The 288,358-nt window shown below is 43.6% G+C and overlaps 2 protein-coding genes across 4 annotated transcripts; both read left to right on the top strand.

The window, feature by feature from the left end:
* The first annotated feature begins 39,661 nt into the window (after positions 1–39,661).
* LOC130862279 (NADH dehydrogenase [ubiquinone] iron-sulfur protein 5-like) lies at positions 39,662–40,145 on the top strand. The gene has a single exon (XM_057751821.1). The coding sequence runs from the start codon at positions 39,725–39,727 to the stop codon at positions 40,043–40,045; it is 321 nt and encodes a 106-aa protein (XP_057607804.1). The 5' UTR covers positions 39,662–39,724; the 3' UTR covers positions 40,046–40,145.
* A 10,629-nt stretch (positions 40,146–50,774) lies between these two features.
* On the top strand, positions 50,775–286,113 carry Rcan2 (regulator of calcineurin 2). 3 transcript variants are annotated; one of them, XM_057751776.1, is made up of 5 exons: positions 50,775–51,004; positions 87,964–88,190; positions 264,079–264,252; positions 267,135–267,306; positions 285,703–286,113. In XM_057751776.1, exons 2-5 carry the CDS (start codon positions 87,966–87,968, stop codon positions 285,861–285,863), a joined length of 732 nt encoding a protein of 243 aa, XP_057607759.1. In that variant the 5' UTR covers positions 50,775–51,004; positions 87,964–87,965; the 3' UTR covers positions 285,864–286,113. The 3 variants fall into 3 exon arrangements, with proteins under 3 accessions (XP_057607759.1, XP_057607760.1, XP_057607761.1); XM_057751777.1 differs by lacking the exon at positions 50,775–51,004 and adding an exon at positions 52,337–52,356; XM_057751778.1 differs by lacking the exons at positions 50,775–51,004; positions 87,964–88,190 and adding an exon at positions 198,606–198,899.
* Positions 286,114–288,358: the final 2,245 nt, after the last annotated feature.

Here is a 288,358-nt window from a genome sequence, read left to right as displayed (position 1 = left end):
GCCTCTGCGAGGTGCAGTGTACCTATGGGGTTTGTCTCTACTTCAGTTAATTGTCGCTGGAAACACCCTCACATGCGTGCCCGGAGGTGCAATGTCTGAGTGGTTCTAAATCCAGCGAAGTTGGCAAGAAGAGAGGCTAGCCACCACAGCATCCCTTCCTGTTTAGCTCTGTCCTGAAAGCAGCCTTGCTGTGGAGACAGGCAACTGGCTGTCAGGCATCCGCATGGTGAAGCATGGAGCAGGGGAAATTGTTCACACAACTGGGCTGGGACAATAGGCTGGTTTTCAAATGAAGACCAAACATTATTAAGTGAATAGTTTGCTGACTGCTGCCAAAAGAAACACTCCATACTATGCAGGCGGGCAGAAAGACCAGTCAGGCCCAGGTGAGGAGATACAGGATTTGTGGGGTGAAACACATCAAGGCTGAGATTCTCACTAACGGGCACCATGCTCGCACGTAGCTTTGCTACACTGGAATGTGCACCCCGATTTTGCTCACTGTATTGTTTAGGCAACACTCTTCATGATAGGTCAGTCCGGAATTTCAAGTCCTTGTCTTCAACCATGCCCCGGCTTTGGCTTATGTTGCTCTTGATGAACAGATTCTTAAGGTGGCGGTTTAAATGAGAATGTCCCCAAAGGTTCAGACATTTGACTGCTCTGTTTCCAGTTGGTGACACTGTTTTGGAAGGCTGAAGAGGCCTGGCCTTGCTGGAGGACGTCTGTTGACAGGGTGAGGCTTTGAGAGGTCAGAGTCTTGCCCATCATCTTCTCTTTCTGCTTCACGCTTCTGTTTGAAGATGTGAGCTCTCAGCTTCCACCTCCCCACTCCATGCTTGCCCCTGGCTGCTATGGCTCCCTGCCATGATGGACTCTTCTTGCTCTGGAGCCAAAACCCAAAATAAACTCTTTCTTCTATAAATTGCCTGGGTGTTTTATCAGCAACAGAAAAGTAACTAATATTCTTGGCAGCATCAATCATCCCGATTTAAATCTAGCTCTGTTTTCTGAAGGAGTTTGGAGTCACAAAACAAGTATGAGACAAAACTGAGTTTTCTGCACAGACCACGCTGCTGCCTCCTTTCTTTCTCTTTCCTGATCGCTCCTGGTCATTTTCCCTCAGTTTTTACCACTTTCTCCTTTCTTTTATTGAGAACAGATTTTTTTCCCCTTTAATATTGTATCTTGATTATGGTTTTCCCTCTATTCCTCCAAATTCTCCCCTTCACTTCCTCCTACCCATATCCACCCGCTTTCTCTCATTAGAAAACAAACAGCCTTCTAAGGGATAATAACAAAATAAAATATAGTAATTTAAAATAAAAACTAGTATGTCAGAATAGGACAAAAAAAAAAAAAAAAACCAGAAAGCAGAGAGCCTAGGAGAAGGTGTAAGAACCAGATGCATTATTTGTACACACAGGAATCCTATTTAAAAAAAAAAAAAAACACTGAGCTAGAAGCCATAATATATACACAAAAGGCCTATAGAGTAGAAAGAAAGAAGGAAAAATATAAAAATTAAAATAATAAGATAAAATTTAAAGAAAAAAAAAAGACTCCGTGATACTACATTATGAGACAAGGAACCTCCAAAGATGCTGTTGAATTCTTCTGTTGAATGTCTGCTGTTGGCCATGACCTACCCTTAAAAGTAGTTTGTTTCCCCAGTTAGACTCCCTTGGAGGAAACTAAATTATATTTGCAAATAGTTATCAATTGGAGATATCTCCTAGGTTAGGGGTGGGGACATGTGTTCACTTCTCCTTTTAGCTCTGAGGCCCTATCTAGTGTAGACCCTTGCAGGCCCTGTGCATGCTGCCTTAGTCTTCATGAGTTCCTATGTGCATCGATCCTGTTGATTTAAAGGGCCTTATTTCTATGGTGCCCTCTACCCCTCTGGCTCTTACACTCTTTTTGCCTTCTCTTATGTGGGGTTCCCTGAGCCTTGAGAAGAGGGATTTTATGGAGAGATCCCATTTAGGGCTGAGTGTTCTAAGGTCTTTCACTCTCTGCATAATGTCAGACTGTGAGTCTCTGTATTTGTTCCTACTTACTTCCGGAGGAAGCTTCTCTGATGACGGCTAAGCAAGTCATTGATTTATGAATGACATTATGAGTCATTTTATTGCTCCCCCAACAACGGTAGTATTTGGTTTTATCCTAGGTCCCTGGGCTATCTAGTCTCAGGTTCTTAGTCACCCAAGCCGTGTCTGGTATGGGTTCCGTCTCATGGAGTTGGTGTCAAGTCAAATCAGATATTTGTTTGTTACTCCCATAAGCTTTGTGCTACTATCGCAACTAAGATATCTTGTAGGTAGGACACTGTTGTAAATCCAGCATTTTGTGGCTGGGTTGGTGCTTACATTTCACCTTTGGTAGCATGCAGAACAACTTCCTGTACCAAAGACCACAGCACACAGTGAGTAAGGACACTATGTAAGCACCAGCTTGACTCTCTGTGTTCAATGAATGTGTACATGTTGTCTTCACCAGTGAGTCCTTGCCATCAGTTTGTGGAAAAAAGTTTAAAGTCTTGACAGTAGCCTGAGTTGTCTGAGGGTTACTAGGGGACCCCTTTGGCCAATGTCTCAATGCAGCACAAGCCCAGCTTTGGAAGCTTCATTTGGTGAAAAAGAGATGCTCAGTTGGGGTCCTGTTTCCCCCATTATTTTATCATTTTACTTAGAACATCTTCATAAATGTACATGTTTTAGGAAGCTTATACTGTATTAAGTTTCCATGCTATCCCTCAAATGGCCCTTAATCTTTGCTGTCTGCCCCTGTATCTGATTCCTCATCCCCCTCTTTTCTCCTTCTCTTCACTTGATCCTCCCTTTCTCTCCCCTCTTCCTCACTCATCCTTCTTCCTTCTCTTTCTCCACATCCATCTTCTACCCCACCTTTAGCCACCTTGTTTCTTCTACTTCTCTTGCTTTGCATTTCAACTCTATTCTTTTCCTTCTTCTTTTCTCAACAATTTTTATTGTCACTTTAATTCTTTAAATATTTATTTGACCCAATAAAACATAAAAGAAACTAACTCGTGTAGTTTATTCAAGAGTAGGCCCAATTTTTCCAGAAGAGTTCAGCTCTCGGTTCTGATCTCTCTCTTTTTTAAAAAATTTCTTTTCTTTTTTTTAAAAAAGATAACAAACTACCTTTTTTTCATTTTACATACCAATCCCAGTTCCCACTCCCTACCTGAAGGGAAATGCACCAGATAAAGGGGAACACGAATAAAGTAATCCCATACTAGCTCTGAAAGAGGTATAATAAGGAGTTCTTTATTTAAGGGAGAACTCACAGATCACAATGGGAAACAGGAATGGAATCTAGTATTCAGGTTTGAGAGAGAGAGAGAGAGAGAGAGAGAGAGAGAGAGAGAGAGAGAGAAACAGAGAGAGAGAGAGAGCAGGAGGCACACACCTTTTGGTACCCAAAGCTGCGCCCAACCTGGTCCAGCCTCTCAAAGGCCATTGACTGAAGGAGGTTCTCTATCACCTTCCCGTTTTGTCTAAATAAGAGAGTTTCAAACCCAATTCAAAACTATATACAATAAGAACAGATATCAAGTATAAACATTAGAATTATGACCAGCATAAACAATATTAAGCAAGAAACATACATTAAATGTTTTAATTTTATCCTAATAAGTCTTGTATTAAAAATGGTTTGGCTAAATCATAAGATGACGGTAACTACTACTATCTAGTCTTTAACCCCACTGAAGGCCTGAGAAGGGAGATAGTATTACTTGAGTAGGCAGGAAGTGCAGTCAAGCAGTTTCCAATATGTGCAGTAGATGACAGAGACAACTGGCTACCTGAGCAATTGCCCAAAGTCTCATTTGCAATATTAGAGCGACCAACTTTGGCTAAGGCCTAGAGTAACTGACAGACCATTTCTAGGGGCAGGAAAAATTTTTAAACCATCTTACCATGTCTTGTAAAGATTTGGCAGTCTTTTTTGTATATCCTGCTTGTCCAGTCTGGACACACATGCATTTTGTCAGTGATCGAGGCTTGGGCAGTTCCTTGCCCAAAGGTCAGTTTTGCCAAGAAGAAAACAACCTCCAAGTAGAGTGTCTTTGGTGCTCAACATGTTCTCGTGAGTAAATGGGTACTGTCAGGAACAATTGTGTCTCATGTCAACAGAACCCTAAATTATTTAAATGTCATATTTAAGCAGATTCCCCATTACCTCACCTACTCCCATTCCCTGCACCTAACCTCCCACCCTACCCCCATCCACTCCTCAGAGAGGGTAAAGCACATTGCTTTGGGAAGGTCCAAGGCCCTCCCTACTATTTCTAGGCTGAGCAAGGTAGCAGTCAAAGAGAATAGGTTCTTAAAAAGCCAGTACAAGCAGTGGGATAAATCCAGGTGCCACTGCCAGTGGCCCCACAGTCTGCCCAGTGATACAACTGTCACCCACATTCAGAGGGTATAGTTTGGTCCTATGCTGCTTCCTTCCCTGTCCAGCTGGAGTTGGTGAGTTCCCTTTAGCTCAGGTAGACTGTTTCAGTGGGTGTCCCCATCATGGTCTTGACCTCTTTGCTCATGTTCTCACTCCTCCCACTCTTCAATTGGACTTTGGAAGCTCAGCCCAGTGCTCCACTGCGGGTCTCTGTCTCTGTTTCCATCAGTTTCTGGATAAAGATTTTATGGTGATATTTAATATAGAAAGCAGCTTTAACAAATAATGCTGGCTTTAGCATGCAGAAGAATGGAAATAGATCCATATCTATCACCATGCACAAAACTCAAATCCAAATGGATTAAAGACCTCAGTATAAATCCAACCACACTGAACCTGATAGAAGGGAAAGTGGGAAGTAGTAGTCTTCAAGGCATGGGCACAGGAGACCACTTCCTAAATATAACACCAGTAGCACAGACACTAAGAGCAACAATAAATAAATGGGACCTCCTAAAAATGAGAAGCTTCTGTAAAGTAAGGGACACCTTTGCTTTACAATAAGTCAATAAGACGAAAAGGCAGTCAAAAGAATGGGAAAAGATCTTCACCAACCCCACATCAGACAGAGGTTCTTATCTCTTGAACAAAGGGTAACTACCTCTCTTTCTATCAGATAGTAAAAATGGTATCCAACAGGAATGAGGACTCTTTTACAGGAGTCTCACAAGGGAGGAGATAGGTTTTTGGCCTTATTGACTCAGAATAGCACACAAAGCCCCAGCCATGTGCTCTCAGTCTGTACTCATATGTTGCCTTCAGCATTTTTCTTGGGAGGATGCATTCTTTTCAACACCTCACTGTTTTTAGCAAAAGATCTTTGGTTCAACCAAACACCACTTCTTGTTTTTCTTTGTTATCAGTAATATTTTTATTTTATAGGATGCCGTTTTTCTTCGGTTCTTTTCTTTTTAAAATATAATTTCTTTATTGATTCTTTGGGAATTTCACATCATGTACCCCAATTCCACTCATCTCCCAGTCCTTCCTTATCTGCCTCTCACCCTTAGAGTATTCCCCCGAAAGAAAATTTAAAAAATTCAGATCAAACCAACCAAACAACACCTTTTCACTCCTTCATCTTTCCCACCTTCCAATACCTCTTCATTTGTCTTGGTGACACTGAGAGTTGAGGTGTGTCACACAGTAGACCCTTTTGTCCAATCGGCCTTATGCAAATGTTCAGCACAATGAGTCATTGGTCTGGTTCAAGGCTTCTTGTTTCTGGTACATCATCATCACTAAGCCCTCACAAGACTTCTCTTGGATATCCCATGGCTGCCTGAGTCATGGAGATCCTGCAGGAAGCATTCCGCAGGACCAGTCCTTCCATATACTCCTACAGAACATAGGGTAGATATTAGGGTGGGCCAACCCAATACCCTGGATGTGGGCCTACATGGCAGCTGAGCTAGTCAGTTGGGGTCACTGGGGCCACCCCCTTCAGGAAAGGGGTGGAGCTAGTTCTTCTACACACGTGCCATCAGAGCCAGTTTTCCTAGGCCCATTGTGAAGGGTGGGGCCAGCTCTCAGAGTCTTGGGAGCCAGTTTTTTTTTTTTGTTTGTTTGTTTGTTTGTTTGTTTGTTTGTTTTTCGAGACAGGGTTTCTCTGTGGCTTTGGAGCCTGTCCTGGAACTAGCTCTGTAGACCAGGCTGGTCTCGAACTTCCAGAGATCCGCCTGCCTCTGCCTCCCGAGTGCTGGGATTAAAGGCATGCACCACCACTGCCCGGCTGAGAGCCAGCTTTTATGTGAGAGCCAGGGTCAATTCTCTTGCTGCAGTGTCCAGTGAGGGACAGGGCCAAATGACCCAGAGCCAACAAAAGGTAGGGTCAGCTCATCATGGCCCTCTGATTCATCACACATGGTTCCTATGACCCACCACAAGGCAGCATGGGCCACAGACATCAACACAAGACCCCAGTTTCAGCAGGACCAAGGACCTAGACATGGCCTTTGGGGGTAGCCTGGGCCCAAACAGTACCATGGCACAGGGTATCAGTGCAGGCCACTCAGATTGGCATGGTCCCTAATCACCACTTTTTATGCACACACGCATTGTTCTTAGTCAGGGGCATGAATGCCTCACAAAGCAAAGATAGGAAACACCTTGTAGCTAATGATATCTATCTATCTATCTATCTATCTATCTATCTATCTATCTATCTATCATCTATCTATCTATCTATCTATCTATCTATCTATCTATCTATCTATCTATCTACCTATCTATCTTTTTAATCTATCTTTAGATATGATATATATTAATATATCATATTTCATATATATAAATTGATGTCACTTGTTGGGGGCTGCACACTCCGGCCCCTTGACTTTCTTTGCCTGCCTCAGACCTTTTGCCTCCTGGAGTGAATTGAGCAAAACAACTTGTTTAAATGTCGAACAGTGGTTAGCAAAAGTCCATCTGAATTATATTACTTCTGCTGGTCTTTTGCACAGCCTCGCAGTCCACTGCAGTTTTTTGGCAAGAGGGACCTATTCTTTGGGTGCATGGACAAGCCTCTCCTAAAAAGGTTGTGCAGCCCTATTATTTGGCTGTCCTGAAGGTCCTGCACACTGCCTAACTGGAGAGTCTTATGAGGTTTGACAAAAGCCCTTATAAAGTTATTGTTCCGTACAATAAGGAGCAGCTTAACTGGTGCCATTTATTTAGCCCAGAATGGACCATCTTTTTAGCCACTCAGTCTGCTGAGTTTGACAATCATTCCCCCACTAATAAATTAGTAAAACTTTTTAAGGAACATCTGATTTACTTTCCTAAAATTGTTTTGCTAACTCCCCTAGATTGTACCCTTAATGCATTTACAGATGGATCCTCCAACAGCACAGCTGCCCTAGTCACAATCCAGAAGACTGTTAAAATAAAAATACCTTACAAGTCCACACAAATAATAGAATTGGCTGCCATTCATTTAGTTTTAGTTACTTTTCCAGTTGAACCTATTAATCTTTTTACTGATAGCAAATATGTTGCTAAGTTTCTTCTTCTCTTGGAAACAGCAGGAAGTATAGCCACTACCTCGGCAGTTCATGGATTATTGACTAACATTCAATTTCTTTTATGGAAAAGGTCTCACAAAATTTATATTGTCCACCTTTGGGCACATTCTGGCTTACCTGACCCTCTTAGTGAAGGCAATGCACAGGCTGATCAAGTGACCCATGCTGTCTGAATCTCTCTCTCCCAGGATTCTTTGGCCTCTGCCCAGCGGGCTCATGATAAATTCCATCTTAATGTTACTTCTTTGAGGCTCACGTATAAAATTTCTAAGGAACAAGCTCTTAAGATTGCCAAAGCATGTCCTTTATGCGCAGAACTTACTCCTGTTCCTCATCTAGGAGTTAATCCTTGGGGTCTTTTGCCCAACCATATCTGACAGATGGATGTTACTCATGTGGCATCTTTTGGCAAATTGGGATGTGTACATGTCTCTGTCTGTGTGCATGTGTTTTTAAGTCTCCAGCCTAGTTCCCAGCTTGCATATCATCCTATAGTGCAGGTACTACAGACATTGTTTTCCTTGAAGGTTGGTTAGTTATAAACAGACTGAGTGCATTGTATGTAAGCTGAATGTGTGCATGGGTTCTAAATAATGTCATAGCACATTGTTAACATAGTTACAGGTTGAACAACAGTTTGATTGGTAAAGGCAAATTTCAAATAGCATTTCTCAGAGAAAAAGCATTCCACATTTAGTCAACTCTCCAAGGTTTTTTTAAATATATCTTCTTAATACTAAAAATATATAACACTTGCATCAACTAGGATTACATTTGTCTGAATACAATGGAAAGAATCCAAAGTGAGAATTCATTGTTGCACATGTAAGAACTTGGGGTTTAGTAGGGAGTATTTCATAGCATCCTAAACCTGGCAGAGACCAAGAGGTCAAGGCATCTGATACAGTCCCCTATCAGGTGAGTGGACAGAACCTGGACTTCTGGAAAAATAAGATAAACTTTGTAATCTCACCTATGGAATTCTGAGTGGCTTCTAATTTTAGCTCAGCTGGAACTTGCCTTTTTTTCTCCTTATCTTCTTTTCTCAGGATTCTTTGACTCTGTTGTTGGCTTTATCTCCTCCTTGCAGCATCTATGTAAAGAAATACCCCACTTAGCCTTCTTCCCGGGGAAGGCAGCATGTCGGAAATACAGAAGTGTCTGCCTTTGAGATGGGGCAGGTGCCCGCTTATAGCCTTTGCATAAAGTCATAAGCCGTTGTCCTGAGCTTGCAATGGGAGTGTGAATGCAGCTAACCAGAGACTATTACAAGATGTAATAAGAGTTCCATTTACTTTAATAATTTCTTGATATTTCAGGTTTCTTCCTCTGTTGTAGTCAGAGGCTGCTTGTTTGTTTCCCAGCTGCCCAGACCCAAAATAAACACACAGAAACTGTATTAATGAAAACATTGCTTGGCCTATTACCTTATGCATATTTCTAGCTATCACTTATATCTTAAACTAACCCATTTCTGTTAATCTGTGTATTGCCATGTGTTTTTGGCCTACTGGTAAGTTTTTATCCCAGTGTCCAGTGACTGTCTCCTGCAGAGCTACATGGCTTCTTCTTGACTCCTCTTACTCTTTCCTCCTCTATCTGCTTGGAATTCCTACCTTGCCCTATTCTGCACTGCAATAGGCCCAAAGAAGTTTCTTTATTAGCCAATTGTATTCACAGCATCCAGAGGAGAATCCCACATCACTCTATTAATAACTGCTCGGTTATACTAATATCACAAGTAGACCATCAGTATGATAGAAAAGGATGTGGGCTTTTATTTCAGATCTACTAGACATATTTTGAACCAACTCTTGAGTTAGTTGCCTTTCTGCTGCTGTGATAAGACAGCATGACCTAGGGAACTTGCAGAAGAAGAGTTTATTTGTGCTCATCGTTCCAGAGGGATAAGAGTCTGTCATGGTAGAAAAGCATGACAGCAAGCAATAGGCATGGCAGCAGGAAGCAGAGAAAACTACATAGACGGAGGTTAGGCTATGAACTCCAGGGCCTTCCCCCAGTGACATACCTCTTCTAGCAAGGCTGCACCTCCCCACAACCTCTCAAAATGGACCACCAATGGGACCAAGTGCTCAACTGCTGGTGTCTATAGAGAGCATTTCTCATTTGAATTGCCTTTCACTGATCAGCCAATCAGGCCTAATCAGTGAGTTCCAGGTCAATGGGAGACTGAGTTCCTAAATAAGGTGGACCACACCTGAGTAACAATACTTTGGGTGGTCCTGTGGCCTCTGCACTTGTTTGCACACATGTGCACAACCACACACGCACATGTACACACAAGTAGAACACTTTAAGTCTGCCCTAAAAAGTCATGCAAAGTCTTGTAATGATGTCTTTCTCTGTACTGCTAGCTCCCAAATAGGAACATAAAGACTTCTTATTCATTATGAATCTCAGCCTACAGCTTAGTCTTGTCCATAACTAGTTATTATAACTTAACACATTTATATTAATCTATGTTCTGCCACATGACTCTTGGCTGTTACCTTTCCTCCTGCACATTCTGCTTGCTCTGTGTCTCCTGAAGTCTCCTCCTTTCTTCTTCCCAGGGCCCCCTCTATCTCTGGAAGTCCCTTCTATACCTCCTGCTTAGCTATTGACCGATCAGCTTTTTACTAAACCAATCACAGTGACACATCTTCACACAGTCTACTAATATCCCACAACAAAGTCTTTTGGAACTTTAAAAAAGTAAAACCCAACCATTCAAGAAGATCAGCTATGCCTATCTGATGTTGTGTATAGAACTAGAATGCTTTGGGCATGTAGTTAGCAGTCAGTGAACTCACTGGATGAACGAACCTTTCTATTGCATACACACTTCACACTGTAGCAGCTGCTAGAAAGGTAACAAAGGTCCGACTTTCATGAACCTTGGATTCTAAATCTATACAGGATAGTAAAATGATTCCAGATAATAAATGTGTTGGGAAATATTAAATGAGATTTTATGATAGAAATAAACTCTGAGGAAGTAAAGGAGGCAAACAGATAACACAAAAAGCTTTAAGTTGTTTGGTCAGAAAAAAAAATCCTGAGTGACATGGACGAGAGAGTCATAGAAAATCTATATTTGTATTTGGAGCACTATCCCTGTGCCATGAGCCATGTTAATATAAGTCTGTTTAGCTTCTACTTAGAAACGTCTTCTTCAAGTCTTAGTTGGTCATAGGTTTACAGTTACAAGTTTATCACCTATCTCAATCCCCACCCCCCAAACTTATAGAACCCTAAACTTTAAAGTTTATAAGGAACTAATTTTAAATCATTGTTTGGACAGAATTTTCTAAATAAATAAATAAATAAATAAAGCTCCAGTAGACATGAGATGATTATCAAAGCAATTCTAAAGTAAATAAGCCTTGTGGTCAAATACACTTGAGAGTCAACCCATGAAGTTTGATGATGGAGAAGTTCTAACACAGGATAATTCACATCCTGTTTATTCCAAAGTTTCATTTAGTTATTTTATAATGTTTTATTTTGCATTTATTTTTCCCATCTGTTTGTACCTAATAATAGTAAAATGTAGTTTAGGAAATTCTGTTATAGTATAAAAACCCCAGAAGTTTGGGAAAGGGGGAAAAGAGAAAGATTATCCTTTGGACACAAGCCTTGTCTTTCCTATGAGATATGCACACTAACTTTTTCTTTTCAAATGTCTTGCTGTAGAGCCCAGGCCACCTTTAAACTTGAACTCTTCCCATTTTAGCTTCCCAGTGCTGTGTTTAGAGGTGAGAGCCACCACACCAGACTGGGATACTTACACCAATTTATCAGGAATCTAAAGAAATTGTGGGCATCACACCCTATGTATCACTGATGCTGACTAAATCCTCTGAGCAAAGAGACTTGCTACATTTAGATTTTTAACTCCTAAAAGCTGAAAAACTGTTCTGGTTTATTAGTAGTATACATTTGGGTTTCCTCTCTTACCTTAATGAGTATGAGCACATTCAAGCTGACTTTTTTAACTATTAAATTTTATTGTCTTGAAAAAGACAAGCAGTAGAATACAGTTGCAACTTCATGAGCCTTTGACAGGTGAATACCATATTTAGCTCTGTCATTCTATAACTTTGATTTGAGTTGATCTTTGGAGAATTATTCAACATTTTCAAATGTCACTGTATTAGTTAGTGTTTCTGGGATAAAATATTACCAAGAGCAACTTAAGAAAGGGCTAATTCTGCCTTATGGTTCTAGAAGACTAGATGCCCATAATGATAGAGAGATCATAGCATGGCAGTGGGAGTTGGGATCTGAGAGATCACATGGGATCAGTTTCACATAGAAAGCTGATTCTGGCTTATGGTTCCAGAAGGCTAGATGCCCATAATGATAGAGAGATCATAGCATGGCAGTGGGAGTTGGGATCTGAGAGATCACACTGGATCAATTTCACATGGAAAGCAGAGGGTGAGGGGAGTGAGCTGCAATTGGGGTCAGGTTATAAACTGTCAAAGCCTGCTCTCATGACATACTACCTCTCTCAAGGATCCATGGTTTAAATGTTCCATAACCTCCCCAAAGAGCACCACCAACTAGAGACTAGTTTCGAAATACATGAGCCTATGAGACATTTCTCATTCAAACCACAATATCTTATCCTCCCCCAGACATGCAGTGGAATGTGGCAACAACTTCACTGGCCTTTAACAAGTGAACCCTTAGTTCTGTGACTCAATGACTTACTAGAAGTGATTTTAGGTAAGTTGTTTAACCTTTCCAAATATAACCTTTCTGATGTACAGTTAAGATACCATCTCTGCCTTTTGGAAGGGTCAGTCTGATGTCAGAGGTCCACAGAAGGGACCATTTCAGCCCATTCTGAAATGTTTACGTGGGGTGTCTGTCTTCTTCCTTTTCTCTTTGCAGTCGCACCTGGAATCTTGCAGGGCATCACCGTTTGCTGTTTGCTCCTACAGTGATGGCTCATGAAGTACTGATTTATAGGTTCAATTAGTGAAGAAATAAGATTAGTGTCCTGTGTTATCAGTGTAAAATGAGCTATTCAATCATTGCTGTGCAAGATTTAGTGCTCTGAGCCAGAATTGGTCTACAATGCTCCATTCCTATCTCACCTTAAAGAAATTAAGGGAGTTCCTAGCCTACTGCAGGAGCTCCTTCCGCTCCTTCAGCCAATAGCCTTTAAGATACCAACCCACTTGGGCATGGTCGCTTTGGCTTGAAAAAGCAGCAGTAGCTGTGAGTGTGCTCTCTCTCTCTTGCTTCAGGCTCTGCTTCCAGCTACCAGACTCTTTTCCTGGTCGTGCAGAGGGCTGTTGTCTAGGATGGTGATCTGTAAGTTTTTCCTTTAAATAAATAACCCTTTTATTAATCATAATTCAAAACTGATGTGGAATTGTTTTGTGAATTACTCCTTTACCTGACACCCAACATTTGATAGCACTACTACAAGACCTGTTTTGGGTACCAGCTGCACAAGATGGTTCCAACTTGGTTACCTGAAATGGTACACATCTTTTAGAACATTCTGGCCAGACCTCCACAAAATACCCAGAGACTATTTGCAATCTTACCAGACATTAATCTTGAAATTTAACCATCATTTTACGTTCACAGGATCCCCTAGAAAGAACGTTGCTCCCATGACAGCTGGAAATAATTCTAGAGGACATATAGAGGAAATAATTCCTCAGGTTTAGGGACATCATTTAGGGGTTGATTATAATTGGTATATGGTTGAGGGTTGGGGGAGGAATTTTGTAAGCTCAGGGATCTTTTTTTTAAAAAAAAAAAACAGGGAGAATTGGACGATGGGATAATAGATTGATATTTGTGAGTTATTGTTTATAGAAAATTACATTGGCATAGATTCTTGTATATGGATAAAAAGTTAAATTATATTGAATATTGCATGCATGCATGCATGCTTCTACCTCTGTTTAAAACATTTTTGATGTATATATATATATATCATATTGCAGTGTACATTTCTACCTCTGATTAAGATACTTATATATTGTTTATATATTGATATATATTTACCATATTGCAGTGTACATTTCTACCTCTGATCAAGATACATTTGGAGGTCATTGTCCTCATTTATTGCACAGTTGTTTATTGGCTTAGTCTTTAAGTTAGATAGGTATTAAGAATTATAGATTAATAGTCATCTATGTTTGTCATATTTATAGTTAGACTAATCGTGTTTTTTAGATACACAGAGATTATATTCTGTATGAATAGATAATCTTCAACCTCTTCAAAGAGCTGTAGAAAATGGCATTTAATCTAACTTAGAATTCTGTGGTAGCAAGACACAATCACTCCTGGCAACACCGATCTATTTCCGAGAGATTGTTGAGCACCAAATCTCAACAAGTGTGTTAAAGTCATTATATAAACTGTATAGTAAATATTATGGACCTCCTCCAGCTGCTCACTCTACCACAGCATTCTAGAAGATAGAATAGTCTTGCACAACTATATTGTGTTCAGTGGTCCACATACTATTAAATACAGCCACAATGTAGCCTTGGTAATAACTGATTAAGAACATCATTTTCCTCAAGCAGTAATAGATAATGAAGAACAAAATGTATTTTAAGACCTTATAGAACATCTATGAAGGCTCTTAAGCCTGCTTGTATACATACAAGAACCACCTCATTAAGTCATTACTAATATTAACCCAAAGTCAAACCAGTGGTAAGCTAGTTTGGTTAGAAGGTTTAATTTTCATTGATGTTGATTTTAGGTTTGTGGAACACAACATCACATTTATAATTTTGCCTTGAAGAGAAGAAAGCAGGGTATCACAGTCACTAGAAGATGTGGGGCCATTCCATTGATTACCCGTGCTCTTCCAGATGACTTGTATGCTGGTAGAAATGAATGGGATGAATTAATAAGTTCTGTGTCATTAGATGATTGTAGGACAATAAATGACAACCAGAGATGGAAGTATCCTGGTTATAATAGGCCATGATAATTCTATAGGCACTGTGTTGGATTTGCAACTTTTCATTGATCAAAAAGTACCTTTTGCCATCTCTTGTGACCCAAACAATACGCCAGGCACAACTGGAAAGATGGAAAAACTGAAAATTCTATTTATTATCAAGGCTTCTCAACTTGAGACCAAGTAGAAAAGTTGGAGCAAGGAAATAGACACTAATGTAGTCAAGAAGCCAATACACATGATAAATGCTGTGAAACTCTTACAAGGATGTGGTTTGTGGGTGAAATGAAAGTGATATTTTAGGCAATTTCATGGAGAAAATAAATGTTCAACTTTCAAGTATGGGAAGAATTAGATTGTGTGGAGCTAATAATCGAGGGATGTAATCTTGGCATACAGTGGTTCCAAGAACAAAGTGCATTCCATGGTTGGACATATGAGCGTGGAGAACATTCCTGAAACAAAAAGGGAACTCACATAGGAATGCAAAATAATACTGTTTGAAATAGAAATAGTCCAGTCATTCAGCTTTGCAGTGTGGACTTGGGTCTTGACTGGCTGGGATGGCACAGACGCTTAGTCCCAGCACTCAGGAAGCAGAGGCAAGTGAATCTATCTGAGTTCAATGCAGTTTGCTTTACATAGTAAGCTCTAGGTTATCCAGTGCTACAGTGTGAGACCTTGTCTCAAAAAACAAAACAAATAAAAACTCCACAAAGCAAAAATCCAGTAGTTCATTTGATTTTCCTGGATAACTACAATAGTTAAATTTACCTCAGGGTTTAAGGAACTTCCTGGTTATGGTTATCAAAAAAAAAATCCTGCTGGCTCCCTTATTGAGGTTAAGTCTGTTAGGTAAGGATTCTTCTTCTTCTTCTTCTTCTTCTTCTTCTTCTTCTTCTTCTTCTTCTTCTTCTTCTTCTTCTTCTTCTTCTTCTTCTTCTTTCTTCTTCTTCTTCTTCTTCTTCTTCTTCTTCTTCTTCTTCTTCTTCTTCTTCTTCTTCTCCTTCTCCTTCTCCTTCTCCTCCTCCTCCTCCTCCTCCTCCTCCTCCTCCTCCTCCTCCTCCTCCTCCTCCTTTTCTTCTTCTCCTCCTTCTTCTCTTCTTATTCCTTCTCCTCCTCCCTCTCTCTCTCCTTCCTCTTCCTCTTTCTCCCTCTTCCTCCTCTTCTTCTTACTCCTTCTTCTCCTTGTAGGTAAAGACAAGAACCTTATTTGGGTATCTAGATGGAAAAGAGACAAGAGTTCACTATATCTCTTGACTGTCAAGAAAGATACTAGTCATAATACTGTTTTTCAAAATAGAAAGGATGCTTCAACTATCCCTCATCTTCATTTTATTGTTTTGGAAAATAAAGAGCAGAAGCTTTAGGTAATAATGACTAATGACTCTTTCTTCAATCAAAAACTATCACTTGGGGCTGGGAAATGTCTCAGAGGGTAAAATACTTGTCACACAGATGTGAGTACCCAAATTAGAATCTTCAGAACCCATATAGAGCTGAGCATATGGAAGTACATCTGTAATACCAGTGGTCCTCCAGAGGCTGGTGGGATAGCTAGCTTGGGATCCACAACAGCAAAACAAGAGACTATTCTCAAACAAGGTGGAAGGCAATACTCAAGGTTGTGCTTTGACCTCCACATGCAAATATACAAACACACACACACACACACACACACACACACAAAGATGAATACAATTTAAATTAGGATTTCTAGAAGAATAGAATCAATATGATGAGCATGTGTGAGTTCAGATTACTTTGAAATATAAACATCTGTCTCACACCTAAGAGGCTAAGAATACAGTAGTTGCTTAGTCCTTGAGACTCAGTGCCTCAGCAGCCAGAGTTCCACAGTGCTGTCTTCACAGTGAAGATGCTGACAATACATAGTTACTCAGTTCACGTGGCTAACTTCCTCAGAAGTCCCAATCTGTCTTCTAAAATCTGGAGGGGTCTTGGAGAGCTGCTGGTCCTTCATCATGGATGGCAGCCTGGAAATGCTGGTTCTGTTTCTGTGAAAGAATCAGCAGCAGCGGCAGGACAAATTAACTTCGCAGTGAAAGAGAGTGCCAAGCTAGGCAAAGAGTTTATGTTTTACATCCTCTGGCACCTAAACAATATTCCAGAGGACAAGAACAGTAAGATAAACTTCCTCCAATTCGATCACAAGCATTTATATATGAGAATTATTGGGTTATAATTTTACAATATACTTAATAAATTACCATATCTGCCTTTTTAAAAATTTATTTATTAAAGATTTCTGCCTCCTCCCCACCACCGCCTCCTATTTCCCTCCCCCTCCCTCAATCAAGTCCCTCTCCCTCATTAGCCCAAAGAGCAGTCAGGGTTCCCTGCCCTTTGGGAAGTCCAAGGACCTCCAACCTCCTTCCAGGTCTAGTAAGGTGAGTATACAAACTGCCTAGGCTCCCACAAAGCCAGTACGTGCAGTAGGATCAAAACCCAGTGCCATTGTTCTTGACTTCTCAGCAGTCCTCATTGTCTGCTATGTCCATATCTGCCTTTTAATAAAATTTTATTTTCCCATCTCTGGTCATAATGATAAAATCCATTTGTTATTCCATGTTAAATGTAACAATTTTTAGGATCCCACGTGTATTCAAATTCTTGCAATTTAAAATATTAACTTGACTAAAAACTTACTTGAGGAATATTTATTTCCTATGGAAACATTGAGAAATACAGATAAGGACCCATTTGCAATTCTGTGTCCAGAAAAAAACATGGAGATATATTCCATACACCCTTGCTGTGCATTATAGATATATTTTAATCAAACAATAGAATTTTAATTTTTTCTGGTATGCTACTTTTAATTAGCCTTTTAAAGCAAGTCTTGAAACTATATACCTTACCTCAGTTTTGAGTTTAAGGAGAAACAGTGTTGGAGACATCCATGGTGAGTTGTTTAAACCCATTCCACAAAATGCAAAACCTTATCCAAATTGTATGTCTCAAGCCACAGACCTTGCCTGAAAAAAGTGCATTTGGCTGTAGATATAGAGCAATGTGAAGCCCTTCCTCTGTTCAATCTGATGGTATTATCAACTCCTATTTTAAGCTTGTTTATGGAACTAGAATAATACTGAACTTAGATATATAAAGGTGATTACAGCAGGAGAAATTTGACCTTTGGAAAAAAATCCTTTCCTGTATAAACAAAGGTCTGGAATGTTTGAAAAACCTATAAGCCAGTCAATTTCTTTTTGATTTATTTTAAACCCGAGTAAACAAGGCAGGTCTATTTTATTTTAGAAGTAGAAAAAAATGGTAATGCCTCAGTTCTCCAAACATATTTTTAGGAGGTGCCTTTGGATAGTGTGAGCTGTGTCATGGCTCTGCTTTGTGATCATGGTCCTGCCCATCCTCCCTGCAGTTCAATGGCTTCACTGCTTTGATGGATCCACACCCCCATGGTCCTGCCCATCCTCTCTGCAGCCCATTGCTTCACTGCTTTGATGGGTCCCCCATGGTCCTGCCCATCCTTCTTGCAGTCCAACTGCTTCACTCCATTGAGGGATCCACTCGCCTATGGTCCTGTCCATCCTCCCTGAAGCTCAGCTGCATTGAGGCCACTCCCCTATGGTCCTGCTCATCTTCCTTACAGCCCAACTCCTCCATTGCATTGATGGGTTCACTAGCCCCATTATGACCTAGGTGGTTCACTGCCCTCCATCCTGGTGACCCGAGGATCTCATTCCCACATCCTTATTTTTATGTTTGTTTTCCCAGGGACTTCCTATTGTCTCTCATTCTTGTTCCATCATGATTTCCAGTCCCAGCTACCCTGCAACCTCACTGCATCCCCTTCCTGGGTTTCCATCCCACCTGCTATCTTCATCAGGATGGCACTATCTCTGAAGGAGCCTCTGTGGCAGATCCTCACTGTTGTGCACCTGGGCTTACATCTCTACTAGTCTCACGGCACAGCCATGTGAATCTATTACATGTAAGAGCTCAGAGAAGACCTGCGGATTTATGAATGATTGGGAAATGGGTTTGAATAATTTTTCTTCAAAGAACCATGTATTAAAGGTTTGGTGCCCCAGGCTGTGGCACTATTGAGATATGGGGGACTTATGGGAAGTCTTCAGGTCCCCGGAGATGTGCCCATAAAAGGAATAATGAGACCCTAGTATCCTACCTTTTAAGTTCTGACTTTGAGGTAAGCAGATCTGTGTAGCTACTCACTTCTACTGCAATGGGAAGCCTTGTCACAGGCACACTGGATCTCTAAACCCTTGAGCCAGGATGTCTTAGTTAGGGTCTTATTGCTGTGAAGAGATACCATGACCATGGCAACTCTTATAAAGGAAAGCATTTAATTGGGGCTGACTTACAGTTTCAGAGGCTTTGTCCATTATCATCATGCAGAAAGCATGCAGCATGCAGGCGGGTATGGTGCTAAAGACTTAGCTGAGAGTTCTACAGCCAGATGTGCAGACAGCAGGAAGAGACTGAAACACTAGGCCTGGCTTGAGCATCTGAGACTTCAGAGCCTACCCTCAGGAACACACATCTTTCAACAAAGCCACACCCACTTCAACAAAGCCACACCCACTTCAACAAAGCCACACCTCCTAATAGTCCCACTCCCTATTGACCTATGGGGGCCATTTTTATTCAAAGCACCACACAAGCTAAGCTTTTTCTCTGACTCTTTTTCTTCATCGAGAAAGTGAAGGCACATGTGTAACCCCAGTGCTTGTGTGTGTTAGGCAGGAGGAAACAGGAAGAGCCCTGGATCATACTGGTCAGCAAGCCAAGCAGAGCTATGGGTCTTCAGGTTTGAGGAGAAGCCAAACTTCATCCACACACTCATCCAGAATCAGGTAGGATGACCACACGACTTTCAACTTTGATGAAAACAGAGGGCCAGTTATGTCCTTTCTTTGCTGAGTCTTTCTTCTTTTTCTTTATTCTTCCCTTTCTTATTTAATGCAAGACTAGAGGGAATTGTTTTTGTAATGCTTTATTTTAAAATTAGAAATTTGAGTTTTGTGTGTACATGTTTGTGTGTGTGTGTACACTTGTGTGTGTATCTATGTGCTTGTGTGTACTGAAGTCAGAAGTCCTCATTGGTTGTCTTGTGTGTATGCGTGTGTGTGTATGTATGTGTGTGTATGTATGTATGTGTGTGTATGTGTGGGTGTATGTATGTGTGTGTATGTATGTGTGTGTGTATGTATGTGTGTATGTATGTATAAAAATGTTGATACATAAAACATTTCAAGGAAGGAATGGGGAAAGCTAAACCAAAATCTGTAAACTTTGGCTCATGAAGTCAGGAGATTTTGAAAAACAATATTTCAGGTGTGTGAAAAGATCTAACTTCCAGATATAGTACATAATAACATGTGTCTGAGAGAGAGAGAGAGAGAGAGAGAGAGAGAGAGAGAGAGAGAGAACAAGAGAGAGCCCCTAATAGTAAGACAAGACAATAAAAAACAGAATCAGAAATGAATAATAAGCCAATGATTGAGAAAATGCAAATCATGACCTACCGTGAAACCATTAGCTTTTGAACAACATGGTGACCGAACCAACATAGCTTAGTCAGTAGAGTTGCTCACCAAGAACATACAAAGTCCTGGGTTCCATCCCCAATACCACATAAACCAGGTATGGTGGTGTACAACTGTAACTCCAGCTACTGAGATATCAAAAGCTGAAGATTATCTTCCACTACAAAGCAGGTTCAGGAAGCCTGGATTACCTGAGACTTTCTCAAGCAAAATTAAAGAAAATAAACAAATGAAGCAAGATTTGTGGGGCGTTAATTTACAGCATAGAAACTATAGTTCCTGATACTATACTATACTGAGAGATTAGAGTCCAAAGGTTTTCATTACACACACACACACACACACACACGTGCACACACACATGTACACACACACAGAAAACATACGGATGGCTACAGAAGATTATTGATGTGACAATTAGCTTTGTTGTGCTAATCATTTCACAGAAATGAGAGACACACACAGAGAGAGACAGAGACAGAGACAGAGAGATTTAGAGCTTATGAGTGAATTCACTTTTCAGGGAAGCTGTAGGCAAAATATTTGAAGTAGATGAGTTGCATCTTGATGAGTATCAAGTTAGGGCAGTTAAGAGAGGGAGAGCCTCTCTTAAAATCTTGGATTAGTAAGGTTATGGGGATCTTGCTGACTTCTTTGGTCATGAACAGGAATGCGTTACTTATAAATCCAGTTGTACGCAAAACCAGAGCCTACTCATAGTTTCTGCATCCTAGGCAACTGTGTTTATCTGCGGCCCTGAAGGCCAGGTGCAATAGCCCTGGAACTTCGTGTGAGCCTGGCATAGCTGCTTGTTTTTTGTGAGACAATTGGTTCATTCAGTGGGCTAGTATACATCCTATAGCCAATGGGCAGATCTGTGTAGAGAAAACTTCTTCATTGCTCTTTAAGTGTAAGTTAACATGGCTACATTTAAAAAAAAAGTATTTTGAAATTAAATGACAATAAGTTTAAATTAAAAATTCCTAATTTGGAAATTTAAGGTCAGAAATTTTAAGAAGTATTTATTTTTATTTTGTGTGTATGTGTGTGTTCATGAGTGCATGTATGTGCATCAGATGCATGCAGGTGCGCGTGGTGGTCACAAAAAGGGTTGGAGACCCTGGGACTAGAGCTGTAGAAGGTTGTGAGCTGTCCGACACAAGTGCTTGGAAGGGAACTCAGGTCCTCTGCAAGAGCAGCAAGTGCTCTTAACTGCTGAGCCTTCTCCCCAGCACCACACAGCAGGAACGCTTTGTGCATTGACAAAGACCTTGAGGGAAACTCCATTCCCAAGCTTATGTGCCATCAGTAAAGATATTGTATAAAAATTGACATCAGGCTGTGTGTGCAAAGTGAATGTCAAAAGTGAATGAATTTCACAGTTCAACTTTGTTCTCAGCCTCAACACGTCCCATTATGCAAACATAAATGTTCCCAAATCCGGAAACTACCCCTGAAATCCCAAGCTCTTTGGCCTCGAACATTCTGGGTGGGAAATACTATGAACTATTTTGTATTCTGGTGTTGGGGCAGGAACAAAGAGCCCGTGGCAGGCCGTGTAAGCACCACTCCACTGAACTACATACACAACCCTGGGTGCACTAATTTGAAAGCCAAATAACTATCGGTTGCTGTAACTTTGTGCATAACTTAACTTTGCTCTGTGGACCACTTAGGCTTCAAGCTCCTCATGGTCCCATAACACTCAGCCCCTTGACTATCAGTGTTACCGATTCCGGAAGCCCTCACATTAGTAATGGCCTTTGTTGCTCTGTGACCTGAGGTGTTGTTTTGTACTGGAATATTTTGCTTCTGGGAAACCTTCTAATCTAAGCACCCAGGAGAGTTGAATGAACTACCTGCTTGCCATTAGGTTAAGACTGGCCCCAGTTCAAAGAACGTTTTGTTAGTATTTTTTTTGTTACTATAAAAAATATCCAAGATAATCAGCTTATAAAGTAAAAAGGATTATTTGGGCTCACAGTTTTGGAGGCTTCAGATCCTGACTGACTGGCCTTTGCTGAGAGATCAGATGGTGGCAGGAGCACGTGGTGCTGGTATACCAGCCTCCTCCCATCACCTCCAAGGACAAAACCGATGACCTAAAATCCTCCCAATGGGCCTCACCTGTTAAAGGTCCCAAAATTGATACTCTGGGGACCAAATCTGGAGCACATGGGGCGTGGTCGAGGAGGGGAACTTGATGCTGAGGCTGCAGAAGAACGAAGCAGTTTAAACAAAGAGCATCTCCCAGCCATGTGCTGCAGCAGGGCCCTGACCCAGAAGTGTCTGAGCTGGCAGCTCATCAGTTCAGACAGGGACCTGCGCACGCAGCTGTCTGGCTCTAAGAAACCACCTTTCACCTCTGTTTCCTCACCAGTGATTTGAACATGCAGCTCTGCTGGCCGGAGGGTTGGTGCGGAACTACAATCAGTATGACTAGCACCGCCGGAATAACACCGCTACTCCGTAGATGCTCGTTCTGCTTTAAAAAGATCGATTTGTCTTTAATTATGTGTTGGGGGTGGTGTATACACACGAGCGCAGGGGCCAATGGAGACCAGAAGCAAAGCGCTCGCCTTGGAGCTGGTGTTACAGCCGCCAAATGTGGGTCCTGGGACCTGGACTTGGACCTCTGAAAGAGCCGTACACGTTCTTAACTGAGCATCTCTCCACCCTAGGAGATAGTTATTCTTAGGGAAAGGATGTGTTTTCTCTTCTTTAATGAAAGGAATTCTTAAAAATATAGAAAATCACTACAGGGAAAAACAAGAAATTAATGGTTTCCCATTTTGTCACTTTCAGATATAAAGTTATGAGCTCTGATGATTGTTTTTAAAGTAATTATCTGATGTTACAATTTGCCTGTTTATACCTTTCCCTCTTCCTGCTCTGTTTTCTCTGTATATGTTTATATAAATTTCAATTTTTACATGAAATGCTATGTGTAATGGCTTCAGGAAACATCATATCTTGTACTGTGCTCTCTTCATATGGTGAGTATTTTAATGTATTCAAGTATTTATGTACGTGCTTCAGAATGTCCCAGTGTAATTTGGAAAGCAACTAAGCCAATAAGGGCATATTTGGCAATTTGGAGAATCAAATGTCTTTCAAACGCGTTCACAAGGAAAGAAAAATGTGGGAAAGGTGACTTCCTGCCCCGACTACTCATACAGTAAAAGCAGGAAGCGTCAAGATATCGTGCCGAGAGCTTTTAAAGGGCTAAAGATAGCATTAAGAGCATTTAAACACCCATGTTCACATTGGAGGAGGTATTTGATCACTCAGTTTTGTGAAATGGAACAATAAATTATTTTCTCTCATTTCTTACTTTGTGTGTATTTATACAGAAGATATAGAAGAACTAGAATCTTAACTGTTTCTCCAGATTTAGCCATGGCCCTACCAAGGCAAAAGCGAGTCTCCAGTTCTTTGTAAACTTCATCCAGACCCTAGAACAGGCGTGCTCCTGCCAGAAAGAAAGGCAGGAGAGGAGGAGAGGGAGGGAGAAAGAGTGAGGGGGAGAGCAGTCCGTAGACAAAGGGAACTGCTCCTCAGCGTGCTGGCTAAGGAGGGAGAGGGCAGGCACATGGCCTGCTCAGGAGGTGGTTGAAGAACAGGTGGTATTTGTTGCCATTCTGCAAACCCAAGAGCCAGGGAGGTGGACTCCAGCTCAGCCCTCTGCTGTTTCTGTAGCCCCATGTAAGCTCAGATAAGTGTCCCTCGGCAGGACTCTGCCTAACTGTGTCTCCGTCATCGAGTTCTAGTGAACTCTGTTAGATTATGTCAAGTGCTCAGAAGGGGGTCTGGGATGCGCACTGAATGAAGGCTAGCCGCTGTCACCACCGCCATCATCGTCCTCATCACTCATCAGCCGCAACTGCTCTTAGAACCTCGGGTCTCGGCCCTCCAGCCTCTGCTTGGGTCTCCTGCGTGAGAAGATCTGCTGGTTGGAGGTTTCTGGGCCATCTGGGTGTGGTAAGGAAAAGAATTGAATGGAAGCTGTGTGAACTGTTTACATTCATGCCACTATCATCTTTCCCAACCACACAAGGGAATTAAATTAAAGTCAGTTGTGGTGGTGCTTGTTGGTCTAACATGCCAAACTGGCAGGGGCGGAGGACCTTGAGGTCAGCCTGGGCTGCATTTTGGAACGGAAGAAATGGCTCAACAGTTAAGAGTGTGCACTAGAGGGGTATTGGGTGGGCCTCTCCTATTTGATTCGCTTCCTATCATCCGAGACAGATGTTCCGTGGAGACCTTAGGCATGCATCCATGAGGGATAAAGGAACACTTGATGCTGGACTCGGAACATTAGAATGTAAGACCCTGGGCTTTAGGCCTAAATGAGGCACTGAAATCAGAAAGCTGATGTGGAAACAGGTGTCTGGTGCTGCCTTCCCTGAGGTCTGTTGCTCAGCTCATAAGCACTGCTGAGAAACTGGAGCGCGGTGTCAACAGTTCCCATGCTTCTGTGTGGGTATAGTTTATAGATCTTGTGCTTACTCGAGTATTTGGGAAACAGTTTGTGTTCAACCTCATGAAAGAAGATTACTTTGGGGGGAAACTGAGGCAGATTACCCATTGGCCGTCATTACTATCCAGCATATTTCTGCATAGCAATGGCATTCTATGTGATATTTACATGTGTGCATACACGGTGCACTTTTAGAATCCAGACTCTCATTTTCCATACGCCAGCATGTTCTTCTTGGTCCTTAGATCAGTCCTCTCTGTTCAGTTGATACATTTTAATTTCCACAAGGAGAGACTGTGAAATGCTTACCATTGTGCCTTAACGAAATGCCTTTCACTTCCCCCCATCCTACTGCAAGTGATAGATTGCTGGTCTTCATAGCCACTGGATAACACGCCATTGTGTTTGTATCTGCGTGAAACTTTTAGCTTTACCATCATCACTTGTCGATGGGCTCCGAGGCTGGGTCCCTATCTTAGCTATCTATTGAGAACAGTGTTGTGGCTTGTTGTGGTTAACATAGCGAAGAAAGTATCACTTCTACGCTGATGTCATTCCCTTTGGTTATCTCTCTAGGGTTGGGACATAGGGGTCAAAGGGTAGTTCTGTCTTTAGCTTTTGAGAACCACGCCCCTTACTGTTCTTTCTAACGCTGTACTGACACGTCCACCAACAGTATGTGGAAATTCCTTGTGTTTCCCTATTATGTTAGTGGTTCTTTTATTGATAGCCATTGTAATTGGGGTGATTTCTCACCTGTCATTTTGATTTACATTTCCATGATGTCTAAAGATATCAAGCCTCCTCCCACATATTTGTCCCGCATTTTTAAAAATAAGAGGCATCTACTCATATCCTTTGTCTATTTTTAAATTGGATTTCGTGATTTCCTGCTAGGTTTTTTTTTTTTTTTTTTTTTTTTTTTTTTAGTTCCTTAATATTTTCTAGCTATTAGCCCTGTCCGAGAGGAATAGTTGTCAAATGTTTTCTTCCATTCTGCAGGTCTTCTCCTCCCTCTGCTGATACTTTAATTTCAGAGTCTGGGTGCTTTTTAGTTTGATACGATTCTACTAGTCACCTTTCCATTTCTGTTTCCTGTGCTTTACTGGTCCTATCCAGAAAAGTCCTGGTTGGTGCTTTTGGTGCTTTGAAGTGTTTCCTATGTCTTCAACTAATAGTTCTAGAGTTTCAGGCTCTCACATAGGTTATTGATTCATCTTGACTTGATGCTCATACAGGGTGGGTTGGCCATCTCCAGTGGACACTCATTGTTCCCAGACTGGAGGTATGCTACCCACTGTGTGTTAAAAATCAGTTGACTATAACATCACTGCAGCATGGATATAAGAGGGACACACGAGGTACCTCCCTAGTTGAGGAGCTACTGGCAACTGAAGGCTGCTAGGGAAACGAGAGCCATTTTCTTTAGGACTGTGGCAGGTTACTCTTGTTAATGGAGGCAGCATTAACTGGACTTAATGGATAGTTTTATTTTTATTTTGGTTACTGTGATAAAACACTGACAAAAAGCAACTTGGGAAGGAAAAAGTTCATTTGCCTCGCACGCCCCGATCACAGTTCAGCATGGAGGAAATCCAGGGTAGGCGCTCAAGACAGCCAGAAGCAGGAACTGAAGCAGAGACCATGGAGGAAGGCTACTTAGTGGTTTGTTCCCCGTAGCTTGCTCAGCTTGCCTTCCATATATATAAAACCCAGGACCAACTGCTTAGGTGTGGAAGGGCCTCATAGTGGGTTAGACCCATCTACATCAATCATTAATCAAGAATATGCCTACAAGCTTGCCTTTAGACCTGCTTGATAAAGACAATCCTTCGATAAACATCGCCTCCCCCCAGATGATTTTAGGGTAGCTTGTGTCAAATAGACAAATAGCAATAACAACAACAGCTAGGCAGCTCAGTGGGATATTAAAGAATAAGCGTAAGAGACAAGAGAATGTGAGGAGAGTACTTTGGGGTGCTATAGGAGAAGTTGGGAGCAGATATAATCAAGACATCTGTGAACATCTACTTATTGTTTAATAATATATAAAATATATTTTAAGTATTAGCTATAGACATGGGTTTATTTCTTAGGTTTACCTCTTTCTCTTTCTCCCTCTCGCTCTCTCTTTCTCCCTTTCCCTCTCTGTGCCTGGTTTAGGCGAATGTTATACTTTTATCATGAAAACAGGTATCATCATACCTCTAGCATAACTTAGCTTTTTTGTCACAAGATTTCTTTGGGCATTCAAGACTTCATTTTTATGATTTGATAGATTGGTCTATCAAAGATGCTTTTCTTTCTTGTTTCTTTGTTTTCTTTCTTTGTTTCTTTTGTGGGGTTAGTGCTTCCCTGTAGCATCCTTTGTGCAACTGGTGCAGTGAACATAAACTCCTCCTGCTTTGATTACACGGGCAAGAATTAATTTTTCATTCATTTCTGTGCTCATTACTCCTAGCTGGCAATTAATCGTGTTTCAGGTCTTAGAACACGCCATAGCATTCTCTTGGCTTCTTGGATTCTCCTGACAATCTGTTGCTATTCTGATGGCTACAATACTTGTTAGCACAGAATGGCTCAGTTCTTTTGTGGATTTGGGACTCTTTTCACCATATTTACTTTTTATATTTTAAATGTATTCTTTGGGAATTCCATACGTGTACACAATAGATTTTGATCACATCTAATCTCACTCCAACCCCACCCACATCCCTTCCCAGCTTCATGCCCTTTCTGTGTTTTATAACCAACTGAGTCCAGACAGTGCTTGCCACAGGAACTGGGTCGTCCACTGTACACGAACAACCTACCAGGGACCACAGCTCCATCAACTGTGACTTTTCAGCTAGGGGTAGGAGCTCATCAGCCCTTGCCCCTGAAGAGTTTTTTTTTTCTTTTTTTTAACTTCTTGGGCATTTTTTTTCCTTTGGAGGTGACTGTTTAACATCATCATTAAAGCAGACAGACTTCGAGGAGACTCGACAGTTGTCTACTCAAAACATTTTCAGGTGCTGAAGTTTTATTCGCTGTGGCTTTTACCACACAGTCACTAAATTCACTGGTCATAAAACTTTAAAGCATAGCATTTTTCTTTCAAACTTCCAAAATCTGCATACATGAAGTAGAAGGTGAACTTATGTTTATCAGCTTTGGGATAGAAGTCTTCAGCTTATCAAGTTGCCTCTCTAACACCTTCTGAATTTGAACAAATCACTGAACGTACTTTTTCAAGCTGCCAAGACCTCACCAGGTCTTGGGTGTTTGTGTGACACATTGACGATAATAGCCTGTCTGTGACTTGTCAGCCTGTTAGGCAGGAATACCTTTCCCATGATTAGAGCCAGCTTTGCCCATTATTTCACTACATACATTTTCTCTGTCATTAACCTTTTCCTCTTTGCCTTTGAGTATTACAGAATCATAGATTTTTTTAAATTTCATTTAGTGGTATTTATAAGGTTGTTAATGTATTCCTTCTTCCCGTCTCTGTGTATAACTGAATATATTTTTTAAATCTATCTTTCAGTCAGCTATCCTTTACCTGATGCAATTTGTTATGGGGGATTTCCATGAATTTTTTTTATCAGACTTATTGATACCTTCATTACCAAGATTGGTGCTTGGTTCTATTACAAAAATCTTCTTTTTCCTGAGATTTTCATTAAAATCCTTCTCATTGAGTTCTTTAAAATAAAATCACCTCTTGCTGGATAGAGGTGGTACATGGCTTTAGTCCCAGGACTTGTGAGGTAGAGGCCGGTGGATCTTTATGAGTTCGAGGCCAGCCTGTTCTAGAAGAGCAAGTTCCAGGACAGGCTCCAAAGCTACAGAGAAACCCTATCTTGGAAAAAGAATCACATCTAGGTATTTTTTAAATCTTAATTTTTATTTTTAATTGCATGTGTCCATGCATCTCTGTAAGTTTGTGTGTGTGCAGTGATAAATGAAACTTACTGCATTTGCCCACAGAGGCTAAAAGAAGGTGTCAGATCACCTAGAGCTGGAGTTAGAAGCAGCTGTGAGCCACTCAGAATGGGTGCTGGGAACTGAACTCAGGTCCTCTTTATGAGCAGTAGTTGTTCATAATGACTGGTCCATCTTTCCAGCTCTCCCTTTAGGATTTCATCCATGTTTACATCTTTATTATTATTATTATTAAATTTTTTCATTTATTTTATATTCTGACCTTAGTTTTCTCTCCATCTTCTCCTTCCAATCCCTCCCAATCCCTCCAACCTGCAATCTATTCTTCCTCTGTTTATGTTCAGAAAGGGGCAGGTCTCCCATGGGTGTCAACAAAGCATGGCATATCAAGTTGATGTGGAACCAAGCTCCTTCTTTTAACCCAGAATGAGGAATAGGTTGCTGTAAGTCAGTCAAAGCTCTAGGGTAGCCCTGCTACCACCACTAGGAGTCCCACAAGCAGATCAAGATACACAACTATCACACATATGTAGAGGCCTAAGTAGGTCCCATGCAGCTCTCTAGCTGTCAGTCCAGAGTCTGTGAGCTCCTAGGAGCCCAGGCTAGTTGTTTCTGTAGGTTCCCTTGTGGTGACCTTGAATCCCCCTGGCTTGTACAATCCTTCCTCCATCTCTTCAACAGGATTCCCCGAGCTCAGTCCAGTGCTTGGCTGTGGATCTCTGCATCTGTTTCCATCAATCACTGAATGAAAGCTCCCTGATGACAATTGGGGTAGTTACCAATCTGATTTCAAGAGATGACTGGTTCAAGCTACCTATCCAGTATTGCTAGGAGTCTTAACTGGGGTCATGTTAGTTGTAGGAATTTTCCTTGTACTAGGTTTCTATCCGACCCCAAGTACACCCCATCAAGACATCTCTTTCATTTCTCTCTGTCTCACTCCCAACCCAATACCTCATGTTTCCATCCCTGCCAGCCCCCAGTCTCCCCAGGAGATCCTTTTATTTCCTCTTCCCAGAGAAATTTATGGGTCTCCATCCCTCTCTGGGCCCTCCTTGTTACCTAGCCTCTCTAGGGCTGTGGATTGCAGCATGGTTATCTTTTATAGCTAATATCCACTTATGAGTGAGCACATACCATGTTTATCTTTCTGGGTCTAGGTTACCTCATTCAGGATGATTTTTCTATTTGCCTCCACATTTCCTGATGTCACTGTTTTTAACAGCTGAGTAATACTCCATTGCTTCAATGTACCACATTTTCTTTATCCATTCTTTGGTTGTTTCCAGGTTCAGTCTACTGTGAATAACACTGCTATCACCATAGTTGAGCAGGTGTCCTTGTGGAATGATTGAATATCCTTTGGGTATATGCCCAAGAGTGGCATTGCTAGATCTTGAAGTAGATTGATATCCAATTTCTGAAAAACCACCATATTGATTTCCAAAGTGGCCATACAAGTTTACCCTTGCACCAGCAATAGAGGAGTGTTCCCCTTGCTCCACATCCTCTCCAGCATGAGCTGTCACTTGTATTTTTGATCATAACCATTCTAACAGGTATAAGATGGAATATCAAAGTTGCTTTGATTTGCATTTTCCTGACGGCTAAGGATGCTGAACAATCCTTTAAGTGTCTCTCTCCTATTTGAGATTCTTCTGTTGAGAATTCTCTGGATCTGTACGCCATTTTTAATTGTATTATTTTTACTACTTTAGGATCTGTGGCTAAACAGTTGCTTTGTTCTTTTGAAGGTGTCATTTCCCTAACCTCATTTTTTTCTACTTTTTATGTTCCTACATTATGAGTTTAGCATGTGTGGATTTGTATGTCCCGCATTTATGAGGTGGTTTTTATTAAGTAGCTTTCACTTGGAAAGTTGTCTTAGGTGCCAGTTTGTCACCTGATGTTGGCATGATAGTTTAATTTCCCAGTAGTTTCTTTGGTTGTGGCAAATGAATTTGGGCACACAATCTGTCATCGCCGAGCTGAAGAGACCTGCCTACTCTGCTATCAAAAGTGGGGACATTGCAACAGTTCAAGCAAGTTTGGTGCAGACGCCTATGGGCATATGGGAGCTCATGGTTGACCATTTCCATGGTAGAAATGAGTGCTCCTTCAGGCCACTAAAGCCTCTTTGGACATTGTTGGTACTGGTGATGCTAGGGTACCCCTGGCAACCCCAGGGTCAGTTAAAAGCCTCACACACTTGTCTTCTTGACCAGACAGTGGTAGTGGCTCTGATTCTATACCATAAGAGATACAAATGTCAGGAACTGAAGCACTACTTTGTGACACATCCAGTCCTAGTTGTCATTGTCATGAGTGTTCAAACAGGGTGGCCAACAGAATCATGTACATGGATGACAGCAGTAATGGTGACATGTTTTTCTTTAGTGTCAATATATATCCTGGAGTGGGGCTATCACTGGAGCCAGAGTCTTTCTCCTCAAGATTCTTAGGTGTAGTATGTGACCAGGATCAACATAACATTCAGAGAAAAATGGTTGATCAGGTCCTGGCAGCTGACTTCTGTGAGTAGAAAAGCTTGCCTCCCCGCTCATCAGTTTCAGGCATCTGAGTACAGCACAGGGGGAGTGGCAGGATGCTGGAATGCCTCTTTAAGTCCTGGTACTGTCGCCAAGGCTTACCATGTCCTTATTATCAAATGGGTACCACTCCAATATTCATTTCCCTTTGTGTCATATAACCTGTTCCCTACAGTACAGGAAACCCAGCATATTCAGGCCATAGTTGGACCAAGGTAGATTCCTAAGGCAACTATCATCCAAGTCAGTCAAGTAGAGTGTGCCAACCACAGAACTAGAGGTCTCCAATGCCCAGGGCAGTCTACTCTCACCAGATAGCTGATTTCTCAATGACTCCTAACTACAGTACCCTGGTGTTCATAGGAAAGTGATATGGGATCTTTTTGCCAAAGTAGAGCTTCTGTACATATTTCATGTATCCACGAGTCCAGCCAGCCTCTGACGACTGTCAATTCTTTAAGTAGCCAAGGTTCCAGAACCCATGCCTATAGAACATGCAGGGACACTATTGCATCTCTGTGTATGTGCACGCGCGTGTGTGCGCACACACACATGTATATAAGGCAGAGGTCCATACCAGATATGGTCCTCAATTATTTTTCATTTTATTTTTTGGAGAAGGGTCTCTCACTGAAACAGGAGTTGACTGATTGCCTAGACCATCTGGCCAGTGAGCCCTGGAGTCCTCCTACCTCTGGCTCCCCAATACCACAATACCTGGCTTTTACTTATGTGGGTCCTGGGAACTGAATTCAGATTGTCATCATTGTGCAACAAATGCTTCACCAACTGAGCTGTCTCTCCAGCCCTCTTTGTCACTGTTGACCTTGCAAAAAGAAGACTTCTCTGCCTCAAGTTCTGGTTCAAAGATGGTAGATGCTGGAGTAATTTCCCTCTGTGTACTGTTGTCTTGGGTCTCTGAAGCTCACAGAGATTCAAATGCATTGTCTGGGATTTCCTGTGTCCTAGTAGCTAGATATTGCCACTTTGGTTCTTATCCATGAAGAAGGTTGCAATGAGTGCTCACTGTCTCCATTCCACCATGACCTTGGGTCCATCCATTGCTGATGGTCCTTCTTATTCTCCTGAGGGTTGACTGGAACTAACTTTTCCAGTATTTGCTTCAGTCTTATTACCCAGTAGCCCTTCAACACTGCTGAACTGAGTCAGGGGCAGAGTTATGGACTGGAGTGTGGGCTGAGGTTGCCTGGCCCCAACTCCACTCTGACATAGGTTTCCATGTGGTTTCTTCTGGAAGATTTCTCATGGGGTACAGCTTTCGACTGTACAAGACAACCCAGTATTGGATAAATCAGTGTTTTCAAATCCACTTTGATGTTCAAGTGTCTAACACTTCCCTATCACTCAGTAGCACTGTTCCTGCTCTCTGCATCAGATAAGGACATGATGTTGTGACCGTATTTCATCTTTCTGAACTCTACATGATAGTTATCACATGACTCTGCCTTTTTTGTTGTTATTTGTTTGTTTGTTTAGAAACTCAAACTAAGAATATTTGTGTGTGTGTGAGTGAGTGTGAGATAGATAGATGGAGAGAGAGAAGGAAGAGAGAGAGGGAGAGAGAGAGAAAGAGAGAGATATTGTTACTCATGAACGAGGCTGCTGGGCTTCTCTGCTTGGATCCTCAGCAGCAAACACTTTCTAGTTTATTATTTTCTTCAATAACATGTGTCTTGTGTTCCAGATGAGGACATGCAGAGTGCTGGGAGGTCATGGCTTCCAATTATCTGCTAGGGTTTTGTTTTGTTTTGTTTTCTAGCTGCTGTGTCATGAACTTGGCTCACATGGAGGCTGACTTCAATAAAACCCCTGGATCTTTTCACAGGACTCCTGCCAAGCCACAGCTCCTCCTTCAATATTTGTGGGACTGATAGTTTCAAAAATAACATTCACATTTTCTTATATAGTAAAAGCAATGCCTAACAGTTGCAGGGTTTCAAAGATACAGTCAAGTAAGTACTTCCTTTTACCTGAAAAATATTTTCATTACTTTATTAAAAATTTTATACAGTATATTCTGATAGTCACTCCCCCAAATCTCTCCCAGATTCACCCCCATCTTCCTATCTACCCAACTTCATGTTATTTATCTCTCTTTTTAAAAAGTCCACCAACTCCAATTTGTGTTGACCAACTGTTCTTGGGTGTGGGGCTTACCCCAGGGTGACAGAATTTAAGATGATTGACTTCCAGCTTGGTCTTCCCTAGACATTGTAGGCGTCAGAAGAGCAAGTAATGCTCAGATTCCAGCAGAACCCAGACCCATGTGATAAAAAGCTAAAGTGACAGTAGGGAGATGGGACACCAGGACAGGAGTGATGGTTGCTATCTAAGGGTGGCCAGTCATTATACAGCTCCTGATTATTTAATAGCTCTAACTGAGACCTCCCCTTCAAAAGAAACTGTCCTAACTTTTTTTAGAAAAAGAACTACAATGAAGAATTTTATGAAGAACCCCCCACCCTCCACTGAAGACTGGCCTCAAATTTCTTGTGGTCAAAGGACTCACACTTGGAACTTGGTGGGTCTTCCCGGTGACTGTCCTTCTTTACTTCTTTCTCCTCTATGCCTCTCAGAAAAAGGTGTTCAGGGTATCTGAATTATGTAACACCTGGTTGTGACTTGTGATCCACTGGCACTAGATGTCATTACACAGCTAATTTTGCCTGCTGGTTCCCCCCATCCCTCTTCTCCTCTCAACCCCCTTCTTTCCTGCTCACTTACAGCATTCTCAATTCCAACACAGAAGAAACTGTGCTGGCTGAGATCTCTTCCTTTTACATGCTATCCCTCCAAACCCAGCACTCCCAGCAAGATCTCATCCAAAATTGTCCTCCCTTCGCCTCACTCCCTGCTCAGCTTTTGTGTCAGGATGACTCATGATGAAATCCACCCTTACACGTTACCAGTTATGCAACCCCGTGGAAAATTGCTTTGACCCCTGTGACATTTATTTTCCACAGCTATCATACTGAAAGCCATAATGCTTCCTTGAAAAATAGATTAGATTAAAAAAAATTATACGAAGCATCTTAGGAATTTGCAGCTACGTGATGGTGTCATCAGTTTGTGCTTACACTTGTTCTCTACGATGTGATGAGAACATAGAAGTCAAGTAAATATGTTGGTTAAATGTGGAAAAGCTAAAGAGCAAAAAAATGGAAAAAGTGAAAGGGATAAGTAGATAGGACTCGAGCACTCCAAAAGGCGGAGATGCAGAGAACCAGTCCTACCTGAGACAGGAAGGATAAGGGCTACCCGAGTAACCCCCTTTCCCTGCCTTATTCCAGGGCTGTTGGCATCAAAATGAGACTCTGCTCAGAGTGGTATCGGTTTTGGTAATTAATTATTAAAAAGCTTGTGTACTCCAATTTTTTAAATATGTGAGAAACAGAATTCTCAACTCAGCCTTCTTGGAAATGTTTTTTCTCTTAGAAAATTCCCCTCGGGTTTTCTAGCCACTGACCTATTCCTGAGCAAGTAGGGCCAGCCAGGGTCAGCCTTTGGGAAGGTGCTTACTTGGCCCTTCCCACATGAAGTTCTGCCAAGCTCTCCTGCCAGGAGATGCCACAGCATCCGCGAGGGTGTTGTATGGAACCAGTGTATATTTTTGAGCAAATGGACTAAAAAAAATTGTTCAATGTATAGAACTTAAAATGCCCTTCCTAGGTTGGTCTGATGGCTCAGTGGTTAAAACACTTCCCTTGCAAGCTTAGTGGCTCCTCTTCAATATCCGGAACTCACAGAAAGAGTCAAGAAGAGAACTGGTTCCCCAGAGGTAGCTCAGTAGATAAAGGTACCTGTCACCGAGCCTGGTGACCTGAGTTTGAACCCAACATGGTAGAAGAGAATCAGCTCTTACAAGTTGTCCTCTGACCTTTACATACATGCCATGGTTCCCATGATACCAGCAATTAAAATAATAAATATAATTTTTTAAAAATTAAATGTTATCTGGGTGGTGGTGGTGAGTTTGAGGTTAGCTATATCTTCAGAATGAATTCTAGGATAGCCAGGAAAACCAGAAGGAGGAGGAGGAGGAGGAGGAGGAGGAGGAGGAGGAGGAGGAGGAGGAGGAGGAGGAGAAGAAGAAGAAGAAGAAGAAGAAGAAGAAGAAGAAGAAGAAGAAGAAGAAGAAGAAGAAGAAGAAGAAGAAGGAAAGAGCTTCCAGTTGACTCCCCGTACATTCTGCCACTGAGTACACATTTGAACCTGAGCTGAAGGCAGTAGAAGGATTACTATGTTTTGTTTATACCAATTATGATTTGTCTCTTAAAGAGAGAAGAAAAAGTCTCCCTTTCTTGTACATCCTACATCAGAACATGAGGGGCCCAATCTGGGGAAAAGAGATGTTTGTTGAGCATGTCTAATCATGGCTGCTTCATTTCCTGGCAGTGGCTGTGCACCAACCAGTGTCCTAGCCTTTACGAATCTCAAACACACATCTCTGTCCCATAAATACTTGTTATTCTCTAAAGGGAACACCCCCATTATGGGGAGCAGCGAGCCTCACAAGAACCAGGAAGTAAATGAAAGTCACAAGTCTCAGGGAGTAAATGAAACTTACAAGGCTCAGGGAATAAATGAAAGTCACAATTCTCAGAAACCTTCGGAAACTTCCAAAATTCTCAAGAACCTCCCTTAAGGTTGGCTAACCGGTAACAGGTGTTGGAGGGGAGACTCTCAGAGAGGCCCAGCTTCCCTCAGACTGTGAGGAGAAGTCCAGGAATGACTAAATGCAGCTGCTGTCAGTCATTTCCCGTTGGGGAAGGGGGTTGGTGATACTGATGCCTTTGCATCACCGATGGTTCTGTGAGTAATACCTCATCTATATTCCTATAACTAACTCCAGTAACTCCATGCTTCTGTGAGTAATACCGCATCTATATTCCTATGAGTAACTCCAGTAACTCCCCAACTACATCATCCAGGAGGGCTGGGTGGAGAACAGTGAATATGATCAAAGCACATTGCACAAAATCCTCAAAGAATTAATCAAATATTGTATACATTTAAAAACTAATAGTTTAATTCTTTTGCATGCCTTACTCAAATGCCACCAATGTTTCCACAGATGACTCCTTTGTTATAGAACCAAATTTAGGCTAGAACAGTGATCTTCCTCAGTTTGTGCAGCATTTTGTATTAAAATACTTTCTTTCTATTCTAGAGAGAGAAGCTGAGGGAGTGAAGGCATTTGCTGCCAAGCCCCTGGACCTGAGTTTGACCCCTGGGATCCACATGATAGAAAGAAAAATTGACTCCCACAAGTTTTCCTCTGACCTTCACATGCAACCTGTAACATGTGTATCAACACACACACATATGAACACACATGCATAGAAATTAAACCACAAAATAAATGTAATAAAAATTAGCAAAAAGATCTCTCATTACTTTTAATGACAAAATGTGGGATGAAGGGAACCCAGTGTATAGTTTCTTGTAGGAGTGATCATCCCTAACTAGCTGCCATGAACAGCCTCCTGCTATGTGATCCAGCTTATGTTACTAGTAGTTCGTATATATCATCCTGTTTGGCCCTTAAAAAAACTCAGTGACTATCCTGTTTGTTGTTGTTGTTGTTGTTGTTTATATGAAGTTGATTATTGTTCTTTCAAGGTCTGTGCCTTATCCTCGCTGGATGGGGGGTGGGGTGGGAGGATTGTGGAGGAGGGAATGGGAGGAGGGGAGGGAGTAGGAACTTGGATTGGTGTGTATAATGAAAAAAGATAGTTTGTTTTCTTTTAAAAAAATAAAAATAGGGAAAGAAAGAAAGGAAAAAAGAAAGAAAGGAAAAAAGAAAGAAAGAAAGAAAGAAAGAAAGAAAGAAAGAAAGAAAGAAAGAAGAAAAGAAAACTCGGTGAGGTAGGTACTATTGTTCCCAGTCACATTTCATACACAGGGAATGAAGGCAGAGTGTGCTTTGCTGCTTAACTAGTAGGGGCCATAATCAAAGAGCAAGAGAGATTATTATTGTATATTGTATTACTGTATATTGTATTATATTGTATTATTGCATACCATTACTGTGATAAGATACTTGACATAAGCAAATAAAGGAAAGGTTCAGTTCAGGCTACAGTTACAAGAGAATCCTGTCCCTCGTGGCAGAGGAGGAAGGCCTGAGCAAGAGGCCTGTTGGCCATGCTGTGTCAACAGCCCAGAAGTAGAGGGAGACGGATGCTGGAGCTCAGCCTACTCTCTCTCTTTACCTCAGTGCAGGGTTCTAGCCCAGGGAGCCTTGCCACCCACATGTTGTGTGGATTTTCTCACCTCCCTTCATTTAATCATGATAATTCCACATAGGCACATGGAGAGCCTTGTCTCTATGGTGACTACAGATTCTGTCAGATTGGTGATCAATATTAACCATCATATGTATTATATGTAAATATAACGTTTTACAATAAGCTACAGAAGGGCTATTTGGCAGTTTCCTTCTGTGCTTATTTTCATGGTTGTTTTCAGGAATCCTGGCCTTTCGTGTACCCAAGGATGACCTAGAACTGATTTTTCTGCCTCCAAATCCCTAGCGGTGCCATCATAAGTGTGTACTGCCACGCCCAAATCTGTTTTTTGTTTTTTTTTTAAATGAGTGTTATGGTGAGAGGAGAGAGTGAGGTTGTGGTTTATACTTTTGGGGGCTGTGGTCTTTTCATGCAACCATGGTGAGCTGAGGAGTGGTGGCAGGGAGGGGCTGTATGACTTTGACTAGAACATGACTGCAGATGCTCCTACCTAGACTCAAGACTCAAGCTCCCTTCCTGCCTCACCTACTAGAGTGACATCTCCAAGCCCAGGATATCAATGATACAATGATAAATGATAAATGAATGTGATTAACCCCCTCCCCCGCATTGTAAACCTCTGCCCAAGGACTCCAATGCCATTAGAGCAGACGAGGTGAGAGAGAGAGTGACGGCGAACTGGCCGAGCACCTTGGAGGCTCAAGTGACAGGCTGGCTTCTCCCCAACACGGGACGTTCTAAATGTGTCTCAGACACAGTCATCTAAGCTCCAGTTAATTGACAGTGAAGAAAAATAGCAAAATGTCCACCCAACTAGCAAGAAAGGGAACCCCCCAAATGTTTTGAACTTACATTTTTTTTTCTGTTTCCTTTTTCTATCCAGGACCATAGTCCATGAAAACACGTCTCTGAGAATTCCCGCTGAGAGCCTAAGTTCACTGTCAAAGGTTTAGTCTTAGGGTTATTGGGTGCAAACTTTTTGTACAACCAAACACTCATACTTTTTTTAAAAAAAGCAATTCTTGCAATGGGGCCAAGTAGTTAAGAGGTAGATGATGACAGCTTGAAAGAACAGCTCATGCTACTGGTGCATTCTTCTATAATGCACTCGGCAGGCATGCTGAGTCCCTACGTGGATCAGAGCTCTGTCCTCTGCATCTCGAAAGGAAGATGTGAATGTAAATGGCAGCTCCTCTGAAGTCAATATCTACATGCAACACTTTACACTCATTGGTCAGGAGCCATTTAGTAGTCTTATACTAATTCTATGGAGGGTAGAGGGCAATACATGAAAAACAGCAGAGCAGTGATTCAAAATACCCGAGTCTATCACACATACTCATTAGACGTGTCTTTCATGCAACTTTTCTCTCTGTGTGTGTGTGTGTGCATACGCACCCTCCTGCATGTGCATAAGAGGCCAGCTGTGGACATTAGGTGCTGTCCGCTGTCTCTCTCCACCTTATTTTCTTAAGGCAGGTTCTCTCACTGAACCTGGAGCTTGCTGTTTTGGATAGACTGGCTGACCAGTGAGTTTCCACGAGATCCCCCTGTCTCCACCCCATAATGCTAGGGCTATATGTAAGTGCATCCAAGCTGGGGATTAGAACCCAGGCCCCCATAATTGCACAGCAAGAACTCTATCCACTGAGAAATTTCCATAGCCACGCACAGGCCTCCTCTCAAACATACGTCTATGCATTTTAGTCAAATAAATTCGAGTAGTATTAACTCTTGCTTCAGAAATAAGGCAAGAAGTAAGGGGTTGTTCTCTCTCAAGGAAGGGAATATGGCCATACACAAAGTCTTTATGGTACTGGATTTCAGTCTTACACAATGGTTTCTACCAGTGCCTTATAAGACGAATGACACTGTGAACTCAACAGAAGAATGGGAAATTCACCAAGAGGCTCGACAGCCTAGCTTAGTATGACTATTGCAAATTCTGCCTTCTTTTGAGTTCTGAGGGCAAGCCAGTCCCCTGGCATGCCCCCTTAGTGGTAGCCAGAGAGAGTCTCTACCCTGTGTGTGCTTGAGAACAGAACTTCTCTGGTCTTACATACACCCAAATCATAGGGGATCTCATAGATGCTCAGCCTGATTGGGGAAGACTTGATGCATCCAAAAAATTCCTAACCAGTTCCCAGTTACATCCCACCAAGTTCTCCTCCTTGAGAATCACATATCTTCTTAGGGAATAAGAGGGAAGTGTTCCCAGCACCCAGAGTCTGTCCTTGCATTATCTATGGGCTCTGGAGTCTGCCAGATGCAGGCGGTCTTCTGGTGTGTGTGTGTGTGTGTGTGTGTGTGTGTGTGTGTGTGTGTGAGAGAGAGAGAGAGAGAGAGAGAGAGAGAGAGAGAGAGAGAGAGAGAGAGAGAGACAGGGGTTGGCCAAGTCAGATAAAGATAATAAGCAGGGTGTCTCCCCGAAACCGGCTGTCGTGATCTGCGCCCAGGGAGCCTACAAGGGCACTTCTGTGGTGTGCCATGCCTTTCTTTGATGTGCAGAAAAAGCTGGGCATTAGCCTCGATCGCCACTTCGTATTCCAAAGTGTTGAGCAGCCCTTCAAGATTCCCTCCCGATGCCATGCTTTCGAAAAAGAGTGGATAGAGTGTTCACATGGCATCGGTGCTACCCGGGCTAAAAAAGAGTGCAAGATAGAATTTGAAGATTTCGAGGAATGTTATCTTCGGTATAAAACGATGAAGCGCCTGGGTCAAATCAAACGACAGCGGGATACGCTGGTTAAAGAGGGGAAATACACCCCTCCCCCTCACCACAGGGGCCAGGAGGAGCCCAGGCCCTGAGCAGAGCAGGTGGACGCTGCTTTTCATGCTGTTTTCCGCTGGGAGAAAGTCTAATGAAAACTGCTTCATTGAGTACATAAAAATAAAGAATTAGTCAACCTCAAAAAAAAAAAAAAAAAAGATAATAAGCAGCGGTTATATACCACTACTCGACAGGGGCTGGTTTGAGTGAGTTATGGCAAGGTTCTCACTGGGCATCTATAACAAACCTGATTGGTAGGCACTATTGTAGGAAAAACAGTAGTGTGTGTGTGTGTGTGTGCGCGCGCGCGCATGTGTGTGCTCGCGTGTGATCATGCATATGTTGGCAGAGGAACAAGAGCCAAGATACCTGTGTCCCGGATGCTGTCACAGCCCATCTTCCTGCAAAGTCACCATGCTTCCATAATCCCTGTGTTCTAAGTGAGTGGGTCCCAGATTTCCCATGGCCATCCATGTGGCCCAGCTGAAAGCTATTTCAGAGTGTTCTAAATCAGGTTTTGTGCTCTGGCAAAGGAACGGAGCCCTCTTTTCTAATATTACTTCTGTGGGAAAGTGATTTCTGAACTCCAAACAACTCCACTTACAAATACATTTTTGGAATATGACCCACTTATATGCCGAGGACTGCTTGTTCTTTGGAGGTGGGGGAAACTACCCATGTACAGCTGTATTTTGTTTAAAATATATAATGTTCTCGAGATCTGAAGCACTTGCAAGATTTCTCCCAGGAGGAGTTGGCTCTGCAGATTTCAATCCTATGTAGAATTTCAAGATGGAAAGAGACTCTCTGTGGATGCTTTCAAATTGGTCTCATCAATATACCTGAAATGGTCAGGACTGATGAAGGCACTGCATGGAAAACCTTGGCACAGCGTTGTCTTAAACCCAAGTTATTTTCGCTCTCACTGTGTGTGCATGCATTTAGACATGTATATGTATGTTCATATGTGGGCAGGCGCACAGGTATGTGTGTGAGTGATAATACATATATGCTCATACACATGAGGAGAGCAGAGGACACTCTTGACTGTTGGTCCTCAGGTGCTGTCCACCTTGATTTATTTTTTTGGAGACAATATTTCTTATTGGCCTGGAGCTCATCAAGAGACTGGGCATCCCCAACACTGGCTTATAAGCATGTGCTATTGTGCTATTTATCATATCTAGATTTTTTTAAATGTGGGTTTGAGGCTCCATCTTAAGTTCTCAAGCTTTCACAGAAAGTAATTTACTGACTGAGCCATCTCCACATCCTTTCATTAACTTAAGAAAAACATAGAGTCTGAGACTCCATCTCTGAACTGTTCATGGAGTATGCCAGAGATAGAGTTATATAATTTATGTATGCTTTAAAGCTCTCTAGAAAATTGTAATAGAGACCATTTTGAGTCAAGTTCATTCATTTATTTGTTCTTTTATTATATACCAAAGCTGTTTGTGGCATAGGTGTGGGGAGCTGAGGGCAGAAAGACACGAAATCACATGTGTTGTATGACGACATGTGGCACACAGAGCTAAGGGGTTACAGTGGGATTTGGGGGACAGGGGTTACAGAGGCTTCACTGAACGAGCCATGGAGTGGCAATACAGCCATGTTCTAGAGTCAGAGAGCCTGAATTCAAATGACTTACAACCTCAGCACTTCTACCAAATGGTCTAGTCTTTCTATGTCTTAGTGTTGGCAGTAGGAAAGTCGCAACAAGCTGAGTTACTTCCTTGGAGAGCGACTGGGTACAGTAGTAGTGCCGAGGTAGGTAAAGTGCTATACTGAGTCCCTGCCTTGGAGGGCTGTTGTAAAGATGAGCAGGGCAAACACGGGGTCAAGTGCTTAGCTCAGGACCTACTTTGGAATACTGCTATGAAGGTTAGTATTGCTGACACGGGGAAGTGTTTGGAGGAGCGGCTTAAACCTTTAGCATATGATGGGACCTTCTGTTGATCTCATGAACAATAAGCAAGTTCCTAGATCCCTCTCCAAAGTTTGACAGCCAGCTGATAAAGAAGAAGCCAAAGAATTTCCTATTACTGCTTAGGGGATGAAGAAATGGCTCAGGATTCAGCGTGCCGTTTGCTCTTCCAGAGGACCCAGCACCTCATCAGGCAGTTTATAACCAAACACTTATATCTCCTGCTCAGAAGGGCTCTGGCTCCTCTGACCTTTAAGGGTGTGTGCACTCATGCGTACATATTCCACACAAACACACATGCATACGCACAATTAAAGGTGGTAAAACGACACCTCTTTTTAAAAAAGAACAAAGGATGAACTAGGATCAGGGAGAAACTGGAGGAGAGTACCAATGGATAGTGGCACCCAGCGCCATTAAACTTCAGACATCATTTGAAGAAAACCTACAGGAGGACCTGCTATCACCAAAAGCACCTTAGCTCAAAGTTATTGGTCAGAATCATCTATCACTAGCTCCTTCTTGTTCATGCCTGACCAGTTTTGATGGCCCTCAAAGATTGTCCACCTCCTTTAGAAAGCTGCCTATAGCAATGACTCATAGGAACCCGTGACTCCTCAGACATGTCGCCCGGATTCTTATGAGGGACAACCTCACCACGGGACTTGCAGCTCTCTGACCACACCTGGAATCTTTTACTGGCATCTGCACACTTATACTCCCAACCCCCACATGCATCAAGTCTTCATTTGCAGACATTAAGATATACAGTAACATGGTCTGGAGAGATGACTCGGAGACTGAGAGCGTTTGCTGCCCTTGCTTTCCCAACTCTAACTATAGGCGGCTCACAGCCACTTTTTAACTCCAGCTGTGGAGGATGTGACACCTCTGGCCTCTGCTGGCATCTGCTTTCATGTGCATATTGCCCCCACAGACACAAGCTTACGAATAATTAAAAATAAGCCAAATCTTAAAACTATACAATAAAAGTGGAAGACACAATTTGGAGCAACGGACTGAGCTCTTAAGGTCCAAATGAGGAGCAGAAGGAGGGAGAACATGAGCAAGGAAATCAGGACCACGAGGCGTGCACCCACCCACTGTGACAGTGGAACTGATCTATTGGGAGATCTCCAAGGCCAGCTGGACTGGGACTGAATAAGCATGGGTTGAAACTGGACTCTCTGAACATGGCGGACAATGAAGGCTGATGAGAAGCCAAGGACAATGGCACTAGGTTTGGATCCTAATACATGAACTGGCTTTGTGGGAGCTTAGCCTGTTTGGATGCTCACCTTCCTGGACCTAGATAGAAGTGGGAGGACCTTGGTCTTCCTGTAGGGCAGGAAATTTGGACTGCTCTTCAGTATCGAGAGGGAGGGGGAATGGACTGGGGGGAGGAGAAGAGGAGTGGGGATAGGGGGAGGGGAGCGGGGGGAGGGGGCAATATGTGGGAGGAGGGGGAGGGAAATGGGAAACGGGGAGCAGTTGGAAATTTTAATTAAAAAAGAATAAAAAAATGAGAAAAAAAAGTGGAAGACATAATTGGTAAAGGGCAGTTAGAAACAAAACACAATTCACACATCTCTTCGTGTTTTGCAAGTTTTCCCTTTGGGCACACCAGGAATTTTACACACTTCAGCTTAAGAAACAGCAGCTGAACTATGTGTGACTCCTTTTGCGTCCTGTTTCATGAAAGAGGCGCAGAACAATCAGGCTGCTGATCACTGCTTCTGGCTTTGCCATTCTACTGGCATGTTAACTGTACGACTTTCCATGCTCTGGAGTTCATGCTAGAGCCAAGTCAGATCCAGTCTGAGCACCAGTGGCTTTCATCCCCGTGTGCTGAGCATGGGGACACGGCGGAGGCTGGCGCGACTATTTTGGGCATGGCATGAGGTAGCAAATGGAAAAAGAGAAATCAGAGACAGTCAGTTTTCCTCTGCTGTCTGAACAATGATGTAGGTGCCCCATGCCACTGGGACGAGTGAGAGTCCTTTGGAGGCAAAGGGTCTTAACTGCCGCATCAGGAGGCAGGGGAGAGAGGAAGGAGGAAGAGGAAGAAATAGGAAGAAGAGGAGGAGATGGAGAAGGAAGAGGGAGAGAAGAGGGAAGGAATGAAAGAGGAGGTCAGGATGTGGGAAAGTCACAGGAAAGTAGAAAATGCTCTGGCAAGTAGAATTTACAGAGACCCCAACAACTGTGGCTTTTTAATGAAATCAAAAATGACTTCAGTTTTGCATCCGGCTTCTTGCCATGTAGATAAGATTTACTAATGAAGAATGAGTCCTCTGTTCTCCAGGGTTCTGTCTGGAGCAGAACAGGGCCTGCAGTGCCAACTCTCTCCCACATCACTTAAGATGAGTTCAAGTGCCTGGAAAAGTCCTTTCTGATGTCCTCTTGCTGTGATGTCTGGCTGGCTTCTTCAGCTGTTTCCTCTGACTAATCAGTGCAATCTCTTCGGTCTTTCTTTGGTTGTTGTACACAGAATAGATATTTCTTGAGCTGTTAGCAACATACTTGTCCTTCCGATCTTCTACTAATTAATTAATTAATTAATTAATTTTTCTGGGCATATGTGTGTTTTCCTTCATTCATTGTTTTCAGGAAAGTCACTTGAGCAGTTGAGAGCAATCAAGAGTTTCCAAGAAGACCAGCCAACTTGTCCCCGATTCTCTGGCTTCTCCTTGCCTCTGCGTTCCACGCTCAGTACTTAAGAGTGTGTTCCCCTTCATGCTCAGTTCCACGGATTGATCTGAAGTATAATAGCAGGGTGAGTTGTTAGCATCATCCCTGTGATAGTTTGAGAAGAATATGATGTTGTGGACACAGTAAAGAGAAACCAAGCTTGTGGTGATGGTGGGACTGAGAAGACGACCCAACCAGTAGTGTAAACAAGGAGGACCTGAGTTTGACCATCTCAGTGCCGGCAGCCCTCGGCCCCTCATCTCACTCAGGGTCGCAAGATTTAGATAATATTTACATAGGATAACAGGTACTCAACACACTGAATGCCAAATTTGAGATCTGGGTGTTCTCAGCATCAAGCGATCATTCTCATAATTTGAACATCAGGATTTTACTATATGTGGAGAGACTGTGAAGTGAATTTTTTGCAGTGCTATAGTGTTCAACAGTAAATGTCTGAAAAGCACAGACTGTTATGCATAGTAAATTCAACAAGCATAGCTTAGTCTTCTGAGAGTGGAACAGTCAGACCCTTAAGGAGAGAGCATAGAAGCAATGCTTAGGATGAAGCTCTAACTGCTCCATTTTATCCTGACAGATGGACATCTGTGTTGCATTCAATTATTTCCTTAAAATCTCCATAACTTTCTCCTCTTTTCCTCCTCTTCCCCCCCCCCGTCCTTTTCTCTCCTCTTTGACTTCATCCCCCTTTCTTCTCTCCTCCAAGTTCCCCCTTTCCCATTCTCTCTTTCCCTTCTCCTTATCCCCTTCCTTCTTTCTCTCCTTCCCTGAGTTTGGTTGCTGTGGGGTAACCCTTCTGTATGCTGTGGACAATATGTTGCTCTCATTGCTTAAAAAATAAAAGTTGTTTGACCAATAGTCAGGCAGGATAGGGTTAGGAAGAATAATCAGACTGAGAACAGAGGGGTGAAGTTGAGAGAGACACAAGTCCCAGAAACTACATCCCTAAGACCGGTAAAAGACTCGAAGAGTAGCAATACATAGATTAACAGAAATGAGTTAATTTAAATGTAAGAGCTAGTTAGTAATAAGCCTGACCTATAAACCAAATAGTTTGTAATTAATACAAGTTTTTGTGTGGTTATTTGGGACCACGAGTTCAAGAAACAAAAACTCCGCCTCTGTTTACATTTGGTACTTTCAAAAAGGCCATGTGACTAAATGATAATGGTGTTGAGATCTCTAAAACTAGAGAACCAAATTAGAGGACTGTTGGAGCATGAACATATCAATCAATTCATCATGGACAGTGGAGCTATGCATTCTCTCACTGTCAGGGGAAGGGAGTGTGTGCATAAGAAGGGAAAGAAGTACGAGAGCTCAAGGCTGTGGGATTACACAGAGTGGCTGTAAGCTCATGCTCTCACTAAAAAGTGACAGATGAAGAAATAAAGATGCAAAATTGGTACATTTATATGTAATTGCAGATTGGTATACACACACACACACACAGCCCTTTTATTGAGAAGACCTTGGGATTGGCACACCTTAACATCATTAAGGCACAAAATCCAGCACTCAGGTTTTGGCTTCTAATTGCTTTCCTTCACTAAGCCAAAACAATAGCAAAGCACAGCTTCTTGAAGAAGTGGCTGACTCCAAGGCTTGAGCAGAGAATTCTTCACCGGAAAGTAGAGCATACTTACTAGGCATAGAGGCACATGCCTTTAATCCCAGAACTTGGGAGGGGAAAGAGAAAAAGTAGAACACATCCAACTATGCGTGTCTATAACCTTTAAGTCAGAGTATCCATATGGCCACACATAAGAGATGAACAACTCATCCCCAACATGGGCACGAGCCAAGACAGCTAAAACCAGGCACATATCTGAAAGCTTTGCATTAGCCATGGAGAAACACTGCAAAATAATTTTACCATAGAAATGTTGAGACTAAAGTGCAAACAACTAAAGAAAAATAGTTGATTTATTTTTTGTGCGTGTGTGAGAACTAAATACTTTTGTACTCAATAGTCAAGACAGAGTCAAGAAAGACAAAGAAAATTCTCAGACTGGGAGAAGATGTTGTGTACTGTCTATCAGACAGGCAACTACACTAGACCCCTTAAAGAGTGTAACAACTTCATATATACAAATAGCCCAACTAAGCCTGTCAAAAGCCATAATACAAAATCCAATAGGTATAAGTCTAACATGATATATACAGTGTTTTTATGAGAAAATCTATAAAATTATGATGAAAACAATCTAAGAACTAAGTAATGAAGATTCATGTTCATGGATAGAAGGAAAGACTATCATCAGGATGCCGGTTTCTTGGGTGCAGTGTGTGGAAATGGCTCAAGAGATAAAACACCTATGGTTTATAAAACACTTAAGGTGTGTTAAGTGTGAAGACCGTGTAAATTTGCTAGAGATTTAGACCAGCTGAGCAGGCCAACTATGGGCTCACGTGAGAGATCTACCTCAATATATAAGTTCTGTGGCTTCCTTTTTTGTGTGTTCTTGTTTGATTTGAGTACCCAAGATAGTTCTGGCCTCAGAGAATGAGTTTAGAAATCTTTTGCTATTTGAGAATGTTTTGATCTTTTGAAAATAATGGGTATAAGTTCTTTTTGGTTTTGTGGCACTCAGCAGGGAAACCACCAGGTCCTGGACTTTCTCAGAGAGCAATGGGATTTTGGTAAATGATATAGTATAGATAGATCTTGGGAACATTATGTCAAGGGAAAGATGCCAAACATGAGTGGTTATATACTATATAAATTCATATACATGAAATGTTCACACAGGCAAGTCAGAAGAGATAGACACCAGACAAGTGATTCACAACACCTTGGTGTAGGGAATTAAAGGTGACTACATAATAGGTATGGGGTTTCATCTTGTGGTCAAAAAATTCTAGAATTAGATAACAAAGTTGTGTATGTATATGTATAAGTACATATGTGTGTGTACTTAACTCTGTATGTGTATCAAAAGTCCACTAAATTGTTCACTTTGAAGTGAATAAAATAGTGAATTTTGTCACACAACTTTGCAAATTTAATTTAGAAAAATTAAATATTGGAATCACATGAAGACATGATAAAAATATTTACCCAGGAAAATAAAGTTATCAAACACTGTTGAGTTTAATCATCCAGATTCGTTAAAACTAATCTCACTCAATAGGTAATTATAGAAGCATTTAACATCAAGCTGTCTTGGGAGCCAGCCAGTCTCAGCAACCATGGTGATCTAGTCTCAAAATAAAACTAGAATAGGGTTTTTAATCATATTAGAATTCTTGGATGTCAGAAGAGGCTTCCATTCATAATGTAATGAGTATCCAGGGACCAGTCTTGTCAAGTGGGGGTCTATAACCAGTGTCTGGATTTGGATTTAGCTATTGTAGTCGTAATCTTGGAAAAGTTTTCCATTTACTCTTTCTGTCCTTCCTTCCTTTCTTCTCTTTCTTCCCTTTTCTCTTACATTTTGTTTATATAGCGACTGTCCGGGTGTATGTGTGTGCACGTGTGTATGTCATGATCTCTCTATGGAAGCTAGAGACTACTTTCACTGTGTGGGTTCTGGAGCGCGAACTCAAATCCTCAGGCATGGCAGCAAGCACCCTTACCCGCTGGGCCAGCCCACTGCTGTGTTTTCATAATTCCCATGGGTTAATATTTCGTATCTACCTACCAGGGCTTACGGGAAAGTTAAATAAAAACAAACTGCTTTTCAGAGAGATTGGCATATCGATCATGCTCAGTAAGTGCTAACACACACAGCGTGATCTTGTTATCACCCTTCCTGTTGATCACCCGTGAGCCTTAGTACTGTTCCCCAAAATGCATTCAAAATCAGTCCCCACAAATTCTTTTTTTTCTAATTATTACCATTTACTTTGCTAGTGATAATATCTTTTAGGGATAATCTTTCTTTTAGATGAAGAGGATGAAGATCAGTTTGGTTTCCTTACTTTTGACCTTTGCGGCAACACACAGGCTGACCAATGCAGACTTTACCTCTGTAGAAAAAGGAGAAATGTGTGGCTATGGAAACTTAAGGAAAGAGTCTAGAAAACTAAAATTACCTATATTCCAGTGGCAGGGAAATGGCCAAATTGAGTTTTGTAACAATGAACATACATTTAGCCAAAGAGCTAAATGCTTTTACATGTATGGTCTCCTTCAAACCAATCATTAAAATTGTGTCTTTCAGGCCGGGAAGATGACTCGATGTATAAAGAACTGAGTAGCCTAAGTAAGAAGACTTGGGTTTGAATCCCCAGAATCCCCTAAAGCCTGACAGAAGGCACCTGTAGTCCTGCTATGCCTATGGTGAGATGGGGCAGAGGCAAAACAAATCCCAAGACACTCAGCTAGCCTGACCCACACGGGAACATCAGAGACCCTGTCTCAGACAAGGCTGATGGTGAGGGCTAACAGCTGTGAGTCCTCAGCCCTACACACATGTCCTGTGCACATATGAGCCCACATTCACAGACACTGCACAATGAAAAAATGTGCTTTTATTGTTTTCCAAAATTTTTACAAAATATATTCTATAACCAAAGATTTCACACTAGGTAAATATGTGCTCACACAATGAACCTCACTGTGATCAAATCCTGCACACTGGTGATTCTAGTAACTACTGCAGAGAAACTTTGTTGAAAGAGGTCAAGATCTATTACCTGAAACGAGAAAGCTCAGGGTGAGTTACACATGATCACTACCTTCGTGTACTTCAAAAACAGTCCGTGGGAAGAGGGTTTGAACTTCGTCTCTATGACCATTCAAATGTGACCTATAGTCTACAAGGGAAAATTCTAGAGATTTTCTTGCTTGATTTAAGAATGTTCTTTCAAAAAAGCTATCTTTCCCAAATGGTAATTCATCCAAATTAACAAACACTTAGAATGCATGTGTCCAAAAGATGATGAAGTCAAAGGACATTTTCAGCTCTGAGGTGTTTAGTTAATGCTGAGTTATATTAATGCAGATTTAAGCAGAGAGAAGAGTCAAACCATCACACACACACACACACGGGGGGGGGTGCTTTGTGTTATTACTTCGATGCGGTTTTAATACTGTTATTAAAATCCAGTGAAGTGAATTCTAGATGCAAGACAATACCCACGTACATAACGAGACAGGCGACATGACGCAGGACTCATTTCTATCTGAGATTCTCTCCTCTTTCAGATTGGTCTGAGCTATCCTTCAGTTTTCATGGTCTCCATATTTTAAAGTTTTGTGTAATTGATGTTATCTTGCCAGAAGGTTCGGTCCTGTCCCCATCTGTGCCACCGCTAGCCCCGGGCTTCCTTATCCTTGCGTTGCTTACTTTTGCAGAATCTTCAAGTGGTTCATTTTGGGGAGAAGTAAATCTTTCCGATTCTGTTTCACTTCCAGCCCTCCTTTACCTCTGGAATACAATACCTCTGTGCCTCCCATTTCCTAAAGTTTCAGGCTCTCACACATTAGAAATCCTGGAAAGCTCAAGTCCTCCTGTGTCCCTAGGTCCTGCCTTGGCAAAGCCCTGAAGCCCGCTCAGCTCAGGGCACTCTCATTGATGTGTGCAGGGCGCACTCAGGGCCCCAGCCAGAGGGCGCCAGCTCCCACCAAGCACAGAAGCTCTTGAGCACTCAAGAGAGGCTTCCAGACAGTTCCCCAGTTAGCTAGCCAGAGGTCGACCTGTAAGAAAACAATCTCCCGGTCCTGTCCACCACAATTTCTTCGCGGCCCAATTATTTTTGGTGTTCTTGTATACAGATGCTTAGCTCCAGGAGCGACCCTTCCCCCGTTAACCCTCAAAAAAAGGCCCTCACTCGAGCAAGTGACCCGCGAGTCTCTTCTTGGAAAGGCAATGCCTTTAGGAACAGGCTTCTGTGTCAGATTCCTGCAAAGGGTCGAGCTCGCCCCGCGATCGCAGAGGAGGGGTGTGCAGCTGAGCGCAGGGTGGGAGCCCAGGAGGTGGAAGTGGGTGGGGGACCCAGAAGGGCTCCTGGTCAGGAGGGAGGCGACCAGAGGAGGCCAGGCAGGGGCTTTGGCTTCCCTGGGGTCTGATTGGAGGTTGGCCCGATGAGTCGGAGCTGGGGGCGCGCCCATCTCCACTGGCTAGGGCGAGAGCCTCCGGCTCGGCCCCTCCCCGGAGCCGCTTTGTCCCGGGTGACGGCGGCGGTGGTTGCGGGAGCACCGGCAGGAGACACAGCTCGGGTGACCCTGCGACCCATAGAGCGGGAGGCGGCGCGCAGTGCGCACCGCCCCACGCCCAGGCCCGCGGGCACCGCACCAGCCCCGCCGTCAGGTGAGCAGGCAGAGCCGCGCCCGCAGCCTTCAGCCCGGAGGACCCCCGAGTCGCCGCCACCGTCGCCGCTGCCTCCGCGGCGCATCGAAGACGCCCTGCAGGTCGGTTACGTAACGGCGCAGGCCCTATCGCCCCTGTCCCCTGTCCCACCAGGACTGAACGCCTGGGTGCCAGGGGACCTGGGCAGTGGGAATCAAGCACCAAGGGGTTTAGGGGCAAGGCTGGAGAAGCTGGAGAGATCTAGTGGCCAGTCCCCAAAGCATCCCGGAGGACAGTTCTCCCATGCCCCCCTCTAGGAGGCGCTCATCTCCAAGAGCCCCTTCCCCTTTCCTACTGGCCAAGGGTCCACCTTTCCAGGTGCAGCAGCAGGTGCAGACGAACTTGTGCATTCAGAACAACTCCAGAAATCCCGGGGTTTGGGCTTAGAGAGGAAGTTGGGGGAGACCAACGACGCAGAGAGCAAAGCAGAAAATGAGGAGACCCCTGTCTCCCCAAGCTTTGCCAAATTTGTTAGGGAGGGAGAAAGGGGCTTTTGAGCACAGCGGGCTGAGAATTGTCCTGCCTGGGCTTAGCCGGCTTGGGTCATCTAAAAATAACTTCAAGTTTGAAAACTGACATGGACAGGAGCGCGGTGTGCCGGGTTCGTCGTGCCTGTCGGGTCCTTCTCTCCAGAAGTCATCAGAGGGGACAGGGCAGACTCAGCCTGATCCCTCTCGGCTCCCTCTGGATCTCGTTGGTTTCCAGGGTGCCTTGGTTTGACTTTTGGTTAATGATTTATTTCCCCAAGGCCTTGTTGTCTTTTTTTCTTATCCGAAATGGATTTGAGCAGATTGCAGGCTTCGACACTCTCCCTTTTTCTTACGCTGGGGTCTAGGTGGTCAACGGAGGAGTATTACACCCACTGCCAATGCCATGTTTTAAAATCTTGCTTTAGCAAACACACACACACACACACACAAATGTTTCTTATTTCTCTTTAATTATTCAGTCCTATGATTTTCCACGGCTGGAGATGAAAGATGTGAAAGCATTCGTTAGCCAGAATCCGTGTGTAGAAAGACTTTCCGAAGAGGGAGGTATTTTTACAACACAACTTAACTTTTACACTTCCATTGTCCTTAACTACAGAAAGTTCTAAACACAGGACAAGGGAGTTGTGGCCAAGGAGTAGGTCTTGCTGGCCAGGATCTGGGTTCCAGGATATCATGAAGATGGCCATGGGCAGTCGGTAGGGTGAGTCAAGAGGCAGGCCAGCACGGGCTGTGGGTTGCAGAACTGAAGGAACACTCCACTCGGCAGTTTCTCGGTGTCCACACTGATTTTTCCTTTTCCCCTTTCGGAGCTATTACACCACATAGGACCAATTAGCCTGAAACGGGAGTAGTGCGTGGCTTTCCGATCCCCTGCAAATCGAATTAGCGTTTACCGGGCACCTATAATTTACCTGAATCTGGTAAGAGGATTTGGGGGAGGGAGACGTGTCCACAACAAAAGTGACCAGATTGTAAGATCTTAGAAAATGCTCAGTGTGTGCATGTCCTTCCCGAGCCACCTAAATCTGGGAGGACGCAGCTTTCCACGGTGAGGGACATTTAACAGAAGTGGGAACTCGAGAGTCTTATTTGCAAGAGCTCATCACACTTGCGTAACCGTTCGCAGATTGTCAGGTGTATTGCAGGGGCCGCCATTCTTTTTATCGAGCCCAACTTCGACAGTGACCAGGGTTGCATTTTCCCACTTCTTTAATTCTCTCTGTGCCAGTTGATGGAACGGCTATTTATTAAGCACCTACTGTGTGCTAGGCAGGTTCTGCTCTAGGAGCTTAAAAAAAAAAAGCAAGGTTCTGTACTTCCCAGAAAAGAATCTAGCAGATAATAAATGATAGTGATTCAGCACTGAGCATTTAATGCAAAAAGGAGCGAGGTCAGTGGGAGCCAAGAGATGGGAGAGTGGAAGGAATCTAGAAGTGTCTGCCAGAAAGTACACATTTGGACTGGCTCCCAATGGGTGGTTGGCATTCTCTGCAGAAGGCACTAGGCCTTCTGTGTAGACGGAAAGGTTATACTCAGGAGCACCCAGTTATGAGATGACAGGGTAGCACAGCCGAGGCTGCGGCGGTGAGCTGGGGGTTGTGAATATATTCTATTGAAGAGAAGAAATCACGCAGTCATTATTAGGAGACACGATTTGATCCCATTTGTATTGTGCAAAAGTGACTTGGGAGGATGAGAGAAGTAGTCTATAAAGTAGGAACTCAGGTGTTGTCAGCTGGGATGCTTCAGTCCCCTCCACTTTCCCCCAAACCATGAAATGTTCCTGAAGCGGGTGTTGGGGCAAGAGAAGCAAAATCTACAGAGCAGCTTTAGAGGACAAATGGGTGGCACTTAGTCACCAGGTGAGGACTGGTGAGGAAGGAGGGGCTTCGACGTGTAGAGGCGTGGTCAAGTTTTGAGTGAGGTGAGGCACTGATGAAGATGGACAGGTTTGAGAAGGAATGTGGATTTTTCTTTTGAATTTCCAAATGGAGCACTTTCGTTACAAAGGTGGCATCTTCATTCTGGAACTGAATGTCTGTTACTGTAGCTTTCCTTCATTCCCGAGGCTATCAAGTGTTGCCCCTGGGGAAGGGAAGAGGGAGGTGAACTCTCTCTGAGGTAGGATATTAACCTCTACCCTAACCCCCAAAGGGGAAATTGAACTCTGCTATTTGAATACTGCTGACGGTAGTGATTAGAATGTGTGGCCCTTTTCCGTGCCCGCCGTTATTCCTGGGTAACCTGCAGCTAACCCTAGGTGGCCCTGTTGTCAGTCTCACGTGATTGTCAAGGAAACCAAGGCTAAGAAATAATAGCTTGTCTAGAGCGCACAATCGGTAAGAGGTGTTGGAGCCCAGGTCCTGAGCAGCGCTGTCAATCATCGGTGTAGACTGATAGCATTGAAATAAGCCCTTTCCTATGTTTGGATACATGTGGTTGAAGCTATAGAAGAGAACCTGGCTGGTCAGGGGTCTTAGTTTTTCCCTAAACCCTATGTTTGATATGCACACGCAGTGAAACATTTGCAGTTTCTCCTCTCCTTTCGGGCTTGGGCTATTCCATTTTATTTGAAAATTTATCGCTTTTAGTGTGTGTGTGCGTGTGTGTGTGTGTGTGTGTGTGTGTGTATGGCTTCAGATGTCAGAAGAGGGGTAGGGATTTTATTTTAAAATTTATTGTTTTTGTTTGTGTGTGTGTATACATGGCTCCAGAGGTCAGACGAGGGGTATGGATGTTATTTTAAAATTTATTGTGTGTGTGTGTGTGTCTGCAGAGGTCAGAAAAGGGGGAGGTATTCATTGAAGCTAGAGTTACAGGCAGTTGTGAGCTGCTTAATGTGAGTGCTAGGAACTGAACATGGGTCCTCTGGGAGAGCAATAAGCACTTCTAACTGCTTAGCTATTTGCCAGGCTGGGTTAGTTTGAATCTGTGTAGTAATGGCAGAAGAAAATGTCTAGACACTCAGTAAGTAGTCTCTGTTTTGAAGTCCTGCCATCCTGTTCCAGGTTTGCCTTCTAGTACTACAGGTCTGTGTTAAGTTAATGCCTGTATGTGTACCTTGTTCTTAATGGCATGGTAGGGCATAATTAGAAGTTCAGAGGTAAAAAAGGAGGGTCTATATTGAGAGAGCTCAGTTAAAGAGGAGAAGCCTGCTTGGGTATCAAATTAGAGGACTCTCCCACAGTCAGTGATCCCACTCTTTACTCCAGACATGTTACTTAGATTCTGGAAAGTTTCTAAATCATGAAACAAACACACTGGGGAAATTAGTGAGTGTTCGGTGATATAACTGTAGGAATTGAAACATAACAGGAACCAGGTCTTGCATACAAGTTGGTCTCATTGAAAATACTCTAGAAATTGGGCCACACCCTTCATCCCCAGGACAGCAGATCCATGGAAAGGGAAAGCAAAGTGTCTCTGAAGATGCTTTCCTATTCTGTATCCTTTGCTTAAAGCTGTGTGTGTGTGTTTGTGTATGCACGTCCATGAGTGTGCTCATGTGTGCACGATGACACCCTTAGGTGTCACCCTCAGGAATGCCGACCACCTACATTGAGACAGGGCCTCTCATCAGCCTGGAACTCACCAGTTAGGCTACACTGGTGAGTCAGTGGACCACAGGGATCCTCCTGTCTCTGCCTCATAGTCCTGGGATGACAAGATGCTTGCTGCCACACTGGCATTTCCTCACCTTGCTAGTTAATGCATCTTCCTAGTGCCCCTACTATGATGGTTGCTAAGATCTACTCCTGTGCTGAGTGGCATCTATCATAGGGAGATTACTGAGACAAGGCACACACACACACACACACACACACACACACACACACACACATTAAATGCCTTCCAACACATGACTCAAAGGATGCGCAGAATGACTTCCTTTCCTGTGGAACCTGTGCCTGCCTTTTATTTTTCCTAATTCATCCTGCCTCTGCTTCTGAAATGTGTATTGTCCTTGTTTTATTTTTTCCCTTGCACTATGGATTTCCAGGTGTTGTGTATTATAGGTTAACTTAATTAACCTAGTTAATGAGTTGAAAAGCCTTTTAAAGGCTTTTAAACTTAGCTGAAGATGTTCTGAAAAATAATAGCGAATTCTGGTACTTTCTAGAAGTTAAAGAAGTGCTCCAAAAAGAGCTCACATTTCCCATGGTCCATAATGTTCATTTACATATCTCCTGTGACAGGGAAGGAAAGGGCTGTAATTTTATGTCTGAGCTCTCCGCTCAACTCCTTGTAAAACAATGACTAAAAGGCAGAGCTCCTATGTTGTAGAGCGATGCACCGAAAGACATTTGAATCCCATTGTTAGAACAAAGTATAAATTACAAGAGTTGTGAACGAGACCCTAACTTTTTAAAACTATTGCCTGAGTTCTTTGAGGGAATAATTACTTTGTTCTGACAGATTTATTCTGCCGTATTGTAGATAAGCCGAGCCCACGGGCCACACCATTCTACCTCTCTTACAGTGTAGGGAATGGGGTCTAAAACGCTTGGACTCGCCAGGAAAGGCCAGTATTTCAGTCCTGGTAGTCACTTCCCAGTTATGCGACCTTGAACTTCCCATTGACTTAGCAGTTGTTAGTACTGGCATTTGTGTATTGCTGCTGCTGTTCCAGCGCGTTCTTCAGCGGGCTATGTGCATTATCTCCAGAGCTTGCAGAACCTGTGGATGTGTTCCAGTGTCCCTATCTACAGAGAAGCTCACAGTCTGGGAGTTCAGGGGGATATGCCCCCTAGTGCTAGGTCTCTACGTTGCAATTGAAGGAACCGCTCTCCCTACCTTATAGAGACTGGAGGGCAGCTGGGCTCCACCTCATCTGTGCTCAGAGTAATAGTGTTCTGTACAGATGTTAAGGGTAATGGTCACAGTAAAAAGCTCTAAGAGTGGGCTCTGGTAGAGTACCACATCTGTGCAGTGAGGAAGGTTCTTTGTGTCTAAAAACCACATATGTCCAGATTGGAGAGATGGCTCAGTGATTAACAACATTGACTGCTCTTTCCGAGGACTCTGGTTCAATTCCCAACACCAACATGGCAGCTCAGACCATCTATAACCCCAGTTTCAAGGGATCCAACACCCTCTTCTGACCTACGCAGACACTGTATGTCTATGGTACACAGATATACATGCAGGCAAAATACCCATACTTATGCATAAAATAGAATTAAAAACCCAAAAATAACCCAATTGGATCACGAATTAAGGAAACTGCATCTACTTGCTCTGTTCCTTGGTACAACGAACTTGTTTCCTTCAAGATTAATTCATTTATTGTCAATAACACGAGTGAGCCAACCAAGGCTGGTCAACTGCGGGATTGGATCTGATTGGTGGAGGGGAAGGAGAGCATGGGCTGTGAGGAAGAGGTGACTGGCACAGGGTGTTTCAATATAAACATGTGCTGAGAATCAAAGTCAAGGTCAAGGATGGGATAGACACAGAGCAAGAAGAAGAAGTTATCACCAGGGTTCCTATCACATTTGAGTGACAGGCAGGTCCTGAAGTCGGCCTAGGGAGGCTGGAAATATATCCCATTGTCTATTGTGATCTGTCTACTCAGCAAAAGAGATATGCTCTGCAGAGCTTTATTTACACAGTATTTGTTTTTTGACATATATGATTCCTATAAAATTTTTTAAAATTATAGAAAGATTAAAATTTCATATTACTGTGAGCAATATGAGCATTTTTGATGTTTTTTTCCACCCAGCCTTTTTTGTTTGTATATTTTTTATAGAACTAGGGTCATAATATGCAGAGAACTTTTCCTCCTGTGTGTTTCACCAAACATTTCAGATAAGTTATCACGGTAGGTCAATGATCCCTTTGAACACTTGTGGGTGTGTGTGCACATCGGTGGATGTAAGCGTGCAGGTGCATAAACCCATGCATACAGAAGACAAAGGTCAATCAATGTTGAGCATCTTCTTTGGTTGCTTTCTATCTTATTACTTTATTCTCTCACTAAGCCTAGAGTTTCCCATTTCAACTAGACTGTCCTGGAGTTCCTTCTCCCTCATTTTCCCAAGACCTGGAGTTACAGACTTATACCACCATTGCTGGGCTTCACTTGGGAACTGGGGTCCAAACTCAGGTCCTCGTGCAGTAAGCACGTTAGCCCATGCACTTGCCTCTCTAGCCCCTGAGCACTAGTGTTGGTTGGTGTGTAGCTGTCTCAAATATGAGTTTACTATAGTGCATTTACTCTTCTGCTTTTGTTTGGACATTCAACATGTTTCTAAACATCCAAAAAGTTATAAACTAGACTGGGATAAAATTACTTTTAATTTTGTGTAAGTATATGTCTACGTACATGAGTACATGTGGCCGTGAAGGCCAGAAGAGGGCATCAGATGCCCTGGAGCTGGTGTTACAGGCTGTTGTGAGCAACCTAAGGTGGATGCTGGTCGTCTTGCACATAACCAAGCTCTAGTCCTCTGCAAGAGCAGCAAGCACTCTTAACTAAAGAGCCATCATCTCTCTAGTCTCTTTTATGAACATCTTTGAGCAGATTTGTGTGTGTGCACATGCACACATACACCATGGATTATTATTCTAGGTCTAGTTCTTAAGGTTCTCCCTAAATAATTGATACTACTTTTATTTTGTTGATTTGTGTGTAGATATATGTACATGTATGATAACATGCGTATGTATGTGCAGGTGCCCACATACTTAGGCACATGTCTGTGTGCAAGCAGATATTAAATGCCTCCATCATTTTCTGTCCACTTTACTTTTTGAGGCAGGGCCTTTCAATAAACCCAGAGCTCACCAATTTTACTAGATTGGCCAGGCAGCAAGCTCCAGGGTTTTGCCTGTGTGCACCGTTGAGATTTTTTATGCAAGCCACCATGCTGTGCTTTGTTAAAAATGTGAATGCTGGGGATCACGCTGCTCAGGGCTTTATGCTTGCACGGCAAACACCTGTTGCTTTTCAAGGCGAGTGAAGAAACAAACAGCTTCACAAACTAGTGCGAGTGAATGCAGCTCTCACCTCTGCCCAGTTTGTAGGATCTCCTCATGTGAAGGTAAGAGCCAGTTGACATCAGTGCTTGACAGAGATGGTCCCACTCTGGAAATATTTGAGCCTGACAGCACAAGAAAGTTAGACATACTTAAGGATGGGTACTTAAGGATGCTGGACAGAGACCTGATGGAGTTCACATGCTTGAGTGTTTATAATTGTGTCCAGTGGACACAACTGGACTTATAATTGTTGTCCAGTGAACAACATACTTCTGGGGGCTGTTATTAACAGCTTGTCATATGGATGCCTTGACACATGGGGTGGTGATCCGGCTGGCTGCTGATGTAGCCTGTTGGGCTTCCAAAGCACCTTGTATTGAGCAGAAAACAGCACCCTTGCTTTGCAGAGAACTGCCTCTCTGGAATCTTGGTTTGGCAAAACTAGTTTTTGGATCCTGCAACATGAACAGCAAGGATGGAGGGTTCATTGACTGTAGTTCTGTTGTGCCCTTTGGTTTGGACTAGCTCCTCCCTTCCTTTTAGGCAAGTTTCAGATACATATACATGCCTTTGTTCACGCTCTACTAAGCAATACAAAGTATTAGTACATTTAGTATACTATTCTAAATTACACTGTATTGGACTTACCTTTTATTTTGACCATTGGGGACAGGCATGCGTGCCACAAAGCACAAGTGGATATCAGAGGACAACACGGGGTAGTGAGATTTTCCTTCTACCATGTGTGTTTGGAGGACCGAATGCATGTGGTCAGGCCTGTAGCAAGCACTTTTACCAAATGAGTCATCTTACTGGCCTGCATAGTATCCAGGTTTGAATAAGTATATAGGATAAGCAGGTGGGATCTTTTATGGCAGTACTCAGATGCTCACTATTCAAAAGTTTAGGATTGATAGTTAAACGGGTTGGTGTTTCCAAGGAGAGCCTCTGAAAACACCCAGTTTCCGTGGTAAAGATTTTGATGAAATTGGGCGATGACCAAGGTAAACAGTCACTTTGAATTATTTTCTCCCATAAAATTACCAGAAAGACACACTTATTAATATAATTTTTATCTGACCACTAAAGCTAAAAACCTAATAAAATGTATCTTGCTAGGAAAAAATCAGTCTCTAATTTCAACTTTTTAAAAATGAATTTCTTTCAATGCAAGCTCATACATGTGTCATTGTTACTTTGTCCTCAGCTGTTCCCCTCCCTTGCCCTTCCTCAACTTATACTTGTCTTTGGAGTTTTGATGAGTTCTCAAGAACAGAGTTATTTATTTGATCCCAGGTGTCATTCTGGGAAATTCAAGACGGAGAGTGATAAATTCAATGGGTAGCTTAGACCGGGGCTTATTTGCCCCAAATCTTAGTCCAGAGCAGTAAAACCAAAGCAGTAAAGTATGACTATGTTAACATGTCCCTCCTGTGGCCATCGGTGATGCTCAGGTCATCTTATGTGACATACAAACAGCATCTGTAAAAATACAGGATTAGACTGCGGTCAGGGAAACCTTCAGCAACTGAAATGTCCCAGGTGTATTTATATAAGGTTCTTTCTTTACTGATTTATTTATCTCTAGGTGATTTCTGCTCCACACAGCTGTTGTTTACAGTAAACTTCACCGTTTGACAAGGTGACATTCAGGGGGAGGCGTTGAGTGAAATGCTCACTTGGTCAGAGTTCTCAAAGACTGTCCTCCTGGTCTCTCAGTGACACAGCACAGCAATGACCTGTGGGAATTCGTAGCTCGCTCCTGGAAGTTGGTTTCCTTGTAGCACTGTGAGATTATCATGGGTGAGGAGCGGCAATTTCTTTCTCAATTCTGTTTGCATCCACACTGGGAGACCCAATGTCTTTGGTCTGGATTGTTAACAAGGTGTTCGCACAGAGCCCCTGTGCACACAGACAGACTGGGAAGATCAGCCACAGGAGGAAGTAAGATGGAGTTGTAACCTGACCAGCAATCGTGGTTCTGTTAGATCCATATGACCTTGACTCGGGGTCATGGATCTCTTGTTCTTTAAAAATCTGCTTAGATGATTAACATGCAAATCTGTGACATTCAATGTAGAATGGTTTTGGATAAGGCTCCGCTGTGTGCTGGTGAGTTAATGACTTGCATGAGACACAGGTCAGGCTACAGAGGTCTGGGGGAAGCCCAGACATGTGGTTTTGCCAGTCTCTCTCTCTCCCTTCAGGCTTCTGTTTATTAACGTAGCCAGCCCCAAGGGATCCCAATGGTAAGAGAAGGATGAAAGTGTATGATTGACAGAATGACCACCAGGAGCTTTGAACTCGGAACTTGTCCAGTGAATTGGCTCTTCATGAAATGCCTGGTTTTAGTCTTTAAAATGTTATTTCAAATCTCACACTCTAAGCATGATTTCACCTATTCCAAAGGTTTACCTTACCTTAAGTGATAAAGACCAAACTCACCCCATGCTTACCCAATTCTTATTACCCTTCACTGAACCCCTTATTTTAGCTTCAATGTTTTAGCAACAACCCTTGGCATCGTCTTACAACTCAACATAAAGTACCAGGCTATGAGGTTATGCTATATAAACAAAATTAGAGATATGTTTTCATGGCAAACAGTGGCTATTTTTTAATGACAGCATTATTTTCAAGGGTAAATCTCAGAGGAAGGAAAATCTAAAGAATAATACAGGTTAGAGACCTTTATCTAACTGAAACCACACATATTGGGAAGCCTAAAATGCCTAAAATGCGTTTCTGAGCTAATCACCGGGGCTCCGGTTCAGGTTCACTCCTTCCCCCAGCGACTGTGAGCGCCTTTTAGATGATTATCCTCCACCTGGAAGCCAAGGGGCCACATCCCAGCCAAGACCTCATTCTGTCTTTGTTCAGTGGCTTTGCTCCTTCCTCTTTATTCTCACATTCTCCTTCCAAGAGAATGTCACTGGAAAGCTAAAAGAATGTTCCCTTCCCTTCCCTTCCCCCCAATACAAAAGAAGCTTAATGGTTATTTGGGGCCTGTTGATGAATTTCTACTGAGCCTGAGTTTGAGTTTATTTTCTATTTATAAGAGATCATCTTTGAGGTATTAAGTTTTTTAGCCAGATATTTTACAGATCCTTTTTTTTAAAAAAAAAAAAAATCAGGTGTGTGTGTGTGTTAGTGGGCATTCTTGCAGTGCATGTGGAGAACAGACTTTACTTTGGGAAACACAACACATAAGGCAAGTTGCTCTCTGACTTGTATTTTGTTTTGTTTTGTTTTTGTTCTCTAGAGACAGGGCTTCACTGTGTAACAGTCCTAGGCTGGCCTCGAACTCACAGAGATCCACCTGCCTCTAACTCCCGAGTGCTGGGATTAAAGGTGTGTGCCACCACTGCCCTGGCCTCCAACTTGTATTTTTAAAGACAGTTGCTCACTGAACCCGGAGCTCACCAATTCTGCTAGACAGGCCAGCCAGCAAGCCCACAGACCTCCTCTTTCTGTTTCCCATTTCTGAAGTTACAAGACACACCATTTCTTCTGGATTTTCTGTGGATGCTAAGGTTTTCTGAATGACGGTCCTCATGCTCGCCTGGTGAGCACATTCCCAGCTGAGCTATGGCTCCAGCTGTCTTTCATATTTGTGTGTAACCTTTGAGCAGTGCTGGGGCTGGAACCCAGGGCCTTGTGCAATCCAAGCAGACACTTATCTTTTTCTCCTCATTCTCAGACCGGTAATATTTTTAACTACAACATGCAAATACTGTCATGAAGTTATTCTTCCTACATCACAAGGTTTCTGTCAGTCATGTCTTTTGTCAATCACAGCAATGTAAATGCTGCCAAATATATACATTCCTTTCCCTGATTACAAATTGACTTTTTTTTCCCTTGGTTTTTCGTGACAGGGTTTCTCTGTAGCTTTGGAGCCTGTCGTGGAACTAGCTCTTGTAGACCAGGCTGACCTGGAACTCACAAATTGACTTTTTATGGCTACTTATTAGAGAACCCCAGGAGGCCAATAGAAATCATTGAGACACAGCTACTAGAGACCAGATATTATTTCTTCAACTTCCTATTGTAACAAATAATAAACCACCAAACTGTTTATAAATAAATCAAACATCCTCGTAATGAATCACAAACTAAGAAGCCTTTGCATACAATGTGTCACTATGGGGTGTTATGGAAGTGCTAGACCTAACCATAGTCAGAATAGGATCATTTTACTGTAGAGACCCATTCTGAGCACTGGGGCTGTGGAAGATGCCAAGTGGACAGTCTCCCATCTCTAATTCCTGAGAGCTGTAGCCTTCCATCAACTGCATCTCTTCTAGATTCCCTCAATCCGTGAATCCTCAAAGAAATCATCACTGCTGCTGAACCAGTCCTTATGGTGCATACGTGCTCTGATACATGGATTCCTGATCTGCTTGCATGTATATTCATCTGTTTATGCCTACTGTGTGCCAAGCATTGTGTTAGTCACTGGGATATGAAAACCAGTAAGACTGAATCACTGTCTACAGTGAAATTAGGGTTCAGGAGACACCCTCCCCCAGCATCTTGTGCAATTGCCTGTCCCTACCCCTGGACATTAAATATCTAAAGCTGAGGAACGTACCTGCTCATTCATCCTTGTGATAGCTGCAGCCTGTGTCAGAAGAGCTCGCCTCTGCAGGGCTCTCCTGGGTTAGCGGGAAAATGAACTGACTATCCATTATATCCATTTTAAATAATTCAGAAGCTCGGCGCTGGGGCTGTCAACACCTTCAGATGTCTTGAAAGCCTTTGTTCTCTCCACATAATTGTTAAGTATAAAAATAAGTTGAGGTTGAGGAGACGGAGCAGTTAAGATCACTTGCTGTCCTAACAGAGGACCTGAGTTTGGTTCCCAGAACCCACACAGGGTGGCTCATAACTGCCTGTGACTCCAGCCAGGGCGCCCAACACCTTTGGCCTCTGGGGGGCACCAAAACGCGCGCGCGTGCGCGCGCGCGCGCGCGCGCACACACACACACACACACATACATGCACGCACGTTTGTCTGGTTTTTCTTTGTTTGTATCAATAGACCTGTTCTTTCCAAAATGTTCCCTGAACCTCACTGATGGTCAAAACCAAACCCCAAATGTGACTGACAGCAGCATCAGAATTTCAAGGCGGATGGACCAAGGGATTCTTATGTCTCAAGTTCAGATGGTTTTGAAATGCTCCTGTTCTGGTAGGTATGGTAAAGCCTGTTCCGTTTGGTGGAACTTGGCCGGAGAACAGGAAACATTGTCTGTGTATCTGCAGAGCATGCCCTGAACACCAGGCCCTGGGCTCGGCTCTCCCCTTGTGTTGTGCGCACAGGACTGCAGGAGAGACGTTTTACTTCTGTTCTGAGATTCTTCAGATGAGGACACTGAACTTCAGGGAGACTGAACAACTCGGTTTGGTTTTTCAGAAGGAGCATCCTGTACTCACAGTGGTGTCTTTGTTTCACTGCCCTTTGGGCTATGCAGCTATCCATGGAGGAGTGGGATAAGATATCATTACTTTCAATGCTGTATTTCATTATTTTATGATAGTGGCAACTAGGACCAGCATGCTTTGGGGCACCTAAATGTTCCTCCTACAGCAAATAATGCAGACATGGTTTTGATGTTCGATTTTAAAAGTAATTACTTTGATGACATTGATATTTTAGCATTTGTGGACTGGCAGGAATAAACACCAGTCTTCCTAATTAAAATGCCCTCTGACCGCATGGTACAATGTCACAGGAGAGGTGCGGGTTTGTACGGAAAGAGCCTTGGGATGAGAGGAGCATTGTCAAGTCCTGGACCCCACCAGTTGCACTTTTCAATATCCAGGGCAGAAAGAGGATGGAAGGTGATACTACATGTCATTAATGTCCAAGTATTAAATCAATGTCGGGGATTGGAATGGCTTTTAGGATACCACCTGCATTTGGTTAAGCATTTAGTTAGAGCTGGTGACTTTAGAGAAATTATAGAGTCTTGGTTTATGTCTGTACATATTTAAATATTACTTATAATTTTAAAAGTGAGCAAAATTGGGAGTGGGAGCAGCACACACCTTTCCTGAATGTTAATGTGTTAAGTTTTCACATTCAAGCATAGTGAATTCCTCTGCATGTACTAACTACTGCCATCCATTAAAGGAAACAAAGATCCCCCTCCCACCAGGATCTGGCTTCTCTTTCCCATCTAAAACTATTCTGAGGGAAGTTTGAGTCTAACCTTGCATAGCCCCTCATTGTGGCAGTTTGCTAATGCACCTCCCAATAGCTCAGTTCATCCCAGCCTTCTTAATGCTGAAACCCTTTAACACAGTTCCTCATGCTGTGATGACCCCCAACCATAAAATTATTTCATTGCTAATTCATATAACTTTGCTACTCTTATGAATTGTCATATAAATGTCTGACATGTAGGATATCTGATTTGTGACCCCTGTGAGAGAGTCCTTTGAGTCCCGAGGGGGGGTCATGACCCATAGGTTGGGAATCATTGCTTTAGACTCTTCCCTTCTCATTGTGAGCTGATAACCCACACACGCATGCGTGCTGCCCATGGCATAGAATTGTTTTCTCATTAGTGCTGTAACAACCTGAGAGTGTGGGCTAGGACATGGTGTGGGCCTCTCTTGAGCAGGAAAAGTAATGGCTGTGTAGGAATTTAAAGGATTTCTGAAAGAAAAAAATTACCAAAATAGATTAGATAGATAGATAGATAGATAGATAGATAGAGATAGATAGATAGATAGAGATAGATAGATAGATAGAGATAGATAGATAGATAGATAGATAGATAGAGATAGATAGATAGATAGAGATAGATAGATAGATAGATAGATAGATAGATAGATAGATAGATAGATAGATAGATAGATGGTAGATAATTACTGCCTGCTGGTTGCAGAGGGCTCAGCCCAGGTGGTGTCATTAGTTCCTCTTCTGAGCAAAGGAAGGCAAGCTGCTCTTATGCGTAGAAGGCCGGAAGCAGGTGACAAGTTGCTGTCTGTCTGTCACTCTCTGGTATCACATGGGTCTTAGTGCTTGTATCTCTGAGCAGAAGACAATGAGGACTAGTGAAGGAGACAAAAAGCTGATTTCAAAGTACTTGGGCGTGGCACAGGGATCAGGTGCAAGAGCTGTGGCGAGCTGGCAAGCAGAAGGTGGCTTAAAAGCAATGCCAGGGGAACTTGAAAGATGACTCCATGACTAACCATGCTTGCTGAACAAGCCTGAGGGTGTGAGTGTAGATCCTAGCGTGCAGATATAAAACACACATGGCTATGCTTGCATGGGTAATCTCAGTGTTGTGGGGAGGGGTGGATACAGTGTTATGGGGGCACACTCAGAAGTGTACAACCATGCTGGAAGGTTATCAAGTCCAAGGTGTAACCATGGGGAAGGTTACCAAGTCCCATTGGCTAAGCTGCCTTTTCTGCACTTGGTCTGGTGTGATGCCCTGGCTAGGAGGACCAATCCATCTTGCTATCCTTAGAAAGAGAACTGTCCTTGGAGAGGGTCATACATTAAAATAGCCCGAGAGATGAAGGCACTCAAATCCCACTGTGAAAAGGCTAACACGAGCATATGAGAATCTTTGATAAGCACATGCGCCAGGCTTTTCCTCGGGGTGTGCTGCAGAGCTGCTGAATAGCTCCATCATTAGAAATGACAAAAGTAAGAATTCCCATAGTTCTTGCCAAAAGCTAGCTCTAGATTTAAAAGTGAACATGAACGGCGCTGGGAAGATGGCGTGGCATCTATGGGCACATGCCGCTTTTACAGAGAACTCAATATCCGATAGCCACACTACGAGGCTCACAATTGCCTGTAACTCCAGCTCCAGGGGTCCGACACTCTCTTCTAACCTCCATGGGTACTGCACCCACATGATAAACACACAGAGACACACATAACTAAACCCGACAATTTCAGCAGTCGGGAGGCAGAGGCAGGTAGATCTCTATGAGTTCGAGACCAGCCTGGGCTGTAGAGCAAGTTCCAGGACAGCAAGAACTACACAGGAAAACCCTATCTCGAAAAACTGAAAAAAAAAAATTAGTCCCATAGATTTTATTAAAATAAAGAAATATCATTGAAATATAACTAAAAGAATAGTGAGTTATGTGCAGCAAAAGTCTTTTTCTATGTATGTGTATGTGGGTATATATGTATGTATATGTGCTTTTACTTAGGTGTGATGTGTGAGCAAATGTGTGGCTATGCAAACCTTTGCACACTTGTGGAGGCCAAAGGAGAACATTAACTGTCAAATGCTTTCTACCCTATGTCTTTGAAAGATAGTCTTTCAGTGAACCTGAGGCTAGGCTAGCAGCCAACAATCCCCAGTCTAACCCCTTTTATTACCGATATGAACAGTATGTCTGTTCAGCTGGTGCCATTTGTGATAAAAAATAATACTTAGCCGGCTCAGATATGTGTAAGATGCGATTCATCCCCTCATCCAGTCCCATGACCCTTGGGACCCCAACATTGCTTCTCTTCCATATCTGACAGATGGAGAAACTGAGGCACAACAGGCATTAACTGATTCCCTCAGGGCCTCTCAGCTGATTAGCAGGGCAACTGGAAGCTGTGACTTTTCACTTTATCTGATGTTGTTTTTGAAGAATGTTACACAAAAACATTACATGTGGGAATTTATAAAAACTAAAACTTAAGTCTTAAAGAAGTCATGAATTTTCCGCAAAGGGGGCCATTTTGTGCTTTTGGTTCCTGGTTTCTGATTTTTACTTTTCATTGTTAGTGGCACCCAACAGAGCCTGTGTACCTCTAAGGACCTGAGCTAGGAAATAAGGGGAGGGATCCGGAGATGCTTCTAAGCACACTGATGTAGCCAAGTTATGTGTGATGATGTCACACCTTCTGTAGCATATAGGTCTGTAAGGACCGTTCGTCAGCAAAGATGTTCAGAGCACACTGGGCAGGGGATGGGACATGTGCTCAACACTCGGCACAGTACAGGACACTTTGTCAACAGATGTGTGAGTTTTGTTCCTTATGTCAACCAATCCAGCACCAGCCATCTGGTTTGCAATTTGAAGGAGTGGTGTTACTGTTGAAGTCATTAACACAAGGCCTCATGGGTCTCAGACTCCTAAGACTGCCTCTTCCTTGACATGGACATAACAAGTCTGACCAGTTATCAAATGGGGACTCCCATGAACCCTTCCTTAGGTTTGGTTATTTGTTAGTGGAGTTCCTAAAATGTAAAAAAATTGTTTGCTTACTATTACCATTTAATTACAAAGGAAGGAGACAGAATCAGAGCCCAATTGAGAGCTGCACAAACTGATTCTGAGTTCTGGGAGTTCCTGTCTTTGTAGAGATGGAGTATGACTCCATTTGACTCATAGATGTGTTTGGCAAAATGGTGGGGCTCTAGACCCTCTCTCTCTCTCTCTCTCTCTCTCTCTCTCTCTCTCTCTCTCTCTCTCTCAGAATTTATCGTTCATATGTAAGTTACTACGTCATCAGCTATTGCAGATCAGCTTGACCCTCAGACTCTTTCCCCTCAACCTAGACGTTAAAGGCTGGGGCTGAAGATCCACACCCCTCTCCCACCACAGGTTGGGTCCCCTGGCAACCAGCTCTCATTCCGTGATTATTAGGAACTTTCTCACAATCTTCTTACCACTGAAAACCTGGGAGGGGCTTGTGAATACTAGAAGCTACTTCCACTCTTCTGGCCTGCTCAGGCTGGTTTAAGAACCCAGGATGGAAGATCAAATCTTTAAGCAAAGACACTCCAATTTTTTACTGTTTGAAGAGAAAAAGAAAAAGAAAAAATTTCCCAATAATTTCAGACTCTGAGAGCCAAAGATGCTGAACAAGACCGAAGTATGGTTTTTTTTTTTTTTGTTTTTTGTTTTTTTTTTTTATCTTTTTTTATCACACCATGATACCCAGACACTCCAGTCAGTGAGGGCTGGCGCCATGTTTGAGGTTCACCACCATGTCTTCCATGACCAAGCGTCTTGCAAGTAAGCATTCATTCATGATTTTCTAGATAGTGTCAATGACTGTGAGTAGCATTGCTTGTATTTTTGCTCATCCTCACTAGGTTTATTATTATTAATTATTTATTATTAATTATTTATTTCACTTTATAGATACCAATGTGCCCAAAATAGCCATTGGCATTTTTCTCATTGTTTTGAATTGGTTTGATGGAAAAGCAAAAATACCAGCATCTCTGTTTTAGCCTTGAGGCTGCCAGACTATCTCTGGCACCTTGAATAGCTGAGCCCGTTTTTATGAACTGCAATAATGGTGCTGTGTGCACATAAGGATGGATGGAGAGTCCGAGGGCCACAATAGCAACAAGATACAAAAGATATTCCTGTTTTCAGCACCACCCACCAGTGTGATGGTTCACCAAATACAACCCCATCTTGAGTCAAGGAGGAGTATGGTTTTCTTAGTGTCGGCTGTGCTTCAAGAGAAGCATTTGCAGAGGCTCTAGAAGGTTGTTAGTGGGTAAACGAGAAACACGTTTTAGGAATCAGAGAGATGGCTCAGTGGTTAAGAACCTGTTCCCAGCACTCACAAGGCAGCTCACAGACAGGTGTAACTCCACCTCCAGGGCGTCTAACACCCTTTTCTGGCCTCTATGGTCACTGCATGTACCGGATGCACAGACATACAAGCTGACTAAATTCCCATACATAAAACATTAACGAAAAATATAAAAAGAAACACATGTATATTTCAATGTGTATTTGTAAGAGTTGTACCATTTTCCCAAATGGCTCAAGAAATCCTCAAAAAATGTACAGCACTTTCTGAAGAACTTCCTGATTTAGAAGGGGATGAAAAGCGAGAGCGGAAGGAAGACAGACCATGTTCGCCTAGGGAAAACACCCTTGATGTTCCCCGCTGTGAACGCAATTGGGTGTTCCACTTGTCTTGCCAGTACTGTTGGAATGGAAGCCTTGCAGGGTGCCAGCCGCGACAGGGAGAAAGAGAATGCTCAGCATATGGGACGAGATGCAAAAGCGTCAACAAAAGGGTTCCCTTGGCCAAGAGTTGTAAATAACAACACAGGTGCAGATGGGATGCAGGAAGGAGGAACCAGGTAGCCATTCTAGAAGATGCTTCACCAGGTGGTGGTACCCATGGGGGGGCAGGTGGCCTGGAGTTGCATATAAAGCGGGGATTGTACTTTTCTCTAGTGTGAAACCCTGGTACTTTGAGGCAATAGAGCAGCAAAGGAAACAGGGAACCCTGTTAGAAAGATAATTAATTACTTTAGGGTGGTCTGGATTAAGATGGACAGACAAAATATAGCCTCTAAGATCTAGTTCTTCTTTATCCAGTAACTAGTGGAAGCAGATGCAAAGATCCACAGCTAAGCACTGGGCTAAACTCCTGGAGTCCAGTCATAGAGAGGGAGGAGCAATATTATGAGCAAAGGGACCAAGACCATGATGGGAATACCCACAGAAACAGTAGAATTGAGCTAGTGGGAGGTACTGACCCTGGATTGACAGCTGGGGAACCAGCATAAGTACAAACTAAGCCCTCTGAATGTGGGTGACAGTTGTGTGGCATGGGCAGTTTGTGGGGCCACTAGAAGTGGAATCAGTATTTATCCCTAGTGCATGATTTAACTCTTTGGAGCCCATTCTCTATGAAGGGATATGTTGTCAGCCTAGATACGGGGGGAGGGCCATGGTCCTGCCTCAAGTCATGTGACAGACATTGTTGACTCCCCATGGGAGGCCTCACCCTCTCTGAGGAGTGGATGGGGTGGGGTGGGGAGAAGGTGGGAGGATGGGAGGGAGAGGGAACTGGGATTGGCATGTAAAATAATACTGTTTTAAAAAGAAAAATAAAGAAAAACCTTTTAAAAAAAGACCTGGTTCTTAATCTTGAGCAGTTATTTAAGAACAGATAAGTCACTGAAGATATAGGTAGCTATTGGATAAACACACATAAGGAAGTTGTCGTAACTGGGTCTTACATGTCTCCCAGTGGCTCTATGTTGGCAGCTTGATCACTAGCCTTTGGTGTTGCTGGGAGGTGAAGAAACACTTCTTAGGTGAGGCCTGCTAGGTGTCACTGGTGTGTGCCCTCCACTCTGCTGTCAGGGTGCCATGAAATAGGCAGCTTTGTCCTGTGATATTTGACCTCCCGACAGGCCTGAAGGAGTGCCCTGTGTGAGGGCTGAAACTTGGATCAATGATAAACCTTCCTTTCTTTTAAGCCATTGCATCAGGGGTTTTGCCACCCTGAATGGCATTGAACATAGACTATGGAATGAGTGATGAGGATCTGCCAGGCTTTGGTCTAAATTCTCCACCGTGTTTGTCTCTTCTGAATCTCTCAATGGTCCTCCTTTTAGGGGTGGGAACTGAGGCAGTGAATGCAATTGACTTACCTAAAATGATAAAGTGAAATCACAGCAAGAGGATTCAGCTAGTGCCAGCTGCAGCTCTCAGTCCACCTCCTGATGGACCGGCAATGGAGGATGGAACCAGGATCGTTGAGTCTTGGTTTCCCTGATTTCAAACCTATTTAGTTTCTTCTAAAGAGCTCAGAAAGGGGTATTTTTTTTTTAGATGTTTTAAGGGGATAAAATGAAATTAAATTTAATTTCATTAAATCCATGAAACATCCCCTCTAAGACAGACCCATTGTGGCCCAACATGAAAACAAGTGTATAGAGCATGGCTACCTTATGGTCGCAGAGCTGGGAGATAGAGTCTGCTGCATTCAGAAGACAGACCAACTTCAAGCACATGATTCACCTCACAGACGCAGTCTCCCTCTGTACGCCTCTAGTGACAGGGAGGAAGAACCACTGTGGCATGTGGGGACCGATCATGAAGCTTCTTTGTTGAGAACTAAGATGTTCAGTATGAGTAACAGCCTCAGTCATTTCCTCTACTGTCCTTCTAGTATAAGCTAATAAATCACCAAAGAAGCATCATAAATGCAGTTTCCTTTTATCCATCTTGACCGGACCCTGAGATTAAAGCAACACAGCCGGGAAGGTTGAGACTGGAAAGTCAAAATCAGAATTCCTTAAGTGCCATTCAGTTCAGGAGTGTCAGGATGCCCTTCCGTTTGGAAGGTCTTGTTCGTCACTACAGAGGCTCTGTACGTGGGGAAGGTACAGCACTGCCCCCAGCACTGAGCAGACAGTCACAAGACAAGATGGGCACCAACGATAACCAAGTTAGTGTCCTGAGAGGAACAAAGAAAGTGGCTGTTAATGAGAGATCTCCTTGAGCACAGGCCGGACTCGGGGTAGAGGATAAAGGCAGTGTCTATAGATGTGGCCCATTTGATAGAGGAGGTTGGGGAGGGCAAGTTAGAGCCTTGAGGGAGGCTTGTGTAGGATGCTTGTTCTAGTTGGCTTTCTGTTGCTGTAAAATGAAAACATTCTGACCAAAGGCAACTTAGAGGATCAAACAGTTTATTTGGCATTGACTTTCAGATCATAGTCAATCACTGAAGGAAGTCAGGGCAGGAACTCAAGCGGGAGTCACATGGAAATGCCTCTTGTTGGCTTCCTTTCTGGCTTGAGCTCTGGCATGTGTAACTATATTTCTTTGATGTGGGATTCCCCTCTGTATGCTGTGAATACCATTGGTTAATAAAGGAAACTGCCTTGGCCTGTTGATAGGGCAGAATTTAGGTAGGTGGAGAAAACTAAACTGAATGCTGGGAGAAAGGAGGCAGAGTCAGAGAGAAGCCATGTAGCTCACCCGGAGACAGACACTGAAACTTTACCCAGTAAGTCACAGCCACGTGGTGATACACAGATTAATGGACATGGGTCAAGTTAATATGTAAGAGTTAGCCAATAAGAAGCTATAGCTAATGGTGCAAGAAGTAATTTAAATAATATAGTTTCTGTGTGATTATTTCAGGTCTGAGCTGCCAGGCAGCCGGGAAACAAACAAGCGGCCTCCTAACAACATTTCTTACATAAATGTTGTTTATTTATAAAAAGACCCCCTGGCGGGGGATGATGACACCCACAGTGGACTGGGCCCTCTCACATCAATTAGAAATCAAGACAGTGTCTCACGGACAAGCTCAAGGGACATGTACATGAGGCCATTCTTCAATGGAGCTTGTGACAAGGTGACTAAGAATTAACCAGGACAGTGTTCAAGGCTGCACGGGTGGCTCTAAGTTTGATGCAGATAAAAACCTTAGCGACTGTTACCGCTGTTCTTTCTATTGATGGGGTTGGTGCTGAGACCCAGGGTTCTTCCTCAACCCCGGTGAGGCAGTGGGTGTGTCTAGACAGGAAGACCATCATCTTGGGCTGTCCAGTTTGCTGGACTTAACAACAGTTCCCATTTAATTTGATAGCTCCTCAGAAATTATGGAAGATTTTGAATATGGCAAGGATAGGAACATTTACTTGTCTCGAAGAGGAAAATTATCCTGCCAGAGAGATATTTTCCTCTCTCCCCTTCCTCCTTCCTGTCAAGCTTTTGGCTTCCTAGTAGCTTTGTCAGAAGGAGAGCAACATGGGAGAGCAACTTGCCTCCTCAGTCCCCTAATCAGTTCCGGATCCCTTTCCAGCCCATAGGCAGCCATTTAGTCTGTGGTTCCTTTTTAAAAAAGACTTCCTTATTTTTATGTGCATATGTGGCCTAAGTGTTTGTACATGTACCAAGTTTGTACCTGTACATAGGTGCTTATGGAGGCCAGCAGAGGTTATTGGATCTCCTGGATGGAGTTGCAGGTGACTGTGAGCTGCCCGACATGGGTCCTGGGAATGGAACTCAGGTCCTCTGCAAAAGCATGCAGTAAGTCCTCTTAACCACTGAGCTATCTTTCCGGTCCCCATAATTCCCTTTTGGCTAAAATGCCTGGCCTCTGCTCTCTCTCTCTCTCTCTCTCTCTCTCTCTCTCTCTCTCTCTCTCTCTCTCTCTCTCTCTCTCTCTCACTGCTTTTTCTTTCCACTCCCTGTCTCCCTCCCCAGACCTCCACACCTTGTGTGAAGGTAGAAGGTGAAAGCTGACAGGATCAATTTTGCTTCAGTTACCATGGCAACCCTCGCAGACTCCGCTGCTCACTTTTGAAGTGTCTTCCTCCTGTGAGAAGTTACCCCGCATATAATTACTTGCCTTGTGCCCAAGGATGCAGGCTCCAGGCTCCAAGTTTCCTCCACAGAATGACAGGGTCCCTAGCTACCTCCAAGTGTCTTCCACACCGACGACACAGATATTCACTACCTCAGAGCCACCCACCCCTTCTTATTATTGGTTCTTAGGAAAAAAACTGTAGTCAGAGATGGTGAATCTCCAACTATATTAACAAGCCTTGGTTGGAACTGCTCACTTAGAAATGAGATCTTTAAGGTTTTTTGTTTTTTTTTTAAGTTCCACTGAAGCTAACCTAAGAAATTTTTACACTCTTACATATTTATAAAGACTGCTTGGACATCTCCTGCCTTTCCCATAGCACTGCGATAGTTAACCTACCTCCCCACCGACCTGCTCTACATCAGCATCCTCCTTGCCCTCTGATTTCCAGTTAGGTTTGATTACTGGAAGGAACTGGTAGGTGGTCAGAGTAAGAGAGCAAGGTGGGGGCAGATTCCCATGGGTTCTCACTGTGTCACTACCTAGAACTGACTGGATATCTCAGCGGAGGAACCGCCAGGAGCAAGCCCTGTGACCAAGACAGAATTTCTCTAGGCCTCACAGGTCCTCGCCTCTTCAGCTCTAGGGGTAGCAGCAACCCAGGCTTTTGCACTGTCGTGACTCCTTTCTGCACAGCCCATACCTGGGTTCTTGTAAAGACCATTTATAGCTCTTTACAAAGTACCCAGCTGTAACATGTCAGCCATTTCCTCGACCAACACAGTCCCTTCTGTTTGGGATGGGTGCTTCCATACTGCTTGTTTCTGTTTGATAGGTCTATGGTCTTTGTAGAAACAGGTTCATCTGGCCTTAAAGAACACCAACCAATAAGACTGGCACTTGGGACGCTGAGGCAGGAGGATGAAGCATTTAAAGCTAGCCTGGGAAACATATACCTTGTGTCAAAACAATAATAATGAGAAAGAAAAACATACCTCCATCCTCTCATGCTTCATCCAAAGATGAATTTCCTCTAAGGGATGCTGAGAGTAGAGAAATAGTCTTCCCCCAGGGCAGAGCACAGCAACCGGTACCCAACACCAAATGGTCAGCCTTGAAAACATGCGTACAGTAGCATTAGACAGGCCATACATGTATATGCATATACACTTGTGCATGTAACAACAATTAATTTCAAAAGGCCATGAATTTGGAAGGGAACAAGGGAAGGTATACGGGAGGGTTTGTAGGTGGAAAAGGGAATGGAGAAATGATGTACTTATATTATAATCTCAAAACAAGAACAAAAAAAGATACTTTATAACTAAAGTCATCATTACGTGTACGTAGCATCATTAAATAACGGTATGAAACTAATGTAATTAATGTAGCAATATCAATAACATGAGCCCATGACACTTATCAGATTGGTTTGAATAATCATAAAAATATTGACAAAATTTTAAAGAAATATGGAAATCATGGTTGGGATATTTTTGCACATACACATAACATTATTCAAACTGAGCAGATTGTATTTCCATATTTAGGGATGAAAACACACACATATGCATACATACATATCTCACAACAATTGATGAAAACAAGGTCTTGGGCCATAAATTTCAGAGAGCAAGGGAATCAGCACATGGGAGATTTGAGGGGGTTAAACAAAAGGAGACAATGATGTAATTATAAGTTAATTTCAAAAGGTATGGGAAAAAAAGGGAACATGAGGTTGTAAGGAGGAATGAGAGGGACCCTGGAGGGCTTGGGAGACAGAGAGTGGATATGGTAGAAATAAACTGTATTCATTGCAATCCAAAGAATAAATAAAAACATCATTTAAAATGATAATTTTCCTCCTTAAAGATGCATTTTCCCATTTAACTCTACTATAGTGGTCTTATCGTAAACACAACTTCTTATTGATGTTATCCAGGTAGGTTTGTGAAAATGGGGTACAAACCCCCTTTCTGTTTGTTCCAGGAGGTCCTGTTCCTCCCCTTTTCAATATATCCATTGAAAAGGACGTACAGATGTCTCAGTCTCCTGGGAGGCTATGTACAAAGACATTACTGCAAGCAGAGGCAAATCCCATTATTGTCCTAGTGCGCAGGACTAGGCGTGCGCCACCACCGCCCGGGAGGCAGAGGCAGGTGGATCTCTGGAAGTTCGAGGCTAGCCTGGTCTACAAGAGCTAGTTCCAGGACGGGCACCAAAGCTACAGAGAAACCTTGTCTCGAAACAAAACAAAACAAAACAAAAAAACCAAAAACAAACAAACAAACAAAAGAGCCAACTTGCTTGGCTTAAATGCTTCATAAACATTCCTAAGATGTTGTGCCATTGGGGGGATTGAATTATGTTATGGTTCAGTATGAGCTGGAGGGAGAACAGGAGCTCCAGGAGGCATCCGGAAGAGAGACATAGATAATAAAGGCCTTTGAAAACCATGAGTTAAAAACTTTATGTTCCCGACTCTTTCAGGACTGATCCCAACTGGTATCAAGAATAGCATGAGGTTCACACAGCTCAGTAGGTGTAAAAATTCTGCAGCTGAATTAAATAGGCTCCATTATATCTCAGAAGACTCTCTAATGGGTTTCTATGGAGGGCTGCCTAAGAACATCGCGTCTCCCCTCTGTGTCTCAGGATCCCAGCACAGCTTGTGGTTACTAATATTATACCTCAGTCTCTCTATAAGATGAGAAAAATGAACAAAAGTCCTATCTTACCATCCCAGAATATCTAGATATTAAAATATCAAAAGGGCAATTAAAAAGGATCCCCCGTAGGAGGCTGGTCCAGAAGTGAATCCTGAGGGTAGAGAGCTTACCTGTAAAACCGTTACTATGCATATAAGTGTCCCATCCAGCGAACTGACTTCCCATGTATCGTTACAGACTTTAAATATTTCATTTAAACTTGATTCTAGAGCTGAAAGGGTTATTTTAAGACATGCCAACATTTTGTAGAAGTTTCTATGCTTTAAAATTTTTAAGTGGACTCGTTTAACCTTATCAAGTTAAAAGGGGCTATCAGAGTTTCTTTTCTATTGCCCATTAAAGCAACATTACATTTTTAAAGTTTTCATTAATATTCAAGTAGAAGTTGTCATCATTTAGTTCCTGTAAACTGACAAATCTCCCGCAACCCAATTATCGGATCTTAAATCAAAATTGAACTTGAAGTCGGAGTGAATTATTCATCAATTGCTTCCAAATATCCTATCTCTTATTTACCCTCGTTAGCCATCCACAGCGGAGGATTAAGGCTTAGTTTCTCTTATCTATTGCAAGTGGCTTTACATTACTATTCTTCCACATTTTTATCTAATAAAAATACATTCAGACTAAATTGTTGACCACGCTCCAGTACATAATCCCCATCCATGCACACGCAGACAGCCCTGATGGATACTAAATAAAACAAAATGCTAATAAATATATGACAGCGGGGAAAACAGCTTCAGCAGACCAAAGGAATGGGATGGAAATTATCAAAGTCCATTACATGCATGCACAGAAAGGTGAAAGGGTTTTAAAACTTAAAACAAAGCTTAGGTTGGTTTCGTCTTCCTTGTTCATTTCTCTCCTTTCGTAGATCTTCATTTTAGCACCAAAAATGCTTGCTTTTTTAGTTGGAATCGGGCAGAAATATGGACAGGCTGTATTATGAGCATATAGACTAAAGGTTTTGTTTGTTGTTTCATTGGTTTTGTTTTGGTTTTGAGGCAGTCCTTTATAACCAGGAGCTGGCCTCAGCCTCACAACATAGCCTGCTTGGGATGACTTTGAAATCCGATCCTTCTGCCTCCACCTCCCATGTTCTGGAGAGTCCCACCATTCCTGACCAAATGCCTTTCCCAGATTTTTGCTTTTGTTTTGTGAGCTTAGCTGTCTGCTGTGCTAAGAGGGCAACCTTTTTTATTTTATTTTTGTTTCATTTGTCTTGGTTTAGAGACAGCATCTCATATGGCTGTTCAGACTGACCTGGCACTTACTATGTAGCTAAAGTTAGACTCAAAATCATGGCATTGCTTCTACATCAGCCTCTCAAGTGCCAGGATTACATGTGTCAGCCACCACACCCAGATCCAATGTAAGGATCATGATTAAAGGTGTGAGCCACCACACCCAGATCCAATGTAAGGATCATGATTATAGGTGTCAGCCACCACACCCAGATCCAATGTAAGGATCATGATTACAAATGTGAACCATCCCACCCAGATCCAATGTAAGGATCACAATAATAGGTGTAAACCCTCACACCCAGATCCAATGTAAGGATCATGACTACAGGTGTGAATCACCACACCCAGATCCAATGTAAGGTTCAGGATTACAGGTGTGAACTATCATATCCAGATCAAATGTAAGGTTTAAACCCTGCAAAAAAAAAAACTTTTGTTAAACGCTATAAGGTCCCCTTCTTTTTTATATTTAACTTTTTATTTATTTTTATTATTTTTTCAGATTATAACAAATTGTATCATTTTATTCCTCTTTTTCCTCCCTTTCCAATTTCACATATACCCACCTTGTTCTCTTTCAAATTAATATCTTCTTTTTGCTTTAATTTTTGGTGGTGGTGGGTTTTTTTGTGTGTATGTGTCTAAATACATAAATACAACCTGATCAGTCTGTATGTATATACATATATACATATATACCAGTAACATTGTATATATGTTACTTTTTATGACTGACCATTTGTTTTTGTGGTGGCCTGAAAGAAAATGACCCCCAAAGGAAGTGGCACTGTCAGGAGGTGTGACTTTGTTAGGGTAGGTGTGGTATTTTTGGAGAAAGTTTGTCAATGTGGGGGCAGGCTTTGAGGTCTCTTTTGCCTAAGCCTCCCTCAGTTGACACTGAGACCACTTCCTGTTGCCTTCTGATCAAGATGTAGCTAGGGCCATGTCTGCCTGCATGCCACCATGCTCCCCACTATGATGATAATGAACTGAAGGTCCCATTCTTAAGATACGTCTAACTCAAGGATAAAATACTCTGTTTTCTTGTATATTTTCTTCCTAAAAAGAGAAAATTACAAGATAAAAGGTAACATATTTACATTAAGTGCAGAGTCTTATTCCTTGGAGTCCCCCTTGACAACTATTAGATAGATTATACCTGCTAAGGGGGCTGGCTTCCTAAATACCACCAGGACCAAGGCCTAAAGCTAGGGTCCCCGGCTTTAATCACAGTTGTTCAAGAGCCTTGTGTTCCTGTAGTCATTCAAATCCTCCATGGTTTGCGTTTTACTCTCTTGGTGCTGTAGACAGAAACTCCTCATTCATTTCCTGGCTTCTCACACCCAAATAATGACACAGAAACTATATTAATTACAACACTGTTCAGCCTATTAGTTCACTTCTTATTGGCTAGCTCTTATATCTTAAATTAACCCATTTCTATTATTTTATATTTTACCATGAGGCTCCTGCTTTGTTACGTCTTGCTTCTTGGGAAGCTACATGGCATCTGCCTCCTCTGGCAGCTATATAGCGTCTTCTTGATTCTGCTTACTCTCTCTCTATATCTCTGTTCAGATTTCCTTCCTGGCTTCACTCTGTTAAGCCATTGGCTGAAACAACTTTATTCATCAACCAATAAAATCAACACATGCACAGAATGACATCCAAAATCATCTCCTCTTTTCTGTCTAAATAAAAAAGGTTTTAACTTTAACTTTATCAAACAAGAATTATAGTTACAATATAATAATGGCAAATTAAGGAAAATATCATCTACCATATCTTTGTGAGTCTAAAGTTTTTATCTAATTTATCTTTTATCATAACTAAAGAAAACTATGATTATCTGTTTTCAACTCTTCAAAGACCTCATAAGGATATACTATTACATAAGTAAACAGGAAGTGCATTGTAAGCATCTTCTAAAACTCCAGAATTGACAGAGTCATCTCTCTTCCTGGACTGTTATCCAAAGTTCTTCTGTAACATTGGGGCATCCATCTTCAGTGTACAGGCCCATAGTATCTGGCAGATTTTTCCATGAAGCAGGAAATTTGAATATCTGTTCTCTCTTGTAACGGCAAAGTTTATCAATTGCTTCTTCAGTGTTTTGCAGAATGTCTTGCAGTTTCTTCTGTGAAGTAGGAATCCCGAAGAACCATCCTGTCTTTTGAAAAGTTTAGCAATCACTTTTCTGTGGGTCCTGCATGTCCAGTTTATATAATATGCTATAATGCAGTTCAGGAAAGAGCAGTTTCTTTGCCCAAATGGCTAGCCTTGTCACATTGAAAACAAATTCCATAACAAGTTTCTTCAATGCCCATCAACCTCTCTGAAGTAATTGGTGCTGCCAGAAGCAGACATGTCTCACTGTCAAAAACAGTCTAAGTTCTTAAAACAGTTTAAATGCTATATTCTGTTTGTCTTTGAAATGCTTGAAGATTATCTATCTAATCGAAATATTTCTCTGTATATTTAGAAAATCTAACTAACATGACTACAAGTTTGACTATTATAAATGACTATATATTAATCTGTAATTTTAAATTATATATTACATTTTTAAATGAGCTGCACAAACATAATATCTTAAATAAAAGAAATACATATACACAATATAACAAAATCAATCTTAAATTTGTATGATTAGAACAAGATCCACACCAATGCAAAGTATTCATTTCTATATCCTATCTCCCTTTAAATATTAACAAACATTTATAAACAATCATTTTGGGAATTTGGGTGTTGTTTTCTCCAAACTGCTTCCTGGCGTTTGTTGGGTGAAGTGATTTTAGGATTCATGGAAACCTTTCTGGGGGCTCTTGTTCCATCAAAACCACACTAGCTTGGAAGGAATCCACACATTCTCATCTTACGTGGAAACAAAAGCAGAACCTCTTTTCCAAAGTAGCATATCCTTAGACCCAAATTTTGAAGTCAAGATACCTTTATGTTGGTTTAACTTAGCAGCCCCCAGAGTCAAATGTCTCTCTGTAGTAAAAAATATTTAAAGAAAACACAATAATATGCATAATCCAGACTCTGTATATTCCACCTTTATGTGGCTTATTTTTCTTTACTTCTTTAATCTATGGCTGTCTGTACTCTTTTGTATTACTTCATTACTTCTACTGTCTCTTTAAAGATATTTATTTTTTAAAACCATTTACTTCTTTTTATAACTGTCTATATTTATTTTTCTCTCTCTCCTGAGCCTACATACATTTTTTAAACACACTGTGCCTTGTTTAGGTTTTTTTTTTTTTTTTTTTTTGTGTCTGAATCTGTCCTATTGTGTATCTGAAATTCTGTTCTAACAAGGAACATTTTAAAATGGTAAGCCGTGTGGTCATGGCAGCCATGGATACTGGCTCCACCTCTCTCAGTCTTTTAACATGGCAGACGTAGTTCACTGCCAGCTCTGGGACTGTTGGGTAGGAGTCATCCACACCACCTCAACTCTGGGAAGTAGTTGGCCCATGCTGCTACCAAGTAACTTGCAGCACTCTGCCCACAAACATCATTGAAGTGCTTGGTCTCCTGTAACTAGCACAAACCAGGAAGCCTTCTTAAAGGAGTCTCACAGTTTTTGCTGCTACCAATGAGTCAGGAAGCCTTCTCTTAAAGGAATCATGCCCCTGTTTGCTAGAAGCAAATGCTTCTACCATGAAGTCATGCTTAACTCTCTCTCTCTCTCTCTCTCTCTCTCTCTCTATCTCTCTCTCTCTCTCTCTCTCTCTCTCTCTTTTTCTCTCTCTGTGTGTGTGTGTGTCTAGAATTCCTTCCCAAGCTCTCTTAGGTTTTTTGTAGATGTGGTTGCCCCAAGATTGTGTGCCATTTTGTAGGGTGGAGACTGCTCCCTCTCTTGTTCCTGGCCACCCAGACCCAAATAATCACACAGAAACTATATTAATTACAACACTGCTCAGCCTATTAGCTCAGGCTTCTTATTGGCTAGCTCTTATATCTTGAATTTACCCATTTCTATTATTTTATATTTTACCATGAGGCTCGTGGTTTGTTACCTCTTGCTTCTTGGGCAGTTACATGGCATCTGCCTCTTTTGGCAGCTACATGGTATCTCCTTGATGGTGCCATGCCCTGAATTCCGCTACTACTTTTAGAATCTGAAGGAAGTCATACTCTTACTCAGGACCTAGTCCCTTTGTTTCCATTTGCCATCTCTTCTCCTGCCACTCTCTCAGATAACTTGACTTTATTCCTTTCTCGTTGGTACTTCCTAATTGTCTTAGCATTTACTCCTGGCCATGGTGTTCTTTCCATACTAAAGGGACTCAGATGAGATGCAATTGTGTGTGTGTGTGTGTGTGTGTGTGAGAGAGAGAGAGAGAGAGAGAGAGGGGTGTGGGAGAGACAGAGAGAGACAGAGAGAGAGAGAGAGAGCTCAGTTGCTTATGGAGACCAGAACATCTCAATTGCATCCTCTGGAGCGAGAATAAAAGATGGTAGTTAGCTGCCCCAAACCAGGGCTGGGAACTGAACTCAGGTCCCCTCCAAGCATAATACATGTTCTTAGCTACATCTTTCTAGTCCTCCAGATGTACATAAACCTTAAAACAATAGATTGCATATGAAACTGCTAACTTAGTGATTTTGATTGATGTTAAATCCAGTTTTAGCATCTCTATGAATGTTTACAGTTTTGTTCTTCATTCTGTGGCTCCTCAACTGTTCCCAAGCATTTTCAATTAGCTCCACCATTCTATACCCAGCACAAGGCTGTATAGAGCTGAAGTCCCAAGGGACAATGCACACACTCCATTCTCATGGCATGGACCACCCATTATTAGGAAGTTGGAATTTCATGAAAGTAGTAACCGCATGACAGTAACGCCATCCAACAGAACTGGATGCTCTTCTTCTCATTGTACCATAGAAAGGTTTGTGCGGAATGAAGTCAGAGCATTGGAAAGCAATTCTTTGTGAAGAGATTGAGTAACGGTTCTGCCTGAAGTTTGTAAAAGGGAGGAAGGATTTATTCAAGTATGCATGCAGCAGGCATGTGTCCAGAAGCTACTGCTTTCTAGTTCCCTGTAAGGCTGGTATCTCTGTCAAGTGGCTTATTTAGAGTAAGGAGCATACTGTCTTTATCGCCAGTCTTTTCATGTTTAATTAATAAATGCAATTAAGTTGTTTGAAAAATCCTGCATGAATATTACTTTCACATGTCAGCAAGGAAATTAAATGATGCTTGATCCTCTGCATCCCAACTTATTTCCCCTGCATGGCAGTGAGTCCCATTCAACCATTATACGCTCATGGTCACTCACTTTGTAATAGTTAAATAAGCTTCATTTTGCTGTTATCGATGCCATGGGAGAGAGGCTTATTTTTTATTTTAATTACTTTTTCCTTCTCAACATCTTTCCCTTCTAAGAGGGCCTGACAGGATTCACACCAAATATTCAGAGTGTTGGTTCTCATTTTTTTCTTACGATGACTGATGTAGATGTAACCTTCAGGGACAGATGCTGGACTGTGAAATATGTTGACATATTTAACAGTTGTACATGAAAAACTGCCTCTCTCCGGCCGCTGGCATGCTGTTGATGAGCCTCAAAGTAATAATAAATATCTGTTATTTGCCTATTATTTGGGAAGCTTCAAGACACCTTCTCATAGACTTGTAAGATACACAAAGTGTCTCTGCATTTTTGCTGACAAGGAGACCTCAGCTCCCATTTGTAGCAAAGGATTGCCCCAAGGGATTCCTGGTTTTTGTTTTGTTTTTTAATTGATTCTTGAAAATGTGTGTTTTCTACTTCTAAGGAAGTTTTGAGCTTCTCCACTTCTCCCATGGGAGGCTTTATATTTTAATGGTGTCTCTTTTCCAGATCCACTGGTGGAAATGTCAAACAACAGAAGAATGCCTAAATAAATTATGAAGACCTAGACACTACAAGGCGATGTGGCTATTAAAATTAATGCTATTTTCCTAGCATGATTGTGCACACTGACAATCCTAGTACTTTGGAAGTGAGGCAGGAGGATTAGTATTTCAAGGACATCCTAAGCTATGTAATGAGTTGGAGTTTGACCTGAGCTACAATATGAGACCCTGTCTCAGAAAACCAAAGACTTAAAAAAACAAAACCTGATGAGTCATTCAATTGGCATTGCTAGTGTAGCATCCGTACAACTACATGTACTACAGTCCTGTAGCGCCTGTACTATGTATACTATGGTACTACACCTGTATCGCACCACCTGCTTTTCCAGATGGTTTGCGAGTTGGGCAAGGGACTGGAGACTGAAATACACACACACAGACAGAGACACGGATCATCCTTGAAACAAGAATGCCCCAAGAATGCCAACTTTATTGTGTTCCAGGGCAGCTTATATAGTGCCTTCCCTGACCAATGGCCACACCCTAGCTCTCGGGATCCTTCAGCTGCAAGCCAACAGAAACCACTCCTCTGCCATCAGGAACTGATGAGGGCCTTGTGCTCAGAGCAGCTGCAAGCACGAAAACAGGCTGCTCACTCCGGCAGGAAAAGGGTCATAGTTAAAAGACAGAGGAATAGGTTAACTCAGAAAACAGTTTCATCTTAAAATAAAGAAATAGAAAGCAAACATGCTGTCTAGAAACTTCTGGGTATTTAGAAATAAACTTTCTGCTAAAAAATTTACAACTAGCTAAGGCAGCATTCTCACTTCCATGGCTGATTTCCCATCTTGTTAATTTAGTCAGTTTTCTGGCAGCAAGGATGTCAGGCCCAAAGTAAGGGGGTGTTCCTATCAGTAAATGTTTTTTTGAGTTCTTAAGTGTGTATGTGTGTGTGGTGTATGCATGCATGTGTACACACGTGTTCATGCTTGTCACACTGTTCTTGTGGATGTCAGAGATGAACTTCATGCTGTCCTCTATTCTCTCTGTTCACCTTTTCTTGGGTTCTGGAATTGAAGTCACACTGTCAGGCTTGCACAGCAAGCACTTCTTCCTACCAAGCGATCTTGCTGGTCTAACACAAATGTTTTCATAGAGATTTCACATGAAGAATAAGAACAAGTTTGTACAGGAAGAACACCCATTTGGATATTATGATTTGGTCAGCTTGAAGTCGTAAGATGCTAGCAGGTTCCAGGAGGAATATGCAGAGAGGCAGATGGACATACCAACCGTGGAGGGACAGTTCATGGAAAACTTAGTCCCAGTGAGGCATCATAGTTCTGTGTGAGGCAAAATAGACACGAGACGATGATCAAAGATCTAGTCAAAGGAAATCAGGCTTTCTTGCAAACTCCATCTTAGCTCTTATTGCTTCCTTGGGAGGATTTACCTGTTGGGTGCGCAGAATGAGCAAGGTCTCCCCACCTTCCAGATGAAGTGCCAGCGCCCACTGTGCAGAGTAGAACAAAGGCCCTGAGCTGCTTATAAGGTAGGCTCACACTGGAAAAGGAGAAAACAGTGCAGCTGGGCTGGGGTGCAGGCCTAGGGCACCTGGGCAGGACCTAGAGCCAGGTGGCAAGAACGAGAGGCAATCGGGAAAAGCTGAGCATGCGGTCCACGTTCTCCAGCAAGGGAACACTAGTTGGAAATGGGACTGGTTAGCTGTTTATCATTTAATAAAGGACAAAGGAGACCAGAGAGGACGAGACTCTTCTAATTTTCTAGAGAGTGGCAGAGAGAAGAGGTTTTTGCTCTTGAGTCACAAGAATAAGTAGACTCACTGAAGGCAAAATCTTTTGCCTTCTCCAGCTTATGAAGCGAGGCAGTGGTGGGAGAGAAGGCGAAATCAGGGTAATTAGGGTACTTCGTTGGAAGCCCTGCCTTCTGAAGCCATTCTCCATTCAAGTAGCGATGGTCGTTCACCAACAATGCATTGACTCTTTAAGTCTTTATTCAGAATAAGAAAATAATGTCGCATGCATGTCTACACAGCTTAGACAGAAGCACAAGCAGTTAGAGTAGATGGAAGGGCGTTCCGAGTGAGGATTAATATTGGCTTTATTTAAGTTAATTGTTCGACTATGGATTTTACTTCTGTTTAGGAAAGGAATAATTGAGTCTGTCTCGGAACTCATCCAACAACATTGTGGGATCAGTTTTGATTCAGCTGCAATGTCCCAGATAAGATGGACAGGCAGTATATTTCAGGCTGCTGGAGCCTTACGACTTTCAGTCTACTTATATATTTTTGATAAACACCACACTGCTTTGATGCTCTTAGCAATTATTTTTGCTATTAAAATAGTACTCTGATGGGATTAAGTAATAACTATTACATATATTATGCTAAACCATCTGGAATAACAATACAATAAATATAATCATTAAGGTGGAAAGTTTCCTTCATATTAATGTTTAGATATTTTCCTTTGAATTAAAAATATTCATTTTTATTTTTAGACTGTAGAACAACAGGTTATTTATAGCCTTAAAAGTATGTGATATTTTTATTTAAAATAAATATTTTGTCCCTTTTACAGCAACTAAGGCATTTATCACACAGCTAAAAACTTTATAATACAAATTCAAGTTCTGTACTATTTTGTATTTTGAATGGTATTTTCATTTACCACAGTTATAGTGACTAGTCATGAGGGTTATTTAATTTTACAAATTGTATTATGTTTTATTAATTCATTTTAATTGTGTGGTGATGATGGCGAATGGGCTTGTATCTGTTCCATAGCACACAAGGGGAGGTTAGCAGCCCACTTGAGGGACCTGGCTTTTCCCCCTCCATCATTTGGGTCTCAGGGATCAAACCCAGGACCACCAGGCTCAGCTGAAAGTACCTTTACTTGCTGAGCCATCTTGCTGGCCCCAGTTACTGATTTTTTTTTTTAACTTGCTGCTGGAGCGCCTTCCGCTCCTTCAGCCAATAGCTGCTGAAATACCAGCCCACTGGGGCGTGGTCTGTTTATCTTTAAAAAAGAGCGGCAAGCCTCAGCTTGCTCTCTTGGTTGCAGTGCTTGGTTCTGGCTCCTGCTCCAGCAACTATTGGCTGAAGGAACGGAAAATCCTCCCACAGTACCGTACTTCAGCGGCTATTGGCTGAAATTTACTTCTGTCTCAGATTTCATATATAATGCGGTGTTACCATCAAATGTTGCTTACCAAATTCCCATCAGTGTGTCTCTAGGAAAAATGACCATTACAAATGCTACCTCATCCCATAGTGTGTTTCATATTCAAAGGAAGTAGATGCACACAACTTGTATTTCACTAAACCTCATGGAGGCAGACTGAGCCTGCAGTAGCTACTTTCTCTCCTTTACTCCAAGAGGATATGCGCCCAGAGAAGGGCACTTACCATAGGGGATTCAATAGCCAGGTTAGAACTGTCAGTCAAACTGACAGTGGGCCAATGCTTCTTCCTTCCAGGCTGCTGTTCACTGAACTTTGAGTAGAAGAGACTATGGGCATAAACATCCAAAAGAAAAAAAAAAAGATGGCATCCTTGATATGTGGGAACAGTGATCAAATCCATGGAACCACATGCCAGTGTTAACATAGGGTAATACTTTGCAGTATGAAAATGATGATGCTAAGGGGTCAGGAAGCAGTGTTGAGATGAACTTTCTTGTGGTTGCTGGAACATTTGTATTTTATACATTGGTTCGGATAATACTGATTTTTCAAGATCTGGAGCTGGTTCACAGCGCCTTCCGGTCTTATAACGGGACACATGTGGCATGTATATGTGTTTCTCTACATGGGCTCACACATCTGTGCATGCTTCCATTGTGCATGAACTGTTAGATGGTGGAGTTGATGTAATGAAGACTCAGGGTATGAAGAAGGAAATAGTATTTCCTTGAATAGACATCTACCAGTTTTGATCTGCTCCATCCTTCCGGCGTAGGAAACGGAACTCTGGTGTCAGACTTCTTGGTTTTCAGTCTTAGCCTGGCAATTTACTATTAGCCTTATATAAGTTACTTAACCGATAAAATGGGAACAGTATTGATACCAGGCTCATGGGCCATTGTGGGAATTTAAAAAATATGTGTTAATGTGTGTTCTGGGGAGATAGCTTGCTCTGTAAGCACAATGACCTGAGTTTAGGTTTCCAGCACTCACGGAAAAAGGCAAGAGTGGAGGTCAGCATCTGTAGTCCGGATTAGGGGGAGGGGTTGGATAGCACGTGGATCCCTGATGCTCATTGGCTAGCCGGTTTTCCTGAATCAACAGCCTCCAGGGTCAGTAAAAGATCCTGTCTCAATAATAATAATAATAATAATAATAATAATAATAATAATAATAATAATAATATGGAGAGCAACTAAAGGAGACATCCAGTGTGACGTCTGGCCCGAACACGAAAGTGTGCATACACGCTTCTAGCAAATCGTTTACAACAACTCCTGGGACCCAGTAGGTAACAGCGATAGTGCCTATAGTCACAGGGAGTGTCCCTTTGAGTTAATTTAATGCCAAGCCGCCAGAACGGGGACTCTCAATTAAGAGATTTAAGGCTTTTGTTTCACTCAAACTCACTTCTGTCTTTGCCCTTTCAGGGATGAGGGGAGAATCCTACTTCATCGGAATGAGGAGCCTAGGGCAGCAGGCATCCATCCCTGAAGATGGGGGACTTTTCTTCCTCTGCTGCATAGACAGAGACTGGGCTGTCACTCAGTGCTTTGCAGAAGAGGCCTTTCAAGCAATCACCGACTTCAATGATCTCCCCAACTCACTGTTTGCCTGCAATGTCCACCAGTCCGTGTTTGAAGAAGAGGAGAGCAAGGTAAGAGACGCTCTCCCAAGCACGAGGAGGTTTGACCACGGCCTCCTTTCTCCTCCGGCGTCGGCCTTTTAGAAGTTAATAGATGTGTTTACTTGGCTCTGCTTTGGGCATTGGTCACCAGGATCAGAAAAGACTGGCTGGTGTAAGGTAACGAAGGAGGTGGAGGTTATCTGACTAAGTTGTGGCTGAGGTTGTATGGGACAGAATCCGGTCCTCGCTGGTTTGTAGGTCCAGATACCAGAAGTGCTATCCGAACTCTTGTAAGAGGTACTCGCAGGCTAGGAAGCAGATGGTTAAGCTCCTAAGAGTTTTCTTTCCTCCCATTCTGCCAAAATGTAATTGGGCTTCCTCTGGGCACTGCAAGGTCGTTTTAACCCTTCCTCTTCTGCAAGGTGAGGACTATTATAGGATGGCCAGAGAAGGAGCTAGCTAGGCTTCTTTTTTCTGCTCGTGTGTACGTTGGTGATTGTTGCTACCACCTGTGTTTCCCTGCTCACCAACAATGGTAGCTTCGTGCTTTGGTACGAGCATGGACCAAGATTGACTTTGCATAAACATTTTCATATGTTTCTCATTTTAAGGCGCCAACTTGTGTTAGTGAAATTGTTCCTGGAATTCATGAGAAATATTTCACTTGGGGATCTTCTGAAGTTCATTTCAGGTTGTAGGTCCTTTAAATGAGATAGATGAATGGGCCAACCTTCCTGTAGGAATGTGGACCCTGAGTTATGAATATTTACTGTTATACCATGTTATAAGCCACTGGTATGTTCTAAGGGAAAATGCCCTTTTATGTAAACTGAAATGTGTCATTGTGTGAGATATGAACACTTTCTAATTGCTGTTTCATAGATGCTAGCTCCTTCTATTTCTAATGTCCAGATATGGTTGAGTGAGGGCAGCTAATCGAAAGTTTAGTTTCTGACTTTTATTGATTTTTGTGATTGTTCTTAATGAGCCACCGAGAAATCAGTGTGTGTGTGTGTGTGTGTGTGTGTGTGTATTGGGGGGGTGCACTTCAACCCACTTAAAGACACTGTAGCAATATTGCTTTGGCCTTGAACAATTGAAACTGTGGGCTGAAAATAGCTTGAAATGCAATGAATTATCTGTGATTAGAAGCTTCAGGGCCATGATTACCAGGCTATTTAAAGCAAGAAAGTAGCACATGCCGTGAAGACATTGGGATTTTGTTCCTGGGTTGGAAAGCAGATTACAAAGCAGATTATCATGTATTCCGGGTAAGTTATTTGCTCTGAAATATACTTGCCGTGAACTATGAAATCAGGCTCCCCATTTTCTTCTTGTACCTTCCATGTATCCTAGTGATATGGTGAAGAGGATTTTTCTTGGAAATTTAGTGGAGGTTTTTATTCTTTCATGATTGAATACTACGAGTCCGTGGAAACAGTAGGTACCGAGGAAGGCACTGGTTTTTAAGAAATGCTGTTGTGTCCTGGAGAGATGTGAACAAATCCACTCCAGACAGGGAACTGATACCGTCTCAGAGTGATAGGTGCATCTTGGTGAACTGTGTGTTTATGAGACTGAAAGGAGCGTGGGTAAGGGCAGAAAGGACTCAAAGACAAGAGCACTAACAGCCACCTCAGCATGGGTGCAGCTCAGGAAACCCAGAGCCCTGGAGCATTTCATGACTGCGGGCAGCTTGATAGATTCTCACTGTGGACTATAACCTTGGGAAGGGAGGAGCTTTCTGCAACCAGTAAGTTTAAAGGATTTCCTGGGAAATCTGTGTTAATTGTTTCCTGAGATTCTGTCACCTCCCTTTAGAACTTCGTGAATCTTAAGGACCTTCCCTCCAGGTTGGGATGTTTTAACCTAGAGAGCAGAGGTGCACAGGTTCCATTCAAGACCAGCTGATTGGCTGAATTTAATTTTGAACCCTGAAGGATCAAGGCATGGATTGGGCATTTATGGGAAAACCGTGCTCATGTCCATGTGGATCTTCCAAACTGTGGTTAGAAAATGGGTTACAAAGTATTTTAAGTTTACCTCAAAGTCATCGTGTAACAGTGCGAAACAGTATTTAGTTTTAAAATAATTGGATGATATGTTTCTAAGTATGATACGATAAGATGGAACCAATTTCACATGATTGAGAAACGGATTTGTAGTCAAGAAGCTGAATTTTAATAATACATGCATCAAATCCATACATGAATTTAGTAAATACATTATTTATTTAGTGTGTATATGTGTTTGTGCATGTGGAGGTCAGAGGACTACTTTCAGAAGTCGGCTCTCTCCTTCCAGTATGTGGGTCTCAGTTACCAGGCTTGGCTGCAAGTGCTTTACCTGCTGAGCCGTCTTTCTGGCCTAAGTGAATTTTACAGTTGGCCAGTAGCTACATCATTAACCTTATCCACTAGAGAGGAAGTCTTCTATCTTGGTGCCATCTTACAGCCACCAATTGTGGGACGTTTCTACAGTATTCAATAATCTGATACAGAATCAGATTTGCTTAGTCAAATATGCATATATGCGTACATATCATATATAACATGCATATTTATATGTAATACTATATAGATATGTATACTCAGTCTTATGATGTATTCAGTCTTCCATGTGACTTAGTTAGTATTTGGATACCAACTCTTCCTCAGAAGCCCATGTATTAAAAGCTTACTCCCCAGAGTGGTGATGCAGAGGGTGTGGGTCCTTTAAGAAACAGGACAGAGCAGTGGCTCTTTAGGTTGTTGGAGGATTTCCCTTCAGGTGCATGTGGCACCCAGCTCTGTTGTATCCCAGACATGAAGTGACCGATTCTGTTCTACCGTGATGTGCTGCCTCAACATAGTCCCAAAGCATTTGGCCAATGGGTTGTGGGCTGAAACCTCTGTCAACCTCTGTTGATCACTGACATTTATTGCACACTACCAGGAAACTAACAGGGACTTCCAGTGTTTCATTAACCTTTTTTATTTAAAATGTTTGTTTTTATGTATGGATATGTGCCTGCTTGTCTACATATATACCACATACCTGTAGGTACTTAGCGAGGTCAAAAGAGTATTAAACTCTTGGAGTTAGAGTTACAGGCAATTGTGAGCCACTGAGCGACCCACCAGGCTGGGAACTGAACTCAAGTCTGCTGGAAAACAATACTTGCTTTTAATCATCTTAAGTCACCTCTCCAACCCCCGGTTTTCCAGAATCTTGATATAATACCCTATCCCACAAGTATGTTATTTCCACAGAGTCCAGATTTCATGGCCCCAAGCCACAAAGACGCCTTTTCTAAAGGATGGACAATTTAGGCATTCTGTTAGGGTGGGAGGTAATTTTAGGCTGAGAAAAAAGAAGCAGAAAGCATCATTGGTTCCTGTGTTTGCCTGTGAGCAAGGCCTCATGGTGGCAATTTTTTTTTTTTATTATGTTGAGAAAGATGTTTTGTAGCCTGGAATTTTCTCAGGGAGATGGTGCTTAGCACTCATGTCTGTGGTCCATGTGGGTCAGTCGTAACACACGTGACCACATATGGCCTGGTGCTTTCATTTGTCCATAATCTCTTTTTGAATCATGGTGTTTGGATATTTGTGTCTTTGATTTTAGCTTCTTTTTGCAGTTACTGTAAAGTATTCATTTTAAGTTTCTTAGCTGTAGAAAAACTAAAACGTCTGCTTCCTTTCATGAATGAGCCTTTCCAACAGACTCTTCTCTATTCTCCCCCGTGTCTGAGATGCCTTTCCTGGGGCTCAGTCCTTTTCAAGCAAAGTCAAGAAATGCTGAACTGAATTACTCTTACCATAGGTAACGCTATCAGGCATGATCCGGTCATGTTTGTGTCTGCTTAAGTATTCTGTCTGCACATTTCTGCCTTCCTCTTACAAATCTCTGTTCTAACACTTGATGCACATTTTTTTTTGAGCAACTTTGTGAGGGCTTTGACGTTCACTCCAATTTTCAGCCAGGCAGAATTCTGAAAGATCATGTTTTGATTTGATGTTTTGGCGATGAGTGGGTGCAAACTTCGGCACGGCTTGTTGTGGTCCAGATGGTTGTGTTCTGTTTATATGACACAAGGATAGCCAGAGCTGGAGGAAACTGGCACCCGAAACGACAAATGCAGATTGTTGCTTGCATAATACAGCCCGGAGTATAAATATTTTTTGTGTGAAACCCACTTAGACCTGAACCTTTCAAAGCATCACCACCTGAAAGTTACCAGAGTTCATTCCCTTCTAGTGTGGGTCCATCCTTGTTGGCTTTTCTGGATCCCAATGGGCTGTGGAGTCTTGAGATGGATAAGTGTGGAAGGAGGGAACTCCTTGCTGCCGTGGGCCTGCGGGATAAGACCTTGGCCTCCAAAGGAAAACCACTGCTATCAAAGGTCTCTATACACTCAGCTGAGTAAGGAAAAGCCAGCAAGGTCACTTCATAATGGCCCTCAAAGCATATACATTTATTTAATAATGACAATACTCTCTCCCGCAACCCTCCTAGAGTATGTTTTCAGGTGGCAGGGGATTTTACAAGTGCTTTGTAAACACCGAGCCTTTCTGTGGTCGTGCCCACCCTAGAAGGGTGGGTTCTTTCTGTCTTTCTACTGTTGGGGAATATTAATTTAACTATGTAAAGTTGTGTTACATTTGTTTATGTTGTGGAATATTACTTTAACTATGTAAAGGTGTGTTACCTTTGTTTATGCTGCGTTTATTTAATTATGTAAAGATGTGTTGCTATTTTGCCTTGCTTGTCTAAGGCACCTGATAGAATTAATAAAAAGCTAAATGGCCAATAGCTAGCCAGTAGAGGGATAGATGGGGCTGGCGGGCAGAGAGAACAAGTAGGAGGAATCTAGGTTCCGGAGAAGAGGGAAAACAGAGAGAGAATGAGGGGAAAAAAGAGGGAGACATTTGGGGTCCTCCAGGTAGCCATGAGCCACCACAGACGCCGAGCAAGGACATACAGAATGAAAGAAAGGTAAACAGTCTTGAGGCAAAACGTAGATAGAGAGAAACAGGTTACATTAAGTTTTAAAAGCTAGTGGGACTAGCATAAGATAAGGCTGAGCATTTATAATTAGTAAGACATCTCCGTGTCTTGATTTGGGTGCTGGTTGGTGGCCCAAAGAAAGCCTGCTACCTTCTACCTCCTGGGCATGTGGCAGGATTCCATAGCTTTGAGCTTTCTCGGCTGTCTTGCCTGGTGTGTAAGTAGAATTGATGTGTCATTGCTACACTGAGCATTTAATTACTGATGTGGGCTTCTGAAGAATCCTCTTCTCACCAGGCTGGGGAAACTGGCATTGTGTTCTCTGGTGCCTGTTCAGGCAGTTTGGCTGTGAGAGTAGGGACAATGAACATAAAATGCAGCAAGACTAAACAAACACAAGAAGGCTCCATCAAGAGGCTGCTAGGACTTGGGGTCTTTGTAGAATACGTGAGTCTACCTAGGTTGATAGCATCATGATCCTCATTTTCAGACAAAGACATGGGGACACAGTTTGCCATGATGTCCCAGCTAGCAGTGACTGGGTCTGGATGGAGACCCAGGCTGCCACCCGCCAGAGTGCACACAGTATGTTTACTAAGTTATACTGCCCGCCAGTGCGGTGTGGTGGTTGGCGCTAGTGACACAATGAGGAACAATATACACACAAACTGCTTTAATTTACACTCTGTTCGGAAAGATCAATTCAAGATAAGCTAACAAGCAGTAGCCAGTAATAACTGCAATGGTGTCAGATTCAAAGGGCATTTAATAGACTTTCAACTGTATTTATTATCTCGTGCATTTTTATAATAAAAAGCATTTCTGTGTCTACCAATTATTATTTCAAATGAATTTAGGCTTCACAGGCATGATCTTGAAGGCCTATCTCTACATCTTTTCATTTTCATTAAAAATTTTTTTAAATTATGTATGCAAGTGTGTTCGGGACATGATGTACACGTGTGTGCAGTACTCTTAAAGGTCAGAAGAGGGAGCCGGATTCCCTGGAGCTGGAATTACAGGCTGCTGTGAGCCACCTGATGAGGATAGGGTCATGCAGGAGCAACGTGTACTCCTAACTACCGAGCCATCTCTCCAGTCTCATGTTTCTTTGGTTTTTGGCTTCTCCTAAACAGACCGTCTCAAAGCACTCTGGGAATCCAGATCCTGATATTGAGAGTCACATCATATTTGCTCCACTTCACTGCTAGGAGCCATTGCCTTCTCTGAGTAAACATGTCTGACATTGAAGCCGTGATGAAGACAGCCTCAAGAACCTCCCAAGACTCAGCTTTGTTTAGTGCGGTCCTCGCTCCTACAGGGGAGAGCAGCGTCCTCTCTAGTTTGCAGGGCAGCACGGGGATGCATTATTTCCTGTAGAGATGTTGTCTATCATGCCCTTTCTGCAGCTCTAGACTATGAGAAATCTCTAAAACCTGAGGCTTTTTTTGTAACTCATTTTGAAACCAAGCTTCATTTGACCTAATTCGTTTAAAGCTGAGCAGAGCTGAGGTGAATCTCTTTCACTGTGAATATTTGTGTTTTTCTCTGTGGTGGCTGTCTTGTTTTCCATTTCAAGGGGCTGCCATTACATAATGGGTAGCCCGGTATTAAAAGTCTACATTCCTAGATTTGAATTCTAAACACACCAAAGCCCAGGATTCCAGACAGTAGACTGTAGAGCTGTAAGGTAGAAAAATTAACTTAGCAGACCTATCTGGGGAGATGGCTTGGTGGTTGAGAGCACTTGCTGCCCTTCCAGAGGACAGGAGTTCATTTCCCAGCACCCACACAGGGTACCTCACAACCTGTGGGAAGCACAAAGGTTCCTGCTTTCACAGACAGCTTTAGGGAAAGCACAAATGTTAAACACATAGGATTGTCTTTTCAAGGAAGATGATGCATGACTTGTTTTCCAACCAGAAGACTGGGAATAGAGGTCATTGCCCGCATGACCCCTGGGCTATCTAGGGCCTGGCCATATCTGCTTCTTCTCAAGCTCCACAGCCAGAACTGGAAGTGGCTAATGGCCTAGATGAACTCTGTGCCGTCCGTATGACCAAGACCACACCAGATTCTCCCCTTGGCCCTTAAGATAACACATGCAGCCTGTCTCCAGGACCCATCTTCATATGGGATTGTGTTACACCAGGAAACCTTTCCCCAAATTGTACTGTATGTAAACGTGCCTAAAATAAACTGCTCAGTGCCAGACTTGAGAAGTTTGATCCCGCACCAGAGACTGAGGTGTGCTGAACTGGATTTCCTTCTTCCCTCATGAAGACTGTAGCTCAGTAGGCTCTGGTGTTTGCAGACACACACACAACAACCATATGTAAGTCTACCTTCCAGGAATCTGACACCCTTTCCTGGCCTTTGCTAGCACCTGCACACATGTGGCACACATACACATATACATAAAAATATTGTTAAAGATGGATTTACTTTACTCAAGAGCACAAATGACCTCATTGTGGGACTCCTAACTGGCATCACACTGAGAAAGCCAATGCATTTTTCCCCGTAAGATGCTCATGTGTATTTTTCATTTTGTTTTCAGAAGATGTAGTTTAAATGGCAAATAAAAATTAAATACTTACCCTGTATAATGTAATAGTTTGAAATATTTCTGCATTGTGAACTTGATAAATCAAGCCAACTGACATATGCTTGTGTATTTATTTTTTACCTTTAGAAATATGTCTTCTGGAAGCTAGAGAGATGGCTCAACACCTTAGAGCATGTGTTGCTCTTCCAGAAGACCTGAGTTTGATTTCCAGCAGTTGGTGGTGGCTCACAACCACCTATAACTCCACTTCCAGGGGATCCAATTCCTCTTGACTCTGTGGGTCCCCACACCTGTCATATACTTACTCAGATGCAGACACACAGAATTACAAATAGATCCTAAAGATATACCTCTTAGTTATTTTCAAAATGTAGTGCTTTGTTATTAACTACAGTTCCCACAGGCCATGATGAATCTCTAAGATTTATTCCTTCTTTTGAAGTGAAATTTTATTCTCTTTAACATTTCCTTCCCTTCCTCCAGTCCATGGTAACCACCATTCCATTTTCTTCCTCCAAGCTCAGCTTGCACATTCCACATATGTTTGTCTGCCTTTTTCCTTCCTTCCTTCCTTCCTTCCTTCCTTCCTTCCTTCCTTCCTTCCTTCCTTCCTTCCTTTCTTTTTTGAGACAGGGTTTTGCTGTAGCTTTGGAGCTTATCTTGGAATTAACTCCAGTAGACCAGGCTGGCCTCGAACTCACAGAGATCCACCTGTCTCTGCTTCCCAAGTGCTGGGATTAAAGGCGTGCGCCACCACCGCCCAGCCTACTTGTCTTTCTTATCTTACTTAACATGATCTTCAGGTTCATATTGTTACAAATGACTGAACTTCCTTCTTTTTTAAGGCTGCACAGTATTGATTGTGTATGTATCCAATATACCACAGTTTCCTTTTGCATTCATCAGCTGATAGATACAGACTAATAGTATAACATGATTGTTACAAATGTTACAATAACATAAGCATATGTGTAGCTCTTTGACGTATTACTATCACATAGTTTGGATATATGCTCAGTAGAAGGATTTGTGGATTGTAAAGTAGTCCCATTATTATTTTTCATGAATATGTGTTATGTGTGCATGAATGTTCATGGGTGTGTGCACATGTACGTGTGTGCACATTTGTGTGTGAAGACTACAGGTTGATGTCAAGTGTCTTCATCAGTTTCTCTATACCTTATTTATTGAGGCAGGATCTCTTGCTGATGCCACTTGGGTGGTCCTGATAGCCAACTCGCCTCAGGTGATCTTACTCCTGTGCACTGATTCAGGCAGGCTGCTACATCCATCTAGCTTTTATGTGGATGCTGGAGACCCAAACTCTGGCTCTCATGCTTATAGGAAAAGCTCTTTATCTCCTGAGTCATTTTCCCAGCACCACCTCCCCCCATTTTGCATAATCTCCATACTGTTTTCCAGAATAGTGTTATGGTTTTAATATAAAATGTTCATGCCAAAGAGTTCATATGTTGAAGTCCTGGTCTTCTGCTGAATCAAATCATTGAGTGTTGATTGGCTCATGATGCTGTGATCTAATTAGTGGATAAATGCATGGAGGCGGGGCTTAGGCAGAGGAAGTAGGTGATGCGAGAGAAGCATGTCCTTGAATGTATTTCTTGTCCTCTGCTCCTTTCTCCCTAAAGGTTTTATTTTCTAAAGTTGATTTTTCTTAGCTATTTGTCAGCAACAAGAGGTCAGATAAAATGGTGGCTGTATAAAAACAATGACTGTACGAACTTACCTTCTGTCAATCTTGTGCCAAAGTTCCTTCTTACATACTCTCCAACAATGGCTATGATCTGGCATTTTTTTCTTTCGAGACAAAGCCTCACTATGTAGCTCAGGCTAGCCTTGAACTCACAGTCCTTTGGTCACAGGCCTCCAGAGTGTCGGGATTACATTGACATGCCACCATGCCTAGCTGTTTTCTGTTTTTGATAGTAGCCATCCTAAGAGACCTTGAGTACTATTTCCTTGTGGTTTTAATTTTCATTTTCCAGAGATGTCACAATTTATCTCACTTCAGATTTGTACATGCTCCCTTTATATGATTGGTGCTACAATAAGATACATATATAGTTATTCACTCTGGCTTGATTGACCCACTTTTCAGTACCTACTGGCCTTTTATAGGGTTTTCTTTAAATCTATTTGTTGAGTTATTTTCCTGAATTCTTTTGAATTTCTTTGAACTTCCTTTAAAAAAAATACTTACTCTGAATTCTTTATCAGACAGTCCATATATCTTCATTTCTGTTGGTTCAGTTACTAATGCTTTACTTTGTTTCCGGGATGATGTCATGTTTACTTGGTTTTTCTTGGTTCTGTGGCCATCTGTTGCTATCTGTGTGCCCAAAGAAGTTGAGACTTAACTCCAGTCTTTATCTGAGGAAGTCTTTTACTAGGTAGCCCACCCAGAGATTCTCAACAGCCCTCCTGCCATGGTCAGTCAGCTAGTAAGTGACCTTGGTAATTGGTGTATGGCCTAGAACCTGGGTCTCCAGGGATAGGTTGTTGATTGAGGCTCTGAGAAGGGCTCAGTCTGGGTCTTCAGATCACAGCCAACTGATGGGATGGGTTTGGTGCCTGGGCTAAGGGGGACATGACTAAACTAAGAACTCACAGGAGGCACTGGCCTGGCCTGGGGTGTGTTTGAGTTGCATCAGCGGATGGTCCTGAAGCTTTGGGCAGCAAAGCTGGCCTGACTGCAGTCTACTGGACTCTACTTGGCCATTCAACAACAAGATTCAAGCCAAATGCAACCATGATAAGCCTGAGTCACAAGTATAGGTCCCACAGGGCACTCTCAAATAACTGCTGTATGTAAACGTGTATTCATAAAGCGTTTGAAATTTCTAGATGAGACTGACTCATGAAGGCTGCCATCTGAGTAAAATCTAGGAGTATCTTGAACACATAGGTTTTCAAAAAAAAAATCCTTCAGAAAAAGAACAGTGCATGCAGAGGCAGCAAGGGAAGCTAAAGTTTGTGGTTTAGAAGGTTCTAGAAAACACATAATAGAAGTGACTTAAGGCCGGGAGAAAAACTCATGGTGAGCATGTGTAGCAAAGGGTTACTGAAGATGATAATTTACTGGGACTTGAGCTTGCCTGGAAAATTGCGATGTGAAACATAGAGGCTGGAGTGGGGCATAACAACCAAGCATCATCTTCACGGACTGAAGCAATGGATAGCTAAATTCCTCATGGTACATTCAAGGGATACTTAGGGACTTTCATTCTTTTCCCTTGTATTTGTTTTTTAGTGGATAAGAATGACATCTATTTACAGTGATTTGTTATTTTTGAGACATTTACTGTGACAGGACAGTGGGTGTCATTGTCCTCAGCATGGAGTCCTGTTTCCTTTCACCTCTGGATGGTGCTTGGGAAACATAATGAGTCAGTGCTCATCACTCAGGGCCACCTGCCCGGTGAGAGGCCCAGTGTGGGGCAGATTCGAAAGCTGCTGTAGGACCTTCCCTACAACCTTAACCTTTCTGGAAGTGACTAGAATTTTCCAGAGGCATATTTAATAGCTTGCTTCTCTGTGGTACTGAGTGACCCCCTGGAGCTCAGAAGGCTGGCAATCTACTGAAAATGTCCCACGTATAATGGTGGCGGTGGAAAGAGCTAAACCCGATGACAGCAGAGTCAGGATAGAAAGGGCACACCAGAAAATGGCCACTGTGTTCCATTTAGCTTGTGATGACGTTACAGGACCTGGAGCCCTTACCCCTTTATTATCACAGTCTTTTGTTTGTTTCTTAAAATGACAGCATTTGCGATCCTCTTCTGATGGTTTCTATAAGATCTACTTTGGAACTTCTTTAATATGTCCTTAAAAGGCACGCAAATGGGCTGAAGCAACTGAGAGCAAACACCCTGGGATGGGGATGGTTACTGGTAAAGGTGGACCCTGTCCTCTGGGTTTGTGTCTGTTGTCCTGAGTCAAGGTCAGGTTGAGTTAGCAGGAGGAGGACACACTTATTTCATCTTCTACTTTTCTGCGGCCAAGATATTCTGAGAGATACACAAGAGAAGCAAGAGGAGGGCACATTTGATTTCATTTTCTACTTTTCTGTGGCCAAGATACTCTAAGAAGTATGCAAGAGACCCAGAATGGGTGAATTGTTCAACATTCAGGTTTTGGAAGACCACTGGTGTGAGAAATGGAGCCCAGGGGAAGGTTGAACCTTGCTGTTCCTATTTTCCTTGGTTTCAGTAGCTGAAGGTGGTGCGGATCCTTCTGCCTTTTTTAGGTTCCTTCTTTCTGGTCTCCGTATTGTGGTACTGGAAGTCCTGAGCCCATCCAGAAATTATCAAAGAAAGGAAGAAAGTCAGGGACTTTAACTAAGGTATATAACACTCTGCTGATCAGGCTGAAGCAGGTGAATTACCGTGAGTTCAAGAATATCTTAGGATACATATGAGACCCTGTCTCAACATACTACCCAACAAATAAACAGAAAGAACAATGCCCCACCAAGGTAGCCATCCTGCAAGCTGATAGCTAGCTCAGGGGATATATAAATGGTTCTATATAAATGGACTGAGTGCCAAGCCTCTTGCTGTCACGTGAACTGTTCACGGAAAGACTAGTGTGCAGATGAGCTTGTGAGTGTGCACATCACAGTGTGCATGTGGAGGTCCGAGGATAATTTGTGGGAGCTGACTCTTTCCTTCTCCCCTGTAGATTCCTAGGCACCATTAGGCTTGGCGGCAAGCACCATTACCTGCTGAGCCACCCCAAAGGTCCCCGAAAGATGATATATCCATAAGAATGTCCTGCCTTACAGGATGCTCTAATTCTTTGGTCCATTGGGAAGGTCCAGTGACAGAGCACTGTAGGAAAACCAATCACTGTTTTGTGTCTTGGTTTTCTGGATAGGATGTGGATCTCATGGGAGACAGAGGAGACAAGATGGGGCTTTGGATCCAGAAGCATGTCTACCCTTCATGCTAGCTTTGTCATCACAGTCAACTCATTTGTCTCTGAATCCTTAGTTCTCTTTCAAAAAAATGGGGTTAAAACACTTCTCTGTAGTGGGATCGGCAGGTGGCTCATTGGGTCAAGTGCTTTCTGTGCAAATATGAGAACCTGAGCTCAGATTCACAGCATCCACATAAAGCTGGTTATGGCAACTCATGCCTGGAACCCCAGGGGTATGGGATCCAGGGTGAGAGAGGCGAGAGTGAGGGATAGGGGATGGGAAGGCACAAAGGTAAGGAATCCCAACCTAGCTGAATCCGAGCTCCAAGTTCAGTGAGAGATCCTGCTTCAAATAAGAAGGGGAGTGATGGGCCTTTGGCCTCCAGTGCAAGCTCTCCAGTTCTCCATGGACTTGCAGTGTGACTGAGGTGAGGTGGGTGGAGCAGAGAGCATAGGGATGGACTTGGTGATAAGCGTTAGTGTCCTTGACCCATCTTCATTCTCCCAAGCACCCGAATCTCCGTGGCCTTCTCTTTTTGGTTTAAACAAGGAAGGAATTTTCTAAAAAGCATAGGTGCTTTTCCAGAAATGTGCAAAGCCAGGCAGCTCACGTGCCATGGACTCTAGAAGACTACCAGGCCCTTGGAGGCATGACCATACAGTTGTGCATTCATATGAGAGCCATGGGCTCTAAGGACACCAACTCTCAGCCGTTGCCACAGGCAAACTATTTTTATATTTATGGAGGGCGCGCCTGTCCACTCTGTTCCATATAGGGGTCATGCGGTGTTTTTTTGTTCGATTACTTTATTTAACTTTATATGTGTGAATGTTTTGCCTACATGCATGTATGTATACCATGTGCATACATATCGTATCCCGCAGAACCGGGGTCACAGTTGTGAGCCATCATGTAGGTGCTGGAAGAGCAAGTGCTCTTAACTACTGAGTCATCCATTGCCAGCGAAAATGTGATGTTTCCTTACAAAAGCTAGTGCCGAGAAATTGCCGTTCACTTCAAAGAACTGGTATTTTTCTCACTGGAAGGATTATGTAACTTACATGTTTTTTTTTTTTGTTTGTTTGTTTTTTTTCACCAGCTTCCAGGAAGTTCAAATTAGGAATTAATAGTCACAGCAATGCTATTTATTATGACTGGTTCTGGTGATTTATTTCTCTTGGTTAGCCTAATTACATACACCTCTAATGTAAAATAGTTAAAGAGTAGATTCGTCATACCTTTATCGTATTTGTTGAATGAATATTTCCAAACTCATCTTGCAACATGTAAAACAGCTGACAAATATCATTAGGGGTAGATTTTTAAGGTGGTTTAAATGTCACTGTAGAACAGAGAAAAAAATAACCTGAGTTAATAGGTAACATCATTTTAGAATAACAGACAAACAAACTTTCTTTTGTTGTAACAAAGAACAATTTCATATATCTTTATGGAAAAAGACACAGCTTTGTCAGAATCGGTGGATGCATCTTCTACACATGTGAACTTAGTGGCCACAGCATATCAAATCATGTTACTTCAACCTTAAACGTGGCTCAAATCTAATGAGTGTTGCATGAGAGGTTTGTGGGAACCTTACCATGGGTAGGCTATGTGAGGATACACAATTTGCCCTCTCAACGACTCCGTTCGTCTTGAACCCCAGCAGTCTTGAGTCAAAGGATCCTCTGGGAAAAGCTACAGCTTCAGCCTTTAATGATATGGCTTGAGTTGGTTTCTTCATTGGCACTGCATTTTGACCAGTTAAGATTAGTGCCCTGTGGAAACTGGGGAGATGGCAGAGTGGACATGAGTGCTCGTTATGTAAGAAGGAAGACCGGAGTTTGAATCCCCAGCACCAGTGTCAACATTGAGGGTGCCACGTACCTGTAATCCCAGAGTTATGGGGGAAGGGGGCAGAGCTGGGGATTCTTGAAATTTACTGACTGCCCACCTGGCTCCAGTTTCACCAAGAGAGCCTATCTCACAGGGAATAAAGTAGAGAGTAAAAGGAGAGAACACTGTAACATTCTTCTCTGGCTTGCATACTTGCACCCATATGTGTGCCTGTAAAATGCACACGTGCACATGCAAGCACACACATATATACATGTATGCACACACACATGCATGCACATATGCACACATTCACACATGCACACACATTCACATACGCATGCATGCACACATACATGCACACACACTCTCCATGTGGCTGGGTTCCAGGTTACAGGGGTTATATGATGGGAAGGAAGTTTGCCTCCTCAGCCAGTCACTTCAGATATCTAAGGGATGACCCTCTGTGTGAAACAGTTAGTAGCTACCTGGAGGTGTCAGACCCACTACTCCCAGAGTCTGCCATGTGATTCCAAGGAGTGAGCGAAAGTGGGCACCCTTGCAGGTAATTCACCCTGGTCTGCCTAGCTTCTTGTTGACCACCCTCTGAGCTGGTCCTGAGTAGTCGCTACCATGGTCTGCTTCCCTGGGGCTGTGATTAAACACAGACCAAACCACTATGGGAAGGAAAGGACTTCTTTCAGGTTCTAGCTTACAGTGACTGAAGGAGCTAGGGCTGGGTGGGCAGGCATTCAAGGCCGGGACCTGGAGGCAGGAGCTGATGGAAAGGCCAAGAGGAAACTCTGCTTACTGCTTTCTCACGGGGCTCACTCAGCCTGCTTCCTTATACAGCTCAGGACCACTTGTCCAGGGGTGGAACCATCTACAGTGGGTTGGGCATTCCCACATCAATCGTCAATCAAGAAAATGCCCACAAACTTGCCTACAGGTCAGTCTGATGAAGACATTTTATCAATAGAGGTCCCCTCATTCCAGACAACCCTAGGTCGTGTCAGGTTGACAAACTAACTGCCCTACTTTCCCATGATCCCTTTCAAAGAATGTATTTTCTTTGGCGTCTCCAGGAGTAAAACATATTATTTGCAGTGCTTTGAGTGGTCTTGAACGTTTGTGTAGAGGGTAGAAATTTGAATTTGTAGGAATCAGCAAATTATTTGGAGTTAAATTTGGTGACTTGAGTAGGTGGCCAGCCTAAGCAAAATCACTTTTCTTAAAAAAAAAAAATTTAAAAAAAGTTTGTGGAACCCCTGTAATGAGCATCAGTTACAGGAAAACAGAAATAATTTTCCTTTGAAGTCTGGGGACTGACTTTGGAGAATTCCAGAAATGCATAAGGGAAGTGTTGCTGAGACAAGGTCACCTTTTGAAGAAGAAACAGCTGTGCATGTCACCTTAGACACAGAGGGGTCATTAAAACAACGCTTGTTACACATTCCTGATGAGGCATGCATCCAGTCTGGGCTGCCTGACCACTTTCTCGCTAGACAGAGCAGCAAGCCCCAAGAACAAATATGTGGCCTCCATGGTCTCAGGGTGTTCCCAAGACAGGTACCTTCTACCATGGTCTAGAGTCCTTTAACCTTTCAAGGGTCTCTGCTAATTAAGACCCTGCTTTTTAACCAACTGATATTTCTTGGAGAGATGAGAACAAATGTCTATTCATACCAGACAGGGTGCTGGGCAACAGATCAGAGAAATGATTCCAACCAAGTCTGCCATGGTAAAATAATGAATGTATTAAGGTTACCTACAGGAACATGGCTGACCCAAAGGCAACTGAATCACCAGCTGACGGCAGCTAAAGACCCACCTTAACGTGAGTGACGGCTCATCAAGGTGTCACCCTGCAGCTCTTGCCTGACTTTGCTCACACAGTCCCCCCTCTCAGGTTCACAGGAAGATCTGCTCTCATCCAGCAGGAAATTATTGCTTGTATCAGCTTGGGGAGGGGCTTGATGAGTTTTGTAGCTTAGTGAGCTTTCTGTGCCTTGTGGGTTTCCTCCAGCTTGGGGGGGGGGGGACTCTAACGAGTCGACTTCCTCCTCTCAGAAGGAAAAGTTTCAACTCAGAGAAAGTAGATACTCACCAACATCTACCCTTATGCTATACCAGTTCCTGAACTGTACCTAGGAAGCTCCCCAAGGCATCCTAACATATTCAGGGTAAGTGCCCAGGGAAGGGTAGAGATGGCCATACACTACTGTGTTGGCTAGTTTTAGTGTCAACTTGACACAACCTAGAGACACCTTGGAAGAGCATCAGAATAAGGGGTTATCTAGATCAGACTGACCTGTGGGTCTGTCTGTGGGGGACTGTCTTGATTGCTAATTAATGTAGGAAGCCAGTCCACTGTGGGTAGCACCATTCCCTGCTCTGAGGCCCTGGGCTGTGTACGAGTAGAGAAAGCTAGCTGAGCACACCCCTCGCAAGCAAGCAATGATGCTCACATTCTCTTGCTGCTTTTGACTGTGGATGTGGTGCAATCGGACGCCTGCGTTCCTGACTTGATTTCCCCGTGTCATGTCACTTCGTGGTCCTTACTGTCTTGTTGTAGTGGAGCACGTCAAAACCACGTCTGCTGCTCTTGCTACTGTGCTGGAAACATTGGGTATGTTTTTGTTCCTTGTTGTTTAGGGCTGCCTTCAAGGCAGAACAACATTCTCTTCCTATGTCCACCTATCTGTTTGCAAAAAGTTCATCATAGATCACAGCTGGGCTTGTTGGTTGTTGACACTCCTCCTAGGAGGAGGGGTGTTCAGACTCATTGGGTATTCACCAAATATTCCAGCCACATCTCCCAGGTATTTGTAGGCAATTTTGCCCTAATTGCATGTGACCTTGGGTGATGGGGGAGTGTTAGATTATATAGGCTAGGAAGGTTATGGAAGAGAACTCTGTGTGGCTATGAGGACACCTTAATCCATGCCTGCTAAAGACTTCCTAGTATGGCTGCTTTGGGGTCATCCATATGCCCGTCAGTGATCCCTCACCCATACTCTGTAAGAAAGCCAAATAAACTCTTTGGTTCCCAAGGTAAACCTTACAGAATCCTACTTTGGTTTGTCATTGGATCACTAGGAAATGGAGGGTAAGCATTGCCTGGCCTCCCCCCTGGGAGAAAATTCTGGCAACACTCATTGTAAGCAGTACCATGCAAGTGGATCATAGTCTCCAAATGGGCCTATCTGACTGTGCTAGCTGTGGTGGGGTCAGATGTAATCAACACTGTTTTCTTTCTTCCCGGGCCCTGTTCTGAGGAGGATGTCTGAGGAGCAAGGGTGTCAGGGGGATGCAACTTCCTTTAACTTTGAGTGTCTCCGAGTTCCCAGCTACTGGACCAAAGTACAGAGACAGGGTGGCCCATTGTGTAAGTGACCCGCACTCCCTCGCTTTCTCCCTCAGCTGTGAGGTTTTGCTCTCCTCGGAAGGTGAGCTGTGAGCTTGCTTATTTTAAACCTGCAACCTGTGAGGAGAAAAGGGTGTTCTTTGACAGCATGACGTCACCGAAGCCTCTAGGGGTTGAGTCATCAGTATTTTTAGGCAGCACCATGCTTTTTTTGGTTGTTCCAAGAATAGCCTCTATGCCTGGACTCTACCGAAAGTCACCTCGGTGAGGATCCTGTCACCACCCTGCAGTCGGAACACTTCACCTTCTCCAATCCCAGAGCCAGCCCTCTGCAGAATATCTCCTTTCTCCGCGGTCAAGCGGATGCCTTTAGCAGGGGCTGCCTTTTAACGCTGATCAGTCCTTTGCCGCTCGTACTGATAGCTGCGAACAGCATGAATCATGGCTGCTCACGAGAGCAGAGGTCCTGAGTTTGGTTCCCGGCACCCACATCAGGGGACCTACAACTACCTGGGTCCGAAAATCCAAATCCCAAACTGCCTGTCATGCAAACTCCTGAGGGATCCAGTGCTTTGTCCTCCACAGGCACCTGTACTCGTGTATACAGACTCACACAGCTAGAAACAATTGAAAATAAACTTTAAAAAAGAACAAGGTAAAGATCCCTCCCTTCTAAGTGCTCCTGACTGTCTGCATTCCAAAGACCTCTTGGTGTTAGGAGCTTTAATTAGTGACTTTAATCAATTTACAAATTTGCCGAGGCATGGCTCCATGCTGGGTGTCTTGTGGTTTAAACGACTCTAGATCCTCTTGATAGGACCGTGACGTAGAGGGTGATGCTGTTGGATTTTTATGCCAGAAAAGTAATAAACAGCTCATATCAATGACGTCATGAGCTGTTAAACTAAATCAGCATACGCACTGTAACCTGAACCCTGCTGGAACTTGGACGAGAGAGCAATAAAACTGAAGATCCATCCAGCCTAGAAGGGGAACTCTGGCTCACGGGGAGGGCGGCTTCGCTGTTGGCTATTCAGTGCGCGCCCTAAATGTGATCAATGTGTTTTGTGTGATACTTGAGAGCCCCGAGGAGCCCTAATGGTTTGCGAGGACAGCCAAGCGCTTATCCAGTCACGGCAGCTGGTTGGAACCAAATGAAGCAGTTGTTTGATATTACATTAGAGCGTCCCTTTCATGTCGTGAGATGGCAGAAGAGCCATCCTATGACCTCGTCAGAGTGGCTAGCAGGATGAGAACATTCCGGCAAGACAGAGTAGCGCTCTGAGTCACCCCTGCCCCGGAATGTTTGATTCTACTTCTAATTATTGATTTTTTTTTTTAAGATTTTATTTTTCTTTTTCCTAAATGCATGTGTGTGCATGTCTGAAGTGTAGGTGCCTGCGGAGGTCCTAAAAGGACCATCGGATCCCCTGCGGCTGGGGCTACAGGTTGTAAGCTGCCAAACTTGTTAGGAACTGAAGTTGTGTCCTCTGCAAGGGTAGCGCCCAGTCTAAACCACTGAGCAGCATCTCCAGCCCTTGCATCAACAAGAGTTCAGTCCTTCCCTGCAGGGGTCATTCTGTCTCTAGGGAAATGCTGTACAGTCATTAGGAAGGGGACTCTAGTACATATGAGTTCAAGTTCAGAACTCAGTGTGACCATAGGCAGTTCCTTAACTTCTCCAGATCTTAGTTGCTGCTCATGTAAAATAACATTGAACGTTAACTTCCTGTGAACGGAAAAGGAATGCCCCACATTTTAAAGATTCTAGAAGGTTGATTGACTAATGTGTGTGTGTGTGTGTGTGTGTGTGTAAGAGAGAGAGAGAGACAGAGACAGAGATTGTGCAGTTGAAATCTTACAGGTCCAGAATAAAATGATCTTAGACTATCTTAGTCTCCCTAATAAGCACTTGTTGCCACCTCTGTGTTTAACCTAATGTCCTTACGACTCTCAGGTAAATTCTTTTGGACTGTACTAACAGACTGCCAGCCTCTACCAACCCAAAGGCTAAGAACTTGCAGCCCAGACTTCTCTGCTTTGCTCTAACCTGTCTACTTTATGTTTCCACCCAATGGATAGGAAACATGTCTTTATATGGGAGTCTTTTTTCTCTGTAGCTATAAAACCTTTATGAACTGTTATACTATAACAGAGTGTTTTTATGTGTGTTACTGTGCATGCATATACATGGGAAGAACACACATGTGTGTGTAATCCTGTATACAGGCGGGTCAGTGGTTGACATACACCCTCCACCTTATATAATGATGCAGGATTTTATGCCAGATAACTAAAATAAAAATAAAAATCATTCAAACAAATGGCATCATGGGATGCTAAACTAAATAAGCATGCAAACTGAATAAAACCATCTTAGAACTTGATGACAGAATAATACAATTGAAGATTCAGCCTGCCCAGAAATGGAACCCTACAGCTTGGGGGTGAGGTTGGTTTTCTAATTGTCTTTTTAACGCATGGCCCAAATGTGATTAAGGTATTTTACAGGACTCTTGAAATTTTTGAGGAGTCCTAATGGTTTGTCAGGAGCCCAGAGCTCACTGATGCATTGATTCAACTAGTCTAGCTATTCAGCTTGCTCTAGGGGTCCTCTCTCTGCCTTCTGAGAACTGGAATTACAAGTAGTTGGCCACACTCATCCTGTACGTTCACGGGTGATGGATCTGTAAGCCAGTCCTCATGCTTATCCTGCAAGCAAGTGTCCCCCCCCCACACACTGGTGGACCAACTTCCCAGCCCTACCATGGTCACTCATATTTAGCCCCAGAATCTGCCTTATTCTCTTTGATGTGAGAGATTAGTGTCTGTAATAGGGTTACACATCATAGGGTTGCCATCAGATATACTAATACAACCCAGGGTCTTGATAATAGTGGTCATGTGTTGGCCAGCAGTGACGCAAACTCTTCCCAGTAGTCTGACCTTTGCATCTTGTAATATGGCACGCCCATGGATCCTTTGCTTTCCTCATAACTTACTGGAATGTGCTGCTTTGGTAGACTCCCATTGTGCATCCCCTGGCCTTCAGAAGAGATTCACCTGAACTGAGATGAGGGAGGTGGTAAACCAGATGTCTGTCATTGAAGTCTGAATGTTCTACAAGGGGCAGGCCAGAGGAAGCCCATTTGCTCTACCTTGTCAGTATTTGCCGCTCTCAGCAGATAGAGATTTAGGAACCTTACTGGGGCCAAACCAGGATTCCTGGCTTGCTTCCACATTGAAACTGGCAGGGCTAGCAGGTACAGTGAGGCAGAACTGAAAGTTTTCTAAAGATGCTTTCATATGAGCGTATGCATGAGGATTAGGAGACAAAGAGGTTCTCTGAAGAAGGTAAGGCACACCCAAGGGGGGGGGGTGTCTGGCCTCCTCTAGGGGTGCAGCTGTTCTATTCATAGTGTGCATATGTTTGGTTGAAGAGTTGCTTTCTTATTGGCTCACGGGGCACATGGTAGGATGACCAAGGACCAGGTGATGAATGTCTTGCCCACGTGATAGATGAGGGTAAGTCATCTTTACTCTAAGCAGCTTTGTTTGAGAGTCTCAGGTAATATCCGGGGACAGGAGCAATGCCCTGTTCAAGGTCATATGCGTTCAGTTCTTAAGCCTGGGTTATGTTGATTTTAACATAAAATATCTATGAAAGTATTAACTCTAAGATGACAGCCTTGACAGGAAATGTTAATTGTGCTTAGAATTTCTGCTTTGCAGCTGACAGGGGTCTTCAGTGAGACTTGGGATGACGAGCTCTCATCTTTAAGATCTCTATGAACTTTTTTTTTGCCTTTTTATTCTGCCTTTTCCTCAGAGAATGTCTCAAACAGCTCCATATTTCCTCACTGCATCAAAACATTGACAGTCCTGCGTCCTCCGTCCCCAGCTTTTCTCAGAAGTCGTTTTCCTTTATGGCGAATGTGTAGTTTAAAAGATGAACTCCCGGGACCAGGGAGGGCTCAGCGGTTAAGAGTGTGAGGGACAAAGGAAGAACAGTCTTGGTTTTGCAGAAAGGAGCATGCTAAGCAATGCAGGAGTAGGTTGGCAAGGCAACTTCTTTCTTGTAAAAACGAGTGTACCAACCCAAACTGGGCCTGCAAACACACTGCGGCAGAAAGTTCTTTGGATTTTGACTCTAACACAGGTGGTGTCTGTGTCTTTGCCCCATGGGATGAGATCTGCCCTCGTAGTCTTTTGTAACTCGCTAATGTTAGAAGCAACAGCATGGCACAAAGCGATGAAGGGAATGGAGGGAACCAGGAAGGAATTAGCCTCCCAGGCCATCATGTGCTGGGATTGCGGTGGGGCCTTTGCATAATCAAAAGTTCCACAGGGGAGGAGAGATTTTTAAAATTAGCATAATAATTTTATAGGTTGGGCAGATTTATAGAATATTGGCCCTTGAAAAGCTAGCTATCTTTGATATAAAACAAACAAACAAGCATTTTTCACACTTGCTGTTCTTGCAGAGAACCTGGATTTTGTTCCCAGCACCTACATCTGGTCAGGGGAACTCCTGGAACTCCATCTTCAGGGGATCCAAAACCCTCTTTCAGTCTCTGTGGGTACTGCATGGGTGTGGTGTGTGCGATACACACACACACCCTTTTTTTAGAGACAAGCTTCAGTCATTTGGCATTTTATGTATCTTCTTCATTCAGTATTTTATTTTTCATATTTACTTCTGCCACAGCTAGAGCAGCTTCCTTTGAAGTTTTCCGAACAAGCATGTGAGATTTGCCTTCCTGTCTCGTTCTAGTTACCTTTACATCAGTTTCTAGGAGAAAACTGGACTGGTTAAACAAACCTTCACCGTGGGCAATTCAAGACATTTTAGATTTTAATTTCAGAAAACAGAAATCAAAATTCAGGAGACTCTTCTTTGCTGGTGTCTCATCCTTGCTAATGGCAAACTGTCAGTATGTGTTCCTTGTGACTGGTCCTTTAAATAGGCCCATTGATGGCGGAAACGTTATTATTTACATTAGAAAGAGAGGGCAGATGAAGGCCAAGCTGTGGGGAAACCTGATGATAGTTTTCATGTTTATTAAGCACTTAAGAGTTCTACATAGAGTCTTTTTTACTGGACCCAAACACTTGCCACCACCTTCTCCTGAGGAAAATGGTATAAGCAGCTCAGCCAAACACAGGGGAGTAAACTGACTTTTCTCTGGAAGAAAAGCATTGTAAAGAGGATTTGTGTGTGAGCCATAACTCCAACACTCCTGCTGTTTCATGTGAGTAAAGATGCGATTTTAGAAATTCTTCCTGTTTGGGGAAGAGTGGAGCGAGAGAGAGAAAGAGAGAGAGAGAGAGAGAGAGAGAGAGAGAGAGAGAGAGAGAGAGAGAGAGAGAGAAAGAACAGGTGCTCCCAATCACCTGTGGGGATCAGAGGATGATTTGTGGGTATCCATTCTCTCCATCTACGTCATGGATCCCAGGGATTGAACTCAGGACACAGGGCTTGGTGACACGTACCTTTCCCCACTGAACTCAATCTCTCATCTATGAAGTCAGTATCCAGAGAATCCTAGGAAGTCAATGTGGATATAACGCCAGCGAATCCGGGGCATGGTAACATTTTCAAATCATTTTTGGCACAGGTTCTTATTTGTGTTTTACTAATTATCATTTAGCACAAAGTATAAGCATATTTTGATCTATTAATGTATAAAAATGTCCTCATTAATAAATAATGCTTTGGAACACAGCTGCCAGGAACAGACCTAATATGGGACGCCTGGAACCTCTCACAGCTACAGCTCATGCTCTGGAAGTCCTGACGTTTAGCTCCGAGGCTCGTGGATGTGGGGCTTCGCATGCTCTATAGGATGCTTAGCTTGGATGGGCCATGTCCTCCATGCTCAGATGCCGTGGTGACCCTGTTTCTACTTAGAATAACCAAAAGTATCCCCAGATGTTGCCAGAGTCTACAGCCTCATTGATAACTAGGAGACGTGTCCTGGGTGTTTCTCTCTACCTAATCCAGGATGCCATCTTACTAGCTATGTTATTGAACTTAGGATCACGGGTGTGCCCCAAGCCAGGTCCAGTCACCCATCCTCATTAAGTCAATTTCATGATACAAATCAATAGAGGAAGGCAGGAAAAGGGAATTAATTCAACCTGGCCACATTGGGAAGATGGACCAAGTGGTCAGGTAAATCCCTCATTTGTCTTTGATGCCCTGAAGTGAAGTCAAAGTTAAAATAGAGAACCAAGAAAATGCACAGCGAGGCCATTCAGTGAGGTGGTGCCTCCTTGTCTGGATTTGAGTCTGACATGGAGTTAGACCTGTGTGGAACCCCCTCCAGAAGACACATTCTCCCCATGGCTGAAGCTCCCCATTATTGGGAACTGTTGTTTCAACACTCTGATAGCCAGACAGAGAGACACGAGTGTCCCTTTAGTGTAACTTGGTTTCTGCTGTGCTGCTTATAGGGATTTCAGGAGGGGTCACATAGGAATTCTTCAATAAAGCTTCAGTTTAATTCTGTGCATGTGAGAGACGGAGAGAGAGAGACAGAGGCAGAGACAAAGAGAGAGAGACACAGAGAGAGACACAGAGAGACACAGAGAGAGAGTGTGTGTGTTGGCGTGGGGGGTGTGTATCCTTGTAATCATTGATGTTGAGACCAGAGGTCAATCTTAGAAGACTTAGTATACTTCCTCAGCCGCCATTGACTTTAGTTTTTGAGACAGAGTCTCTTGCCAATTAGGACTCTCTAATTAGGCCAGGCTGCCCCACCAGATAGCTTTGGGAATCTGCCTGTCTCCACCTCCCTAGTTCTGGGATTGCATGCACACACCCCTATAAGCTGAGAGAAACTTGTGACTGAAATATTTATTTGTGTGAGCTTATGCTCAACGCTTAGTCAATTTTGTTAATATTTGGTGTTCTATGAAGAAAAGCCACCTTGTCAGGATGTCCTGTGAGCAAGGCCTGAAGGGAGTCTGTGCTTGGTTCCCTGCTCACACGCATACCAGGCCACTGGTGAACTTTTGGAGTCCTAAAAACAAACCAGTGAGCACAAGAGAACCACGTTGAAGGTTGAGATTAGCTTTTTATAAACAGCCTGTGTTATCAGGGCTATTTTATGGTTATGCCTAGTGTGTGATGACGTGGCCTCTCACCGGCTCAGCCACCATGAGCAGCATCTCACATGGAAGCCAGCCACCAAAGCGCTGATACCAGAGGAGTGTGTTAGTCATCTGCCACCATCCCTGCCACACACTTAGGACACCAGGCATGCTGGATTGAGGCCAAAGTTAGTTTTGTGCTGAATTTGTTTTCTGAATTAGTGGTCCATATACCTATGTGGAAGGGTGTGTGTCTATAACTCCGGTGCTTCATGGACAGAGAAGGAGGAGTCTCTGAGCTCATTTTCCAGCCAATCTTGCTCTGTTCATGAGTTCCAGATTCAGTGAGAAAATTGGTCAATCAGTTGATCTATCTATCTATCTATCTATCTATCTATCTATCTATCTATCTACTTATCTATCATCTATTATCTATCTATCTGTCTGTCTGTCTGTCTGTCTGTCTATCTGTCTATCTGTCTATCTGTCTATCATCTATCATCTATCTATCTATCTATCTATCTATCTATCTATCTATCTATCATATATCTATTCTTTATTTATTATCTATCATCTATATACCTACCTATGTATCTATCATCCATCTATCTTATCTATCTATCTATCTATCTATCTATCTATCTATCTATCATCTATTTTTCCATCTGTCTGTCTGTCTATATTTTTCCTACTGTCTTATTTATGATTAGGTGGTCAAGCCTCCAAGTTAAATGAACCCCCTCAAATAATTTGTTCATCATTGTGAATGAGGACTTTCAACTCGTGAGTATCTTTAGTATTTGTTAATTTATATTTACTCATTATGGTGTTAGCTGAGAGTTGACACACTGGTTGAATTTGTTGCTAATGGTTGTTTTGTATTTTACACTTAGAAAAGCAATTGTTCCTAAAGATATTGCTGGCTGTTCACGAAGCTTACATAATAAATCGCATCAGATCACAACACTAAAGTTATTGTGGCAAGTTCAGCTTTCATTAGCTGGTAAAAAATGCGGCCAGCTTGCAAATACAGTTCCTGAATTATCTTACATCCCAGAACATAGGCCCATGATCTTAGCTTCCTGGAAGGTTGAAGCAGACCAAGAGGCCAGCTTGAGTAACATCTTGAGACCATTTCTCAAAACAAAAGAAGTGTGAAAGGCTGAAGATATAGATCAATGCCAGGGTGCCAGGCCTTGGGTTAGATCCCCTGACAAAGACTCCTTCAGGAGGGCATGTTTTCTTCCATCTGGGGAAAGCGGAGGATGGGAGCCATCGACTGAGAGAAGTTGCTGGAAGCCTTCTCTCGCAGTTGTGATATTTTTGTTTCCCACTTTTGTCTTCTAATGGCTGGTCTTCTTCTTGTTTAATTCTGAACTGAATTGCTGTGACTTCAGTATGTGGATGTACAGACATATGTTGCTTAAAAATCAAAGTCAATAAATGTCATAGCTTCCCCTATTTTATTGGGAAATGAATTAAGAGCATTTCTTTTCATCCCATGAAAGCAGTGTTAATCCCGCTTTTCATTTTTAGGATTTCAGGCTGTGTAAATCAGGACACAGCACAGCTTTTCCCTATAATTCTAATCTTGGAGTAGGTGTTGGGTTAGAACTAAGGGAAGCCAGTTAATGCTTAGCCTCTTCATTCATGTAAACACTTTCTTGGTGCACACGGGGTCTTAGAGATTTCACAGTGTCACATGTCATTTGGTCTTGTGTTTTGTTGGTTCGCAGGGACAGGTGTTTCTGAGTTGCTCTATCCCTGAGGGCTCTGTGAAGACACTGCATCACCTCCAGGGTTTGTGTGATTGGCTATGACAAAGAAGGACCTGGCATTGACTTTCTTTGTTTTTCCTTGCGTGACTCCATCTAGGGTTGAGGGGTGTCAATAAACACTTCAGGCTGTCTTAGCTAGGGTTTTTATTGCTGTGAAGAGATACCATAACCATGGAAACTCTTATAAAGACAAACATTTAATTGGGGTGCCTTACAGTTCAGAGGTTGAGTCCATTATCTTCATGATGGGGAACACGGCAGTGTGCAGGATGCCATGGTGCTGGCTACATCTTTACCAGAAGGCAGCAGGAAGTTGACTGAGTCACTGGGCAGTATCCTGAGCATAGGAAACCTCAAAGGTCCCCACTCCACAGTGACATTTCCTCCAAGACCACACCCACTCCAACAAAGCCACACTTCCTAATAGTGTCATTCCCTATGAGATTATGGGAACCAGTTACATTCAAACTACGACAGAGGGATTCTCTTGCCTCCACCTCCCTTCTCCCCCAGGAGCCCTGGGATTACAGATGTGGTACCACACCTGGTGTTTACAGCTCTGGGCTTCTGGACTCAGATCTCCAGGCTTGCAGAGTAGGCACTTCACCTGCCCATTTCCGAGACCTGCTGTTTTCCAGAGGTTTTCACTAGTATTTCAGAGCTGTCTGTGCTGTTAAAAATGCACTCTTCTTCCCCGACAGACAGACAGACAGACATGCGGCTGGGAAGCCAGTCAGAGAAGAACCTCCTCTGATTCCTGCTTGAACTTCCCAGCAGCCCTCTCGAGCTCCTCCAGCTTCCATAGTCTCCTGTCTTTTTTCGTTAATTATTTACACCGGCCATATTCTTTTCTGCTAGAGATCACTCTCCTGACTGACAGCATCTAGGGCTCACCATACAAAAGTATTTTGAAGGTTGTATCAGGGAGAAATCACTTTTTTTTCTTTTTCTTCCTCTTTCAATTTTTAAAAGCCCTTCGTGTCTGCCGCTAATAGCCTCCCTTAGATCTTTCAGCTTTGTTTCCCATTTCATATCCCTGGTGCGGAGATACTGGGACATTTCGACTGCACATCCCTTTGAAGAAAGTCATCTTTCATTTCTCAGAGAGAATAAATAAAGGTGAAGTCACACCTATTGGGTGACGGTGGTTGTGACTCTAAACACTGCGAGAAGGCAAGTTTTCACACAAATTACGGGGAAGGAGGAGGAGGAGGCTTGAGCTGAACTAGAAATGTGAGCACATTTTCCCTCATGTTATCTACATTTCTGTTTTTCCCTAACTAACTTTATTATCAAGCCTTTAGTTGCCTTTAGTTGTCGGCTGTACACTGCCAAGTACCAATGTTCTATCCCTGTATCTCTTTGTTGGAGGCATTGGCATCTCCTCCCATTTTAGGATGCCTTCATGCTGAGCTCTTGTCCACTACCTCTAGCCAGCTTTCCTCCCTGGCTTGTTTGTATCCTGAACCAAACCAGCTGTACCCAGTTTTAACTAGAAACTCTACCTCCCACACCATTCACAAACTAATCCCATGGCGCTGCCTCCTGATCATCTTTTTCTGGTCCCTTTTATCCCTGGTTGAAGCTTTGGGCATCCCCCACTAGGCTGTTGCAGTAACCGCTCTCCTGGTATCCAACTGGTCCATTCATACTGGTTTTCATTGGACTTTGTAAATTGAATGGTTTGGGTTATTTGTTTCAAAGCTCAGCTCCATGCTGGGCATGCCCCGCCCAAAGCCTCCTCCTCCTCCTCCTTTCAGGATAAAGGTCAGTGTTCTTCATCTAGCATACGGGTCGAACCCATCTCAAATATTCTTCTCATGCTGTAGCCTGCCCTTCTGTCTCCAATCATGCTAACTGCCCTTGTTCTCTCTGTGAGCATGTGCTGTAGGCCCCTGGCACCTTTGCAGTTTTAACTGCCCGTATCCACTATTCACACGGCATCCCTACCCCTCCTGTGACAGCCCTAGATCTTGCTAATCCCTTGGTTTGTGTCTTGGACCTTTCCCCTCTCTTTCAGAGCGCTCATCTCGCCACCAATGATGCACTTCTCCACAGGATTTTCAGACAAGAACTTCATCTTCGACCCTGTAGATTCAGAGCAGGAACACATACCATTCCCCATCAACTGGCCCAGAACCTGGCACATCCCTTTGGTAAAGAAGTGGGTGTACTATACCTTCCAATGGTTCCTTCTGGTCCTCTTTGTGCCTATGAAACATTTCACGTGCAGCCTGTCTAGTTCTTGCAGACATTAAAACTTGGATTAATCTTTGACTAATAGTGACTATAATAAGCAAAGTATGATGGGAACTGTACTGTAGATGGAAGTTTCTGCCCTGCCTGGTCCCAAAGAAACACACAGAGGCTTATATTAATTATAAACTGGCCTATTAGTTTGGGCTTATTATTAACTAACTCTTACAACTTAAATTAATTCTTGTCTATGTTTAGCCATGTGGCTTGGTTCCTTTTCCAAGCATTGTCATTTTGCTTCCTCTGCTTCCTCTGCTTCTAGATGATGATTGCGTCTCTGTCTTTCCTCTTCCCAGAGTTCTCTAGTCTGGTTGCCCTGCCTATACTTCCTGCCTGGCTACTGGCCAATCAGTGTTTTATTAAGCCAGTACGAGTGACAAATCTTTACAGTGTACAAAAGCAGTATCCCACAGCATTGGACAGCCTACTGAGTACTTACTTATGTGACTTGTTTCAATTGGTCTTTTCATCAAATGGGTGAGAGAAGAGACATGTACTTCTTCAGTAGCTTATGGATGCCACCCCAGGTCTATTGTCATCAGAACTGGAATCTACATTTTTGACTGCAAATCCAGATGTCTAGATGGTTGTGCCAAGCTGCCTCTTGGGTGACCAGTTCAGAGTGTGACCCATAGACTTTACTGTGGTTCTGTTATTCATGTACAGTTCATGATAACCTGGTCACTTAAGTGCAGCTCTGTGGAAGCCCCTTCAATACTCCCTTTTGCTCTGTCACTCAGAGAGTGTGGCTCATTTTTGAAAACCATTCCATGGACCAAAAAGATGGCTCAGGAATACAGAACCTTTCTGCCTAGTCTGTCAGCATGAATTCCACCTCTGGAACCAAATGACGGTGGGAGAGAACTGACTGCAGCTGTCCTCTGACAGCCACAGCTGACTTACCCATCTCCGCCTTCCCAGTGCAGGATGGGTGCGTGTCTCTGCAGCACCCAGCTTCTTACATGGGTGCTGGGGATCCAAACTCAGGTCTTCATGCTTGTGTGGTGACCATTTTCCCAACCCCGTCAAGGGATCTCTTGAGGGTGGGAAGAAAGCATGGGAAAGAAGGCTGACTGAGTCAGCAGTGGAAGGGATGAGCAGCTCAGATGGCCTGTACGGGAGAAACTAGGCAAAGCCTCTCACACAAGTCCTGGGAGTTAGGGGCTCTGGACCCTTGAGCACAATGGAGGTGACGACGCACGTGGCTGGAATGATGCAGGTGAACATGGAAGTCAAGCTTTCCTCTGTTCTTGTGGGGTCTGAGTGATTGCTTTCTGGGCCAGAGAGGAAGATCCTTTCCTGGAAGATCACTTCATAGAAAAGCGGGATGAATCATTGCATTGTTCCGTTAGTGGACAGACAGCTCTTCAGCTCCAACTATGTCTTTGTCATTGTTGAAACTATTGGGTTTTTTTTTTTTTTTTTTTTTTTTTTTTTTTTTTTTTTTTTTTTTTTTTATTTTTCAAGACAGGATTTCTCCATAGCTTTTGGTTCCTGTCCTGGAACTAGCTCTTGTAGATCAGGCTGGCCTCGAACTTGCAGAGATCCACTTGCCTCTGCCTCCCGAATGCTGGGATTAAAGGTGTGCGCCACCACCGCCTGGCTTGTTGAAACTATTGTTAAGTAACATATAAACTGTATCATCATTCATGGAGCTAGAGAGAGAGAGAGAGAGAGAGAGAGAGAGAGAGAGAGAGAGAGAGAGAACTAACACACGAAGAAACATAATTTTCTTTTAAACGTTTCGAGTGTTTCTTTTCTTTTCTGCGTCTAGGTGTTTTGCTGTCATGCACATTTGTGCACCGCTGTAGCCTGGAACTGGCAGCCGTGTTAACTCCTCCCACCCTAAGTCTCCATTTGTCAGGGTATTTTCACAGCAAAGAAATGAAACAAGAATACCATGGCTTTAGCTTTTATTTTTCTCTTCCAGTTTGATGCATGGTTATTCACTGAGGAAGAGCTTGAGGTGTCTGCTGTAAGCTTTAGGGTGCTTTCCCTTCCCTTCCCTTCCTTTCCCTTCCCTTCCCTTCCCTTCCTCTCTCTCTCTCTCTCTCTCTCTCTCTCTCTCTCTCCCCCTTCCCTTCTCCTTCCCTTCCTTTCTTCTCCTTTCCCTTCCCAAAGAAGCACCTTCCTCCTCAGCTTGCAGCAGCTGCACCATGATCCTCGCTACCTTCCCACCCTGAGTAATTAAAGTGGTTAGTGGTAGAAGTCACACATTTTCTTACCTGTTAGAAAACGGCTTGAAGATGATTAGAATTATTTTTTTCATTTAAATAAATTGAGAAAGATCCACAGAGAAGAAGGGGAAAGGTTTGTGCTTAGGAATGAGGATTGCAGGGATCTTAGGAGAGGTCTTGTCAGCAGAGTGGAATGCAATTAGGGAGTTATTTAATGGATGTTTAGGAACACTCTGAAGAATTCCATCCACTTAAAGTAGCATTAAAATAACAATAAAATCTCTGTGGGGAAAAATGTGACACACCTCTGAAGGAAGTAACTGGGCTCCTGCTGAGCCAGCTCGGGACTCAGGCTGCTGCAGAGGGGCCGTCAAAAATGGCAAATGCACACTTCAGTGGAGAAGTCATTTCATTTCAAGGCTTGCCTGTGCTCCCGAGGACCAACAATTGAGGCTTTGATATATACTTGCATCTTAAAGGCAAGCAGGCATATAAATGTCTTTAAAAATCAACCCATAGGTCTTTACACTTTAGGTAACACACCCTGTAATTTATTGCTTCCCTTCTGCTAACTGTAGGAAAGTAAGCAAGAAGAGACACTCAGAGTGGTGAGAAATAGATGCAAATGTCTTTTCTTTTTCATTTTTTAAAAAAATAGCTCTATACTTAAATATGTATTTTCATGAGCACACCTTTTTCTGAATATATCCACATGGGTTATGAAGACCCTTCCAGGTATCTTGAGACCAGCCACACTGATAGAACATTTTGTCAATTTCACTCATTGTGAAAGTGCACAGAATTGTCTAAGAGCTGGGTACGTGTGTGAAAACCTTACTTCTCTGAGTATTAATTGCACAATCTTGTGCCTGAAATTTTGCTTTAGTATCCAGTATAGCAAATGTATGATGATACATTCTCATCTCATCCCCTCCGTTGTCATCAATATCATTCCAAACTTAGTGGGTCAAGAGAGCAGAGTTTGAAAGTGGAGGCTCCTGACAGATGAGGGGTGATCTTGAATGAACTACTAACGTCCGATGGAAGGTTGTGAACTTTGTATAGCCTTGGAAATTTATCACATGACCATGGCCATTGGCTATCATTCTCCCTAGAGCCAAAACCTTTCAGGTGAACACTCACTAATGCTTTGATTATCACTACTTCTCCAGAGCTTAGAGAAAGGCTTTCAGAAGGACTCATATAATGCACTGGCTTGACTCTAAGACGCGGAAACACCACTAACCACTTGCTATATGTACCACCCTGCATCTCTGCGGGGGTGAGTCAACTAAAGAACTTCCGTGAACTGCTGGCCCCATTGCCTTGACCTGCTCTTCATCTGAGCACGTTCTCTTGGCACTGGGCTAAAGTAGGCGAGAGGGGCGCATGGCAGATAACACACCTGAGGACTGATGTGTGGAGAGACCATCTGTCCCATCTAGCGAGAAAGCAAAAGTGCTCTAGGTCCAATCCAGTACCAGGAAAGTGGAGATCGGACAAGACACACTGCAAGCGGCTGGATAAGGTCGATCTGGGACAGAGATGGGCAGTTTTCTTGCTTCCTTTGTGTCCTTTGCTGGAGAGGCAGACTTTATACTGATTAAGAAGGGGAACATGGGTGCCGAGATGGCTCGGCAGTTCAGAACACAGCCTGCTCCCCCAGCGGGCCTAAGTTCAGTTCCCAGCACCCACATGGTGGCTCACAGCCATCTGTAACTGTGGTTTCAGCAGATCTATTGTATAGTGGTATTTATGTTTTAATAAATAAAGCTTGCCTGAAGATCAGAGGATAAAACTTAGCCACTAGAGGCCAGGCAGTGGTGGCACATACCTTTAATCCCAGGATTTAGGAAACAGAGGCAGATGGATCTCTGTGAGTTCAAGGCCACCCTAAGCTACACAAGATCAATACAGAAACAGATCCAGGTGGAGGCGGCTCACACCTTTAATCCTAGCACTAAAGGAGAATATAAAACAGGAGTAGACAGAGGCTCAGGGCAGTCTGCAGTCTCCCAGCCTTGGTTGAGGTAAGGCTTCTCTAGTGGCTTAGCTGTTTTGCTTTTCTGATCTTCAGTTTGAACTCCAATATCTGTCTCTGGGTTTTTATTATTTGTGCTACATGAATGCCCTCTTCTGGCTTCCTAGGGCATTAGACCTCATACATGCAGACAAAACAGCCACACACATAACATGGTAATTTTTAAAAGGAGTTTATCTGAGTTGAGTTTAGGGGTGTTGGGGGTTTTCAAACTTTAGTTCTTTTACTTGCTCACCCCGTAACCTTCAGAGAGCCGCACAGCCAGTCCGTGCTGCAGTTTTCCCATGTGTAAATGGTGTCATAATGGTATTCCCACTGCTCTGTTAGGATCAGTTTGAAATTAATTGATCTGAAAGCATGTGCACCTCCTTTAAAGGCTTGCGTTTAGGAAGTTGTATACAAGTCAATGTGAAAGCAATAATGTGTGTGCGTGTCTGTGTATGTGAGAGTGTATATGTGTGTGTGTGTGTGTGTGTAGTGTTGTACTTGTGGAGGCCGGAGAACAACCTTGTCTGTTGATCCTCAGGTACCTTTTGTTGGAGACAGGATCCCTCGTTTCCCTGGGATTTCAGCAAATGGACCAAATGAGTTGGCCTGTAACTTCCAGGGATCCACCTGCCTCAGCTTCCTATCAGGCCATTTCTGGGATCACTGGCATGCAGCACTTTGCCCAGTCCTTCACCTCCAAACTCAAACCCTGCCACTGGCAAGGAAGCTGCGTCACTGGCTAAGCCATTTCCCCAGCCCCACATTGTGTTCCCTGCAGTAAAAACTTTCGGGGTCTGATAAAAGTGGGCTGAGAGTAAAAGGGATGAGCCAGGGCTGTGGGATGGTGGCATGCAAGTAGCTGCCGCGCCATCTTGATGATTTCTCTTCTTCATGCTCCCTGTGAAGCAGAGAAGGAGAGAGTGCTCACCTCAGTAGATTGTATAAAATAGTGAGTTAATACATGTAAACTCTTCAGCGAAAGGGCCGGCTCCTAGCACTTAACATAGTGCACCCTACAAAGTCAAACAGTCAGGGCTCTGAAGCTCAGTTTCCACTCAAAATTCAGTTCCAAAAGTAGTAAACACACAAACAAATTAAAAAAGAAAATGCGGCCGAGACAAGCAGAGAAACCCAACCACAGTGAAAACAATGACATCATAGGGCACTCACGACCTGTATTTAAGCAGGTGAGCAAGTGGGTAAGGAAGACAGGACCCTGGGAACTGGCTACAGAGGAAGGGACTATCTCCTTGTTCAGCTCATGGCTCCAGTGTGCACCCAAGAAAGGGAAAGGAATGGGTGGATGTTATGGCTGAGATATAGTCCCGGGGTGCCAGAGAGATAGATGGCTCAGGAGTGAAGAACAGGGGTGGTTTTACCGAGGAGCTGGATTCAATTCCCCCACTGGGTGGCTCACAGCCACCTGTAACTCCAGCTCCAGGGGATCTGACACCCTTCCCTGGCCTCTTCTGCCACCCACACTTATGTGAACACACCTGCACACAGACATATACACATATATACATTCAAACAGTAAAACAGATCTTTAAAGGGGAGAGGTTGGGAGTTGTCTTTAGGGAGAAGAGGAGGCCTGACCTCACTTGTGGGTCTTCTTTCTGCTCTTCCTACACACTTGGGAAGTGTCCTGGAAATCCGTAGACCTAGTTTGAAGCTTCGTCTGTCCATTGCAACTGCCAGCATGACCCTACACAAACCACCTGACCTTCTGGGCCTCAGTCTCCTCATTTGGAAATAAAAAGGGCAAATTAGGTGACTGTTACCTCCTAGGGTGATCCTGGAATCACCAGGACTTTCTAGAAACACCAGGACTTCGTGGATGGGAATGAAGAATCTAGATAGACAAGGTGTCATGATCCAGCTCACCCCTTCAGCAAGGCACTAGATAGCTCCAGTAGCTAAAGGGTATCTCCACTGTTCATGTCTGCCAGTCACAGGCGGACAGCTGAAGTGCCTGCCTAGGCGGGGGGGGGGGGGGAGGGGGGGTCTTAGCGGCTGAACAGGTGTCTTGAGTGTGGCATCTTCCAAGGGTTTTCTGTTTTGTTCACTGTCATAGCCTTCTGTTGCCTCAATCCCAGTATGTCTAAAGCCACTTTCTCTTTCTCCTGAGTTGCTCCACCTCTTTTCCCTACTTAGCTTCCTGACTTCTTGTCTCCACCACCATTTAAGGAACACATGTTAGATTTTATTGTTTTCTTTGTTACCCTATTGTTGGTCTTGAACTCACCTCAATTATCATCTTTTTTTAAATAAGCTCCACAATGCCAGTTGTCCCCACCCTGCCACCTCCTGTCTGGGCCACTACAGTGAACTCTTTCTTATGAGTCTTCTTTAGCTGAGCCTTTCCGTTTTATCAGCTTTGTGTAACTTTGCCATAGTCATATTTTCTGAACATCACATTGGTTTGCCACTCACTTCTCTAAAAACTTACACACGTGTCTAATGCTCAGAAGGCTTTCCAGGGTTTTATCTTTTGTATTGTCAACCCGTACTTACCAAATAACCCCTCAACTTCTGATACAGCAATCCCCAAGTTCTTGGACAGCTGGGATGCCAGTCTGTACAGCATCAATTTCAGTTCATACTACATATTTGTTTCCTGCTTGTGTTTACATACACACCCAGTGAAAAGGATCCACGTGAGGCTGTGGAGACAGCGTCATCAGTGAAGTTCTTGCCACGCAAACATGAGGACCTAAGTTCTCATCTCCTGATCCCCTGGAAAAGGCCAGGTATGGTGACATACTCCTGGTGTGGACGTAAAGCTAGGTAGATCCTTGGAGTTCATTGCATGGACAGCTTAGTTAAATCAATGAGCTCCAGGTTCAGTGGGAGACCCTGTCTCAAAACAGGATGGAGAGTGTGTTATGGTAAAAATAAAGTGTTGCAGGTCCCCGAGGGGGTGGCAGCAGGCAGCAGGGCAGTGGGTCCCTAGGTAGGGAGCTGTGTGGCGGATGAGAGACCTCGGCGGGCAAGTCAGCGGGTCCCATGAGGAACCAAGGCATGTGAGAGACAGAGACGGAAAGGCACGCCATGCAGAGAGAGTGCATATTTATTCAGTAGGTTATGGGAGGAAAGGGAAAAGGGGGAAGAAGAGAGAGAGGTACAGAGAGAGAGGTGGGGGGAAGAGAGAGGGAGAAAAAGAGAGAGAAGAAGTTACCTCTTCAGGAGAGAGACCAAAAGTGAGGAGCAGGCTGGAGGAGGCAGGATATCTGCTTCCCTTGGTGAAAGGGGAGGGGTTGGAGAGGGCGGGGCTTGTCTCTTAAAGGGACAGGGTACCTAGGTGACAGATCAGGCCAACAGATCATAACAAAGTGATTGAGGACAAACCTGATGTCGACTTCCAGGCTCCACATACTCACATGAATAAACATGCACACATGCAGGCGTGCACACACACACCCATACACATACACACACATATGCATATTGTTTGATCAGAGGATATTGATAGTTGAGTCATGGAAAGAGACAGGATACCCTAACTCCATATTTCAGTGTTATTCCATGCCCTGCAGAGATCTCTGTTCTGTGACTTCTCCCTGGGTTGACCAACTCTTGAGCCCAGGTTGCTAATGTCTTTGCATTTGTTTCTATACACAGGGCTACTCCTGGTAAACAGTCCTCACTGTAACCCAATCCTAGGCACACAACAGTCTGATAATAGTATTTAGACTCAGATTCGATTGCATCGCCTTGCATGAATTTCAGTGGAGTTATGCAGTTAAATTATTTATTGAATGGTCTTATCTTTCATGTTTTTTTTTAATGTAGAGATTCTGTGCTTTGAAATCTGTACTCTGTTTATCTACTCAGGAATTTATATTTTAAAAAGTAGAAGCAATTGGGTTTTAAAAGTACATAAAACATGAATGAGGTAAAATCACCCAAATCTGATCTGTGAGAATCTGATAAATTCCCAGCACCCTCAGATCCAGATCAATTTACAAACACACACACACACTAAATGACATCTTTAATTGTTTGTTTTATGGGAGTGTAGAAAATACCATGCCCTGCATTTTAAAATGCAGTTTGCTGACACAAAGAATATGATGAGCCAGAAAACTATTTAGAAATGTTCTTGACTTCACCCCCAAAAATGTGTGTTCTTTCTCAGCCAAGAGGGCCTGAAACCAGTTTTCCTCTCAACGGTCGCTGCTGCCCCCTGCTGGTAGTAATGATTCAGCAATGTACTTCCAAATGGAGATGAGATTTTTTTTTAGGAAATAAGCTAAAAGTTTGTGATTTCTTTATGCTATAAAATATTTACGTATTAAAACAAGATGAACTCTCTGGAAGGCTTTGGACGTAGATATAAACAAAGAATTGAGTGCGGCAGCGGGACCAGTGCTGTGGATGGAGGGAGAAGGCACGCGGGGTGGTACTGAAGGGAGGTGTTTGGTGACTGGAGATGGGTCTTAAGTTTTCAAAGCTAGTGCTGCTCCGATCCCGGATGCCTCAGAATCAGCACTCATGGGGTCCGAACTACAGCTTTTAATGGTTAGAAGTGGGTTCATGGAGTAAACGACCCTGGCTTGTAGCATTTGCTGATTTTCGGAGTTCAAATGATAACTGTGGTTGTCGGTTCGCAGTCACCAATGTGGATCACGAGCGATGTGCTGTTTGTAGCCTTCCCCCCCCCACACTAGAGACTCAAACAGACCCATGATCATGGAACCTAATGAAATAAGGTGATTTCACTGGGAAATATTGACATCTGAATATTTGAAGATGCTTATAACTTAATTTTTAAGGTGGTCCCATTTAACAACCAGCAAGTAAAATTCTCGGAAATTTACTAGAAGGTTCTACAGACTGGGTAAGGGGTAGTTGATGCGCACCTCCGGCTCCTCCTGTGGGATGTCTGTGTGATGCAGCGAGCCTGGTGAAAGAGAACAGCAGAGAAAGTGTCCCTAGCAATACAGAAGGGCTGTTAGAGTGGCTCCCAGCTGACTTCTGGAAGCAATAGAGGAATTTACTTGGATCTGGGACAGGTTGGAAAGTTAGAATCCTTAAGGACTGAATGGCTGATTACCCAGAGAAACTGTTTATGAAATCAAAGAGAGAAACAGCTAGATTGTTTCCTTTTGAAACACAGATTACTTCCCTCTGATCTTGTCCTAACAAACAATGAAGAAGGGTTAAGTGTGTTCCGGAGTCAGTGTCAGCCATTGCCTTTAAATGCCTGTGCTTCAGACAAGGGTAGTGACTGATATTAAAGTCCAATTGTCTTGGCAGTGAGGATGGGGGTTAGGGAGGGCACCTCAGCTCATAAAAAGACACGAGGACCAGAGTTCCAATCCCCGAACCCAGGTAGAAAACTAGATTCCTTGGTTAAGAGTACTTCTGTTCTTGAAAAGGATTGAATTTGGTTCCCAGCATCCACATGGAAACTCACAATCCCTTTTAGTTCCAGTGCAGGGGACCCAACACCCTCTTCTGACCTCTGTGGGCCACTGCATGCAGGAGATGCCCCACATACCTATGCTCAAATATACACAAACACACATGCACATACACGCATATGCAGGCACACACACATATGCACACACAGTAGAGAAGGAATTTGTGCTAGTGAGCATAGTGTTAGCACTAGACAGCTGGATTTGGATTTCAGACCATTCATCTACCATTTCTATTTTTAAATGATTTTAAAAAGCAAACTGGGCACAGCAACACATGTCTATAGTCTTAGCACCGGGAGACAGGCCAAGGGGATCCCTGGGGTTTGCTTGCTCACAAGCTTAGACTAATCAGAGAGTCCCAAGTCTTAGTGAGAAACCCTGTCTCAAAAAGAGGGTGATGATGAAGGAAACAAATCCAAAGCTGACCTCTGACTTCACACAAGCATCCCTGTACAACACAGCTCTCATACACGTGCATGTACACACACACACACACACACACACACACACACACACACACTCACACACACTGTAGGGAAGAGATTTGAGTCAGTGACATGGTGTTAGCACCAGACAGCTGGATTTGAGTTTCAGACTCTTCATATACTACCTATGTGCCAGGAGACCAAGGGAAAAAAATCTCCCTGAGCCCTTATCATCAGAGAGATGAACCTAAACACCTCTGAAGTGAAGGGCTATTGTAAGAATTCATTGGGTAGATCATGTGGCACAGTGCCTGGCCCTTGGGTAAGACAACTTAGCATTATTCTAGTCCATTGGTTTTCAGCCTTCCTAATGCTGCGACCCTTTAATAACCCTTTAATGTTGTGGTGACCCCCCCAACCATAAAATTATTTCATTTCTACTTCACAACTGTAAATTTTCTAGTTATGAATCACAATGTAAATATCTGATAGCAGGATGTCTGATATGCAGCCCTCCAAAGGGATTGCGGCCCACAGGTTGAGAACCACTGCTTTAGGCCCTCGTGTCTTTGAGAATGCAGTGGTTTGAAATGTCACCCATAGCTACAGCATTTAGACACTTGAGCTCCAGTTGGTGGCTCTGTTTGGGGAGCTTATGGATGTGGAGCCTTGGTGGAGGTGACACATCACTGCATTTGAGGATTTATAGTGTCACTCCACTTCCCATTTCTCCACTTCCTGTGTGTGGATGACATGTTACCAGCCAGTTTCTTGCACTTGCTGACATGGCTTGGCTTTCCCAATGTTAGAGACGCCAGCCCTTTAACTGTAAGCCAGTCCCAATCCTCCTTGGGTCCTGGTATTTTGCCACAGCAGCAGAAGAGCAACTAACACGATACTGATATTTAGAAGTTTTAGCACACTGGCCCGGCAGAATGTCTGGGCATGTTGGATTGGATCAAGGAAATATACAGAGTCTGGGGATGAGCATCCATGTTTGCCCTGCCCTCCTGGCAGAGCACAGATGTCAGAGAGTGGCTGAAGGGCTCCAGGTCAACAGAGTGGAGGCTTCGTCTCCTTTAGTTTTGCTTCTTGGGAACGAGCAGATCCTCCTCCTCATCCAAGTGCACAGGTTTCTCTGTTGTCTTTACAGAAGTAAGCTTTCACCCGAGTCCATTTTATGATCTATCTTTAAAATCTATTGCCTTTTAGATCAGGGGGCTTAGAAATAAATTAGAGCTCCTAAAGAAGAAATTTGTGTAAGAGCTCCTGGCAACGAGACATGCAAATGCAAACAGCGAGATGCCGGTTTTTATCTCTCCAGTAGGTGACGGAGTGAAAATAATACCCATTAGCACAGACTATGCAGTGTGCCCTTGCTGGAAGGAGTGTAAATTGGTCCAAGTCTCCTGAAAATCCATTTTGTGGTCCAGTGAGACTCATAAAAATGCCCAGGTATGGTACGCAATTCCCCATCTACATATATATTCCAAGGGGCCAGGAGAGAGTAAGCAATAAATGTATTCATTACAATTAAAATAGCAAAATAAACAAAGGGAGACACACGATCCCAGCTGTAAGAGAATGCTTTAAAATGATAGTACATTATGCTGTTAACGCTATGGGAGGCTGAATTTTCTGTAACAAAGAAAAAGATATAAAAATGAATGTTAGCAAAATGCCAATTTTAAAAAAATAGTAAATACAGAAAATGTCTTGGCATGTCTATCTAAACATTATCTACTGTCTTTGGATATGCAACAGATGTCAGGCAGGGGCCTTGGGTGCTCCCACGAAATCTTTCATCTCAGAGACTCCTCAACCCACAGCAAATGCTGGCTTTTCAGAACCATATGCTCTTAAGCATTTTTAAACCCCCAATTAAAAATAAATACACTTCACATATATGAAATTGTCTTTATAATATTGTCCCATGAATATGATTTCCTTCAGTATCTACTAAGTAATCAGATTCATGGATATCAAGAAGGCTTAACTACATACCAGGCCTAGAGGGAATTTTTATTTATGGTTTAGACATGTGTGTGAAGGTATAGAGGCCAGAGGCTAATGTCTGTTTTCTTGGTCACTTCTGCACATTAGTTTTTGAGACAAGTTCTCTCCCTGAATCTAGAGCTCAGTGGGTAGCAAGACTGGCTGGCCAGCAAGCTCCTGGGATCTGCCTGTCTCATCTTTCCAACCCTGGAACTGTGGGAGCATATCTCTGCCCAGGTTTGACGTGGGTCTGGGGAGCTGAGCTCAGGCCCTCATGCTTGCATAGCAACAAGCACTTTACCCACTGAGCATCTTCCCAGACCCTAGAATTTTACATTAAAAAAAAAAAAAAAGTCTTAGGAGGAAATCTTTCAATAGAACTGCCTACAGTTCTCAACTTAATTAATCTAATTAGTAGATTTAAGTACTAATTAGCATGTTTCCCATTAGAATTAGAATGTAATCTATTCTTTACAAGACATTACAAGACACACAGCTTTTTTTTTTTTTTGCCCTCTTTTTTACCCTGTAGTTTATCTCTGAAAACTTTCCATCTAATGCTGCCATATGTTTTTAATGTTGTCTTTCTTCCTGGATACGTTTTAATTTTTTAAAAAGTAATTTTCAGATTTTTATTTTTATTTTATGTGCATGAATGTTTTGCCTGTACCCGTGTACTATTTGTGTGCCTAGTGCCAGTGGAAGCCAGAAAATGGTGTCAGATCCCCTGGAACTGGATTATAGATAGGTGTGAACGGCCAGTAGGTGCTAGGAGTCAGTCCAAGGTCCTCTGAAGAGCAGTTAGTGCTCTTAACCTTTTCTCTACCTCCCAAAATGTTCAGCCCAGGCTGGCCTTCAACTCATGATCTGCCTGCCTCTTCCACTTCAGCAGATCCTGCAGACATGTGCCACCACAACTAGCTAATTTTTTAAAAATTAATAACAAAAATTACAGCTTTGTGATTCTTTTTCTTCATAGGGGTTCCTGCCAGAGTCCGTGAAGCTGCTTTAATTTAGATGTTAGATTTTCAGTACCACTAAATGCGCTCACTGCACCTGACTCCAACAAAGCTCTAATTAAAGCATTTTCTTTTTCCATTTTCATGTATGTGTGGTCTGCATGTGTGTGTCCAGGTCTGCATGGATGCAGGTGTGTGTGTGTGTGTGTGTATGAACTAGAGTTCAGTTTATGCTGCCTGTGTGCACACGGGAGCAGGGGTAGAGGCATCCTTCAGGGCATGCATCTGTGAAGGGAACAGAGTCTTTGCTTTACAGTCATCCACTGTGATAGCTCGTCAGCCAGGTGGGACTGTGAGCCCTCCTGACCCTGCCGGAGTGTTACAGGCAGCCACGCCTGCTGAGGGGTCTCAGGTGCAGCACCCCCATCATGTCCAGAAGCCGCTGTTCTGCACCCATCTTCCTCATGGCTCACTCTCAGTCTTTCCACTGGAGTTTCTGTCTTGATGGCTTGGCTGTGTCCAACCCACATGGCTCACAACATCTAGAGGGAGTTTTACAAGGCTCTGATTATGGTCAGTTCTTTGTTTAGCCCTACCCAGTTACTTCCCATCATAACCATTATCATTTAGATTAAAATAAAAGCCCCTCTCTCTGCCTAGGCCCCGCCAGCCCTCCAGAGCTCACACACCATTCATCTTCTTGCCCATGGTTTTCCGCACACAACCTCTCTTTCGTTCTTTGAACCAATTGGACTTGTCCAGGATTCTCCTCCTCTTAAATTTTATGGGACCACGTATTACTTTTCTTTCAAATCTCAGGCCCTGTAACTAATTCTCAGAGACATGACTCCCTCTCCCATGTTTTTTTTCTTCTACTTAGCAATGATCTGATTAACATTATTAATGGCTTATTTGTTGGTTGGCTGGCTATTTAATGTCGATTTCTCCCAATACCTCCTTGAGACAAGCATTCAGCAGTATCTTCTGCTCTGCTCTCCATGATGGGAGCCACTCTGTTCGTGTGCCAATGAATAGGGGGAGATGGAAAAGACTTTCTCCTCCCATTTTATCAATGGATGATAAAAAAAAAAAAGCGAAGCTATACCAGTATTTTATGTATTATTCTAAAGAACTTGGAATATGCAAAATATAAAAATAATAAGCAATAGTAACCGACAGAGTAAGGTCGGTGCACTAATAACTTGAGATAGTGGCTATCACCTGGCTGTTTAGTTTTCTTTCTTCCACCACGAAGGAAGAGCCGAAGAATAAGAGAAAGAAATGGTGTGAACTTACATATGAAAATGGTATCAGCCCTTAAACAATGGAGAATTTACCACAGCTTCTTCCGGTTTTGCCTGTAGCTTCGCTCTGTGTTGTAACTGATCACTGCCTCACAGTGCAGGCAGGTGAGAGTTCCAAAGCTGAACTCTGACCTCACCCGCATCTTTAGGGGAGATTCTCCTGCCCACTAGGAAGCAAGGAACCTGTGACTCCCACCTGCTTCTCAGACCCTCGTCATCCCACTGAGGGCAGACCCTGGCAGACCACGTTGTCCCTGGTTGAGAACTCATCATACAACAGGCACCACTCGGGCTACCAGGGGCAAGGGTGCAGCCTTTGCTTTGTCAAGTTGTCACCTCCTTAAATCTCCCCATGACTTTTGCTTACAGCTCACTTTGCTTCTGAGCAGATTTTCAGTGTGTAACAGTTTCCAACACAGAAAACATGCCTGCCGCAGAGACTATAATTTCACCCACTGATTGCTTGTGGAGGTTGCTGTTCATAATCCATATTGATCAGTAGTTTCTCATTACACCTTTTTACTTAGCTGTATGTGGCCCAATTGATTGATCAGTTGATCCTGCCAGCATTCCTCTGTGAGAGCCCGATGCAGAACAAATGCACAGACGTGGGCTGGGGACATGGCTCCGTCAGGAAAATGCCTGCCCTCCAAGCGTGAGGACCCGAGTTCAATCCCTAGAACTCATATAAACAAAGCTGGGAGTAGTGGTGCCACTTATAAGACCAATGCTTCCCAGGTGGAGACAAGTGAATTCCTAGGGTTCACTGGTTCACCGGGCAGTCGGCTAGCCTCCCTAAATTGGCCAGTGTCCAGTTCACGTGTTTGCCATTTCCTAGATCATTTTTTTTTGCCAGCTTTTGCAGCAATTTACACAGCTTCAACTCAGCTAATCCATTAGTCTGTTTTCTATTGTTATAAGAAAACACCAGAGACTACACTACTTGTAAAGAAAAGATTAGTTAGTTCACAGTATTAAAAGCTAAAAGTCTAAATAGTCTAAAACCATAGTACTAGATTTAGGGAGAGCCATCTTCCTGGATGTGCCATCAAGGTGGATGACATCATAGTGAAAGGTGGAAGTGTGTGTGTGTGTGTGTGTGGAAAGAGAGAGAGAGAGAGAGAGATATTCAGGTTGAAAGAGAAAGAGAGCTGGAGAAAGAGAGGAGTTGGTGTAGGTCTTTTATAGCAACTAGGATCTCACGAGAACTCTATTAATTCCATTCTAGTGCAGCTCTCAAAGACCCAGTCACTTTTAGCAGCTCTACGGCCTCCCAACATTGCCTCTTTTTAAACTCATAGCACACGAAGCTTTGGGAGACATATTCAAACCATATTCAAATGCAATAGCCCAGTTTCCAGAACACCTGTTTAATGCTCAAACTCCACCCAGGGGTCTGATGGCTTCACAAATCTGGGTCTTTAGGAAGATCTTCAAAATATTACAGTCCCGGTCTTTGAGTGCAAATTGTCTTTGTGGTAGTTGGATCCATGGCCTACACTCAGCTGATAACTTTTCCATTTTCATGCATGGTGGGGGTGGGCCACAGATCCCAGCCAAACAGATAACAGATCATGCGCTCCATCACACGAACCAGAGAGTTGGTGCTGCAGAGTCCATAACACTGCAGGTGTGCCTTGCTTGATTCAAACGCCATAGTGACCAAAGCCATATTTTTTCCAGGTTCACTAGACAGTTCAAAGCACTCCTCAGACGGCAATGACCCCTGTTTTCCTAGGTATTTTAGATGCAAATTGGTACAGCCCAATCCAGGGCCAAGTTTGTGCTGATAACTGTCATCAAAGATGGTAGCCTGCACTGTATCATTTTGAATCCCAGCCTTGCTGTTGTTTGGTAAAATATCCCAACAGAGATGTGGAAGAGAATGGACTGTGATAGCATCTCTTCTTCAGACACTCTGTCTGACCTTTGTCTTTCCTTGGGGCAAACTATGCAGAACACAAAACTTATCATCATACCTATTTTCAAATTTACAGTTAATTAGTATCAAATTCACATCTTTATTTTATTTTTATTTTTTATTTTTTTTTGGTTTTTCGAGACAGGGTTTCTCTGTGGTTTTGGAGCCTGTCCTGGAACTAGCTCTTGTAGACCAGGCTGGTCTCAAACTCACAGAGATCCGCCTGCCTCTGCCTCCCAAGTGCTGGGATTAAAGGCGTGCGCCACCACCGCCCGGCCAAATTCACATCTTTAAAACCTTTGCACAAACCAAAACTGTGCCCATCCAACACTGACCCACCCAATTCTCTCAGCTCCTAGACCCTGGCAAACATCTTTTTTTTTTTTTTTTTTTTTTTTACATTTCTCCCTTTGATTCTGGCTTCTGTCACTTGGCATATTGTCTTCAAGGTTTATCTTTGTGTTAGCATCCATCAAGATTCTCTTAAAGACTGAATATTATTCCACTATATATACTGTTGAGTCTGGGTTGTCAGTCCCGGGCTCTTGTCTTTGAACACCTGGTGACAGCTGGTATGGGACCTGCCTGGCAGATGGTAGTTATAGGTACAGGATTGAAGGATCATCCTTCAGGTTCTTTGTTGACCTGTAACGAAGTCTCAGACTTTTGTACCACGAGCAGAAGCCTTTCCTGTTGCCATGATTTGCCTGCCATAATGGACTGATGCGGAGCAAACTGGAGCAAAAATAAATTCTCATTCTCATGAATTATTTCTGTCATGTATTTGGGGCTAAAACTTTGCTCAGGGTTTAAGAGCATGTATGTTTTTGCAGAAAACCCTGGTTTGGTTCCTATCACTGGGTAGTTCACAACCTCCTGGAACTCCAATTCTAGTGGATCTAACACCCTCTTCGGGTCTCCATAGGCAACGGCACACACATGATGCACACACACTCAGGACAGCGTACATAAATACACATAAATAAAAATGAATAAATCTTTTAAAAAGTAATACAGATGTATGTGTGACATTTTGTTTTTCTACTCACTGATTACTAGATCCTATGTATGTATGTATGTATATATATGTATATATATCATTATTCATTATTAATTTTGTTTTTTGAAAATTTCATACATGTATATAATAAATTCTGCATACTCTTCTCTCATCCTTTCTTATCTCCCCCAGTGCCAACTTCCCCATTTCCTACCAATCCCCTTTTCTAGGTTCATGTCTTTTGTTTTTGTTTTGTGACCTATTTAGTTTAGCCAGGCTATCTGCATGACCACTGGATTAGAACTGTCCATTGTAAACGGAGACTCTGCTTTGGTTTCCTGGCCACAGACCCGAATAATCACACAAAACTATATTAATTACAAGTCTGTTGGCCAATGGCTCAGGCATATTTCTAGCTAGCTCCTACGTCTTAAATTAACCAGTTTCTATTAATCTGTGTATAACCACAAGGCTGTGCTTTACTAGTAAGGTTCTGGCATCTTTCTCCTTCAGCAGCTACATGGTGTTTCCCTGGCTCTACCTTCTTTCTCTCTTTATTCAGTTTAGTTTTCCTGCCTACATATATTCTGCCCTGCCGCAGGCCAAAGCAGCTTCTTTATTAACCAATGGTAATAAAACATATTCACAGCATACAGGGGGAATCCCACATCAAACCACATCAGTCCATTACTTGATGAGGTCATCAGTAGAAGCTGCTCATTTTCAAACAGATTGTCCTCTTTGATCTTCCCGGGAAGCAGAAGCCCCCTCCTCTCTGGTATCTGAAGGAGGTGAAGGCTTCAGAAGTGAAGTTCTTTTCCCAAGGTCGCAGGACCCAGAAGGGGACGCCAGAGAGCAGCCGAGCCTTGTGCTTCCAGGGCCTGTGTTTCCTGTTGTATTGACATTGCAAAACAGCGGAGGTTTGGGTTTGATTTGATCATAATAAAGATCGAAGGCATAACATGGCTTTTATCCATGGACAAAACAGATAAATTGATTAACAGTTTAAGCTCATTATCATCTTCCAATAAATATTTTCTAAATTTTTGACTGAATATTTTCCAAATAGCATTGCTTCATCTGGTTTGGCCTTATTCAATTATTTGATTTCATGGTGAAGTTTTTCATTAAAAAAAATCATTTTTCTTCCAGGTAAACTTTTTATCTAGAACATTACCTAGACTAAATATCATACAAATATATGAATACTGTCAGGAAAGGCCTTGGACTCCTGGTCCATTCTTCTAAGAGCTAATCTGGTTGCTAAAGCCATTCGGTGCCTCAGACATGCTGTTTGCTCTAATGGCCAGAAGGTGGAGACATACCATGACAAATACCTCACGTGCTGTTGCCTGCTGTAGATGCAACAAGTCTTTATCAGCCTTTTAAAACAAGCCTCAATCTCCTTCAGAGGTGCCATTGAGAATACAGTCAGTTACTTATAACATATTTATACATACTTACTATTCAGAGTTCTTCAGTGAGACAGAAACAAAAGAAGACAGATGGGTGAATGCATAGATGGATAGGTAGACAGACAGATAGGTGAGTGCATAGATAGATAGGAAGGTAGATAGACAGAAAGGTACATATATGCATGTTTGCACAGATGATTTGTAGAAACACCAATAGATGTATAGATGTGAGATATATTAAGGGGACAGCTTCTTGTGATGGTGCGGTGGGGAATTGCCATGATAGACTTGACGACCTGCAAGCTGGAGAGACACAGAACCCAGCAGCATAGCACAGTCAGTCCAAGCTGGAAAATCTCAGATCTAGGGCAGTTTTCCCTGCCTACCTAAGTTCTGCCCTATTAACAGACCAGGGAATTTCTCTTTATTCACCAGTGGTATTCACAGCATACAGAGGGGAATCCCAAATCACAGTGGTGGAGTTCTTTTTAAGTGCATGCACAAAGACCCAGGCTGCATCCCCACCCAAACAACAACAAAGCATGGGTAAGAACTATGAGAGGAGACATAATAAAACATCGGCAGCATTCCTGCAAACAGCAGATTCTCCGTGAGAAAGGATGAATGAGTAGCTGCAATAGACAAGTGCCCTGATATAGTTGAAGTTACACTGCACAAAAGATCTGGTGCTTTGGTGGCTGCAAAAAAGCACCAAAGCCTCTCTTGGTTTCTTCCTCTTTTTATACATTTAGGTATATGTGGTATGCATCATGTGGGTATGCATATTCAAGGGTATGGGGGAATTACATGGTGTGGGGTGCATATGTCCATGTGTGTGCATGTGGAGGCCAGATGTTAATGCTGAATGTCTTTTTGAATTGCTTTTCACTTGGTTTACTATGACAGGGTCTCTCACTGAATCTGGGGCTCCCAGGTTTAGCTAGACAGCTTGTCCAGGAGACCCCAGTTTAACCTCCTCAGTAAGTGAGCACTGGGGTTGTAGGTGGGCTACCCTGCCTGCCAGGCTTTGTGTGGGTGCAGGGGATCCAATTTTTTCCCAAATGCATGGGAAGTGCTTCATGTATTGAGCCATCTCTCCAGGTCCTTGGTCTCTGCTATTTTTTTCTTTTTAAATTTAGATTGATTCTACTTCTTAATTTGGGAGTGTTGGGTGAGGGGATGGGGAGGGGGGATGCCTAAGATATGCAAAGAGAGACTCACATTCCCTAGCTGGTTCCTCTAGAAGAACAGCAAATGCTCTTACCCACCATGCCGTCCGTCTCTCCAGTCTCCATTCTCTTGATGCTATGGAATGAATTCTAAGACTCTAGATGCACACCTTGTAGATGGGACACCACAGAAGTCAATCCAGCTCATGAATTTAACTAATGATCAAGTTGATTAAGTGGCATTTAAAACTCATGGAGGAATTACTAAGCCTCCCCAAAGAAGGTAATAATGCCAGAGTGAGCTCTGTGTTGAAATGTGTCTCATTTCACCTCATGACCTCTGAACTTACTAAGTGTGATGTTTAGTTATTGCATTCATATATATGTATGTATACACACATATGCATACGGATATATGTTCAGTTGTAAGCAAAAGGAAGGAAATAAGACTTGAGTTGGATAAGAACCTTGAGGATTTAAAGTGCTCTTTTTCTTCTGACGCCATTACTGAGATTTATGACTTCAGTTCCTAAAGACTCTCAGGGAAGACAAATCAGTCGGCACACGTGGGCTCCATTTTATTAGGGTAATTTAAAAAGACAGCCTAGGCCAGAGTAAATAATCTTGGGGTTTGAGCCATTGAATAAATCCCTGTGAAATTCATGGCCCTTGGAATGAGTCCCAAGACAGGCTTTTACTCCGTGACTAGAAGTTTCTCGGCTCTACCTTGATTTCCTTGATGGATAAGATCCTAGGTAGGAGAGAGCACAGGAGTGAGCATCAGAGACACTGGCATCTTCTCAACCATTCCCTGCTGGGCAAACAACAGTCGACAGGACCAAGATGCTTCTCTTTCCCTGCCAAACCTTTGCCAACCTTCTTCTATTCCTTATGGCTTGTTGTTCTATGTGGCCGGGTACCCGTGCTGGTAAGGGCAGATGGGCTGTGGTCTTCCTTCTCCACGGGCACTGGCAGCTCAACTCAGCTTGGATGTCTGGAATCCCATCTCAATCCTGGTCACGCCATTAAATGATCCCGCATGGTGTTCACGTCAGTCTTCATCACTGCTGGGAAACCACAATGCTGGGAATAGCTTCTAATTAAACTAATTCTTTGAAGTTAGTGTATGGAATTTTTAGATGACATTGTGACATAGTCAGATGACTTGTGCCTTAGGAGGCTCTACCCACCTCTTGTTTCCTTCCACCCCACCCCAACCCCCACTCTGGTCTCTTCCAGTTTTATGTCACGTGTGACGTTTTGCCCCCACCTCTTTCCCCAGTACCTCTTTTTCCTTTCTCTCGGTATCTTTTCTGATGTTTAGATTTTCTCACATTTACATCCAGTTGGGTCTATTCCTCCAGACATTACAAACAAGGGTTCCCGCATGACAGAGAACAGGCAGCATTTGTCTTTGGGGGTTTGAGTGACCTCCCTAAACATACTTTCTAGACCCACCCATCTCCCTACAAATTTCATTTTCTTCAAGACTGAGTAAAATTTAGTTATGTATATGTGCATTTTTTCATTGTCTTTTATCTGTTGATGGACATTCAGGCTGATTCAATTTCCTTGAGTGGAATGGGTACCCAAGCATCTCTGTGGTAAGCTAGGAAGTCCTTTGGTACACGCCAAGAGTGATATACTGGGTCTTACTGTAGTTCTATTTTTAATTTTTTTTGAGAAACTCCAAACTGAGGATATTCTGATTACAAAGACTTTGCCGCCAAAGGACTGTGGAGGATCTTCTCCACCTGAAGGGCAACACAGCCAGCTTTGCTGCTGCACTAGAGGGAGGCCAGGTCATCGCTAGCTAATTAGTGTCGGCCACCCAGAGCAGGCCAGATGGAACTTACCCTGCCCTGTGAGCAGCTTGGCATCTGGTCCTGTCGGCAGTGGGCTACCTCAAAGGGCCTGCAGCCATCACAGCTGTTTGGCCTCAAATCAGCTGCTCCAAACCTGTGAACAGGTACCTGAGCAAAAACTCGTGGAACTGAGCAGTGTAAGCCGCCTTCCAGGAAGTATGCTGCCCTCCAGGAAGTCCCAGGAACACTGTCAATGAACGTGACGGAGGTGGCCTAGGAAACAGAAGCCTTCTGATGTCAGGACTCTGACCAGAAAATCCTTGGTAATGTTTTATAAACAGCTTCTCTCCTGAACATTACAGTGTCATGGGTCTGGAAAACACCCACTATAACTTTCCAATGACCTTGAAAACACAGTGCTGCCCCTTTCTGAATGGGCTGAACTTTTTAACTGCCAATTCCTTGCTTGGCCTACAATCATTTGGAATTTAAGAATGCTTTGATTTGTATGTGGCCTTTAATCAATTCTTTTCTTTTCTTTTTTTTTTCCTTTCCTATAAAGGCAAACTTCCAAAGCCCTCTCTAAGATTATGTCGTCTCCATTTTATTTGATTGAGGTGCTGTTATTCTTTTGTTTGTTTGAGACCATGTCTCACTCTTTATCACTGATGTGTTACATAGTCCTCAGTAGTCTACACACAAGCTTATAGAGATCTGCTTACCTCTGCCTCTCAGGTGCTGGGATTAAAGGTATGACTGCCATGTCTGGCTAAATTTTTATTTTTTGTAGTGTGTGTGTGTGTGTGTGCGCGCACACACACGCATATGTAACGATATGTGCATATGGAAAGCAGGTGCCCTCAGAGGCCAGACATCAGATTCCCGCCAGAGCTTGAGTTATAAGCATACAGGTGACTCTGAGCCTCTTAAATTGGTATTGGGCCTGAACTTGGGTCTTTTGAAAGATCAGTACATGCTTTTAAATACTGAGCCCCCTCTCATTTTTATTTATTGTTATCAAGCGACTCATCCACCTATTAAAATACAATCCTGGGAATTCTGCCTTGGATGGTCTGCCCAGAGGCCCAGGCATTTGGATGCCTAACAGTCTCCCTGATGTTACTAATGCTGGTGTCCCTGGTTCAAGGAAAGAACTGCAGAAATAGCTCACTGTCCTTGTCAGCTTTCCATGTCGACTTGGCGAGGCTTGGAGTTTTCTGAGAGGAAACCCTCAGTTGAGGAGTGGTCTAGCTCACATTGGCCTATGGGTATGTCTGCGGCCGAGTTGCTTTGGTTATTAACCGATGTAGTGCCCTGCCCACTGTGGGTAGCACCATCCCTACTCAGTTTTCCTGGGCTGTACAGAAAGTTAGCTGGGGTTGGAGAGATGGTGAGGCTCACAGCCAAAAACATAAGAAAACTAGCTGAGCATGAGCCTCAGTAAGTCGGAGAGGAGTCAGCCAGCCATGGTCCTTTATGATTCCTGCCCTAACATACTTCAGTGATGAACTGCAACCTGAAAGTATAAGGCAAGTGAGTGACTTTTGATCAGAATTTTATCACAGCAGCAGACAGGAGGCTAGAACTCTCACTAAGATAGAGGGCTCCTGACTGGTGGGACATACAGTCTGTTAAATAACCTACACAAGCCCAAATTCCCTGAGACAAACCGGAACACTGGTGCAGACAGACAGCACCCATGTGGTGTAGAATTATCAGTATTTTCCCAGATTCCCTCCCTGCAGCCCATCCATAGTTTGTAAACCCACATCCTTCCACACAGGCGTACTTCCCTGATAACACAAGTTTCTCACAGCAAAAGATCTTCTTCATCTTGTGAGCAGAGGGCTGCACTTCCCTGCTCTCATCACTGTTAGGACAGGAGCATTTTGCAGAGGCTGGCTCTGCCCGAGTCTTCCTGTGATTCTCCAGAGAGGTGCATGAGCATTCTTCAGCAAGTAGTTGAAAGCATCACTTTGTCTCTGCTGAGATATCAAGGCTTTGTGTCTGCTGAGATCGTGTGATGAGTGGTTCCACTTATGTAGGATATATGCATTTAGAAAGCGGTGTGGAGCTAAGGGGATGGCTCAGTAGATACAGTGCTCTCTGCCTCTGTGGGAAGACCTGGGTTCGAATCCCCCGAACCTGTGTAGAGTCAGGCGTGGTATCATACATATATACTCCCAGAGGTCCTGTGTCTAGATAGAAGGCAGAGACAGGAGCATTTCCCCCAGTTCACAGGCCAGCTATCCGGGCATAGACAGCAGGAAACAAGAGACTCTGTTTCAAACAAGGTTGACAGTGAAGACAAACACCCAGGGTTGTTCTCTCACTTCCATACACACACCATGATACCCGCACAGTGCCACATATATGGATGTACACACACACACACCTATATCTATCATATAGACAAAATGACATAAATAAATAAATGAATAAAAACTCTTATCAGCTTTGTAGATTTTCATCTCAATTTACTTATGTTCTGAAAATGTTAAGCAGGAGCTGCCCCGTGTTGGTTTTCTGGATGCGGCACCCTTCCTCCTTTGGTGTTCTACACCCTCTTTTCTAGTAGAGATCAGTTTCCGGCTATGGAGTGGTTTGGTGGTGACAGGAATAGTGACCGCACACCTTCCTGCACACCTTCTGCCCTCGGCTGAAGAAGTCAGTCCTTGGTTACGTAGGTTCTGATATGGGCCTTGGAGTCAGAGCCAGAGGTCTCTGTCATCATTACAGCCAGCGATGGTTTAGAAGGACTCTGCTTTTGAATATAGTTCGTTCAATCACCTAGCACCCATTTTCCTGCTGCAAACGGTCATTTTTATTTTAGGGAAGCCATCCACTCCTTTGCTAAATTTTTGAAATAGCAAGTAATGAACACGGTGCCCGAACATGAAAGAGATTAAGCGATATGGTTGATGTTATAAATTCCCTGATAATTTATGTGCCATCCACTGAAGTGGCCTCTGTAAGTGGAAAACGCATCATTTGAAATGTTCACAATTTATGCCAAGGCAAAGTGTCTTCCGAAAGCCAGGCCTTTAGTTCCAGTTTTCTCTGACTCATTCTTAAGCATCAGAAGCAAGCAAACAAACAAACAAATCCATACATACCTAGATACATAAAAGAAATCCTGACAGAAGGATTTGCTTCCGGTTGCACTCAAACTCCAGGGGCTGTCATCGGTTTCCCATCACCGTCATTGATGCCGTGAAGGCAGGGTGGCAGCTGAGAAGGGGGTGCACACTTTAAGACGCACGGTTGCAGCCAAAGAGAGAAATGAGGACAGACCGAGGACTAGCTGCCAGACTTTATGGAAATCAGGAGGAGTGGGTTTGTTTGGGGGAAATTAGAGAATGTGACTTCTCTTTCAGACTGAATCTGCTCAGAGGCCCTTCCTTCCAAGTTCCTGGAGCCTGTTATAAAAACAGTCTTGTGCGCCATCACAGGTGGCCATCCACTGACATGCTGTCTTTTGGTGCAACACGGCTTGTGTTTAGCTATTGTTTATTCTTGGCAGTGCACTTTTGAGAACATAATTGGTTTTTCTGCAGAAGATAAAAGTGTTCAAAATTCTGGACTGTGCTTTTATCCTTATTGTGGAAGAGTGAAGTAAACACTTTGCCCGTCGTCTCTGGCTTGCTTGCTTTTATTCTTCTCCTGGCGGTAGGGGGAGAGGGTTCCTAGGTATCACGGGACTAAGTAATCTGCCTAGCGCCGTGTCTTTCAGAATTCCTGGGCTCTGACCTCCGCTTAACTCTGTTTGGCCCTTTTCTACTTTGACAGTATTTCACATTCTAACAGTTTAGCTGTGTTGACTCTAAAAAGAATTGGTTGATGTAAAATCAATATATTTAGTTTATAGCCTGGAAATATTCTTCCAAGCTATCTTAAAGGTAAACATATGTTGTGATTTCCATTAAGTTTTTGGGATAATTTTATCTGCTGGTATCTAATGATTTAATATATGGCTAGCTATATATATATATATATATATATATATATATATATATATATATCATATGTAGCTAATATAAGGTGCTCTAGAGACATCTTGAGGACACATGTTACATGAATAGAATTTCAATAACAGATGTCATGTTTGGGAGACACCTTTGTTAGCAAACTGCTCGTGTGCAAGCGTAAAGACATGAGTTCGACCCCCAGTACCCAGATGAGAAAGCACGATGGTGAGACTTGTAATTCTAGTGTTGGGGGCTGGGCACTGTCAACAACTGGGCTGCTCAGTGAGCTCCAGGCCACTCCGAGACCCTGTCTAGAATTCAAATTATATGCCCCCTAAGGAAGGATACCCAAGGTCCTCTGGTCTCCCCTGTGTGCAAACAGGTACCCACACAAATGTGGGCACCTGCTCACATACAAGAGTGTGCACACACAGACAAGCACACACAAGCGAAAAGAAGCAACAATAGCAATAACAAGAACTACTTTAATAAGATGTTCCACCCGCCATAGCATGAACAAAATACATCCAGACACTTCCTTTACCGTAGCAAATCATCTTTATCTTGCACCTTTGGTATAACTACTGGGCATTATAAAATTGTAAAAGTTAATATACTAAGCCAGTAGAGCTTATATAAAAGGAGTAATTTCTCTCTTCTATATTACCTCTTTTAAACTTAGACACAACACTGTCTGATCTCCTACCATACAAATAAGGAGTGGGAGGGTTCTCAGCTCATGGCGCAGACCTGGAGCGTTTTGAGTTAGCATTCTACATTTCTTCTTGGTGATATTTGGGGAGTGGGGGAAATGAGGAAGGTAAAACGTTCGTGTAGACTCATTTGAAAGAAGAAAAGGCCAGAGGGTGATGGAAGATATTCTGTAGAGTTTACTCTCTATTCAGATGCTCTACTGACCTGAATCTAGCTACGAGATCTTTTAACAGAAAACTGTATCATCCATGGTAGGACACGTGTGGCAGTCCTCAATTACAAAGATTTTAAAAACCAAATGTCCTATAGTGGCCAACTGTGTGCATATATAGACTTAACTCCCACATGGAGACAGTGGGTATTCTATAGCCACAGAGCCAGCTGAGGTGGAGAACCTTACGGGTTGGGAACTGCGTTCAAACCAAACATGTACAGACTTTTATCTCATAGCTATTCATGACCAGCACGGTGGCACAGCAGTCACAACATGATGACCGTAGGGATGCCGATGACCTAAAGAAGGACAGCGCAGGTTAAGCTGCAAGCATCGTGGTAGTCTGTAAGAGAGCCTAAGCGTGGATTTGATCTCATTTCCCATTTCTACCTCTACTGTTCGTGTCCTATGTGTCTGTACTCTTGAATGCGTCTTTCTCTGCTTCTCCCTGTCTCTTTGTTTCTCCCCTCTCCCTCTTCCTTCTTCCTCTCTGTGTGTCTGTGTTAGGGGAGTGTGTGTGTGTGTGTGTGTGTGTATGTGTGAACACAGGTGCATGCTGGTACAGCAGACACACGGAGGTTAGAAGGCAGCCTCAGGTATAGTCCTCAGCATCTACCTTTTATGGAGTCAGGGTCTTAAATTGGTCACTACTTCTGCCTGGCCGGTGGCCCTTGAGTTCCTAGGGATTCTCCCATCTTCAGTTTCCATCACACTTCAGGTGCACTGAGATTACAAACACGGGCTTCAAGTTTACCTTTGGGTGCTGCTGGGGAGCTGAACTCGGTTCCTACACTTGTGCAGGTGATTTACCCACTAAACTATCTCTCCAGAACTAAAGTCAGTGTCTTATGAAGATACGATATTGAGTATTCTCATAGGAACAATAATGAGCTATAATGAAAAAAGGTTTTGGATTACCAGTGGCCTACTCATCACAGTTTGAAAACAAAAGTCCGCAGTGAACGTGATCATATTATATTCATATTTATCTCTTATACTGCAAATGTAGTCAATATTTATTGCAGGCTTAGTAACTAAAAATGTTATTTTTAATGCTGTCCTGCAGAGAAACCCCCATTAACATTTAAATACCTGTTTTTTCCTCTATGCAAATGATATTGTTGTAAACTCCATTAAGCTTTTTTCCACTTAGTAAGACATTGAGGACAGCTTTCCCAATATGAAGTATTCTCTGATAAAAACATCTGATCGACTTTAAGTCTGTGTTTTTGTTGAAGCACAGCAAGCAAGTCACTTATTTGAAAATTTAGGTTTCTGGTAGTTTCCCACCCTATGCTGAGGTCTGGAAGCTGCCAAGTTTTGCTGGTGACATAAATTATGAGTCTATTGGCCACTTGCCTTAAGTTAGAACTTATGTATCAGAAATAATGCAGCATTTAAAAATTTTGACATGTAATATTACAAATAAAGCATATTAAAGTAAATGAGGATGGCCCTCCCTTTTTAGTGGGTGAGGATGCAGGACTTTGGTGAGCACTGAAGGCTATTTATTCAGAATTAGTTCAGGACAAATAGAGCTGACTTTAAGATCTGTTATGTGACTTTTCCTGGGGAGATGTGAATACAAATTTATCCATCCCGGAGATGACAATGACAGACAAAAGACATAATTAATCCCTAGTGTAGCTTGGAGCATTGGTGGGTTTACTGGGTTACTTGAGGAGCATGTGGGAAGTGTGACTTACAGACACACGCTGATTTAAATGCAGCTGGCTCACAAAACAGCCATCCCCAGCATGGGCAATTACTCAAGACCTCTGCATCCCTGGGGCTCCCAGACCAATCTGCAAGCAGCCCCACTGAAGGTTTTCTTCCCAGTCATTGTTTGCCTCTTACCTCAGTCTTGTGAACCTTGAAGCTTTCTGAGCTTCATAGGCTTTAGGCACTTTCTGAGCCTCCTATCTTTCCTCAGCTACTGGCATCTTAGGAGCCACTTTCCTGTGAGATGGAGGGTTTCAACTTGAAAGGAAGAGCTATACACCAACATCCTCACAGGTGTTACAAACCAAAAACAAACCGATGCAAAACAAAAAGATGACATAAGTGGCCAGTCCCCATGGTTTTATGATCTGAGAAAGATAATTTGTCATGTTTACTAATGGGGTTTGAATATTCAGAAGATCATCTCTAGTTGCAGCTGGTCATCTAATAAAACATTTTCTTCCTCTGGTTCCTGGATTCATTGCTAATTCTCTCTCATTGGCCTTAAGTTGCAGGGCTCCGAGCTCTGTATTGAGCCTTCCCGTTCTCTCCTCTCTAGCCCCACCCCATCTCATGGCTTCAAGTAGTGCAGATGTCTTGTTGGCTATCTAGCACTCATCTGTTGCCTAGACAGCTCCATCCAGCTCACACTGAGAGCTTCAGCTCCTCTTTAGCTTGCCTCCTGGATATCAGAGCATCTTTGCCTGTCCTGTGCCACATTCGCTATTCATCCCCCAAACTGCCTGTCTCCAACTCCAGAAACTCAAGTCTCTTATATCGCACCCCTCTCAGGGAAATAAATGGCAACTCTTCCTTGTAGTGAGTTTGTGGGGCCATCTCTTTCTGCCCTCCTGTACATCCAATCCATCAATAAATCCGTTTAGTGCTTTCTTCTCAGGAACCAACCCCTAATATTTCTCAGTCTCTCTGACTGAACCAAGCTGCTCTCAACCTTCCCCAGATTGCTGCGCTTGTCCATGACCTTACTCCCCACACTTCAGTGAAAGATCAGTCAGAGAGCTCATGGAAAGGAAGACCTTGCCCTCCCTGCCCCTCCACTCCTGCTCAGAACCCTCCAGTAACTACCGCCTCACAAAGGAGAAAGCTGAGAGGTCTCACAGGGTCCTCAGGCCTCATGGAATCTCCTGTCTAGATGGATTAGCTAAAAGGCAGTGAGGAACGGAGGCAGCAGTGTTTCACCCGCATAGAAATGCGAGGTTTTGCTTTGATGGCTGCAGCTCCACAGTGCGAGATCTACAGCGGAACCCCCAGCGCCTGTCTGCTTTTAGCCGGTCTACAGTATTCAGTGACTACGGTACTCTATACTTTTATTCCTCAGACATTCTGGGCCACATTTGAAACAAAGAAATTCCTGACATGAACCGGCTTAGCAGTAATAAAAAGCAACTCAGATGTTGACATGTCTGTCATTCCAGGACTTGGCGACTGGAGGCAGAGTGTTGGTGTGTGTGTGAGGATGGTCTGGACTATGGAGAGAGTAGTGAGCCAGCCGGGGTACTGTGGGACCTTTCTCTAAACAAATACACGGTGGTAGCAAAAAAAAAAAAAAGCAATTGTGGATTTGTTCAGCCATGTCTTAGCTTACACAAACATCAAATTCAGAGGAGCTCCGCCGAGGCCTTGCAGTTAAGACCTTTGTAGACAGATGTGATCTCAGCATCTTCTTGCCTAGATTTACTGCCGCATAGAATAGAGTATTTTAATTCCAGGATTCTCAGTTCCTGGCCAGGACTTAAATCCATCACTGCGGAATAACATCGTAACAGCACCGCATTACCAAACAACAGAGCATTAGCTGTTGTTGGAATAATGAGCTTCTCGGAGCGGACACTTGTTGGGCTTGTTGACGTCGGGCGAAGGATGAACTGTGGTGAGGCGACGGGTGCTCAGCCCTCAGTTCAGCAGTCTTGCATGTCTCGAGCTTAAGGTTATGGAGGCATGCACTCCGGGACAAATGTTCTCGTGATATGTGCACATGTCCTACCACTTGTTGAAGAGCTGAAGCAGGGGAATTGGGGCTCTAGCTCAGAGACGGAAAGCTCACCTAGAGTGGTCAGGGCTCTGGGTTCCATTCCAATGCCTGTGGGAAAATCAGGATTTGTTGGTATTGAGGTCAAATGTTCTGGTTTCCTGGGTTTCAGTCACATTGGCAGTGCCAGGCAGGCTTGGGAAGAAGTTAGGGTGACTGGCATTCTGATTGGCAAGCAAGCAGATGGATAGGAAGACAGAGGTGGCTACAGGAGGAGAGAGAGGAAGTGGCTGGATGTTCTGTAGAGGAGCAGATAGACAACAGAGAAGACAGGCAGAGAAATCGGAAGTAGAGTCAAGGGGAATGATTGACAGAGACGGGGGAGAGAAGCCCTTCGGTAGCTCTATGTAAGAGTCATTTTCTGCTATGGCAAAATGACCCAGGGGCAAGTATTACATATCAAACAAGATGGGATGTTCCTCTGTGGGGTGAGAATTTAGAACTGATACCACCACTTCTTAGAAGAAAGTTCTCTTCATCCCATCATTTCCTCTCTGACAGAAGATCTGACGGACAGTAGCTGTCCTCTTCATGTGTGTATACAAGGAGTAAACACAGAGCCTCATGCATGCTGGTCAAGTGCACTACTCCCGAATGATATGCCCAGCCCCGTGAAAGAACTCTTACTACCCGCCACCCAATACAGTTATTTGAATTTTCACATGTCAGTCTTATTTTTTATTATAGTGTTTTTATCGGCACATATTAACCATACGTACTAGTGGGTTTTATTATGCCGTCTTCACACATGTACACAGTGGATTTTAATTACATTCACCCTCTTCCACTACCAGTTATCCTCTCTTCTTCTCTTCCCTCTCCACTAATCCCTCTTCCCCTTTACAGCCCAGTCCGCCTCTACTTTTGTGTCCCTGTTTTGTGAGTTAATGAGTTTTGTTAAGGTTGTTCTTAGGAGCATGTGAATCTAACAAGTGGTTCCACCATTGAAGAAAATGTCTCTCTTTCCTCTACCATTTGATATCTATGTATAAATTCCTAGAGAGGACTGGGGCCCCATGAACCAACAGTCATTTCCATATCACAGGGGCTTCGGGTTCAACAGTTGAGAAAAGTCAAGTAACAAACCCACATGTCGCTTGAGTGTTGGCTTGAAACCCAGTCCTAGGAACCTACAACTATATTCTGAACTCCAGCGCTATATAAACACTCACTGATTCAGAGGCATGAGTCTACAGAGCTGCCTTGTTTACCGTTCCATTCTTAGGTCTATTGCAGGTCGGTAATGAAGTTCTTGACGGTCGGTTACACAACTTAGACAGCAAGGCCAGTGTTACACAATGCAATTTTCATGACACCAAGTCTGCTGAACTACACGTTGTCTCGTGGTTTGCTTGTCTGGTTTGGGCACAGGATCTTGCTGTGTAATCCTTGTAAAGCTCACATGTGAGTCACACAGACCTCAAGCCTCTGAGCGCTGTGGTTGTAGGTATGTACCACCACACTAGCTCCAAAAGAATCTGTATTCTGGATATTGTGTCTTTATGTGTAATTTCTCTTAAAGTGGTCCTTCTTCAGGGAGAGGATGTTCCTTACAGTTAGTAGGTTTCCTGTGGAGAGGTCTTGATGCTTTCATTTGCCAGTGGCACTGGACAGTGAAGCCCTTGGGATTTACGGTTCCTTTGTTAATGATAGTGTCACTGGGTCCCGGTTTCAGTTTCTGAGTGTGGTAGCCTCACCCCCAGCATCTGTGCCAGTGCCTGTGTGTGTGTGTGTGTGTGTGTGTGTGTGTGTGAGAGAGAGAGAGAGAGAGAGAGAGAGAGAGAGAGAGAGAGAGAGAAGACAACCTGAAGCATCCTTCTTCCAGGTCATTCACCTTGTTTGTTTGAGGCAGGGCCCCCCTCTGGCTGGGCACTTACTGAACAGGCCAGCCAGGCTGCCCAGGAATCCATTTTTTCTACTTCTCCAGCACTAGGCTTAAAGCATACGCCACCACACCTGGCTATGTCGACATGAGTTTGGAATCTAGAGCTCAGATTCTACTCCTTGTGTGGCAAGGCCTTCACTAAATGAGATCCCCAGCCTCCAGCAATTATTTATGACATATGTAAGTGAGGGCTTCATACATAGCAGACAGCCCTGCAGTAAGAAAGCAGTTGCTGGGTTTAATGAGGCTAATTCTTCTTCAACATGACTAGCAGTGCTTTGTGTATTTAAATTTTTGAAGGCCATGCTCCTGTCTCCTAACAAATCTTTCCTTTTTTTTTTTGTTTGTTTTTCGAGACAGGGTTTCTCAAATCTTTCCTTTCGTATGTTGTGAATAACCCAATCTTTGACTGCCTCCTCTGTGGCTGAGAGTTCTGCTCCTGCTGGCATTTCCTCTTCACGGCCAGCCCTGAGGGTCTATTTCCCCTAGATCTCACACCCTGGCTACTGTCGACACTTTCTGTTGTATCACCTGGTTAAGTCTTTCATTAGCCATAGTGCATACGTTTTCCCTGTATTTATTTGTTAGAAATAAATATCCATTCTTAGGCCAAACTTGGCATTTATTCCTTCTACAGTTCAACTGGACTTTGACCCACCATTTACTTTATTGAGAATTTTCAGTTTTGTGTGTGTGTGTGTGTGTGTAAGATGTATATGTACATGTGTATGCATGGGTATGGGTGTGCATTGTGGGGAACTGTGAATGTAAGCACACATATACTATGGCATGTGTCTACACCCCAGAGGACTACCTTGGAAACTGGCCGTTGCCTCTTTTTGCGACAAGGTCTCCTTGTGTTGCTCATGGCTGCTCACTCCAGGCTAGCTTGCTGACAAGCTTTTGGGGGTTCTCCTGTGTTGACCTCCAGTCTCATCATAGGAGTGCTGGTGTTAAAGATGGGTGCTGTCATCTCTGGCTTTCCATGGGTCCTGGGATCCAAACTCAGACCCTTGTTCTTGAACAGCAAGCACTTTATTCACTAAGCTGTCCTCTCAGCCAGAGAATGCTTAAAACCTTTTTCATGTATATTCAAGCAATAACATTAGAGTGCCTATGCTGTGCAAGGCTGTGTCTTTAGCACACACACCCGTTCCTCCCACCTCTGTGTTGCTGATAAGCACACCAAACATTTCGTCCATCTCACTGTCTGCGGCAGTTCTTCCAAGATGACATGCTGTGATTATCAATACTTTCGAAATTAGTACTTAGCAGCTATAAATCTAGAGCCCACAGTGGACCTAAGGATAAGCCTTCTCCATAGCTTCACTGACTCTGGTGTTAAGATCTGACGTGCAGACCCCGAGGCCATAGAGCAGATCGGCTACTAAGGCCAGAAGTGAATAAGAACTTACTCTGCCCCATCAGCTGCCTCCCACAGTGCGCACTGCTCCTAACATAACTATAGAGCAGGCATTGTAACTCCCCAGAATGCTCTGGGCGATCACGTGACTCAGGTACCCCAGTCTTCTTCCTGACTGCTTAGAAGTTGCTGAACAGCTTTTGAGAGCTCAGGACTAGAGTTAATCTTTGTAACAGAGTCAACAGAAGCTCAGGCTGCTGTGTACCTCATCCAAGTCCTAGAGCTTAAGAAAAAATGGGGCTGGGGGACTGGGGAGATGGCTCAGTTGGCGGAGTCCTTGCAGTTCAAATATAAGGAACTAAATTTGACCCCCAGAAGCCATGTAATAATTCAGGTACCCTGGCTTGGGCTTATAGCTCCCTTGCTGGAGAGAAGAGACAAGGGATTCCTGAGGTGCCCTGGCCAGGTAGCAGAGTTTCTGAGCAAGCTTTAGGTCATTGAGAGAGCCGGCTGAAAAAGTAAAAGAAGCAAAACAAAGAAACCAAGCTGGGCAAAGTGGGTATCTCCGGAATACACATAAGATTGATCTGTGGTCTCCACCAGAGAGACAGAGACAGATAGGGACTTGGAGGGAGAGATGGGAAGAGAGAAGGGGGGGGGCGAAAGGCACTGAGCTGGGATGTTGCCAGACTGTCTGACATAAAACGTATCTCTGGCTAAGGAACTCCGCTATCTACTGTAGGCTTTGTCCCCTACCTTTGTCTGCCCAGGCTGTACTGAAATATCATGGTCCTCTTCTGCCGTTCACTTAGCTGCTGTAGTGTTCAGCACTAGTGGAGAGTTACAAGTCTGCTGGACCCTCAGTGTTTTTCAGGCAGCCTCACATTAAGGGGGCAGTTATTGCTGTTTTGTCTCTCAGGAGACACCGAAGACAGCTTTCCTTATACTTCCCAAAGTGACTCTCGCTGCCCATGCACCCAGTTGGCTCCTCTCTACACTTCTGGCTGCTTAGCTCTGAGTGCTCAGCTATGGTGCTCCCTGACGGTTGACAGACCTGCAGAAGTGAGGGCGGCTTGACTGCTGGACTTGGGGGAAGAGGCGGAAGTGTGTAGTCCCAGTTCTTTTGCCAACTGATTTTCAATGAGAGAAAGTCAATAATGAGCAGAAATGCATTCATAAAGCGACAGTGGTTAGGAATGCTGATAAACTTTGATCCCATGATTTTTGGAGGATCCATAGGTGTTTGATGTGAGCAACCACAAAGGACTTTTTAACTTTTCTGTTTGTGACGGCTCAGCCCTGGGGTTTCCATCTGTATTGTTAAGAAAACAAATCCTGAGTGAACACTATTTTGCCCACATATCTGTCACCCCATCTGTTTATGACCTGTTAACAGTGCTGAACAAATTGTCAGGTGGCATCTGGACAACCTCCTAACACCGCAGGAGACAGTCCCGTGCAATTGACCTCGCCTTCCACCCACCACCTCTTCATGATTCTTCCAGGTCAGTAAGAGTCTTTTCTTATGACCCACGGTCACATTTCATACCCACAGCTGCTCTGCTTGGGATGTTATGCCAAGGGTTGGAAGTAAACGCTGTGGCCAGAATTAGTTCAGAGGAACTGCCTGTGTGTTTGTGGCCTCGAATAATGAGGCAATTTGTTCACTGCTCTTGGCGAAGGCTAATCACTGTGGTGGGTAGGTGGTTTCTGATACTGTGGCCTCAGGGTCGCCAGTCTGGCCGTACCTCTGTCCCAGTATCATCTGCATGGTGGAGACAGATTTGGTTGCCGTCACCGTCCCGCCTTGAAGCGTCTGTCATGCCATCAGAACTCAGCAAGCTAACTGCAGGCTGCGTTCTTGTAGTTCAGTCTCTGAGAGGCACGGAGATGAGCCCTCGGCCATTGCAAGAAAGCTACCTGGCCACGGCCATTTATTAAGTTAGATTCACAAGCATGTGGACTAATGAACTCTAGAATAGTTACGTGGGTCCAACACACGTTCACTGCGATACAGAAGTACTCAGCACAGGGGGTACTGGGTGTAGAGATGAAGAGCATGTGGTCTAGCCCCGGAGGTATTGCTAGACTGGAGCAGGGGGTAGAGAGGCGGTGTCCAAGCTGCTGGTGTGACTGTGCTAAGTACGGTGGGAGGTAAAGAGGTGAAACCTAAGAGGCCATCAAGGCATGGTCTGAGCTCTAGGGACACCTCTGAAGAGCAATAGGAAGGACAGCATGGAACAGCAGATGACGTACAGGGAACATTCAAATGTTAGCATCTGTGTGACAAGGTAGAAGGAACAAGGTCTAATAGCTGCCGTCTGCATCAGCTGTGCAGGTCAACCCCGGATTCCAGGCATGCTGCCTTTACAGGGGGCCTCGAGGACTTGGGCTTTGGTGACTATGCTAGGGTCTGTCTGAACTCAGTTTCCCGCTGGGTTTTCCTTCAAAGTTGCTCAAATGATGACATAATTTTCTTCTTTCCCCACTCCCTCCTTTACTTCTCAGGCAAAACTGCTAACTGTTGTATTCTAAAATCATAGCTGTGTAATTTTGACAAAACCCCAATCTGTGTTTCCCACAACCCTTTTCTCATTAATTCCGACTTCTCAGCTCTTGGTGTCATTTCCAGACCAATCGGCGCATCCCCAGTGGTAAAAATTTAAACACCTCATTTTGCCTTAAATAACATAGGTTTTCCTTTTGGGAGAGGAAATTTTATGTAAAGGAATAATACATACATATTTCAAATCCCAGAACTATATGGAATTATATATATGAGCAAACTGCCCTTATAAACTGAAGGCTACCCCCAGAAACTGCTTGAAGCATTTCAGACTAGAGATATCAAGGACAAAGGCTTAGTTTTCATAGTTTTCATCTGCAGGAAGCAACTGTAATTTCAAAGACCTTTCTCCATTGTGCAGACAATGTTCGGGAGCTGAGAGATAGCTCTGTGGTTAAGAGAACTATTTGCTTTTGCAGAGAACTGGAATCCAGTTCCCAGAACCCACATCTGGCAAACTGCAGGGGATCTGCTGCCCTCTTCTGGCCTCTGCAGGCACTGCACTCATGAGCACATACCTACACAGAGGAAAAATAATTGAAAATAAAATCTAAAAAGAAATTTACTTTTGCTGAGTATTCTAGACCAAAGCTTCTTAGATTGCTGTCCACATCTCCATGTGGAATTACATAATTAAATGTAGGTATCATGAAACAATGTAAGTTTGCTGAATGTGTAATAGCCAAAACTTTCTTTAGAATCAAGACTATAATGAACCAAAAGCTGTTTCTGGCTGTGACTGCCTGTGTTGCATCACATGGCTTCAGTACACCCTTGGTTATGCACACACAGTCCTGTGTACATTGTATTGTGCATGCTGCCAGCCAGTGCCACATAGTGTGCTATGAAGTAGTTTTCTGTTTGTTTGTTTGTTTGTTTCTGTATATGCTGTTTTCTGTACTTGAAGAAGCATCCTGGCTCTATCACAGGAAGCAAAGACTTTCGGTTTCTTCCTATTGTCTTTCCTCAGCTTGTAAGCATTGAATTAATAGTCTGTGGATTAGAAGACGGGACTGCACAAATAAACACATGCATGCAAATTTGCTTTTATCTTTAATACACTGAAAAATTATGTATAGAAAAATGGCTTTTTAATGTTTTCAAACTTTTAACGGTTGTATATATGATTTGTACTAGAACACATATTTAGGGGTCAAGGACAAGTCTGTAGAGTGGGTTACCTCCTTCCAAGTTTATCTGCATTCCCAGGATCAAACTGAGGTTATCAGGCTTGCAAAAGCAAGTGTTTTTACCCCCTGAGCCATCTTGCTATCACTAATGAATTATTTTAATATAAACTGCTTTATAATTTGCTACTAGTACATGATAGATTTATATGCTCATTATTATACCTATACAGCTGAGGTCACTTAAAGATTTCACTTGCAAAAAGGAGTCACAAATAGAGAAAGTTTAAAAAGGCCTAAAGGAGAACTTTTGCTTATAGAGTCCACCTGGCTATGAAGCTGCATACTCAGACTACAGAGGGTCTGGAAGATAGATTCCACTCTTCAACTGGGGTTCATTTGGAGCCTGGAGGGAGACAAGGTCTGTACTCTGGCCGTGACTGGTCTCAAAGGCATAGTGTGGCCCAGGGTGGGTCCCTATGATAGGAAAGCTGGGATAGATGACATGGCCCATTTGTTTTTCTTATAGAGCTTTTTCAGACACAAATGGCATATGCAGCATTTAACTTATTCGGTATGTTTATTTTCACCTGCTATACAGCATTGACCAGTGAATTAACATTTGTCCCATTCAATGATGGTATTATTTCAGTCTGTGTATATTATCTTAAATACAAGGTGTCTTAGAGTTTCTATTGCTGTGAAGAGACACCGTGACCACGACAACTCTTATGAAGGCAAACATTTAATGGGGTGGTTCACAGTTTCAGAGACTTAGTCCATTATCATCATGGTGGGACATGGTGGCCTGCAGGCAGACATGGTGCTGGAACTGAGTCCTACATCTTGATCGGCAGGCAACAGGAAGTGGTCAGAGATGCTGGGGGTGGCTTGAGCGTATATGAGATCACAAAGCCTGACCCTACAGTGACACACTTCCTCCAACAAAGCCATACCCACTCCAACAAAGTCACACCTGCTAATAGTGCCACTCCTTTTGGGTGGCATTTTCTTTCAAACTACCTCACAAGGTTTTTCATACACACACACACACACACACATTAGAGCTATATAACAGTCCTGCTAAGCAAAAAGAAAAAAAAAATGGGAGGGGGCTTTATGTACAATCCCCATGTATTTGGTTTAGAACCGAGTTGCTGTAGACCACACTCAGGAACCGGGGACTGGAGCATCTTTATTCTCAGCCTAACGTTTATGCCTGATTCTCTCTGATGCTCTTCCTCCACCTGCAGTGGGTTTCAGGATCCCATGGAAGTTGTGTTAGACCATGCCCCCCCCACAACACTTCCTCATTCAGCAAATCTTGGATGGGACTGAAGAGTGTGCATTTCTTTGTATATGTGTGGTTATATCTATGTATGTATATGTACATGTGTCTTGTGTGCATGGGTGTCTCTCATTGTGCGTGCGTGTGTGTGTGTGTGTGTGCTATAGAGCAGAGGCAGAGTTGAGTGTCTTCTTCAATCACTCCCCACCTTATTCTTGAGACGTGACTTCTCACTGACACTGGAACTCAACAATTCCGTTAGGCTCGCTGGTCAACAAGCCCCAGAGATTCATTAGCTTTTACATGGCTAGTGAGGATCTAATTCAGGTCCTGTACTTGGGCAGCGAGTGAGCATTTATCCCACCGAACTATCTCCCTAGACTCTCTTGTATTGTGTCTCTAGAATGTTTTCACATGAGGTTGAAGCTGCTGATCTAAGTGCCACCTTATACAAACTGTTGATCTACATGGCTTCATTGTAACACCTTATACAAACTGTTGATCTACATGGCTTCATTGTAACACCTTATACAAACTGTTGATCTACATGGCTTCATTGTGACATCTCTGACTATTTGGCAAACAATGAACACATAATCCACAGCAGTGGAACCCAAACCACTCTGAAAACTTAATGTATGAGTGTTTATACTTATATGATGAGAACACATTTGACAGCAAAGCCTGTTCAAAACAACAGTGAGACTATAATCTTCTTTAGCCATTGATGTGTCTCTGTGGAGGGAGATGCAGAGATGTTCGTGGATTGAATTACGGGGTGCCTAGACCAAGAAGGAGAAGGGGAGAGTGTCCCTTACAGATGCGTCATTCATTCATTGGAGTCTGAAAACTCCTGACTCTGAGACACATCTAATGCCAAGAGTTTTAGATAAGGGACTCAGTCTGAGCTAAATTTAAAGAAGGGACATCTTTCTTTGCTTCTGATGTTGTCAAATTAAAAATAGGTAAATGAATAGTGATTTATAAATAGAGTGCACACGCATTTGAGTTTGGTATACACCTCTGGGGCTACTTTGTGGGCAGTCTTCCAGAAGATTGTGTCCTCCCTCAGAAAAACTGCTGCAGGATGAGGAGGGAGAAGTGCCAAGCGCCTTTCCCAGTGATCACAGCAGAGCCCAAGGACAGCTGATGGAAGATTATTCCCGAATCTTTGTGACATGTTGAGTGATGAGGTCGATGACAACATTCACATTGGCAGCCATGCATCCCAAAGCTTTGACCCTATCTGGGAGTGAGATTCCATTCAACCTGCAGATACCTGCAGATGAGAGAAAGGGAAGACAATCTTACCTTTTAAATTTAATAACAAGTGAGGCTTTAATCACGAGCCCATTGTTGATGCCTCCCAAACAACATTTCGTTTTGATGAGAAAGCCTCTGGGGGTTATTACACTTCAGGCAAAGCACTATTCCTCAGAAAATGCCATCACACATTGGAATGGGATTACGCGGAACGGTCTGAGCCAGGGCTGGAAAAGGGATGACTTAGCAACTAGTTCTAGGCTCTTCCTATTGTATCTGAGGCCTGCTCCTCAGGAGGGAAGGCCATGCCTGGTACTGTTAATCTGGACAAAAGCCCATGACTAGGGGAGTTGGAAGAACCTGATTTGGCATCTTTCTAAACGATCGTTGTTAAATTGCCTCATTAATATTTATACTTGTATGCAAATTCCTTACCATAAGAAGGGAGCAAGAGCCTCATTTATACCATACATAAAGAATTAATAGTACAAATCAGGGGTGCACCAGGGCAATCTGCTCTGTTAGCTAACATCCGTCAGCAGACAGCTGCCCACCTGACTTGGGTGGCATTCTTCAGTTCATTTGTGACGTGCAAATGTACGCCACATCCTCCACTCTTCCGTACGGGACTCCAGTTCACAGCTGACTCACTCTGGATCCCACTGGGAATCCTGAGTCTGAGTCAGCTGTAGAAGGATGCGCTTTAGAAGTTTCTTGGCTGCCAGAGTGGAGCATTGACCACCACACTGTGAACATTAGTTTCTCCTGGGTCCCCCTCCCTTGTAGGGGACTCCAAGGCGTTCACTAAAGTCTTATCCCATTGAAGCTGGAGCGAGAACTCAGTGATTAAGGGCACTTACTGTTCTTTAGTGGACCCAGGTTTGGTTCTAGCACCCATGTAAGGTGATTCAAAATGGCGTCTAACTTAAACTCTCCTGGACTCTGCAGGCACAAGAATGTGTGCACATGTGTTTGTATCGATGCACGCATGCACACACACATATACACACACGTTTAAGAAAGAGACATTGGACCTCAAAAGTTCTTCACACAGAGATTAAGTAGCACGTAGCTTTTCCCTAGAACCCAGAGCAGCTGTGAGGGGCTCCCCAGAGTGCCCACCCACCTCCAGGCCTGCTGCTGTCTACAGAGAATAGCAGGAGCATCCCACTCATAAGCCACCTGTGCCGGTTACCTACCACACCTCTTCATCACCCAGCACAGCCCACCTCTGGTGCACACCCATTGAAGAAGTCAGGTTGGGAAGTGTGCCCTCCGCCTTGTGTGCATTCCAAGTCTGGGTCTGCCTTAAGTCAGAGCCTCTGATGACAGCATTTCAGTGCTTATCCCCCTTTAGAAACACTCGGCCCCTACCCTGCCAGCCTAGTACCCTGCTGCCCCCTGCAACGGCAGATCCTATATTAAGAGTTTGTTTCCCCTGAGATATTTTACAACCCTGTTCTTTGAGGGCAGTGACCATGTCTCATTCTTTGTGACTTCCCTGTGCTATGGCATAGTGCTTGGTTCAGTTGCTACGAGCTGAGGCGAGAGCTCAGTGCTTGCCTCGCAAGTACTGGACCTCAGTTAGTGACAGGGGCCATCATTAAAACTGGGCTCTGAGCCTACATGCAAGCAAAGTCCAGAGGGAAGAGGATAATTCTGGCATAGTATTGGAAAGCAGCAAGAAGACCACGTCTTTCAGATCAACAAGTAAAGTTCTGCCTCTCTCTGTCTTCACACATTTGCTCGTGCGGAGCTTCATGGAAGACATTTAGTGACAACCTGGATGCTCTCCTCCATTGCTGTTTACACTGCATCAAACAGCCCAGGGCTGCCTACCTAGAGAACAACATACAATGGGCTGGGCCCATCCACATCAATAAAATGACCTTACATGGGGCACCATTGGTTCCCCCACCATTCTTATTTTGTCCCCCAGATTATTGGTAACCAAGGCTTGTTTGGTTCAACGGAGTTGATGATCATTGTAACTGCAGGATTGTCAGAACTCATGCCCAGGGATGAAAATATAGTAGGAATCACTCATCACTAATTGAACTGGTAAGGTCAGTTTTGACAACTTTCCTTTACAATTTGATAAAATTTATCAAACAAATTTGATAAAAATGTGTGCTTAACTATTTAATAAGAAAAGCATTGAAAAGAATCCTACAAGATCCCAGAACACACACACACACACTCACACAGGTACCACAAGATCCCCCCCCCACATACACATGTACACACATGTGCACTTATGTGCACACACACATACAGCTGTTTAATATCAGAGTATATCCCATTGCTCCTGCATTTCAAAATCTCTCCCCTAACTCTAGCAAAATCACATATTTCAGACTAAGACCTGAGGGTTCTTCTATTCTTGGTCAGCAGCTCCAAGCAGTAAAAGTAAAGAACAGAGCGATGTGCAAAGGCTGAAGGTGTGATGCAGAAGCTGACCTCTGATGACCTAGGTGACATGTGAAATGAGTTGCATGAACTCATGTGTGGGATCGGTCATATGACAAAGGTGAAAGGTCAAGATACCTATCAGAATTCTAGCATGAAATAAAACTAGTCAGAAGTTGTAACAACCAAGCTATAGCAAACAGGTTACCCATTGAAATGTAGGCAAGGCTAAGGCCAGAAGAAAGGGTTAGAGCATTTGGAGACCAGTAACAAGGGAAAGACATTGCTACTCCTAGTATCTTAGTTAGGGTTTCGGTTGCTGTGATGAGATACCATGACATTTAATTGGAATAGCTTGCTTACAGTTCCAAAGTTTAGTCCATTATCATTGTGGTGGAAAGCAAGGCAGCATGCAGGCAGACTTGGTGCTGGACAAAGAGCTGAGAGTTCTTACATCTTGACCCTCAGGCTACAGAAAGTGGTCTGAACTAGATGTAGTTTGAGCATAGGAGACCTCAAAGTCCACCCCTACAGTGACACACTTGCCTTGTCTTGAATTTACCCTAGGCCTCTGGCTTCCGTGCCTCTGCCTCCCAAGTGCTGTCAGAATTACAGCCGGGTATGCTACCAAACTGAGTCCTCAAGCCGTGCTATTGATGCCCTCCTGATGGCTTGTTCTCAGGCACACTGCTAATCCCAAAGATGGACCGAGAAAGGCCACCAACCCAAATCTTTGTGACCAAATTAATCAAAGCAAGCAATTAATTAAAGCAAGTCTTTTTATTCATGACCCTGTGCTGCCTTCCCTCCAGAGGAAGACAAGGCTTTTATAGCTCAAGGATGGGGGGTTTCCAAATGGAGGGGTTGTCAAGCAAAATAGGAGGGTTACTGGAGCAGAAGATGCTAACTAGTTAGTCTCTCCTGAAACAAAGACACAGTTGCAAGGGGGACATAAAAAGGTAGTCATAGCAACAGGGAGTTATTCTTTGCTGGTGTTATTGAATGTGCCATTGTTTGGGGTTACAGCATCTTGGTAAAGGCCAAACACTTAGATTCCACAGAACATATCAACCCATGGGCCATAGCTACCTTGTTATTGGAATATCTGGCAGTGTATCTGCCTTCTCTCAGTGACTTCTGGGTCAGTTGTCCTTGGTCTCAATAGAGAGTTACTTTATCTTTGTCACTGTCAATTCAAATCTGTGACACCAAAGTGACCTTTTCATTTTACAAGGAAGAGGAAGTGGGAAGTGAAAAAGAAACAGCTTTAAATAAATGCAGAAAAAAAATCCCTCACTATATATTAAAAAGAAGAATCATAACAAGTTAGTCACAGTGCTCACATAACCTTTTGAAACAGAGGTTGGGTTGCAAGATGGTTATGAACAACTCGTTAACACAAAGGCATGATTGCCATGACTGGAACAGGCAGTACAGAACCAGCTGTGGTTTAGGTTAGAGGTGGGGCATAGCCCAACCCTTGAGAAACAGCAGCTTAATCAGAAAGAAGAATGAAGCTAATTGTCTTTCCTATGAGATGGTTTTCAATCCTACGGTGAAGGCAGGTTGGCTCTTCAATGGGACTCCCCATCCTTCCCAGAGTTCCAGTGCTGTTGTTTGTTGATTTCCAACGATTTGGAAAGAAGGCAGAAGAAAAGCCCTTTGCAAAGCTGACTGGCTGCTGTTGCCTTTCAGAAACGAAAGGTTCACAGGTCTGTGTTTCATTTTAGCCAGTACAGCATGAGCAATTTTTAGACTGTTTCTGTCTAAGAGGTGGGTTTCATCTCTGTGACTTATATTATTCATGACAGATTTATTACTACCTTTGGTATCATCTCTTTTTAAGCTTTAGATCAATGTGGTTCTTCACATGAGACCATTAGGTAACACAAATATTTACATTACAGCTCAGAACCGTAACAAAATCACAATTCTGAAGCAGCTACAAAGATCATTTTATGGCTGGAGGTCACCACCACAACACGAGGAACTGTATTAAAGGTCGCAACATTGGGTAGTTTGAGAACCTCTGCTTTAGATGAGTATTTGAGGTAGCCTGTCACGGTCCATGCTTGGGAGTGGGGACATTTTTGTAGCCTGTGTGAGCAGAGTTTTTGTATAAGTCTTTATCATGAAATATCCAGGTATTTCTGTTATATATCTGTTGCTCGGACATATGATATCATAAAGGCAGTGCATGGCATAGTATGACAATTAAGCATATTAATATTTCCAAGAATTTATTGTAAAAAAGCATATCTGGACATCTCTGGCGGTTTTGTTGTTGTTTGGTTTCTGGAACACAGACTCATTTATTATGTGTTTTCTATGGATGCTGTCACTTTGAACGGCAAATCTGAGGAGCCAGGGAGATGGCTTAGTAAGGAAAGCACTCTCCAGAGAAGCATGAAAACCTGAGTGTGAATTCGCTGAGCCCAGATGAAGCTGCGAGTGTAGTGCTCCCCATACGCTCAGTACTCCTCATACGCTCAGTGCTCCCCATAAGCTTAGTGCTCCCCATAAGCTCAGTGCTCCCCATAAGCTTAGTGCTCCCCATAAGCTCAGTTCTCCCATAAGCTCAGTGCTCCCCACAAGCTCAGTGCTCCTCATAAGCTCAGTGCTCCTTTGGGGAGATCTGAGGCAAACAAAAGAATCCCCAGGAACAGCCTTGACTAACAAACAAGGTATATGACAAGGCTTGACGCTCCAGAGTGTCTTCTGATTGTCATGGTGCTCTGTGGCATGTTTGAGAGGGTTCCTAAGTGCACATGCGCGCGCGTGCGCACACACACACACATACGCACACTATATATTATATATACACATATATGTATGTATATAGATAGATGTAGATATATTTAAAACGTATCTGTGTGTGTGTGTGTATATATATATATAATGCACACAAATATAACAGCAATTTTGAGTAGTTGCCATAGAGACAACATGTTTCACAAAGCTGTAATTACTATCTAGCTCTTCACAGAAAAAGTTTGCCAGCTTCCTCTACATGGAAAGATAAACAGTTAAATTACATATCTGGCTATTCCATGCAATTTAAATAGTAAAGAAAAGTTTGTTGGTACTAGCCAGATCTAAGGAAGTATTTACAAAAAAAAAAAAAAGACAGTCAAGACGCATTCTAAGATCTTTCCATTTCCCTAATCCATGTGCTTAAAGACACCGCTATGAACTGACATCTTTGGGAACAACACTGGAAGTTAAACACCATGACTGAAGGAAAGTCAGAGGGGAAACTATACTAGCAGACACACATTTTATGAGTTTTTTTTTTTTTTAAGTATAAGGAAAATTAAATCAGGAAAGAATGATCATAGTTCTGAAAATGACATCTGGATTAAGTCACATGACTGTTGACAAGCGATGCAGACATATGAAGAAGAAGGTGAGAAAAAGGCCAGCCACCTGGATATAAAACCGTAAGCCAGCATCGCGAGTGATTTAATTTGATCTTGAACTGACATTCCGAGTTCATCTTTAGCCAGCCAAGCCTTTGAAGTTCCAAAGTGGTCCGGTTTTAATGCCGGGGTTTTCAGGAGCTCTCTCGCGAGGCCACGGCCTCCTGTAATCTTCAGGCTGTCACTGTGTATTTAGCGTCCTCATGGGAAGAGCAGCTGTGCTTTTGAACCTGCTGCTTTGAAAAATAAAAACAAACCAACAAAAACACAGGGACGGTAATTCTACCTGCTGGGTGGTTTGTAAAGCCCGGACGTACCAATGGCTTACAAAGAAAAATAAGCAGATAAGATCTACCCTTGGTAGTACATTCTGTCTAGACTTTTCTTCTATTTCTAAAGCCATCTTTGAAACACACCAAGAAGAATTTACAAGTTGCCATCCTGGTATCTCTCCAACTTGGATCCCCTCAACCCCCTTTTTTATAATTGTTTTTAATTCTCTAATTGTTGGACCATCAACCTAGATAGATGGATGTTTGGATAGACATCCAAAATAATGAAAGTCAAAAGAAAAAGAGGAGAATCCTTCTATTGTTATGTAGGGAAGTAGGATGGTGTTAAAGAAAATATTCAGAATATTTTACTCAAGAGAGGATTATTACAATAGAAAAGTCAGTGCAGTGAGTTTATTGCAGAAGAGAGATTGGGTTTAGCTCTTAATCCAGCACAGACAAATAGGAATTTATAGACAATAAGTAGAAGAGAAATTAAATATAAACCGGTAAACAGGGTCCTGCTGAAGGCAGGCTGGAGTGAAGAGACATCATCTGGGGACAATGGAAGAAGAGACACATGGTTGTGTGTCCAGGGTGGCCAGTGTGCAGGGTGGGGCCAGTGTGAAGGGTGGATTCTAGGAATATAAATTTAGCTTGAGTTCCCATAAAACCAGTTGATGCAGGATGAAGAGGGGAGTCTAAAATCAAGGCCCAGGAGAAAGTTTGATGGAGGAGTTACTTTCATTTAATAAAGAAACTGCCTTGGCCCATTTATAGGCCAGCCCTTAGGTGGGTGGAGTAAACAGACAGAATGCTGGGAGAAAGAAGCCGAGTCAGGAGTCGCCATGATTCTCCCACTCCAGACAGACGCAGGTTAAGATCTTTCCTGGTAAGCCAGCTCGTGGTACTACACAGAATATTAGAAATGGGTTAGATCAATATGTAAGAGCTAGCCAATAAGAGGCTGGAACTAATGGGCCAGGCAGTGATTAAAAGAATACAGTTTCCGTGTAATTATTTCGGGGCATAAGCTAGCCATGCGGGCGGCTGGGTGCCGGGGACACAGCCCTGCCGCTCTTATTACAACAAAAGTTCAGGCAGTCCTAAGTAGAGTTGGCTGAAGGATGCAATTGCCATCACTGGGAGTTGTCTAAAAGTGGATGAAAGGCGACCTGGGGGGCTTCGAGACTTTTGTCTGGGGAGACTGAGGAAATGGCCTCTCTTCATAGTGTCAGAAAGATGTGTAAATACTTCAGAAATCCAGGTGTTAGATTTTCTGCCTTGGGAACCATTTGGAATTTTTCAGAATTCAGTATATGCAATAGTGTGGTTTATTTGAGGCCTAGATCTGAGGAGGAAGGAGACAGAGGGGAAACTGGGCCCCTGAGTCAGCAACCCAAGCAGGTGAAAGGGTCACACTGTATCCCTTGGAGCCATTGCTTTAGTCCCAAGAAGCAACAGCTGCAACCCCAGAATGGACCTCAGCCCCCAAGCTGCAACCCAGACCTGACACACTCCACCTGTATAATCCTGAGCATTTAAACTTCCCTGGGGCGTATTTATTCATGCACAAACCAGGGGCGCTCATGGTGCCCACTTAGGGACGGTTCTTACAGCAGAGCATCCGGTTAGCATATTACATCATGCAGGGAAAGGCACCAACAGCAAACTCATGTCACCTAGGCTGCACTTATTTACAGCAGCAGGCTGCTCCTTAAAAAGGAATCAACTAGTTAATGCTCATCAAACAACTAAATGCAATTTATCTTACAAGCCACAATTAAGTACAAGAAATGAAGTGCTAGCAAACTCATGAAGCTAAACGTAGAGAACGTGAGTCTACAAGGTAAAGTCATTAGAAGACATTTTGCTGCATTCTTTCTGGGAGCAGAGAGAAATGCTCACAACAGTGAAGTCTGAGTGGAAGGCAGGAGAGGGGTCTGCTGGGAGGAAATGGGGAATAGCCCTTTTTTCTCTTAAATCTTGCTTTATTGGGGGTGTGTGTAGGACTGGAGGGCCCCCATACATGCACATGCACACACACACGCAATGCACGCCCACATGCATGCATGCACACACTCACACACATGCACACTCACATGCAATGCATGCCCACATGTGCGCATGCACACACACATACATGCACGCATGCACACACTCACACACAGGCACACACACGTACATGCATGCACTTACACACTCACACACAGGCACACACGCGCACACACACTCATGCATGCACACATATACGTGCATGCACACACACTCACACACAGGCACACACATGCACGCACACATGCATACACGCACACACACTCATGCATGCACACACACACAGGCTTGAGAGGCGATTCACATTTTTATTCATCCCATGGCAAGCCAGTGGACAAAGCTGACGAGAAGTGTCTTTTTGCAGATTGCTTTGCAATGCAGGAAGTGAGGCAAGAAATGAGACAAATATATATTCTGCAAAGTTGTTATAAAATAAATGCCAGGGAGAAAAAAATGAACTAGGCAGAGGAAGTAGGGTGTGTTAAAGTAAGGTGTGGGTGCAGTCTTAGGAAGGGAGTCTGGTGTGTGCTTCAGGGAGATACTTCAGTGACAATATGATGGGTTAGTGCACAGTATATACCAGTACTTGGAGCAAGAATATTTAAGGCAGAGGGTACAGGTTAGAGTGGACCTGTGAGTTCAGACGACAGCCAAGAAGCAGATGTGACCAAACAGAGTGGATCAAGAGGATAATGGTATAAACAAAAGGTCATTTTTTCTAGGAACCTTGGCACATGAGGGATTCCAAGGAACATAGGCTCCTCCCTCTCAGGGTTAACAGTTTGGAAGCCCTTCGTGGCAGCACCCTTAACAGGGGTGCCAGCAAGCACACAGCATTCACGATGGTATGAAACACCAATGGTTTGTGTGATAACCTTTAATGTCTTAGGCCAAACTGAGTGAGGTGAGCAGGCAGCTCAAGTTTTAGGTGAGCTCCTAGATCCAATAGTGTGGCGTTTGGTTGCTCAGAGGCTAGGGAGTATCTTAGAACCCACAGACATATCAAACTATACAGTTTATTACTGGCTCTGCACAGGAGTGCTTGGCTAATTTTGGTTTAATATCCAGTCCATACTTCTGGCCTACCTCAAGCCCGACCTTAGCAAACCCATGCATCACAGGGTGCCTGTTGTTCCTCTTGGAATTGGGCGACAGACTGGGGGCTGTGACTCGCTTCCATTACCAGCACCTTGGGAGTAGGGCTAGCTAACGTTCAAATTCAAGTCCAGGTTTGTAGGAGTTGCCTGCTGCTGTGTCAGAACTCCATGACTCCTGGCAACGTTGTGGAGAAAGGGCACATTTCTGCTTCTAGTTCCAAGGGGGACACTGTCCCTCCGGTGGGGAAGGCGTGACCACAGGGGCATGAGGTAGGCTTGGGGAAGTAGGGGGAGCGCACAAGAAGTGGGGCCAAGCTCTAAATCCTCAAAGCCCCTCCCCTGGTGATGTGATTCCCCCCCCCCCCCGAGTGAGGCGCCACCTTCTAATGCTTCCAGACCTGTTCCAAACACCACCAACAACTGAGGACCAAGTGTTCAAATAGATGAGAACAACGGCTACATTTCATAATCAACAGACCTCTACTAAAAATGTGCTGCCTGCACACCATGACAAAGTCAAAAAGGCCCAAGTTCAGCCATCATAAATGAGAGTATTTGAACATTAATTTTAAACATCGGTTTGTTTTCCAGAGGTTACCATTCCCCTTATCTGTGATATTGAAAGAGCCATTCTGGTTGTGAGTTCCGCCATCTTAGTAACTCAGGAAGGCAAATTCAGCCTGCAGAGCATAAGCCACTTTTCCACATCCATCAGCTCACTCTCTCTCCTTCCATCCTCAGTGAAGGCTGACGGTGACTAGCAGGAAGGGGAGGGATTTGTGCCACAAGACTACATGTTATAGGGGGAAACTATGTAGGACTTTGACAAGACCCAAAGAGGCGAAGGGATGTCTTTACAGGGAACCAGAGGCATCATCTTACCTCCCGTTCAGATTAGCCAAGACCATGGGGCCTCACAGCTTTCTTGTGCTCTACTGAAGACTTGAGGCTGGCGAGGCTCCATTCGCTGGCCTGCAGGAGGCAAAGCTTGTATATATAAAGCCATTTTCATTCTTTCTGGTTCTTTTAGTTTCTTTTAATCTGGTTTTAAGCATGTTATTTATTTACTTATTCATAAAATAAGGTTTTATATTTTTTAATACTTTATGCTTATTTTTAATGCATTTGTCCATGGAAAGTGTAATTTTACTAACTAAAATTTGTTATCCCTTGAGTTAGCGAGATGACTCTCCCTGCTCTGGCAAAGGACCTGAACTCAGTTCCCACATGGAGGCTCATAACTGGTTATAAGTCCAGTTCCAGGAGATTCAAGGCCCTCTTCTGGACTCCATAGGGTTCTACATACATGTGATACATATAAAAACTCACACATCATGTACATGTACACACAAAAGTAAAAAGGAATGAGTAAATAAAAATAGTTAACTTTCAGATTGGGGATGTAGCTCAGTGGTCAGATTATCAACTTTATCATGGCATAAAACCTAAACATTTGCCGGGCGGTGGTGGCGCACGCCTTTAATACCAGCACTCGGGAGGCAGAGGCAGGCGGATCTCTGGGAGTTCGAGGCCAGCCTGGTCTACAAGAGCTAGTTCCAGGATGGGCACCAAAGCTACAGAGAAACCCTGTCTCGAAAAACCAAAAAAAAAAAAAAAAAAAAACCTAAACATTTTCAGCAGAAGTCTCTTGTGGTTTGAATATGAACTGTCCCCCATGGTCTCCTTTTTTAACTATGTGTGAGGTCCTAAGATCAACCTTCAAAAGTTATTTTTCAAGCAGATTGTATGGTATACATGTTACATTTCTATTATCTCCAGAGATCACAATGCCCTATTTAAATATAGGCCTTTGGTTTAAAGTACACTGCCTGAGGTTCAGTTCCTCCCTTCCAGTTTGTTTATGTGTCAAATCATCTTGCTTCTTGCTACTTTTTATTTACTACCCTAGTTTCCAGGATGGGAGTGATTTAGTCACTCTTTTATTTCTTTTTTCTTTTTGTTTTTTTTTAATTGATTTTTATTGAGCTCTATATTTTTCTCTGCTCCCCTCCCTGCCTCTCCCCTCCCTACTTCAACCCTCTCCCATGGTCCCGATGCTCCCAATTTATTCAGGAGATCTTGTCTTTTTCTACTTCCCATGTAGATTAAATCCATGTATGTCTCTCTTAGCCTCCTCATTGTTGTCTAGGTTCTCTGGGATTGTGATTTATAGACTGTTGTTCTTTGCTTTATGTTTTAAAACCACTTATGAGTGAGTACATATGATAATTGTCTTTCAGGGTCTGGGTTACCTCACTCAAAATAATATTTTCTAGCTCTATCCATTTGCCTGCAAATTTTAAGATGTCATTGTTTTTTGTTTTTTGTTTTTTCCTGCTGTGAAGGACTCCATTGTGTAAATGTACCACATTTTCCTTATATAGTCTTTGGTCGAGGGGCATTTAGGTTGTTTCCAGGTTCTGGTTATGACAAACAATGCTGCTATGAACATAATTGAGCACATGTTCTTGTGACATGGTTGAGCATCCTTTGAATATATACCCAAAAGTGGTATTACTGAGTCTTGAGGAAGGTTGTTTCCTAATTTTCTGAGAAATCACCATACTGACATCCAAATGGGCTATACCAGCTTGCATTCCCACCAGCAATGGAGGGGTGTTCCCTTTACCCCACAACCTCTCCAGCATAAGTTGTCATCAGTGTTTTTGATCTTGGCCATTCTTACAGGTGTAACATGGAATCTCAGAGTTGTTTTGATGTGCATTTCTCTGATGACTAAAGATGTTGAGCATTTCCTTAAGTGTCTTTCAGCCATTTTAGATTGATCTGTTGAGAGTTCTCTGTTTAAGTCTGTACTCCATTTTTTTTATTGGAGTATTTGTTCTTTTGATGACCAATTTCTTGAATTCTTTGTATATTTTGGAGATCAGATTTCTGTCTGATGTGGGGTTGGTGAAGATCTTTTCCCATTCTATAGGCTGTTGTTTTGTCTTGTTGATCGTGTCCTTTGCTTTATAGATGCTTTTCAGTTTCAGGGGGTCCCATTTATTAATTGTTTCTCTCACTGTCTGTGCTTCCATATGAAGTTGAGTACCATTCTTTTGAGGTCTGTGAAGAATTTTGCTGGGATTTTGATGGGAATTGCAATAAATCTGTAGATTACTTTGGATAAGATTGACATGTTTACTATGTTAATTCTGCCTACCCAAGATAATGGGAATTCTTTCTACTTTCTGAGTGTCTTCTTCAATTTCTTTCTTCAAAGATTTAAAGTTCTTGTCATACAGGTCTTTCACTTGTTAGGTTAGAGTTACTCTGAGATATTTTGTGTTATTTGTGGCTATTATGAAGGGTTTTGTTTCTCTGATTTCTTTCTCAGCCCATTTATTACCTATGTACAGGAGGGCTACAGATTTTTTGAGTTAATCTTGTATACTGCTACGTTACTGAAAGTGTTTATGAGTTATAGAAGTTTATTGGTAGAATTTTTGGGGTCGCTTATGTAAACCATCATATAATCAGCAAAAAAGTGAGAATTTGACTTCTTTTCCAATTTGTATCCCCTTGATCTCCTTTTGTTGTCTTATTGCTCTAACTAGGACCTCAAGAACTATATTGAATAGATATGGAGAGAGTGGACAACCTTGTCTTGTTCCTGATTCCAGTGGAGTCACTGGGAGTTGTTTCTCTCCATTTAGTTTGATATTGGCTGTTGGCTTGCTGTATATTACCTTTTTATATTTAGATATGTTCCTTGTATCCCTGCTCTCTCCAAGACCTTTATCATAAAGGGATGCTGTATTTTGTCGAAAGCTTTTTCAGCATCTAATGAGATGATGATGTCTTTTTTATTTTTCAGTTTGTTTATATGGTGGATTACGTTGACAGATTCTCATACGTTGAACCATCCCTGCATTTCTGGGATGAAGTAGACTTGATCATGGTGGATGATGGTTTTGATGTGTTCTTGGATCAATTTGCCAGTATTTTTGCATCAATATTCATGAGTGAGATTGCTCTATAATTTTCTTTCTTAGTAATGTCTTTATGTCATTTTGGTATCAAGATAATTGTCGCCTCATAAAAAGAGTTTGGCAATGTTCCTTCTGTTTCTATTGTGTGGAACAATTTGAGGTGTATTTGAAAATCTTGTAGAATTCTGAGCTGAAACGATCTGGTCCTGGGCTTATTTTGGTTGGGAGACTTTTGATGACTCTTTCTATTTCTTCAGCAGTTATAGGTCTGATTAATTTGCTTATCTGATCTTGATTTAATTTTGGTAAGTGGTATTTATCCAGAAAGTTGTCCATTTCCTTTAAGTTTTCCAATTTTGTCGAGTACAGGTTTTTGAAATATGACCTGATGATTCTCTGTATTTCCTCCGTGTCTGTTGTTATGTCCCCTTTTTCATTTATTTTGTTAATTTGAATATTCTCTCTCTGCCTTTGGTTAGTTTGGGTAAAAGTTTGTCTATTTTGCTGATTCCCCCCCCCCCAAAAAAACCAACTCTTTGTCTCATTGATTTTTTGTATTGTTTTCTTTGTTTCTATTTTGTTGATTTCAGCTCTCACTTTGATTATTTCCTTCCATCTAGTTCTCTTGGGTGAGCTTGTTTCCTTTTGTTCTAAAGTTTTCAAATGTTCTGTTAATTCACTAGTGTGGGATTTTTACAGCTTCTTTGTGTAGGCATTTAGGTTTTCCTCTTAACACTGCTTTCATTGTGTCCCATAAATTTGGCTATGTTGTGTGGTCATTTTCATTGAATTTTAGGAAGTCTTTAATTTCTCCCTTTATTTAGTCCTTGACCCATTGATGATTCAGGTAAACATTGTTTAATTTCCATGTGTTTGTTGGCTTTCTGGAATTATTATTGCTGTTGAATTCTAGTTTTAAGCCATGGTGATCTGATAAGATACATGGTGTTATTCCAAATTTTTGTATTTGTTGAGGTTTGTTTTGTTACTGAGTATGTGGTCAATTTTTGAGAAGGTTCCATGAGGTTCTGAAAAGGTATATTCTTTTATGTTTGGATAGAATGTTCTATATATGTCCATTTGAGTCATAACATCTGTTAGTTCCCTTATTTCTCTGTTAATTTTTTGTCTAACTGTTCTGTCCATTGCTGAGAGTGGAGTGTTGAAGTCTCCCACTATTAGTGTGTGGGGTTTAATGTGTGATTTAAGCTTTAGAAGTATTTCTTTTACATTTGAGGGTTCCCTTGTATTTGGGGCATAGATGTTCAATATTGAGATTTCCTCTTGATGGATTTTTCCTGTGATTAATATCAAATTTCCTTCTTTGTCTCTTTTAATTGATTTTAGTTTGAACCCTATTTTGTTAAATATTAAGATAGTTTACACCCGCTTTTTTCTTAGGTCCATTTGATTGAAAATTTTTCCCAACCCTTTACTCTGAGGCAATGTCTGCCTTTGAGGTTGAGATGTGTTTCTTGTATGCAGAAGAAGGATGGATTCTGTTTTCGTATCCAATCTGTTAGCCTGTGTCTTTTTATAGGTGAGTTGAGTCCATTTATATTAAGGGAATTAATGACCAATGACTGCTATCTCCTGTTAATTTAGTTTTCATTGTTAGTGATGTTATTTTGTGTGTTTTTTCCTTTTTTGGGATTTTCTGCTTGGACCAGCAGGGGTCCTGGCTCAGGTCTACTCCCTCAAAGGTCCCAGATTCATGCCTGGACCTGCAGCAGTCTCTAGCTCTGTCCCACTTGCTCAGAGGTTGCTCCCCTGTACCCACTCCTGTAGAGTTCACTGTCTCAAGTCTGCTTCAGCCCAGGTCACTGGCTCAGTTCTGCCTCTGCAAATGTCCCTGGTCCTGTCAGCTCTTGCTCCTGTGGAGTTCACCGTCCCAGGCCTGCTCTGGCCTAGGTCATTAGCTCAGTCCTGCTCTCCTATAGACTGTAGAGTTCACTACTTCAGGCTTTCTTTCTTTCTTTCTTTCTTTCTTTCTTTCTTTCTTTCTTTCTTTCTTTCTTTCTTTCTTTGTTTTTAGAGACAGAGTTTCTCTGTAGCTTTGGAACCTGTCCTGGAACTACCTCTAGTAGACTCACAAGAGATCTGCCTGCCTCTGTCTCCCGAGTGCTGGGATTAAAGGCGTGTGCCACCATGACCTGGCCTGGTTTAGCCACTCTTTTTTTGTAAGAAATACGTTATTCTTTTTTTTTTTTTTTTTTTTTGCTTTTTCGAGACAGGGTTTCTCTCTGGTTTTGGAACTAGCTCTTGTAGACCAGGCTGGTCTCGAACTCACAGAGATCTGCCTGCCTCTGCCTCCCAAGTGCTGGGATTAAAGGCATGCGCCACCACTGCCCGGCACAGAAATACGTTATTCTATATTGAAGTTTATTAGAATGAAAAATCAGTTAAATAAGATTTATTTCCTACTAAGGATTGCTAACAATGCCTGAGGACTCAAATGTTAAACCACACACAGTTTTATGATGAGCTAAATCAGAGCATGCATATATGTAGAAGCTATAATCATAATCTAAGATAATATCCAATAAAGGAAGCCAAATGAACAGCCCTATTAAACAATGGCAGAGCCATGAACCACTTTTAACAGACTTATTATTTGGAACATTACTGCAATGTGAGAAGCCTTTTCTGGGCATTAGGAAAGTACTGGTAGACTGCTCTTGCAAAGGACCTGGGGTTATTTTGTTTTCTGCACCCTTATGGAAGCTCATATGTCTGCAACTTCATGTCTAAGGGATCCTTCACCCTCGTCTGGTCCCTAGGGGCACTTTACACGTGTTGTATGTATGCATGCGTGCAGGCAAACACTCATATATATTACATAAATAAATGAATCTATCCTATCTATCTATCTATCTATCTATCTATCTATCTATCTATCTTAAGAAAATGCTAGCTTGGGTCCCTCTGTATTTCCATTCTACTTTTCCATGAGTATCTTAGATTTTCTCTCTGGAAACAAAATTGCAGTTAGCTACCATTTTAATCAGGGCTTCTATTGCTGTGAAGAGACACCATGATCACAGTAACTTCTGTAAAGGAAAAACATGAAAACTTCTTACATTTTCAGAGGTTTAGTCCATTATCATCATGGTGAGACATGGTGGCGTACAAGCAGTTATGGTGCTGGAGAAATAGCTGAGAGTCCTACATCTTGACTTGCAGGCAATAGCAAGTGGTCTGTCTCACTGGGTGTGACTTGAGCATCTATGAGACCTCAGAGCCTGCCTCCACAGTGATATACTTCCTCTAACAAAACCACACCCACTCCAACAGGGTCACAGCTCCTAATAGTGTCACTCCCTTTGGGGGCCATTTTTTCCAAACCACATCAAAGGAAAAAACTCAAACCCAAACTGAAGACTCAGAACTATGACATGCTCAGGTCACTAGTAGCCTGAAGGCTTTCAGAGAGAACATAGCATCCTCCAGTAGGATGTCTTCATGGTAATGGAAGCGCATAGTCTTGTTGTACATCTCCCTATAGTGGATATATTGTCTAAGGGGAAGTACACAGCATTTCCCTACAGTGGATATATTGTCTCAGGGGAAGTACACAGCATTTCCCTACAGTGGATATATTGTCTAAGGGGAAGTACACAGCATTTCCCTACAGTGGATATATTGTCTACGAGGAAGTACACAGCATTTCCCTACAGTGGATATATTGTCTAAGGGGAAGTACACAGCATTTCCCTACAATGGATATATTGTCTAAGGGGAAGTACACAGCATTTCCCTACAGTGGATATATTGTCTCAGGGGAAGTACACAGCATTTCCCTACAGTGGATATATTGTCTACGGGGAAGTACACAGCATTTCCCTACAGTGGATATATTGTCTACGGGGAAGTACACAGCATTTCCCTACAGTGGATATATTGTCTCAGGGTAAGTACACAGCATTTCCCTACAGTGGATATATTGTCTCAGGGGAAGTACACAGCATTTCCCTACAGTGGATATATTGTCTAAGGGGAAGTACACAGCATCGGTCCAATTATTATAGACGAATTAAATCCATCTTTTTTTGATTCGCTTCTCTTGAGCAGGCAAAGAGAAGATAGCTTTCTCTGTATAAGTAGAATAACATTTAGTCACTTTGTACCTATTAATGGCACATGTTCGTGGTTTATATCCATGACATATGTATGGTCACAAACCCTAAACTGGGCCAAGGACAAACAGATCTGCTAAATCATGGTGCTGTACTTCGGATTCTGTTCTAATATAATGTCCAAAGGAACTCATCAGAGTCAGCTCATGCAGTGAACTTGATTTCAACTCTCAAAACCTGATTCAAAGTTTATGTTCCAAATGCTCTGTTTACTGATATTTTTCCTCTGTCTCCAGTGTGATCCTCCAAACCCCAGTGATGGGTATTTGAAAAGTTCAGATAAAAATATATGAATTCTCAGTATCTAATCCAGCTAAAGAAAAATGACCATGGGATTGACATAAACCCCACTCATGGTGCCAACGATATCCCTAATCTTTCTAATCTCCGCAATGGAAACGTTGGCAGCAAGGTTTTATAGTGACAAACAGATTCCTAGCAACCCTTCCTCCAAGGAAATCCCACTAATCCAGACACCCACGGATTTAGGTGTCACTTCACACCAAGAAAAACTAGCACCCAGTTCTTGAATAAAGCATGTTATAAAAAGGATTTACTGGGACTGGAAAAGTGACGCAGTGGTTAAGAGCACTTGCTGCCCTTGCTGAGAACCTGGCCCCTATGTCACACAGTTCATAATAACCATCTTTAACTCCAGCTTCAGAAAATATAACACCGTTGTGGGTCACCCATGTACATCTGGGTTTCCCCCCACTCACCCCGACTTGATTACCTACCTACTATCAACAAGTAAGTCACCAGCTGGCTTTTCCCCTTGTCTGGCAAGGTAAAATTTTGTTAGATTGAACCAATAAAAGTTTTTGATTCATTTGCTCATACAGTACCAAAGCAACAATTGGTTGATCACTAAAAAAAAAAAAATGTAAACAGTGTATCCTGGAAGCCTGGCTTTTGCTTTCCTCCCTAACGTCCTAGACCAATGGTGTCTTCCTCAGAGGAGTTGCGTTGAAAGACTTGCCTCCTAGAATGAACATCAGGTTTCTTTTAAGCTCAGGTCTCCTAAAACCTTGGTATAGGAAGCCGGGTCACAGACCAGCTGCATGTGTGACACCCGGGACCTGAAAATGCAGAATCATAGACCCCCTCCTCAGAATGTCACTGTAACAAAACTCCCTGGGGGATCACACCACAGCCATGACTGGGGATCTCTGGGCTAGGAAAGCTGGCATTTCCATAGTCTATCAGCAGAAGGCACAAAGAGGGAGGCTTCTGAGTTTGGAGTCAGACACCCATGCACTCAGGCCTTGACTCTTGTTCCCACCAGCTGTTGGAGGTTAGGCAAATTTTGTGATCTCTGAGGTTTGCTCTCGCATCTGTATATGGTAAAATGCCATCAACCTATGTTGGTGAGAATTAAGCAGGATATAGACACAAGAATGTGATATACCTACGTGCAGCTGATTGGCAATGAATATTAAGGTTCACATCTACTGTCTATACCTTCTCATTCTTGATGGTTCTATCTTTTGGGCATCCCAAATCACAGAGTGTAGGTATATACTTCTAAGTATAGATTTCTATAAAAATAATATCATGAGCCAATTCGAAAAATAAAAAATACCAAAATCTTTGATCAAATGTATGTTAATACTGATAGAATAAAATTATTAAAGCAATCAGGGCTTGCTCCAATGTTTCTGTCTTCCTCTGACTTGATTGATAAACAGCCTGAGTCTTCACATCAAATGATCAGTGACATAGATGGACTATGCCCCTGCTATCTTCTCAGTTCCTAGGCAGGCCCTCTTCCACCAGGGTTTGGAATCTCATCATAGTCTCTAGGCTATACCTTAAGAACCCAATAGATTTCTGTTATTATTTTTTTCTCCTTCTGATTATTAATCTTAACAAAAAATAGCTTATTCTGGGTCCAGAGAATGAGTTAGCAGGTAAAGGTACTTGCCACCATGTCTGCTGGCCTGACTTTGGCCTGACCTCGGAAAGTTGACCTCTGACCTCTACAGGAATGCACATCTAAGCACTTGCATGCATAACACACACACGCACACACACACACACACACACACACACGAAATAATAAAATTAAAAATGCCCATCTGTCCTGTCATTTCTACGATATGACTTCTGCATCAACCGCAGCAATATCTGGGAGCCTATTATAATGCATTCTGATTCCCTACTCCAGGGAACCTGCATCTCAGGATGACGTCCCCAAATCTGTGCTTTAATAGCCTTCCTGGTGATGAAGATGTATCTGGGAACAGACTCCATTGGAGCTAACTACAAAACAGGGAAAATGTGAGACCCCAAACATAGGATTTTCCAGATGACAGAGCCCCTTACATGTCACATGACTTAGGGCCAACTTAGGTGTATCTGAGTCACCTAGCCACTTTAAAAAATAACCTTCCTTGGAAATGAGAGTCGATCAAATCCAAATGTCTGGTTAGGATCCACCACCCCCCTACGCGCCCCCACAGACACGCACACCATCTTATATGTGATTCTACAATGCATCAGAGCTGGAAACCACGGTCCAGGACTGCTATGGGCAGTGTGTCCATCTCCCAGAACCTCTAGAAGGATGCAAATCTGGATCTGCCACAGACGTGAGCAGAAACAGGTCTCTTGGGACCAGGGAAACTGTGGAACTGTGGGGTAGAAATGGCCCCATCTCTGATAGACAGGAAGGATGGGAGTCGCTTGTCCTTTAATGTCCTGGCTTTGTAAGTGAATAAGCAAGTGGAGCATCTCCCTAGGATTCCATGCTTGAGTGCCAATGGCCACTCATGTTCTCATTCCTCTATACCCTTAACTGGGAAAGTTTTAGCTGCAGCAAAAGAAGATTTGGGATGGGAGAGACTTAAGCCCTTCTGGTGGTCTTTGGATATACCTAGGGGTTTGGGGCCTTTGCCCACTTATAGGCCATCATTTCTTCCTTTACTGTGTCCATAACCTGAATTAACTATCTCCATAGAGACGCTTTTCTGATGTGCACTATCTTGGCAGGCAGGAAGTCCCAGACATACAGTATGGTCAGGAACCAGGGACCTTTTCTGGTAATTTGTAAATTCTGGTTTATAGAGTAGAGGAAAGTGGTTTTTTTGCACAAGGCTAAATGGTGATTCAATATGCCACCACCATTATTCCTAGAACCAAAGTATGTTTGCATACATTAATGTCATTGTGGACCTAAAGCACAGGTGGGATTATCACAGATGCTATTTAACTTCCTGTTTGTACTTCTTGTTTGCATGTTGTTAAAAATCAACTAAAAAAAAATTCACTCTGAAGTAACCAGATAGATTTTTTCTGGTTCCCATTGGGTTTGGTGCATCTTGTAGTGAAAGGAAGATAAAACTTGCCTGGATGTTGGAGGAGAATCTAAGACATCACCAAGTGTCTTCCAGCCATGGACAAGGTGAAACTGGAAATACCTGAAGTCGGTATCTCCATGTATCGGATGTCTTTTGCATGTGGTCTGCTTTTCCCAAACCATTTGTGATTCCCACTGCTGATATCTTCTGGTGATAACTACCACATTCAGGAAGGTCTTACCAACAATCAGTGTTTTGGCATCCATATCGGCTCGCCATGTGACCTTGAATATGTTCACCTTCCTTCTGCTCCCATGTCTCTGGAAGAAGGGAAATACAGGCCTTCCACCCAGGGTTCTTGAGATGAGTTGAATAAATATAGGATTTACAGCACTGGGTGGCACAAACAATGAATGTTGGGTATTGAAATACCACTGTGCATATTTCTTCTTAAAAGAAGAAATAGTTATTAAAAATGCAGCAATAAACCTGAGATATATTTAACTTATTTATGTGTGTGTGTATGTGTGTGTGTGTCAGAGTCAGCTACGACCAATTAACCATTAAGTAAGACCTCTCTCTCGGTCAGTATATTATTTTAATGATTTTCTTAAATCTTTTCACCAATGTTCCGCACTGATTTCAATGGCATAGCTTAAAGTTGCCTCCCTTTTTAGGGTCTGGTGAGCACCTATTGTAGTGGTTTGAAGGAGACAAGTCATCCATACTTGGTCCTTGGTTGTTGGTGCTGTTGTGGGGAGTTAGAGAGCCTTTGCAGATACAGCCTTGCTAGAGGATGTCACTGGGGCAGGCTTTGAGGGTGTATAGCCTTCCCTCACCTTCAGTGTGGTCTCTCTGCACGTGAATAAAGATGTGATATCTGAGCTTCCTGCTCCTGCTCCCTGCTCCTATGCCTCTCCAACTGTTTTGAACTCAACTGCTGGAACTACTGAAATCAACGCCTTCTTCCATAAGTCACTTCTGGTCATGGGGTCATACCGCAGCAACAAAAAGTAGCTAACACACATGTTCTGGAGGGAATCCTCAGGGGATAGGAATGCCATCTAATCTGTAATCTCTCAGAGATTTGTATCTTCACCATAAAATATGGAAATCACCTCTGTTTGCCTCAAACCAAAGGGACATGCTGTTTTGCCTCACTCCATGGCTTGTGGCCATCTGGAAGCTTGTGTCTTTGCAGAGGCTGCTCCACTATGAACCCTTAATGCCGAGGTCCCCAAATGCTGGCACTTGACCAGCTTCTATAACACAGCCAGGTCAGATGCCTGAGTAAAGATAGGTCTCACAAAGCGAATATTCAAAAGACCATTGAGTTCTAGCAGTCTCATGAGATAGCTGTTGATCTTGGTGGGGGTCCTCAACTCCACTGAGACTCCATTTTCTCATTTGGTGAGCTGAACGGAACATGGCGCCTGTCTTTCAGTGCAGTTGGAATGATGGACATGAGAGTGAATGGTTCCTCTATGGGTGCTCACTGCAGACAGGGCCCGGGCAAGAATCCTGCTTCCCCCATCCACCGTCACTCTGGCCCTTTGTCTTCTAACTGGTTTTCTCAGTTTCTGAGCCTCTCATTTCTCAACAAAATTAGTGGTCATGGTCTCTGTTTGGCCTTGTCTTTGTCTCTGTCTCTCTGTGGTTTAAGAGAAGCAGAAACATCTCTTTCCTCGAGGTTGTCAAATTCATTACTGTATAGTTGTTGGTGATAGTACTTTCTGTTCCTCTTTATTTCTGAGGCATCTGTTTATGCTGTTTTTTTTTTCCTTTCAATATTTCTTTGCTCTCTGTGCCTGTGGACTTGTGAATGGTTTTCTGAGAGAATCTTAAAAGCACACATCACTTTGGGCTGATCCATAGCACCTCATAGCAGAGACATGAAATTTTAAATGAAGGAGAAAGTTGACCGCAAATTCAATGGCATTTCAGATCATCACCTAACTGATATCTTTGGCCATTATTGGGGTATTTAGAGAAACATGCAATTATGTAACATGAATATTTTGTCATTCAAGTATTTCCATCATTAAAGTTGCATTATATTTATAATTAATTTTCATGTGGTAAAGGTGTTTTTGATTATTTTGATTTTGAGACAGGGTCTCACTATATCTCCCTGAATGAGATGGAATTTATACAGACCATGTCAGCTTCAAACTTGTGGCAATCCACCTGCCTCTGTCTCCCTGGTACTGGGATTAAAGGGGTGTGTACTCCCACACCCACTCATATATATGTTTGATTACATAAGTACTGAAGCTTTTATGCATAGCTTCTCTGCCACTGCAAACAGTCATGGGGAGATTTTGAGGACTAGCTGATGTCTGTGGAAATACAATCTAGAAATTGCTTATAAAATTAATATAAAATTGGATAAGCACCAGCATGTTGTCTGATGTTTATATAAACGTTCCCCTGAGACTTCTCTGCAAATTGCCGTCAATATTAGAGACCCTACAATATTTTGATCGATAACTGATATGACATTTCTTCCTATGAATGTAAGTTTTATAGGAGGGGATTGAACAGAGGGTGCTGTCCCCATAAGGTCACTGACTAGGGGTTCCCTTGGCCTCACTTTACTGTTGCCTGGGAGTATGGGAGCTGTCAGAAGATGGAGTCTGGATTGCTGCCCTGGATGCTCTCACTTAATTAGTTCAGGGCATGGTCTTTGTTTTGGGATTTTTAAACTTTTAATCTTAGAATAATTATAGAGCCACAGGAAACTACAAAGAGGTCCCTTGGGTCCCCCCACTCAGCCTCCCCTGGTGTCAGCAACTGATATAACCACATCTGAACATTCAAAGCTAAGGCACTGGCCTCAGAATAATGCTCACCAGCATAAGCCTCCACTCCAGTCTTGTCTGTCTAATTTTTTCAAACAGGTCTCTCATTGCACCTGGGGCTTACTGATCGGCTAGAGTGGCTGCCTAACGACTCCCAGGGGTCTGTTTCTCCCTTCCTCCCCAATGCTGGGTTCCAGGGTCATGCTGCCATGCTGGCTATGACGTCATGTGCTAGGGGATCCTCACGCTTGAGAGCCTTACTGACTGAGCCGCCTCCTCAGCCAAATGCGATCCAAGTGGCCTACCAAATCGTCAAGGTTCTTAGAAAACTTCTACCCAGAGTGATATGAACATTTCTTTTAATCACAGTCATTTATTCTGCACATGGATGGACACATGTGCATCTGTGCATCTACACACACACACACACGCACACACACACATACACACACACGCGCGCACACACACACACACATACACACACACACACACCACAGAGATGCGTTTTACGAGTGTCTCAGGCACACAACCTAAAAACTCTAGACTTTGTATAAGAGACTGTGACACTAAAGTGACCTACACTCAAGAGAAAACTTCAGTGTCAGAAGATAAGCAATTGACGACTGCACAAAACACATCCTGGGTCAGACCCTAAGTCTGGACAATGCTTGTCATTCCCAAGGCAATAGACGAGGCTGTGCAACCCCCTGAATTAAGGTTCATGTCATCATTGACAAGGAAACACCATGGATTTTGAAAATGTCATTTATACCTATATTGGAGTGGTTAAAGTCTGATAACATGGTGTGTGTGTGTGTGTGTGTGTGAGAGAGAGAGAGAGAGAGAGAGAGAGAGAGAGAGAGAGAGAGAGAGAGAGATCAGCATGCCTACTGATCATGCTGACAATGCATGTTTGCTACCACTGTCCTCTATAAATAAATCCTCTGCCACCTGGGAAATTAAACACTGTCCCAGCAACTTTCCATAGTTTTCTCTCTAAAAGCATGGGAATGAGCATTAGTCAGAGATGCAGTATGGGTGATGAATGGGTCTCACGTCCCATCCCAGCAGCTTCTCTGGGGTGCTCACTGTGGCTATCTAGGGGTGTTCACAGTCAGAACAGGCTCCATCTCAGAAGCTTCTCTGGGGTGCTCACTGTGGCTATCTAGGGGTGTTCACAGTCATAACAGGCTCCATCCCAGCAGCTTCTCTGGGATGCTCACTGTGACTATCTAGGGGTGTTCACAGTCAGAACAGGCTCCATCCCAGCAGCTTCTCTGGGGTGCTCACTGTGGCTATCTAGGGGTGTTCACAGTCAGAACAGGCTCCATCCCAGCAGCTTCTCTGGGGTGCTCACTGTGGCTATCTAGGGGTGTTCACAATCAGAACAGGTTCTGTCCCAGCCTGTGTCTGGGAATGAGAACACTCCCTGGCCATGTGACAGAAGGAGAGTCTCCTTTGCTCTGGGCAAAGCCATACCATCTGTGACTAAGGGTTGACCCTTTGGGGCCTATAAGATCTCACCTTATCCCATAAGTCAGATAGCTCCACTGTTCCTGGGGTATAGATGTATCCCAGACCCTCAGAATGCTCCACCACCAAATACACCCTCAGACTATGACGAAGGCGCTGGATGATGCATGCATAGGAGACCTGTCCTTAGAGTCTTCCTAGATTCCCTTTTGACGTCTTTGTGTGAATGAGGCCTCTCTTCCTGATCTTCACTGATCTCTCTAGGATTCTCAGTGTCCCAGTATTACCCTCACAACTTCTTGTTTCAGACCAGGAACCTGGGGGTCCCAATGGGGCTTTCATTTTCCAAAAAGTTACAAAGCATATGCATGCTTGAGAAGATTCTTTATACCTAATGTTTGGAAGAGAGGGTCTGGTCAGAAGTAGTTTTTCCTGTGAACACTGTCGGAGGCCTTGGAGCTGTGACCGGTCAGCCAAGAGGACAATGATGAGGTGCCTGGTTCTAAAGATGCCACTTTCCAGCTCTGGTCACAGATCCCTAAGATCAGTGCTGGGAGGGGAAAGAGGGTAGGATGAGATCCGGGAGGGAATGCATCTTTCTCGGAGATTTAGCTATAAACCGCAATTCATTCATCCTTATCGATCCGTCCCTTCTCACTTCATTAGCTGTGAACTTGTAGCATCCTGGGTAGAGCCCCTTGAACCTGCTGATTATCACAGACCAGCAGGAGTAAGGCAGCAGTCTCTGGGGAAATCATGGACTCTAACCTTTGCGCTAAACAGAGGTGACTGCTAGTGACTGCGATTTCAGAGCTGTGGGGGAGGAGTGCCTACGGTTTCCTTCTTGGCTTTAAAGTTTAGGTTAATCTCCACCTTTCTGCTCAGTTTCAACCTGCTACTGGCTGCTGTGATCTAGCCAGAGTCTGAGAAAGGCAACCATACTTGACAGCTGAACCACTCATTTTCAGAAACTGAAACAGGTGACTCTCTATTTCAACAAATGTTGGCCAGCAGAGAGGTAAAGAACAGGGGACAGTGTGAGCACACTGAATTCCAGCTGACAGTGGAAGTCAAGGCGCATGGAGCCCCAGAAAACTGTCCCTCTCCTTGAAATTCCCTGATCTCACCACAGTTTCACCCTAATTATGAAGAGAAACAGGGTCTGGACCAGAGAGATGGTTCTGCATTTAAGGGCGCTTGCCAGAGTCCAGTTCCCAACACCCATGTCTGGCAGTTCAAGCCTATAACTTCAGCTCCAGGGAATCCGAAGCCCTCCCTCTTCTGGCCTCTGAGGGGACTGGCACACAACTGTACACATTTACACAAAAGAACATATATAAATAGAATAAATAAATTAGTAAGCATAGAATAAATCTGTAGCATTAACTGCCTGTACCATCCATGACTATATGCAGGCTTTGTTTGGTGTGTTGGCCCATCACTGGCTGTAGTGCTTATTTTCCAGGTTCTATTGAGTCACTCTCCCGGAGCTGAGCAGGCCAGCTTTGCCAGTGCCGGGATGTGTGCTGCTTACCAGAGGAGCTATTGTGGTTTCTGCCTGTTTATCTCTTGAGAGGGCTGCAGCTCAGCGATAAAGCCTTTGGGAGTGTGGAACCTTGATATACAGGAGCCTGTTAAGGACATAGCTGCCTTCAAGTCCTGACTGAGGAAGCTGGATGAGAAGCAAAGGAGGCAGCCACAGCTGTCACGCTTGTAGATTTCATTGGTCAGGTGTAAGAAGTTTCCAGGCTTGAGACTTTTCCATTTGAATCCTAGGTTGTTAACGGGTTGGCACACGCAAATAAAACTCAGTGTCATTGAGAAATGCCCGCACTGGAATGAAAACTTGGGCTGGGAATTCTCAGATGCACCAAGGGTCCTGTGCTCCGGAGATCCAACAGCTGGGAACACCATGCACAAGAATGCGGAAGCATGCATAGCTGCACATGCGTCTGGTGCCTGACTCTGCACGTAGCCAGTACTGTTTCTATACAGGATGATCCTTGAACTACAGAGAGGGTAGCTGTGAGGTTTCCTGTCGGCGCCCTCCTCTTTACTCACTTTACCTGTGTGTGTTTACTCCCCTGAGCCTCTCAGAAGACACAGACGTCCATGCTTCCGGTACCTACAGGAAGGGGAGGGACTGGGAAAATGGCTTGTTGAAAGCCAAGTTAGTTCAAGGGCGAGTTGAGGAGTGGTGTGTGCTCGAATGAACTCTACTAGAATCCTTAAGTTTGTCTCTTTACTCCTTATTTAACTGATTTTTAAAATTTTATATATAAATATATATTTGTGTTTCACTTGCTTGGATATATGTGCACTACTTTTGTGCCTGCAGAGGCCATAAAAGGGTGTCAGATTGCCTGGCCTGGAGTTACAGACTTTTGTGAACTGCCATGTACATGTTGGGACTTGAACCCAGACCCCCTGAAGGAGCAGCCAGTGTTCTTAATTGCTGAGCCATCTCTCCACCAACCCCTACCTTTTTTTTTCTGTTCTTTCTCCCTTCCTTCCTTCCTTCCTTCCTTCCTTCCTTCCTTCCTTCCTTCCTTCCTTCCTTCCTTCCTTCCTTCCTTCCTGCCTTGGTTGCTTCTTAGCTGACCTGGAACTCGCAAAAGTTCACCTGCCTCTCCCTCCCTCCTGAATGCTGGGTTTGAAGGCATGTGTTGTGTTGTTAGGAGTTTGGGATGGTGCCCACAGATAGGCAAGCTCTTGGGTAGTGTTCAGCTTGGAGATGCACTACCCTCTCCCAGGGCCATGAGTATCTGCTGGTTTCAAGGAAATTTCCAACTACTGAGTGAAACCCTTTTCAACTCAGCGTAATGAACAGCAGCAACTCCTGTGTAAACTCCCCTGGCTCTGCTCGGCTCACCCCTTGTCTCAGCATGTAAGGAATTAGACCACTTTGTACCTCCACCAGCTATGTAGTTAATGGCTTTGAATTGCCCAGACCCAGGTAATTTGGTCCAGATAGATGATAGATAAATAGGTAGATAGATAGATAGATAGATAGATAGATAGATAGATAGATAGAGGATAGATAGATGATAGATAGATAGATAGATGATTGATAGATGATAGATAGATAGATGATCGATAGATAGATGATAGATAGATAGATAGATAGATAGATAGATAGATGGAAATGGTGTACAATTTCTTTCTTTAATTTTTGTATTTAATTAATGTATTTACTGTCTATGCATAGAAGAGTGTCAGTATGTTGGCCAGAGGACTAATAGTTGGACTTGGTTTTCACCTGCTTTTGTGTGTGTCCCAGGGATTGAACCCAGGTCAGCAAGCTTAGTGGCAAGTGTCTTTGTCTACTGAGCCACCTTGGCAGTCCCTTTGCTTCAATTTCTATTCTCCCCGCTCATTAGTTAATTCATCCGACATTTAGTGAAGAGCTTTTGTCGCCTACGCTGCGGCAGATGCTGTGGGAGTCAATACTGAATGACACCAGCGGTGTTTCTGTCCTTGTGGATCCCATGTGCTAGATGGAAAACCAATCAAAACAGGAGAAAACAGGAGCTGTGCTAATAAGTGATGCTGGAGAGGATAAAGGATGACAATTCAGAGAATGGACGTTAGAAGACCATCAAATGATATGGACTGATAATGGTTTGATAAAGGTTGGATTAGTCTGGCTTCTATGTGATGTGGATATATAGAGTTCATTGAAGCCAGGAAGGAAGTTAGGAAACCAGCCAGGGTACTTGGGCAGGAGTCTAGGTAAAAGATAAAAATGGCTTGTACTAGAGACCAGAGAAGAGAGATTTGTCCAATGTGGGTGGGCTTTGAAGGCAATCACCTGTCTTGGTGGGTATTCTGGATATGAACGAGGGTGGGATTAAACAGTGCCACTCCATCCTGAGATGGATGCTGGTTTACTGCAAGGAGCTAAGCTGGTTGACCAGCAAGCCTCAGAGATCTGCCTGTCTCTGCTTGCCCAGCTTTGGGATTAAAATCCCATGCTGGGGCAGTGGTGACACCTTTAATCCCAGCACTCGGGAGGCAGAGGCAGGTGGATCTTTGTGAGTTCGAGGTCAGCCTGTTCTACAAGAGCTAGTTCCAGGACAGGCTCCAAAGCTACAAAACAAACAAACAAACAAAAAAACAAAACAAAAAAACCTGTCTCAAAAAACAAACAAACAAAAACCCCCAAAAGCAAAAGCAAAACCAAACCCACACCACCACATTCAGCTCTATTTTTTTTAAAACATAATGTCTCTATTTATTCTTTGGGAATTTTACCATATAGACTAATTCTGCTCACCTTCTGATATCCTCATATCCTCCCCTTACCCCTACAACTACCCTCCCCCCCAAAAAAAAATTTTTAAAAATATCAAACCAAACCAAAAAAAAAAAAAAAAGCAAGCAGGCAATCAAACAAAAACAAGAACAAAACTAAGCAAAAAGAACAAAACAAAAAACACCTCTTTGTTTCTTCTTCTTTCCCGACTCTCCAACACCTTTGCATTCATCCTGATGGCATTGGGGGCCTCAGTGTGTGTCATGTATGGTGTATACACCCTATTGTCCCTATCAGCTTTACTAATGAATGTTCACTGCACAGTCCCTGGCCTGGTTCAAGGCCTCTGCTTTCTGGTACACCATCATCACTGATGCTGACTGGAATCCCTCTGGGTCATCCCGTGGAGATTCTGCTAGTGTTATACCACAGGACCAGTCCTTTCATGTGCTCCAGCAGGTCCTAGAGGGCCGCATGTTAGTGTAGGCCAACCCAAGGCCCAGCGGTGGGCTGAGTGATAGCTGAGCTGGTCATTCTTAGTTACTGGGGCCACTGCCTCAGGCGAGGGGGCAGAGCCAGATCCCTTATGCCCAGGCCATTATGGTCTGTTATCCCGCGTGGTGAGAGGTGGGACCATCTCTCCTGAGAGCAGGGGTCAGCTCTCCTGTGAGGGTTGCCCTTACGGCAGTGTCCAGTGAGAAGCAGGGCCAGCAAAGGGCAGGACTGCTTCAACATAGCATTCTAATTTCTTCTCGTGGTTCCTAAGGTTTTCTGAGGTGACACGGGCCACAGACATTAACACAGACCTCAGCTGCAGCTGAACCATGGACCCAGACATAACTCTCAGCAGTAGCTTGGGCCTGGACGATATCCTGCCTCTGGGTGGAAGGAATGACCACTCAGCTCTGGATGGCTCTGGCAGCAGCATGGCCCTCAGAAACCAACAGGGCCATTGGGCTTCATGTGGCATTTGGTGACATGGGCCACAGACTTCAGCATAAACCCAGATGATGCAGGACCACGAACCCGGACATCGTCCTCAGTGTCATCCCAGGTCTAGATGGTACCATGGCCTCAGGTGTTGGTGAAGGCCTCCCAGATTTGCAAGGCCCCAGCAGCAGTGTGACCCCTGGACACCAACACCATCCCAGGTGGAGGCTGGGTCCCCTGGAATCAGCATGACCCTCAATGGGTTAGTAGTATATTATCACTGCCTAGGTTCTGAACAAACTTTGGTCCCTTTGCTTGCAAAGCAAGTGTTTTACACTGAGCCACCTTCCAGTCTTAAATTCAGGAGCTCTTAAGGGCTGTTTTCTTCATTTCCCCCCAGTTTTTAAGTAACTCCTATTGTACTTTGTACATCATAAGTGGATGATAAAAATCTTTGAAACATGTAAAGCACGTGATATTATCAGTGAGCCAATATTCCTCAATTTTTACATTTGTTCTGAAATTGCAGGTTTGGGAAGAAAACGATTTTCTTTCTAACTTATTTTTTTTTTCTATTGCAAATCAGAATGATTTTGCAAAGTGCTTCACGCTGGTGGCAATCAAGTGTGGATATGAGTAAATGCTGCCTCCACCGAACTGAGCTGGAGGCAAGTCTGTGGGACACTTTCCTGATTAGTGATTGACGTGGGAGCGCTCGGCCCACTGTGGGTGGCATCTTCTGTAGGCGTGCGATTCTGGGCTGTATGTGAAAGCTCACTGAGCATGAGCCAGCAAGCAGCATTTCTCTGTCTCTGTGTAATCAGAGGTTCCTCTCCTGCCTGCCAGTTCCCAAATAACCACTTAGAGTTTAAAATTACTTATAAATGTCTGGGCGATGGCCCAGGCTTATTACTCGCTAGCCCTTATATTTAAATTAACCCATGGTTTGTGGCTTGTTACCTCATTTTTTATATGTCTTGCTTCCTCGGTGGCTGGTTCACATCTCCCAGACTCTGCTCTTCTTCTTCTGTAGCTCTGCTTGGATTTTCTGCAGGCTCTATCCTGCCTTGCCATAGGCCAAAGCAGCTTTATTTACCAACCAATGAGAGCAATACATATTCACAGCATATAGAAGATCCCACAGCATCTCTACCTCCGTCAGTGATAGTCTGTGAGCTGGTAGTGTAAGCCAAGCAAACCCTTTCCTCTCCAAGTTGCTTTGGTCTAGAGTGTTTTATTACAGAATGGAAGTAGAACAGATCCAACAGCCAATCCCATTGGTGGAATGGCCAGGGTCCCAGAAGCTGTCTCCAGTATGACAAGGAAAATCTTTAGGGATATGTTCAGGGTGGCCACTGTGGGGCTCCAACATCACAGTGGGCTTAGAGGATAAAGAGTCCCCCATACCATGTCTCTTATATCACAGGGGAAAGGCTGGCCACTATCTCAAATTCTTGCTTCACATTATAACTGTATAAGGCAAGTGACTTATCATATTAAATCATGGAGGTTGTGCTCCAACATACTAATCTTGTGATTAAATGTGAATTTCTCCTTTGTTCTTTTATTAAATACTTGGTGAATTAAAATGGACTCTATTGTTGCCTACTGACTTGAGCTTTAGTCTAGCTTAGATATGCCACAAAATGGCCATTTGATCTCATCAACTTAGAAAGTGATACAGAGGCGACTGGGATGGCTCAACAGGTAAACATATTTGCTTCCAAGCCTGAAGAGCTGCATCCCACCCTGGGAATATGGCGGAATAGAAAAACAAACTCCCCAAAGAGGTTGTCCTCTGACCTCTACACTCTTGCCAGGGCACAAGCACACCCCCATATTTACCTGAAATAAAGTAATAAACTGTAATAGAAAAGACAACGATATGAGCGTGACCCCAGTTTCCAGACTGTATTGCTGTGACTGGAAATCTAGACACGACAACTGCAAACAATGGCTGCTCATTTTAATCACACGCTGGCGTTCTGCTGGAGGCCGCTTCTAACCCAAGCATCTTCTGCAGACCGTGCTCCGTGAGACATCCTGCTCATTATTCTCACACAGTCTTCATTGACTCATCAGTATGCCAAGGAAGAGATGCAGCTTTTGTTCTCTGAAAAAGTCTCTTTACACAGATGTCCCTGAGTGAGTCAGCCCAAATACTGAGTTGGAGATGACCCCTGAACAGAATGGGGCAGTTTTTCTGAGGGCTGGTCAAATTATTTGGACACTCTAGTAGTGCAGTAAACATTTTTTATGCTGTGGGTAATTTTATTGTCTGTCTGAAATTTCACTAATTTGTTATATTGTAGCAAACAGAAATCTATTAAAATTTAAGGAGGGACAAAAATCCATCCATTTTTTTATTGAGATCCTTAATATTATGCTTACTTGTAATTTTAGTTTTTAAAACTTTACATTTGAGTTTACAGATGTGCAGTTAATTTTTGTCAACTTGATAAAAACTTGAGAGAACCTTTATTGAGGGTTTGCCTTCATCAGTTTTGCCTTTGTGCCTGGTTGGTGGGGCACAAGCTTGATTATGATCGATTCGGGAGGCCCCAGCCACTGTGGGTGATACCACCCTTAGATAGGTGGTCCTGAACTGTCTAAGAGAACAAGCTGAGCAAGTCAGGGGAAGCGAGCCAATTAGCAAAATTTTCCCATGGTCTTTTTAGTTCCAGTATCCATATTCCTTCCCTGAGCTCCTGCCCTGGCTTCTGTCATAATTTTTAAAAAGCAGTCTGAGAAAGAAATATGCCATGATACAGAGTTCACATGGAGGGGAAAGAGAGAGGGGAGACCAACCTCTGGGGACAAAAGCAGCAGAAGAGAAGAGAGAAGCAGAAAGAGAGAGAAAGAAGGGGGAGAGACAGACAGACAGAAAGAGAGAGATGGGACGTGGGGCAGGGCCCTTTTGGAAGGGAACTCAGTGAATGTGCACAGGAAATACTCTTAGTGGCCACAGTTGAGGACTTAGCCTGTCTGAACCCCAAGGCGAGGCCGGTACAGATGCCTGAACACTAAGGACTTCCCTCAGTGATGGACTGTAAACCGAGTGAAACAGTCCACTTCCACAAAGCTGGTTTTAGTCATGGTATTTTATCACAGCAAAACTAGGGAGATAGACTGAGAGAGAATACATTTTCTGGGTTTATGACATTAAGATAACTGAGTAAATCTGAGGAGTTTACATATACTTGATATGATAATGCATTCTACATGGCATCTTAGGAAGGAGACAGGTGTGGAGAAAAGGGTGATGGAGATGTTGGCTTAATTCTGTCTATCATTAACTGTGTTACCTGATGTACCAGTTCCACATGTGCACCCTAGATAAGAGGAACTCAGTTTTCCCAATAGAAAACACAGGATTAGACTCGCTAATTTCAAAGGTTCTCGGGGAAATACTATCATATGAATTATATATCTTGTCTCATTCAGGATTTTCTTTTAAACAACCAATTAAGCCATTTTGTTCTTGCCTACTATTAAAGGGGCGTGATTACATCACAACAGCATTTGGGAAATGAAATGAAATAAAACGGGAAACCAAAATAGGTGGTAATTCCTTCTATCTGGGATTAAGCACTGTTACTATATTGACATGTTTCCTTCTAAGCTTCTTGTATGTACATGTATTCTATTCTTGTATCAATGAAACATAACTTATGCACACCTCACGTAACTTACACCTTTCCTTACAGCATTAGCTGCTTTGAGGATGTACTTACAGAAGTTAAATAATGATTCTACCCCTAGATATGATCATTTACTTAATTAGTCTTTAGTACTTGGTGCAAGTTAAATAGATCCTACTAGGGAGATTTTATGTTATTGCACATAAATGCTTAGACTACTTGTGACTCTGTGGAGATGTTTCTACAGTGCGATCGCTGGAGAAAGTTTATGAAAATGACTTTAGAAAATTTTAGCGTTCCTACTATGCTATCCTTGTAAAGTGAGTGATGAGAGCTACTTCCCCTTCTCTGTTACCAAATGAGATGGTATTGGTGCCCAATCTCATTGCCTTTTACATTCTTCTTATTGGTGTGTGCCCAAGGCTATGAAATCCATCCCTAGTCCTACTTTAGTTGAGATTCATTAGGACAATATCATTCTGCTTAAAATATTCTTTAAAAATTTTTGTTTTAGAATGTGTCTCTGAAGAGTGACTCAGAATAGGATAATTTGATTTCAGGCACCTGAGGCTACTCAGTGTCCTATTTTGTAGGATTGCAACTTAATTCCACGTACATTCTTCAGATCAGGAGTTATGAAAATGTTAGCCTTTTCACATACGAATGATTAAACCTTACTTTCTTTTCTGCTACTGTGATAGAATGCCTTGACAAAAGTAACTTAGGGGAGAAAGGGCTTATTTTTGCTTACAGGGGATGGAGTTCATCACTGCGGGGAAGGCAAGACAGCAGAAGCAAAGAGGGAGAGAACAAGAAGTGAGGCTCAAAGCCTGCCCCCAGTGACATACTTCCTTTAGCAAGGCTTTACCTCCTACAGGCTCCATAACCTCCCCCAAAACAGCGCCACCAATCGGAGACCAAGTGTTCAACACTTGGGGCCTGAGGGGCGGGGTCAGAGGGTGTGGTGAGGTTGGGGGGTGGATGCATGTTTAGCTCCAAACACAGCAGTGGGCACTCTCTACGCACATGAAAACCATTTATGATCTTTAGCTATTGGGTGATTCTATGAATATCAACGAGCTTAGGTTTACCGGTAGAGCTGTTCAAATCTTTTATCTTTGCAGACAGCTTTTCTAATAATAATAGAGGTCGGGGGTATCAAAACATTAAAATACCTGACTGTGAGTGCAAGGCTGTTTGGTTCTTTAATTCCGTCGCATTCCGCCTTGTGGACCTGGAGATTTCTTCGGGAGCGGCCTTCACGTCCACAGGTGTGACTTTTTACTGATTGTAAAGTTGAGACCTGTCTTCTAATCATGTCTTAGTGTCAATCCGGGCCCTCCTGATTCCCTCCTCTTACTGCTCTGTTCTCAGTCTGGCTCTGTAGCTTACAGATATCTACCTTTTAAGGGAGGAGTTGCATTCTATTTCCATCCAGTCTGATAGTGTCTGCTTTAAATTGAAATGTTGATAGATCCTTAACATTTAAAGTAAGTATCAACTGATTCCATTTATTCCCTCATCTTAGAGTTGATTTTCTGTTTGTTCCATGTGCTCTGTATCCCTCTTCCTTTTCTTCCTTCCTTTGCATTGCTTACTAATGTTCTCGAGGTGTGACTTTGATACCTTAAGCCTGTTTGACCTAGGTACACACTTGAGTGATCACTGACAACGGTGGAGTTATGTTGCCCTCTTCAAAAACTAATTCCAGCACCTCCCCCACAGGTTCCCCCTTGCTTTTTGGGAGAAATTTCTTTTAGACTCACAGTTCAAGGGAACCATTGATCCACCATTAGGGTCATTTCGTATGCATAAAATTAGACACTAATTTTTGGCTATTAAAGTTTTGCCTTCATATTTGAAAGTCATTTCTCTTGCTGTAAGTAGAAATGCAAGTTGGTGATTTAACCCTTTCCTCCCCTTTTAATTTTAAAGATGTTGTCGCATAGTTTGACTGCCATTGTTGCCGACGTCAGCCATCATTCTTGCAATTGTTGTGTAGGTGACGCCTTTTCCTCTTGCAGATTCTGCTAAGTCTCTTTTCGATTTAGAATTGTAAGGGTTCATGATGCACCCGGAAATGATTGCCTGGGGGCTTAGTGGGCTTCAGTCAGTTTGAATGGCATCGTGGCTGTCATGTCTTCCGTTGTTTCAAGGCTGTTCCTTCTTGCCTTCAGAACCTCACTTGGACATGTTGGCCTTTTTTCTGCTTTATAACTGGCCTGGGTAAAGTGCTGTTTTGAAATGGATGAGGACATGGGACTAGCTTTTAATCTATTCAGTAATTTTTCTTCTCATGATGACCCTAGCATGTCAAAAGTAAAATAATTTGACATCTTTACCTCCTATATTTTAATCAGATTCTTTTTAAAACACAGCACAGTCCTAACCCTGATGAGGTCCTGTGACACAATTATAATAGATTTTAATTACTTCTGATTTATGTTTCTTACATATCCTGATATTCATTTAGTTAATAGTTTACCAATTATACTCAGTGTTTATTCTAAATTAGTTTTTTTTTTTAAACAAACAAGCAAACCAAAAGCCTTACTTTGGGTTTTGCTTTCATGCCCATTTCTCAGGTTCCCTTTTCTTCAGTCTCTGTTTTGAGAAACATTTCTTTGCATTATACACGATGCCTCTCCCCTCGTTTGCTGATTTCAGATGCTCCACAGTTCAAGTTAAGAGGAATAGTCTCTACATTCAAAGATTAAAATTCTCTTCTCCTGCCGTTTCTCAGATTCAGCTAGACTGGTATGTCAGCAAACCCCAGAGAGATCCCTGTCTCCACCTCCCCAGCTCCTTAGTTTATTATATTGAAGCATGGAAATACTATATGGACTTCTAAAACAAAATTAAATTTAAAGAAAAAAGCAACTTCTAAGAACCACAAATGAAAGAAAACAAACGAACCACACTTGGCATCTGCTTGGTAGGAGAGAGGAATGGTTTCCATTGACAGTGATGTGTAATAATCTATATATCCTTCATGAGCTACATCCTAAAGATAAAAAGAGCTAGAAAGAAAATCCTTCCTGAGAGCACTCTCCTTTCATCCCGAGGCTGCTGACTGGGCACACCAGCATGAGATACAGCTGATGACTAACTGTATTGTTGCTTAGGCTTGATGATACTTGGTGTGGAAGGAAGGGAACGTAGATATATGACAAATGAATTTCGGCATTAGTGTCCAGGATTGAACTTGGAATTAAAAGTCTAAGCTCATATGTCATCTTCAAAATATATTTAGATATTTTTTAGTTCTGCCCAGTGGAAAGGCTTATAAAGAATATCCACTGCGGTACAAAGAGCATCTTGAAGTCTGTTGATTGTGATCTTAAAATATTTTGAAGTACTTAGTAAATGGAACCAGGACTCCTTGGAGAAATGCCCAGCTTCCTTATCTGGGGCAGGAAATGAACAAGATAGGACTGGAACATCTTGTCATACCAGAAGGCGAGGTACTCTCTCAGAGACTGCTGGCATCTGTCAGAAGGACTCAGAAGCCAACCACATTAGACTCCCAACAGCCCCAGTTGAGCTGTGTGCACACCAGTAAGCTCGGACTGCGATGGATTAGAAGTCATAGAAAATGTCTAATCCATGAGTTTATATGCAGCTAAAAACTATGCATGATCTCTGGAGCACCATCGGGAAGCAGACCGTGAGATATATGAAAAGAAATACCATCAAGAGTACACAAGCAGATCTTAGCATTGGGATTGGAGGCCACTAACATTACCAAGAGAGCCAGCCAGCAGCATGCACCTGCTCCCTGCAGTGTACAGCAAGGTTTATGAAGGAAGCTCCCCAATCCTGAGTTTCTTACAGCTCTGGGTCCAGCACACAGGGCCCATAGTAAACGGACAAACTCACCACGTGGAAAGTGTATAGTTCATCAATAAAATCCAGATGAGGGAATTATAAGGGACAAATCACAGTTTCACCACCTATGCAATAAACCCCAAGGAAGAGGGAACCCAGCAGGATGTAGGAAAACCGTAGACAGTGCGGACAAGAGGTGTGAGAGACACAATCATTTGGATCTTGGTTTAAATAAGCAAAGAGTTACAGAGGAGGAAAGGAAAAGAAACAGTAGCAGGAGGAGGTCGTGGGGAGGATGTGGAGGAGGAGGAGAAAGAGGAGGAGGGGAAGGAGAGAGGGAGAGCAAAGGAAAGAGTGAAGGAGAGGAGGAGGGAAGGGGAGATGGAGAAAGAGTGTTGAACAGCAGGAGAACTAACTGCTGTTACTCCACTCAGGACGACCACTGGGGACACCAAGGATTTTTGCCTGATTTTTTTTTTTTTTTTAACGTGGCTGATGATAGACACTGTGTTTGCAAAAGAGGGCCGTGTAGAGTCATGGGCTACTGGACTATCTACAGCTGAAATGACATCGGAGTGTGGAAGTGGGCGTGGCCAGAAGCTAGGCTCTGAAACCAATGTTTACTTAAGAATCACCTTCGGGATGCGTGAAAGAAGAGATTATTGTCTGAGTCTGTGCTGAGGGACTCAAGGGTCTGCCTCGCAGCAAGTCCTCAAGTGATGCTAAATACTGTTGGTCCATGGGTACCAGTCAGAGCAGTGGGTGCAAGACTAGCCCCGAGTTAATTATCCCTGTTCCTGGGCAGTGAGAACATGCAGCGTTGCTATTGTGTCTTTTCTGCTTCTAAATAGATTTGAAACTCTAATACAGAGAAACTTTAGGAATTCAAAAAGACACAGAAAAGGAGCTCAACATGTTATAAACCATGGTGTTAATGAGAATGTCTGTGCTCAGCAACAAAACAGATGTAGCAGCTGCTTCCAAGGCTACCCCTGGATTGAAGGTGTACAGTTCTGCCTGCCCCATGGCAGCGAGTAAGTCAGTCAGCTGTCTCTCCACAGACCACACCAGAAAAGTGTGCTTTCTAAGATGCCTGTGTCACACTGTGTATTGCTTCTCCCTACGGTCCAGGGTAAAGCAATGACTTGGTTGAATTCCAGAAGGTTCTGGCAGCTTCCACTGGAAAGAACACTCCTGAACAGAGCTGTGCCCTGGCTCAGCTGGGCTAGCTCGGAAGATGCCCATGTTTGCATGTGTGCATGCTCATCTCCCTGAAGAAGCTCCCTGGGATCCCCAGTGCAGGAGGTATCTCTACTGTGCAGAGCTCTTCTGCTTACCTCTTAGCATCTATACAGGTGGTTATCTTCTCATATTTTGGATATTTGTTGAGGTATCTCTCAAAGGTCAGGCATTCATTTAGACCCTGGAAATAACACACCACAGAAGTTCAAAACCGTACAAATCAGAATTTTCTTTATAAACAACTTTTAGACATTTACCTGCAGGCTGCTACTGTTTTTGAAATATTGTAATTTTATTTTAAAATTCTGTGTTTGTGTGTGTGTCTGTGTGTGTGTGTTTGTGTGTGTGTGTGTGTGTGTGTGAGAGAGAGAGAGAGAGAGAGAGAGAGAAGAGAGAGAGAGAGAGAGAGAGAGAGAGAGAGAGAGAGAGAGAGTACTTATCCATGTGTGGACACCGGAAGCCTGATGTTTGATCTCTGGTGTCCTCTTCTATGACCTCACCTTACGTTTTGAGGCAGGATCTCTCCCTGAACCCGGAGCTTGCCATTTTCACTAAACTGGCATCTGCAGGGCTCTGGGATCCACCCATTATTTCTTCACAGCCCCTGGGTTCCGGATGCACACTATGGCCCCAGCTTGTGTGGGTACTGGGGATCTGACCTCAGGTCTTCACACTTGTACTGTGAACTCTTGACCCACTGAGCCATCTCCTTAGCTCCACAGCTGTGCAAACTTAAGAGTAATCTCTGAGGTATCCCATGGGATATGAAAAAATACACCTTTATTCAGCCTCTTGCATGGATGCCGAAGGGTCATAACCCTTCTTGTTTGGAATATACTTCAAATTTAGTTGTATTTATATATCTGAGACTCCTTTGACCTTCTTAGATGTCTTGCCCAGTTCTCTCTCTCAGTCACTACTCTTTGCTGTGAGGAGACACCACGAACGAGGCAACTCTTACAAACGCAAGCATCTAATTGGGGACTTACAGTTTCAGAGGTTCGGTCCATTGTAATCAGTTATGGGAAACGTGGTAGCGTGGATGGCGCTGGAGCAGTAGGTGAGAGCTGCAGTCTGATCTGCAGGCTGAGAAAGAAGTGAGAGGGAAAAAGAGAGACGGACAGACAAAGACATAGAGAGTGAGACCCACAGCGACACACTCCCTTCAACACAGCCACATTTTCCAGTCCTTTCAAACAGTGCCACACCCTGGTGACTAAGCATCCAAATAGATGAGCATACGGGGGGGGGGGGTGTCATTCTTATTCCAGCCATATCCCATGGCTGACCATGTAGACACTAAGAGCCCCTCAAGGTTTTACAGCATCAGGCTCTGGCTTCCCTGTTTAACTTCACACTTAATTCCCATGACCTCGGACCCAGATGTCTTACTCTTTCTTTGTATTGTGGGCATTTCCAGGTGCTGTCAGCTCACCTTACTCCCCAGCCTGCCAAGGCCTTGCCAATGTGGCAGAGAAGAAGGCTTGTCCTAGTCCTCTTACCTTGGCATCTAACACTCAGCATCCATTGCTCTCCCTCCAATGTTCTCACTGAGTGTTTCTTGGACCACTTCTCCATCACCACAATCACTTGGTGTAAGCATCTCTATGTCATATTTTAAGCCCCTAGACGATATGGAAACTAGATTTTTTTTTTATCTTTAAGAACATCTGGTACAGAATGTTGTACTGATTCATCCTCAGAAAGTGTTATTTGAGTTCTATGAATATATGATTACATATATTTCCCACCATGCCTGAAGAACATGTAAACACACACACACACACACACACACTTCTTCAGTCTCAATATCCACTTCCAGAAGAATTACCTTTAGAGTGGAAAATGTCTGATTAAATCCTGGCATTCAAAGGTGGACCAAGCACAAAGCGTCAACCCTCAGTCTAAAATGCCATCTTCCTCTTTCTCATCTGTGGGTAAAATCAGAACGTTTTATCCAATAACGTACTGAGAAGGCACCCATCTGTTTTGAGTCCTGATCCTCTGCTGGCTACTGGGAACGCAGCTTCTTTTTATTTGGGATAAATCTGGTAGGGTGCTGGTGTGTTCTCTTGAGACCTGCGCGACTAATGTGGTTTAGAGCAGTCTTATATTGTTCCTTCTTACTCTCACTGGGGAAACAAAAAGCTATTTCCACTTGATTGATGTGGTCATTGCACGTGTAGCATCCTCTGTGGGTGACACTCCACAAGGCTCAGGACAGCCACAGCCCTGCCCTTCAGGGATTTAGGACAAAGAGAAAGCAAGGATAAGTATCCTTTCAAAGTCTCAAGCAAAGCTGAGCCCGGAGGCTGTGACAATGACCCACATGAATGAATTTACCCATTAGACCCTGCCATCTGTCCCCGAGTGTGACAGCCACTGCAAGTCCTTTCCACTGACTGCCTTTGGTCTGAATGACCTTGGAGACAGCCTGGAATGCCGAGCTCAGAAGGGTGCTTTTGAGTCCCTGGTCTGCACTTAATGTTCTCCAAATAGAATTTGCACAAACCTCTAATTTTTTTCCTTTGCCCAGAAGCCTACTTCAGTGACTGACAGCCAGCTCTTACTCCCTGCACTAATGGATTTCTATTCAGTCCATGCCTAGCATACAGTCGGGTGTCCAGAACATATGTGGCTACTGTGCGTGGCACGGAGCAATTAGCAGAGCCCAGGCAAGCTGCAAAATGCCCCAACTTCCTGCTTATCATCCCAGGCAGAAAACTGTCAAGCCTTCACCTAGGGAGGCTCCTCTGCCCAGCTGCTCCTCCCCTCCCCTCCCAAAGCGGAACCTCTGCTGTTAGATTTTTTTTTCACCACTGCTTTTTGCAGACATAAGCTGGAACAACAGCCATGACTCAGTTCCTCACGAATGCTGCCTGAATTGATTAAGTCTGAGTTCAGATTTAGCACGTAATCATGTTCAATTTGCTCTACTGCACTGCCTACAGATAAAAGACTTGTGTGTGCGCAGGGGGGGGGGGTGGCAGCTTCGGCTTGTGTCGGTCTCTGTGATGATGTCATTGGCATGAGAGAGCCGGGCCCTTCTTTACTCCGCTGTGCTGTCTCAGACTCTGCGTGCAGCAGGAGCAGGCTCTAGGTGCCTGAGCCTCCAACCAGTACCGCACCCCACTCCCCGGAAGCAGGGCACCACCAGGACCTGGCCACAGCAGTATCCATCCAGAGGCGTTCCTTCACTCCCCATCTCTGAGGCTGCCTAACTCTGCACTGAGAATTCCGGAGGGGGGAATGCCAGCCCCTAGCATGGACTGTGATGTTTCCACTCTGGTCGCCTGTGTGGTCGATGTCGAGGTCTTTACCAACCAGGAGGTTAAGGTATGCAGCCGAAGTGTTCCTTTTCATTGTTACTCTTCCTGGATTTGCTTGGCAGACCCTCCTCTAGTGTAGGGGAATTATGACCTGGGTTAACCATTTGCAGCTTTATTGTTGTATCGTGAAGACAAGGGACAGTGCATGGTGTTGTTAGCTAGAATAAGTTAGAAGAGACCAGCATGTTAAATCTGAATAGGATTGGCTATTCCATGTCAGTTTATTCTCATCATCTGTATTAAGTGATCTGTGGCCACCTCTTTCCCTTGAGACATGTTTTCCTATTCTCTTACAGCATTTCCATCAAAGCTGGGTAATTTGTAGGTCCTGGGTATTGAGAGGGGTTTTAAATCACTGATTAATGGAAGAAAGTGCATGCAATCACCATTACATTGAGGATGTCCTGACAATGGGTACCCGTTCACAGCATGTCACTTAAATGCGCTGGGATGTGGTCCTCAGACCGAACAAAAGCGGTCCCGTCGCAGCGCCGGTCTCCTGTGCGTAGGAATCTGAAGTCAGAGAGCAGTGCTTAAAGTTGCTTCTGTCAGGTGCAGAAGCAGTGAGTTGTTTCCCTCACACAGCTGTCTGTGCAGAAAGTTCAGGCAAAACTGCATCTCTCCATCCTAAGGGTTAGAGTTGTGCTCACGCGAGCCTTTGCTGTGCAGCAGCTGGGTCTGCCGTGGGCAACTGTCCTCCACTCACAATGATTCTCTTGGAGATTTTTTTTTTCAATTTGGTTTTCTATGATGGAAAAGATCCTGCATAAAATGAGAATCTTTCATTCTCACGTTCTGCAAAAGACCAAGACAAGCTTCTGATTTTTGAGCAGACAGGTAAGAGAGAGGCATGGGGGAGAGAGGAGAGAGACAGTAGCTTGTGATGAAACAGGAAGAAAGGGAGGATTATGCTGTAGGCATGGACCATCAATGTTCTAACCCTTACTTAGTGAAGCCCTGAATTCTCTAATGCTGAATGCAGGTGGCATGGCCGAGCCTCACAGGTGGAGAGTAATATGTCCCCAGCCCACATATGCCTGTACCACTCAAGCCCGCGGTTCTGCACACATTCTTGAAGTGAATTCAGCCTTCTGGTTTGTTGTTCTTCAAGTCTGAAACACGCACCTCTGTGTTTGCCAATTCTTATTCCGGTGTGAATTTAACTCTCCACAGCTTGTCATGGGCAGGGTGGAAGAATTCGAATGGGAAGATCAGGGCTTGCTTGTCGGTGTCTCCTGAGTGGAAATGTGTGTGGGGACACAGTTCTTCCACTCTTACATGGCGTGAGCACTCTAAGAGGGACAACTGTCACTTAAACCCCTCCAGCTTAAGGTTAGAGCTGGCTTAAAATGCACTGTGGGTCACTAACTAAAGTCACTCTAGCGCTGATGGATCAACATGGAGAGTAAAACTCCATAGTCCCTCTGTCCTCACCAGCTCTTTGTCTGTATTGTCTCAGAAATCTTACCAGCTACTCCCAACTCTTTGACTCTCAAGAAACAATAGCGAGGGAGATATTTATTGGAGACCTATAGTAAACCAGGTACTCTGCCTATAGAAAAGGGATTTAAAACATACTCACACAGACACGCTTGCACATGTGAGCACACACACATACACATGCTAGCACACAGACACATGCTAGCACACATACAGACAGACACACATGCACACACACATACTGCATATCTCTATGATAAGAACATAAAATAATTCAGTGTTTCCTACAGACAGAGATTGTTCTGTGGAGTTAAAGAGATGCCAAGTTCTTCGGGCTTGCTGAATTATAGGGGTTGTGGTGGCTTCACGAGGGACTAGCAGGATTGTATCACCCTGTACCAATCTGTGACTCAATTTGTCTGACGGCAGCATATTGTCTGTGATATCAGAGGGGAGAGGGAGATGTGAATGAACTTTCTTCAGAAACGTGGAGTTTGGAGAGATGGACCGTATGCCCTTTCCACCAACATCTCTGAGCCATGGTGCTTTTGTTTATTGCGGAGATGTGACTGGTTCTCAGATCTGTTTTCTCATCTGTAATGTGGGGACAGATTTTTCCCTCATATTGGCTTATCAAAGGAGTAAAGAAATGTACAAATGTAAAAACATTGTCTTCAGTACTCGACTTTTAGCCAGTGGTTAGTGAATGTCAGTTCTCTCTAACATCATGGCCATCATTTACAACGTTCTTTGAAGGACAGGGAAGTCTAATCAACTAGTCAAAGAAATCCAGCCCCCCATCACCACCATTCCATCTAGAAAACATGGGTTCCCATTTCAGATATGTGGTCATCTAATTGCCTGCAGTGATGTACTTATCAAGGCAAGATCTGTATTACCTTGTAAAATACAATAGTAAAAACAAGGGAAATCAATGAGACTTATAGAAATTCATCAGATCACTTTTTATGACTTATTAGATATTGTCTTAGGAGATTCAAAAATAAAATTCTAGGTAGCAAAATGTGTCCAACTTTAATATTCATAGTTAGGTGTCAATAATAGACAGGTAGAAAGACAATAATAGACAAATAGAAAGGTAGAGTCAAGAATTCTACCCTTCAAAGCCTTTCATGCCTGATGCCAATGGAACTGGAGAGATGGCTCAGCAGCTAGAGTGTACCACTCCTAAAGTATAGCAGTTCCCAGCAACTACATTGGATTGGATGTTGCCCACATCACAACCTCCTTAACTAACTGCAGGTCCAAGGAATCTGATCTCTTATGCACACTTAGGACACCTGTATTCATGTGAATATGCACATACACACACAGAGACGTGCACACGCACGCACACATCTCCCCCCCACACACACAATTATCAATATGGGTGGTTTAGTTCAATTCCCAGTATGCACATGGAAGCTTACAAATGTCTTCAATCCAAATTCTAGGGGATCCGGCATCCTCCTCTGTCCTCTATGGGCACAAGGTATGCACATAGAAATACATGCAGGCAGAGCACCCATGCTCATAAAAACATAATTTAAAAAAATCTCAAAAACATATTTGATGTCAATGATAAGGGAGAGTTGCATCTCAATTGCTTGACCTCAGGTCCCCCTTTCTCTGTGCAATTCCTAAAGAATACTGCCACGTTGCGGAGACACAGCCAATGGGCACGTGTTACAAGTAGGGTGGTTTATGTGCGGGAAATATAGTCTGTGCACATGTTCTTTCTCATGGTGGTTTGGAAAGACATTGCCACCTGGGCTTTTTCCCAGGGGATCTTTAGCAAAGGGATTGATTCAGACATCGATCAACTAAAGGTTTTCAAGCTGCTAGAGACATAATATAGGAGAAAATCAGGCCTCTGGTGGTCAGCCATATTTGCTCTTCTCTGTAAATCCCATCACTGGTGGTCTTGTGAACTTAGCTGTTTATTTAGTAGCACGAGAACACGAATAAAGATCTAGAAGTTGAAAGTCATCACTAGAAAAAGCTGTGATGATGATTGGTATACATGTACACTTGGGGGTGTTGATTTCCTTAAATACTCTCATATTTCTGAAATTAGTCATCCCACGTCACCAGGTTCCAAAACTATAAAAGTAATGAAAGGTTAATAATGAAATTTGCCATTCATTGTCTTCTGGTTCTTGGGCTGTATTGAACATTGTTATCCCCTGAAGGGTTTTAAAAACATATTGACGATACCCAGGCCCTGTGCCCAGAACTTCTAATGTGTCTGGTATGAATGGAGCCTGGGCACAGAGCATCATATTAAGCCAGTGTCTTGTCTCTCCTAGTCACAAATTGGTACATCAAGGTCAGTCAAAAGTTGCCTCTGCTTAAATGCTTTGATCTATATCCTCCAAGCTCAGGCTTAATCTATGCAAGTTTGATCTTCAAGCTGTCGGAAATGCCAAGATTTGACCAAAACTGTTCGGTCAGTTAGCCGCATCTGCAGTTTCTCTGCCTCCTCTGAGCTGATGGCAAAGCTACTCTAGAAACACCACTGGAAGTTGTGGGTGGCCAGCATTTTCAAAGCTTCGCTGGCTCCGTGTAGCGTTCTGCTCTTCCAGGAGGCATCCAGACCTGGGGCTTCCCCTTCTTGTCAATGGTGGCTTCCCTCACCACAAAAGAGGGGAGGGATGCTTTCTCTCTAGGCTAGAAGGCTTCTGAACCCCTCTGTAGACAACCATCCCTGCCTCTGTGGACATCTGTGTTGAAGTCAGAAAACTCACAAAGCTCTCATTTAGTACCCAGAGCAGACAAGAAAGATGGCAAGTGTCAGAGGACGTATAGAAGTTTCAAGGAATGTTCAGGCTTAGAACATTTGTTCATTCATTCAAGAACTTCTGGAGAGAATCTGTTTTCTCCAGGGAAGAGCTCTCAGCACTAAGAGACAGGCAAAGCAGTCCCTGTGTTCAGAGAGTGCACATTCTCACGTGGGAGGCAGACGGTAAATTAGCACCCTGAGGGATGAACGGCAGTGGGTAAAACAGCTGCCGTTGAATACATGGTCATTGGAAAGCTCTTCAGTTTTAACTGTCATTAAAAGAAGTTGTTCAGAAAGATCTTAGACATGTACAGATCTTAGACAAAAAACATTCCAGGTAGAAGGAACAGAGATTAAATGAGAGAGAGAGAGAGAGAGAGAGAGAGAGAGAGAGAGAGAGAGAGAGAGAGAGAGAGAGACTATCCCATCTCATGTGTGATTGGAGCCTGCCCACATTTAACCTCTTGCCATTTTTCATTCATCAGGAACCCATAGAAGTGTGTATGTGTACATGTCTGAATATATGTTTGTGCACTACATGTGTGCAGGAGCCCACTGAGGTCAGAAGAGGCATTGTATTCCTTTGCTCTGGAGTTACATATAGTTGTAAGCCACTTTTTTGGTGTAGGGAATTGAAGCCAGGTTCTCTAGAAAAACAAGCGCTCTTAACCACTGCCCCAGTAATAATTCCTTATATATGCTTTAAATCTGGAAGGCCAAGGCATTTTCCTTTATTGTTCGATTTTTATTTGGGACTAACAAGTATGGATTGTGTACGTTTATGTGCTGTGATACATACTTATACTGTGTGATGCTTAATTCTGGTTCTCTGGCCTAGCCATCCTGTTCCGTAGTAATCCTTTCTTCATGGGAAATGCTCACAATTTAGCCTACTAGATTATTTCAAGACTGCGATACTCTGTGGACAAGAGGACACATACCCCTCTTCTCTAACTGTGAGTGGGGCATGTTGACTGCCCTCCGTCCATGCTCCCCACCAGGCCCCAGGGAACTAGCTACTTTTCCACCAAGAGTCCCTGAGTGTTCATGAGATAACCTACCTGTTTTAGATTCCACGAAAATACAAGCTCATTTGTGTGACCGTGGTTCTCTGTGTAAGCTAGTCTATTTAACAGAATGTTCTCTACGCACGCCTGCACCGTCACCAACAATTACATTTTAAGGTCACTCATGAGTCTTCTCTTCCCAGGATCTTCCCATCCCATGCGACCTTGGACACATCTCTTACCCGAGCTCCATAATCGTGCTGACAGAAACTGTTTTGTGCAGTCCGTTTCTTTTCCTATCAGAGAACAGGTGACTGACTCACAGTCTGTTTCATGCTGTTGAGTGGGTGAGGAAGAGACCAGCACTCCGCAGCCTCTCAGCACAATGCAGCCTCTTCAGGGTTGGAACCACTGGGGATTTCAATTGACTCGCATTGTTTGGCAAGAGCAGTGGAAGGATGAAGAGGGTGACTCAGATGAGCACGTGGGTGCAGGGTATCAGAAACTGCTTTGACAAGGAACTGGCGAGTGTCCTTCGAGCTGGTGGGACTTCACATCCACTTCTGGAGTTTTTGCTAGGTGAGGCTCTGGGTGTGACCACTACCTTATGGTTCTGCAAACCATTGAGGCTCTTTGAGGGTCATCAAAACCCGTGCACCTACATGGAAACTTATCCCAGACTGTACTGTGTGCAGCTTAATGGTTAGAAATGGGAAACTCTAGTCTAGAGTTGTTCATGGTAGCTCTCCAGTACCCAAAGTGTGTAACTGAGCAGAAGTGACATTTGCTATTCAGTGACTGCATTTTCAAATGGCGTTTTGTTACATAGATTTAGACCAACTTTAGTTTATGAAAGCTAGAAGTGTGTGTGTGTGTGTGTGTGTGTGTGTGTGTGTGTGTGTGTGTGAAGGGTGTCATACATACAGCAGATTCCAAAACACTACCCAAACAGGATTTTGCTATGGACTGTGAATAACATGATCTAAAACTGATACCATTTTGAAAATAATTTAAAATTTATGAATAAACAAAATTTCAATACCAAGTTTTTCTTTTGTCCCAAACAAATTGGCAAATAATGGGGGAAGACAGTCTTATGCAAATGACAGACGCTCCCTGAGAGAGGGACGGGGGTCTCTCAGCCACTTGCCACATCAGAGACAGACAAAGCACAGTGTTATAAACTAATGACATGGGTAGAATGAAAAGCCAGCTATGAGCTTCCTTATCTGTTTCAAGATCTTTTTCCACTGTTAGGAATTGAGACACAGACTGCAGTTGCTGTCTAAACCTGAGGTGTCAGCTTTACCAGCAGAACAAAACAGTGTCTTGGCTAATAGCCTTCTTTCAGAAGAGCAAATTTGAATGAAGAACTCAGAGGGTGCCCTTGCTGCCTCCTTAATGCTTCTGTTCAAGTACGAGTCCTGCTAAATAGTAACAGTCTGTTTAACATCTTCTGGTGAGCCTTGGAGTTGATGTCTCAGGAAGAAAATGGCCCCAGAAGGGTATATTCTTACTTGATTCTATCTGCGTCAGAAGCTTCATAGCGTTACCACATATTGCTATTTTATACTGAATAACCCAGCATCCCACGGGTTTATGACAATTCTAGGTGTGGCTTCTGTTTTAGATTTTGTTTAAAATATATCTTTTGTGTTTAAAGAATCTTGTTATACATTCTTTTTCCTTTTATCTATTCTTCTCTCATGATGCATCCGGACCATAGCCCCGCCACTCCTCCTAGCTCCACCACCTCTCCTCTTCCCCAGATCCACTGTTCCTCCATTTCCCTTCAGAAAAGAATAGCCCTCCTAGGGATATCAACTAAATACTGCATAAAAAGATGCAACGAGACTAGGCACAGACCCTCGTATATTGGTTGGACGATGCAACCCAGTAGGGGTAAAGGGGTTCCAAGAGTAGGCAAAAGAGTCAGAGACAGCGTAGGGTTGGGGGAAGTTTCCTGGGGTCCACTGTCAGCTTGATGCAGGGGCCTATAGCATTCCACCCAGGTGTTTCCCATGGACTTGGTGAGGGATGAACCATGAAGAATTGTAAAGCAGAAGGGACAGAAGCAGTTTGTATTTTTCCAGTATTTTATTTAAGGCTAGTACTTTCCAGATTATTTAGAATTCAGTTTTTTCCTAAGAAATCCACCGAGTAAAACATATCTTAAACCGTCAAGGGAAAAGGCTTGGAATGGGATTTTGTTTGTAATATAAAATAAGATCTCTTGGCATATTATTATAGCTACATCAATAGTACATCTAATAGAATCGATTTCCTCTTCTGTAACTTCACTATGCTTCTCTATAGTGACTGGGAGCATCATTTCAGGCCATCTTTTTCTGGAACAGGATATATATATATATATATATATATATATATATATATATAAACAATGAGCAAAGTTAGGAATAGCAATAATATATTGATCACTTGCAATTTGTCCGTCACTACACAAAGTACTTTTCATTCATCCACTCATTCATCAAATATGTATTGAGCTTTCTCCAGGGTTAAGTACCCAGGTTGGCTCTGGATAGAGAGATGAGCAGAACTGTTAAGCACCAAAAGGTCCTGGCCTTTGTGCCACTAGGTGTTCTTCCCCCTTCCCCAAAAGGGAAGTGCCATTTTGGCTGCTAAAGAGGCTTCCTTTACTGACAAAGGTTATGGGAGAAAGTTCTAGAATTAGACATCCCGGTCAGACTTCGCTAGATGGTGATTTATGGGTGGTATGATTGTAGACAAAGAACCTTACTGCTCCTATAACCAAGTTTCCTCAACTGAAAATGGATGGAATCAAGTATGCCTACATCAGAGGTTCGCGGAAAGGATTACAAACACTAGAATGTGTAGAAGCACACGAAAGCGGGCAGAGGGAATGGGTAGAGACGATGGTTGAGACTTTGGATGGAAATTCCAGCAGGAGAGTGCAGCTGCTGTTACACTCAAGACGGAAGACACGTCCCCCCTCCCCGAGAAGATCGATCTCTCTGACCATGCGCACAGCTTCAGAAGGAGATTCACATGGAGAAGAGAAAGGGGTCGCCCACTCAGCCAGCCTGATCCACCATGATAGTGATCGATAGGGTAACACCCTACAGCCATTAGTGTATGTCCTTTCTCTTCTCTCTCTCTCTCTCTCTCTCTCTCTCTCTCTCTCTCTCTCTCTCTCTCTCTCTCTGTGTGTGTGTGTGTCTCTGTCTCTCTGTCTCTCTCCCCCTGCCCCTGCCTCATCAAACTTCATGGCTACATGTTGTGAGCTAACTTTGCCCAGTACAGCAGTGCTTTCACCTCAGGGACACTGGGGTCACAGAGCATCATAATAGAAGCCACCGGCTCTGTGTGCCAGCAGAATTATAGTCAAGGGCAGGTGATGGGGATACTGACGTGTGTGTGTGTGTGTGTGTTTTGTCTTCTTTTGGTTGTAATTTTTCTCATCCTTCCAAGCCTCCATGGGTAAGGCCCCCTCAAGAACATGAGGTAGCCAGAATTAGGAGATGTGGAGAAACAGGAAATGTCCCCAGACAAAGCCAGTATGGTGTAAGGAAACTTCCCAAAGGGAAAGCAGCTAAATGGAACTGAATACAAATCAGGTATAGACTGCTTGTCCCAGCCAAGATGGACCCTGGAGATTCAGTGGCTCCAGCCAGACTCAGAAGAAAACCCAAGTCCTTCTTGGGGCTCTCCAGGCCCAGACGACCTTATTCCAGCTGTCGGGCTGATCTAACCTCCCCTTATCTTTGTTTTTCTAAGTGGTCTCTAGCCATCCTCTCCCGGCCCTTGCACCCCACTGAGCTGGCTCGGCACATGTCCACATGCCTCGCTCCTCACTCTCTGCAGTGCCATTAGTTTCTTTTTGGTAGCTTGGGACAGGATTTCTCTGTGTAATAACCCTGGCTGAACTAGAACTAGCTCTGTAGATCAAGCTGGCCTTGAACTCACAGAGATCCGCCTGCTTCTGCCTCCCAAGTCCTGGGATTAAAAGGATGCACCACGACTGCCCAACTCATTAATTCTTTTTTGAGTGGGTAGGGTGTGGTCTCATGTAGCCTAGGATGACCTGAGATTCACCATATAACTGAGTAAGACATTGAACTTCTTGTCCTCCAGCCTTGACCTCCCAGTTACCGGGTTAATAGGCATGTGCCACCATGCTCTGTTTATGGTCCTGGGACGGAGCCCAGGTTTCCTGAATGCCAGCAAGCACTATACCAACTGTGCCACATTCCCAGCCCCTAGAGCCAACGATTCTTCATTGCCACATCTCAGCTAGTGCAACCCACTGGGCCTTCTCCACTCTTTCCTCGGCTTTGCCGTCATACAGTCACAAGGTGGTATTGTGTCTGTGTGTGTGTTATTCATTGTTCAATTCCGCTGCACTAGAGTGCAGGTGTCAAGTGCGCTGTTCTCTTCATCCACTGCTGGGCTAGCCTAAGCTTGTGTAGATCATAGTGCAAAGACGCTGTCTGTTAGTAGAAGTACAGAAGGCTGCAGCTCTCAGCACCCAACTGTACTTAAACCACTTCTTGGAAACGGCTGGGCGGAAACTCCAAACATAAGCTGCTTTAATAAGAGAGAAGTTTCCATGAAAATAACAGAGGTTTTAAGGCAAGATGCCCATTAAGAAAAGGAGAGGGTGAACTCAGAGCTCATTTATTCAAAAATATCTTTAAATACCTCCTTCGGAGCAGAAATGTTAAAGGGAATTACAGACTGATCTCATGGCAGGAATGCTAAACTATAATTACAATACTTTCAATATTGACCTTCAGCTCTCATTTCTGCTTTAAAACTGTGGAGATAGCTGGAAATTAGATTAATTACCCAAGCTGAGTTCAATTCCTCTTTTGCTTCATAGGCATTTTGCCCTAAAAATTCTGCTATGCGCCACTCTCGTTCGAATGTTTACTAATGTCTGTCATAAAAATGGTTTTCAATTCTGGAATACTTAACAATAAAATTTGAACTAAAAGCCCTCCTATCCGGTGTCCGAATAAATAAGCCATAAAATCTGAATTATTGATGAAGAAGACAGTGGATGGTCTATTTTATATTATTCTGCCTTTGAAAGGAGACGCTCCATGTGTTGTGGTCAGCAAAATGGTGCTTTATAACTAAGCATGTCGTTAACAATAGTTAGCATCGCGAAGCCTCAGGAAACTCGAGCTCTCTGGAAGAGCACACCCTTGTGGCCACAATCTGATGTGGTTAGGAAGCATCATTCTTTCAGGGTGACATTTGATAGAATCTCCAAATTATATAACCAAGGTTATACAATTTCAAGTTTGCTCATGTTTTAAGTGTGTGTGCACACGCGCGTGCACGCACGTCTGTGTGTGAAGGCTAGAGGACGACCTTGAGTGCTATCCTCAGAAATGGTGTCCACTTCTTTTGAGAAGATCTCTGCCTGCCCAGGAACTCATGAATAAAGTTAGGGTGTCTTCTCAGCCAGCCACGGAGAGCTTCCTGTCTCTGCCGCCCAGCACCGGGACTGCAATCATGTATAGAATACCATCTTACAATTTTGCATAGATTCTGGGGATCTGATTTAGATCCTCATGCTTCAGGGCAAACATGTCAGCAGTTAAGCGTACTGGCTTCAAGTGTATCACATTTTGTACTGTGCTTTGTTGCAAAGGTATGAGGGAAAGGTGCTTGGTCTTTGGAGGCAATGGTTACTCTTATTTACGAACTCTCCTGTATGTAAGAAGGAAATACAAGTTTGGATGCAGGGTTGTTGGGATGAGAATCACTCAGTGGAAGGGGTCATGACCAATCCCTTTGCGGGGTTTCAGGGAGCCATCCTCTTTCACAATGATGGTGGAGCATGTGATTAAAAGTAGGAGGTACTCAGACATAGGAATGGTGGATAAGAGGCATAGTATCAACCTCGTAGGCTGGTAGGGGAGTGAACTAGAAGCATAGAAGTGAGGAGATGCCTTGGTTTGCTCTGGTTCCATTTTATGGAAAACCGGAAGTTGACCATATAAAAAGGTGTTCTGGGATGAGCAGAAGCATCCCTAAGAGGTAATTACTGAGTTACTGCTTTATAGGGTAAGTAAGTACCCATCCGGTGAAGGTAGGAGAAAGCGCTTTTACCCCAAGAGGAGCCTGCACCAAGCAGAAATACCACGGAGGTGGTTCTAGGAAGGAGATGCCTGGGCAGAATGAAGTTATACCAGAACTGGTCTCACAGCAGGAAGGCATTTGGAATGCGCCCTCAACGTCAATAGGATGGGGCAGGGAACCATTTTTTGTCAGACCAGAGACTTTTCGCCTGGTTGGACTTGTCATCTGGTTGTCTTCCTGCTTATGTTGTGACTTGGGGATATTTTGTCAAGAGGAGAGCAGAGAAGAAATGGCTACAGCATACCAGACAGTGGCAGCATAAGACTCTGTCCTATGTCCCAGGATCCTAGAAGCATGCTGATTACCTTCTAGTTATTCCTCTGGCTTTCTAATGAGGGAAGAAGTTAAAATAGGAAAGCAATCATCTTGAGGATATGATTGGGCTCCATTCAATGGGGCTTGTGGGGAAGGAGCTCATGCTAATGTGACATGTGTAAGACCGTCATGGTTTTCTAGGATCAGGGATCTAAACCCTTGTTCCTTTGTGCTCTGGGGGAAAGCAGAGAGACATGGGCGTTATCTATGCAGCTATTCTTCCTTGATGCCTTTCACATATCTAACAGCTTCAAATGAGAAATCCAGTGGTGTCCAGCTCTGTGTCTAGAATGTTCTAGGTTATTCTGAAGGCAAATGATGCTGTTCTTATTTGTTACTTTCTCCAGATGTAAAAACAAGAAAAAAATTTAGATTAAAGGGCTGTTTGGGCACACATACCACTCTTCTACAGAGAGAGAGAGAGAGAGAGAGAGAGAGAGAGAGAGAGAGAGAGAGAGAAAGAGAGAGAGAGAGATCCAATTATCCAATTATCACTGCTAATATTCTTATGGGATAACACTCATATAAAAAGGAAGAGTTCAATTGTGTGGCATTTCACTCAACTGCTACAGCCCCAGCATTCTGCAGCACAGTGGTCCATGCTGGGTAGATACAAGATAAAGGTTGGCTGAGAGATGCGGAATGGAGGAGGTGTCAAGGGGATGAGACATCCTTCTCCCTGCCCTGGAAGAACAGACAACAGACATGGCACATACCACTTCATTCCAAGATCAACAGGATAAAGTGTGAACCCATCTGTGTGCAAGAGAGGCCGAGAACATCCTCTTGTTCTGGGTGGTCCTGTGCCCAGGTAAATCAGGATTGTTTCATACACAGAATAAGAGAAAGTGGATGCTAATTTCTGTGCAATTAACAGGTGCATCCTTTGAATGAAGGGCTTGACAAGCCAAGTCCTAGGTTTACATCTGCTAAGTTAGAAGAAGCTAATGGACCTTAACACACAGATCTCAGGACTCCAGTCCGACTGTTGTTTCTGGATAATATAAACTCATAGTCCCTAGGGTTTCTTGTCTGTCCAGCCTCTTCAGTCGAGTCTTGAATAGAAGCTTAGGCCTTCAGAATTAGAAAGGAAACAACTAAGGGCCTGCTTCCCAATGTAGTCCTCTCCTTTTCAGATTCCTTTTCAGAACCCTTTGGATTCCTCCAGTAATGGGACCCTTATGCCCATGATCCTTCAGGTTCTTCCTGAAGCCCTGTAACTACAATCCACTTATCCCAATTGGGCTGTGCTCTGTAGAGTGAGTTTGTTCTTCTTCTGCTAGGAAAACACTTTTGGTCTTTGATGCCAACTGCTTGGCCTTGACTCTACTCCCTGATGTACCTGTGATGACTAACAGATGTGACTTATCTCTAGATTAATTGTTCACAAGACATCAATCAAGTTCCTGCCACCCCTAACCCAGGTCTGGCTGACTTACATTTCAAATTATCCTCTGGTTGTTCCTTCCTTTTCTCACCTCTTCAGCAGGCCTAAATCTCCACACTCCAACTGATAGCCGATCACTGTCCCTGGGGCAGGGGGCCCAGGCTCTGTGACACAAAGGAGCTACCCACGTCAGCCAGGCAGTAGGAAAACGGGGTTGGAAAGTCAAGATTCCTGGCATCGAACCTCTGTCCTCACCCAGCATCCTTACCTGATGCTCGCTGCTGTGCTTCTCTCCTTTTGCTTGTTTATTGGATGATTGCTTTGAGCTTTGATAGGATTTAGTAGTACAATTAATGTTATAGTGAATATAACACATGAAGGCCTCTTTCCTCATCCCGCTTGCTTTAAAGTGGCCCATAAAACCATAGGCTGGCCACACCAGCTGCCAGCCTCTCAGAAAGAGTGCTAAAAGATGATCTAAAAGTGAAAAACAATCACGCGGACCTGAAACGTGGCAATACATTCATTCCTATGGCTCACCTCACTACCTTTCTTCCCCTGTCTTCAACCAGAACACTTATTTTTCAAATACTTAACTCACTTATCAATTTTGTCTATTGCCTGTTCCTTTCTGCCAGAATACAAGCTTGGTGGAAGCAGAAATTTGTTTATGACTGAATCTCCAAATCAACAGGAACTCAGAAAATACGTGCTGAGTAGATAGATGGATATCAATAATGAAGAGATTATATCACCATATAATACAGGCATTTAAGTCTTTTATTCCCCAATTCCTGCTGTGACTCCCTGCCTCTTCTCTCTATATACATAACGCTAGTGAGTGTCCATGTGGCCATGAAGCCTCAGATTTTCAGGATTTTGATTCCTTTAAGAGTCTTGGCTGACCCAGAAGACACAGCTACCTCCTCCAGGTGCTTCCCCATAATCTTGTATTATCTCTAACACTGTATTTACCACACTGTGCTGAGTGACTTTTCCTAACACACAGGAAGCTCTTCGAAGCCAAGGGTCTTGTCTTCTTCATCTTTGCTCTCCATCACTAAACATCATACCTGAAAAAGGCAAAATGAACAGTTAATAATGACTTACAAATACTATTTTGAAAAGTAGGCATGGTGGCACACACCTATAACCCCCCAACTCATGAGGCTGGTGCAGAAAAAAGCATGATTTCAAAGCTAGTTTGGGCAACAGAACAATACTTGTTAGAGAAATTCCATTTCTGTAAATATTTGGAGCTACAAGAGCAGGCATGAGCCAGCACTGAGACCTGAAGATGGAAGTTCTCTGTTTCAGGCAACATTTATGGAGTGTCTATTATATTCCAGACCTGTGTTAAACTCTGATGATAATGAAGAGACTGGAAGCCCTTCTTGGGGTGACCTTAGTCTCATTAATAAACTAATCTAAAGATGGACCTGTAATGATCATTTTATTAGCGTTGAAAAGATCCCTCCTCGGAGCAGGCAAACTGCAGCTCTCGTCAGTGTCCCAGAGGAGGGGAATTAGGAGAAGGAAGAAAGTTACACTCCTCACCTGAAGAAGGCATGGAGGTCAGACACGTGGTGAAGAAGCACCCATATTGGGGGATGTAGAAAAAGAGTAAGGAAGCCCAAAGTACCAGGAAAGGCATATTAAGTTCAGGCCCCATATGAAGACAGAGAAAGAAGAGAAGAAAAGGAAGTGGTTATAGATCGGTCTGAGTCAGGACATTGTGGCTGCTCATAGGGACTATACTAGGAGCAGGGTCCTGGAAAGGAAAAGACTGGTATCTCTTTAAGGAATGATTGCCCCACTTATTTCTTTAGCATGACTTAATGGGAGCCTGCTTTCCTCTGGATGGTCCCTTAGCCAGGTGATTGACCAGACCGAACTGGAATGTTAGGTCTCCACCGGGAGCAGAGATGCCATTCTCTTGACAAGATGGCCTCTTCTTTTAATGGCCCCTTGGTATACTCTAATATATATATAAAAAAAAGTTTTGTCGAATAAAGCAATAAAGATGCTTCCAGTGAAGCCTTCTCTAGTGGTAGAGGAGAAAGGATAAGCAAAGTGATAAAGTTTGCAACCACACTAGGAGTACCATGTTTTAGGAAGAAAGATAAAGGACAGGAAGGGAGGAGGGTGACTCAGGTGGCCTTCTCCCTACAGAGGTAGGCAGGCTTACTGAGCAGGTGACACACCAGCAGAGCCCGAGGCCCTCCAGAAGCAGAGTCCTTACGGTGAGCACAGCACCGCAGGGACACTCAAGGATTCAAAAATAGAGCTCCCTGGCAAGAAGACTGGCACGCCAACCGGAGCCCAGGAAGTGTGAGAGCAGCCGGGATAAAATGGGGTACCAGTGGGCTATGTGCACAGAGAGAACTGCCTTTCCAAATGCTGTGTAAATGTCACCATCGCTATCCTCCTCGTCATATCTCTGTTCCTCGCCCTGCCCTTTTCCTAGTGCCGCATTTCCTTTTGAAGTGTCTCTGTCGCTGGTAGGATGATAGCCCTGGTCCTGTGTGCATTTATTCAGATGAACTGCAAAAGTTCAGCTCTCTGGGGCTATAGGAATCCCTAGGTTTTTACAGGGCAGCCATTGTTCTAGAATGCTCAGTTATGGCCACGGTGGTCACTGTGGACCTGGAGAAGGCTAGGAGGAAGGGATTTGGATGGAATACAGACACCATTCATGGTTTGGCTTCTCTAATGAGAGCTGGCCACTCTTGAAACCACACAGGCTCCTCAGATGTTATCTTCTGCTGGCTTGCTGCTTACTGCCCACCACGCTTCCTTCTAGCATCAGAGAGAAAGAGAGAGAGAGAGAGAGAGAGAGAGAGAGAGAGAGAGAGAGAGAGAGCGCATGGTGTGTGTGTGTGTGCGCGTGTGCGCACGCGTGTCCTCTGTTGTATACACGCTCCACAGCATGCTGCCTTTACTGCCTCTTGCAGTACCTATTAAAGGCTTCCTCCCCATCCCCTCAGCACTGCGGACTGAGCACTTATGCTCACTAGGAGCTAGGCCAGCATCCAAAACAGAGACTATGACCAAGGAGCTGCAGCTGAGACCAGGACAATGCCCCGGTTGTGGGACAGTGAGCTTCTTAGCATGTTTCTTGTAGACCAAATGGGTCTAAGTAAGCTTAGTGTCTTAGCCTAACAATGTCCTTAAAGTCCGATCTTGACCTTGGCCCCTCCTTGTCAACAGAGAAGCACTTTTAGCCCTCTGGTTGACAGAGAGCTACATTGATTCTGAAATAAATGGATAAGGGGGCTATCTTGTGTTAGCCACTCACACTAAAAGGTGTGAATTTTCCTTTGAAGCTATAGCAGGGCAGAAACAAACATGCACTGGAAATCTAATAAAGCTACATCAACTAAGCAGAAGCTCTATTCATTGTCATCTTAGCCAGCATTGCCCAGAGAGCTAAGCCAAATGCCAAAGCTAAGTGCAATAGCCGTAATAATGACTGAGAACTAAGAAGCAGGGGTGGGGGTTGAGAAACATGGGGCACAGAGGGGCTCACAAGTGTAAGCACAGGTATAGCACAAATGCTCAGTATTGGAACTGGTTGGTGAATTCCACGGAATGTGTAAGAAACTGGATGGGGCACAATGCTGAACACCCTTCCCCGGGAAAGAATGGAAGAACATTTACCCGTTGCCTCCCAGATGCCATGCGAGCTTCTTGAGTATGGGTAACAAGTGAATTCTAAGGGTATATCAGCAGAGAAGCTTGGGGTGGAAGGAGACAGACATGGAAGAGAAGCCTCCAAGCTGTGAAGTGTACAAGGTTAATTAGAATGTGCCTGGAAATAGATGGTACAGTCGTGACTGGTCCTGATGGGAAACAGGCTAAGCAGCTAGGGAGCTAGGCCCTGGAGTTATCTAATGAAGCCACTGCACAGTTCTCGCTCTTTATTGTCATCCTGCCTTAGTCTAAGGAAGGCATAGGGTTGTTTGTATCCCTACCAATTGTATGTTTCTCTTCAGGAGACCCCATCCATGCATAGCCAGGAAATTCTAGTAATTATTTAATGAGGCTTTCTTAAAACCCTGGAGATGCTTCCAGGGAAAAACGTTAGTGGCTCAGATGATTTGAGAGTTGGTCTGTCATTTTCTTTCAAGAAAAACTTCCCCTCCAGTTTTAATTGTAGATTTGTTTTATTATTGATGGCTTTGTCAGGTGCAGTTGAGACAGGGTCTTATGTAGCAAGGACTAGTCTTGAACTCCTGAGCCTCCCTTTAATCTCCAAATGCTGGGATTACAGGCATGCTTCACCATGCCTTTGTGGTAGTCTGAATGTAATTAGCCCCCGTAAATTCATAGGGAATGGCACTATTAGGAGGTGTGACTTCATAGGCATGGCCTTGTTGGAGGAAGTACGACATTGCAGGGGTGGGCTTTGAGGTCATGTGTGCTCGAATTATGCTCAGTATGGCACACAATTCATTTCTTGTTGCTTGTGAATCAAGTTATAGAAGTCTCAGTTCCTTCTCCAGCACCATACCTGCCTGGATGCTACCATGTTCCGCCATGATAATAATGGACTTAACCTCTGAAACTGTAAACCATTCCATTTAAACGTTTTCCTTTATAAGAGTTGCTGTGGTCTTGGTGTCTCTACACAGTGGTAGAAGCCCTGACTAATACAGCCTAATTCCTCCCTCCTTCCCATCACTTCCACCTGCATCCCGTTGTTTCTTTTCTGACATCTCATCATCTTGTCTCCTGCAGCCAACAGAAAGCTAAAGCACCAGCATCTTACAGATCTGCTAAGTCAGCAGGACATGACTAGATGCTCTGGCCATCCCCAGTTAAAAGAGGCAAGGTTTGGAGTGGGTAAAGATTCCTTAAATAGGACCAATGCACACTAAACGTTAAAGGTGGGAAATTGGACTTCAAAATAAAGAACTCAGGCCAGTGGGATGGCTCAGTGGGCAAGGATGCTTGCTAGCAAGGCTGGCCATCTAAGTTCCATCCCCAGTTCACACTTGATGAGAGGACAAAACCAAAATTTCCTCTGACCTCTTCTACATACACAGCATATGCACACATGAATGCACACATGTGTATACGCATGCACAAATTTAATAAATTAATAAAAGAAAAAATTAAAAGAATTCCTATTCATTAGAAGGTACTATTCAGAACACTCATGCTTTATATTTCTGACAGGGGACATGTCTTCAGAATATACAAAGGAAGTGCAAAATCAAGTAAAATAAGAATCCAGTTAAAAAACTGAGCAAAACACGTGACCATATATTTCATAAATGAAGATATCTAAATGAAAAAGAAGCATTAGTCTTCAGGGAAATGCTAATTAAAATCCTTCCGAGACACCATTACACGGTCAACAGAGTGGCTAAAAGCAAAAAGACAGCCAGTGCCAAGCGTTGGCAAGATCGTGTAACAACTGGAACTCTCATACATTGCCAACAGGGGGGCAAATTACTACAACTGCTCTGGAAAACCATTCCCAGTGTCTTCCAGAACTAAATCTGTGTCTACCCTGAGATCCAGGGATCCAAATTTGTGAGTTAAATGAGTGCGTGGGTCTACCAGAAGACGCAGACAAAAATGTTTATAGAAACGGACTCGTAACAACTTAAAAGTGGGTATGTTTGAATGTCCCCACCAGGAGAACAGGTGCCTGATTTTATGTGTCATTACATGGTAGAAGGTTATACTCTCTGTTGTAATGTAGAGGAAAAGAAGGCAGACTTTAAAACTACCTATTTCCCAGAGACACAAAGTTGGGGAATAGGCAAAACTAATCTATAGTGACCAAAACCAGAATGGGTGTTACCCCAAAGCCTAGGGAAGGTGTCACGTGACTAACCAGGCAGTATGGAGCCTCCTAAAGTACTGTGGATGGTGGCTGTGCTGTGGGTAGTTATTCTGTATTCTAACTACCAAGTCGAACTGATGTGTTTGTCTGTGGATCTTAGGCCACAATGAAAATGAAGAAGGGCAAAATTCAGGGCAGACACTTGAGCCATCTCACTAGCGAGCAGGTCCAGAATATCCTGTGAAATCAGAGAGGCAGAGACCCCATAAGGAAGTTAGACACAGACCCAGGAACCCAGCCTTCCAAGTTTACCGCTACCAATAGGAGAACTAATTCTGAGAAGCAACCAGTTAAGGCCTTGGTTTCCCAATCTACTAAATGGCTGGTTGCTAAGGATGCTTTGTGTACTTTGGAGGTCCGTGACTCTAATGGCTTCCTTTTCTTTCAAGGCCCGGATGAGGGCACATGGCTTGTGTTGGTCCTGTCCTGCACAATGACACAGGGCCCTTGGAAAGAGCAGAAGCAGCCCAGCCTTCTGCAGAGCCTACTTAGAGGTCTGCCAGGGTTGCACGGGTTATGCCAGCACTGCGGTAAAGAGAGAAAGTAGGTTTTGCAGTCCTGGGCCCGTGTCCCGCACTGTGGCTGTGAACTTGTCCTGTGAGGGGAAGCCCACTCTCAGCAGGACAATGCAGCAACTAATGCAGCAGGGGGTTGTGAGCCAGACCCAACATTTACCACCGCAGAGGTCTACAAGGGTTCCATAGGCTGCCCTGAGCTCTGGCTATGAAAAAGGTGATCACCAGCACGTTTGTGAGAAAAAATGAATTGAAATGTGTACAAGCCCACAGTAACTCTCTCAAAGCCAGTGCTGACTCCCAGACAGTCTTTGTTCGCCATGTAGCAAGTGTCCACTGCGCTCACTGCCAGTGCCCTCTGCTTCAGCAGATACCACAGGGAGTGGTTAAAAAAAGAAGAAAGAAAAAAGAAAGAAAAAAAAAGCTGCTTAGTTGCATAAAGTAGCAAGGCAGGAAAGAACCTTCGAAATGATCTTGTCAAACATCCCGGATTTCTTAAGGTCTGTGAGGGTTTTAAATAATACCAGCTGAAAAGCTAACTTAGGCAGAAACGGCAGCTTTCTGAGAGAATGCAGGAGTGTGTTCTGCAGGTGCAGCAAAATTCGAACGGACCTGCAGAACAGCAGAACGCGGGCGCCCTGGTGACTTTGGCAGGCCAGCCTGCAGAACTTCACCTGGGTGTCACAGTTAATAGGCCTCAGCTTTGATGTCCCCTGGTGCTGGCCTCAATGCCGTGGCTTGTCGTCTAGTACAATATTGGTGCTTTGCCAGCGTGGACTTCTGGGTTATCCTCACAAAAAACCGGGTTTTCCTACCATCTGGTACACTCCAGAAAATTAGCCTGTTAGTCAGTCGGCCACTCAGCCACAGACCCAGCTTTCTGGCTGTTTTCTCTCCCACACCATTTGAGCAAGCCTCCTCCAGCCTCACCTCTGCTTCTCACGCCCTGCATGGTCGCCTTCATCCCACTTCCTCCCTCAGACTCTATGATGGGTTCCTCCCCAGATATTCACATTACATATTTTTGGCCCCTCTGTCCCGCTCCCATTTCCTCCCTGCCCCTGCCAGCTCTCTCCTCCCCTGCCATGAGTCTCTTTCCCCTAGTACCAGTTTTGGTTTTGTTTAGTGTTCCACGGACTTTTTAATCGGGGCCATGTTTGTGATCCTGAGTTTGGAACTAACTATCGGAGTCTGGGGAATCAACAGTCTTTCTTATGTTTGCTAAAATGGGGTCTCGTGTAACCCATAGTAGTCTCAAAGTTTCTACATAGGCAAGAACCCCCTTGAACTTAGAGTCCTTCTCCCTTTACCTCCCAGTTGCTGGAACTACAGGCGCCAACAACCATGTGCAGTTTCTTGCGGTGCTGGGGACAGAACCGGGGCTTTGTGGATACCAGGCAAGCACTCTACCTGCCGAGCCACACCCAGCCATTTGCAACAGTTTGGGCCCCTTGCTCTCACAGGGTTTCCCCTTTAATCCCGTCTCAGCAGTGAAGGCGATCTTTCAAAACTGCAGACCGGTCATGTTTCTCCATGCACGGAACCTTCCCCTTGCTCTCTGTTGCACTCGGAATAAACCCAAGTGGATATTATGGTCTAGGAGGCCTTCGTGATTTGATTTGATGTCCAGTCTGAGTAAATCCGCTTATTTGCTTTGCTTCAGGGCATTATGGCAGCGTATCTGCCTGAAGATCTTTTCTGGGTTTTCTGCAGGTTTGTACCGGTTCCCCCCAGAGGGTCCCAAGCAACTTAAAGTAGCCCATCCCTAACTCCATAAGCCACTCCCTATCATCCCACCATCCCACAAGCTCTAATGGATCATTTGCTTCTAATCTGTGTTCACCAATGGGTTGTGATCCCTCAGAGAATACCGTCTCTGTCAGTGTTGGTCGACAGATACAGGACCACACTTTCAGTGGACTCCCCATTGACAAGTGTCAACAGTAGACTCTCCATTGTCAAATGTTGACACACTGATGGAATGTGTGAGTGTCCAAGGCCTGGGAGATCTGATGGTTCTGGCTTGGGGAATAAAGGATTGTTTGGATCATTTTCTTGTAGCCAAGCTTCCAGGGTTCCTGAACACAAGTATTTATGTTTCTCCATATGGCTGCCCCACATATATCTTTTTACTCCCAGTGACCTTTCTAAGAAGGCTCAGCCCCACTGCACAGATGCAGACACTGAGGACCAGAACAAATCAGACATTTTCGATTATTGAATCCTGCTATGTGTGTTAGCCACGTGTACTTCATCTGTTCTCGTTGATAACAAGCCCACATCTCCGCATTTGAAAACCAGTGGTGCTAGCCGCATGTTGGTAAATATTTTTCTTCATCTACGCCTACTCCATTCTAGCACCAGAGTCTGGATGCTCATTCCCTCCTACAAGAAGGAAATACGGCCCAGATTTTCATTGTGAGACAAGATGGCTCAGTTTCCCATGCAAATTTTTCTCACTAATTTGTGGTGTGTGTGTGTGTGTGTGTGGTGTGGGGTGTGTGTGTGGTGTGTGTGTGGTGTGTGTGGTGTGTGTGTGACTTCTGATTTTTGTCCCTTTGGTGGCCATCATTTTAGTTTAGACAGCGTTTCTCTGTTGTTTGATTTATACAGCTCGGCTCTTGCTGTAAATTCTGGCAACAGTATTTCCCTTCAGCTGCTTCTGCTCACTAACTGAGCTTCTCAGAACATGGCCACTTAATAGTGAAATATAAATGCCCCGCCAGTGCCAAGAATTCAAGCTTCTTTTCAGTTGTTCAAACTTTCTATCTATTTCCAGGCTAACGTGCCTCATTACTTATTAAACGGTTTTCTCTAAATCTCATCTAAGGCAATGCTTAGTATATCCTTTCAAACAAAATTTTAAAAGGTTAAAAATTTGGTATGGTAGCTGTATAGAACACATAAGCCTTGAGGGGAAAATGGGGTTAGTTTTATTTTATTTCCTAATCCCTTTTCTCAGGGATCTATGAGTTTGTTAATAGAGAAATAGAGGGGCTGAGAGTGGCTCAGTAGTTCAGAGCATTTGCTGCTTTTGTAGAGAATTCAAGTTTGGCCTCCAGCAGCCATGTCGGGGGTCTCACAACTGCCTATAACCCCAGCTTCAGGGTGTCCCACACCCTCTACTGGCACCTCCATGGGCACCTGAGCTCGCATGCTACACATACACATATTTAAAATTAAAATAAACCTTTTAAAAAGACAGAAATAGAAGTAAAAACAAGAAGATAGACATGTGATTATGATTTGAAACATGGAGCATTTCCATAATGTCTCTATAAGTAAAGTTACCTTAGCCTTTCCCCCCTTTTCCCAGTTCTCCTTTTATTCTTTTATAGTTAATGGATAAGTCATTCTTGTTGTTTGGTTGATATTTTATGTTGACACAAACTAGAGTCCTCTGAGGGAATCTCAATTGGAGGATTTCCTCAATCAGACTGGTCCGTGGTCGGGTCTGTGAGAGACTGCCTAGATTGGTGGTTGATGCAGGAGAGCTTAGCACACTGCTGATGCTGTCTGGTCCATGGTTGAGTCTGTGAGATTACCTTGATTGATGGTTGATGCAGAAGGGCTCAGCAAACTGTGGATGCTGAGTGGTCCATGGTCAGGTCTGTGAGAGACTGCCTTGATTGATGATTGATGCAGGAGAGCTCAGCACACTGCTGATGCTGTCTGGTCCATGGTCAGGTCTGTGAGAGACTGCCTTGATTGATGGTTGATGCAGGAGAGCTCAGCACACTGCTGATGCTGTCTGGTCCATGGTTGAGTCTGTGAGAGATTGCCTTGACTGATGGTTGATGCAGGAGGGCTCAGCACACTGCTGATGCTTTCTGGTCCATGGTCAGGTGGGTGAGAGATTGCCTTGACTGATGGCTGATATGGAGGGGGGGCTCAGCACACTGCGGATGCTGTTGCCCCTGGGCAGGTGAGCTTGGGTTCTGTAAGCAATCCGGCTGAGCAAGCCTCGGGGAACGAGCCAGTAAGTAGCATCTTTCCATTGTCTGCTTCAGTTCCTGCCTTCAGGTTCCTGCCTTGAGTCCCAGCCCTGACTTCCCTTGGTGACAGAGTGTGAGCTGGGAGTTGTAAGATAAATAACCCTTTTCCTCCCTTGTTGGCTTTGGGCAGTGTTCTGTCACAGTAACAGAGAAGCCAATGAGGACAGATGGGTTTACATTTTAAAAGGGTCGTACAGAATAAGTAGTTGAATGTTTCTTTTGTATGATTTGATCATCTGTGTCTTTTCATTCATTTGTTCCAATCACTTAACGTTAATTGCAGTGATTGGTATGACTGGATTAAAAGATTTTCCATCTTTTTTGTTAAACCTTTTTTTGCCCCACTTCTAAGTTGAGGATTTCAGTGGTTTCATTTTATCTTAGCTACTGACAACATTTCTTTTTAAAATTCTTTCTAGTCACCCTGGAATTGCTTTAACGGTGAACATAAAATTCATGCCTTAATTAGCCTCTTCCTTGTGTCTGTGACAAAAATGAATTAGATTCTGGTTCATTCATATTATCATCTTAGAATCAGCTGAACTATGAAGCTGTCTTTGTGTTACTGTGTTCATTTTTGGTAATAATTGTATCTACAAAATAATAAATACTGAACTGTAATAATAATTAATAGTAATAAACATTAATTAAATTAAAACATTAATAGTAATAGATATGTCAATTATTAACTCAGTCGATCAATATTTACAAAAACCCAATGATAAGAGATCCCATGAGTTTATCCCCATTTTACAGATGAGAACAATGAGGGAGAAAGAAATCGAGGAACCCGAGCTGGGTTGCAGGATAGTCATATACAACAGGGCTTTTATTTTAGGAGATAATGACAGCATTGGGTTTGATGCAATAAAGAGAGTTGAAGGAGGAATAATGGCTTCTTGGGAGCTCAAGTTCCCAGCAAGAAAAAGGAGAAAAGCTATTCTTAGCACAGGGGGGTGATGTGATCACAGCTGAGCCATCTTACGTAAAGAAGCCCGAGCCCAGTCTGTGCCGTGAGATGCTAACGAGAATCGTGCTGACGTGGATTGTGTGTCTAATTTGAACATTTGGTTTTGTTCTGTAACTTTATGAGCTTTAAAAATAATAGGGTTCTTGCAGGTTCTACATTTACGCATATGTAAGCCATCTTAAAATAACAACTTAGGTTAACACTAGGGGTCTTTGTTGAAGGAGTCTAGGGACTCTAGTTCAAAGACACACTGATGGCCCGAATGTGATCCGCTGCGACAGCTTCCCTAATGCGACCCAAGGAAAGATGGCTGACCTAAGTGTTCCTCACTGTCGCATTGCAAGCTCAGTGCAGAGGTTCTTGAGAAAAGCAATGAGTAATGCGGTCTGCCTTTGTTCTGGTGTTTAAAGACAGCGTGCAGTGTCCCACAAAGAAGCTTCCAGCTCTGCCACGAAGCCTTATAGCCCTAGACAATTTCTCATTTAATAAGTTGGAATAATGCCTACGTTTTAGATTCTCTGTGATACTGAGTAGAAGCATAATGCAAATCGCATTAGGTAGAGAGTAAAGAATAGCATGTCATTATTGCTGCTGCTTCTGTCGTTGCTAAAGTGAGCAATTTGATACCAAGTTCTCAGTCCTGAACTACACATCCTAAATATGTTTGCTGTCGCAGCGTGGTGCGCCTCGACACCACAGTCCCCAGAAAACACCCTTAAGCCACTACTTTTAAGTTCACATTATATTTGGTTTCTGCTCCTTAGAATCCAGCAGCTTTTTAAGCAACGCCTCTCCAAGCTTGAGCGATTTGTACCGAAGTCACCAAAGTCAGACAGAATCTTCTGACTCATGAGCGTATAAAAGTTTATCAAAAATAAGTAACTACTGGCTCAGGGTTACTACTAGCAATAGTCATTCCCAGGGAGGAGAGCTAGCTTTTGCAACACTGAGCAAAGTTCTGAGAGCCTGGTACCTGTGGAGCCTTCCTCATAACCACCTCCACACCATCCCCAAACATTTTTAATGAGCTGAATGCTCATATGCTACTCCTGCCTTACCCTGGGTGACACCTGTGACACCAATATGAAGCCAGTCAGTCATGTTCACCGCCAGGAGTGAATTGGGAAGGCAAGTATTTTATTGCACCATATTTGATGGAGGGGCTTTTTATAAATTATTTATTTTTAGCATCTTCATTTTCTTCCAAGCCACCGAGAAGATAATTACATTTCAGACACCACGATATTAATGCCAGGCCCTCTGTCACAGAGAGATAGAATAGCCTTTGCAATGTCATTTACAGAAATTAATGAGTCCCTTCTGGTGTGCCTCGAACCTTCAGGACGTCATCGCAGCTCTCAGCCAATTTGACCTCTGGTGGGGGAATGAAGCAGGTGGGGTGTTTTCCAGGGTGTTCCACATCTGTCTCTGTTCATGTTCTTCCTCATTGGAGGGAACTTTTCCTCTCCGACTCTATTCTTCCCTCACTCCCAGTGAAATGTTCTGGACTTCAAGAATTACATTTGAGCAATTTGTTTCAATGGAGGCTAAAATTCATTCTTCTAGTTAGCACTAGAGGTAAGCCTTCTGAAAACTGTATCTCTGTCTTGGTCAGTAGGAGACAAGAGAACAATAAAATGCTTTTATGCTAACACTCAAAGCATTGTAGATTCTTTACTGCTTATTGTCAACAGAGATCCACCGTGACAGATGGTTCAGAATGCGTAGGCATGCTAGAATTCCATTTGATTCCTTGGGGGAATCAAATCTATACATGCATGCATATATTCACACACACACACACACACACACATATATATATATTCTGTGCCTCTGCTTGTGGGAAACCATAGTTCTTCTGGATATGGCTTTGCTTCAGTTCTGTCTGAATCTTGTAGGAGTTATTTCCTTAGGGACCCAAAAGATATCTGTGCCCTCCGGGAGCTGCAGCAAAAATGCTGATATCTAGATCCCATTCTTCCATCAAGGTCAGGAAGCTGTGCTATTGGATCTTCCCTGGCTGAGAGTCGCCTTGCTTCCTTACTCTGTTTGCAGTGACAGGTGGCTGCTTCTTCTCCTCTCTCTGGGCTGGTAGAGCTCGTATGACTGCAAGTGTGTCTGCAGAATCCCCCATGCTGAAAGCCCTTATGTGAAAAGGTGTTTCACTAAGTACCTGACACAGGAAGGGGTCTATCCTGTAGAATCTTGCAAGTTCAGGATCAGCCTCCCCGCCAAAGATCTATGGGACCAGAGTTCTCAAAGTTCTCCTGAATAGAGGTCAGACCCAAGAAAGAACATGGGAAGAGATTGCACGGTGAGGAAGAGGAGCAGAGAGGGGCCTCTAGGGTGCCCTTCTGTTGGTGTCTTGGCAGAGCAGAAAAACACAGGATGAGACCTCTCTGAGGCCTGGCTTTGAATCTCTTCCATGTGGCCTCTATTAAAAGCAGACACTGGTAGCAGGAAAGACTCATGGGAGAATAATATTTTAACCATGCAAGAAAGCCTTTCAGTATTGCAATGAGTCTTTTTATAGGCGATTGCTAGCATTTTCATACCATTTATCTTTTCCTGGAATTTCCAGAAGACCAAAGTCACTTCTTCAAAGAGATATTTATGCACAAATACAAGCACTGATTGTAAGTCAGAGAGAAGACTTTATTCCCTACCGCTACTCCCTTCATTATGATTTCATTTTAGTGACTTATGGTAGAGATAAGTTCTTTAAAATTTAAAAATATAGCACAATGTGAAGCTAAATTAGACAGAGAATTATGAACTACATAAATTCAGCCTTAGGGGAGTTCAAAGAATCATCCAAGTGCCTGTTCATTAGGTACCTCAGAAGTCAGGTGGGATATCTCAGGATAAATTAATTCCTCTGCATAATGTAACCACTTTTAAGTCCGAAGGGAATGTGTGGTGACAAATTGTGCCACCAGGGAAAGCCATCAGGGAGGTCCTAAAGTCGATGGCATTTGCAAAGTCTTTATGGATCATCACAAAGCTCTTTTCCTTTTTTTTTTTTTTTCTCAGAGCACTGTACTGTTGGTATTCCCATTGTGGCCTAAGTTTTCTAAATTGTATGCATTTTAGATCACTCTCTGCATGTATGTGTTGTATGTGTGTTCTATTTCTCTCTCTCTCTCTCTCTCTCTCTCTCTCTCTCTCTCTCTCCCTCCCTCCCTCCCTCCCTCCCTCCCTCCCTCCCTCTCTCTCTCTCTCTCTCTCTCTCTCTCTCTCTCTCTCTCTCTCTCTCTCCCTGTGTGTGTGTATAAGTACTTGTTTGTGTAGGTGTGTGCCCATATGTGTAGAGGCTAGAAGTCAAAATCTTTAATCTGTTGCCTGAAACCTTTAATGCTTTGAATCAGGGTCTCTCAATGAACCCGACTCTCATCAATTCAGTTAGATGGGCTGGCCAATGAGCTTCTCATCATCAGTTCAGCTAGATGGGCTGGCCAATGAGCTTCTCATCATCAATTCGGCTAGATGGGCTGGCCAATGAGCTTCTCATCATCAGTTCAGCTAGATGGGCTGGCCAATGAGCTTCTCATCATCAGTTCAGCTAGATGGGCTGGCCAATGAGCTTTTGAGGTCCTCCCATCTTCATCTCCTACCCCTGATCCCCTCTGCTGTGGAAATGTGTAGAGATGCTATGCCTGACTTTTTAAAGTGGTGTTGGGAATATAGACTCAGGTTCAGCAGACACCTTACAGGCCTAGGCTGTCTAAGACATTGCTCAGTTCTACCTCCTTCTCCCACCTCCCCTTCCCCTCTTCTTCTTTCACCTTCCACAGACCATGGGTGACTTGAGATAGTCCTTCCTGCATCACTGTCCCAATCCAGGCATCATCTGATTCCCCGTTCTTCCTCTACCCCTTTGCCAAGCAGAATGGATATTCTTTCTAAGCAATCGACCTCCCAGCAGGCACTGTTGTTAAACAGTACAAGGATGGAAGAGTCTATGCTTTGTGTTGTTTATTGTAAATACTGGAGATCGGACCTAGGATGGCATGTGTGCTAAGAAAACACTCATAATACAATAACACAACCCTCTTATTAATATTTCATTTTGAGACAGTTTCTCACTAAATTGCCCAGATTGGCCTTGAACTTACAGTCTTCCCGCCTCAACCTTCCAATTAGATAACAGGGCTCTTCTGTTGGTCCTTGATGAATATATCTGCTTAAGAAAAAAAATATAATTAGCACCAAATAAACAATTCTGCATTTAAGTCTTTAACTCCCATTGCTCATTATTTCATTGGGACCCAGTGGTAAAGGTAGAATTTGGGAATCAAAGATAATGAATATTTTTGAAGGGCTTTGTTAATCTTATCCATGTATTTTCCAAAGAAGAGAAAAATTATTCTCCAGTGCATGAACACAGCTATGTCACAAGTGTGAAAATTTAAATAACATATTGGGATTGGATTACCTACTTAGGTCTTCAGTTTTTCTTTAAAGTTTTCAATACTCTACTTTTAACTCTGTTGTGAAACACACACCTTTTTAAATTTAATTAATTAATTAATTTTATTAATTCTTTGTATATTTCACATTATGCATCCAGATCACATTTATCTCCCCATCATGTCCCTTTGTATCCACCCTCTACTCTTGCAACATACCCCCCCCCAAAAAAAAAACAAAATTTAAAAGAAAAATGAAAACAAACTAACATACAAAAGGGAAAAATGTCTTGGCACATGTTCTGTCCTGCCTGGTCCTGTAAGCATTCAGTGTCAAAGAAACACACAGAGGCCTACATCAATTATAAATTGGTTGACCTATTAGCTCAGGCTTCTTCTGAACTTGTATAACTTACATCAACCCATAATTCTTATCTGTATTAGCCACGTGGCTTGGTACCTTTTATCAGTGAGGCAGTCACATCTTGCTTCCTCTGTGTCTGAGTGATGACTGCAGACGGAGTCTTTTCTCTTTGCAGAATTCTCCTGTTTTTGTCGCCCCATCTCTACTTCCTGCCTGGTCACCCCTCCTATACTTCCTGCCTGGCTACTGGCCAATCAGCATTTTATTAAACCAGTACAACTGACAAACCTTTACAGAGTACAAGACCATTGTCCCACAGCAGGCACAGAAGCTGCGATGTGACACAGTGAGCCACACAGTATGTGCTTTAGTTATACATCTTTGCTTGTAAGTGTTCCTTGCTATGAGTCATTGGTTCAAGGCCCCCAACTTCTGCTACACTCTTGACACTGGGCCCACATGGGGACTCCTCTTGAATATTCTGCTGTTGTCCTGTGTCACGGAGATCCTACAGCTTTGGATCTGCATATCCAGCCCTTTCACATGCTCTAGTAGTTCATAGATGAGCTGGATGTTGGAGTGGGCCAATTCAGATCCTTGGTTCTGGGCCTGTGTGGTAGCTGGGTCAGTCAGCTGGCCAGCTTTCCCTCATGGACACCACCAAGACAAGCTCTCCAGCATTGCCCTGGCTAGCCACCCACTGCAGCAGGCTGCAAGAAGTGGGCCAGTTCTCCTGCTCTCATGCCCTTGGGCCGGCTCCTGACACCCATACCAGCGGGGCCAGCTCTACTGTTTTGCCCAGTCAAAGCGGAAGTGGAGGGCCTGCTCTTCCCATTGCTACAGTTGGTGAGGTGCAGGGCCAGCTCTCCCATTCTCCTCTTACTCTGAGACCAGCTCTCCCGCCTGCCACAGGTGGCAAAGACGGGGTGCGTATTTCCCTCACCCATGGCACCGAATGGCAGGCAGGGGAGGGGGTCAGCTGGTCTGCTCTCACCCTCAGGACCGACTCACTTGCACCCCCGCCAATGGGGTCAGCTCCAATGTGCTGCTCAGGTGAGGTACAGGGTCTGCTTTCCCGACACACACCTTTCTTAAACATCCTTTATTGTGCCTTACAAGTCTCAAGGCAAGGCTGAAATCCCTCAACTTGGCGCAATGTTCCCCACTATTCTGTCCTTGACTGTCCCACGTTGGTGTGCCAAGAAACTCACAAATACACTTCAGGCCAATTCTGAACCATTCCCCAGCTTTCAAATTAATCTGTTTGTGCCTTAAACTCCATTCCTTGAGAGATGCCCGAGTCAGAGCTCTCTACCCATCCTCTCTCCATTTTCGAGATAATTGCCACTTACCTTTAGATCTGCTCGGGCGCCAACTCCTGTAGTGGTTTGATTATGAAGTGTCCCCATACAGGCTCATGCATTTGAACAGTCAGTCTCCAGCTGCTGATGCTGTTGTGGGAAGCCTTTAGAACATGGGGCCTTGCTAAAGGAAATGGGTTAGTGGGGTGGCCCTTGAGGTTTGATAACTCAGCCCCACTTTCTGTTCACTCTCTGCCTCCTGGGAGCAAATAAAACACGAGTGGCCAGCCTCCTGCTCATAACACTGCGTCCTTTCTGCCACCATGACTTCTATCCCTCTGCAAATGTAAGCCAAAAATAAACCTTTGCCATGCATTGCTTTTGTTGGGCTATTTTAACACCACAATGAGAAAGAAACTCAGACACCTCTCCTGGTGAGAAATACTCTCTATCTATGGGCATCAATTTCAGGTCCCCCTTCTGTGCTCTGTTGGCATCTGGGCAATTTCCCTCACAGCCCTTAGCCCCTGTGTTGTCTTTATAGTTACTTTGTGGGAGCTGACACTAGCCATCAGGTGGTAGATGCCCCATATGTGCCCAGGAAAAGTGGAGGAAAGGAAAAGCAAACTATTTTTCCTCATATTAAAAATCTGCATTTGCCCTAGGAATTCTCTATTCTGATATTATAATAACATGTCCTGCCCCCTCCTCTCTCCAGGTGGGTAGGGCTCTGGCATTTGGTTGCTAATTGATGGAAATCTTTCAGTATAAAACTATGGTTACCCTATGTCTACTGTTTATAATCACCCATGAAGTCATAGAAAAGGAATTCTTCGCTATAAGTTTGATTAATTCCAAAGCTCATTTATTATTATGCACTTATCAGGATAGAAATTATAATTCCATTAGGCCAGTTATCACAGCATTTGATTTGCTTAATTCTAAGGAGAAGATGGTGTGATGCTATGAACCTCGGGAATGCTGGGATGAAGGAGAGAAGGATGGATGGGAGGATGGATAATAAACACAAAAGTTTTTCTTGTCAAGAGGAAAACATTTTCCCTATTATCTAGCAATGCTCTGTAAAATTCCCCATGCAAGGCTGCTTCTGTATCATTGCCACAAACCATTTTAGACTCAATTAAATCACTAAGAATTTTTAAATTAAAGCTCTACTTGCTGGGTGATGGACCAGCAATAGAATGTTTGCAACACAAGCACAAATTTGACAGCACAGAAGCCTTGTTAAAAAAGAAGGCCAGCCATGGTGGCGCACACTTAGAATCCCTGGCGAGGTAGAATCGAGAGGGTTCCTGGGTCTTAGTGGCGAGCCTATCTAGCCAAATCACTTAGCTCCAAGTTCAGCAGGAGAATCTGTTGCAAAAGACAGTATGGAGAGCAATTGAGAAAGATATGCAAGGTTGACCTCTAGTCCACAGAGAGAGAGAGAGAGAGAGAGCAGAAATACACACACAGGGCCTCATACACACACACAGGAACACACAAAAACACACAGATGTACAAACTAAATTTATAAAAGAGAAGCAGTGTAATTGAACAAAACAGAAAAAAAACACCAAGAAACAGAGCAAATACCCCACAGTTTCCTGGAGTTTGTCAAAGCTGTAGAGGGCTAAGAATGTTCTCAAATCTACTCATTAAGTGAGAAAGCCCATGTTTATTTTTTATTTTTTAAACATATTTTTCTTAGAACAAGCCATATGATTATATTTTTCTTGATCAATTTACTTAATGGTTTGAAGCCAACCAATCTTTCAAGTACAGAGTTGGGGAAGTTTGAGATGTCTAAACCTCTTCTCTTTGTAGCCTTCTAAGCACCATGTTTTATCTTCTCTGTACAGAACAGGAGACCACCGGGATTGGCTCTCAGTGCCACGCTGGTTACTTACACAATAACATACTTCTTGCTGGTGGGCAGTTTCAAAGGGTATTTACATTTAGAGGCTTTTAATGCCATCTGTGAAGTCTAAAGAATTTAAGGCATCCATAAGAAACACGGAAGACTGGAGGTTTTTCTGCCGGTTGTTGGATACTGTCTGCTCATTTGTACCCCAGTGTGTTTGACAGTGTTGTTCTGTGGGGCCTAAAACACAACCCAACACATCACATGCCCAGTGTACCTAATGGATTAAAAAATTTAATCACGTAGCCCTTCAGAGTGCTTGTTCCTTCCAGAAAAGGACATCAAGCAGCAGCAAGCAGTCCGGGCTTTTTACCCTTCAGTCACTGATAAGAGTCCTAGCAACGTGTGTCTTTGGACTCACAGAAAGTTTGTGGTCATAAAATACTGGTTCCTAAAATTGAGTTGACATCATCTTTGAGAATAAAAATTAATTGAGTAGGGTATTTTTAGTAAAATTTTTTTTCGTATAATAGATTTTGATCGTGGTTTTCTCTTCACGCAGCTCCTCCTAGATCCTTCCCACTTCCCTCCCCACCCAACTTTATGTTCTCTCTCTGTCTCTCTCTCTCTCTGTCTCTCTCTCTCAAAATTACAAAACAAATGATCAAAAGACTAATAAGACAAAAAAAAATCCAAAATGAAATAAAACATACACAAAAACAAAACCATGGAGTTGGTTTCATGCTGACTCCTCCCGGGCTTGGGTTCTGCCCTGCAGTGTGGTTGATATTCCCAGCAACACTTCATCGAAGACAGAAAACCAGCTTTCCCATTGCCAGCCCTTTTTTCTGTGCAGGACTAAGGAGTCTTTATTATGCACTCCGTGGTGCCATCTCATCTGGGCATGTCTGTTCACGCGCCTTCACAGAGGTGCTGTGGGAATATGCTGGGGTTTCTCTAAGGTGTGTACGTGACTTTATCTTCTCAAGACCCACACCAGTCACTCCTACACCAGCCTTGGGGGGCCCATCTGTGCTCGGACGCTGTCCCCCATCTTCTATCCATATTTATGATAGCTGCCCTGGGAAATCACTTTCATTGTGAGAAGACACACTGTTTGTGGGAAGCTTATGGTTTGGTTTTCCGGCAACAAGATTTTTTTTTTTTGCATGATTTATAATGGTCTTGCTTATAATATTCGATATGCCAGGCATTTCCATGGCTCATCTTTAACTCTCACAGAAACTCTGCGTGGTAATCATTTGTATGCGATCTCAAAGACCCAAAGCAATAACTCAGCAATGGGATCCTTATCTAATGCCTGTGTCAATGGCACAAGCAAAACCTCATCTTTCTAACCGCAGAGATGCCTTGAGAAAACGGAAGTAAGGAAGACATTTTTCCATAATCAAATTCAGGATGTGTTTGTCTTCAAATGGCTTAAGCTAGTTATCAAAAAATTCTGTGTGAGTACCCACCTGACCGGCCTTTCTCAGATTTGACACCCAGACCACCTGGACCAGAGTGATCCAGGCCCATCCCAGGCCCACAGAATTAAAACCTTTGGAACAGAAACCTTGAACGGGTTTTCCCAGGTAATCCTTACAAACCCAGGCCCTCAGAGCAGTGTACCTCAAAGTATGGCTATAGACCCTTTGCATAAAATTCTTTGGCAGCTGTGTATAATTTAAGGTTCTAGGCTCCATCTCAGATAATATGAGCAAAGTCTAAGATAAACTTATATGTTTAATGTGCATTTTGTTAAGTACTTCATGTAACTATTAGCATGAAATTTACAAAGACTCTCAGATGAAGGGATGCATCTGGGTGTAAAAAGAAAAAAAATAAGACCCAGTCTCCATTATGGACCTAGTACATAATTTGAGAAAGCGAAGCCAACACGTATTGTCAATAAACATGGCATAATCAAATGCTAACCCATGTGATAGCAACTAATCTAATTACAAATATAGAAAAGAAAATGTCTTCGGATATACTGTGAAGATTGAGTTTTTAATAGTTTCTCAAATTCCTAAATTCTTTTTTTTAATATTTATTTATTATGTATACTGTATTCTGTCTGTTTGTATGCCTGCTGACCAGACCTCATTACAGATGGTTGTGAGCCACCATATGATTGCTGGGAATTGAACTCAGGACCTTTGGAAGAACAGGCAGTGCTCTTAACCGCTGAGCCATCTCTCCAGCCCCAAATTCCTAAGTTCTTGATGATTGAAATAACGTACTGTCTCCCCAAATCAACTGCAGCAAATAACTCTGTCAGTCCTGCAGAGTTCCGGGAAGAGGGGGGCAGCAATAGCTCGAGATGAGTTTGGCTAGTGGGTCCAGTGGTGAACCCTCCACCCAGGATGGCTCAACAGAGCACCATCACTGCAGAACTGGTGACTCAATCTCCCCCATGGGCAGGAAGCTTCAGGGCCACCCAGATTCCTGTTTCCCCAAATGTCTGCTCCGGCACTGCCATAGTCTGTTTCAGCTGGCAACGCCTGCCAAGCACACACTCTGCTCTGTGGAATTTACTTGCAATTGTTTTTCGTCTGCTCACCAGTTTTGGAGGCCGTGTTTGTAGATTGCTGCCTTCTAGACGGTCACAGTCTTCTCTTTCTCTTCTGGGACAAGAATATGGCAGTTGTGGTGGCGTGAATAAGGGCGGTCCTCGTAGGCTTAGTCACCAATAAGTGACACTGTTTGAGAAGGATTATAACCTGTGGCCTCCTTGGAAGAAGTGTGTCACTGGGGATGGTCTTTGAGGTTTCAAAAGCCCATGCTAGGCGCTCTCTCTCTCTCGCTCTCTCTCTCTCTCTCTCTGGATCAGGATCTAGCTTTCAACTGCTTCTCTGGCCTCCTGCCACCATGTTCCCTGCCATAATAGATAATAGACTCAGCCTCTGAAACTAAGCAAGCCCCTACTTAATGCCTTCTTTTAGAGGAGTTGCCTTGATCGTCGTGACTCCGCACAGCCATAGAACAGTGGTGTCTCTACCTGTGAGATCATTCGCTGTGGAGAGACTGTCTTAGGCTTTCCACTGCTGCAATGATAACCATGAGCAAAATCAAGTTGTGGAGGAAAGGGTTGTTTTGGTTTATACTTCAGCACTGCTGGTCATCCCTGAAGGAAGTCAGGACAGGAACTCAAACAGGGCGGGATCCTGGAGGCAGGAGCTGATGCTGAGGTCATGGAGTTGCTTACTGGTTTACTTGGCATGGCTTGCTCAGCCTGCTTTCTTACAGGACCCAGGACCACCTGCTCAGCGGTGGCATCACCCACCATGGCCTGGGCCCTCTCACTAAATGAGAAAACTTCTTGTAGCTGGATCTCATGGAGGCGTGTCCTCAGCTATGGCTCCTTCCTCTCTGATGACTCTGTGTCAAGTTGACACGTGAAACCTGCTAGTACAGAGACCTTGATAGGTGGCCACACCTACCCTGCCTGGTAACAGCATTCTTATCTTGACCCGAATGACCACCTTTGAGCTCATAAAATTTTCAACTAAATATTACGATTATTTCCCCATGATCCAGTCACTAAAGTTTATTGTCTTCCTGCCTGACAGTGACACTGAGCAGGGCCCAAACAGAAAAGTTCCGAATGTTTTGAGTACCACTCTTGCTCTGGGTTTAAGATTGCTTTACCTTCAAAATGAAGGCTTAGGTTTTATTTAATATATTTAATATTTATTGGAAATGACAGGCTTGACAGGAAACCAGGACTCTGCCTTTGCCTCTGGAATTGGGTTTTTGGAAAGACTGTGAAACTCAATTTACATTGACAGCCAGGAAGGGCCTCCATGTAGCTCTCTGCCAAACTGATCTGTGACTTCGGCCCATCAGTGACTTCAGGTGTTCGATTACTTATGTCTCTATTGTTTAATCATAACGAAGGATCGTTCTCCTGAGTTCTAGCTCAGTGGTCCACAAGCAGTGTGGCTCCGCAGTGGGATTTAGAAGGAAGCAGGGACCCTTTCAGTAGATGAAGAGAGAAAGTCTCTCCGGGGGAACCTAGGACGTAAGACAACACCACTCTCTCCTGACTCCACCCACCGCCGTGTGACATATTTTAGATCATTTGTGGCTGTAGTAACTGAGCAGCAAGCTAAGCTGTGTGTTGGCTCGGTGGTTTTGGTTGTTTGGGGGTTTTTTGGTAAGCATATTAAATCATCAGGAGAGAGATAATAGTTTGTGCTGAAATACATGTTCTTAAAGTTTTGTACGCAATTAGGTGTTTTGAATTTAGGTGTTCTAGATTATTAGGCCTTGGGAACTAGAAATGTAACCAGAGAGAAAAACGACCCTAAGTTCATGATGCATCTGTCATATTTGGTGAACTATGATAATTATCATAAATGATAACGTGGGACAGAGTAGCAGAGTGGCTGAGGGGGTAAAATTCAACTTAATTGTTAACTATAGGACTTTGCAGAAGATGTTTAACAATTATCTGACATGAGCCGGGCGGTGGTGGCACACGCCTTTAATCCCAGCACTTGGGAGGCAAAGGCAGGCGGATCTCTGTGAGTTCAAGGCCAGCCTGGTCTAGAAGAGCTAGTTCCAGGACAGGAACCAAAAAAAAAAAAAAAAAAAAAAAAAAAAGCTACAGAGAAACCCTGTCTTGAAAAAAAAAATTATCTGACATATTAAGCCTTATCTTCTTTATCTGTAAAATGGGAGCAACTGTATTTATCTTAAAGACTATAGGTCTACGTGATAATAATGTGCAGTTCACTTCAAAAGGCTGGGAGATGGGGCTGGAGAGATGGGGCGGCAGTTTGGAGCACGTGATTCTCTTAGAATTTACCTGAATTCAGTTCCTAGCACCCACGTTGAGAGGCTCACAACTACCTGCAACCCCAGGGGATCCTATGCCCATGACCACCTGCACACATATGGCCTCCATTCCTGCATACACAAATAAATAAATAAATCTTCAAAAGGCTGGAGGATTTTAAATTCTTTACCTGAGAGATAATGTTTGAACAGACAAATATGCTTAGTATGTATTAAATATTACACAGTATTTACAAATACTGTGGCATCAAAACATGTGGCACTCCATTAATATGTACAATTTTTATTTTATGCATCAGTTTAAAAAAATTAATTGAAATGCTATTTACTCTGTAAGTCTATTGATATAATTATAAAGTGGATGCCTTATTATATCTTTGCAATGTCTGACTTTAGTAGACTCTCAATATGTAATATTAATTAATTAGCTAATAATCTAGTTAATAGATTAGAATCACTAATAAGAATAAACCCGAAAAAAAATGAAAAAAAATGTGAGCTCAGTTCTTCCCCTTAATCACCATTTGCATTCGGTTACTCGGATCTCACTTTGCACTTGTTATAGGGACTTTCCTCCTTCAGGGCCACCAGCAGTTTCTCTCTGTGAACTCACTCTTGGGGAAGAGTCTGAATCTAAAGCTGCTTGCACCTCCAGGATCTCTTTGAAAACACATTCCCAGGCACAAACTCGGGAGCTGTGTTTCTGGTAGGAAAAGCTAGCATTCTCCTGCACAGACCAACTGTGGATGAAAATTAAAACAAGGTTTTGTTTTTGAGAGCTAGGCCTGAACTCTTGGACCTGTTCATCAGAAACAGATGCCATAGGCTAGTCATGTGTCTAGACCTGTTAGGAACCAGACGCATCTGGTAAAAATGTCAAGCTAATTCCCAATAAATATCCCTAAAAGATGGGGGCTTTGCTCTTGGGTTAAGCACACACACACACACACACATACACACACACACACACACACACACTGGACTAAGCACTTTTCTCACTGGATGTGTGTATAACCACAAACCTCCCCAAGGCATTGCAACTTGATAATAATGCCTTTCCTAAAATGACATTAGTGTCGACCGTTCCCAATTTCTTCCCTGAAGGAACTTGATAGCACAAGCTATGGCCCACCTGGGGAGGATGCATGAACTTCCCTGGCCTATTATTCTGTGAGAAGCTGTAGCCTCTTGGCAGAAGAACTCATTTCCCAAGGTCCCATTGGTCCCCTTTAATATATGATTCTGCAGGGAGCGTCAACCGTCTTGGTTTCAAACACGTCCGCTTGGTGCCTGCAGAGCGCTTCTACGCTGGTCCTTCTTGAGCTCATGTGACTGTGCACACCTTATTATCATGAGTCACAGATCCTCGGGTATTCCTTTCGACTGCATCTGTCTTTCTGTATCTTCAACAGAAGGCCTTTAACCGTGAAGATTTGACATCTCATTACAGGCTCAGTGTTTGGGTGTGAACACACTTTGCAGAGATAGATTAAAATATCCCTAATTGTTTTCTGTTTCTTTTCATAAATAGTTACGCTCAGGGGATAGCATCGTTGGGAGCATGTGCCTTTAAAGGTTCCACCGAGTGGCATTGTACTGGCATCTCTAATAAAGATTGATAAATCGCCTCCCTTATACTGCGAAGTTGTGCCTAATAACAGCACTGTTCAGAGCTAACCTGACCAAGAGGCCCCACCTCCCTGGAATGGTCCTTAACCTTTCAAAGCTGGGGATGGGACAAGCATGGCTTCTGCTCCTACTCCCATCATTAGCCAACTATACAGCCTTGACAAAGACTTTCAATCATTCTGAACCACAATTTACAAGATTAATAATAGCAGCCAGGAACATCTTCAAAGTGTGTCCTGCAAAGCCAAGTACTAACGTATCACTTCATGTGAGCGGACTCACTAAGCAACCCCTTTTTGGAGAGTTACTAGATAATAGCACATTTTATAAATGATCTCATTAAATTTTCTTAGCAGCCCCATAGAAGGGCTGTTCATGTCATTCCCATTTTACAGATTAAAAAAAAAAAAAACACAAAACAAAACTGAGAGGAACAAAAACAAAGTCACCTGAACAAAGCCCCTCAACAGAGAAAATAGAACTCAAAAGCAATGTGGCCTGATAACCATGCTACTGATTATAAACGTGTATTTTTCCATTGTGGTGGTTTGAATGAGAATGCCCACCATAGGTCTAAGTACTTGAGCTCAGTTCCCGTTAGCGACACTGGGGAGGTGCAGTCTTGCTGGATGAAGTATATTACTGGGCACAGGTTTTGAGATTCCCCGGGCTCCCTTTACTCCCAGTTAGCGCTCTCTGCTTCCTGTTTACTATGAAGAATCTGACCCCTCAGTGTCCTGCTCCCGCCTCCATTCCTGCCACTTGCTGCTGTGGCCATACGCCAAAATAAACTTTCTCTCCCAGAAGTTGCCTTTGGTCGAGGTATTCTGTCACAGCCACAGAAAAGCAGCTAACACAACCTTCATCGAGACGATGTTACTGGCCAAGTAGAATAGAGTCCCATGGAAGCAGGTGTGAGGAGGAGTTTGAGCAGAGGCCTAGAGGCAGGGAAGTCTTCAGCTGTGCTAGTCCACAGAGGAAAATTTCTCCCCTGTATGGAGATGGCTATTTCTGTCTAGAGACTGTTTTTATTATTATCATAATTGTGGAGTGATGCTTGCCGTTAGTGAAGGGGGGCATAGGGTGCACCCTTTATTAACCCCCACAATAAAGAATTATATAGCCGCAAATGTCTGAGCCTGAAACATTCCGTAGCAAGACTGCTGTGCTTGCCTGTTTCCAAGGGGATATCTTTGGCACCTTTTTTTAATGACTGAAGTATCCACATGTGTCCATTTGACGATGATGAATTCCACATTGTTGGGATGTGGGCTGCAGTAAAGAGAACAGCTCCTTCCACGGTTCGGTGTTTGTTGATTGGTTTTGAACAAGGTAGGTTGAATGTAGGTCTATTAGGTCTCCCAGCTATATGAATTGTTGTGTTCCATCAAGAAAACCCAGCAACCATTCACAGAGGAAAGCAAGAGAATTCCTGGCTATCCATCGCAAGGATCTGAGACACTTTACCCTCATCCTTGCTCCTCAGACTCTGGTGTGTTTGGTTGGGTATGGTCTTTGTGGTTGTAGCACATGCTCAAAGCTGAGCATCACTGACTGAACTGGACTGAGCTGTGGGATTGGGTAAGATGTAGATGGAACCATGAATTTAGGGGTGAGTTAGATGTTAAAGACAGGACATGAAGGACAGAGGGATTTAAAGTGCTTGCAGCAGCCTTCCAGAGATGCACTGCAAATCTTTCATGGGGAACCAGATGAGCCACGCTTTACATTCCCAAAGATTCATTTTACCAAAGACCTGACCTCTATACCCCTCAATATCAATAAATGATGAATAAATACTATAGGTTAATGGAGATTAAAGAGACATGGTAACTAAATTCAGCACATGATATAGGATTCTCTTTTGCTATAAGGGACATTAGTGGGCTAATCTCCAAAACGAAGCATAGTTTGTAGATTGCTGTATGCGTTTGTTTCCTGTGGCTGGGCTAAAACACTGGTGAAAAGTGGCTTAAAGGAGGGGAAGGGGCTTCTGGCTCATGGCTCAGGTCCGTCCTGGTGGAGAAGTTCAGGAGACAGGAATCTGGAGCAGCTGATGACGCTGCACCTACAGCAATCAGACTTTCACACTGCACTTCAGTCTCCCCGGGGAGCCAGGCAGAGACTGATTTACACCCACGGTGGTAATTTGTCTAGATCACCAGGCTTGCGCGTTAGAAAATTGATGAGGTTTAGGTAACTGTGTGGAAACTGGAGTCCATTTGGGATAGAACAGAGATGTCTGGCCAAATAGAAGGCAAACACAGCCCACAAAGAGAACAATCAGACTTGGGAACAGAAAGTCAATGGGAAAAAAGAGTGGCTCTGGCTGTCTTTTATTTTCTAATTAATTATTAATTATTTTCTGTCCTACATCACTTTTTTTTTTGAGGAAAGAAAGCTGTATTCCTCCTCCCTCATTGTACCCTCAGGAAGACCCTTTCTACGTTCAGGCTACATTTGTGCCCCATTTCCACGCAAGGGCCACTGGGATGGCTGGATAAAACTTGCCTCTAGTTACAGGAGAGGGAATCCATGTGTCAGGAGACAGCCGGCACAAGCTGCCTCTTCTGCAGTTAGCGGTCTCTGGCCCTATTCAGCTCTCAGAATGAGACACACACTCATAAGCTACACCTTGAACTCATCTGGCTCCATCAAGAGGAGATAAATTTGAGCCGCTGCTCAGCCAAAAGACTGATTTACTGGAGCCCAGAGAGTTTCCATAGATAGAAGTAAAGGTTCCTTACTCTCACGTTGAAAAACTACAGTTTAAATTCCTTATTTGTGAGCGATTGGGTGGGCTCCTTTCAAACACGGGCAGGCTTTTGAATTTAAAGGGTTCCCCAAGTAGCTTTTATTGGAAAGGTCTTGGACCCTGTGTAGCTGTTAAAATGGCGAGCCGAGCTGAAATGCATCGCTCCTGATTCAGTGACCGCAGACGGATGGATGGGTCTCAGGAGTCGTCATGGAGCCTGCTCTATGGCCCCTTGTGTACTCCTTCACACAGGTGCTGCTTCTCCTCACCTAAGGCAAAATACACTCTACAAGTGGTGCTACTGAGGTCCGGCGTTCTCTCAAGGCATATTAGGCTATGTAATAATCTATATAAAATATTGTCACCAATTTTCTGTGTGCACCCATGCATGAGGAGCCTTAGGTTAATGTCGGAAGTCATCCTCAAAGGCTCTTCTTTCATATTTGCCGAGACAGGGGCTCCCAATCACACCTAGCACTGGCTGATGGGGCCAGTCTCTTAGCCCACTCCTCTAAAGAGCTGGCTCCTCCGTCTGAAGCTGGGATTACAGGTGGCCCCCACACCCACCTGGCATTTACAAAGCTCTGGAGATGCCAACTCCAGCTGTCTTGCTTGGGTGGCAAGTGATTTAACCACCAAGTCATCTCGCCCAGCCTCTAAACCAGATCTTGACCTCCCATTTGTTTACTTCTTAAACATGGAAGAACTTCGTCGACCTCTGTATTCTCTCTGAAACCCTCTCCACTTGGCAAAAGGGACCTACTCCCTGGCATGGTGGTACCATGCCAGTAGATGTCAGTCCACACGGTCACACCTGTGGAATATCTTCTGTTTCACAGGCCACTTTCGAATCCTATCTGACCCTTTAGCGGGTTTTATTTGCATGGGTGGAGCATGAGACCTAATCAGACCTTAAGAGTGGGGAAGAGCCTGTGTCTTAACAGCCTAGTAGGGAGGCACTGCCTCCACTCAGTTGCCATCCCAGCACGCCATCATCAATTGGCCTTAGAAACCAAATATTTTTCTCTCCTACTCAAGAATAACAAAGTAGAAGATGCTTTTACTGGGCCAATAATAATCTTTTAAAAGGAATTTGTGATCTTATGTGGCAACCTTCTCAGAGAACAAAGTGATTTTTGTGTGTCATCTCAATTGCTTTGAGAAGCTTTGTGTTTGAGAGCTAAGTTCAAATTGGACGAACCCGCCAACTGTTTCCCATGGCAACTGTATCCTCCTTGTGAGCTTTAGAGGGCTATGGACCATGGGCTTGTGGATATAAATGCAGTAATAGGCTTTGTTTTTGTTCTTAGCAAAATTAGTATTTTTCATGATACTGAGCCAGCTGGTTTCAAAATCATCATAATCGTAGCCACTTCTGGCTCTTCTCCGACTCATTATAGGATTTTTCTGAGTCAGTTCACTTCCAGATGGATGCTGAATTGAAAACCATTGCACACTGTCAGAGAATTCAGGTATGGTTGTTGGGAAGGGATGTCCTCGTTTAAATTTGGTCAGATATCTATCCCTGTATCCTTGACGCATCTGCACCCTTCCCCCTTGGTGTGGAGAGCTTAGGCTTCCTGTGAAGATTCTTTTGTCTTCCTTATTCTGGCCACAGCTTTCCTTGGATCTCCTCTTCTTCCCATATCTGTGCACACCTTGAAAAAGCTCATCGGGTGCTTTGTAGGTCCCCATGACACCAGAGCTCTGGGAAATGCACTCAGGCCTTTCTTTGCCTGGAGTGCCACACAACCACATCCGGTCTACTGTGCTGTGTACAATAGCGACAGCTGGATTTCTGGTTTCCTGGTCTCTGCCTCCTCCAGGAAGCAAGACACAGGTGTTGTTTTTCATCTCAGCTCAGGGGAATCCAGAACCCTACCCACCCCTTTACCTTTGGGGGTTTAACTAAGATACAGGAGAGTATAGAATTCTTCTTAACTAGACATTTTAAACATCTTTTCTTTGGCCTCACAAAACATACCCCCAAATATTTTAATACCACAGCTTTTTAACTGAGAAGCAAAAAATTGGCCCCATTTGTTTCCTGCTTCTGCAAGCAAGGAACTGGATGGCCCACGTTTAGTTGCCTGGACAAGGGCTTAGTGAAAGATTCCATCAGCAAAGCATCCCCCTAAAATTATAATCAATATTCAAAAAGAAGTTCCCCAGCAAATGTTTTCCTGTTATCAAAGGTTTACAGGCTGGGCTCCTCCTCGCCTGGATGAAGTCCCATGTCGCTCACAGGCCAGGAAGGTAAAGTTCTGTCAATCACAGGCCAGGAAGACAGCTAACATGCTGCTGGAAAGGGAACGATAAAATTGTCGCCGTGCACGTGTTTCTGGCTGCGTGGAGTGGAGGAAACCCCACAATGTGCCTCATTCTGCTCTAACTCATCAGCATCTAACACAGACAGCTTTCACAGAGCTCACTGTAGGCAGACGCTGCCCAGAGCCCAGTGCCAAAAAGGCACGCATCATGATTGTATTTGTCATTACTTCTGCAGAATTCCCATAGCTCTTTAAAGTGGTAATGGACATGACTAGCCTGTTAGTGACCTTTGCCTGCACCACAACGCATGCAATCATTCAGCTAACTCAGTGTCGGTCCCTGCCTCTTTGGGACTCTAGAATCCTGCAGTGGTCCTGAGTATTGATGATCACCCTTGGCATCTCCTCCTGTATGCACAGTCAAGCATTTGTGAAGTGCTTCATGAGCTTTCTCCTCGTGAACAAGTTGGGTAATCAATTATCTAAAGGTTAATGTAAAGATTGACCCCAACAGAGGAGTTAGCACGTGGCTCTTTAACACTTCCTTATCTGAAAAGTGACAGCCACCCTTTGCCTACATACCTGGGAGGGTTGAGAACATCAGTGCAAGGGTCAACACAGCAGATAGATGTCTTCCATGTGAGCAGTGCATGAACCCTGAAGTCCTGTCTAACACCCTGATGCTAAGATGCCATCTCCATCATGAGTGGAAAGAAGGACTCAAGCCATGACCGCTGTGAAGTGGCACCCTCTACACATGGCACAGCTGTTGCACGCATGAATGATGGGTGCACAAATAAGATGAAACTAGTCAAAATTTCCACATAGATGAGGGAGGTGCTTTCTAGGCCCCATCCCTTATAGAGGAGCTAGCAGTAGTTGGTACCTTCTGAGGGAGAGAAAGACCATTCTTCTTTGGGGACATGGTGGCCTGGCAGTTTCTTATGCCTCTGTTGACTGTCCCACATGTCCCACATGTAGGTGCATCACTAACTGTACTTAGTAGACGGTCAAAGAAGAAACCAACATGAATTTGGGAGGAGAGAGTATTGGGGGTAATATGGTGAGAAGGGGGAAAGGAGGAGACTAGATATGACCATATTTCATTGTATACATATATGAAACTCTCAAAGAATAAAACATCAAAAACCTGTATCTGTGGATGAAACATCAGAAAAACGGAGAATCCAATATTCTTATCTTTATGAAAAGAAAAACACAAATGTCTAAATGTCTACTGGCCTCATTGCCTCCCTGTCCAAAGCAGCAGCCTAAGATCAGAGGGCTGTTGAGAAAACAGTATGAGCATAAGCTGCCTACAGCCAACATTTGGAACAGCAGCTCCCCCTCACCCCATCCCCCAAATAACTAGGAACCCAGCCATGGTTGCCATTCCTTGAGAAAATGCGATAAAAACCTGTATAACCAGGGCTCTTTTCTGCTTCCTCTTCTCTCTCCTAGCTGTCTTAGGTCCCATCCAGTTACATCCTAGCAACCCAATGCCTATGCTACTGTGTACATGGAACAGTGGGCCGCTTCCTGCCACCCAGCTCCCGGCCACCTGGCTAGCTTATGCCCCGAAATAACAACACACAAACTGTATTCATATAAACACTACCTGGCCCATTAGCTCTAGCCTCTTACTGGCTAACCCTCATATCTTGCTTTAACCCATATCTAGTAATCTGTGTAGCACCACGAGGTGGTGACTTACCAGGAAGATTCTAGCCTATGTCCATCTTGGGTCGGAGATTCATCGCGTCTGTCCTGGAGAGGGGAGGCATAGCATCTGCCCTACTTCCCTTCTTCCCAGCATTCTGTTCTGTTTACTACACCCACCTATGTTCTGACCTATCAAATAGGCCAAGGCAGTTTCTTTATTAACCAATGAGAGTAACACATAGACAGATCATCATTTCCTCCATCACTACTGAATTACTATGTGCACCCTAATGCTTGATGAGGCCACCAGCAACCAGCTGAACACCTCTGTTACAGAGAAAGGGGCCCAATTATTATCAAAATTAGGTATTAGCAAGCCTGGGTATTAAAGAAGAAATGGGTTTTGTATACAATGTTCTTTCAAAAGCTGTTTAATTTTTATCTCTTTAAAGTACATTGCTAAAGAATTCCTTGGTTTGTCGGTTTTGTTTTCTAGTGCCTTGTGATTTTACATATTTTTTGCAGCTTGAACTACAAAATAATGCCAATATTCAATGGTTTCTGACCTTTGTGAAACGCAATTTCATGCATTTCAACCCCATGTATGCGGCGAACTCCCTGACCAGCAGGAAAAGACGACCACCAGACGAGGATTCTTTCCAAATCACGCTTTATTGGAGCCTCTTGGTTGAAGGGAGAGTGGAAGCGAGGGGGCCCCGAGCGCCAAACGGTGGCTGCTTATATAGGGGGTAAGGGAATGAGTCGTGCCTGGATTGGCCGATGCGCGCCTGCCAATGCTCCTGGCCACGGGATTGGCCCTAAGCACATCATCGTCACTGCACATACAAGAGGCACGGTTCCACTGCATTGCCTAATATGGAGCTGTCCAGCAAGCGAGGCCAGGGCCAAGCGCCATCTTGTAATGGCAGCCACTCAATCGGCTCCCAGCACATGTAATCTCCACAAAAAGTCCCTGGTGTACTTCCGGCTTAAAATAGTAAACTTAATATTTGTGTCTTAGTTGCTGTTCTATTTCTGTGAAGAGACACTATGACCAGGGCAACTCTTATGAAAGAAAGCACTTAATTGGGGGCTTGCTTACAGTTTCAGAGGCTTAGTCCATTATCATCATAGTGGGGAGCATGGCACAGGAGCAGTAGCTCAGATCTACCTCCTGACCATCAGGCAAAGAAGGAGAGAGAACCAGGCTTTTGAAACCTTAAAATCCATCCCCAGTGACACTCTTCCTCCAACAAGGCAACACTTCCTCCAACAAGGCTACACCTCCCAATTCTTTTCAAATAGTGCAGTTCCCTGATAACAAAGCATTCAAATATGTGAGCCTATGGGGCCCATTTTGTTTTTGTTTTTGTTTTTTGAGACAGAGTTTCTCCTTGTAACAATTTTGGCTGTTCTGGAACTCACTCTGTAGACCAGGGTGACCTCGAACTCAAAGAGATCTGTCTGTCTCTGCCTCCCAAGTGCTGAGATTAAAGGCATGTACCACCACTTCCCCATGGGGGCCATTCTTATCCAAATAACCACAATTTGATTTGTCAGTAATGAAGTCTGTCTAAATGAAGCATGCGCACATGCCCCCCCCACAAGCACACACACACACACACACTTTGTTTAAAGAAAAGCCATATATGTGCATTATTTTAGATTTAGTGGGCCACATGTCGTGACTCTGCATTGTTCTCCAATGTTTCAATATGTAACAATGCAGAAAATCAGAATTAATTGTGGTTTGCTAATATGCTTTCCATGAAATGGGAATGGAGGGGGGAAAACCCACATATTCCTACATAAACTGTATTTCTACTTCTGAACTCCAAAAGATGGGATATCTGTGATCTCCATGGACAAAATCTGGTGATATTCATGCTTCTATTGGGTCATGGAAGAGGGCATGGTATAAGACAGTTGTCTAGAAAACGTCAGATTCTGAGGAGAGAATGGGAGCCATCATTAGTGTGCTTGCCTTGCCTCATCCATGCAAGGTCCCGGGTGCCACCACCAAGAGCACGGTTATACAGATTGGCACCTTTGCACACATAGGTTCTGTAATAAGGCAAAGTGGTTCTTCTTAACTGTTATCCTTTTGTTTGTGTGTGTGATGTATGTGGCAGGTATGCAAATGTCATAGCACACATGGCGGTCAGAGGCAAGCCCTGTGGGGTTCTTTTCATCTACTTTTATTGGGGTTCTGGGGTTTGAACTGGGTTTGACTGGCTTATATTGCAGTGGTGTTATACACTGAGTCATTTCACTGGCCCCAAACTAAAGCATTTAGGAAACCAGGTTCTCTTACCAACTATTCTTGTGTGATGGTGAAATTCATCCATATTTGGCAATTCAAGGGCTCAAGATGCTCACTACCTGATCCCTTTGGGAGTGGCTATAATTCAAAAATGCCTGCCTTCCCCGCACAGAGCAGAAAGTTTTTTCCAAGGAAGAAGGGGATAAGGAGACAGGTGAGGTACTGCGAACCTTGGAAGACTGTCCTACAAGGGGCCCATGCGTGAACCAGGAGGATTTGTGGGAAGAAGCCTAAAGGGGACATTTAATAGAAAGACTCAGATGAGTTGGAACCTGGAAGGACAGATTTTTGGTGCTAATCAGACCAAGGCTGATGTCTTCAACAGAAATAGAAAGGACTTCGGGCACTGTGAACTGAGACAGATGTGACTCTTCAATAGACAAGTGGCAGGCGCACCCTGTGAAGTGAATGGAATCGTGCTTCTGCAATAGAAAATCCAGATCCCCACCGGTGAGGACATTTGATGGGAAGGCGGGACTGCTGGCCTAGCATTCAGAAAGCCCTGGGTACTTGAGGCCAAACATGGGTCCTCGGTAAGAATAGTACATGCTCTCAACCACTGAGCCACCTCCCGGATCCAGGGCTTTTGATTTTCATCATGGCTGTGATGATTGAATTTTGTTCTATGTATGTATCAAATCCTACCCAAGGTCTAGTGTCATTTCTGCCCTTGCCCTTGTAGCTGCTCTGGTCTGTGCTTTATACCATTTAACTTTCAGGTAAGGGTTTGGAACAGGTCATTGCCATATCCTGTCTCAGCAGATGAAGTCTGAGCAAGGCTGAAGGATAACTCATAAAACCTTCATCTGGCGATGGATGAAGATATACAGAGACCCACATTGGAGCACTGGACTGAGCTCCCAAGGTCCAAATGAGGAGCAGAAGGAGAGAGAACATGAGCAAGGAAGTCAGGACTGCGAGGGGTGCGCCCACCCACTGTGACAGTGGGACTGATCTCATGGGAGCTCACCAAGGCCAGCTGGACTGGGACTGATGGAGCATGTGCTCAAACCGGACTCTCTGAATGTGGCTGACAAGGAGGGCTGACTGAGAAGCCAAGGACAATGGCACTGGGTTTTGATTCTATTGCATGTACTGGCTTTGTGGGAGCCTAGTCTGTCTGGATGCTCACCTTCCTAGACCTGGATGGAGGCGGGAGGACCTTGGACTTCCCACAGGGCGGGGATCCTTGACTGCTCTTTGGACTGGAAAAGGGGGAGGGGAAGTGGGGGGAGGGGGAGGGAAATGGGAGGAGGGGAGGAGGTGAAAATTTTTAATAATGATAATAAAATAAAAAAGAAAAGAAAAAGCGAGTGAGATTTGGAAAGCCGATGTTTATTTTCATGTCATGGAACCCGGGTGGAGGGGGGTATGTTGTTCTTAGGACTGTCTGCCTAGCCTCAGAATAACACAGAACAAACAGAATTGCCCTAGGTTTACCTGAAGGCAGGCTGGGCATGGCTCATCAGCTCAGACAAGATCTTATGACATTTAGTGTGTTGGACATGGGATTTCCTAACACAGTGTCCCACCTATCCAATGGGCTGCCCATAAGAGTGACAGTGAAGTATAAGTGATGGTTTCCAGAATGGAGATATCCACTGGAGTAACTAAGCACAACTCCAAAGGTACTCATTACGGCCGAGATGGGGAGCACAGACACCCAAGGACCGTCCTCAGAAGTACCAGCAGCATAACTGTAAATTAATTCATTAGTGTGTGTGTGTTAACTCTTACAAGTCTCAAATGTTCCACTCTGGGGTCGTTCACCCTTAGACTTACAGAATACCAATTATCTGTGGATCTGTGGGAACGAAAGTGCTGAGTTAATTAGTAAATGCAAGGACTTGGGACCTGAGATGATACTCATCCGACAGCATTTGAAGGTATAGAGAAGATGCTGGTGCTGGTGCTGCTGGTGCTGGTGCTGCTGGTGCTGGTGCTGCTGGTGTTGATGTCAGTGCTGCTGGTGCTGTTGATGCTGGTGTTGGTGCTGCTGATGCTAGTGCTGCCAGTACTGGTGCTGCTGGTGCTGGTGGTGCTGGTGCCGCTGGTGCTGGTGCTGCTGGTGCTGGTGTCAGTGCTGCTGGTGCTATTGATGCTGGTGTTGATGCTGTTGCTGGTGCTGGTGCTAGTGCTGCCAGTACTGGTGCTGCTGGTGTCGGTGCTGGTGCTGATGTTGGCACTACTGGTGCTGGTACTGCTGGTGCTGCCTCTTGTCCACAGTCTGGACTATAAGGATGCACACCTTTCTTTTTTAATTAAAACAGTGATTTCCCTGTAAGTATTTTGTGCAGTATGTGTAGGTACACATGTGGGGGAGGGTCTAGGGATGCAGGCCATCAGTCACTACCCATTTTGTTTTTGAAATAGGGTCTTTTACTAGGACCTGGAGCTCATCAATTAGGATTGACTGGCTGGTCACTAAGCCCCAGTCTCCACCTCCCTAGCACTGGAATTACAAGAGGACCCTAAATACCTGACGTCTTTAGGGAGGTTCTAAGTGTTGAGCACAGGACCTCATGCTCACATTCCAAGAACTGAGCTCTCCCCAGCCCCACTGTGTGAAGCTGTTGAGTGGGGCTTGTCCTCAGGGAGGTCCAGGAGGTGTTAGTAGTCCCTGCTGTTTCTGAAAAGTGAAGATACCCAAAGCCTTGGGAAGTAGCCAAGAGACGTGCTAAACCCCCAGAGTCTGTAGCAGAAAATGTAACCAGTATCCTTTGTGTTAGCTCACCTAAGAACTTCAGCCACCATTAAAACAGTCTATCACGTGGTAGCCTTGCAATAAGCAGCCTTTGGTAGAGAGGCTGGGGCATCCTAAGCTTGGCAGAAGAGATTTGCACATCTGTACAGCTAGGTTGCTCCAGGAACCCAAAGGACAGAGTTCAGGGATCGCTGGCTCAGAGGATCAGTCAGTTAGGGACCAAAGAGCCATTTTTGCCGAGACATTCCTAAGGTCACAGCATGAGGAATAGCAAGCCCCAGCTTCAGTGCCCTGGCTCGAACAATGTGTTACAGAATAATTCTAATTATAGTGGTCACTAACTATGAGTTACCAGTTTCTCCAGCTTCCCTGGCTCACTCCACACTTTCATTTATGCCACACAAAGAGAGATAATTCTCTGTGGAATTCGTAGTCAAACCATCTTACTCAGCCGGCAAGGGTCTGAGACCTAAACCAAGTGTATGGGAAAGCCACTGACCACATATGTGTATCCCATGCTCACTGAGGAAGAAATGCAACTTCGTCAGTACATTACGGTGTTCGGTGGCTTCTAAGCTGCACTGCCCACATAAAACTCTCACATTTTACAGTATTTATATATTTATGTGAATTTTGTCATTTAATGATGTGTTTAGGACCCTTAAATGCTGCCGGTAGGAGTGTAAACAAACTAGTATAAACTAGCCCAAATCCTATGGAAATTTATATAGGGATTCTCAAGAAACAAACATTCCATCTGCCCTGGGAGCCAGCTATATCCCTCCTGGGTATTTACCTACAGCACACCAACTCAGCAACTCTCTTCACTTTAGCAGATGCAGCTTTTTTCGGATTTCCTGTCATTTCTCCCAGGATTACACCAGAGGTTTTCATGAGAGAAGTACACCAGCCAAATTGTCTGAAGGCCGAGGCTGTGTCTATCTTTTCGGATGGGATGCAGAAGTGACATCTGTATTACTTCCCATTTCCCTCTGCCATAGTGAGCTAGCCTGGACGTTCAGACAAGAAGGCTAGGAGCCAGATTCTCTGTGATGAATTTCCAGCCTGAGGCTAAGGCTGGCCCCCTTAGACAGAATATTTATTTTACCCCTACCCATTTCCCCCTGTTTCTTTAACTGTCTCAGAGAGTTACTGTAAGAAGAAATGAGTATTTATAGAAGAAATGGAGCAGACAGTACCATACTGAAGCCTGGGATGCATATATACTCTGTCTTGTATATTTGCAAGTGCAAATTCAGTCTGTAGAAAATAGGAGTTCAAAATTATGCTCGGTGTTAGCTGTGGCCATAGCTTGGTTCTTGTAAATCTGGTTCAGCCTTCACTGGTGTTGACTGTTAGGTTTCAGTTCAGAAAGACTTTCGTTGAGGTATCTTGTATCCTGAATTTGGGGGAAGGGGAATTGAGGCACTCGTTTTAATTCTGAAGATCAAGAAAGTTGAACATGAGAAATATGCATACAGTTTTATCATTCAAGCCCCTCCTGTTTTATGTCGTTCGATCAGAAAGAGTGACATAGAAAGTGGGGGATGGGAGGAGGGAAATGGCTGATGGGAAAACACAAGAAGCAGAGAAACTGCACTTTTAGATTTAACGGTTGAGTCATAAAAGCTGCTCTCATCTCTGCCTCTTTAAAGAACACAAACGCCATTTCGATTTCATGGGAAGAAATAACGAAAAGGATTCTACACTGCCTTTGCAACCTCACTTTGATCGTATGCCAGGTAGGAAATGAACGGATTAAACTTCAAACTGCCTGTCTTCAGAAGGACGTGATATGAAACTTTCTTAGATTTTAACCTTTTAATTTGATGTGGCACTTCCTAAACATGTGTTCATCAATTATTGACAGACCAGCAGGAAAGCAGGCCTCACCTCCACTTTGAGGATCTGGAAGACCTCCTTTATGGAATTCCATTTCTTCTCTTTTCTTAAGTGTGTGTGTGTGTGTGTGTGTGTGTATGTGTGCATGTGTGTGTGTGTGTGTTCATTCATGAAGTTGCCTGCAGATCCCCTAGACCTAAAGTTACAGGTGGTCATGAGTAGCCCAATATGGTTTCTGGGCACGGAACCCAGGTCCTCTGCAAGAACAGCAAGCTAAACTTTCTTAGCCACTGAACCACAAGTCCAGCCCCTCACTTCCCATCTTCTAACTGCATCCCAGTGTGGCGTTCCTGAGAGATGTATGTCCCCAAATGAGACTGGGAGCATCAGCAGGCCCCTGACCTGTAGTTTAGAAAGCAAATAAAGTGTATTTCCAGAAGCATCCTGCTATGAAAGTGATGTAAGACTCAAGCAGCTGATGGCTGGCAGCAGATGTTCAGCTCCCGTTCAGTTTCTATCTCCTTCAATTCTATACCTGCTCAATAATGGTGCAGTTGTGTAACAAGGCACTGCCGGGGGGAGTGAGGCTTAGAACCCCCAGAGATGAAGAGCAGGAAAGGGCTATCAGAACAGTGGGAAGCATAAAACCTGTACTTTATTTTTAGATTTAATGACTGTGTCATTTTTAAAATGCTTGTATATGCATTGGAAAATATCAGTTAGAAAACATTTTTAAAGAGATGATCAGGTTAATAAGAATATATGTCTTTTGGTCATGTTGCTTTCCTGCCAGAGTTACAATCTCATTTGCATGCATCAGATTAAACACATATTTTATATACCATTTATTCCCTTACTATTTCTTAACATTGTCTTAACACATAATGAAAGTCTGACAAGACTTTCTGGGGTTTTGAAAGGCTCTAAGGAAGTGGAAATTAAACGTGGCGAAAGGAAGGGAATGAGGTTAAGAATACATCAGAGTCAATCATGCCTTCCCTTTTACATCTTTGTATGCGACAATCTTAATCCATTTGCTTAGCTCATGTGGATTGATTTGACTAATGAAAAGAACAAATACCCCAGAATGTGGCATGCGGGTCTTCCAACATTAACTCTGCCGTTTCGCTCCCAAGTGAGCTCTCTTCGGAGTCCACACATCTTGTGTGGCTTGCAGTCGATACTAAGGAAAGAGCAAAACACGGATGGACAGCGACACCGTTCCTGCTCTCGAAGTCCAAGATAACGGGAAGGCTTTGCCCTTGTTCATTAAACGCTAGCAAAAAACCCAGTGGGAGGAAGTTCACACTGGAGTGGGACTGGGGAAAGGCTCCCTTCCTGATTGCGCAGAGGGCTATTGCCCGAAGCTAGAGAGCAAGCGGAGGGAAGTGGCTGCTTTTTTAAAGGGAGAGAGACCACGCCCCAATGGGCTGGTATCTCAGCGGCTATTGGCTGAAGGAGCGGAAGGAGCTCCCACAACACTCGCGCATCAAAGCTTGTTGGGTTTAGACAAATTCCGAGTTTCCTGAAACAGAGTGGTGTGGCTGCAGAAGAGTGAAGAGGGTATAAAGAAGGCCGAAAGACAGAACAGCCTTCCTTTGGAAACTTAAAGCAGAGTTTGACTAGAATATAGCGAACAGGATGAGATGGGGTGGGGTGTGATATTAGCGGGCTGTGTGATAGCCATCTTATGAATGGCCTTGAATGCTCAGCCAAGCTTCATTCTGAAAACTATGGGGGCTCGCCAGGGGATTTTTATGAAGGAAGGGACATGATTGGGATTTCTTTCTGAAGGTCCTCTCTAGCTGCGATCTTTCCAGCCTGCTTTTAAAGTGTCCAAAAGGAAAGCATGCCTGGAACAGTCTCAGGGGTGGCTGCAGTGAGCTCAGAAATCGGCGGCAAGATGAAGGCAGCAGCGGATGATGGTTGAAGAAGGGGCAATCCAGAGATCAGGGACTGCTGACTGCTGAATATAGAGTGAGGGACACGGGAAAGGCAAAGCTTCTGGTTTGAACAAGTGGGAGGATGGGGGATATTTGTAGAGATGGGTGAGTAGCAGTTTATAGTCCCAGCGAAACATGTGGCTTTAGGGCTGTTAAATTTAAGGTACTTATCTCACAGCATCTACCCAGGAAATAATGAAATACAGGGTGTCACCTTTGATGTCATCCCTGAGACATCATCCACTATACTGTCTGAGGCAGGGTTTGTACTGGCCCGGGACTTGCCAGGTAATGTAGCCTGGCTGGCAACTGAGCCCCAAGGCTCCTCCTGTCTCTGCCATCTCCACTGCAGTGTAACAAGTTCGCACCGCCATGACGTGTGTTTTGTAACATGGGTCTGGATTGAACTTGGGTCTTTGCCCAGCAAGCACTTTGCTGGCCCTTGTAAAGCTTTTTAGATAGGAAATGAATGTCTGTGGTTAAGCGCGGCCCTACATTTTAAATACATAACCACCAACAAAATCATGTTAGTGTATTTATAGTTAATTATTGTCTTATCTGAACATGAACAGAAGCAAGGATAGATATAGACAGAGACATAGGCAAAATATAACTGAATCTGGACATAGATTTATACAGACACAACTAATAGGCCAAACGTAAACAAAGAAATAAAACATTGTCTCCCTTCTAATACGAGATTAATAAGAACAGCTCACACACTTACACTGTGCTCAACACTTCAGATGTCTTAATTATATTGATCTACTTCATTCTCAGAACACCCATGAGAGGTGGATATTGTGATTGATCCATTTTATACATAAGAGAATGGAGACACCAGTGTGTTCAGGTAGATTAGCACCAGGATTTGAGCTAGGTTCTGTAGTTGTATATACTGTACTCATAACACACTTGTATAGTGCCTCTTGTTATCTGTACTTATACGTAAATCAATATTCAACTATAAAATTTAACTCCATCAGGGCTGGAGAGATGGCTCAGTGGTTAAGAGCATTGCCTGCTCTTCCAAAGGTCCTGAGTTCAATTCCCAGCAACCACATGGTGGCTCACAACCATCTGTAATGAGGTCTGGTGCCCTCTACTGGCCTGCAGACATCCACACAGACAGACTATTGTATACATAACAAATAAATAAAATTTTTATTTAAAAAAATAAAAAAAATTCAACTCCATCAATTACAGCACAGCGAGAGCCTCCATCTGATTTGATTGATGCTAACCTCAGATGATCTTGACAATAAAAAGATCAGAGGAGAAGACTAGATGCTCCAGTGAAGGGCAAAGCTGTCACTGGCCCCCAAGAACTGCCCTGAGGGAAGGCAAATATCAATATTGTAACCAGAATATGGCAGCTGAAAGAGAACCCTGGGCTAATTCCTTCAAATTAACATGTGACCGTGAACACAGGCCCAGGGTGCCAGTTCGCAGAGGTCTGCACTCACATCGGTTCTCAGAGGGTTTGTCTGGCCTACCCTCCTCCTCATTCTATGCAAGACGACCCCCCTGCTACCCCTATGGAATCAGGCATGCCTCTGGTCGGTAAGAGATGCCATGGATGTTCTAGTTAGCTTCCTATTGTTGTGATAAGGACCATGACCAATAGCAACTTGGAAAGAAAGGGTTTTTGCTTGGCTTCTTTATCCTGGGGCACAGTCCATCACCAAAGAAAGTCAGGGTGGGCACTCAAGGCAGAAACATGGAGGCAGGACTGAAGCAGGGACCATGGAGGAAAGCAGCTTACTCGCTTGCTCCCAACGCTTTTTTATACATCCCAGGGTCACCTACACAGAAGTAGCACTGCCCACAGTAGGCTGCGTCCTCTCTGATTGATCATTAATCAAGAAAATACCTCACAGACCTACCTACAACCTAGTCCTAATAAGGTTCCTTCTTCCCAAATGACTCCAGTTTGCATCAAGTTGACAAAAACTAACCAATCCACTCAGGGTGATCTAAAAACCCAAAGACACTCCCAAATAGATGATCACTTGGTACAACCAAGCGCCACACATCCTGGACACATGGGATGGGGCCAGTGTGCCCCACCAGAACAACTTGGATTGTGATGGGAGGATCTTACCCAGAGAGTAACCTGTGGAGTCCGAGCCAAAAAGGGTCCTAAGCCCGTGATGTCACCTGTATATTTCTATCTTTATTTGGTTATCTGACTCTTGACACTGCTGAGCAGTTGGCTGGGTTCCAAGCAAACCAGATCTAACAAGGGGGGATATCCTCAGCTGTCGAGACTGTGTTTCATTGGCTGAAACTATGTGGTTAATGGATACATCAGTAGTAAGACCGACTGGACTAGCTTCATGCTGGGAGATTCAAGGTTCTCTGCTCTCATTCTCGTGATTAAACCTCCTAGAGAATTGATCAAGATCAGCTAAAAGACCAATACAGTGATCATGAAAAGAAACATGTGTTTACATATCTTCATCCCTGGTTTTTAGAACAAGAGGCTAGAGTCCTTGAAGTAGCCAGGAGAAACGTGTCTTTTGGTGTGATAAGAAGAAAGATGAGGACCCTTGTTAGTCTCAGGTGAGAGCTGTCGAGGGAACCTGTGCTTAGAAGGTAGGAAAATTCCCTGAGAAAGAGTCACAATAAGGTAGAGTTTATCCCCAACAGTCAATGAAGTAGTGAACCATGTCTATATAAGAAGGCCTCCTTATGATCCCAAAAGGTCAGAGTTCAGGACGCTCCTTGTGGAAGGCCTGGGAGTGTGCTATGCCTAGAAGCTTGGACGCTGTGTGTGTCTTCTCATGCATTTTCTCCCCGTGTTCTCCACCAGGTGACTGTTGCTAAGTTGGATCCTTTATAATAAATGGATAAGTGTAAGTTTGATGGAGGATGAATAGAAGCTTCTGGAAACTGACTGTCTTAAAGTATTGGGTCAGAAGCACATACCTTTTCTTGTGATTTGCATTCAAACTGGGCATAGTCTCTCAGAGCCGAGTCCCTCAAGGGACACTGTCTCCAGGTAGATGATATTGTAAATTGTACAGTGCCCAATGGTGTCCAGATAGTTGGGGAATCGCTTCATGGGAAGGGCCCACGCCTTAGTGACCAGAGTGGAGCACCTGTGAGTAGGAAAGAGCACGTGGGTTTCCCTGTACTCCACAATCATGGCCAATGGAACCTCATTTAGCTGAACTGAAAACCTGGACTGTAGGCCCCTGTGAGCGACTCCACACCACACGCCATACTTCTGGAAAGAAATGAAGCTTCTTCCTTAGGGCCTCTCCATTACACAGGCCTCTATTCTCCAGAAGTCCCCACGATGGGGTCACAGAGTTTCATATTTTCCCAAGAGTTGTGGCAGTTGTTAAGTTTTTTGTTCTGATTCATTTAAAATTTCTTACTTTAATACCAAGCTTTATATTATTTTGATTCATGAGGCATTCCCCACATTGTAAATATTTGAACTCATCTTTGCTCAAAAGACCACTATCCCTTCTATAAATTATTTTAACTTGGGCTGTTTGGGGAAATCTGTTGGGATCCTTGGTTTTGTTTAACTTTTGTTTCTGGTTTTTCTGTTTGTTTATTTGTTTCTGGTTTTAAACACGTGACAGTTCAGTGGAATAAAGGAAATGGAGATGTTATGAATAAAGCAACCTACAGGCACAGCCTCACTTGGCAATGCTATGTAACCATATTGGGGATAGCAGACCAAAATGCACACCGGCCGTACAAAGTTCTGTGTTGAGAGAAGCTCATAGAGACCATGTGGCATTAGGATGCTGAGGCTCCTTTGGGGGACTGGGATCTTGGTTTATCATTTTTTCCTGCATCTTTATGAGAGGGAATTATGAACTCTATCCAGGGACCCACCTTTTCTTAAAGCAGACCTGCAGCAAGAGGTCTGCCCATTGCTTTCCTCAGTGCAGAAAAAGGTATGACTTTCTTGTAGAGATCATATAGAATGATGTGTGTTGTTGACATGAGCACACCCCAGTGCCTCAGTTCCATGGAAATGGCAGAGCCTTCTCCAAGTAAGGCTCAAAGGAATGGCAAAGCCTTCCTCTGGTCCACGTTTGAGTACTGATGAATGGTTGACCTTTAGCTAAGACCAGTGTTACAGAAACCATCCTATGGACCACAGCTCCCTCCTCGGGGATGTTATAGCCTGAAACTGCTCCCTTACAAAGACATGCCAGGAAAACTAGCTAATGTCTTTACTGTGCAATGCTGTGCATGATAAACACATTGAGTTTCTTAGTTGTATATGAAACCTTCCATCACAGTCACAGAACCCACCCAGTGCCAGCTTTTCTGTGTCTGTATCTGTCATCTCTTCAATGCCTCTCATTTCTTTATCCCTATGTCAACACAGTCAGGTTTCCAGGACTAAGCTGTGCAGGAGATGGCAGCCCTCCTGTTCATGATGATCTTGCATTTAGGTAACACCAGGACCAGAGATGGAACAAGACATACATAAGTAATAAAATGGGCTGGACTAATCAGGATGGATTAAACCCAGACCTAGGAATCACCACATGCAGGCTAGCTATCCCCTCCACAGGTGCAGACTTGACAGTGGGACCTCTTGAGAGGCCGTCAAAGCCAGTATCACCCCAGCAGATGGGATTTTCCTTTGACTGGTCCCTGATAGCTGTGGAAAGGTAACAACTTGACAGTTTCTGGATTTCATCTCGCAGACGAAAATCTTGTAATTCTGAGATGTCCAGTTTCTTATTAAAATAATTTAAGCCTACGGGGATCCTAAGAGTGAAACACTGGAAACTATGTAAGGAATGTGCTCCACTGAACATCCCACACAGCTGTCTCACAGATACAGCACTGGTCCTTTACGGTGATGAGGAAAATCTGTTTTATCTTTGTCTCGGGAACTTCATGCCCCCGAAATATTATCAGCGCCATGTATGTGGCTGTGCTGGGCTTTGCACGCTGGCTGATTGTATAGCTATCTGGCTTACAGTGGCTTCCTTTGTTTAGGCAAAAACCTAAACCCCAGCCGTAATAACGCCACTACTCTCTCAAATGTTTTGAGGAGTTAGGGAGAGAACCGTCGGAAGTTAGGCTTGATGCCCTGTCTGCCCAACTTCAATTAAGGTCTGTGTAACTATTCTAGCTTTGTATATCATTCTCTAAATCCTCTTAGGTTCTCCAGCACCTGTCCAGCAGACGGTTCTCGGTCCCGCCTCAGTTTTACAGAGCACACTGGGAAAGGCTGTTGATTTAGAAAATAGTGTTTGCTTTATTTTGTTCAGAAACACATCATTCCCTGCTCTTCCATGTGGGGTAACAAGGATGTGTCTCACTCTGCACATCATGATGGTCCCCGTGTAAGGTGAGGACCCTGGACAGATCCGGGGGCCTAGTTTTAAGATCAGACTTTTCTTTTAATTTTTTATACTACAGTTTCCTCTCCCTCCTCTCCTCCCCTCTCCCACCTCCTCTATACCCCCCCCATCCACTCCTCAGAAAGGGTAAGGCCGCTTATAGGAGTTAACAAAGCCTGGCATACCAAGTTGAGACAGGATCAAGCTCCTCCCCACTGCATCAAGGCTGAGCGAGGCATTCCATCATAGGGAATGGGTTCCAAAGAGCCAACTGTATGCACCAGGGACAGGTCCTGGTTCCAATACCAGAGGCCCCACAAACAGATAAAGCTACACAACTGTCACCCTCATTCAGAGGTCAGTCCCATGCAGGCTCCCTAGCTACTGGGATCAGACCCATCTTTGCCTCCCTTGTAGCTCTGTGAGCTATAATATGCCTGAGAGTTTCTTTACCCTGTATGTGTTTAAGAAGATGGCAGTTACTCTCTGGGCTAACTGCACAGTGGTCCTAACTCTGAGAAAATTCAGCTTCACCAATTAGAGCATCCTCTAGGTTCTAATTCATGCTTCTCCCCTCCCCCTTTTTCTTACTCATCTTCTATCTGCTCTTATTTTACGCCATCATGTGTTTATCAGATATGTTTGAACACTTTTAAATATGAGACACAAAGTGGCTGCAGATATGAAGTAAGAAACTTAAAGAAAATTTGCAGTCTGCAATGTTTGGGAAGGAGGTTCCCAGCCAAAACTCCAGCATGGATGGGAAATGGGTCATTAAGTCCAACTCCTAGCCAAGGAGATATTGACAGTTGATGATGGAGGAGGGAGAGTCCTTTTTTTTTTTTTTCAGGGATTCAGTCCCTGAGAGACTGCCCATGCTAGAGTGGGTGCCCCACATCACACACCTACAGGCAACACTAAGTAGCACTAATTACTAAGTGAACTCAGCACATTCCTTTCTAAATGAGCCCATGAGGGGCTGAAGAAATGGCTCAGCGGTTAAGAGTCCTGGCTGCTCTTGCAAAGGAACCAAGTTCAGTTCTCAGCACCCACATGGTACCTCACAACTGCTTGTAATTCCAGGGGCGACCTTACATCCTCTTCTAGCTTCCAGAGATAACAGGCTCATGCATCACACATCATGCTCATAAACATAAATACTCATACATGTAAAATATAAGGAAATCTTTTTAAATGGGCACATGAAGTCAGGAGGGACAAGTAGGGAGAAATGAGGGATACATTGGAAGGGAGGGAATTGGAAGGGAATTTGATCAAGAAGCTATATATGTATGAAATGTTTATACAAAATTAAAGAAAGAAAACGTACATTAAGATTTCTCAAGGAAAGAGCTAAGTACACAGGCTACACTTACCAAAACCAAATCCATCAAAAGATAGAAAAGTCACAATCCAGTGTTCCCCATGTAATGAACGGCACGTACTGTGTGAGTGGAAGAGGGGAGCATTTGGTGTAGAGGGGGACACCAGGGTGAGAGGAGGATGGGGTTGAGTGACAGCACCGCGGGAAGAAGGAAGAACACAGTACAACATTTATGCAAATGCTTTAATGAAGCCCATTACTTTGAATGCTACCTTTTAAAAAGGAAAAGTCTCCTAGGGCTGGAGGATAGTTCAGAACTTGCACAGCTTTTGCAGAGAACTCCAGTTTGGTTCCTAGTGCCCATTTCAGGTAGTTCACCAATTGTAACACCAGCTCCAGGTGATCCAGTGCCCTCTTCTGGCCTCTACTCACACCTGCACACACATACACACACACACACACAATTTTTTAATAGCTGTGGTGTGTGTGTTGCCAATGATAAACCACAAGCATTTTTTTATTTTTTATTTTTTTTTTTTCGAGACAAGGTTTCTCCGTAGTTTTTGGTTCCTGTCCTGGAACTAGCTCTTGTAGACCAGGCTGGCCTCGAACTCACAGAGATTTGCCTGCCTCTGCCTCCCAAGTGCTGGGATTAAAGGCGTGCGCCACCACCGCCCGGCAAACCACAAGCTTTAAAGCCAAAATTAATGTGGGAAAATTTTATCTGCTAGAATTTTTGTAATCAATATTATTGTCATTTTAAAATAGTGTGATTGCAGTGATCATTTTATAAAGTCATGTAATTTAGGGAAGCTATTTTACAAATTGCAGTGTCCACTATTATGAAGCCACATGGGGGTTAAAAATAAACTCTACTGAATGTACAAAATTAGATCAATGAGCCTTAATATAGTTAAAGCGCTGTTTGGTTGTAGCTTCAGCTTCTGAGCTGCAGTGACCTTTGGAAGTGACCACTTGTCAGGTGTTGACGTGTCATGAAGAAGAGCTACATTCCTGAGAGGCTAATCCCAAAATCCACATTTCCCCTTGCTTCTTCATATTCTCGAGCCACACCAGCTAGTGTGCTGGAAGTAGATGGAAGGGCAGAGGTGAGATGGTTTGCAACACGGAAAGCAATGACAATCTTCTGGCCATATCTTGTCATTTTTCTGAAAACAGAAATTTCCCGTAATGAGCAAATGTTAACACATAATGAACTTATTACCTTTGCTTGGAAATGCATTTGCAAGTAGATATTTTCAAACTTCTATTTTATTTCTTGTACAATAAATATTAAGAGAGGAAATCTACACTATGAAAACTCTTTAGACTCTTTAGTCTGAGCCGCTCGGCTTAGGCCCTGGAGAGGAGATGGGGAGGTGAAACCTCCCTACTGGGAAGATAAGTGACCCAGAGACTGTACTCAAGAATTTTGCTCTAGGCCGGGTGATGGTGGCGCACACCTTTAATCCCAGCACTCGGGAGGCAGAGGCAGGCAGATCTCTGTGAGTTCGAGACCAGCCTGGTCTACAGAGCTAGTTCCAGGACAGGCTCCAAAGCCACAGAGAAACCCAGTCTCGAAAAACCAAAAAAAAAAAAAAAAAAAAAAAAGAATTAAAGAATTTTGGTCTAAAGCACATGCTAGATGTAAAATGCATTTTTAAAATTTAACCCCTCTCATTCCTGAGGATTCATATAACTAATAAGTAATCAAAACACTGTGTTTTGGTCATCTCAGAGCAATCACACTGTGCAGTGTGTGCATGTGTGTGTATGTGTGTGTGTGTGTGTGTGTGCGTGCATGCACGTGTATGTACGCTAATTATCAGAATTCCTATCTAGAAAGACACAGGACTGGGAAAAAGAATCCCTTCATGAGCCTTTTGGAGTGGCCCAGTCTTTGGGGCTGGTCTATCCGAAGACTAGAAAGATGAGGGGGGTGGGAAACATTGTTCTGCCTATGGCAAGGAAAGATGATTGATTTGTTGTTGTCAGGGGAAGGAGAAAAAAAACAAAGCCAAAAAAAGAGGGAGAAATCGTCCATCGAATGTCTATAAGCATTAAGAAGCAAAACAAGCCCAAAGCTTTGAGTGGACAGTCTGAGTTACTGGAATGGGACAATACATTTGAAGGGAAGCCTAGCCAATCACCTTGTTGGTAGGGTGTGTTCCCCTTGGGCTAATATTTACTTATAAATCTTGCGAGTGTGTTTCCCACTTCCTCTTTGTTTTTCCTGTGCTTCGCGGGAACTCTGGCTTTGTAAGTTCCCCCTTTCTTACCCTTATTAAAGCTGAATATTTTATAATAAAGCTAGTCTGGTTAATTCTATAGACCGCTCGCCAACCTACATTGGCATACAAGAGAAAGCGTCATCAGACTTGGGAGTTTAGCATAGAAAGAGCCCTGCTGGTTTCAGCCTGGGATGTTACCTGGGCTTGGAAGGACCACAGGCAGGTACACGACAGGCTGAGATGAAATCTTATGGATGCCAGAGAGACAGGAAGCCCTTCCCTGGCAGCAGAAGTCTGGTCTAAAAAGCCACAGGGCTCATGGTCTCCAAACCCCATTTCATATCTTGATTCTCTTCCATGTGGTCACAGCTTCAGCCACAGGATCGTTTTGTAGCCATCCTTCCCTGGCTGATGCTAACACCTTTCTTCTGTCAGTCTTGTTTTGGGATTATTCATGTATTCACAGTAGCTCTGTGGCCAGGGTCCCAAGGACTTCCACTGGTCTTACCCTACTGAGTGAGCTGGGAACATCAAATTGTAAAATGATGTCAGTGAGGAGGGAAAGGGTAAATTCATAATCCATCGGGTTAAAATTCTATGAGCCTCAGGCTAATGAGAAGGCTCAGTAAATAAGGAACCTGCTGTGGATTCCTGAGCACCCAATTAAAAGTCAGGGATGGTGACATGCGACTATAACCCCCGTGCTTGGGGTAGGACAAGGATAAGTAGATCCCGGAGCTCATTGCCCAGCCAGCTGAGCTGAAGTAATGAGTCCTGGTTCACTGAGAGACTGTGCTTCAGAAACTGAGGTGGGGAGGGATGGAGAAAGATGCTGAGCATCAAACTCTGGCTGCCCCCTATGCGCAGCCCGCCGGACTATCTCCAGCACACTCACAACGTTCTATGAATCCCACAGAATCCGCTGCTCAGACAGTTCTTCTTTTCCTTGTTATGACAAAATACTGTTGACGGTTGGGATTTTAAAATCGGGATGTTTTTAATTATAGAAATGACTCTCTTAAAACCTGTTCCTCTCTTAGGAATGTACAGTGCTCAATTTACACTGATTTTCTAGTGGCAAGTTCCTTTTTAAGGCTAGGAAGAACTCCAAAGATGGTGTTAATTTTATACACAAATGTTTATTTCTTTGATTTTTCTTTTTTTCTTTTTATTTTTTGACCCCTATCTGTAGGCGAAGGCCACTCATTTGTTACCTGGTCGCTCAGACCACAGAAACTATATTATTTGCAATACTGCTTCACCAATAGCTTAAGTATCTTTCTAGCTGGCTCTTATATCTTAAATTAACCCATTTTTATTAATCTGTGTATCGCCGGCAAGATTCCAGCACATCTGTCTCCTGCAGTAGGTACATGGTTTCTCACTGACTCTGCCTACTCTCTCCTCCTCTATCTGCTTGGAATTCCCGCCTTGTCCTATTCTGCACTGCAATAGGCCCAAAGCAGCTTCTTTATTAACCAATGACATTCACAGCATACAGAGGGGAATCCGGCGCCATTTCTCTTCTGGGTGATCTTTGTCTGTGTTGACCCCTCATGTTAAATTTTTACATCGGAACAAAATGACCCCCATCTCTGTACCTTTCTAACACCTAGGGAGAGACCAAGCCTTGCACCAAATGAACATGCTAGGGGTTGCTTTTCAGTTGAATTAAAATTGTGTATTGAATCAAACTTTTCAGATTGCTGTTTTGTATTACGGCATCTTGGCTATGCTGCAGGGATAAAAAGCCAAACCTTAGTGGTTTAATGAAATAAAGGTTGGCTGGTTTGTTATTTTTTTTCTATGCCACAACAAAGTTGACTACAAAGTGGAACGGGTGTATGGAGAACACCGCTTCTCTTTCTCACAGCTACCCAGACTAAGGAAACTGCTGTGTGGCCACTGTGCCTTCTGTTTTAAGTTTCTGTTCTCAACAGCCCACCAAGGTGACCTGCTCTTGTCTCTAGACATGATCCAAGACCCACGACCAATAGATTTCTTTCTATGTTTGTTTTTTAATCAGGAAAAATTTGAGGGACTATTCCGGACCTATGATGAGTGTGTCACGTTCCAGCTGTTTAAGAGCTTCCGACGCGTCCGAATAAATTTCAGTCACCCCAAATCTGCAGCCCGTGCTCGGATAGAGCTTCATGAGACCCAGTTCCGAGGGAAGAAACTAAAACTCTACTTCGCACAGGTAACTTTTCACCCCGCTTTTTTTGGCCCAGTGGTGCAGATCACTTGTTGCCTTACAGAAGAAACAGGTTTGCTTCTCAGCTCCCACATGGTGGCCCACAAACATCGGGTGCTGTCTTCCAACCCCTTACAGTACCAGGAGTGCATGTAGTGCATATACATACAGACATGTGGGCAAAACATTCATGCTCATAAAATAAATTTCTTAAATCATTGTTAATTTAAAAATCATAAGTTAAAATGTAAATGGGGACCTGGAGAGATAGTTCAACAATTAAGAATACTGGCTGCTCTTCCAGAGGACCAGGGTCCAATTCCTAGCGCTGTCTGAAACCCCAGTTACTGGGGATCCAGTCCTTCTTCTGGCCATAGGCATTGCACATGCGTGAATTGGTTTGTTGTTATAATTAGTACACTAACATAGAAATTCAGTGGTTATGTAAGACCTGAACAAGATAAACCAGTCGACATTCTAGCTTGGAGAGAAAGGGGGGACCATGAAGTGGGAGATCCCCACCTCCAGCTGAGAGGGTTTAGATAGTTGATGGGTGCTATGGGAGGAAGAGGCAGTTTTTTTGTGGGTGTGAACTCTGGTAGGTGGACCATGTTCCGGTGGATGGTCCCATGCCCATGGGCAGCACAAATTAGACTCAGGGAACATGAAAACATAAAGGACACGAGGTTGGGAGGAGAGAGGAGTAGCAGTTTATATGATCAAATACATTTATACATGTATGAAATTCTCAAACAGCTTTTTAAAAAGAAAAGAAATAGGCACAGATCCTGAGTCATAGATAGAGAGAATCTGTGTCTGGGGACAGGGCTCTAAGAACGACCAAGCTGAGCTTTAGCCAGGACAAGTCACAAAAGCTCACTGGGACTCAGAGTTCCCATCTGTAAGATGGGCTGATGACATCACCAACTCATACAGCTTCCATGATGATGACATGGAAGACTGCAGTGGTACCAGGGTTCAGGTAAAGACACAGTACCAGCTAGGAGCTGCAATAGAAGCGATCTCATCACAGGGTCTCCTAACCTTCCTAAAAAGGGTTATGATTAAAATTTAAATGATAGGTTTAATAGTCTGCTAAAACTATCTAATGATTCAGATTCATAACAAAGAGTTATAAATCTATGAAAATTAATTTTATGCTTTGCAAAAGCAAACGCTCACTGTTCTAAAGAGGGATGGGTAGTTCTTGGGGATGTTCATGAGGTTCACAGCCCTAGACAGTCAGTATCTATTATCTCTACCAAGGCCTCATCCACCACTAGGCAACAGTGACCTTGCAAATGATCTGTGAGTGTGGTTCCAACTCTGGACTGCACAAATATGTCACAGTGGAAAGATCCCAGGCATCAGAAAAGACTCCTGATAAAACCCTACATCTCTCGCAAATCCATGTAGCTAGGACAAATATCAATCATCCTTTATTAAAACCTGCATGAGAATCAGTTGTGATGGTGTGTGCTTGTAATCCCAGCATGCTAGAGCCTGAGGCAGGGAGGCTTTGCATTCAAGGCCAGCTTGAGCTATATAGGGAGATCCTATCTCAAAGCCAAAACTCTGTGTGCATGTAAGTATATGTATATATGTGTATATGCAGTATAGGATGGATAGATTAGGTTCCATTAAAAGATAATATTGAGCTACCATGTGACTCCGCAATACTCCTCTAGGTACTAAAAATAGGGAATTCAAACAAATACGTAGGCAGCAATATTCACAGCAACACTGTTCACAGTAAGTCAAAAGTGAGAGCAACCTAAGATTATTCAACAAATAAAGGGATAAAGAGACTGTGGTATGTTTGTACAAAGGAATATTATTCAGTATTAAAAGAAATATTGAGACCAGGCATTGGTGGTACACACCTTTGATCCCAGGACTCGGGAGGCAGAGACAGGCGGATCTCTGTGAGTTTGAGGTCAACTTGGTCTACAGAGAGGGTTACAGGACAGGCTCCAAAGCTACATCGAGAAACCCTGTCTCAAAACACACACACACACACACATACACTGAGAGAGGGAGAGAGGGAGAGAGAGAGAGAGAGAGAGAGAGAGAGAGAGAGAGAGAGAGAGAAAAAATTTTAAAAAGGAAGATTGATGATCTGTCACCAAATAATGAGTCTTTAAAATGTAATAGAAAGCTGGAAACATGGACACAAAAGCTCATCTGCTCAATGGTTCCATTCTTATAGAATGGGTGAGCCCACAGATGTAGACACGGCCTGACCACCATCAGGGGATAGTAGGAGACCACAGGGTAGTCTTTACTTAAGGGGTGTGTAGTTATTCTTAGGGCAATGGGAAGGTTAAGGCTGTGGTTTTCAACCTTCCTAATGCTGTGACCCTTTAATACAGTTCCTAGGGTTGTGGTGACTACTGATCATAAAATTATTTTCTTTGCTACTTCACAACTGTGATTTTGCTATTAATATAAATTATAATGTAGATATCTGTGTTTTCTGATGATCTTAAGTGACTCTTATGAAAGTGTCATTCAACTCCCAAAAGGGGGTGCAGGGCACAGGTTAAGAACATCTGAGTTGGGAGCTGAGGCAGTGTATAATGGACACAAACAAAAGAAAACAAAACCAGGAACTGGGGGAGGGAGATGGTCCCCGAGGAAGGGCACCATGTACATCCTCCTGAGCGCTCACAGCCTACTGCCAGGACAGGGCTCTGCAACACGTTTCGGGAGCCCTCAAGGCGACCCTGGTGCTTAGCAAAGGAGGGTAACTGCTGTGTTGAGAACCAGCTCAGAAAATAAGCTCATGGAGTGCAGCTAGGCAGGACCGCCACTGAAGTCTGGTCATCGGTAAAGCCCTACCAGCGGAAAGCACGGAAAATCACGTCTCGTTCTCCTCTGTTCGAAAGGTCCAGACCCCCGAGACAGACGGAGACAAACTGCATTTGGCACCCCCACAGCCTGCCAAACAGTTCCTCATCTCGCCCCCTTCGTCCCCTCCTGTGGGCTGGAAGCCCATCAGCGATGCCACGCCGGTCCTCAACTACGACCTTCTTTATGCCGTGGCCAAACTAGGACCAGGTGAGTGTGGGGCCCTTTGTAAAACTAAGCATTTGTCAGCAAGTTAGAACTGCCAAACAAAAATGAGCGTTTCCCAATCCCATCCTGCATTTCTAATGGAGTCCTTGCTCCCCGTGGACAGTGGGAGGGGGGATGATGGATGGGAATGCAGTGCCCAGCTCTGCACCTTCTGCAGAGCAATGCAGAAGAAGGGGCTGCACTAAGAAAACTCTGGTTCTGGGTTGCAGTGCAGGACTTTAATGCAGAGGCAGCACCCAGTCCTGGGATTTCTCTGTGCATCCTGAGGTCTGCAGAGAAAGATGTTCTCTCGGCTGGCAAGAGGCTACCATGCTGCTTTACCAGTTTTATTACCGCTACAGATATCAGTGTGCACCCTGGCATCCTCTGCGTGGAGACATCCTCCTTATCAAAATGAAGCTCCAAGTCCTGCAGGAAGTCAGTGATAGCAGCCTCTCTCCATATTCTCTCTCTCTCTCTCTCTCTCTCTCTCTCTCTCTCTCTCTCTCTCACACACACACACACACACACACACACACACACATACACACAGAGAGAGGGAGGGAGAGAGAGAGAGAGAGAGAGAGAGAGAGAGAGAGAGAGAGAGAGAGAGAGAGAGAGAATGTCCTCTTTGTTCCAAGGTTGATATATTTCAGCTTATCTGCTCATTCCAGTCACTGGTATTTGCTGCCATATACTTTCCCTCTCCTCTCTGGACAGATGTTTGAACTCCTCTCTGGACAGATGTTTGAATTATTCCCAAGTTTTTGCATTACCATCAAAGCTGCTGTTATCATTCTCGTATATATCTCTTTCTGCACTTGGCTGATGTTATTTCAGATTTTACACCCAGTGGTGATACCATCTCCAATTTCAGTTGGCGAAGCGTCTTTGTACTCCAAATGACTTTTCCTTGTCTTCTACAAGGAGAGGAAATAATTGGAATGGGAGGGGCTAAAACTAGCACTGTAGAGATGAGGGATGAAGACGGGCTAGTAAGTCAGCTCTTTGTGCTGGCGGTTCTTCCAGGGTGACCTGGACTTTGAAAACACAACCCCTAAGAGAGGTAAAGTTCAGAAACCTCCCATTTGATCCAGATTCACCTATCCCAGAAACCCAGATTCTCATAGATGCCATACTTTGTCAACCATGGGAATGAGAGTGAGCAACGGTCCTTGTTTGCCAAGGATAGAAAGATGCCTGGGATGTGGGATTTCCGTGCTAAACCCAGGAAATTCCCAAGAAAAAATGACCAGCCTACTGTGTTCTCAGATGAAGATGGGGGCTGATTTGATTGAATCATTCTCTGTGAAAATGACTGCCCATTGGGTGTGGGGCCTGCCTCAGAAGGAAGCTTCTCCTGGAGGACCAGTGAGCCACTTAGCTTCTGGGGCCTTAGAAATGGCGCTGATTTCACCCTCAGAGAGCCACTGTGGGAAGCAGCGGGTGTGTAGGATGGGCTGGTGAACAAGGGGATGGATTTGTGAGTGTCTGGTTCACTTGTTAGTGTCCTGGATCTACACAGTGTCCACCCAAGGAGGGCCATGGCTGTGGAGGGCAGTAGCATGGCAACATATGCAAAGTCAGGTCTGCTCAAGTCAGGCCCTGGAAAGTCATTACCCTTCACAGCAGGAAGCCTCTCCAGCCCAAGGGATCCTGCGGGGTGCCAGCTTAACTCAGCATGAGCAATCACAGGATTGACCAGGCTGGATAATTGCTCTGCATATTAGCAAATCGTACTTCCTGTAGAATCACCAAGACCCAGGCTGGTTGACTGGTTGACTTGTATCTTACAGGACTGGAGACTGGGGGCCCCCTGAGGTGAGAACATAAATTGCTGAGAACACACTCAGGGTTGAGCTCATCGTCCTTCACTTACATCATCCTACAACACTCTCTCTCTCTCTCTCTCTCTCTCTCTCTCTCTCTCTCTGTGTGTGTGTGTGTGTGTGTGTGTGTGTGTGTGTGTGTGTGTACTGCTCTTTAGGTACCATCTGCCTTTTCTGCTTTCAGATTTGTTTGTTTGTTTGTTGAGAAAGGATCTCACCAGGCCTGTAGCTCACCAAGTAACTAAGCTGACTGACTGACCAGCGAGTCTCAGGGATCCATCTGTCCCTACCTCCCCAGCACTGAGATTACACACGTGCACCACCATGCCCACATGTGTCCTGGAGATCAGATACTCATGTTTACACGGCAAGCGTTGAGCATATTCCATCCTGGTCTTTCCTCTTTACCGAAGCGACCCCTTGGTATAAAATGTACTGAGATCACAGCTCGATTGTTCTGTGCTCCACCTACTTGGGGCTGATAATCCAGTGAAATTCTAGAAATTCTAGTCACTTTTTGTTTTTATCAGGGATGTGAACTTTTATTTGGAGTCAGTGCCAACAGAGAGTGGTACAGAGGGGTGAGGGCCAGATGCAGTCACCTTTACTGGTTCACAGCCCAGGGTCTGGAAGTGATTCTCAAGGACAAGTGTGACCTAAAAGATATAAAGAAGGGACACCGGGAGAAAGGATTGGGCCCTGGAAGGGATACTTATAGAACCTGCCTCAGAGGAGGTCGGGAGGAAATGACCTCAGACAGTCAGGAAAGGAGGGTCATTTTTGTGAGAGTTGAGCAAAAGCTATTGACAGCATTCACATGCAGGGTAACCTATGACCTTCACCTTCCTGCCTCACATAAATGTACCTCATCCCATTTTGCAAGTGTCCTGGAGCTAATGTCACCCCATGTCACAGACTACAGGACAGTGCTGTGGGAAAACAGATGGGCTTCCCCAGGGTGGTGCAGCTGGATGGTTTCCGAGCCTCTTCTGATTCCGGGAAGTGAAGCTCCGCCCCGTGGCCAGATTCTCTTCTGTTATGGAGTATTGACAACTTTAGGCCTGTTGTACTTGAGAGCACTGGGTAACTTCTGTTCTAACCCTGAGCTGGTGGTGATCTTCAACACCACGCCAGCCTTTCAGAAAGCCTGACCCAGTGTGCAGAGTGCACAACGATGGGCCCATTCATGGCCATGTGCAATAGCAAATGCCAAGGTTGCCAGTATCCAGGGTTCCCTCCTCTACAAGGACAAACTGGTATTGTCCTTGGAACATCTGCCACCTGGATGGGTTTGGGGGACATAATTGTCTGCATTCCTTGCCAGTAGTTTGAGGCCGTTTCTCTTTGCTTCCACATCCGTGTGGATAAATGACTTGTATCCAATAATGAAGCCGAAAATATCACAGAGGTCATATTAGAGGCCATGAATATCACTTCTCTGTTGCTGAAACAGAACACCCAAGACTCAATGATTTATAGAAAGAAAGAGGTTTGTTTCAGCTAGTGGTTCTGGAAGCTAGGAAGTCCAAGGACCTAATGTCAGCATCTGCTCAGTTCATGTGTCACCCAGATGACACAGGCAGCCAGGTGTGGGAGAGCTATCCTTTATTCCTAGGCTTTGGGAGACAGAGGCAGAAGGATCTCTCTGAGTTTGAGCCAGCCTAGTCTACAGAGCAAGTTCCTGGCCTATATTCTTTCATATCTATAAAGTGAGACCCTGTCTTTAAAACAAAAACAAACCCACAGAGGCTATGAGTTTGGGGCATGTTGTGTAACAGCCCACACTGTGGTAGCTGATCTAAGTCTCACGGAAATGAGACCAGCATTAGTCCATTCATTGGTACTCAGTCATCATCACCCAAACTCTTCCCAACACTGCTGCACTGATCCAATGTGTGACTGTGCTATAGCACAGGCTATCTCAGGCACAACATAGAGGGATCAAGACTACATACTCCCTCCATTTTCCCCTTACCTACATACCTGTCCTATCCCCCAACAAGGTGTCATAGAAGAGTAGATAGGTAGGATAGATAGATAGATAGATAGATAGATAGATAGATAGATAGATAGATAGATGATAGTAGATAGATAGATAGATAGATAGATAGATAGATAGATAGATGATAGTAGATAGATAGATAGATAGATAGATAGATAGATAGATAGACACAGACATACAGAGAGACAAATAATAAAAAGATAGAAAGACAGACACAGACAGACATACAGATGATAGATAGATGATAGATAGATAGATAGATAGATAGATAGATAGATAGATAGATACAGATGATAGATAGATAGATAGATAGATAGATAGATAGATAGATAGATAGATAGAGACAGATGATAGAAGGATGGATAGATAGACAGATACAGACAGACAGATAGATAGATAGTAGATAGATACAGACAGACAATAGATAGATAGATAGATAGATAGATAGATAGATAGATAGATAGATAGATAGATAGAGTAGACAGTAGTTGTTTTCCTTGCACACATACTCACTTCTCTTTGTGGACATTCCCTGTTGTTCAGCTTTGAATCTTCCCTGACTTTGAAAAAGGAATGTTTATGCTTTATTAACGTTGGTATTCTCAGCTCCCGGTTGTACCTGGCACTTAGTGGATACTCAATAAATATCAGATAGCTGAATGAATAAATAAATCAATGCCTCAGATATTAGGCTGCCTAGAGATGGTGTCTTCAGCAGCAAATTGCTGCTTTCTGTGGCTCTAGCCAGACTGAGTCAGATAGCAGTCAATTACTGTTTGCAGTAACAAAAGGACTTCCAGCATTGCCATTAAAAATGATTTCATAAAGTTCATTTCTTTAATCCTTTCACAGTGTCATTTCAGGGACAAATTATAACTCAATTCCTGAGTTCCAGGTTATTTTTAATATAATATTTTTATTAATTCTTCGAGAATTTCATACAAAGTATTCTGATCATGTTCACCCCCACTCCTCTTCATAACCCTGCCCAGACCCTCCCTCTTCCTCCCCACCCATTCCAACATTGTAGACCTTTCTTTTAATAACCCACAGAGTTACATTGTGGGCTGTCCATATACTCATGGATATGCGGCTCTCTTTTGCCACATAAACCGCCTACCAGGGCCCACACCCTTAAAGGAAACAAAGTCACACCACCCCAGAGGCCAACGATTCATAGCTTCCTCGTCCTGGCTGGGTGTCCCTGAGCTTCTTTCCTCTTCTTTCTCCAATGTTGCCTGGCTTGGTCCTGTGAAGTCAGCTACAGCTACTGTGAGCTCATGAGGGCAGAGGTTAAGTAATATCCAGAAGACACCTGTCACTCCATCCTTCCCACCTCTCACTCTTATAATCTTTCTACCTTCTTCCCCCCAATGATCCCCAAATTCTGGGAAAGGGGGTATGGATAGATATCCCTGTGGCTGAGCATGCCACAGACATTGACTCTCTGTACTTTGATAACTTTTAAGTTTCTCCATCAGCTACCATCCACTGCACATACCCCAGGTTTTTGGGGGGCCTGTAGCACAGAATTTTCTCCCTTCTTCTTTGTTCATGGGGTCTTTACAGTCTCTATGAAATGAGGGCCTTCTGTGCTTCTGATCCAGAGGCAGTAACATGGGTTCTGACCCGGAGGTGAATTAATGAACTAACACTATCCATTTCTGTGTGTTTTATAATATCTGTTATTACTAATTTGAGAAGCAGTACAGGGTTCTGTTCTTTTCATAATGTAGTAGGAAAGAGAGGGAAAATAAAATCACAAACCCAACAAAAACAGTGGACAGAAATGGCAAAGAGAGGGCCTGCCACCAAGCTAAATAGGAGGAGGGTCTGAGCAGATACCAAGTGCCAGCCCTTTGTTCTGCTCTCTGGAGGGCGCAGAAGGTCATGCTCATTGCCACTGAGAATGCCTGCAGGGAGAGAGGAAAACATTGTCTATTTCCTTCTCCCCTCCTGCTATTTTTAGCTCTGCTTAGCGAGATCAATTTTAGTTAACTGCAGAGGAGGGTTTTAAATGGTACTTCAGTTTCAAGTTGCCCAAGTCAGCTATATTTAGATCCCCCCACCCCCCCGGATTCTACTCTATCAAAACATGTCATAGTAAAGAATCTCTGCTGTGGTGGCTTGCTTAGCATCCTGTTTCCCTCAAGTGGAAAGTATCTGCCACTAATTAATGTAACTCACAAGGAAGACATGTCTATTCCCAGCTCTGATTCAGTGGTAAGGACATACTCTTTTTCAAATATATATGAGCACCTATATTTGGGGTGTATGGCATGAATATTGCATGAAGACTCACTGCATATTTCAAGATGGCTATACTCTGATCACAGGCATGAACTACATCAGCAGCAGTCAGCATCCCCCGTTCCCAGTCAGCATGGTCTCCAACCATGGCTCTGCACACAGGGGATCTGCAGCACTCACCCTCCAACAGGTATCCATCAGCTTCTGTGTCCTCTCCAGGACTTTACCCTGAAGGGCCACACATGTAAAGGAGCCCTTCCTTCTCCACATGCTCCCTGGGTGTATCTTCAGTCCTGCGAGTGGCAACATAAAACCCTCCCGGACTTATTTCATCTGTACTTCCTCCTCCATCTTTGTACCATAAATTTGGGCCCTCGGTCTATGGATACTTCCTGTGAAGTTCCCTGGGTCCTACGGGTCTCAGGAGGGACCAAAGATAAATGGCCACCACGATTCAGCATGAAGGAGAACCCTCTGAAAGGGGTAGACAGCTCTTGTGATAAATTCCCTGGGAATTCTTCTTCTTTTTTGTTCTTTCACCATCTTCAGAAATGGGACAGGCAGGGAGAATGCTCGCCATCTAGGTGAGTGGTGGTTTCCTATCACGAGTTGCTATTATACCTACCTCTGCTGGGAAGTCACTCGGCACCACCGTTGCACAGTAACAGTGACACAGTGGTACCCAGCCTGAACTGGAGCACTCTGCTCTTCTCCAGGGCTGACCGACATTAAGCATAAACCTGTGTAAACATCGAGGAATCAGAGAAACCCTCTGAAATGCTTCTGTAATTCCTGTCCTCCCGACCATTCCTTAAACGTGTGTTCTTTGCCTACTCTTGTGTTATCTTGTGAATCAGACAGTGAGATGGCTCAGCAGATAGAAGCCTTTGCTACCAAGCCTGATGACCCGAGTTCAATCCCCAGGTCCATGGTGAAAGGAGAGAACTGTCCTCTGGAAGCAGTCTTCTGATGCGTGCACATCTACATATATACACAAAATAAATTCATGTATGTTTAAAAAAAAACAATTTAAACCTTGTAAATAGGCAGCTTCTCAATAACTGTGATCTTTAAGTGTTCAGTGCCCACCCCTCAGAGTGGCTGGTCTCTTCCAGCTATAAAGAATATCTACCATGAAGTTAGACCTTCCTCTTGCTTTGAGATATTGGCAAAAACTCAAGGTATGAGTTTGACTCTAGATTGTATCTTCTGTGTTCTCTATGACCTGAAGCAAGTTCCTTACCCTCCTGCCCCGTTAGTCATGATGTCACAACGCTGTATAGTAGTATTATTCTTTAAAAGTGACTTATACAGAGACTTAGCCCTGGTCTGGAATGGAGTAAATGCTCAATAGCAGGGCTATTACTGAGTTTAAGGAGGAAGCCAGCTTTCTGTGACCTACAGTAAGTGAAGCAGATTCCTGCTCTAAACAGTGTTTCAGCACAAGTGAGAAAGCTAGAACAAAAGTCACACCGTAGAGGAACATTCATGGGTGAGTTTGTGACCACAGATTCAGTAGGAAGGGACTCAAGGCACAGGTGTGAGAATACACACACGACTTACAGGAAGCTCTGGGTACAACCCAAAGGGAGTCAGCACTGATCAAAGAGGAGACCCAGCTGCTCTCAGAATGAGAGGAAAAGCAAGATACTGTTGATCATTTGGCATCTCCTCTTCTTCCTCTATCATCATCATCATCACCATCATTACCATCAATTATCATCATCTTTTCTAAAGAACCCCAGGAACTTGGGCTGCTTCAAATACTGGAAGAGTACCAGAGGGGGTCAGAGAACATGCGCCATTCTTTAACCAGGATAAACTATCTGTCCCATCAGCCAGCTATCAAATAATGACACAGAGGCTTGTTATTAATTATGAAAGCTCAGCTTTAGCTTAGGTTTATCCCAGTAGCTCTTATAACTTAAATCACCCATTTATATTAATCTTTGTTTTGTCTCCTGGCTTTTTACCTTATCTCCATATTGGCCATCCTGCTTCCTCCATGCATCTCACTTCCCCTTAGCACCTAGATTAATCTTCTTTCTTTCTCTGTCCAGAAGTTGCACCTATAGATTAGCTATTGGATGTTCAGCTTTTTATTACACCAATCACAATACACCTTCACACAGTGTACAAACATCCCACAACATTTTCTCCTTTTGTCTAAATAAAAAGGAAAGGTTTTAACTCTGCCAAAGTAAAATTATATACAATAAGAACAATTCCAAGTAAGAAGTATATTCACAATGTTTAGTCCATATATATTTGGCAATTTCAGAAAAAGCACTGTATTATATATCCTATCTTAGTGAGTTCGAAGTTTTATACCTAAACCATTTTTAATCATAACTTTTATTTCATCCAAAAAAATATCTTTTTAGACCTCAAACCATTTTCTTGGATAAGAATTTAAGCTTTTGCATCTCTTAAATTTATACACGTTATAACTCTTTTGTGAGTTTCTTTACTGAATTTGACAAGACAAACTGTACTATAACTATCTTATCTTCAACTCCATCAGAGACCCAAGAAGGATATAATATTACTGATTAAATAGGAAGTGCAGATCAAGAAATTTCCAAAACTAAGAAATGGCAGAGACATCTGGATGCCTGGACAATAACCCCATGGTTCTCTAGAATGTTGGAGTATCCATTTTTTGATCTACAGGCCTAGAGTATCTGGCAGACTTTTCTGTGAAGCAAGAATTTTGAAGGACTGTCCTACCTTGTCTTGGCAATGTTTGGCAGTTGTCTTCTTTTGTGTCCTGCTTGTCCAATTTGAACAGCATACTATCAGAAGTCAAGACAAGGGTAGTTTCTTTTCCCAGTGGCTATCTTTGGCACAAATAAAAACAAACTTCACATGGAGGCTTTTCAATGTGCATTATCTTTTCAAAGTAAATGGATGCTGTCAGAAGCAGATGTGTCTACCTGTCATGAAAAGCCTTATGTTATTAAAACATTTTAGATGCCTTATTCTGTAGGTCTCTGAAGCATTTGAAGGCCTCCTATCTATCTAAAGTATATGTCTGTTTAATATTGAAAACATACCTGTATGATTACAAGTTTGGTTGACTATTAACCTACATTTCTTAATTATCCTAAACAGTTTGTAATAATAGCCTTTAGGGACTAGAACTTTATATTGTATTTTTAAATAGACTCTACAATTCCTTAAACAACAATAGAAGCATATATACAGTATAACAAAAATAACCTTACGTTTGCATCAATATATAAAAATCCATACTAATATAAACTATTTAAGACTAGTGGTTATTTAAAAGTAGACTCAATCCACCCTTTTATCCCATCATTTCTATACTACATCCCCCTTTCTCTTTCTGAAAAAGATCCCTGAATCTAATTTCCTTTCTTCAGCTTTTTTCCTGACCATGACCAATAATAACTTGTAACCAATCCCCTAAATAATGACAAACATACATAACCCACAGGATGATCAAAAAACACCCACCCTACCTCTTGGAAATATGAGAAGTGTTCTCTAGATTGTTTCCTATTGTTTGGAGGCAATGACATCCTTATGGTACTATGAGAAAATTGGGATAATGATCAAGTCTTGGGAGAGCTATTTGTATTAGTTTTTATTTAGTCTCTGTGTGATGTGCAAGTGTAGAGCTTCTCTGAAGTCTTGGCTGGATAGTTTGTGAGTATAGACCATCTCAACGAGAAGCTTTGCTGTTGTTCTGGATGCATACTTTTAAGGAAACTGTAACAGAGGCATTCTAAGATGCTGGATCTCCTGGACTCCTTGTCTTCATTAGTGTTGATCCTTTTTTTTCTGAAAATACAAACTTTCAAAGGCAACATACATATCAGCATTAACACAAATATGGAATGCACAGTATGTACAAGTCAGCTAAAGATTATTTTTTTATTCATGCTTGAGCAGGCAAAAGGCATCTGTGAGCTTACAAGATATTTGGACTGTATAATCAAACCTCTATCCATGACATATGAAAGGATGGCATATAATAATAAGTGGTGAAGATTCTGTAGCCAACAAGATTTATCATATTTCATCCAGTCTCAGAGCTGTTCCCTTGTTGAGGGATCAGCATATAGATCACCTATCCTGTGGTCTTTCTTGGCTTTTTACCTCATGTCTGAAGCCAATATCCTTAGGAGGTCTTCCCCAATTAAATATGATCTTTATTAATTTTGAAGAGAACCATAACTTTTTGTTTCCTGTGGAAACAAAGGCACAACTTCTCCCCAACACAATGTATTTTTCTGACTTCCATTTTGAAGTTAAGACACTCTTAAAATCTACAGGTTGGTTTAATTTAGTTTTCATACTCCAGTGTCTCTCAGTAGCTGTTGTTTTTGTATATTAGCATTTTAAAAGTTCAGAGTCAACAAAGTATCATACAGAATTCAGATGCCTTGTGTATTTTCCATCCTTATGTGGCTTATTCTTGCTAAATTACTTTACTCTTTCTTTAAAGACTTTACTATTATTATTATTAAACTATTTACTTTTTCTATGACTGTCTATACCCAGTTTATTTTTCTTTATGTAGTACCTAAGTACTTTTTAAAAACACACTGTAACTGGTTCACCTGTTCAGAAGTTTTATTAGCCTTGACCATGTGTGTGTGTGCGTGTATGTGTGTGTGTGTATCTTCAGCCTCCTCTGACTGCATAGGCCAAATCTTAAACTGCTAGGCTACCTCAGTGTGGCTCTGCTTAGCATATGGCATACTTATTGTTGGCTCTGTCCCTCTCAGTTTCCTGAGAGCTTAATTTCATGTTGATGGGTACTGCCCAGGACTGGGAGCCATATTCCCACACCCCAGCTCTGGGAATTTTCTATGTATTCATGAAGCAGGAGTTTGTACCCAGTGCTGGCTACTCAAGTGCTCAGCTATACAGAAGAGCCTTTTAAAAGAGTCAAACCTACCCAAGAGACTGCTTTCTCAGGCCCATCTCAGGATATTTGAGGTCCATGTTGGATGCCACAGGAGTTTGTTGGCCTTCTATCCTGCTACAGTGGTTCCCAGATGCCTCAGGTGTATACTGGACTTTACACGGGTAATTATTAACAGCTCAGTGGCCTCTATAAATCAATCGTATATTTTATTGAGCATTAACTAGTAGATACCCACTCAGTCTACATCCTGACATCAGTAATGTGGAGCACAAATATCACCAGAGGGGCTAGAGAGATGACTCAGTGGGTAAGAGCCCTTGCTCTTAAAGCATGAGGAATTCAGCTCAAATCTCCAACTGGACCTGGGTCAGTACTGAGAAGGTAGAAAAGGGCAGATCTTGCGAGCTTGGTGACTGGCTAGCTTTTCTGAAACTGGCTAGCTTCTGGTTCCATGAGAGACTCTATATTAAGACAATACCAAAGGGAGTGATGAACAAACAACACACACACATACACACACACACTCACACTCTCACACACACACACAGTAAGCAACTATCACTTGAATGGGATAATTATGGATAACACAAAAGATAATACATTTAAGTGTTAGAATTGAGTATTTCTGACCATCTCAAAAAAATTCAAGATCTCATTAAAATAACAACTTGTAGTTTTCTGTCCCTTAGACATAGAAGTGTAGATAGGGAGAGAGAGGGGAGAAAGATTTACCAATGACAATTCAGAAAATGGAAAGTGTTGACTAGGGGAAAGGGTGGGTCTGTCTTCAGGACTAGGTTTCATGGTGCCCAGCTACACACTCGTCTTTGGGACCCAGCCTGGGCTTTGCCTTTTAGGTTTCTTTGAGAACCACTGAGTCAAAACCCTTCGCGTTTGCTTCACTGCTTGATTTGTTTAAATGCTGTATGATTAGTTCATTATACTGGAAACCAGAGATTATTTGAGCAACACTGGCCACAGTTACATTCTCCCAAGTAATTAATACCATGCATTCTGGGAGAGCTTTATACAGTCGGCATGAATTTACTTCACTTCATCCAAGGAACATAGGCACTAACCCCCTGGCACTGATGATTCTCGGAACTGCTACACAGCTTCCTCTGAGTCACATTATTAGCATGTGACAAGGCAGCGTCCCCATCTGTTTCAGGAAGATTTAGTTGCTGTGGTGAGAAAAGCAACAGGAAGTGCTCCAGGTGGTGGGAAGTGCATCCCAGATGGGGTCTTTGCCTCGCAGAGGTTGGCAGGAACACGTGTGGAAATGCTACAGAGTTGTGTTGAGGAAGACCCCGGGACTGTCCACTTGTGGTGGTTGATGGGACAGGTGCCCAACTTAAGGATTTTCACCTAGAAGCCTGGAGGACTGGTAGAGAAAGCCTTGAGGACACACACACACACACACGCCACAAGCATGTACGCATGCACACACAAGTGGTAGAAAGGAAACAGAGACAAGGCAAAGACAGAGTCCATGTTATATCTAACATGTGAGCAAAGAAAGGAATAGGTGCTTATAGAGTTGTCAACCAGGGTGAGACCAGCCTGGAAATACACTCCTCCTACAAGGGGATCAGTGCTGAGAAGGAGAAATCCTGCAGAACAGCAGAAGGTGCAGCGGAAAAGGACTCCTACACTGTTAGACTTTGCTATATTTAAAAGCCCCTGGGGCAGGGATTCTATCTGTTCCCCATCATGACAAGGACTAGTCCCCAAAGCCTGAAGTCTCAGGAAGGTTTCTTTTTCCCCTTGCTGGAAAGGATTTTTCCTTTCTACGTATTAACACCTATACAGTCTTCTTGACCCTGCTTTAATGCACATGCGTGCAGCTCTGCACCATCTCCAGGCCCATGTGCCTCTACAAGAAGCCAGTGTTTACAAACTCTATAACCAGTGGAGGGGCTCGGTCACCACCTAAAGTCGAAGGTGGCATGATGGGGGCTTCCTGTGTCGTTTAGACTGGAAGACACAGCATCCCTAGAGGACTTGCTTACCAGTGACTGGAAGCATCTTGCCTGCAACACAGTCCTTCCCTTCAAATGTAGGAACTAGGACATTGTCACCAACCTGGCTCCACCCGCTCAAGAAGAGAGAGGACAGAATTTGGAATCTAATTTGAACAGCAGGCAAGCCTTGGTCAGTGTCCATTGCCTGAGTGGACATTTGATTCTTGCCCACAGTAGATTGTTTTTTATGTCTCAGCAGAGGTCAAGGGAAAACCCTCGCTGGTGCAGTTTTGATTGCTTTTGGTCCCGGCCTCCTTTCTGCACAAAGGGGACAGGACAAGCTAATGCAGACAAAGGAACGAACATGTGACAGATGAATGCTTTCCTTGTCCCATCAAAGAAACTAGTCTGAATGTCCTGTTCTCACTCTACCATGGCAAGACTGTCCCCACCCTGGGCAGATAAAGCTTGACGTGCTCTTTGTCCCCAGCTAAGCCCAGTTGTTCCCTTTGCATGGTGACAGCATTGACGTCAACCCTCACGGTGGAAGAATTAACTGAAGCCCGAAGGGGAAGAGAAGCCAAAAAAAGAAAAATTCAATCCAGTAAGGCCAAAGCCATTTCTTTTATTTTGTAGGCAGTCAGCAGATGTTAAGCTTTGTGGAATTTTGACAGTAGCAAAGTTTCCCAAAATAGCACAATGAGATGTCAGCCTTAGCAGAACCGCAGCCAGAATGCATCGCTTGCATAGTGCAGTCTGATTTGATAAACGTAACTGAAGATGCGCTGTACCCCACACTCAGAGGCTGCATCACTGTTTCATTGCAATTGAGGGGCGGGGGGAAGCAGAGGAGAGAAGAAGAGAGAGGCAGAATAGGGGAAGGACATGAAAAAGAAGAAGGAAAGGGAGGGTATAGGGAAGATTGGGAGGAAAGAAATTGAGAAGGAAGGAGAGAGGGAGGGAAAAGGGAAAATAGAGGAAAGGGGAAAAAGGAAAAGTATTCCCATGCATGGTAGAGTATTCTAGAAATACCAGCACTTCAGAGGCTAAGACAGAAGGATCACAAGTTTAAGGCCTGGGTTACATAGTAAGTTCCAGGACAGCCTGGGTAACATAATGGAGTTCCAGGCTAGCCTGGGTTACATAGTGAGTTCCAGGCCAGCCTGGGTTACACAGTCAGTTCCAGGACAGCCTGGGTAACATAGTGAGTTCCAGGCCAGCCTAGATTGCATAGTGAGTTTAAGACCACCCTGGGTTACATAGCGAGTTCAAGGCCAGCCTGGGTTACAGAAAGGCATCTTGTTTCCAGCAAGGGTAACTTTCTTGCCAAAAGATGAGGAAAGGGTCTGTGTTCATGCTGGCCTGCATCACCCACCGCTGTCTGTCACGTCAGCCTTAGGCGCCACAACCTTCACATTCACACGGATATTGCAGTTCCCTTCTGTGGTCTCACACAAACACATACACACATGCACATGCATTCACACACATGCTCCACCTCTTCACTCTCAAGAAGCAGAGCAGCACACAGGACCACTGTGGTTCTTAGGAGTTCCTCATACGGGCTTTTTGTAGCATGACATCCCAAAAGAAATCCTTTCTGCTAAAAAAGACTTTCATCTCATTGGAGGGCACAGGAATCACTTGCTTCTTTCTCTCTTGAAGAATACAAGAGGTACATGGGGCTATGAGGTGCACACGTGCATGTGCACATGCACACACACACCTCCACTACATCAGAACCATCAGCGTTGCTGTCCCCTGTTGGTGCGCATTTGTTATCTAAGAACCAGCAGTGCCCAGAGCTGCCACTAAGCTGCCCTGACTCAGCTTCTGAACCCCTCAGATAAAGCTGGTTTCAAGAGCCTTCTCCCCACCTTAGCAGTACCCAAACAGCTTCTACCTTAGAGCTTTGATTTTCTTTTGTCTTACATTGCTTACTATCATCGTGAGAAACACCGCTCATTACAATTCATTTTACCCATCATGAAACAGACCACAACAACACGCCTGCAGTGATTTCAAAGGGGGTTAAACCTTTGCTGGGTTAACTCTTGTTCTCCATCCCAGCTCACTACATAGCAAGAACGCCAAAGAGAGGCACCATGCTACTCATCCACATCAGCTGACTCGGATGGGGATGTAACACTGGATGCAGTCCTATCTTCCTGCAATCTCAGCACGTCTGACTCAGAGTTTTCATGCACTGCACAACGGTTCTACCTGCTTATAGCCCTTTGGCTTCCACAGCTCTCAGGGTCATAATTCTCTGTTTCCCGGACCATCCATTGTCATGACTTGGGAAAGCTCCTGCTGACACAGTGTGATGCTGATGGTGGGTGTCTGGTAAAGAGTTCCCTGACCCCTAGGCTGAGGAGACAGTTCAGTGAGTGAAGTACTGTCCATGCAAGTGTAAGGACCTGAGCTTGGATGCCTCCAGCCCACAGAAAGCCCTGATGTGTGTCCATAGTCCCAATATTCCTATGTCAAGATGGAAGCTAAAAACAGGGCATAACAAACAGGTATGGCCCAGCTAGCCTGGTATATCTAACAGCAAATAGACCCTCCTGGATGCCGACTAAGCAAGGACTAATGCCCAAGATTGACCTCTGACCTCCTCATCTGCTCCCACCGGAACACACAAACATGCATATGCATACAAACACATACATGCAACTTTTAAAAAGAATAAAACTTTTCAGACCCAATAAAAAGCAAAGTGTGGCTCCATTAGCTTTCTAGTCTGTGGAACCACAAAACGAAGGACTTTTGCAAGCAGACTTGTTGACAGACATTTCCGGAGGCTCTGAGATCAAGGTTTGCACAGAACCAAGGTTGGCTCTTCCCTAGCTTCAGGTCATTCCTTGCTTTGGACATCAGAGATCCATTCTCCACATGGTATTCTCTGTGTGAGTTTCCATGTCTCTCCAAACTTCTTCTTTTTTGTAAGGCTGTGGACACAGCGACCTCATTTTTAACATCTGTAAAAACCCTACTTTTAAATGTCACAGTCACAGGAACTAGAGGTTAGGACTTTGATGCCTTTGAGGGAGACAGTTCAACAAATAACAGTGACTGAGCGGTATGGCCTTCCTCTTCAGCACCGCTCGGGAGAGCTTTGATACCTCCTGCATCATCAGGGGCCCTCATCTTCAGTGTCAGCATCCTTGCAAGCTTTCTGCTCCATGATTGCTGCTTACTGTCATGTGCACAGTGGCACAAATGACTGACACCCTGCACCCTGTCATGGGGACAGACAGGACTTGCTCTAGTCATCAAGTAGAGGCTCTTTCCGTGCAGACCTAGGCCAGCAAGATTCCTGAATGTGTTGGTATTCCATGTTGGAAGGAGGGCACATTTTGGGAGGTGTCAGAGGGAGGTGAGAAAATGCCGAGTATTGCAGCCAGCAGGGTGGTGGAGGAATGTGAGCTTCATGATTAGGAGGTAGCAGGTAAGTCGGTCACTCTGCTACTAGGGCAGGTGAAAGAACATGGCCATGATTGGGAGGTAGCATGTAAGTCACTCTGACAAGGCACAAGGGGTGAGTTTGTGGGGGAAGACTGGTGAGTGATGACGTAGAATCTCCTGGACCAGTTCAAGGGCATCAAAACTTGATCTAGTCAGACTTGGGGAGCCGATAACCAAGTCTAGGAGGTACGATTGTCTGAAGTCTTTTTCTGTTGAGTCATGAAGGATGGGAAGGAAGGGGTGAGGTCTCAAGGGAAGGTGGAGATATTAACAGTTGTGAAGTTACAGCATAGACCCACTTTCTCTTGCTTCCGTACCTGAAGGTCTTTTTGGTTATACTGAACTATGCTGTTAAGGTATACGTATTGCTTAACAGCACTCTGTAGCCAACAATGGGGAAGACCACGAGAGATGCTCGGGGAACACCTACTGAGGTGATGTAAAGACAGACAGATACCTGGGAGTGATTTGATTGTAAAACAGGGTCTGGAAAGATGGCTCAGTTGCTAACATGCCTACCAGCACTTGACCATTGGCCCTGTGAATCACAGTTCCTAAGGAGGGAGTCATGATGGAGAAGGCTGACTCACCTCTTGGAGGTCAAGAACCAAAAAGAAAGAGGCAGGAGAAGCCAGAACTAGAATTCTCAGAACCCACATACAATAGGCTGGTCATTTACAACAAAGTACTGCAGGGGCCAGGGCTTGCTGGCCAGCTATGTGAGTCTTTACAGTGAGCTCCATGCCAATAAGAGACCCCATTTCAACACAGCCACAGCAGCAACAACAATAGCAAAATGTAGATTTACCTGAGGAATAGCAGTTAAGACTGTTCTATGGCTTCATATGTTCATCCACACATGTGCATCTGTGTGTGCCCACATACCTCCAATACACGCACACACACACACATACATAATGAGACTCTTGGATCTAGGGCCTTAATGATGATCTGCTAGTTACCACTGCAGACTCTGGACAAGCAATGTTCTACTCTTATTGTCCCTCCGAGCAGTTGTGGTCATGAGTATTATGTGTCTGGAGGAGAATTTAAAGACTAGCTTCTCCGAAAAGTATCTGACTCAAGATTACTCAGCTCTTAGCAGCATGACCGGGGATCAAATAGTAACAGATATGACTAACTGGCTGTTACCCAGCTCCGCATCACTGTAACAAATCACCTGAACTAATCAGTCAACAAAATTAGCTTTAGCTTATGGTTTCAAAACTTCTGGCCCATGTTCCCTTGGCCCTGTGTGGAGCACAGTTCCTAAGGAGGGAGTCATGATGGAGAAGACTGACTCACCTCTTGGCAGTCAAAAACCAAAAAGAAAGAGGCAGGAGAAGCCAGGGGTTCCATCGACTCCTTCTGTGAGACTCCAACTCATACCATTACCAAGAGCACTGCAAGCCAAGCCTTTGGAGCACACCGAAGAGCCAAAGCATCGTTTTGCCAAATGCATTTAGTCCTCACACTCTGACAAAATGGAAGTACCGTTTTGAAATTTACAGTCAAGCTTGCTGTGACCGAGAAAGGTTAAGTGGCTTACTTGGTGTTGGATGGCTGATAGTGGACAGATGGCAGATGGGTATTTGATAGATGGTAGACAGGACACAGTGACTGATAAGCCCTCATTCCATCCAGTGCCAGATCACAGGCTTTCCAACACACCTAAAAATGTTCTCCCTACTTCCTTTGCAAACCTGGCCAAGACAGCTTTTAAGAATCCTTCCCTTGCCTGGGTATGGTAGTGCATGTCTTTAATCCCAGCGCTCAGGAGGCCAAGTCATGCTGATCTCTGTGAATCTGAGGCCAGCATGGTCTACAGAGTGAGTTCCAGGACAGCTAGGGCTATATGGCTATATGAGACCCTGTCTCAAAAACAACAACAAAGCAAACCAAACAAATAACAACGTGAAAAACAAACCCCAACAACTAACCCAAAAGAATCCTTCCCTCTTCCTCACCTGATGTCTTGCTTTTCAGGAGAGAAGTATGAACTGCACGCGGGGACTGAGTCCACACCAAGTGTCGTGGTGCATGTGTGTGACAGCGACATGGAGGAAGAAGAGGATCCAAAGACTTCCCCAAAGCCAAAAATCATCCAAACCCGGCGTCCCGGCCTGCCGCCCTCCATGTCCAACTGAGCATGTCCATGATGACACGCGTCTCCACTCATCATGCTTTCCCCTGTTGTTTGTCCGAAACATTAATTGCCTTTAAGTCCCTGGGTGTTTGGTTGTTTGCGACTCCTTCCTTGTAATTAAGCCTCTTGGACAAAAGGGCTAGGAAAAGGTGACATGTCTCCCAATCGACTCACACCCATTAACTATAATCTATTACTTAGAAAGTTATAGAAAAAAGGTAGTATTTTCTTATTAAACAATCAGTACAGTATATCTCTGTTCTCTCATGTTGATCCAAGCCATTGACATCAGTAACAAATAGCAACTATGTTGTTTGTGAGCTGCTCCAGTTGTGCGATGTATGTGTGACTGTGTGTGTGTGTGTGTGTGTGTGTGTGTGGTGTTGTGTTTTTTTTTCCTGGCCACTTATATAGGACCATAAGTAAACTTGATTTTGACTGCATGGGATCCCCTATCTGGTCTCACCCAGTTCTCTGCATCCCGACATTCCCAGGATATGCACGATCACCAGCATTTATTTTTATGATTTGAGGGTACACCCCACCGCACGGAATCCCAGCCGTGTCCTGTATAGACAAGGGGTGTCCCCAGCACCATCCAGCTCAACAAGTCTGGGAATCATTTTCAGTTTGAGTCAATACATCATATAGCTCTGTCTGAAGGCAAAATTGAGCTTGGCCCCAAAGATATTCCTCAGTAGATTCTGAACCCCACTACCATATAGCACTCCCCAGTGTCACTGGGGAGGCTTGTCCAGGTCACAGAGACCGATTTCAGACAAACCTATTTATTATAAAAGTCTCACGGTGTCTGAATGATTGCCCCCCCCCCTTTGTATGGTTAAGATCTGGATGTTTTTGATTTAGTGATTGTTCAACCATTAGCTGCTTAACGACATCATACCTGTGTTGCTTCTGAATGCATTCTGATGCTAATGTAGGTAATCCGATCCTATAACACGCTCTTACGGTTACCGCTGAGTTGTAAAAGGGTACAGCAATGTCTCGTGTCAATATATAACCGACTAGCCCACCTCTTTGCTGTCAAAGATCCAACTGTCAGGTATAGGTGGCTTGGGTGATGCTAACACCCCAGAGCGTAGACACAGCTGAGCATCTCAGAGCACAAGAGGATGATGATAAAAGGATGGCGACCCCACTCAGTCAGTGCCCGTGTGCTCAAAAGTTCTCTGTTTTTGTTACGTGTGACTTTTGTATTTCTCTAGCCCAAAGTGCATTACAGAGGATACACCCACAGAACCATACTTTCCGCTCCATGTGTCAAGCCTCATCAGTTCCTGTTCATTAACAAGTAATTCTGGATGCAAATACAATGAACCACAGAACAGGCTAGTACTTTCATGGCCTAAGCCTCAGAAAAAACACACAAGAACACTAAACACAGCCACCCGATGGAGGGATGATTGTGGTTTTTTGACTAAGGTGTATGCTAGTTTCGACAGAGACTTCAAACCTAGACTGCTCACTCAGAAAATTAAAGTCCGCTCTACTGTGAATATAGCAATATAGTACTGGACACAGTGCAGTACGGTTGAGACTGAGGACAGCGTTGCTTGTGGAATCCCGAGTTTCCATGCGGAAAATAAGTCTCCTCTTCAACAGGTCCGAGGAGCGTACAATAAGCAAATGCTTTGACTTTCTTTGTTGTGGAGGGGTTTTGGTTTTTCGTTGACCAAGGGAAAGACTACAAAGAGCGGAGAGATGGTGCCCTCTAGTGGCGGAAACATTGAACTCAGCTGTGCAGATGGATTGATTACAAGTCAACCGCCTAGGGTTGACTTTCCAATCCACATTAATATTCAGGATGCAGGTTCTGGTAGGGGGGGATTCTAAATGCGTGAAAGCCTTGGAAATAATTTGTGTTTCCAAATAGTGGTAGCGGAAGTTTCTAGTTTAGCAAAAGTTGGCGTGACTATGTTGTGTAGGCATTCTCAATGAACGAGGTCTTAGCAAACTGCCATGTGTAGATGTTAGCCTGCTGCACACTAAGGGATTCTCTTGCTAGGTTGAGCGTGGGAGCGGGGAGAGGTTAGCTTTCCCCGGCAGAAACGGGAAAGCCGTGGGACCTCCCGGCACTGTGAAAGTGCAGTCGCCTCAACACTTCCATGACGCACATTATGCAAACCTCTTCAGCACTCTTTTACGTTCGAAACGTTTCCAATGGAGGGGAAGGGGAAGGCTTCCACCAACTGAATCATTTGTGCACGTGTACAGCTCAAAGAGCTTAGAGTTCAAATATATCTGGTGAATGAATGGCTGTGTGGTGTTATTTCTGAGTTGCATGTTCCTGAGGTGGGGGTGGGAGTGGGGGCTGAGGAGAAGCGCCACCTAGCTTAGAGGTTTCCTAAGAGGTTACCGATGTGTGGCACTAACCCCAGTGGCAATCTTCTGGAATAAACTGGGAAGGAAGCTGGGTAACCGCGGTCTCTTGGAGGGGGAGTTATTTGATCCAGACCTGGTGAGATGGGTTCGGTT

This window comes from Chionomys nivalis, chromosome 19 (assembly GCF_950005125.1).
Source record: "Chionomys nivalis chromosome 19, mChiNiv1.1, whole genome shotgun sequence".
In the NCBI taxonomy this organism is placed as follows: Eukaryota; Metazoa; Chordata; class Mammalia; order Rodentia; family Cricetidae; genus Chionomys; species Chionomys nivalis.
Note: the sequence above shows the minus strand (reverse complement) of the source record. Positions and strands in the feature narration are given on the sequence as shown.

Excerpts from the sequence above, each read along its gene's own strand:
- LOC130862279 (XM_057751821.1), top strand. The coding sequence starts at position 39,725 with ATGCCTTTCTTTGATGTGCAGAAAAAGCTGGGCATTAGCCTCGATCGC.
- Rcan2 (XM_057751776.1), top strand. The coding sequence starts at position 87,966 with ATGAGGGGAGAATCCTACTTCATCGGAATGAGGAGCCTAGGGCAGCAG. Across the intron at positions 264,253-267,134 it reads TAAAACTCTACTTCGCACAG|GTCCAGACCCCCGAGACAGA; the intron begins GTAACTTTTCAC and ends TCTGTTCGAAAG. Across the intron at positions 267,307-285,702 it reads CGTGGCCAAACTAGGACCAG|GAGAGAAGTATGAACTGCAC; the intron begins GTGAGTGTGGGG and ends CTTGCTTTTCAG.